This window comes from Puntigrus tetrazona, chromosome 14 (assembly GCF_018831695.1).
Source record: "Puntigrus tetrazona isolate hp1 chromosome 14, ASM1883169v1, whole genome shotgun sequence".
NCBI lineage: Eukaryota > Metazoa > Chordata > Actinopteri > Cypriniformes > Cyprinidae > Puntigrus > Puntigrus tetrazona.
In genome coordinates this window covers 2,476,688-2,765,045 of record NC_056712.1, presented here as the reverse complement: position 1 = coordinate 2,765,045, position 288,358 = coordinate 2,476,688, and the positions used below count along the sequence as shown (strand labels likewise).

At 36.4% G+C, this 288,358-nt stretch overlaps 13 protein-coding genes, 1 long non-coding RNA gene and 1 pseudogene across 17 annotated transcripts in view; 7 read left to right on the top strand and 8 right to left on the bottom strand.

Annotated features, from left to right (window-relative positions):
• The window catches only part of phox2bb (paired like homeobox 2Bb), a 3,421-nt gene extending 1,699 nt beyond the window's left edge, over window positions 1-1,722 (bottom strand). Inside the window, 3 exon segments of the mRNA XM_043256810.1 lie at window positions 1-275; window positions 593-780; window positions 1,456-1,722. The exon segment at window positions 1-275 is cut by the window's left edge and continues 14 nt beyond it. Of these exon segments, the coding sequence (XP_043112745.1) occupies window positions 1-275; window positions 593-780; window positions 1,456-1,696 (704 nt within the window). The 5' untranslated portion in view covers window positions 1,697-1,722.
• Window positions 1,723-30,970: 29,248 nt separating this feature from the next.
• On the bottom strand, window positions 30,971-34,598 carry smtnl1 (smoothelin-like 1). Its single transcript, XM_043258118.1, is given in 8 exon segments — window positions 30,971-31,423; window positions 31,615-31,669; window positions 31,672-31,765; window positions 32,022-32,136; window positions 32,337-32,713; window positions 32,715-32,867; window positions 32,870-32,923; window positions 34,406-34,598. Coding segments are annotated over 8 exon segments (1,209 nt in total). The 5' UTR covers window positions 34,448-34,598; the 3' UTR covers window positions 30,971-31,104.
• Window positions 34,599-38,662: 4,064 nt separating this feature from the next.
• LOC122357220 lies at window positions 38,663-46,521 on the top strand (annotated as a pseudogene).
• Window positions 46,522-58,128: 11,607 nt separating this feature from the next.
• rtn4rl2b (reticulon 4 receptor-like 2b) lies at window positions 58,129-61,923 on the top strand. The gene is made up of 3 exons (XM_043256521.1): window positions 58,129-58,288; window positions 59,398-59,624; window positions 59,736-61,923. Exons 1-3 carry the CDS (start codon window positions 58,231-58,233, stop codon window positions 60,822-60,824), a joined length of 1,374 nt encoding a protein of 457 aa, XP_043112456.1. The 5' UTR covers window positions 58,129-58,230; the 3' UTR covers window positions 60,825-61,923.
• A 3,262-nt stretch (window positions 61,924-65,185) lies between these two features.
• jakmip1 (janus kinase and microtubule interacting protein 1) lies at window positions 65,186-92,903 on the bottom strand. 3 transcript variants are annotated; one of them, XM_043257715.1, is made up of 21 exons: window positions 92,465-92,902; window positions 86,422-86,679; window positions 81,568-82,062; window positions 80,771-80,950; window positions 80,505-80,618; window positions 79,756-79,902; window positions 79,384-79,533; window positions 77,837-77,896; window positions 76,225-76,353; window positions 74,318-74,443; window positions 73,846-73,929; window positions 71,677-71,739; window positions 71,465-71,563; window positions 68,740-68,835; window positions 68,422-68,475; window positions 68,282-68,347; window positions 68,122-68,190; window positions 67,883-67,960; window positions 66,042-66,245; window positions 65,805-65,870; window positions 65,186-65,613 (listed from the first exon to the last, which is right to left on the bottom strand). In XM_043257715.1, exons 2-21 carry the CDS (start codon window positions 86,563-86,565, stop codon window positions 65,500-65,502), a joined length of 2,538 nt encoding a protein of 845 aa, XP_043113650.1. In that variant the 5' UTR covers window positions 86,566-86,679; window positions 92,465-92,902; the 3' UTR covers window positions 65,186-65,499. The 3 variants fall into 3 exon arrangements, with proteins under 3 accessions (XP_043113650.1, XP_043113651.1, XP_043113652.1); XM_043257716.1 differs by having other exon boundaries at window positions 65,186-65,644; window positions 92,465-92,901; XM_043257717.1 differs by lacking the exon at window positions 73,846-73,929 and having other exon boundaries at window positions 92,465-92,903.
• Window positions 89,889-92,367, top strand: LOC122358005. The gene is made up of 2 exons (XR_006252554.1): window positions 89,889-90,310; window positions 91,894-92,367. It is a non-coding gene; the product is annotated as an uncharacterized LOC122358005 (long non-coding RNA).
• A 4,254-nt stretch (window positions 92,904-97,157) lies between the features above and the next one.
• wfs1b (Wolfram syndrome 1b (wolframin)) lies at window positions 97,158-104,121 on the top strand. Its single transcript, XM_043257620.1, has 8 exons — window positions 97,158-97,337; window positions 98,112-98,351; window positions 99,071-99,147; window positions 99,221-99,365; window positions 99,483-99,656; window positions 100,593-100,670; window positions 100,766-100,920; window positions 101,319-104,121. Exons 2-8 carry the CDS (start codon window positions 98,120-98,122, stop codon window positions 103,149-103,151), a joined length of 2,694 nt encoding a protein of 897 aa, XP_043113555.1. The 5' UTR covers window positions 97,158-97,337; window positions 98,112-98,119; the 3' UTR covers window positions 103,152-104,121.
• Window positions 104,122-112,065: 7,944 nt separating this feature from the next.
• spon2b (spondin 2b, extracellular matrix protein) lies at window positions 112,066-116,941 on the top strand. Its single transcript, XM_043256666.1, has 6 exons — window positions 112,066-112,442; window positions 113,092-113,324; window positions 113,823-114,046; window positions 114,509-114,700; window positions 115,153-115,336; window positions 116,221-116,941. The coding sequence occupies exons 2-6, from the start codon at window positions 113,099-113,101 to the stop codon at window positions 116,397-116,399; spliced, it is 1,005 nt and encodes a 334-aa protein (XP_043112601.1). The 5' UTR covers window positions 112,066-112,442; window positions 113,092-113,098; the 3' UTR covers window positions 116,400-116,941.
• A 472-nt stretch (window positions 116,942-117,413) lies between these two features.
• On the top strand, window positions 117,414-119,228 carry si:ch211-255i20.3 (transmembrane emp24 domain-containing protein 11). The gene is made up of 5 exons (XM_043257736.1): window positions 117,414-117,627; window positions 118,187-118,278; window positions 118,382-118,507; window positions 118,599-118,745; window positions 118,914-119,228. The coding sequence occupies exons 1-5, from the start codon at window positions 117,480-117,482 to the stop codon at window positions 119,061-119,063; spliced, it is 663 nt and encodes a 220-aa protein (XP_043113671.1). The 5' UTR covers window positions 117,414-117,479; the 3' UTR covers window positions 119,064-119,228.
• Window positions 119,229-119,896: 668 nt separating this feature from the next.
• On the top strand, window positions 119,897-124,540 carry LOC122357426 (probable E3 SUMO-protein ligase RNF212). The gene is made up of 13 exons (XM_043256809.1): window positions 119,897-120,065; window positions 120,451-120,563; window positions 120,844-120,905; window positions 120,988-121,062; window positions 121,147-121,203; window positions 121,304-121,362; window positions 121,448-121,501; window positions 122,179-122,234; window positions 122,391-122,460; window positions 122,845-122,887; window positions 122,983-123,037; window positions 123,778-123,850; window positions 123,952-124,540. The coding sequence occupies exons 2-13, from the start codon at window positions 120,455-120,457 to the stop codon at window positions 124,100-124,102; spliced, it is 864 nt and encodes a 287-aa protein (XP_043112744.1). The 5' UTR covers window positions 119,897-120,065; window positions 120,451-120,454; the 3' UTR covers window positions 124,103-124,540.
• A 9,293-nt stretch (window positions 124,541-133,833) lies between these two features.
• Window positions 133,834-177,044, bottom strand: fgfrl1a (fibroblast growth factor receptor like 1a). The gene is made up of 7 exons (XM_043257789.1): window positions 176,579-177,044; window positions 176,164-176,260; window positions 156,971-157,243; window positions 140,764-140,841; window positions 137,049-137,333; window positions 136,041-136,394; window positions 133,834-135,790 (listed from the first exon to the last, which is right to left on the bottom strand). Exons 2-7 carry the CDS (start codon window positions 176,225-176,227, stop codon window positions 135,384-135,386), a joined length of 1,461 nt encoding a protein of 486 aa, XP_043113724.1. The 5' UTR covers window positions 176,228-176,260; window positions 176,579-177,044; the 3' UTR covers window positions 133,834-135,383.
• A 1,071-nt stretch (window positions 177,045-178,115) lies between these two features.
• On the bottom strand, window positions 178,116-182,914 carry rnf4 (ring finger protein 4). 2 transcript variants are annotated; one of them, XM_043258116.1, is made up of 8 exons: window positions 182,833-182,914; window positions 182,163-182,259; window positions 181,883-182,009; window positions 180,457-180,536; window positions 180,325-180,337; window positions 180,101-180,224; window positions 179,884-179,935; window positions 178,116-179,286 (listed from the first exon to the last, which is right to left on the bottom strand). In XM_043258116.1, the coding sequence occupies exons 2-8, from the start codon at window positions 182,172-182,174 to the stop codon at window positions 179,137-179,139; spliced, it is 558 nt and encodes a 185-aa protein (XP_043114051.1). In that variant the 5' UTR covers window positions 182,175-182,259; window positions 182,833-182,914; the 3' UTR covers window positions 178,116-179,136. The 2 variants fall into 2 exon arrangements, with proteins under 2 accessions (XP_043114051.1, XP_043114052.1); XM_043258117.1 differs by having other exon boundaries at window positions 181,883-182,003.
• A 1,151-nt stretch (window positions 182,915-184,065) lies between these two features.
• On the bottom strand, window positions 184,066-187,872 carry selenot2 (selenoprotein T, 2). The gene is made up of 6 exons (XM_043257493.1): window positions 187,558-187,872; window positions 186,668-186,778; window positions 186,458-186,584; window positions 185,812-185,899; window positions 185,569-185,715; window positions 184,066-185,019 (listed from the first exon to the last, which is right to left on the bottom strand). The coding sequence occupies exons 1-5, from the start codon at window positions 187,740-187,742 to the stop codon at window positions 185,594-185,596; spliced, it is 633 nt and encodes a 210-aa protein (XP_043113428.1). The 5' UTR covers window positions 187,743-187,872; the 3' UTR covers window positions 184,066-185,019; window positions 185,569-185,593.
• Window positions 187,873-188,866: 994 nt separating this feature from the next.
• On the bottom strand, window positions 188,867-192,367 carry rab33a (RAB33A, member RAS oncogene family). The gene is made up of 2 exons (XM_043257492.1): window positions 191,854-192,367; window positions 188,867-190,949 (listed from the first exon to the last, which is right to left on the bottom strand). Exons 1-2 carry the CDS (start codon window positions 192,115-192,117, stop codon window positions 190,503-190,505), a joined length of 711 nt encoding a protein of 236 aa, XP_043113427.1. The 5' UTR covers window positions 192,118-192,367; the 3' UTR covers window positions 188,867-190,502.
• A 954-nt stretch (window positions 192,368-193,321) lies between these two features.
• On the bottom strand, window positions 193,322-205,361 carry si:ch211-159i8.4 (matrix-remodeling-associated protein 5). The gene is made up of 7 exons (XM_043256607.1): window positions 205,011-205,361; window positions 203,146-203,372; window positions 202,498-202,627; window positions 201,971-202,361; window positions 198,274-201,546; window positions 196,832-197,735; window positions 193,322-195,698 (listed from the first exon to the last, which is right to left on the bottom strand). Exons 2-7 carry the CDS (start codon window positions 203,331-203,333, stop codon window positions 193,790-193,792), a joined length of 6,795 nt encoding a protein of 2,264 aa, XP_043112542.1. The 5' UTR covers window positions 203,334-203,372; window positions 205,011-205,361; the 3' UTR covers window positions 193,322-193,789.
• Between the last annotated feature and the right edge of the window lie 82,997 nt (window positions 205,362-288,358).

The following is a 288,358-nucleotide window of genomic DNA, read 5'->3' as shown; positions in this document are numbered from 1 at the left end:
CCCATACCGGCCACTGACGTCTTCACCTGTTCCACCGGGCCGTTTCCTGTGGCGCTGACCTGTCCTCCTGTGGGACTTGGTCCACCACAGTTGGAGGTAGGGTTTGTGTTAGGCCCGGGCCCACCAGTGCTGTCAGGATCGGTAGCCTTTGCTTCTTTGCTGTCCTCCTCTCGCGAGTCAGATTTCTTTCCAGAGCCGTTTTTTGCTGCAGCAGCTGCTGCGGCGGCTGCACGTTCTTGTTTGCGAAACTTAGCGCGCCTGTTCTGAAACCACACCTGCAAAAATGCGAATCGCATATTTTAAAACATATTTTACCTTTTATTGTGCTTGCATCAGTACCGATTAATACAAACTATTTCATTATTTAGAATGTTATTTTTTAACTGTATTTAATCATTACAGTAATAAAGAAATGTTTACGTTATCGTTGTTAAACCACAAAATAAGAAATAAAATAAGTAGAAACAGGCATAAAAAATAAACCAGGAAAACGTAATTGCCCCACATAAAACTATATAACACTTCTTTATTTTTTTCCACGTTTTCTGTTATAAATTTAAGACAGTTAAGAAGTAAGAGGGGGATATCCCACCTGCACTCTAGCCTCGGTGAGATCGATCTTCAGCGCGAGCTCCTCTCTTGTGTAAATGTCTGGGTAGTGAGTCTCTGCGAACACGCGCTCCAGCTCCTTGAGCTGTGCGCTGGTGAAAGTTGTCCGAATGCGTCTCTGCTTCCGCTTCTCATTCAAACCTCCGTGGTCGGTAAACAGCTTGTAGGGGACTGTTCGAATACACAAGTCAGATTGTTAGCCATTTGCGAAAGCACAATTGTAAGAAAATGTACCAAAATGTCATCTTAAATATTTGAAAGTAAAACGTGCGACTTGTTGAGTCGCATAATGAAAATGAAATAATTCAAATAATGTTTCTAAACAAAATGTGTTCAGTGTTCATTTGCATCATAAAGATAAGATAAAATCTTGATTAAAAGATAAGGTTATGAAAATCTGGAATAATCCTGTTATCTGTGAAATGTTATTAATTAAATGTAATTGGAGGCTTGATTGGAAACTTGTCATAAATTCTTCCATCTCTTCTATTGTTGCTACTGCAACTTCAATTCAGTGTCAATAATGAGCTTAAGTCTCTGGTTATTTCATTATTTTCGAAGGTTTATGTCTCATCGCAAAGTAAATAAATTATGCCTATCATTTTGGCAGCTTAAGATAATTTTGTTGGCGGTTAGGTGTGACTGGGATAGTGTAACCCTGTAACTGAATTACCTCTTGCCTGCAATCGCTTCTAACGTGATAAATTCTTTCATTTGTGTAAGCAAATTTCGTTTGGTAAATACTAAACACATTTCCATTTTCGAAAGCAATCAAGGCGTCCTATATACCGGGGCCATGATTCTTGTGCCTCTCAGCTGGCGAACTAAAGGTGACTCTGGGCTTACCTGCGGCGTACGGACTGCTCTGGTGGTCCCGCAGGGTGCCCAGACTACAGGAGCCCGGTGTAAGCGACGGGCACCCGGAGGTGGCCCCAAACGTCGTCCTGATGGGATTGTACTGAAAGCCACTGGCTTGGCTGCAGGAGCTGAAGTCCGCATAGGCTGACGCCAGACTCGAAGTGTCCATCCCGGCCATACAGGACTCGTAGGCAGAGGAATTGAGGTAAGAATACTCCATTTTATACATTGAAAAGGCTCAGTGGAGAAGGAAAGCTGCACTCCCAGGAAAAAATACACACAAACGTCAAATTCAAATTGGATTAAATTGGCGAGGAGCACATGAAAAAAGCAAGCCAAAACGCGGAAGAAGTTGGGGAGCTTGTGGCGGCTGAATTTTTACTGGTTTGAAGGAGGCTCGTGCCGTGGGTAGATGTGCACTGCTCGGCGCCTGCTCAAAAACTGCCCTCCTTTATAGGAGCTGAGCCTTGTTTTATGAAAAGCCTCCCAAGGAGCCGCCTAGCCCCAGGTCTCTAGAGCATATAGTCCTCATAATAAACTTGGCTCTTTCCGCTTGGACAATAGCACGGCGTTTGGGTCTTATTGCTAGCGCTTTTTTACATGACAATAACTCATCAGTCTATTGGGCTGGCACTGGGGGATCGGGCTGTCCAACCTCCCTATCATTGATCCCCTGCATCTCTAATTAGAATTTAATACCCCACCATTACGCGCCAGCCCCCTCCACCACGTATAGCCCTCTCGCTCAAACCGCCATCTTGCCCTTTAATTCAATCACACCACTTGGAAATAATGAAAGTTGGGTGACGATTCTCCCTGATCCAATTTTCCCCAAGCTTTTAAGCCTTTAAACCGGTGGTATACCTTGGGCTGAATTTTCGATAGTATTTCCCCGTCTCCTTGTTCTTCTCCCTGTTTCTCTTTTCTTTTGCACAACAGTGCTTTGGCACTGGTTTTTCAGGAGCTGAAGAGACCACTTTGGTTACCATAAATGTTACACCAGGATACATAGTCTATGCAAGCAATGTCATTCTGAACAACGTAGCTGGAAATTATTGTGGAGTGCAAATGACGAGTTGATAATAGCTTAATAATAATTATAATCATCATCATTATTATTTGAGCAACGTACAACTAAAAATTAAGATTTTAAACTTGGCTATCTGACGATAAACTTTAACAAACAGGTTTTATGTTTAACTTATGTTTTCCGCTTGCATAAATAATTAAATTAAAGTTGTTAATTTATTGTTAGCTTATTTGGACATAGTTATTATGATTAGGTTAATATTATTATTATCATCATTGCTATTATTATTGTGGTTGTTGTTGATCTCCATATAATTATAGTTTGGTCAATAAAGGAAGCAAATTCGTAAAAAAAAGTTTAATCATGCGTAATGTAGATTTCTTAAATGTTAAAATTGTCATTATTGTAATTATACTGTATAAAAACAGATGTTAAGATGTTAACTGTGGGTATCTAACGTTTTTGATTACTAGTTGTATGTCAGAATTTGTATATATTTATTTCAAATAGCCTACACGAAAGATTGACAGAAAAGCGCTTAGTCAAATATGTCAGACAAAGATGATTACCACGCCTTTCTTACCGTAAAAAATTCAAGGCCACATGCTTTGTTTTTGATCGTATGTAAAGCATAAACAAAAACAAATAGCAACCCTATAAACGTTTAAAACATCAGTACTTAAAGTAAAACTTAAACTTAATTTACTATGATATGTGTTGAATAAAAAACAAATAAATAAATGGAAATAAGTTATATTTATGTGCACCTGTGTTTAGCACAAATATAAGCAGGTGCAATATGCAACCGAGGTATAACAGCGATGATTAAAATTTATGAGGTCACTCGAATGAAAGCATAAAGCGTTTCGAGTTTGATTTTTTCACCATTTCGGCGCCGTTTAAATCTTCTTTTTTCTCCGTCAGTCAACTTCGTCTTTTTTTGTGAGAAAGATAAATGGCGATTAAAAAGTTCTGTCTTTCTTGATACAACACGGCCCCTATTATGTTAATTTTTTCTTTCTACACGCGAGTTGTGACTAAAAGATGTAGCAAATGGTTAATTTGATTACTGAAACCAAAGACCAACTGGTCCACCGTCCTCTCTCCACGCGCCTAGAAAGGAAAAAGAAGGCATCGCGAGGAATTAATCTAATAACATACAAAGGGCCGAGAAAAGTCCTTTCTGATATTTTGCCGAGGCAAATACAATTATAGCTTTTACCATCCGTTTCCCCTATTCAAACAGCTCTTTATTCTTGTGATCTGTGGTCCACCAGCTACCGTAACGCCCATCTTTTATATTTTCAACATCTCCTTTCATACTATCAACTGGTTCTGCGATCTGTTGGGCGGACTAAAATGTCAACGTTAACCCTTTGATATTACTGTTTGAATGAGCGACCTGTCCACCTCCAAGCTTAAAGAAAACAAGCAGAGGGGTTTGCGGGCGCGCGCACAAACAGACTCGCAAGTAATTCTAAAGGAGGTATTTACTTGGTAGGTACTTGGCTATATTCTGTGATAAATCAGTTTGCACCGACACAACATCGTTAACAGGTCAATAGCACCAAGCATTCTAAATTAAGCCCTATTCTAATAACAAACCGTAAAACTGTAAGTTATTAGTGATTAACAGTATGATAATGGTTAAGGAGCAGCAATTTATAAGGTTATTTGTGATTTAATGACTTATAAATTAGCAGCGTCCATATGGCTTCACTTAAATAAATCAAATAACTACGCGGTTCACAAGACCCTAAATCTTTGGCTGCAAAGTGGCTAACAATAGGGGTGTAAGTTCAGAAGGCTCGGCAGATACTTCTTCAATTTCTGCCCGCCTGCTCTGTGCTGGTGGAATGCGGGTCGGCAGGAGGGCAAAAGGAAAAACAAAATGCCTTTGTATGTGGAAGGATAAGACGAATCAGTCACAAAAAAAAAAAAAAAAAGAGGAGTGAATAAGAGGGGAGGCCAGAGGGGTGTGACTGCTGTCAGATCGAACACAACGTCTCACTTTAATGTTGAGGCAACCCTAAGATTATCAGAGGGAAAATTAATATGGTTCTGTTTGTGGAATCAAAGTTTTTTTCTTTCTTTCTTTCTTTCTTTCTTTCTTTCTTTGAAATTTAGATGAGCATTTAATTGGATTTTCACGTTTGTTCGTTAAAATAATTAATAAATAATTCAGAACATTAATTAAATCGGCGTGTATTCGACTAAACTGTTATAGTAGACTCGATATATTTATATTTAAATGAATTAAACATAGTTAAATATGTTGTTCTGGCTGATTTTGCAAAAAAACCTGTGGTGTGAAGAACCAGTGTAATTTTATCGACCGACAATAATACAAGACTTGCAATATATATATTTTTTAAAAAGACATTTACAGATAAACAACATCCTGACATATGCCTACGTGTAAAATCTGGTTATCATTATTATGCACACTAAATAGAAAAAATAATGCCTCTGTTATGCCAGCAAATGCATACGCGCGGTACGCGTTTGATAATTCAAAATTAAATCAAGCTTTTCCTAAATGACAGGTAAATGGTAAGTAGCTTCTTATTTTAACGCTCTAGAGTGCTATATAAATAAATATAAATATAATGCAATAAATTAATGTTTTTTTCCTAAACTTTTTTTTTGCTAATTCTAAAGATGGTGGAGCTGTATTTACAATTACAAATACGATCACTTGCCTTTATTTTTGAGAATAGGCCGAAAGCCCACGTTATAGCCGATGTGAACGATGGTCCATAGGCTGTGCATCCGAGATGCAAGATCCCTTATCCTTTTCTTATGGCCACTCAGCTCACGGCCTTCCCAAGTGACCACGATGATGTCTGGCCTTCAGAGGAGCGGATTAGCATAAAAATCTTATTCTGCGGGGACAGTATTAGCAAACATATTACCCTCTAACGCGGCTCTGGCCCCGCTGAGATCCTGTGCTCGGAATCAATTACGAAATTACTTCAACCTCTAAGTCGACATTAACGGGAGAAGAAATGCCATCGACCGGACCCAAATAAGATTTCGAAAAGATGTGATTATTTAATCTCTTGCCAGTGTTTAAGAATTTGATTCATAAAATTGTCTAAAATGAGATGGAATTAAATTCTTATCGGAGTCCCCTGTCATCGTTTCATCCCGTGCTGTGTAACGCTGGTTTAACAGTGACCCTCATTAGATTCCACCAAAGCTATAGCACTGTCCGGCAAAAAGGAAGGTCTACGTCAATTCTCAAAATGCTCTCCTATAAAGATGTGGTCTTGAGCATAGCGCAATACCAATTTATGTTACTGATGTCATTTTCATCATGCTTTTGGCATTTGACTTTACAGGTTACAGGTTATTTTACTAAATGAGTGCCACGTTTAACAGACGTTGTTACTGTTTTAATGAAGCATACATCTAAAATAAAACTGATTTATTTTAGTGCTTCTGTTCATCTTAAGTGACTCTTTTAAGTTGTCTATCAACGTTTACGAAGCATAGCTGTTTATTTTAACATGGCTTAAGCAGGGTCATTCGTACAAACGAGGCCAAACGACTGAGTGGGGGCATATTTTATTTAACACACTGGCATTGTTGTCCATGCTAAGCAATTGACAATTATTAGCCCCGATCTCATAAATCAGCCGGCAGGCCGTTATAATGGTTGAATAGAATGGCCGATGGAGCTCGGGTCACTGTCATTAACCAGAGCCCGTCTCCATGAGGCTACACAGGCAGGCTGGTCGGCCCCCCGGAGGCATTTGGAGTAGGACCTGCTGGCTTAATATTGCCCGTGCGCTGAGATAAATGCTTAATCACACATGCATTAGTAGAAGACAGCAGGCTATTGTATAGATGTAAGGTTTACTGGAATTAAGCGATTAATGACCAGCTACGTTAAATGGGACACAGCAGCACATCAAAAATGATTGAGTATTTTTTAATGTGTTTTTTTTATTATTATTATTTCTTGTGATCTGTCAGGATCTTCCCCCTGATCTTCAAGTTGAATTTTAATTACTGTAGGCCAAACCAATCACCTATTTTCAAATGTTAAAGATCCTCCACTTAGATCTCTATAAGCAAATATTAAATTAACATTACAACATAAGGCTATACATCAGGTTATGGTGTGTCTAAAACAACTTTTGATGAAAAAATTCTATTTTATATTATTTTCTTGGTATCTTAAAATGTTTATACAAATACAATAGAAATTCTAGATATATAAGTATCGTCCTCGACAGGCCAGCCACACTAGTTCCATGTCCTCTCAGTGCAGTCACTGATGAACATTGCATCTCTCGTTGGGAAAACAATGACCGGCATTCTTCTGTCTTTATATGTGACAATAAATCATGTGATCCGTGTCATATTTTTTGAGTTTTGCATTTGTCTTGCAATGAACAAAATGTTTTTGATGGATGAAAATGGATATTAGGGTCACAGAACATTTAAACCCACGGTCTGGTAGGCCTGGAGAGCTTTCTTCCTATTTTTCCCCGTCTCTCGTTCCTTCTTTATAAAAATCGTTATTGCATTACGCCACAATCTCCATACATTAACTGATGCAAAAATCCACGAGTGAATGTTTGAGAATAAGTGAACGATATCCTCTCTTAGTTGTTTTTGTTGTTGCCCTGCTTTTAAAACCCCCTGCTTTATTCCGTAGATTTGCTATTGCAACAACCCAGCCACCTTGTGTTCATCAGCATCACATTAAAATGTGATGAACCCGAGCTGATGGTGATGACAAATTGTGCGGTCAGCATCTTCGTTTTTAGACCAGCAAAGAGTATAAATTAGAATGAATAGTGCGTGTGAGGAAATTCTTAGGGAGTCGACGGTGTTAAATCAAGCCAAACTTATTTAATGTGCTTTAATGGAATGGCTCTGCCGGGAGAGTTCATAAATTACTTCTATTCCCACCACCTGCTTTTATTCATCTCATTAATAACTTCACTTTTTTGAGACGTATCATGTATACGTCGTAAAAAAGGGAAGATAAAACTATTACTGACAGCAAATGTTCTAAAGAATTATGCTGTGCAACTACTTGACTGTTTATACGATACAGTTGAGCATGAGATAGATTGTCAATTTTTAAATGTTGACATATATCCTTTAGAAAATTCAATTTCAGAGTGGCCTGGGTGTATTATTCACTAAATTGTATATTTTTATTTTGTTAGCCGCTTGCTACAGTTTGCTCAGTAATAGTAATTTTCACAATAGTAAAACTAGTTTTAATAATAGATGAAATGGGGCTATTTTTATTTACAACTCTATTTATTTTAAAGCTTTATTACAATGGTTTATTAATGTTTGTCACTGAATTATTTATCTTTGATTGTGAAAACATATGAATGTGATTCATGCGATTAATACTTCTAATCACAAAAATCTTAGCTGATTTGGAAAGATTTGGAAAGATTGGAACATACTGATGCTTAGGCCTAGCATGTTGTAACATGATTATTCCTCCTTCCATAATACCACTGACTCACTAGTTAACAAATTCACAGAGTGTATTTAAATGTAGTATGTTTTTCAAGACTAAAGAACAGTTTTCAGACGTTGAGTTCAGGCCAGACTCATATCACGGAAACAGAAGTTAGAGGCCTGAGGTAAGATATTGAGCTGCAGAGTCAGAACAACGCCTGAGAGTGGCAATAACGCTAATGTGATAAAAGAAAGTGGTTTTCTGAATATAGGTAGGTTGGAAGCAATAGCCAGAAATATCTATTTTCAGACCCTGGCTAAAATGAAAGAGTTATGGAAAGTGAAACCTGTGCCAGACTCTTTGGTGAGACAGAAACTTTATTCTGACTGTGGATTTCATGTTTTGAATGTATTTGTGCTATGTTTTGATCAAGGCCTGTTTGCCAGAAAAGCTGATAGTTCTGAAAGTGTTAATTATAATGTTACTCGATTATAATCTATAAATTATGAAAAGCAGGATTTACCAAAAAAAAAGGATATTGCAGTCCCTAAGTATATGTATTTTTGTATTTAACATTGTTTTATTAGTAGATCTATATTTTTTTCAAACTAGGAACAAAGCCATTTCTCGATTAATGACAAATAACTACAGCTCTCATTTTATTACCCATAATTATATATATATATATATATATTTTATTTTTTTGTATTGGGTGGAAAAGAAAAAAAGAGTTTTTCTTAGCCACGTGCAGGGTGGATTGATGTCATTGTCTCGGCACACTGACCTTTGCTGTAGTACCCACGGCAGACATCACAAACTCTCACATCAATTTAGTCCAATTGGATGTGGCATGTCTTGGCTAACTCGATTTGTGCAGAAATGCACCTGTCTCTGCCTTCTCTCCCTATAGATTTGCTCTGGGGAGGAGGGGTTGCTTCTCTCTCTCTTTCTCTCTGCAGATGCAGCCTCTTTGCAGCAGGCCTGGTGTGCCTTCCAAGGTCTGGGCAGAATGTCTCCAAGCACCAGAAGGAGAGGCCATTAGCCGCACACTAATCATATTACTGCACGTTAAAGGGGGAAGTGAAGGCAAGCAAGGGAGGAGGGAGAGGAAGGGAGAAAAGTTTAAGGTGTTATTAAGGTTGTTCATCTCTCATATAGCTTGTGCAATTTTGTGTTGTCTTTGTGTGTGCATGACTGTTTGTCTTGTATGTTTGTAATGTGGTTTAGTATATAGCTTATGGTAATTTATGATTGTGTGCGTCTCTACCTCACTTTTTTTTAAACTGTAACTGCACATTGAGTATATTGTATATGTATGTGGGTACAATTGTATAAAGTAGTTGTTTTGTTAACTGTGTGTGCATATTGCATTTGTTGATGTGTGTTTGCTAGAACACGTGCTAGTTTATGTGTGTGTGTGTGTTTGTGTGCGAGTGTGAAGGATTTGTTTAGGTTATGCAGAGCAGGCTGGCTGTCAGAGATGAATAATATGAGTGGCTTTATGAGCATTAGGTAATGAGAGGCATGCTGGGAACTGAGCGATCAGCACCAGCTCTCTGCATAGAGTCTTCCATCTGTGCTGACACAGTGATTACACCACACACACACATTCACTACACACATGCGCATACACAGATCCTCGCTACATATGTACTACAGAGGTCAAGCAGAAAATCTAAATTCACCAATACATACTCAAACAGACTGTTTAAATGTACATACATACACTTTCTATATTCACAAATTTAAAAGAATATTTTTGGTTCAGTATAAATTAAATACACTTGATAGTTTTTGTGAACCAAAAAATATTTATTATATTTATAATATATATTTTGTCTCACCCCTTGTTTTTATAAATTACAAATTTACCAAAGACCAAAATGATAGTTATAGTGCAATCTCAGAAATAAAGGGACCAGTGCCATCACTGGGGCGGTACCTTTTCAAAAGATATACTTTTTTACCTATTAGATTCAAATATATACACTTTAGGTACTAATATGTGCTTTCAAAATGAATTCTTTAGGTACAAATATATACCTTTTGAAAAGGTACCACCCCAGTGACAGCTTTTGTACCTTTATCCTTTATTTCTGAGACAAAATTTTAATCTCACTTACTATGTACTTACATTTAAACTAATCATTTGGTACAATGCATTTATTGTGTGCACATGTTTTTACATTGTACTTACATTTTAAAGAATACCTTAAATTAAATTTGGTTCTTACATTTATATATACATTTATGTAAGTGCATAATAGTTAAGGCCACCTAATCTAAAGTGTGACCAGATTTTTTTGCAGCTGATTTAAGGTTTATGGCATTTCAGTGTCATATCAACAAAGTTGTAAAAATATGTCAAATTATAATCTTACACATAAAAGGTTAAAATCATGTTAAAATGCACACTGTTTGCATCTTGTGGATTTTTTGTTGAAATAAAGAATAATTTTACGTTTGGGGGAATTTTAAAGGGAATTGACCCTTTAAATTTCAATAGATATTGAGTCATTGAAACATGACACATGATGGTAAAATTCAAATAGACATAGAAAGAGAGACAAACAGATTCAATATATAGATTAGCTGGTCTGACTGTGGGTCAATGTCTTGCCCCACTGTGCCCCAGCACACAAACCCTTTGGTGCAGAATACTATCTAGTCCACTGGGTGGGTTTGTGTGTTCCTACTGCACCCCTTCCTTTGTCTTTTGTGGGGTCACAGTTAGTGACCTGGTGTGCCCAGCAATTCTAAACAATACCTCACACAGATAGAATGACCAACAGCACACACCACCACCACCACAAGAGTACTAGTGCTGAGGCATCACAACACACACACACAAAATGACCAGCATCCCCCTTCCCCTCTGATACTGACCCCACATTGCCTCCCCATTATAGAGGATTCAGAAAGCTTTTAGGGGTCCGGTAACGCTCAGAGATTGATGGTGTAAAACGCATGGTGGTGGGGGGAAGAGCAGGTGGTTAAGAAGAAAATGTCCTCTTTTTTAATGGGAGCCACAGAGCGTAATTTAATAATTATGAAAAGTGAGAGAGTGGGGAGAGGGTAGCATGGCGGGATGGATAACTCTGTGTTTGTCTGGAGCAGCAACAGACCAGAAGGAGACAGACGCTCCGTTCTGAACAGGTGAGGGGACTGAAGAGTGCTCCCTTATGTACACAAAAGAAAAAGTCTGAGATGACTAATAAAAATGCTTCAGTTTTTTCAGTTTTATTACACAAATTACTATTACAAGATTTGTTATTGCCATACACTGCCATATTCCTAATTTACATGAAATAATGTTTTAGTAAAACATTAAATGTTGTGTAAATATTAAGCATTGAAATGTCACATAAATATTATCATTGAATAATGACGTTCTACTAAGTACAAAAACAACTTCCATTCAGAGACACATCTGCTGTGATCACAACATTAAACCTAAATGCTTAATATTTTCAAAGGCATGTAATTATGATCACAGCTGCCGCTGCTGTTGTTGGTTTTTTTCAAACATTTTGGCAAAAAATTGTTCTCTTTATTTCCATGTAATTTCTCTTTTTTCCCCATCTTTAAATATCAGCTGCTTCTGTTCAGCAAACATATGCACTGAAACCAGCTCCTCAGATACCAGCCATTCCCATGCTTCCCTTCAACCTCTGCCCCTTTCGATCATCTCTTCGTCCTCCTCTCCACAAGCTTCGCTTCATCTGTGTGTCTCTTCGAGTTCCCTGGGAAAGATGTATTGATAATTTCCTGCAAAAATATGATTCCAGTTTATTCTACAGAGAAAAATCCAATAGCGCAGCTTCCAATTGGATTGGGTTTTTCAGTGGAGTAGAGAACAATAGAGAGAGAAAAGGGACCTGGCCCCAGACATTCTACATGAGATTATTGTTAAACAGAGACCTGATAGAATTACAGGGTACAATAGATGATAATTGCATCACAACATGATTTCTCTTTTCTGTACAACAGCGCATATTCATCTACCTTATCCATCCACTCAGGGCACCAGTGTGGCATGAGGGAAGCAAGGCTGATCCAGAAGGAAGGTGAAGACACTGAGGCCATGAGATGAAGTTATAGATAAACAAGCACATAGAAAAAATAGAACAACACAGCTCAATCATACTCGTACAGAGGCATTGTGAAATTTTAAGACACAGTGAGCATGATAGTGAGCAGCTAGTATTTTGTTAAATAAAAATATATGCTCCACTATAGAAAAAATATGCATATATAAAGATATAAAAAAATATAAAGATGCATATTAAATAATACATATACAAAACATAACATTTTAAAACAAAACATTTTTAATGTCAATAGATCACATATAACACACAGCTCATTCAATCAGGTCTAAATCAAAGTTTTTTTAGATTACATTGGCATGGGATTTTTAATGACATGTTCTTAAATTATTACTTTCAATAACCTTTAATTCTGAATATAATTTTGCATAGTTATTCAGTTATAGCATGACATTAGTATAACATATAACACACACACACACACACACACACACACACACACACACACATATATATATATATATATATATATATATATATATATATATATATATATATATATATATATATATATATATGTAATGTTAAATGTTACTGTAGTAACATCACTATACCTGTAAGAGATGATGCTCATATACACACACTCCTAACTTAAAAACAAACAACTCAGTGTAACTGGATTAATTCAGGGCCAGCAGTATTGACTCTAGCATGGGGTGGAGGGTTCCAGTAGTAGGACCTGGCGGTGAAAGATTGCCTCTTTTACTAGGAACGACAAAGAGAAAGAAAAATCACAAAAGAGCCCAACTCTGATGTTCTAAAAGTATAGGGAGCACTTCGCCTGGCTGGCTGGCTGGCTGACTGCTCGGCACGGTGCGTGTCGGCTGCTGTGGGTGTGTGTGTAGTGGGGTGGGCCAGAGGGGTTAAGTAGGATGGAAGGCACCCATACTTCAGATTGGCAGCAAGCTGCCGCAAGGCTAATCTAATCAAGGGCCTCACAATTCAATTAGAGCCATCTCAGGGGCCCCACCGCCAGCTTGCCAAACGTTCAGCTCTCCTCTCTGACGCCCTGCATCCCCCCACCCCACCCCCTTCCTCCATCAGCCCTGCCCTGTGCCACCCAGCTGTGCTAGATGAATGTAGATGAAAACTGAAATATGAAAATCTCCAATAATTTATGGGAGCTGTGAGGGATGGCAAGGGGGAAGCGTTGGCTGGTGGTAGGTAATTCTCCCCTCAGGAGAGGAAGAGTCATCTCACCGGCAGAGAGACTGAGTGCGGCTGCTTATGTTGCAGAAATATATACGGTTGAGGAGCCCGTACACACACATACCCCCACATGTTGACTGTATCATCATTCCCGCCAGCAGCACAACTCATACTTCACCAGACAACTCCATCTATTGCTCTCTGTTGCAACATCCACCTCAAATGGATGAGGCTCGGTTCAAAACACACACACAGAAAGAACTTGTACGTACTTTGAGGCGAGTCTAACTCATTGGCAGGGAGACAGAATAGGAGAGAGTGAATGATGGGCAGTCCGTGAAATGAACTCTGATTCTTAAGTAGAATACAGTGGCTGGGAGAAGGCAAGTAGGGGGAGGATGCTCTTAGACAAATTACACCTCATTATATCCTGGCTCTCACCGGCACATCATGTCAGGAGGAATCTTTTTTTATTTGCACCAATTTGCCTGGAATTCCTCGTCGTTTTCCCGCCGTCCATTATCAAACAGGGCAATTTGATTACATTGTGATTATTCTCTTGCTTGCGGACACTCCCACATGAGGCAGAGGCCTCTCTCTCTTTCCCGTCTGTCTCTTGCTTTTCATATCCCAGAAGTAGTATATTCATCAAAGACCCTCTTTGAATATGTAGTTTATGAATTCTTTCTTTCTTTCTTCTGAAAGGGAAATCTACATTTTTGTAGTTTTCTCATTGGTGGTTTGCATAAATGTTTATAATAAATGTTGATACAATTGACAAGTTATTATGATTGTTCTACATTAGTGATAGTAAAGGTGAGGTTCTTTTTTATATTCTTCATGCTAAAAAGAAAGAAAAAACTAAAGAAGTTCTTCCAACTGAATGGTTTCACTTAGGTTTGTTGGGAAAATGGTGACTGATTTCTTTTTTGTTTTTTTGATTTTAAGTGAAGGGGGGGAATTTATGTATTGTTAAAAAAAAACAATTATAGTGTTTAATCCCAAAATTGCATCAAGCTTGAGATTGGTACTATAACAACAGTACTTTTTTTGCAAGCAGCATCAACCTCTTCAGCTCTATATGAAACAAATGGACAGCTTAAGAATCTCTAACCATGATAGAATCAAATCTTAGAGAACAGGTGAAAGGGATTCCTATGGCTAAATTATGACTTCAATTGAGCAATTAAAACCCAAGTTGGAATTGAATTAACAAGATCCTGTGGCTCCAAATATGGCTTCCCACCCTTGCTCTAATCACAAATACATGGAGACATACAGAACCAGCCTTCAACCTGTTAACCACCCCCGACTTTTGTGATTATGACAGTATTGGAGGAAAAACAAAAGACTTCATGAGGTAAAACTTTGAGTAAAGTTCTTTATTGTGAAATACTTGTGAAATAAGGATATAATGTTGCAAAAAACTGTAACCAAAATTTGATGAAAATAAAATAAATACCAACAAAATCTAAATCTTCATACTCCTGGCTAGAATAAAACACTAGGCTAGAATAAAAGTGACTATAATACGATTTTCTTCAGACTGTGCTGTTGCAAACAAATCTGTATATATTTGTACATTTAAGCACAAATGTGATCAATAATCAAGACGGTATTCATCTTTTAAATATACCTTGAGAATTCTTGAAAAAGTACTGAAAAACTAAATTAAAAACCGAGAATGAAAGCTGTTGTGAAAAACCTGCTGAGAATCACAGCAGGCATCAGAGTGCAGCGTAAGTGCTTCATCCTCTAATTTTCCATCACTCTCTCTGTCTATTTGGCCTCCAGGAACAAGGCAGTTCTGCAGGATACCTTGTCTGTGGCCTTGGCTGGATGAAAGGCACTCCTGGCAGGGGTTTAGGGTATACTAATTGTGGTTTTGACTGATGCTGTGTTTGTAAATGATGAGGTGGAATAGAGCAGAGAACATGGTGTGCAGACCATGTATGGAGCTCTTATGATGGATTCTAATGGCGCCTGTTCATGTTCACATTAAGCTGCTGGGATATACTTGCAGTGGAAATGAAATAATAAAAAGTTCTCTGTTGTATTTCTCTATTCTCTATTGTATTGTATTGTAATTCTATGGTTTGTGCATTTATTAATAATAATAATAATAATAATAATAATAATAAATGTCTTCGTGATAATGATTACAGGATTATACACAAAAACAGGATCACTAATAATAATAGTTTTCATAAAACAAATTTTATCTGTAATTATATAACAAGTTTATCATATATTTTTGTTTGTGTACAGAAATAAATCTATTTTATTTCAACCTTGACTTTTGCCGTTTGTTCCAGGGTGCCTGGTGTAGGACTGCAACGTGCTCGCTTTATTTATTTATTTTATTATTCTTTCACTCTTGTGTGCTCGATCTTTCTCAGCAGGAGCTGCGAGCTGTGCCACAACCCCTCCCCCAACCCACCCCAACCTTTCTGTCCTCTGCTCTCCTCGGCCATCTTTCGCTACTGCTCTCTATCGTGCTGCAGACGGCTGGTGGCTGAATGGCTAACTGGATTATGGGACAACAGAGCACCTTCCTCTCTGCCGTTGGCCTCAATCTACTCGCGCCAACGTCTATTGAGCGCGCCGGTCCTCGCTCAGGCCCGGCTTTATTGAGCCGTGTATGGGTCTTTATGCTGTGCGTGCTCGGCCTTGCCCCATTCCTCATCAATCATCCGCCTGTGAGGGCGAGCTCAGAGCACAGACAGGCTTCAACCATCTCTATAGGAGAAAAGAGAGACAGAGAGAATGTTTACTATAAGACTGATCACTCAAATCAATCGCGCATTTGTTCTGAAATGTTTTAGTGAAGTCTTTAAATACAAACAATTAAGACTGTAATCGTAACATTTCTCAGTTTTAAGATGTGAATTTAAAAAACTTGCTTATTATGACCAGAACCCAGCAGGTTATTTTTAACAGTATTCGCTTGCTTTTTGCACTTGCTTATATTTGTATATTTGCATATATTTACTTATATTGTATTGCATTTTTACTTTTAAACCTTTTTATATTTGACAGAATTTTACAATTATTATAATAATAAACCTGGCAGTTGTGGTTGCTAGGACTAATTTACAAGAATTAACCTACCAGACGACATTTTGATTACTGTACATATTACAGTTCCTAATTGTAATCCCAATTATGTAATGGACATGTATCTAATATTCCATTCCAATAATATTCCAATGTATATAATAGGATCGCTACTACTGAAGGGCACACGATGACACCTGTTCATTAGAATTAAGCACATCAACTATGGTTAACAGTAGAAAAGGTAGAGCACAGTGTAACAAAATTCCAACATTAACAGGGTAACGCAGACGCTCAATGCGATAATCTAAATATAAACACTGACTAAATAAAAAAAGTAAATAAATAAAGTTAAAGATAACAAAATCTAAACTTATGCCAAAGTTATGGTTTCCATAAATGATAAGGCCACTTAGGTTTTGTTATTTAGACCTATAAAAACTGATTTTTAATAAAATATAATATACACATATATAATATATACACACTGACTCATTAAATGTATAAATATAATCGTAAGTAGGCTAATTGATACTAAATTATATTTTACAGCTTAATGCACATGAAGGCTATTACTACTAAAATATAGGCTATTTGAAGATTTTTCGTTATACGGTGTTTTACTGTAAAACAATTAATTGGGTCTCATAATATTCTCTTTATTTTTCCCTTAAAATCAAAAACATTTTTTAAACAGAAAGAGCAATGGGAGAATGATATCTAGTCCGCTCTGTCGATGATATCACCCCCACCCCACCCCTTTTTCATCAGGCCTCAACAGTATGTCGAACTTCTCTCTCTACGCCTAACTTTTTTAATAACGATTTTCCCCCTGGCCGTAGGCTCACACTCGTCTCCTGGAGGAATACCTCAATCCGATTATGGCTCTATTTTACAGCAGACGCCAGGGCGCAATAAGAGCAGAAACGCCACTTCACCCATCAATTAGATCTCTATTAGCATCCAATGCCCACCGTACTCCAACCAAGAACCAAAATTAAACAATTCTTCAAGTCGACAAGGTCAATTCAGACCTTAGATGCATTTCTTTCAGAACAAATGATTTCACTTAACGGTTTATTTCTCAACAAGTATTAATGATCAATAAAGTAATAAGAACTGGATTGCCTCATTCATTGTATGCAAATGTCACAATCCAACAATAAACACGCATTTTACAATAGGCTACACTGCTTTCTTTTTTCTCTTTTTTTGGTTTGTTTTTTTTTTGCTATGAATATAAAACTATTTTTTAACCTCTTTACTGATCATTTAGGAACCTTTCGATCGTCGCCAACCGAGCAACATGATAAAATGGTGTCACATGCAGGCCTATTACCTTCAAGAACCAAGAGCATATGTAGTACTCTGGCATAATAAACCTCTAAATAAAAAAAAAAAAAAGAAACGACTTTTTTATTTTGGCCTTCGAAAAAATACTGTGAAATGAATTTAAATATTGTTTCCAGTGCCTCTTTTGCCGCACGTTGCCGACATTTCTCAACTGCCTTTCGTGTATTTACTATACATGTAAAATTTGAAGGTGTGTTATTTTCTCGAAATACAGTAGGCCAAAGTAAATATTAGACTTAACGCTTTCACTAAAAACTACACTATGATTTTGCCTTTAAAAACAATGATACAACTCAAACGAGGTCCTATGTCACTGTCAACTCTTTTTATTCATAAGAAATAAAACCTGCCGGACAAGTGGCTCAAGCACGTATTTCTCTGTTTACTGAGTCAAAGGATGGCCATTTATCATCGATCGAGACAGCGTCGCATTTTCTACCTAGCTCTCTCAGACCTTGTCCTAAATTCAGCATTTTTATGGAAAACTGCAGTCATTTTGATTGATGAAATCTAAAGATGTCTAAAACAATCCCAGAGATCCCCAACTGTGGAGCTCCTACGGGGTGCTTCACTCCAGGCATTGTTATTGTGACATAAGGGGGGCGCTTCGTGAGAATACACGAAAAAATCGCGATTTCAGTGTAAAAGCGGACAGAAAAGGATTTCTTTACATTCATCCGGGCAGGCAGTGGGAAAGTTGGAAAAACTCTCTCCATTTTATAAGCAAACAATACCACCTCAGTGTCTGTTGACTAATTCAAAACATAGCCCTGCAGTATATGGCTCAAAACTCAAGAAAGGCCTTTTTATTAACACGACTGACTTCAGTGTTCCTTTTAAAGTCCGCGCTTAACATTCAAGTCACTATAGAATAGGTTTATGGCGCCTTGAGACATTAATATTTAAACGATGTGATTAGATTTTATTGGGCATTAGGGTCGCTTTATGTGGAGGATGAATCTGGTGATGTGGAACACGCTGCAATCAAAATTATAAGGCTTCATCAAAATAAATGTCATTGCGCCATTTGGGTCAGAGAATTTGAGCACTGTATTTTTCGTTATTGGTTTGCAATTTTCGTTCTTGTTTGTCAATCATCTAAAACAGCAGAAATGTCACCTGCTAAATTAGCTACCGCCCCCCATTATTAATAAGGGTAGCAAAGCAAGGACAAAATCGGAAATATCTTACTTCGCGACACCCAAGGGGAGTTTTAATAAATCTCCCTCTATTTAACAGCGTTTTTCCTCAAACTCCTCCAGGCGAATAGAGGCCGTGTCAAGATTGCGTTTGTGTGCCAGTGCTTAGGACCAGCTGCTCTCAAAAACAGACAAGCCCTTGTCAATTAACTGCTGACGAGCAGGTCTGAGGATCGCCTCAGGCACTCTGGCGACCAGTATTACAGTTCCCGCAATTAGTATCCATTTCTGTCCAGACCTCCTCTGTGCGCACAGACACAGAGCGGTCAAATGGCAAAACATTGCAAAGAAAACTGAAAGGATATTTTTGCCCAGCATTAAGGCGACGTCAAATTGCGGCTATTAGGAGAAACTGCCAAAAGAAGAAAAAAAAAACATGTGTACTCCCAATAATTTTCTTAAATATTACGAATCTAAAAAGAAGCAGATAGTTACAAAATAAGAACAAAAAATATAGATCGGATGACAACGACATGTCTCGACCGCTGGCCGCTTTGTCGTGATTGTCATCGTTAACAGCTGGTGGGCATTCCGAGTCCGTCTCGGCTCTGTGGCCTTTGGCCTGGTGGGGGATGGACCTTCGGACAGGGCCGTCCAGCAGCTTTAACAACCCGCCGTTAGTTTGGGTCAGAGAGGCCAAGTCTCTAACAGGACAAGCAAAGACCCTCGCCAGCGGAAGCTGAGCCGAACAAAACGTCTCCAGCCCAGCCGGCCCAGGGAATCATTAGGGGATGCGTTTGTTTAACTAATTAGCAAGCTGGGCAGCCATGGGGAGACTTGTAGGACAAGGCTTTTACTCAGGGGAAGATCTAGAGTTCAAAGTACAGAAGGGGGACATGGCCTGCAATCCACTGAAGTTCAAGAACAGAGCAAACAGCACATGGCAAAAATGGGCAAGGCGTTCAACGTGGCAGCTAAATGAGGCGAATGACCCAAAAGAAGAATAGGAGGGGTCCCGCGTTAAATATGGGAAAGTTTGGGGAACGGGTCGATGGGTCAAGAAAAGTCAACAAGAGAGCAGTGTTAATGACAGGCGGAATCTAATATCAAAATTACATAAATCTTCAGCTGAGGTCAGCAACACAATGCATACAAAGGGGCCGAGTGTTCAAGTCAACACACTAATTTGTTGTTAGAGAAAGAACGGGGTTATTCGAGCTGTTGTCATTTAACACAAAAAAAAATTATATATATTTTTTTGTGTTAAATCTATAAATAAAATATAATTTATTTTTTTACCCACGTTGTGGATTTAAGCATTATTTTTACCTGCGACACTTCTAGGTGTTGCTAACGTTCTAACCGTTTAACCGGTAATTAGTCTACATAAAATGGCGGAGCCAAAATTGCCACTAAACGATCCTGTTCTTACATACGCCTTATTGGCTTCAAAGCAGAATTTGCTTAACCAAACATACCTAAACATGGGGATCACCACTGACAGGTTAGTTTTACTACATCTTTGCTGACCACACAGAGTGGTTAAAGCATAATCATTGATGAAAACTCTGCATGACCTTGGGCATTGCCCCTCCTCTCTTAACCCTTGTTAGTCCTCACGTCCGTCCCCAGAAACGCCACATTCCATAACTCTTCATAAAAAACCATTATTAGGGAAATCCTTTCTTTTTGACAATTTAATAGTGCAAACCAATCATGTGGGTGACACCAACCATTCATCTACCATCAGAGACAAAGAGCAGGCCTCTTCGCCATGCCGACGGGTGTCTGCGCTATTTTCAGACCAATCCACAATGCAAGCATTGTAGCTCCATAATCGTTATGTTTAGGAAACCAATCATAAGTTTGAGAGGTTTCTTTTAATTTTTAATTTTTGCATTGCGACGCAGGCCAAGCAAACACGACTACCAGTTCTGTCCCGATTGTATTATTTTAAGACCCGGAACAGAAGCAAAAGCACTAGCCTAGTTTATAAGACTCGCGCGAAATGCACTTGTCAGCTCATTAAAAAGGGTGAGGTTTTTTGTTATTCACACATAGGTTATGAATTATTTTTTTGAATCAATTTAGCAGATTCAAGGCAATTTTGCAAGATTCTCCAGTGGGACTAACAAGACAGAAAAAATGCTTCCTCAGAGGATTCACCTTTAGGAGCGCCTCAATAAAAGAGACATGAGCTCCACGCACCAGCGTATAATTTTTAATATATATGCAATAAATGTTCAATTTGTTTTCTGCAATGACGGGAAATAATTTCGTCATATTTTAAAGCCATTATTACATCCGTACTCCCACTCGAGCTCCTTGTGTTTGATTAAGTCATTCTGAGATTGTAGTTGATAGTTAATAACGATACTGTTATGGTCCTCTTGACATTAAATTCTCCACGGGGCAGTTATAAAAGTGCTTCTTTGTGTGCAGACCCCGGCCTTGGCGTATTTCCCTCAACCTGTCAATAACTCATTTTTAATTTGATGTCTCTATTTAGCTTGCGAAAACGACTCATAAAATGCATATGGTCGACTTTTATTCAAAACGACCGGCATACTTTTCAGGAAACCAATATAAAACGATTAATTCAAATGTTAAACGGTTAATAAAGCACATATAGAATAATGATAAATTACTGACTAATTTAACACATTGCTTAGATTTCCTGTGAAAATTTCATCTTTGCCATGCTTTAATTTCTGGTCAAGGTAGGTGTTGTTTATTGTTCTGTTGCCTATTGTTCCTTCCGTTGAATAGCTTGGTCCTTTGCGCATTCATTGTTGACAATATATTTACGAAAGTTATTTTCTATGTGCACCATCGCATTAGTCTGCGGCATGTGCTTGTTTTTTGCCAATATTGGGCTTATTTCAGAACTGGTATTTAGTATGATACTTAGGTAATGATTAACCACTGAAGTGTTATTTATTTATGCATTTTTGCAGTGTTATTTAGATGTACCTCAATTTTATTTTAGTGATATATTTTCTTCATTTGGTATTTGCCACTGTGTATTAGTGGTTTATCATCCAAATTCACCAAACCTGTTTCTAACGTTATCAGTGAGATGACATGATAAAAGGTAAAAATACCACTTTCACTTTATAAAGCTAATTATTTTTTGTCACAATGGGTTACTGACTAAATAAATAATATAAATAAAATAGTTCAATTCTTCATACTAACACTTAAGTATATTAATGTGTTTTTTATTAGGCTATGCATTTCATAATTCCACATCAGTTTGAGTGCAACCTAAAGATCCCTGCGGTGTCAATAGCTCAATGCCATCCCGAAATTTTTGAAACGCCTCGGCAATTTGAGGTGACAGTCATTATCCCATCCATTTAGCCAGGTCCACTACGTAAAGAAATAATACAGAATACTCCTCCCGTGGCTCTGATTTAATGTTTAAAAACCTGCATAAAGAGGCGCTCAAAGTTGGTGAATATGGATAGAAAAACGCGAAACATTTATTCTAAATTCCAAAAACAGACGTTAATAAATTACAGTTTAATTCGTGATTTGTTGGCTTTACCACAAATAAAAATAGTAGGCTAGTTAACTATTTTCTAATGTTGCATTACCATAAAACCGTACTGCATTTTCAACCCGTGCGCCCATAGTTTCTTTTCAATAAAATTTTAAATAATTGTAAAAACTACATTTTCTGCATCCTTTTTTTCTTTTGTTCTTTTTCCTCGCTTGTCCAGAATTACGTTTGTTTCGCTCTATTTCTGATTCTGTTTGTTTTATTCCTTTATTCTAGGTTCGATACACAGCTGCGGAGAGAATACAGTCTTCTTTTTCGATAACAAGCACATTCTTTTTGACTGCAGTCTTTGATTTCTCTGGCTTTACACAGTCTTTGACTCCGAGATGTCAATCCGTCTCTTTTGTTGAGCTTTAGCCTCTATGCAGATTGCACGGAAAGCCCATCGTCAGATGTGATGGATCCGTTTCGAAATAGGGAAAGGTTAAGGGTGCAAAAGTGAAAGGGTTTCCCTGGTTATTGCTTCGGTTTTACGAAAATGCTTTACTTCGTCGCTGGTTTCATTTCCCAGAAACTACGCCAAGAACGTTAACGCATACATTTCATCCGCTTTGAATCGAGATAAACTGAGATAATAGGCTATGTTGTACAAGTTCACATGTTTTCGAAATCGGTCACTTGAAAATAAATACATACACGGTTTCTATTTATTAAACAGTACATCCAAAAAATGCGTTCACGTGACGTAGTGTAGAAAATAAAATATAATACATTCTAAGTTAAAAAAATAAAGCATTACAATATGACCCTTATTTGTTTTTTGCACTCACTTCAAGATATCTATACAAGTCTGCTCTTTATCAGTATGAGCTGCCGTTAAACACTGTGATTCCTCTGAGAATAACAACTATTTGCAGCTGCTCTGCCACGTAGGCTGATGGTTCGAGCAGTGCAGTGATCTCAGAGGAAAAAAACACTGCACAACACTTGGCGGTCGCTAAAACTGAGTAACATTCAGCATTAGACAAAATATCCAGCAGAGTTCAGTTCATATAAAAGAGAGTTTAAGATTGCGAGAGATCAAAAATGTACACATTTAAAACGTTAAAATATACTAGCTACTTACAGTGCCGTGATGCGCCTTTCCGTTTGGTATCCTGTCATATCCTAACAGTGGGCTAATGTAGAGTTTGTCTTGTCTTTTCTGGGAGATTCACTTTAACAAGTGGAAAGTTTGTGTCCTTCTGCGCCATTTTATACATGATGAGCCGTCAGTAATGGGATTATTAAACAAAAACGGTTTCAGGCGCTGGCGTTAACCTTTTTTAATGCCTAATTAGGTTTTGCAAAGAAATAATTAGATTTTGCATCGCTTACATTGCCTATATTTTCAACTGACGTAGAAACAATTTCATCTTTATTCGACCCTCTTGTCGATCAGCTTAACAATATACATTTAGCGTGACTGTATACAAGATGATTTAAAAATATGCTGTGATCAAATATTGTACATAAATTAATTATGTTGCACATTTGCCCGCATCACTGCCGTAATGCAATGATGAGAGCGCCCTCTGTGTGCCAAGACCACTTATCGCACATTTTTCTTATGCTCAACCCTGAAAAAAAGTACACAAAATAAAACACACAGCTGTCGACACGACTGCTTGTGGCAGGTTACCTGCTTTGTATTTGAAAATCACGATTTTCGTGAGACTATTATATAGCGAGTGCAGGAATTAAAACATTTGCCACTTTTAGAATTGAAATGCGGCTCCTGTTTACTGATATAGACAGACATTTTCGTTAGGTGACTTTTAGTTCCGTTACGTAGCTAACCTAAATTACTACGTCACACGGTCCGCGATTTCAAAAATTGCTAATCGACTGAACCTCCCCAGTTTCATCCCGTAGAATGTACATTATAGAGCAAAGGAGATGTCAGGTCCAACGGTGATTATCCTCTTCCAAAACACGGACAGCGACTCCAAAGCTATTATATATGCTTGTGATTTCGTGCAAGGTACCATTATCATTTAAAAAATAAATAGCCTAAATAAAACACATAAATAAGATGTAGCCTATGTTTGGCATTTTTGGGGGCGGGAGAAGTGGTTGTAGATTTGCTAATAGTGGTTTTAATTGCTATTGCGCCCTGTGATTGTGTACTACAGTGAACTGTTGTTGTTGTTTTTAATTTCCGCTTTAAATTGTTATTAATCTAAGACACACACGGCTTCGCTCCACCGTGTTATGATTCAAAATCATCTTCGACCAGTACTGGCTTACACCATCTTCACGGCATTCACTTGAATAAGGCAGGAAAAAATAAAGGGCGAGGGAAGAGCATGCTCACAGAACTCCACCTAAACATCCTTTATTCGCCATTTTACTCGATGTTTTTGTTTGATGTACATATTTATAGGATGCCTGCTATTTTACATACATAAAAGGGCTTTAAAAACCGATTGGCTGCAATTATGTTATGGTGGGCTTACGCTGAAGGCTGTGGAAATGTGGGAATATATTATTCCCACATAATGGATGAGTTTTGCTGAATTAAAATGTAGGCCTGTCTCCATTTTGAATCGCGCAGCACAATACTGGTTATGTCGAAATGGACTGAGGTGGCTAGCTGGTTTATTGCATGTTTCTCAACTTACGTAGCACTTCACGTTAAACGTTTTACAATAGGCTATAGCCTATTAATTCCCAGACCATTAGGTTATATGCGATGTCACGGCTAAAATGATCTCTTTTGCACCTCAGGTTGCGGGAAAGGTCTTAATACATAACATTAGTGCATTTCACTATTACTGACTGCACAATAAATGTAGGCTACTTTTAAAGTAGCTAATAGGCAATTTTTTCCTCATATGTGAATTTAAAAAATGCTTGCACATGCATGCACAGCACTGCGCAGAATGACAAAAGAAAATGTTAGACAATGCAATGAAACTATAAAACAATAAGGGTGACCGCCACCTGCATAGTTATTCGGGTGTTCTTTGTGTTTAACATGGCATATTCTAGCAATACGGGCTACCGTGAGCCAATTGCAAACAATTTGTGCGTTTTTAGTTTAGGAAAATTATTCTTATTATTACTGCAAACCATTAACTTTCAATGCGTGTTCAATACGGATCTCATTATAAAAAGATCAGGACATCATTGTGGGCATAGATGATAGTGCATTGCCTCATGACGCTAAAGAAATTTATTTACTTTGTGATTACGTCCTTTTTCGAAAGTAGTGTTCGAAAAAATGTATAGCATTAACGCGTGTCTCTTTTTTTGTTATTTTGGGACCCTTCGGTTAAGCAACATTTTCTAATCGCTTATGTTAATGTAGTAGCTAGTAAGATTTGTCATTCAGCATCCAAGGATGTGCCGTGTATCTTGAATTGGATTAGATTTTGGGTTGTTCACCAGAAAATAATCAGAATTTCTGCTACTCCCAGAAGAAGTGCCAAAAATTAACACATGTATTAATTTTGTATAAATAAATGAAATACTGCATAAGAAGAATGACCCATAGAGTTCACAGTGTTAATGGAATTATGGTCGTCAGTGTAATCCTGTTTCGTGTGCTCGGCATCTGTGTGCAAGTATTCAAACAAAGGAACACTATAGGCTAACTGATCATTGCAAAGCCTTATAGTGCTTATAATGGTCAACATTTTTGGGTAATCATGCAGGGGCGGACTGGCCGTCGGGAGACCCGGGAGAATTCCCGGTGCACTAGCAGCCAGCTTGGCTCACTGCCATGCACTTTTTTTAAATATCGTTTTTGTTGCTTGCCGAACGTACTAAGTGATTATTTCCGAATTCGCCATTGAATAATAACATTCTAATAAATCGTGAATCGGGTTGTCTTGACTGTCCACGCGATTCGTCTCGCGCACGCTCCGCGGATAAGAGTTGAGTGCTCGGGTGGAGCAGAGAGACAAGGGCAGATGTAACCTGCACTTGAAGGCCAAACTGCTAGCTAATGTCGGCAGTATATCGTTCATTTAATTACTGCAGAATTAACAAAAAGACACAATTACTATTGTAAAGAGTAGGAGTTTAGCAGACAAATATTCGCATCGTTTTACAGATTAAAAGGAAGGCAAAGGCCTAATAATACCATAGTTAATTTTCTTTAGGACAAAGGACCAATAATAATACAGAAAAACATGTTCAGTGTTAGGATTTTTTAATAAAGATATATTCAAGATGTATTATTTTACTAATTGTGACATTTAGGCAAGATAAAACAATAACACTCACTCAATGCAATGCATATTTCTAAAACAAATGCAGGGCCTATATTATGTGCAAACAATATAATGAGGTGGTTGTTTTGCAACAAGGTGGATTTGTGTCGATGAAAAAGTAACAGGTAAAAGAAAATTATTGAAAAACGTAAACATAGAGACAGGGATATATCAGACAAAATGGAGGTTCAAATAACCTTTAATTATTTTGTTTGGCACCAGATGTATGTTTGGGCTAATATTTTAGGCACCACAAATTATTCACTTTTTACCGTTTAATAATGTTTTTATTTAAGTACCTCAACAAAATGAATTGAAATGCCAATGTTTGACACCATTTTCACCTTATTTTCTGACAAGCCAAACAAACTCTCTTGGGTACAATTTTGTCTTTAGTTCAACATCTTGAACTCCTATGATTATGCACTACTTACAAATTCTGCTGCGGTTCACAAAAATATGTATTTATTATAAAGTAATGCAAAATATAATGTATAATATAATGTATGATAAAATATTAACACCCAATCGTTGATTAATAATGATATAATCCGTGTTTGAGGGTTTTACGAGTAAGTGAAAATGTAGGCAAATAATCTTGCTATGAACACAATAGAAGACTAAGTCATCATTTAAACATACGTCAAAAATCGGCCTTTATCGCAAAATGAAGCATCTCCTGGTCATATTATCCGTTTAATTTACGTTAAATAAGTTTTTTTTTAAAGCAGGTAGGCTTTGCATTTTATGCAAAGCAGGTATGCTACCTGCATTTTTTTGTGAATGTATATAAAATTTTACAAACCAAAATCACCATACCCAAAATCTCTCTAAAGGCCTAAAAGAATGTACGTGTGATTATGGTGCGCCATGTGCCAGTCATGCATATCGAGATATACCGAACTCTTTTAACAGACTGTGAATATACAAGTAATGATCATTTAGCCTATAACACTGATTTACTCTGCTAGTAAATTCCACAAATATGTTTTTTCTATAACGTTTGAATGAGTGACTCAATCAGCCGTGCAACTATCTTGAGATTAAATGAATGTTGACGAATTATAGACCTCTATTTTAGTTTTAAAAGCTGCATTAACATATTATATAACCTGCAAGACTTTCATGTCAAAAGTTCAACTTAAAAAAGTAGCTCGTAAAAGAATGTATAATTTAGTACATTCCATTTTAATTCAATTTATCACATTCTGTGACCGCTATAAAAACTCTATTAGCTAATAAGAAAAAACACAATTCAGATTATGTTGTAATAAACTAAAAATAAGTAATGGAAACTTAAAAACAACAGTCATGGGGTAAATTCAAGTTAATTGCTAATTGCTAATTCACGTTTAACGGTAGGAAAAAAAGTGACACCTAGAGGACTGTTGTTACAATAATTTAGGCTAAGGAACATAGAATAAGATACATACAGATATAACAAAACACACTTTTTGGCTTACAAATACATAATTCAATACATCATTTGAGGATCACAGACATACTGTTTGTGAGATTTTACATTTATTTGAACTTAAACTTAAAATAAATTTATTTATATATAAATAAATTTACTTGACATAAGTGTACTTTAATTTTGGAGAATCATAAAATTGTAATTATGATCTTGCTAATTTTAAATTTGTATTGAAATTCCATTCCATTCCAGCTTCAACTGGCAGCATAGGTTAAAAATATGAAAATATAATCACATCTCACATAATGTAAACAGCATAGTGTCAGTAGTTAGCTGGATCTTTAGCATCAAACTATTTGGACTTGGCTAGAATTTTAATCATGCCTGCCAAATATATGTTTAGCACAACATATTATTATCATGCACACAGAGCATACATTAAATAGGCCAGTGCTTTTTAGAAATAGTTTTTACACTCTCGTTTGAGATAATAAGTAAGAACAGCCATGTAAAATAACAAGAAACAAGAAAATATGCAAATATCAAAGGAGAATATTTAGTAGCTGAGGTGATTTAGAAACAAAAGTTGCTATTCATTAAAAGTGTTGTCTTCCATAGAGCTTCTTGATCCTTTGCATATATTTCTCCAAAGTAAGGGAGAACAAAATCCTGATTTACTCTTTCATAGCTTTAACCTGATTAATCTTTATTCATGTCCTCAGTCTAGACACTTTGATTCATGGGGTCCAGAATAACATTTTTATTGGTGGGCCTCCAGCATACAGTCCCCCCTCATCACAGGGTTCTCTGCTTTAAAGGATACCAGATAATCCATGCGCTGACTCTGTGGGTGTTGGCTGCTGGTCGGGTGGGGGCCAGCGTTTCTCAAATTTGCTGAAGAATAGTGGGTCAGTGAAGGGCCCTCCATACACAATGGTTTGCAGCAGGTAGACCAGTGCCACTACTAAACAGGAGACCAGAAAGAAGGGAATGAAGGGACGAAGATGTGTCCACACAACTCCTACACCATAAGTGAGGCCACCATGATCACGGTAATGGGTGGTCTTACGAGAAGTCGATGATGGTGGAATGGGCGAAGCGAGGCTGTCTGAATCCATGTAATTGGAAGACTCTGGATCAGTGGAATCCATGGTTGATGGTTATGGTTGATATATTGATGGTTGATCCACCCAGGAGATCAAAACAAAAAATGATTAAATGCAATGGAACATCCAGCAAAGGTAGATGTTCCAGATGTCAGCATGTCCTGAGTATTGCATGATCCTGTGCGTACTAAGGCGATCTGTGGTCTTCTCAGTTAGATCCTGACAAATGAAAAACAATTTGCGGCGAATACTCCAGTTCTTGTTCTTACTTACTAAACACAATCATTGAATTCCTTGTGTGTTCTTATTTCTCTGACTTAACTCTCTCTGTGGGTGTTCGCATGCACTGATAGAGCTGGTGTCTGTCGGGACCTCATAAGATCACCACACCAGTTTCATACCAGCCACACTCAGGGTAATAGAATACTCTGAGAGAGATACTCTGAGAGAGTGCAAAAGATGTAAGGATACGATTCCTATGTGTATATATAGCACCAAGTGACTGGAACATTTGAACGAAGAGGGTGTCAGAAACAGTGACACTGAGCTACTAATTTCACTGTGTCAACAGCCTTAAATTCATCTGTGTTGAAATAGCATGTGTACCTTGTATAATCATTTTCTTATTTTATTCTTTACCTCCCTTTTGCTAGCTTTACCCAACACAAACGTCAATGTGTCAAGTGAGGTGATTTATAGCTTCAGCATGGAGCAGATGCCCCTCATGGGTTTCATGTTCTAAAGCCATCAAAACAAAAACTGCTGACAGAATTCAGTCAGCGTGACTTCTCTTTTGGAAGTCACTCTGTGACCTAAAAAAAAATTTAACAGGAGGGAGAGAAATGTTTTCTGTTCTTTAGGGTTATTGTGGATGATTGGATTTAATTCAGTCTTACTAAATTAGTTCGCTTTTAGTTTTTGTAACTGTTTGACTTTGATATACCAAATGTCTTTTTACTTGTTAGAAGTAAGAAAAAAAAGTTCCACTGCTCTGAACATTTTTTACATCATCCTTATTTAATGCACCTTATTTAGCACATTAGGAGAGAGATCTGTGAAACTCCATCTGTAGGTTAGATGAAAGAGACAAACAAAATGTACCAGAAAAATAAAAGTACCCAGAACCAGAGTAGACATTTACTGATGTAAACAACACCAGGGCTGTGTTTAGATCGATACTGCCATACTTATCATTATTGGAGTATGAAGCATGTGAAATGCATAGACATCGTGATATGTGATTGTAATGAAAATATACAAATGAATGCATTCAGAATATTAGATAACATCCATTTTGATAGAAAAAACATACTGTAATACAATAGTTAAAGTAACTATAATAATACATATTATGGTATATATAACTAGCTAGATTATATTAACTACATTAATTTTATTATTACATACATTTTATTATTTTGTATAGAGACAAAGCTTAAAATTAACGAGCTTAAGATGCACACATTGTTGCAGATCTATAATGAACCACCCTTTCAAGCTGAATGAGATTAAATCTTTAAACTTAAAAACACTTCCAAAGTTCCCCTAATTGAAAAATCACCCTCAAACATAAAATTAGATTAAATTAGATTAGATTGCAAAATAACAATTTATTTAGGTGACAGTAACACACAATGTAACAATGTTGAGAATAATGAATGATGCAAATACTGTGGAGACATCTGGCATCAGAGCTTTGCTAACACTCCTTTTCTAATGTTTAGAACGAATAAGCTCAGATCTAATGTTTTGGGGGCCCTTTCGCCATGAAGCTTTGTACAACTTGTAAAGAGCCAGATGACAATGTGAGATGTTATTTGGAGTAACTGGTCAAACCCAAACTTAAGTAAAAAAATTATTGGCTCGAAATAAACATAATAATATAATAAAAGTCACATGTTCAAAGCATTTAAGGAAATTAAATACCTATACAATCCCACACAATTCAACAAACATTTATTTTAACACATTTATCATCCACACTAGACAAAAATCACTATCCATACTTTCAAAAAAGCAGATTATATCAGCAAAATTATTGACACTGTCTTAATTTGTATAGTTTTTCTATTTTTAATCCGCAGCATCTGCATTTATTACATTTTCATTCTGATCTCTCTCTTGTTCTGTCTCCCTGTCAGAATCTGATCCATTTTTCTCTCTCTTCTCATTTTGATTAATTTCATCCCTCTCTCCATCTTCATTACCTTCAGAAACCCCTTGATCTTCTTTGTTTTTCTCCGTGCTCTCTTTTTCCCTCCTCTCTTTCTCTATCTTTGAGAGGTGATGACAGAGAGCCTGTACATACGTGAAAACACACAGAGGATCTGGGTTGTTGCCCATTATTAACATGTCTGACACTTCCAAAAGGGGGCAGCAGTCAGCAAGAGATCTGAAATTAAAAAGAGAATAAAACTGCTTACTCAGATGTTTGACAACTATGTATGTAACTATGTAAGTAATTTGCAAATTGCTAAATAAATACATAAATAAATAAAAATAAAAAACTTGTCTTCACACATCACAATATTTTTGCCATTATACTGCTCACATATTTACACACGTATTCAAATGGCAACATACTCTGCTGTACTAAAGGCCAGAGTGAAGTTCTTCTCCCGTTCACTTGCTTTGAGGAGGAGAAGTCAAAAGCAGAAGGAAAGAAGCGGTGAACGAGTGCACAGAATGCCAGGCCATCATTCCAGGAAGAAGAGAAGTTTTCTATGTTGACACCCTTTAAGATACAAAATATAATAACTAGATCTCAAAGGAAAACTTCCATTATTGGTTATACTAACCTAATATTTTTTTGTTTATACTAGTCAATGTACATTAGTTTTGTTGGTTAGCACATACTCTTAAAACAATATCCATGTAAATCTCAATATGGCATCACACTCTGTTTTTATGAACATCATTCTTATTATAACCTGTTTTAGGAGTGAGTATTTAAAAAAAGTGTTGCTTAGGAAGTTTTAACTTTAGTTTACCTCATACTTCTGTGTTTTGTTCCTGCACCACTGCAGAATTTTCTGTTTAATTGATGCTCCACCAGCCATACCTATAGATGTGCGTTGAACTTTAAAGTTTCTGACACCTGGAGTCCTATAACAAATCAACATATGCTATTTACACTAGAAGACATTTCATTAATTGCTGACAAATGCCAGGTTCGTTTCTTTTATATACATAAAAATAGAGAGTATAACAAAAGTGAGGATGATCAAAAATCAAAGCACATTGTATTGTGATCCATATTATTATGAGGTTGATGATAATGATATCATGTTAGTGGGATTACTTACTGGTCCTTCTGAAACTTGGCCATGGCATCTCTTCTGGCCGAGGGACGAGCATATGACTTGGTAGGGGTTCTAAGAGCAGAGGATGGAGCTGTTCTGCTTTTTCTTCCCAGATTTTCTGGTTTGTTCTTGATATCATCTTTAGTCTCTCTTTTGTCTTTTGTTTCACTTTCATCTTCTTTATTTTCTTTTGTTGTTCTGTCCTCTTCTTTGTGCTTTACCTCAAGTTGTCCCTGTTTGTTGCAAGAATCATTCTCTTTCCTTTGAGGGTCGTTGTTCCTTTTATTTTCTACATCTTCTTCTACTTCACATTGTTTGTTTATATCAACTCCTGTCTCTTTTTCTTGTTCTTCAGGTTTATGTTCTTTGATATCCTTTTCTTTGTTCTTCTTTCTCTTTCATCACAATGTTGCCATTCTCGGTGGCTCCTCCCTTTTGCTCATATGCCTCACTGTCACTGGCTTCAGCTTTTATGTTCTCCTGGTTTTCTTTGTTGTTCTCATTAGCTCCACCTCCGTAGTATCAGTCCCACCTCCTGGCTCTGACTCTGCAGAACATTTTGTGTCTGTGGACATCACATGTTTGGCATCCTGTAAAGGGCCCATTCCAAACAAAAAAATGATACCAAAGTACAAACTTAGCAATCACAATGTATCTCTGCAGTGTATACACCAGCTAGTTTCACATTGTAGTTTATAATGTATAATTGTGTGATTCTTTATTAATTAGTTAGCTTCTAGTTTAGCATTCAGCGAGTCAATTAACCAGCATATTGCTAACGGATTATAATAGCAGGCTTTTATGTGTATTATTATATAGCATTATGTATTATACCACTGCTACAAAAGCAACAAAAATCTAATTTTGAAGCCTGCAATTATTTTATTTATTTTTCCATCCTCTTAATGGAAAAATATCCATATCCAATATCCATATATGTTATATACTGTCTTATCTATCAATCAGTCAAATCAGTTTTTCATCAAGATATTTTTTTTATCCCTTGTGACACATTACATCTTCTCATCCCTGCCAAAGGGTCTCTCTCTCTCTCTCTCTCTCTCTCTCTCTCTCTCTCTCTCTCTCTCTCTCTCTCTGCATGTGTGAGTCTAGAGGAGTTGTCCCAGGTGTCACATGAGGTCATGACTCATCAGTGTAAAAAGAGCTGTAGCATTCCATTAAATGAGCAGGTGGGAGGGTGAGCATTAGTAAATGTGTTCTGATATCGAATTACCACATGTAAATCAGCTATCAAGCTATCAATCAATCTGATAAATCTGTTATTATTATAAGTTTTGCCTTATATGTTTGGACTGCTCATGAGCAGTTTGTTTATTTATTGTTTGTTTGTTTCATATTTTTACAGTATGTGTAGGGTTTTAGTGATCCTAGTGCTGAAAAATCTACATTGTAAAAAAACATTTTTTTGTAAATAAAACAAAGATTTAAAATAATATTTTACTTTTTTTCTACATCAATGTGTCATGTTTAATTTGGTGTGTTAATTAATGTTTTGTAGTAATTTAGTAGGCCTAATGAATCACTTTTCCCTACTTTAAAGTAAGTGCCTTGAAATATTTTACGTTGCATTTAACATTAACAAATATTATTGATTCATATACATATATATGAAAATTGACTACATGGTTAATTGTTAATACTAGTTACTAATTACTTGATTATGTTTGTGATTAGTTTCACCCCAGGGTAACACATTTTAAACAAATACTAAAAGAAATGAAAGCAACCTAAGTGTATCTCTAAAGTTACATCTTTGCGCATTAAAAAATTAATTGCATTTACTCACATTTTGTATGGCCACAAAAAAAGTAACATAACATTTATCAGATTCTTTGTGTGATGTTAATTTGTTCATTGTCAATAAATGGTTAGCCATTTTAAAAATAAGTTTGCCAACATCATGTCACATGCATCATTATGTTTTTGATGTGTTAAAAAGGCCTTGGGGTCTTTCAGACAGAACAAGAAGGTTAATGTGAGAGAAATATAGCAACTGAAATAGAGAGATTCACTTGATAATTCACTGCAACAATTACCTGGTCACTTATTACCTTTGTCTCATTGGTCAAAGCAGTATTCTCTGAATCCTCCATTTGTCCAGAGTCGTCTGTTCAAAGTAACAAATCTTCAGTCTAACTATAGTAATCAATGAACTGACAGACAATACTGACTTCTTCCTTCTCCACTTCAGTCTTTCTTCTGATTTTCTTGGTCTCTCTCGCTCTCTTCTTCCTCTTTTCTTCCCTATACCCTCCACCCCTTCTGTCTGTGTCTGACCTTTTAAACAACACACGCTCCAGAAATAGTGTAACACTGGTAACACTGGCTCAGACAGACCCACTGAGCAGCTGTTAGTGCTGGTAACCAATACACAACATTACACACACATGGTAGGAATAAACATCATTGACACACATCCAACATACTGTACAGACAAAGGACGTTTCTGACAGAAATAACCTTTAATCTATTAGTTAGCTTTATCTTTTTGGACCTTTTTGCAAACACTCATGCCCTCAAGATAAAATTGTTCAAAAGCTGCCACTTTGAGAATTTGTTACAATTTACATATAAAATACACACAAGGTACTAATATGCTACAATATATATCATAAAAGATCATAGACCTCTCATACTAATGTTTCAGTTATACAGTTTTGTGCATTTTAGGGTTATGCTCAAAACGCCAAATCTTCTCAGACATTCACAATGAGGGTTTTATGCGAATGTGGTCACAATAGCAGTCGATAATTTTGGACCTTATCTAAGGCTTTCACTTTGTACACCTCTTTATCAAAGCAGACCATGGTTTATTATCTCAGTGGACATGTATAGTTCTTCTTATCCATGAACATCCCTCAACACACAGCAGATGGTTTTAAAAATATACTGCTATCTTTGCTCTCATTCCTATATTGCCCATGATTATCTGTTATCTTCATTCACCTCCCTCTCCATCCACTCTGTGCTCTCTGTATGAACACATGTAACACTTGGGGATGTGCATTTTATTGCTCTCTATTTAATTTAATAATGAATTAAGTCAACCCTTTGTTGATTTGGTGTTAATATTGTTGAGGCTAAGATGCTTTGAATAATTGGCAGTATGGTCAATATAGTCAGTCTAAGTTCGGTAATTTTCGGTAATTGGTTCTACAGTTGGATGGTTGTAAAAAACTAACAAAAAAACACTGTCACAGAGTGGCTGTAAGTTTCGATCAGAAGAGGGCGCCAAATAACCTCTATATATTTACTCTGCAATCACTTCATAGCCATTCGAAGTCGCTTTGTCAGACGCGTGTCAGGATTGTTTTTTTTTTAGACTATGGGGACTTTTCATAGACTTATATAGGTACCGCCATTTTATATCCCTTACCAGAGCCGGCCCAAGGCATACGCGAGCTAAGGCGGCTGCTTAGGTCCCCCCCAAGAGTAGCCTACATTAAATTAACTTTTTATTGATTCGTTACATTATGTCGACGGCCAATGGTCATTTTACAGAAAGTGTAATATTAAATTAATAATTAATTTGCACGTATTCTTTTCTGAGCGTGTCTTTCTCTGAACCAGCGCCAGAGGCCACTGGGAGGTTTGTGGCAGGTCCATCGTTAGCTAACTATGGTCGTCCTCGTTATTTCCATTGAAGATTATTCCATTGGTAGCGACAGAACTTGAAACACATCCCTGATCAGACCAGACAATTTTCATAGCCTAGGTAGGGTATCTGTTTGTTTTAACAAAGTTCATGGTTGGACCTCAAAACATTAGCAAACAGACATTTTAATATAGTATAACATTTTACCCGATTGAAGTTTTCTGCGTAGAAGTAACTTTCCTGGGTGTGTAATTTTGCAATAAAAAATAAACTTCTCTTTCATAAACGGATAACAGCTTAACATTATTTAAATTAGCCTACATTTTGGGTGCTATTATATTCCAGTATCATTATGCCTCAATTAGCTATATAGATCAAGTGTTTTACCTACTCTCTGCTGTTTAATATTTATTATAAAAACATATAACTTGTAATAAAATGACAACTTTAATATTCATGTTCTGTAAATACATTGTCTGCTGGTTTATTTGGCTACGTTTCAGTATTAAGTATATGCCATTTCGTTGTTAAGACTTTGAACGTTAAGTGCAATTTAACACCTGACCACACTTTTTGCAACTGTTACAAATAAAAAATAACAGAAGAGTAAAAACATACCAGGCAAAAAAAAAATAGTATGATGTAAGTAACACTACAACCAACAAAACGATCTGACGCTCGCGAAATCGTACAATTGTTATGGCGCTGTTTTTTTCGATTTCGATTTCACTTTCACTTTCGAACGCGTTCATCAAGGAGGGCGGTGGATGGTGAAGCGGGGTGGAACAGTGTATAACAATGCAGCCATCATATATTATTCTGTTTTCACTGTCTTAAAAGATGATCATTCAAGATGTGCTCTACAGCAGTACAAAAGCGTTATACGGACAAGAAAGACGAAATAACGAAATGAACGAAAGGCTGTGAATAGGCAAAGCTATGTTCATAGAATGGGGATGGATTTAGATGTCCCATAAGATTGCTTCTATCTGTCTTTATGTTACACTTTACTCTTTCCTTTACAAGAAAAATGAAGCTAGTACTACTATAGTAACTGAGCACAGGTTTGGAAAAGTGTCTAGTCATAAAACAAACAGGTTTGAACATAGAAGAGTCAATAAAACATTCTCAGCATTGCAGTCAGAACAGTCCTTTGGACTCTAAAGAGAAGTTTCAGGCCTCGAGGTTACATTTATAAAGTCTGTTTCATTCTAGTGGTTCTCCTTTTTGAGAGTGTCATCATATATCTTATGATGTTCTAAAGTGATGACATATGAAAATGCTGATGCGCAAATTGAACACATCTTTGATCACATGTGATTTGATCCACTATAGCATACAATAGTGTATCACATCTAAATGTTTGTTTCATAGGACATGTATTTACGCAAACATCTATGCTTTAGATCTGTACGTTTACTGGAAGTTGTAAGAGAGAGTGATTAAGCAAGGTAGGAAGGAAGTCCATCCTAGATATAAAGGTGCTTAAAAGATTCTTCACATGCCATAGAAGAACCATGGTTTCACAAAGAACCATTCAGTCAAAGGTTCTTTAAAGAAAGATCTCTTTCTTACCATTTTTACAGACTAAAAAACTTTCTTTCACCACAAAGAAACATTTCTAAAACAGAAAGGTTCTTAGTAAATAATAAAATATTTATTTTCTTGGCACATTTTGTCCAGATCTATTTATTCAAAGTGCAGTTAATATATACAATTACTTTAAAGCATCTATGAGTAAATGTTTAGGCTGTTTTGGCTGGGGTTGGGGGGTTGGGAGGGGTACACCTGAAAAGCACACTTAATAAAAATAGATATTTTTTCATGTCTAAATTCATTTTGTGTTACATTTTAAAATACCAAGACTTGAAACAAATGCAGAAACTAAAAAACTAAAATAGAACTCGTCACACATCTTTTAAAATAGACCTTCCTTTGCCCATTGAAATATAATTTTTGTAGAGTTTGACGTAGTTGGTCACACATAAGAGGAAATCTTTTGGTGGTCTTGTGATAGGAACTGTGAAAGTGCAATTAGAATCTTATTCTAAACGCTGTTGCATCACTAAACTGAAAGGGAAGCACAGAAATAGTGTGTCTTGTGCCAATCATGCTGTTCTTTTTATTTTAGGTTTTAAAAAAACAGAAACACCAACAATCATAAGGTCAACAGTCATAATCCACATGAATGACAAGGGACAAGCTTGTATTTGGGTGTGAACCAGTGCATTTCTACACTGCAATGACTACAAAACCCTAAAATGTTGCCCATTCAGACAATCTTGCGTTGTGGCATTTTTGCTTAAAACCGCCTATCTCACACTTTAATGTGGAATGTATGTATGAGAAGTGAGGCACAAACCAGTATTTCAGAGCTTATCAGTTCTCTCAGTAGTTCATTCACTTGCTCCTCTCAAAATCAGTTAAACTGTAAAAAGGTTAAAGGGGGTTGTACAACAGCAGACAGATTCCCAGAAAAAGCTTCAATTTATACACACAGAAATGTCTAAAATATGTGCATAAATCTGGTTCTGCAAATTGGTTATATTTGTTAAATATAATAAAGCAGAATTTAACAACAACAACAATAAACAGCTCTGAAACTGAAATATTGCTGGAATGAATGCTTACAAACATCTTCTGAGAGTGTCCTAAAAGGAAATAAGAGGAGGGATTTGTAAAAATGGGAGGGAAAAAAACACAGAGGTCCATATAAAGAGAGAGGGATAAGTGCATGTCTGTAGACTTTGTTGAAGGAGTTGAAGATATAGAAGTAAGTGTGTATCTGCATTCTGTGTCTTCTTGTTGCTCATTTAAAGCTGAATTAATTAAATTTTAATTCTTTTCAAGGACACTGGGCAAACTCCAAGACTGAGGAGTGAAGCAGAGAGAAAGTCAAGATGTTTGGCTGCCAGGGAGGCGAGTTGAGGGTACGGTCCTGGTTTACTCTGATATCTGGCTTAGTTGAGTGTTTGGGGTTCGCAGGGGCTGTTTTTGGCTGGGCATCGTTGGTTTTTGTGCTCAAGACTGAAGGCTACTTCAAAAGTCTTTGTGTGAATTCCACAATAAATGGAACTGCTGTTGAAGGTTGGTTCAAAATTCAAACATATGCATTGTGTATGCACATCTAGCTCTGGAAACTGTGTAGCACATTTAACACTTGCTGTGTGTTAGATTGCAGTAGACAGGATGAGCAGCTCTCACTCATCTTCACCATCGCATCTTTTATGAACAACTTCCTTACACTGCCAAATGGCTTCCTGTTTGACCACTTTGGTACCACATTTGCCAGGCTACTGGGAATGTAAGTCAGATTTGAATGTGTATTTGTCTGGGCACATATACAGTACCTGTCCTGCATACCAATATCATAACTACAAAAAAAGTAATACTATGATATTCTGTGAAGCATATCTTGTACATACCATGGTAAACAAATATGGTAATCATTCAATACTACGGTATTACCATTTTGTTGTACTTTTGCAAGGGATGTGTTTTTCAATCTAGTTATTTTAAAGAATTTATACCCTCGGTTTCAGAGACAAGGCTTAAGCAATAGTCCTAAAATGTGAAAAATGTAAAAAGTCTATGCCTCAAGAGCAATTGGGAGGGAAGTGTATTCAAATAGACTTTTATTTCTGGTGTGTGAAAAAGTTTAGAGATTGTGTGAGAACAGAGGAGTGATACCGCAGCTGAGGCAAGGAGGGAAATTTGGCAGGGCTGAGTGATTTGTGGTACTCTAAGAATTTCGATGTTTGCAGCCTCTGTAGAGGTTGCACAATAAGGCAGAAATATTTGAACACAAGTTCAAACAGTACTAATGTAAAATATTATTGTAACTTAAAATAACTGTTTTATATTTGAATTATGTGTGATCACATATGTTGAATTATAAATTATTATCACTGCAACCCATAGCCCCTCTGAAAGAAAATGTCAACACAGCAAATAAATCTAATTTATTTTAAAATTTAATTCAATTTAATTCTGTATAATTTAAGTTTTAATGCCCTAGTAAAAAAAAATACTGACTCCAAACTTTTGAAAGGAATGTGTGGCTTAAGTGTTCACATATTTCTGGGGACACTTTATCTTTGAGCTCATAAATCTAAATCTGCCATAACTCGATCCATAATATTTCGAATGTTTTGAGACAGAAGAAAACATCAAGTAGGCCCTGTGTCTAAAATATTTATTTAACTACTCTCATATTCTTATGTTATGATTTACTTTACAGATCGGTTTACACTGCAGGAATGTTGTTAATAGCCTTTTCCAGTCCTGGTGAATATTTGTATCTTTATTTGACCTTTGGTATATTGATACATTTCAGTTTGTTTATAGTCATAACTGATTTTCACTCCTTCAGTGAACTCCGTCCTCCTGTTCCCTGCTCTGTCCTTCATTGCTGTGGGAGGAATTCTGTTCTTGGTGACCAACATACAGGTAGGCTACTGAATATTTCATCATGACGTTCAGTAGACGTTATTTCTGTCAATACGATATCTACATAAGATCTTGTTGAGAATGAACAAAGGTTTATTAAATTACGTTTTGTTTCATTACCATTGCAGAGATTACTGCTTTAGTTGGGCTCCTAATCCTGAAGACACAGTTAAAGAAATCAAACAAAAGCTAATTCTGCTTTTGTTTGATTTCTTTAACTGTGTCTTAAATATACACGTTTTGGTAAGGTGGTAATTACTACACTGTTTATAAATAGAGACATCACAAGTCAATATATGAATATCAACAATGGTGGCAAAAGGTTAATGTTGCAATGTATGCTGAGTAAAAGCATAGTACAGAACTTAACCATGACCCCCTAGTATGCACTTCAGCATAAATACATTACGCTACTGAATTGTCCACTTATTTTAAGGATTTCTTGTTTTGTGCTTTTATTTTTGCTTTTGTTTCTGTGTTGACTTTTAGTAGTATGTTTTGTTGATGTAGTATTTATAAGTGAGTTTTAGCTGTTTTAGCTGTCTCTCATAACTGCTTTCTCAGTAGTTCTTGTATCAATATACAGTAAGACAAAGCATTTAACTGGTTAACATGATTTAAGATTTTACAGTGTTTTTGAGCATTTAATAAATAAATGCTGTAGAAGTACTGTTCATTCTTAGTTGATGTTAACCAGTGAACTAGTAAATTAGCATTAACTAATATTAATTAGCTAATGCATTTACATTATTAAAATCAGAAGTTGTGTTTGTTAACATTGGTTAATGGATTGTGAGCTAACAAACTAACAATGAACTGTATTTTTATTTAGTAATGTTAACAAAGATTAATACATGTATTAAATGTATTAAATGTATTGTTAAATGTATTGTTCATTGTTTGTTCGTATTAGCTGATACATATACGATATACTAATATTAACAAATGATACCTTATTGTCTTTTATTTCAGTTATTGTCTTTTAATTCAGTTGTAGCTCTTTGTTTCTCGAAGCATCCCAGTGTGCATGCTATATCTCCTAAATTCTATATTCTAGAAATCAGTATGTGAACCCTTTAACAACATAACTCATAGCTTATAGGATGTTTTTAGTGTATGCTCAAGTGTATAACTTCACAGCTTATAGGATGTTTAATGATAATCAAGCAGAAATCTCATCTGCTCTCTTTAGGTGGGCAATCTCTTTGGCACTCACCGCTCCACTATAATCACTCTTTATAATGGAGCCTTTGACTCTTCCTCTGCAGTTTTCCTCATCATCAAGGTAAGAGGCAAATAAAACACCTCACTTTGGAAAAAAGATAAGATTGTCTTAAATCATGATGGCCACATCTATGTCTTTTAGTTGCTGTATGAGGATGAAGTCTCTCTGCGAGGGTCTTTCATCTTCTTGGCCTGCTGCAGTGTCATTCATCTGTTCCGGACATTTGTGCTGATGCCTCAAAAACATATCCCATACCCACTTCCGGAAAACTACACCTATGGGTAACCAACACATTCAACACCTCTTCTTTCAGAGTGAAAGACTGCAGGAAAACATCAGCTACAAATGAAGCAGCTGAGTTTTTATTTAAATATTTGTAATAACTGCAAACAATTAGAGAATGTTGCCTTCAGGAAAACAACAAAGACCAAGATGATTTTTGTTTCATATTATTTTTATTTTATTTATTAAATTTTCAACTTTAAAACTGTTCTTCAGTTTGACTGTGCTTCACTGTCTATACCAGATATGTTTCCCTAACAATGCTTTGCCCGTGTCTGTCTCTAATTTACTGTGATAGGATGAACTGTGGAGGGACTCGGATTATACCGTTTCAAAGGTCGAAGAGAAAAATATCCAAACTTCCCAGGCTGAAGAGGAAGTGCCATTTAAAGAGAGCTCTGCCCGAGGCCAAAACACAGACAAAATGGGTAAGGAAATTAAAAACTTTATAGTGGTGCCACTGCCATTAAGTATGCTGAATATACTATATGCCTTTGTAGTATAAAGATGACTGTCAAAATAGCCAGTACATTTTAAAGCCAAAAAATAAACATTGTAACATTACCTGTAAAAAAGGCCTGTAATGTTTATAAAAAAACAGGAAAAAGTGTCAAAACTTTTTTTCCGTTCATTTTGTTACGTTATCATACATGGTGATTATATGATCACATGCATTTATACTGTAAAATACTGTCAAATGTATGGTTATTGCAAATGAATCTATGAATTATCATCACATTTATGATGGAAAATAATGAACAGGTTTTCATCGTCTCTGTGTGACACATTGCATATGATTATATTTGATAAATTTGACATTTTATACATTAATTTAGTTTCTGGCCACTAATGATGAACTTTGATTTATCATTACCATCTGTACTAACCAGTACAGTTGGTAATGAAAAATCAAAGTTCATAATTAGTAGCCAGAAACTAAATTAATCTTTGCATATTTTTTATACTGCATTTACTACTGATTTTATAGTCACTTCCTATCTACATGCTTGATCAGACTAAGCTGCAATGTGCTTGAAATGACAGTCAAAACTGCCACATTATTATCCTGAAATATTCATGCTATTGTGATTAAGCACTTGCACTACATGTTCCTTCCCCTTTTTACTTTTACTAATACTTTATTGTGAAATATACTATGTGAAGTGTATCAACACTATAAATGTATGCGGTTTTTTTCAGAGCGTAGTTTCAAGAGCTGTTTGCTTTCCTGGTTCTTCTTGTGGCATCTGCTGTGGCTTTCAGTGATGCAGTTGAGACACTACTTGTTCATCGGGACTTTAAACCCGATGCTGAATCATCTGGCTGCTGGAGACCCAGGCCTTGGTATATGCACATAGCTATTTATGGGCAGGCGAAGCCATGCCTTTGAGCAGTATGAATAGATATATACATGCCAACTGGCTCAGAATGTGTCATGTGTGTAAACTCATGAGTTTTTGTCATTTTCTTGGCTGTGAACAATCATGTTGTTTTTGCTCACAGTCAGTAGATACACAAATGCGTTTGCATTTACTCAGCTGTGTGGGATACTGTGTGCCCCCTTGAACGGCCTCATCATGGACCGCCACAAAGGAAAGCAGCGAGATCCAGGTCAACACATAAATGCACACATTTTCTTAGGGTCATATTTTTATTTTGTTTTGGAGACCTTTGTGAGATTGTCTGGGTCATCGTCATCAAGCATGGTATTAGCATAATTATCATTTTCCTCCTCATCATCATCATCTTTTTTATTGGTAGGGCTACGTTTATCTGCAGTTAGTGCACTTTGTAAAACAAAAAATGCTGCATATCCATATCCAAATTAGCTAAATATTATTATTAGCTAAAATGCAGATATGTTACACAACAACTTTTACGCAAATTAGATTGGGGAGGCATTAGTCATTTTGATTTAATGTAATAAATATTGAGACAGTAAGAAAGTAATATACATTTTTAGAAGAACTAAAGCATTATATTCATATTTACTACTGAGTTTAACAATATTATTTAATTAATAGTAAAATGAATTACTGTTATTTAATCAAAACCAAAGTCCTTTGCACCCGTGAAGAAATTAAGAGAAAAAGAATGATTTTACAGAATCTAAATCAGTATTTAATTAATATTGTTTATCACATGTACCATATAAATAAACTATTGCAACAAATTGCTTTAGTTCAATGATTAATGCATAAAAAATGTCTACAAAAGTAATTTAATTTATAAAATACCTTGCTATACAGGACAAAGTGAACAAGAGGCAGACTTGAAGGCGGCCATATTGTCTTTGTCGCTGACTGCGCTTCAGTGTGTGCTGTTTTCAGTGTGTGCCGCCACCCCCATCCTTCCTCTCCAGTACCTCACCTTCATCCTGCAAGTCCTCAACAGATCCTTCCTCTATGGAGGAAATGCTGCTTTCATCAGTGTGGCGTGAGTCATCACAGGCCCATGAGAACATTAAAGTGATAGTCCACCCAAATATAAAAACAGCCTGTACAAAAATTGGGCCTATTTCATAAAACAAGTTTACTAAATAATCCAGTCTTATTTCAGTTAGTCTGGCTTATTTTGAACCAAATCAACTGAAATCAACCAAATCAATAAATCAGACTAACTAAAATGACACACTTAAATTAGATAATATTTACTTTGTGTGTATTTTTATAATTACTTCCATTGCCATTAATAGAAACTATACATTAAAGTAATTTCTCTTCATAACTGTCCTATTATTATTTTTGTAATTGAACATTAGTTGATATTAGTTGAATTTAATAACAAATTGCTCACTCTCATCATTATACATCCCTGTCATTGTATTCTACTGCTTTATACTGTTCAGTGCTTTGATGCAACCTGTGTTGTTAAAAGCGCTATATAAATAAAAATGATTGATTGATTGATAACTATAATATCAAACAACACACTGCAGGTTAAAATTATAATCAAGTAATTTGCTTGTTTACTAGTGTGTATCAACAAATGAAAGTGTACATTGAAACATGACAAAAGTTTATTAAATTGATTCAAAATATACTTTAAAGAAAAACATTTAACATTAAAATGTGTTTAAGATCCATTCATGACAGCACAGTCTCTAAGTATACTTATGTGACCTTGTATTTCATTAATATTAGATGCAAGTGCAGTTTAAAAAGTTTAAAGTATATTACAAGTGTACAGTACATTCAAACACAATAGCAAAATTAATTCAATGCAAGTGTACTACAACTTTTTTTTTACGAAGATATGCATCCATAAGTAAGTATTAGTAGTTTCAGTATAATTATGAAAATGTTTGTAATGGAAATTCTTTAAAAAAATTTTCAGGTTTCCATCCATACACTTCGGAAAGCTATTTGGAACGGTGATGGCTCTCTCAGCTGTGATCTCGCTGCTCCAGTATCCTTGCTTTACCCTCATTAAAGGACCATTGGGTGGAGACCCTCTTTATGTAAGCTTTTGAATGCTTTTAGTTTGTCTTTCCCACACGTATGTGTATTTTGTGATAAGGTCACATTAGCAAAATTTCACTGGCAAAAAAATATTCCATTATTTCTTGTCAACAGTAAAGCGATATGAGTTCACACAGAAGTCACATTCAACTCAGAAATCCAACTTTGAACTGCAAAATCTTTTGCTCTTGCACAAATTACTGATTACGTTGATTCCTATTTAAGTAAGGGTTTTTCCTGTGAAATTATTTCTCTAGGTGAACATTGGTCTGACCGTTCTGAGTCTCCTGGCCTTCATCAACCCTCTTTATGTTTACCTGCACTGTCGGCGTCAAGCAGCCCAGCGAGCCAATTCTAACAAAAGTGCCTCTTCATGAGCTCTGTAGGCAAAGGGAATATCAACCTGACCTTTGACTTTTAAAACTGGTTTCTATTTCTTATTAGTTTTTATTTACAAAACTGCACAAAAATGTATAGTGGAAAGAAATATTTTAGTAACCTTTCAGTGCCCTGTTTTGCAGAGGTTGACTCTTGACCCTGTGATGGTATGCGGTGTGTTATCTTTGCTGATCATAGCAGAAAATTGATCACTGGATCTTTCTATTTTCTGCACATTAGTTACTGGATCTTGCAATAAGTAGCCAGCATTGTGATCATGAACATTGCACTAAGAAAATATCAGATGAAAAATGGACAAGGCACTGGTTATCTTCCACCATCCAGTGTACAACTTAATAGATGACTGTTGAATAAGCAAACATTTAAAAAAAAAAAAAAAAAAAAAGACTAACAGATCGATCATAAAGCTAGAGACAGATCATAAAGGGACCACCATTTAAATATGTGATATGACATGCTTTTTTTTGATCAAACAGGGATAATTTCTACATATGAATCTGTCCTCTAAGAAATACAGAATATATCTTCAACTAACTAACTCCAACTGAGCAGTTAGTCCATACATGTGCACAAACATGTATGTACTTAGCTAATGTTTATATGCTCTTTGGTTGTAGGAGCCCTCTGCTGGACACTGTGTGAAACGCATACTTCTCGGTCTTTCTGAAAAAGTAGCTATTAATTAGTCTGCTGTCTGTAAGATCTCTTATACAAATATATTATTCATACTCCAAATAAAGGGAATTTTTATAAGAAGTTTAGTGAAAATGACTGCATTCTTTACTGTCGTAATGTTTTTTCATAACTTCTTGAAACCTTGACAGAACCTGCAAACATTCTGAAACATTGCTTGCTGTTCTTTAAAGGTGCCATTAACCAGTCAGAGCTGCTATGACGTCATTGTCCAGCAATTCAGTGTGATTAGTAACATGCCATGAACAGTAAATTAGTAAATAAATAAATAACTGCACTTAAACTATGCAAAGGGCCTGTTACAGATTGCCAAAAAGTAAAGAATTTTATTTTTAGTATTTTTAGTGTTGCTGTTAAGTTTATTCTATAAGTATATATAACTAAACTTTAAGACTTGCCATGGCCCTAGCTTGCTAAGCATCTGAGTCCCATCTGCCTGGTTGAGAACCAATGGCTACTTTAAAATAATTTAAATAAAACAGTCAGCTACAGTAAAATGCAGCACACAACATAGATTTTACCTAAATTGAACCAAAACCCCGCTTTTTTTGTTCTTTACAGAATCTCAAAAAACAAAATGTATTACATTATCCACAAAAATATTAAGCATCACAACTGATTTTTAAAACGATTATAATAGTAAAATGTTTTGAGAGCACCAAATCAGCACATTATACTGATTTTTTAAGGATCACATGGCACTGAAGACTGAAGAAATGAATGCTTATAATTTAGATTTTCTATTACAGAAATTTATAAGATTAAAAAATTGTTTACAATTCTAATAGTTCTTTATATTTTTACAAATAACATCAAGTTGACCTTGGTGAGCATAAGATATTTATTTAACATGAAAACAGAATTTGACTGTTTGTGTGTGTATACACACACACACACACACACACACATCCAGTGCTGCAGATTCTTAAATTTCCCAGCATCATTTGCATATTTGAACCATTTCCAGCACTGCCTGTATGGTTTTGAGATCCATCTTAAGCAATTTGAGGACTCAGACTCAATTATTAAGAAAGGTTCAAACATACACGATTTAAAAGCATTCAGAGATGGAGGGTGATCTGACTTTTATTCTTATTTTGTTGAAATGTCATGTTTTTCCATTTAGTGCTGCCATTTGGAAGCAATAGAAGATATTTTCATGTTTCCCAGAAGACAAATTAAGTACAATTTACCTTGATTTTAAAATTCAAAAAGTTTTTAGCTGCTTTTGTTTTGGTTTGATGTAAAATATCTTAGTACAGTGCTAAATAAAATTAAAAAAACATGCATTTTGAATGATACAGAATACCACTATATGTATATTTATTGAAGTGATTAGGTCATTTACTCTATTTTCAAATTATTTCTATCCTTATTTTCTCTTCGTTCTTTCTTTCTTTTCTTCTTTCTCTCTCTGTTATAAAGTGTTATAAATGGTTTGGGATATGACATGGTCTGACTAAAAATACTTATGAACAAAAAAGAGTCACCGAAATAGATAGACGAGGGCGGCAGTGTAAAATGACTGTGAGATGAATGTGACAGAGAGATGGAAAAGCTCTAATGATTATAATAAATGAAAATACTGGGATTTAAGGAAGCACAACATTTTTTTTTAATTATTGTAAGGTATTGTTACAAATAGACCTGCTTTACTTTGTGGTCCAAGGAACTTGAACTTGTTATAAGCCATATATATTGTGTAACCATAATTAATGAATGTGTTGTCCTTTAGCCATGCTATTTCAGCCCTTGGTAGTACCTGTTTCAAGGTTAATACTTTGTGGATAATGTTTTTTGTGTTTTACACATTTCTACTAACACAATGCCTGACATACATTTGCACGTTGTGGTCAAGCAGGTTATTGCTTTAAATTTTTTCCAGTGTCCAACCTCCTGTTGCAAATTTATACACCGATCTGTTGTTAGAAGTTTGCCTGTAACACCAGGCAATAATTTTATGCTTTATTTTTTACCAGTATCATATCAGGGTCTGATATTGTTCAAATCTTCTGTCCTTGGACATCTGTTACTTTTAAGATAACTGTCCCTATTGAGCAATCAGTGGATTTGTCTCAGATCTGCAGGTGTTCTCTTAAGGTGTCGCAGCTGTAAACACACATCTTTGAACAGGAGAGAATTACTCATTTAGAGTCTTCAGTTCTTGGTAAATCTCTGTTGTTGCTGTGCTGTAAGCCTTCGTTGAACGGTATCTAGGCCTTTAATTGCAGGCATTGTGTTACTTCGTAGCCAGTCACTTTAGCTCATCTTTACTCCATTCAGTAGCTCAGCCACGGAAATTACACATTTTAGCTTCTATTTTTCAATGATTCCTTGGAGGAATTTAATGTCTTTTGCTTTCAGTATCCAGCATCTGAAGGATCACAATTTACAAATATTTGAAAGATAAACCAGGGCAAATTTTTTTTTTTATATAAAAGCAATTATTTTCTCTCTGCCAACATCTTGTACCATTAACTGTGCGCTCTCTCTAATACACATTCTCTTCATCTCTCTGCATCATTATTTCTGCGTCATAATGGCTTGAGATATGACAGGGACAGCCTTTGTATAAAAATAGAGATGTGTGAATGAATAGACAGCAGATAGACAGATGAGGGAGGCAGTAAAAAGAATGGAGGTAAATATTAGTCACTGAGACATAAATGACGTGATGATGGCTCTGCTCTCTATTACAGGAAGTGTATAAATCGTAGGAGTAAAGCAAAGTCATTATTTAGACAAAAACAGGTCAGATAAGCTAAGTATAGAGGTAAACAGGGCTGGCAGTACTAAACAGGTGAGGTGGGGGTAGACACCTTTCTGTTAAATACCTTTTTTTGTGTACAATTCTAATAAGTTAATAATTTTCCATATTCAGTCTCAGTCCAAAAACACACATTTATATTATTTGTTTATTAGATTTTTCAGATTAAGGTTGTCAAGTGATGTATTTATTTTTTTAATTAGCTGCACATAATTTTAGATTTAGTGACCGAGTTGTTCATTCAGCCAATTAGTTTGAATGGCTGATTCATTCAATCAATCAATCATTTTTATTTATATAGCGCTTTTAACAACACAGGTTGCATCAAAGCACTGTACAGTATAATGACAGGGATATATAGTGACGAGAGTGACCAATTTCTTATTAAATGCAGAGACGGTCTCTGTAGTCAATTCAACGATAGTCACTAGAAGTTAAGTGTCCCCAACCAAGCAAGCCAGAGGCGACAGCGGCAAGGAAACAAAACCCCATGCATATAGAATGGAGAAAAAAAAACCTTGGGAGAAACCAGACTCAGTTGGGGTCAGTTCTCCTCTGACCGGACGCCCAGCACTTAACCTCCAGTTCAATTTTAAACGCAGCTGTGTCAGATAGTGTAAATGACTTAGTGTGTGCGTGTGTGTGTGTGCATCAGGATCTGGTGATCTGTCGACGGGCGCATCTAGGTTTTCTGGTCTCTGATGAACATAATCTCTGGGTGCTGATCCACCATCTAGTCTGGATACAAACTGTGAAAACAGATTGAGAAAGAAACAGGACTAATATTAGCGTAGATGCTATTCTTTTTACGATGTCACAAGTACATCGTATTTTAGAGTAGTGTTCCCGGTTCCAGCAAATCTAAGTAATGCAGCCTAAAAATCCTTTAACGGATTTGAATAATAAAAGGTGTGTTGGTGTGTTATGTGTAGGCTAAGTTAAAAAGATGTGTCTTTAATCTAGATTTAAACTGGCAGAGTGTGTCTGCTTCCCGAACAGAGTTAGGGAGATTGTTCCAGAGTTTAGGTGCTAGATAGGAAAATGATCTGCCGCCGCAGTTGATTTTGATATTCTAGGTATTATCAAATGGCCAGAGTTTTGAGAACGCAGCGGACGTGCAGGACTATAATGTGATAAGAGCTCGCTCAAGTATTGAGGAGCTAAACCATTCAGGGCTTTATAGGTAATTAATAGGATTTTAAAATCTATTCGATGTTTGATAGTGTTGACAGAACTGGGCTAATGTGATCATACTTCCTAGTTCTAGTAAGGACTCTGGCTGCTGCGTTTTGGACTAGCTGAAGTTTGTTTATTAAGCGTGCAGAACAACCACCCAATAAAGCATTGCAATAATCTAACCTTGAGGTCATAAACGCATGAATTAATATTTCTGCATTAGAGGTTGAAAGCATAGGTCGTAATTTAGATATATTTTTAAGATGGAAAAACGCAGTTTTACAGATGCTAGAAACATGATTTTCAAAGGAAAGATTGCGGTCAAACAGCACACCTAGGTTCCTAACTGATGATGAAGAATTAACAGAGCAGCCATCAAGTGATAGGCTGTGTTCTAGATTATTATATGTGGGGTTTTTAGGTCCAATTATTAGCACCTCTGTTTTTTCAGAATTTAACATTAAGAAGTTACTCATCATCCAGCTTTTTATATCGACTATGCATTCTGTTAGATTCTCAATTTGGTGTGTATCACCAGGCTGCGCTGAAATATAGAGCTGAGTATCATCAGCATAGCAGTGAAAGCTAACACCATGACTCCTGATAATATCTCCCAGAGGTAACATGTAAAGGTTGAAAAGTAACGGTCCTAGCACTGAGCCTTGAGGAACTCCATATTTCACTTTTTGATCGATATGATACCTCCTCATTTAATGCCACAAACTGATAGCGGTCAGATAGATATGATGTAAACCATGCTAAGGCGCTTCCTCTAATGCCAACATAGTTTTCTAGTCTATCCAAGAGAATGTTGTGATCGATAGTATCGAATGCTGCGCTAAGATCTAATAGCACTAATAACGAGATAAAACCACGATCAGATGATAGAAGCAGGTCATTAGTAACTCTAATGAGAGCAGTCTCAGTACTATGGTACGGTCTAAAACCTGATTGGAAATCCTCACAGACACCATTTTTTCTAAAAGGAATACAGTTGTGAGGATACTACCTTTTCTAGTATCTTTGACAGAAAAGGAGATTAGAGATTGGTCTGTAATTTACTAAGTCTTTGGGATCAAGATGTGGTTTCTTAATGAGAGGTTTAACTACAGCCAGTTTAAAGGTTTTGGGAACATATCCTAATGACAATGATGAATTAATAATGTTCAAAATAGGATCTATGACTTCTGGAAGCAGATCTTTTAATAGTTTAGATGGAATAGGGTCTAACATACATGTTGCTGGTTTAGATGATTTAACAAGTTTGTACAAGTCTTCTTCTCCTATAATAGAGAAAGAGTGTAATTTTTCCTTAGGGGATCTAAAGCTCATTATCTGATGTGAAACTGTAGTTGACGGCTGCATAGTTACAAACACATAGTTACATTCAAAAACTAAAACAATTGTCTTAATAAATGGGTCACAGAATCACCGACTCAAAACTGCGTAATTTATCTAATTTCATTGGCCATCTTGAACAAAACAATGTTGAAAACAATCAATCAATCAATCATTTTTATTTATATAGCGCTTTTAACAACACAGGTTGCATCAAAGCACTGTACAGTATAAGGTAGAAAAACACTGTCTAAAAAACGGTCTTTACATTAATACTGTCTTAACTCAATATTAACTTCTTGTTTATTGTATACAATATCACATTTTGCAATTGTGTAGAAATTTGGGGAAAACAGCTCTCTTGTGATATAAATATAATACAAAACTGCTATAAAACTAGGGTTAGAATGCAACAAGTCAAAAAAATAGAAACTATCTAGAAAAGAGATAAAAAAAGCTTATGCAACATCAAGGGATAGCTTTAAGACCAAGAAACAGATAAACACTAAAAGAACCAAATCAAAGCAGTGGACACACAAGGAAAATGAACCCAATATATGGAACAGCATACACAAGAATCAGGTGGATTCTAAACAACCTGTCACCAGATGAAACAAGAAGGAAAGTGAAGCACATTGCAGAGACGAACAGACAGAAACAACCAAACAACGAAACACTGAACAAATATCAGACAGTTAGGGCAGAATCCTGACAGTACCCTCCTCCCTATGGGTGACTTGACTCTGAAGTGCCCTCCTGGGCTGCACTTATGGACTCTAGAGGCTCCTGGGCCAGGGCTCATGGCCTGGAGCTGCCACAGAGGAAGTACCATGACTGACAGATTCTGATTCTATGGTTATGACTACACTGGGTTTAGCCCCAAGGTGGTCTCTGTGGCCTTAGCATTACCGACAGGCATGACATGACAAACAGGATTTGTGTCTGTTGGCACAAAAGGATAGTCTCACTGTTCTGAGATAGCCTCCATGGCCATAACAGGCAAAGTGAGATGCTCTGGAATGACCTCTGTAGCCAGGTCAAGAACAGTTTGTTAAGGCAGCTGAGCTGATTTGAGTGCCCAGGAACAGGTCTCAAATAATTCAGACAGTACAGTCTCAGGTTCCTTCAACACAGCTGGTGAAGTAGGAGGCTTAATGGTTGGCAATAGATTGTATACCTCTAGAACCACTGAGTACAGGACCAACTAAGTTGAGTCCTTCTGGACCACAGGATTGGGGACCTCTTGTCTCACTCTCCTGGACATCTGGACTGGAGGCCACTTCATATAGGCCCTCCTTGAGCAATAGGTTAGAGCCCTGGCTCTGCTGGACCACTGGATTAGGGACCATCACATTCACATTGTGCCTTCCTGTGCCAATGGATCAGAGACCTCTGGGGGCAGGCCCTCTTGGACCAGTGTGCTTGGGAGCTCTGGGAAAAAAAAATGATTTGTTCTGTCAAGGATCTGCAAGAAACAGGACCCAGATGCAAATGAGCAGAAATTTGTATTTTGTTGACAAGATGTAGATTAGAACAGCAAGGAGAATGAGTCGTGAGAGATGACTGAGAGAGACTTCAGAGGAAGTCTATGCAAGACCACAGGGACCCTGTAACTTAAAATAAATCTAAGAAGTTTCACCAGTGTAGCCTGTTACTACACTGGTGAAATTTCTTAGATTCTTAGATGTTACCATGTAGGTCTAGGGGTACTGGGGTATAACATTTAAAAAGACAGACATTAAAGAACGTGTGTACAGTGTGTCGGACAAAGAAAACACTGCAAACTAAAGTGCAAGATAGTGCTTTTATTTTTGTTGGTGATTGTTAAACACGAAAATTGTAGATGTGACAGAACAAAAAGAGAAAATTATATACACGTACACTATTCACACTATTTACATGAACAATACACGAGACGGAGGGAATGGGAAGAAGAGACGAGGGCGGTGCTAAAGCAAAGAAAATAAATCAAAAATAGTCTCCAGCTATCTACCAACAAAACTATATGAAAAGAAAATATCTTCAGCGTTCGAGACGCCCTAACTAACCTACACTCGCTTAGTCAAAACAAGAGTACATGGGGTGTACTATACAAGGCAGATTCCTACGTGTTGTAATGTATGCCACGTGACGTTCTTACCTGTCCACTTCTCCCCGGCTAAGGCATGAATTCACAGAACTAGAGACTGGAAACATGAGAGTGGACCGCTGCTTCCAGGTAGTTGGGGTGAGTCCAGGGAATATGGGTAAGGGCAGGACATGACAAAACACGAAAACAAGACGAGACTCAAGACAACAGAAAAACACAAGTCAGACAAATGTAAAGAATGAGACAAAAAGCAAAAATAACTAACAAAAACTAGCCGAAGTAAAGTCAAAGTGTAAAAACAAAAGTGCCAAGATTCAAAAAGGTACTGGAAATGAAAAAACAAGGATAAATAAAAACCCAAGTCATAAGAGATAACAAAAGGATTAGAATGCACCAAATCAACAAACAAGAACTAGGCAGAGCTAGAAAAAACAGAAAAGAAATGAGGATCTAAAATAACTAGATAAGAGATCAAATACACTTGCGCAATATCAAGGGATCAAGCACAAAAAACAGATAAGCACCAAAACGAACCAGTGGAGACACAAGGAAAATTAACCCAATATAGCAACATCTTCTCCAACCAATACGTCTGTGTAGGTCATTTACACAAATCTCTGAAATACGACCCATCAATGCCTGGGATTGAACGCTTGATATCCACTTTGATGACAGACACAACTATGGCTGTCACACATATAATCCAAATAATAAGAAGGTTATAAGTAGCAATTTTAGAAATTACCATGTGAACCTTTATTTAACCTTTAGTAAGTTTCTAAGCCAGTCCTAAAATATTCATCTTCCTACACACTGACAACTGTAAATAAGCACATAGGTTAATTCTCCTAAAATATTTAAACACTGCTTTGTGGCATTTCAAAAGATTGTTTGCATTGTTTGTTTTATTGACACATGCTCTAGATGTTTTCATTGTGTAGAGAAAACTCATTTTATAATCAATCTCTTGCAAACTATTCTAACTAAAATTTTCAAACTTGTACATTTTTAATCTCTTTGAAATAGTTTTGAAAGAACTGTAGAACATCTTAGTGGTGATGAGGTTCATCTGTTTAGTCAACTCATTTGATTATTTTTCTAGACTGAACTGAGTGATACTAGAGTGATACAATTTTTTTCCCTACAAAGACTTTTGTCTTTGCAGTACTATTGCAGACAACCTGTAAAGAAAGATTTATATAAGGATTTTCTGGTTGTCAACCTCTGTAAGAAGGCACACATGTACAGTACAAAGATGAAAAACATGTTCATGGTATTAGGATGAAATACTCAGTTGAGCTGTTCAGTACAGGTTGGCAACTGTCAAAGGACACACATATGAACTAACATGCACACACAAGCATGTACACACTCTCCCCAAACCCGTCTGTTGCTCTTTACAGCGTGTGTCACTGCCCCAAGTGTTGAGGGGGAGTGTGGTCATCTGTCTGATTTTGCCTCATGTATGTATGTCTTGTGTGTGTGTCTTCATCCACGGCCCCCTGTAGCGCTGAGAATGTGCAGTGATGAGTTAGCTGGTGGGCTAAGATTATTCTGCACAGTACGTAGCCTCAGGCTTGGCTGTGTTGTTTCTGCAAAAGCACACTAAGAACAAAGGGCACTTATGACGAGGAGTGACCTACTACTATGTGTATGGTTCTGCAGGCTGTGTGTCCCGCCCCCCATGGTCCCCTGCCCTAACCTTTGATTCTCAGTGATGAGTGAGCTTGTGGGTACAGATGAAATTGTGTGTTCTTGTGTGTGTATATGATATTCAGTGTTTGTCATGTGATATTTGAAAAAGTCCACTGAGAGAAAGTGTAGGAGTACAAAAAGTGTGCATATCTGCACATGCACAGGCAGAGCAGACTGTGTGTGTGTGTATGTATGGTTCAACATGGGGTTATGATTAGATGATAGATAATTATCTATTAGATCATTAGCTCAGTATTAAAGAAGAAGTCAGTAGGAAAGTCCCCACAAAGATACAAACACAAACGTTTGTTTTTGCATGTGTCATGACATGGGTGCACAGGTGTGTGTGTACAGATGGGCTGCATCATGCTACATCAAGTTGGAGCGCACTGACCTCAGCCACGGTCATGGAACAGAACACTGACTCAGCGCAGCCCACACACGTGACACTTGCACACAAATGCATACATGAATTTCTAACACTTCTTTTACACAATCATTTACACATGCAGAAGGTTTTTGTCTAAAAGGACTCTGGAAACTAAAAACTACATTTCCATTGAGTAAAAATATTTTAAAGAAATTTCATGTTACAGGTGCAAATGTGATTTAGAACCCACTAGTATTGGAAAATGTTTAATTGCTTGATGTTTAAAAGACATCACAGTGGAGGTTTAACAATTCTGAAACATTTATTACAATTATTTTAAGCCTATAAGCTCACACACATGCAGGGTTTCTGGGCCCCCTGGACAGTGTATCCACTTGGGCCTTCGTCATGATTCCATTGCAAGTGATATTTAATTTTTTTAATGAATTTTTTTATAAATGTCTTGTAGGCAATATTGTCATTCCCAACAACAATGACATAGTTGTTTCCAAAACCTACTAATTATTATTTCCTATGGCAACACTAATAATGTCACTTTATTGTTGATGACCATTGCCCACAAAATTCTTACCAAACGTATTTACTGTGCATGTGACTAATCTTGAAGGTACTGCTCCAAGTGGGATTCATACCAGCATCAACCAGCAGGCAGTCACTAGATGGCAGAGTACATATTACATAGTGTAAGCCTATACAGCACCGGTAAACCTCACTCCCCTAGCCTGTAGAGGCATATTAGTGTATGAATTTTGGATAGATAGGAGGGATATTATATCTCTTAATAGAAAATAACATTTTATCATTAATAACATTGTTTTTTACAACAGGGAAGCAGAATTATGTTTCAACCTGATGTGACGCTGCTACATTTAGGCTCTCACTTTTCGCTAGGAAAAGCTATGACTATTGAATGTGTATTAAAATGTGAGAAAACATCTTAAATCTGGATATAAATTTGACGTCAAATATTGGCCAAGACAAAGATGCTCCTATAACATAATTAAAATTCACTTTGGATGGCAGATTCTTGGGTGAAATCAAACGCTTTTTTTTAATATGTATTTTATATGTATTTATATGTACAGCAGTACATATTTCTATCACGTCACATCAAACCAATGTCATGTCAAGGTTTTGCATTACTTTTGTGTGATTTACTTCTTTTTTGACATGCATTTTGATGTCAATTTTCACATCAGTTTCCTATTGGGTAAATTGATTTGCTGGTGTCTCAGCTTGGTCTGATGTTGGTTTCAAATGGGACAATTTTCAGAAGCTAAATAACACCTTTGCCAGCTGAGAAGCAGCTTAACAACAAATCATCTAAGGCTGTATTTACAACTTTATATATAATTTATTTGCAATATTTGCAAAATATGTTTTTTTATAGTCTATAAAAGAAAAAAAAAACTAAGAAACAAAAAATGTAAATACCTAAATTCCTTTAATAGCCAAAGATGCTTCCGGTTTAGGTGGTTTTACAGTTTCATATGACAGCTGTCAAGTGGGAGAGGAGCTTTCACAAAAGTTGGTGCTTCCAGCTTATCATTATGGTTTCAAAAAACAGAAGAAAAAACATGTACATGTTCTGTTGTACTAAAACAATGGGCTATATTAAATGGAAAATTAGAATGTGTAATTATAAGATTATAAGGGTATCACAAAAATATGAATAGTTTTTATTCAGAAACCCATAATTACATAATTACTATATTATCATGTCAATAAGTATAATTAAAAAATTTGTTTAAAGGCTATGTTAACAACAAATTGTTGCTTTTGTATTTAGTGTAGTCTATTTTAGTATTTCTAATATAAATAATACTTACTATCTGTCATAACCAAAATTATTTATATTATAATATTGCTTGTCACTTGTAACCTGTTTGTACAAATCATAATCTTATTTGTTAAAAGTGTAGGCTATTTAGTTTTTCGGCCATTAACATGATCTGTAGCCTACACACTGATTTCATAGGTTGCTGTATTCTAGCTTGTTTACTAATACGACTCTAGAGAAAAGAACAGTCATCTATGTAAAACAACCGTTAAAGTTATTTAGTCATCCCCCTCAATACACTCACTCAGAATCACAGTCCGGTTTCCTCCCCCCACCTACGTATAGCTCGCCCGCGTGCGCGTTACGTATGAGAGATTCCGTTGTTTCCGGCGTCCGTGGGCAGCCGGCGCTACACTATAAACGCTGGCGGGGTGCGCGTCGTTCCTCAGTCGCAGTCGACTCGAGGACCAGAGCTGACCGTTAGAGCAGATAGCAGCTCGCGCTCAGGCTAACTCGCTCTCGGTTTGGATTTTGGGATGGAAACTCGTTCGGCTGCGCGGAGCGCTCGCGTCTCCAACACTCTTAAATTCAAGAGTAAGTACCAACTTTTTATTGTAATTAATAGTCAGTATTTACTTTTTTTGTTATATTATGCTAAAACTGTTATTTTTATTTGTATGTTATATACTGATGCACATTTAAAGACATTTAATTTAATAATGTTATATCTTCTATTTTTTTACAAGATGCAAATAAATATAAATATGGAACAAATACGTAGCCTATCAAACAAAGGCTAGTGATTATCTGTATTTTTGGTTTTATTGACATTTCATTTAGATTTATATTTTTAGATATATTTTATAAAATACACAACATACAAACACAAGTAACAAAGATAAATGAAAATAAATAACAGGCATGTTTACACTTTAGTGTTACATTTTTGTTTTTAATTTTCCATTTGAAATCCCAGTTTTGCTCTTACTTCACTTCTGAATAAGCAATTAGTGTATTGCTACTAGTCAAAAAAAATGTATGAGCCGCTTTTGATGTAAGCAGGATAAATATAGAATAATTAATACATTCTCAATGTTGAGAAATTTACATAGCTTTTGTTAACAAAAACATGTATGCAGTTATGCAATAAGGTAACACAGTACAATTTTCCACATTAGCCATGTGCAGCTGATTAGTACATCTTGTCCTAAAAGGGATGTGGAGTGACCAGGTCATGGGTCAGGTAATAGGAAAATCTTGTGCAGGCAACATGAATGCACGCGGCATGATTAATTCACACCATGTGTGTCTTTAAGCACCATGTTATTGTGTAGAGTCACCGATCCCGTGAGGTCCCCTCTTAAATATTCATGAGGTGCAGTAATTGGATCGGGTTCGGTTTCACAAACCTGAAGTTAATCCGACCTTTTTGTTTCACGCACTCTTAGGCACTGTTCTGTTCTGTCCTGGATGGACCTGGACAGAGAAGTCTCTGACTGGAGAGAGTTCTACCTGCTTTAAACAATATAACTTATTCCAGCAATGATATCTCAAATAGCAGTGTTATATTATTATATTATATATCCAGCATAAATGACAAATTGTTTCCTTATGACTGCACCACTCCAGAACTTTAGGAGGATGTGAAACAGTAAACACAAATATGATATTAAGTCCACCCCTTTCACTTTCTTTCTCAACAGGTGGTTTGTCTCTTTGGTTGGTGATATGGTTGTTGGCATGTCGCTGTGCACCGGGTCAGGCATGTCCCAGGTTGTGTGTATGCTACCATATGCCCATGACTGTGAGCTGTCAGTCTCAGAACTTTACTGCTGTTCCAGTCGGTGTGCCCTATGACTCCCAGCGGGTTTTCTTGCAGAATAACCGTATCACTGAGCTCAGAGCTGACTCCTTTGGCTTTGAAACACAGGTGAGAGCATATCTGAAAGTTAACTGCATATCTTAACATTAAGCGCTTAATCTTTTCGTGTGAAGATTTAAACAGAGATTCACCTTGGTCTTTTACTTTCCAAATCAACAGGTTCTATGGCTGTATTCCAACAACATCACATGGATTGAAGCCGGTGCGTTCAGTAATCTGCGTGTACTAGAGGAACTAGATCTAAGTGACAACCCATCACTGCGCAGGCTGGATGGGGGTGCGTTCAGGGGGCTGGAGCGCTTGCAGAGTCTACACATGCACCGCTGCCACTTGACCGAGCTGCCTGCTGACCTCTTCCACAAGCTCTACAGCTTGCAGTTCCTCTACCTGCAGGAGAACCAGCTGAGCCATCTTCCAGATGGCCTCTTTTCGGACCTGGTCAACCTTACCCACCTGTTCCTGCATGGAAATCGTATCCGTGTCCTGTCTGAAAATGCCTTTCGTGGTCTGGTGAATCTCGACCGCCTGTTGCTGCATGACAACCGCATCCGACAAGTCCATCGCCGAGCCTTCCGTGATCTGGGCAGATTGACCATCCTCTATCTCTTCAACAACTCTTTGCAGGAGCTTCCAGGCCAGGCAATGAAGGATACATCATCAGTGCAGTTTCTCAGGCTCAATGGTAACCCCTGGACCTGTGGTTGTGAAGCCAGGTCACTATGGGAGTGGTTCCGCAAAGCTCGGATCTCCAGCTCAGACCTAACCTGCTCTTCACCAGCCCCTCGTAAAGGCCAGGACCTTAGGTTCCTGCGGGAGCTGGACTTTGCCCTCTGCCCGTTGCCTGACCCAGGATCCCTGGCTGGTACTACAACCACCACTTTCAGCACCAAGACCCGTTGGTGGTTCTCCAAGAACAAACCGGCCTCATCATCCAAGAGCCACTTTCACAAGAGCAGTGAGACCCTGAAGGCCTTTCCTTTCACTTCGGTCAAAAATCCCTCATCTTCATCGTCCTCTTCCTCATCCAAGTACGATCTGACTGCAGAGGAGGCTGCTTTACCCAAGCTAGAGCCTGAAGAGTACTGGGCAAACTATGGCAATGAGGATGCAGCCTCAGTCCGTTGTTTCGAGCTTGAATGTCCACCAGGTTATGATTCTCCCATTCTCCCATCTTCCTCTTCGCCTTCACTTCTGTCCTTCCTTTCGCTCACAGCACTCACTCTCTCTTTTCACCTTCTCTTCGGCTGAGTTTTCCTTCTCCTCCTCTTTTCTTCTGTTACACTTCACTACCTTTCTCCTGCAAATGGGCTTATGCTAAATGCATAGAAGCAGCCATGCAGGAAAGGGCGAAGAGACTGGCACACAACAAATTAAACACAACACAGACTGTGCAATTCATACAGTACAACAGAGACTGGGGGTACTGCATGCACGCACTCCCAGTAGGCTTTGAAACACCACCTTAAGTGTCCTTCTCTAAAATCAGAGAACACAGGACAAGTAGAGGGGCAAAGACAAAAATAGGAGTGATGTGGAAAATGAAACTAGAGGTCATTGTCAAAGATGGTAGGGAATGTCTCTGTCAGCATGGAAATTTTTGTCTCCATGCAAAGACAATGTCATTTATCAATGATCATTACGTTATCATGTAAATAGGAACATACACAAACTAGACACACGTTTCCAACAAGACACTGTTGGTAGATTAGTCTGTCTTTTTAGTGATTGTTGGGGAAGTAAACCAGGTACATTATCACATACAGTTGCTCCAAAAAGTATTTAGGCACTTATGCTACAAAGTCCCAATTTTAAGAAGAACATTTCACAAAAAAAGTTTATTAGATTTAAAACAATAAAATATTGTGTTAGGATACATTCTGATTGTCAAAGTGAAATGTGTATCGTTTAAGTGAATAACTAAAAACAGATTTTGATGTTTTACTTCCTAATGCAATGGCATTTTTAGTACTAGTTGTTTGGAAGTCCAAATATTTTTGGGGCCACTGTAAACGATACGATGAATGGATAGCTATTGGAAGAAGTGACTAACAAAGACCAGCACTAATGTTTTTCATTTGTTAAAACCGTGTTAAGTACTTGGTTTGTGTTAGTTAATCTGAGTTGTGCCAGGTACTTTGAGTATCAGGTGAAGTTAGGGCAGGAAGTCAATGTTTAATTCAACCTGAAGAACTCAACTGCTTAAAGTGAGAGATCTGTGTTTTCTCTGTGTGCAAGATATCACATAGTCTTTCTCTCTTAGCAACTTGACAGAAAGAAATGTTGTTTAACACAAATGTAGTCTTTGTCTAAAAAAACACTAAATAAATGAATAAAATATTCAATATTATCAAGTGTTTTATTGCGTGATCTCTTGTTTTGCAGTGTTTAATCTGTTGGTGTGTGGACATGTGTGTTTTAAGCATTAACTAAGCAGATGGTGATGGAGAGGCAATTAGATTTTTAAATCTCACCTCAATGTTAATATTGTTAAAATACAGTTTTTATGTCCTCAACAGACCATTCAGTTAGCTGCCAGTATGCATGTAGGAGTAAATAAACTTAGTGAATAAACACATTAATATACAAACTGATACGGTCGTTTCTCCATTATTTAGAATTTCTCCCTTGACAAATCAGAAATCCAAGTAAACTGAAACCCTTAAAAGAAAGATATTGCTTAGAAGTCTTCCATAGCACATTTAACATCATAGACATTATGTTTAGGAATAAATTTAGTCTAACATTTTTCCATAAATATCTTATGAGAAATAAAATAAATGAGAAAAAATACTAAAATAATAAATATATGAAAAGGTATGATAATGTAGATAGCGTCTGACCATACAAGGAGACACTTTGGAAAGAATCTCTCCATGTACAATCTATTTAATCTTTGCTGTATAACAACAGGACTTAAAAAGAGATTTCCTGTGTTCGTATGTGTGCGTATAAACTTTCAAAATAACTGGAAATTTCTCCTCTGAAGACGCACTTGCTCTATTCTCCCATAGAGTGCTGTTTGTTCTAGGCTTTCTTTTCAGCATTGTTCTGCTGTCTTGTGTGTCAATCACTTGCATTCAGGCATTCATGAGCTCGCCATTCATTCATCTCTCGTTTCCTAAATCTCATCATCTCCTCATACGCTCTCTGGACAGATGGTTCTGTTTGCAAGGACGTGTGTTGGCATGGCTGTGACGTGCATCATCTGCCATGTGTCATGCCTGAGAGAGTACAAGTGCATTTGCATGGGTGTCTTAAACAGAGCACAAGTGTAAATGTTCCATCTGCAAGATCATTAGCGTTGTTAATTTAGGGGTGAACATAATGTGGGGAGAGACTAAAAAAAGATAAAAGTCTGAACCACAAATAACACTCTGTTGCTGGGGACAAATAAGGCCATACACAGTACACAAACTGCAATGGCTAGTGAGTGTATAAGATGGGGTGTACAATAGTGAACAGTTTCAGATGGAGTATACACTATTGAGTACATTAGATGGAGTGCATCATATGTAGTGTACACATTCTTCATACATTTTTCAAATGGAGTACATACAAGTGATTGGATCTGATAGCGATAGGCATTCCTGAATATACAGGTGCATCTCAATGAATTAAAGTGTTGTGGAAAAGTTCATTTATTTTAGTCCTTCAACTTAAATTGTGATACTTGTAAATAAAATATATTCAATGCACTGAAGTGGTTTAATTCTTTGGTTCTTTTAATTGTGATGGTTTGGCTTACATTTAACAAAAAAACATTAATTCACTTAACAAATTAGAATATAGTGACATGCAATCTGCAAATGTTTTCTGAGCCTTCAAAATTGTCTCTTGGTTTGGTTCAAAAGGGGGGAAGACTGCTGTCCAGAAGACAATCATTGACACCCTTCACAAAGAGGGTAATCCATAAACATTCATTGTCAAAGAATCTGGCTGTTAACAGAGTGCTGTATCCAAGCATGTTAACTGAAAGTTTAGTGGAAGGAAAAAGTGTGGAAGAAAAAGATCCACAACCAACCGAAAGAGCCGCAACTTTATGAGAATTATCAAGCAAAATTGATTCAGCAAGAATTTGAACGAACTTCACAAGGAATGGACTTGAGGCATCAAGAGCCACCACACACAGCCTTTTGAAGATGCTGATTTTATTTTCCAGCAGGATTTGGCACCTGCCCACACTGCCAAAAGCACTAAAAGTTGGTTAAACTACCATGGTATGCATGTGCTTGACTGGCCAGCACACTCACTGGACCTGAACCCTTATAGAGAATTAATGGGGCATTGTCAAGAGGAAAATAAGAAATAATAGACCAAAAATGCAGATAAGCTGAAGGCCACTGTCAAAGAAACTTGGCCTTCTATGCCACCTCAGCAGTGCAACAAACTGATCATCTCCATGCCACGCTGAATTGAGGCAGTAATTAAAGAAAAGAAAGTATTGAGTTCATGCACGTAAATGAACATACTTTCCGGAAGGCCAACAATTCACTAAAAATGTTTTTTATTGTGCTTATGAAGTATTCTAGTTTGTTGAGTAAATTGGTGGGTCAAAATCATCATCAAAAAAAAAAGAACCAAAGACTGAATGTATTTAATACACAAGTTTCACAATTAAATGAACTTTTCCATGACATTTAAATTTATTGAGATGCACCTGTAGATAGTCAATAGCCATTCCTGAACATAAATCATACTGAGGGTACACAGTGAATATTTATTAAAAGGAGTACAGACTAGTGAGTGCAGATGGAGTGCATCGGACAGAATATACACTAGTATACAGTGTTGTATATCAGTCAGCATGGTGAACGAATGGAAGGATCATATAAAGTGTGTGATATGAGGACGGGGGCTGTTGTGAATTATTTGGGGTGATTAAGAGACTGCGTCAGCAGCGTGGGGGTCTGCATCTTTTCCTCTCATCCCCACCAAACTTCTGTTCTGAACTAAAAATACGTCCTGCCAGAAGGCACCCAGAGAGGAAGAGAGAATGTGTGTGTGAAGGACAGTTTGAATAAAGGTATCTGAAAATAACACATTGAACAACTCTGAAAATAACTGTGTCAATTTAACACATGGGAATTCACTAGCCGGAGCAGCTTGTATTTACTGGTTTGCGACAGGTGTCCATCATACATCATCATTCATTCATCACTCTCTCCAGATGAGTCCTAATCTGTACTATGTTTAATCATGTAGCTCACACTGATTAAATCAAATCTCTCTTTTTCTGTCCAACTCTATTTTTGACAGTCAAGTTTGTTCAGGCTTTAGATGAGATAATCTCTCTGGCTCAGGAAACTGCACGTGAACACGGGTGGTTTATTTCCTGTTTGTCAGCAAGTATGAGAACATTCTGAGTTGTTCAGCCTCACTCCTGCTGATTTATGTCACCTGGTAAGACTTGCACAGTAAAATGAATCCAGGTAAGGTGAGTGAAACAGTCTGCATCCCTTTTTTTCCTCATGCCAGATGACAAAAAGATGAGGAACGGATTATTACTTTACTGCCACCTATTGGCTGATCTAAACAATAGATCACGCCATGTCCTGTTTATGTCTGCTGTAAACTTTAGAAATGTCCATCATTTTAATAAAACTTTCAAGAGCATGTGTGAAAAAAATACAACTTTATTTATTGAAACTAAAAGCAGTCTGACAAGTGCTGAAGTGTCTTTAAATACTCATTATAACAAATAGTTATGGTGCATTCATTTATATTTGTTCACAGAATTTCAGTTGGACAAAACAAAATTAAGCAGCCTCTGGAACTTTTGAAATACGAATGTTTCTCTCTGGAAACGTTTCATAAAATATTTAAAAACATGTTTTGTACAACAAACTGAGGAATGATTGTGTTACAAAGGTTTTAGTGGCAAGATGAGTTTGTATCTTTGTCTTGATACTGCACCTCTGTTTGTTTAAGAAAGAAGACAGAAAAGAGACAGAAAGAGATACATAGAAAGAATATGATATGTGTGTGTGCGTATGTGTGTGTGTTGGGGCAGGGGATTGTTAAGGCCAGAGAATAAAAGCTAGGGAGAAGAACAAGAAAAGGAACAAAAACTATAAATTATAATAAACACAAATTTCAAACAAGAGAGAGGAGAGGAAACGAGGAATCAGTATTACAGACCAGTTTGAAAGAGCATTTAAGAGACAGCATCTATCAAGAACATGATCTAACACTGTAATAAACAAGAGAGAAGGACACATCCATACACACCTTCTCTTCAATCTCTTTGATTTGTCTTCTCTGCATGTCAATCTTATCTTCAAGTTCTCTGATCCTCTGTAAGACAAATAATAAAGCACATGAAACACAAAAAGAGATATGCAGAAGACTTTATTTCATACAATGAAAGTGATTAGACACCAGGGACAAATATCCACTTTCATTATGTGGAAGAGCAGCTTGGACAAGTACATTTTGGTATTTTAGCTAATTAACACAGATCCTAACCTGCTGTGCAGACTGGAGAAGCTCCATGCGCTGTTGTAGGATGAGCGTGTCAGCATGGCGACTCTGCCGCAAGATCTGTCTCCGCACTGCATCCATTGATTCGGCCAGCTTTGCTCGCTGCCTGTCACTTAAACTCTCCCCCACACAGCTCTCTGGATCTTGCTGCAGTGCAGCGTATAACGTGGCCTCCAGCTCCTGTACCCTCTAAAAACAAAAAAAAACCCAAACAAACAAAAAGGGTCACAAATGTAAACCCAGAACAGAAAACTAGTAATAAGGTAAGTAATATGTATCAAAGCTGAATAAATAAGCTGTCCACTGATGTATGATTTGTTAGGATATGACAATATTTGGCTGAGATGCAACTATTTAAATATCTGGGTCCATATTACCAAAACATCTTAAGGCTAAAAGTAGTTTGTAACTTGCTGATTTAGCACAAAATCTTAAAAATAGTGGACGCGTCAGTCCTAAATTTAGGACTTCTAAATTTTAGCTCTGATAGTATTTCGCAAAGTGTTACAGCGCTAAAACTAGCCCCTAAATCAGTGAAATGTTAGGAGTTATGTAGAGGACTTTTAAGTCACTAAGAACAACTCACAAATATCATAAAATGGCTGTTGCCAGCAATCTGCCTCGGAATGTAAACATTTTTAGATTCATTTGACGATATTTAGCTTTTAAAAAGGTATCACCTTGAGGGTTTAGAGGTTATTCCAAGTTTGCATGTCTTACTATCAGCCATGATTATTTGACTCTGTTAATTAAAATTAAATATGCTTTTATATATGCATTTATATATATATATATATATATATATATTCAATTAGTGACAGCCTGTATTTTAAAGTCTTTATTTGAATACTTCTTTATTTTGAACATTTATATGAAAATGGCAACCTATCATTGCCCTCTGCAATATTTTTATGAAAAAACTTTTATGAAGACTCCTCTCCTCTCCTTTCAGCCAGACAGAGTGTGCATAGTGCTCACATCATGCACAGCAACAAGGTTAACCCTGCCCATACTCTTAAGGAATAAATAGTCTTAAGTCTTAAGCTAAATGTTTGCTAAAAGCAGCTTTGTGGATAGGTTTTCTGAGGGTGCATGCTAAAAAAATCTAAATATTGATTTAGAATATCACTTTAGAGTTGTTCAAATGAGGGTGCATGCTAAATTTTACTTAAAAATTGAGTTTTATCACATATTTTTGGCATGAATACAAATGTATAATTTTCACAAATCACAATGTATTGTTTTAAAATATGTACAAAACTTTACAAAATATTATTTAAAATGATTATTAATTACATCCTAATCATTTAGCAATAATACAAATACTTTCTTTTTCAATACAGTATGTTCCCAATAACTGCTTTTGCCAGACATAAACATATAATTATTTTAATAAAAACTGCAAAATACATTACATATCAACCACACCAATGTGATACTATTGTTTAACAGTCTGATTTCAGTAAGATGTTTTAACATATAAAATTTTAAATAAAAATCTATCTATCTATATATATATATATATATATATATATATATATATATATATATATATATATATATATATATATATTTACCATTTTGGTCTATTTTCATTTCAGTAGAACCTTAGAATTAACATTTTCATTAATTGTTTATTTTTAAACAATAAATACAATGAAATTACACACAAAATATTTTATGTATATTCGCACAAATAGCACGTTTTTCTTTTTTTTTACTGACGTAAAATCTAGCAAAAACAGTTTTAACATTTGAAGCATTATAATATACACATTGATTATATGTAAGTATCCAGCAGTATCCGTTTACACTCAAAGCCCTACCAGTTGGGACTGATCAAGAGCTTGCTTCCTGTAGTCTAGTTCCTCTTCCAGGAAACCTTTCTGTTTACTGAACAGCTCCTGTTGACAACATCAGTTTACCACAGTCAAGACAGGAGCACACACAAATGATACATTTTTAATCACGTGTCATCAAGCCTCATCTATCACTAGACCAGCTGTTAGAACAAACAGTACAACACATACAGTACATCTAAGATGACACAAATGAATGTTCTCACCTTTTCATTCTCCAGATCAATCATTTTCTGTGTCAGAGCTGCCTCAGTGCTGTCGATCTGCTTCAGCCACTGGTCACAAAGACATAACAATATATTAGGACTACTTATAAAATATAAGGCATCTTATTTTTGAGGATTTAGAGAATGAAGGAGATGACACCTTTTCACATAAAGACAGCACAGTGCCTGCTTGAATGACTGTGACTTGCTCCTCGTTTCGCAAGTTCTGCCAAAAAGTGATCATTTCAACTCTGTTTTTAAGAAAGGAGTAATGTGTTCACACAAAATGGCAAAACATACCCCATTATCTCCAAGAATGTCAAGCTTTTTCATGAGGTCGGGAATGATGACATCCTAAACCAAACCACATGAAGATGAGGCCAACATACAGTAGGTAATCATACAATACATTTATGCAACTGCGTAAATTGTGCATTTTATTGTATTGTGTATGAACTGTATAATTATATAAATCAGTGGAGCTAAACCGGCATGTTCCTTACTATACACATAGTAACTATACACATTACTGTACACATTACACTGTGCACATTACTATAGTTAGTGCATTATATAGTTTAAAATAAGTGCCTTATGCCAGTAGTGTATGGTTTTTACCTTGACACCTTCTTGCTGGCAGTGAAGCTGTAGGCTACTGTTGTTTTCAGAGGCAGAGATTTGCAGGTTAAAGGCAGGAGAACGGCGTTCCCTCTCCTATTGTTTAAAAAAAAGGAACTGGTGGTGAAATATAGAGAAAGCATTTTTTGGCGGGTGTGGGTATAATAGTATCTAGTATCTATGATATTTCAGGATTGTTCAACTAAACATGATCACTGTTCAACAACAACCAAACTTCTCTTCAACATTCAAAAATGACAAAAATAAAGACATAAAGTCATACAACAGCATAGAGAAATATGATTTAAATTTTAGTCCTTTCATTAAACGATTGATTGGATGGGAATAAACAGTATGCACTACGCACATTTAAGGTACTATATTGTGTATTTTATCATTATTTAAGAGCGACAGAATCACTTTTCTGAAAGACATAAATGTAGAAATGTAATAAAGTATTTGTATTTAATAAAAACTGTAATTGCAGTTAATATATCGATTATTAAATAAAAGACTATTTAAGTAGGTACACTTTCATAACTGTTTCATAACACACTTTGTAATGTAATTAAAGTTTTACTTCATAGTAAAGGTGTCCAAAATCATTACATTTATTTCACACAATAGGTTATGTATATATAAATACACACACACACACACACTATATTGCCAAAAGTATTCGCTCACCAATCCAAATAATCAGTCACAGGTGTGTAAAATCAAACACCTAGGCATATTTTTTTGTGTAAAAAGAATGGGTTGCTCTCAGGGGCTCAGTGAATTCCGTGAAAATTTGATAGGACGCCACCTGTACAACAAATCCAGTTGTGAAATTTCCTCGCTTAGCTTAGCTCAAGAACAGTGCACAGAGACGTGTTCTCTGGATTGACGAATTGCGTTTCTCCATCTGGCAATCTGATGGATGAGTTTGGGTTTGGTGGTTGCCAGGAGAACGGTACTTGTCTTACTGCATTGTGTAAAGTTTGGTTGAGGAGGGATTATGGTGTGGGGTTGTTTTTCAGGAGCTGGGCTTGGCCCCTTAGTTGCAGTGAAAGAAACTCTAAATGCTTCAGCATACCAAGACATTTTGGACAATTCCATGCTCGCGACTTTGTGGAAACAGTTTGGTGCTGGCCCCTTCCTCTTCCAACATGACTGTGCACCAGTCAACAAAGCAAAGCAAGGTCCATAAATGAAGTCAAATTGGAGCGGAAACTGAGAGCAAGGCCTTCTCGTCCAACATCAGTGTGTGACCTCAAAAATGCGCTTCTGGAAGAAACAATAACCTAAACCTTGTGAACAGCCTTCCCAGAAGAGTTGAAGCTGTTATAGCCGCAAAGGGTGGACCAACGTCGTATTGAACCATATGGATTAGGAATGGGATGTCACTTAAGTTCATATGCGAGTCAAGGCAGGTGAGCGAATACTTTTGGCAATATAGTGTGTGTGCATATATATATATATATATATATATATATATATATATATATATATATATATATATATATATATATATATATATATATATGTTTTATGAAATGTGTCACTATATTTTACAAGTATGCTAAATTGTACTTTTTGTCACATGGGCAGTTTCTTTTTACTTGTATGAAAAGAATGGCCAGGATTGTCTTTAAATATTCATTATCTGTGTTTAACATAATAAAAAATGTAAAAAGGTTTGGAACAACATGAAAGGTAGTGGTGACATTTGACATTTTTGACACTGACATACTACACACAGGATGCTTATAAAAGACTAAAACATAAATGAGGAGTTCATATCACACTTCATACAACATTGTGGAACAGAATGTATCCAAATACTGTGAATGTTGTTGAATATTATATATTATATCTGCTTGTGTTTCTCTTTACTTTAAAAAAAAAAAAAAAAAAAAAAAAAAATATAAATATATATATATATATATATATATATATATATATATATATATATATATATATATATATATATATATATATATATATATATATATATACATATACCCCCCCGAAAAATTATTTGGGTGAACTGTCCCATTAAGTACACTCAAAAACCTGATGTTTCAACTGAATTACTTAAAAACCACACACTTTGAGTAATTTTTGTAATCAAACAGTATGCACTTAAATATATGCAGGATTTTGAACAGAGACAGAGCTCTATCTAATTTGCAGCTGCAGATACTGTATACTGCAAATTTAATTCTATAAGTTAAATTTAAATGTAAATTTCTCACAAATATTTCAGAATGATCAGACAGAAATATTCAGCACCTCACAGAGGATGCATAAGATTACACAAGCATACAAAAAATAATATATAGGCATACATATATGTTGAGATGAATAATGATCTGCTGACTGAAAAGTAGACATGACCATTAAATAATGGTGAATTTGTGTGTACACAAATAAAAATGCATGCAGGAAGTGTAAATAAAAAGAAAAAAGAATAGTGAGGAGTTTCCTTTAAATAAATTTTATTTTATTAAAACTTATAATTAACAAAACAATAGTGATGTAAGTATACAGTTCTTGAAACAGAAAAAAAAACATTTAAAATGTGTATGAAAATATCTACAGCAACATGAAAACAACTCAAAATAGTGCCAGTTTTGTGTAAGTAGAGGGTAAAATGGATTCATGTATGTAGCTTGTGTAGACATGAGCCGGTTTTGGCTGTCCCTGTTTGCTGCTGTGGGAGCAAAACAGATTCTCTTACTTCCAGTTCTAGAATGCGGAATTCAAGCAGCTCATTCTGATCCAGGGTGTCTTGAACTTCCGAGCGTAATCGCATTTCACACTGCTCCAGCGATACTATCTACCACACACACACACACACACACACAGCAGAAGAAAGTTAAGTGTTCATGTTTGAGCATACAGTGTGTAGATAGTAGGAAATCTGTTTCAAGCAGCAGACAAAGACTGTACCTTTTCTCTGAGTTCCTGGTTCACCCTGAGAAGATTTTGCTTTTCCTCCACCCATTTTGAGTCCTGCATATCATAAAGCCACAGAGAAACACACACACCACTACAAATTACACTACTATTACTTATTTATTGCTTCTATTACGACTAATCACAAACGCAATCCGCACTCTTGTGTACTTTGATTGACCAATTGATTGATCTCAAATCAATTATCAAATAATCAGTTTTATAAACATTACACATTAAGCTCAGCATAAACAAAGAAACACAAAGAGCAAAAAAAATAAATCAGAAGCTAAAAGATGATAAATGAGCTGAGATTTATTAGGCTGCATGCAGGTAAGTCAATTTCCATATTTCCATATACAGGAAAAAAAACACAAAGCAACCAATAAAAGACAAGCAGAGAGCAGAAAGGAAATACATGCAAGAGCAGGCTGAAGAATGACCAACTGATCATTAAACCAAAAATAGCTATGTTGAATAGTTCGCAGTTCTGTTTCACATACTACTAAAGGGTCATGAAACACTAAACTACATCTTCTGGGATTTTAACAAGAGTTGTTATATCATAGAAAGCAAGATTAGCATTTATTATTTTGTTTAATTATAGGAGAAATCTGGTGAAGCTTTTGCCACTATTTCCATTTAAATCATGTTTTTGCTTTGTAGAACTTTCTTTATCACATAAATTCTCTTCCATAAATCTGAATCATTTTCATAAAAATGTGCATTTAAATGTACAATTCCATGTTCAATATACTTGATCAATGAAACCATGTATAATATATTTATAAATAGAATATGTATTTGCAAGTTTTTTGGAGAAATGTGATGCATTTCACTTAATAAGAGTTCACTTAATCTAGAAGCTAGATTTCTCTGTTGTCTGTCTCCTCACTTTTTTCTCTACTCTACAGCACCACAACCATTTTTTATATAATTTTTAAACTGTAATGGATGTTGAAATAACATGCAACTGTTCCAAAAGAAAAAACTAATTTTCTCCATATAGGGACTTAAAGGCAGACCTGTTGTTAGCTCTGAGGTTACTAATTGATGATACATGCTATGGTATTTCAAAGCCACAGGCCACATTATTTCAACATATTTTTAAAATAACCAAATTTAACAGAAGAATTTGTAGTGACAAAATACATAACCCATGATGCTGTACAGAAAATTGTACTCTGGGGGATTATCACATGTCCTCTGAGGCAGGTTGATGGGTTTTTGTAACAAAAATATTTTTATTAGCTTTAAAATTATAACGTAAATAACTGACTCACTGAACGCTGAGATCCGGCATCAATCTGCTTTAGAGGACATGTGATAACCCCCTGAAGGTATACAGGTTACATTTGTGTCACAGTACTATATATGGTCGTAGTAATATATCCAATTTACAAAGCTTCAAAATAATGGCCACTATCCACCCGCATTACCGAGCTTGTAATTTTTTCTCTGACTGTTTATCTGAAAGAAGAAAGTTATATACAGTTCTAAGTTATTTTTGGGTGAACTATTCCTTTTATAGCTTGGTTGTCTTGGTTCATGTTCATAATGCTTAAAGACAAAAAAAATCCCTATGGGAAAATGAGTGGAACACATAGCTGTGGAACCAACAGCACTGAAAAAGTGGGTGTGCACTTATACACTTTATAGGGAGTTTCATGACCCTTTAAAAACAGCAAGTAGTAAGCCAGAAATCCATTGCGAGCAGATTACGCCAATGAAAGAGCAGCAATATATTTGTGTCCTAGTACAGATTTTTTGTCAGGGGATGAGATAGATTTCAATTTTTAAATCTAGTGTTAAGGCATGCTGTGAAAATAAGGTTATAATATAAAAGGAAGAAGGCAGCAAACAAACAGCATAAATATAAATCGATTACACCATAATTAACTGTGCTGATTGATGTGGTTAAAATATACATTGAAAAAGCAAAGTTAAAAAGCACTGGTCAAGCAAAGGAAATAATGAAAACTGTAAAGTTTGACAGACAAAATCTGTACAGTATGACTGCTCCTGTGGGGGAAGTCACATGATTTGGTGCCATATCCTCTCTTTGTAGCGCCAGCACACAAGCATGGCTGTCAGAAAGACAAGCAGCAAAGCCAATGTGACTGGAGTCAGGGGTGTCTTCTCCCCGCCCTCTTTCTTATTTACCTGCCCCTTCTCTGCCAAGCTCCGCTCCAGGTCGACAATCCGTGCATGACAGCCAATCAGCTCCGTCTGCAGCTGCTCCCGTGTCTGACGGACAGAGCACAGAGCCAATCAAAGAGCCAGCCTAGGGCATATGTACGCATAAACAATCTATATTGGCTTTTTTTGAATTTCAAAAAGAATTTCAAATGACAAATGTTGGAAAATTTGGTAAGCTTCTTTTTTTTTTTTTTTGAGGCAGGAATTTTCGGCCATGCTTGCTACAATGCTGGCTGTGATCAACAGATGAGTGGTATTTCAGTGTGGGTAAAGGAGATTCTGAAAAGGTCTTGGAATTCATTTCAACTGTATTTGAACAAATTATACAAAAAGAAAAACAAAACAAAAACATAGAGGTAAGAAAAGGATCCTTCAGAATGTCCAGTGTTGGTGGGATTAACCATGCTTCTGTGGAGTTGGCGTCATGGGTCCTCACCCTGCAGTGTCTCTCGGGGTCCAGAGGCCCCGTAGTCTCCTGCAGAAGTGCGTAAGCTCGCTGCAGTGCCTGGTACTCTCGTGTCAGCTGCCGAAATCGCAGCTCTGCCTCCTCTCGAGAAAAGCCCTGATGAATAACAAAAAATCTAATTCCATTTGTCACATTTGTTCATAAGAATTCTGGCTAAGTAATTCCCAGCTGTTGATGAAAAGTATGCACTTGTTTACCAAGAAATATGCTAACCTTCAAGTTGTTCTAAACCTGTAGGACTTTCTTTCTTTTAGTGAACACAAAAGATTATAGTATGAAGAACTGTGACAACCAAAGAGTTCTAGCAGAGGTGAGGTGAAAAGTCATATAGGTTTGGACCATCAAGGGGATGAGAAAATTATGTCAGAAATGGAAAAATCTGGGAATTTTTTCTTGGTGAACTACCCCTTTAAGACAAAGCACAGATAAAACCAGCAATTTAATTCGAGGATCCAACAAAGCCAGATTGTGCAGAGGACTGTATCATAATGTTCCAAAACAGCATTACAGAAAATCAAGATATTATTATTTAAAAAAATTAATCAAATTAAGCACATAAAATAGATGACATTTTCTATGTTTTATATTGCTTTACATGAGCGCACTGTATATGTACAGATGAAGCTGGATATCATAAATAAAAAAGTAAGAATCAAATTTGTGTCTAATTTTTATGACATTTAGTCATAAGGAAAATCTTATTTAATGAACAGCATATCTGAGGGAGCTGAAAACACCACAAGAACACATTGTTATGGGATCGTCTTCATTTTGCAGTTAATGACTTGCTTATAATCCCACTCCTCGTTAACAAGCTCTGGCTATCAGTAAACAACATGAAAGTAGGGAATGAACAAGAGAACTGCTGAGGTGCCTCATTATGGTCCCTTGAGCACAACACTTAACTGCATCTGACCAAATAACAAGCCTAATTCAAATGAATGTTTTGAATTAAACAAACTATGTAGTTTGACACCATGTTTACGCTCTTTCAGGCAGCCAAATTTATTAAATGAATATGCAGGCTACAGTTTTATACTGTCAGAAAATAATCTGAATGTTACGGCAAGTGTTAATGATTGCCATGGTACTGCTGTGTGGCTGCTAAAATGTTCAGAATTGTTTTCATTGTATAGTTACACATACCAGCAAGCAGTCATCTAAAAAACATAAAAATAAAAATATAAAAAATGATGGACATCACAGGAAAATACGATTTAAGAGAAGTAAACAGAATTAAGATTCTAACTGTTCTACTTGATTTTGGACGTACACTACAATTCAAAAGCATAGGGTCAGTATATATTTTTTTTATTGTCATTTTGTAATGTAATGTGTCATTGCTGAATAAAAGTATTAATTAACTTTAAGATTTAAGATACTTACAGCATAATGTTACAAAAGTTTTCATTTCAAATAACAATTGTTCTTTTAAACTTTTTATTTATCAAAGAATCCTGACAAAGTGCATCAAGGTTTCCACAATTTTTTTCTTTTTTAGAAAATATTTTCCCCACAAAATTAAGCAGCACACCTGTTCTCAACATCTTGAGCAACAAATCTGCATATAATAATAATTATAAAGGATCGTGCAACACAAATTGTTGCTAAAAATTCAGCTCTGCTATCCCAAGAATAAATGGTAAAATATAAAACATAAAAATAATATTTATTTTAAATTGTAAAAATATGTCACAATATTTTTACTGATTTTTTAGATGATCAAGTAAATGCAACTTTTATGAACATACAGTAAGGGAGGGAAAAATCTAATTGACCTCAACCTTTTGAATGGTAGTGTAGCTGAGCAAGAGCGTTTTGCAAGAGTGTTTTGTGCAAGTATTAAGGTTTGTAAAATAATTAATTATACGACATACATCTTCAAGATCCTCTTCAGGGGTGGCAGGGGTGTGATCTGTGCGGTCGGTGTTATATGATGTCAGAGATGATGTTTCAGAGTCAACAGATTCTTCGTCAAATCCAAAATATGTCTCCACAACATGCCTCTGAAAAAGAAAGTAACCAACACTTAAATATATATACACATTTACATTAAACTAGTGTAATAATATCACTTACTAATCTAAATCCAATATCAGACAATATCTGCAAGTATACCAAAAAGGAACATGCTGTAATTATCTGCAAAGTACAGTTTGATTCTCCTCTCTATTGTTCACCCAGATAAAAATCCACCCACAGGAATTATGTTCACCTACCCAGTAACAGCAGTGCAACTGAAAAAAAATGTATGTAAGTGATTTAACAAAAATATGACCTTAACCGCTTACAGTTTGGAATGTCCTACATGAAGCGCATTACTGTAAATCTAAATATTTATAAAACGAGGGAGTCAATATTGTCATTACTACCAACATATGCTATGAGCACAGTGTGACTTGTTTCTAAATCCAGAATTATCATTTAAAAATTTTTAATGGACTGTACAGTATGTAACTGACACGCAGATAGATATCCTTTGAATACACTATATAATCACTCTTACCATCGTGTTTGTAGGTCATCTCCTGACAGCCAGAGAAATACAGACAAACCAGAGCACACAGACACAGGAACATGGAGAGATACAGCACCAGCAAGAAGTACTCTGGCATACTGGATGTGGTTATGTGCTCCTCATTCCAGTGTCATGGTATGCGGTATATCCTTTTAACCTCTTTAATCAGCATCCTTCTGATCCAGCATCCATCAACAAATGTGTTTTAAAGCCTGTGTAATGTCTTGCGTGAATTTATAGTCAAGTCCACTGACTCCACCTCCATAGCAACGGTTCTTGAGAACGAACAACTAAACCCCACCCACAGTGCCACAAACACACACACAGGCTTACTTCAATAAAACAAAAAACATCCAGTACCAATTACACTATAAAGCTAATTACAAAAAGCTTATATGTTAATTGTTTCAAATATTACAGATCCACCCTCAAACATTTTAGGATGAATAAAACATTATTTCATTTAATTAAGTAGTTTGTTTTTTAATTCGAGACATCTTCAAATGTTCCCAAAGGAGGTTTTGAATAATCATATATCCAAAGTACATTGAAGTAAACCCAAACACATGCAAACACCGAAGGAAAGTAAAATCACAGCTGTGCTACCAGACTTTTGTATTATGACAATATGGTTTTTAGCTGTTTGGATGACTGGCTTAATCATTTAGGCTAAAAACTAAAATTGGAGACTGTTTAAGTCATGTTAAGCTGGTGAAAGCATGAAAAAGGAAAAAGAACTTAGCTTGACTCATAGGTCTCGAGAGGCCAATTAATGTGCCAATGTTACCAGCACACACATGAAAAAACACATACATACACACACACAAGACGCGCACACACACAAAAACACACTCCTCTGAGATGACAGTTGCTTAGTGACAGTGTTCATATGCTTTAAAGAAAAGAGCAAGTAACCAGAGCAAAACCAAATATGGTTTAAAATAATTCTATGAATTAGAGGATCAGCTCACCCTGGGCAACTTGATGTTTTTTCGCCTGTTCTTTTTGTTGATTATCAGCCTGTCCCGTTCCTGAAAGCACATCCAGACATCACAGTGAATACATTGCTAACAATACAATACAACTTTATTCAGGAGAATATTTAAAGAGTTTTTTTTTACATTTAGTATGAGTGTTACAGTACAAGTTTAAACTACTGTGCAAAAGATTTAATGCTCACCAAGACTGCATTTACTTTATGAAAAATACTGTAAATGAAAAATATCATAAGTAATCATAAGCAGATGTTTTAACATTTTAAAATGTAATTTATTTTTGTTATGGCAAAGCCGAATTTTAAGCAGCCATTATTCCTCAGTGTCACTTGATTCAGAAATCATTATAATATTCTGATTTGGTACTGATTTGATAGAGATGAAAAAAACATGATACATTTATTTTTGCTGAGACCTTTTGTCCAGTCTTGCTAATTAAATGTATTTAAAAAACTACTAAATTTAATTATGTAAACACTGTCACATGCAATACTGCTGTATTGCTGGAATAACTGTAATATCAGCCTGTATGCTAACAGAAGTCATTAGGGAGGAAAAGAGAAAATGAGAATGACGCAGTAATTCATTTCTAATTAGGCTTTGCCTTAATGAAGTAAACAAACTAATTAACAAACACAGCACTGATTACCAAACACAAATAATTACAGGGTGAGACCAATCAGAGAATAAGCACATACAGTACACACACACACAGAAACAAACACAGATACACACATACAAAGACTATGAACTAAAAACCAGGCAAGGACACAAAATATGTATCTCAAAATAGATTTACTTTTTAAATCTCCTGGTGTTATTATGTGCTTATCATTACAGTGTTCATTTTCATAACTGTAACTAAAATGTAGTATCTTCTGAAACTTTGTATGTGGGGTAAAAAAACACTTACTACACTTTCATGTAGTGCGTAATATAGAAGTTTGTGGATGTAAAAGGTCTGAAAAGTGCATGACACATAATATTTCTTTCTCAAATAAAAGAACTGACTCTGAACTGTCTGAAATGATTCCACCCTTACTGCTGGCACAAGCCTACAAATATGCATAAGGATCTTTCTGCCTTCTATTTCCTGTACTACACAAACCAATTTGCATATACTCCCAAAAGAGGATGTTAAGGAATCAACATTTATTATAAATTGACACAGCAGCATAACTCCAACCTCTCACTGTGTTCCCATCATTTTACAAATTTCATTGTGGGATTTGCAAAACACTTAATCATTAAAGATGGAGCTGCACACACTTCATTTTGACCATCTCGTGCCTCTGGAACACAGCCTGTAAGTATGATTTATTATTTATGCAAACGCTATATGCATATATCATATATTTTCTACTTAGCATTCAAAATGCATAGTTTTATGTGTGCATAGTGTATAGAAAGTGCACTGCTGTAACCCTAACTAGTTAAAAATAAAAAAAACTTTGTCTTGAAATTCTTCTGCTCTGAAATTGCAAATATTAACATGTGTTTGTTTATGGCTGACAGAAACAAACCTGCGTGAGCTCATCAATAACGCCACGCTGCTCGCTGATTTGCAAGCGCAGATACTCGACTTCCTGTTGCTCGTGGGCATGACTTAGGTCCGTTAGAGAGGTGTGTCTCTTCAGTCCCCCTGGCTGCAAGTTCTGCTGGGATTTCTCTTTCTGAGGAAACACAGCAAAAGAGACACACTCTATTAACATTGTATGTTTGGTGTAAATATAACAAATGTTAAATGCTCATTAAATGAAATCTGATTAAAAATATTTATCAAAATATAACAAATCTGAAACATCTTAATGTTCTTTTCTGAAACCAGTCAGACCCTGATTATTAAAACCATGTCCTGTCCTACATTATTTCCCATTTTTCCCTTAACAGCACACCTGTTCAGCATTCTCTCTGCTGAGTGTCTTCAGTTTGTCCTCCATGCGTTGTAGAGTCTGCTGCAGCTCTTCGTTTTTCTTATTCAGCCGTTTATTCCTCTCTATGAGAGGTTTTATCTCAGAATCTGTTTCTCGGACTCGTTTCAGCTGTATGACAGAGAGACAATAAAAGACATCTGTACTAAAGTCTAATTTGGATTTCCGTCATAATTTGGAAGCTATCATAAAGGATCCTACTGTGTGAGAAATATCTTACAGATAAAATAAATTAAATAACGTATGGAACTTGATATAAATCTGTGTCGTAAAGCAAAACCAGCTGAAAAACCACAAAACGTTGCTCCCAATAATTTTACTATTTCAGGTTTACTGCAAAATATGTTCCCTGTATGAAACACCACAGCTTATTATATTTTACGTTTTGTTTCTTTATATTTATATTAACAGTAAAGCAAATTCAGTGATTTGTGTTTTTTTAGTTAATGATTATTGCATGTTTTAATGTGTTCTCATGTGCATTAGCCATACTTTATCACTTAATGAAATATTCGGTTATAGTAATAAATTGCAAAACACACAGGCATCAGTATTTCATCCAATAACAATTGAAACATTATCATAGTATTTTTACACAGATTTTTGGCAACAAAAGCTGCCATTCTTTATTACAAATTTAACAATATATTTTATACTGTAGATCTTAAATGATTTTTGTCTTTAGTTTGTTGACAGTGTTTATGTATATGTACCAGTTCATTTCTCTCATCTGAAAGTAGGGTGTTTCTATCCTCTAGTTTCCTGATGACTGCCTGCAGCTCAGCGATCTTCAGCTGAAACCTCCTCACATCCTTCTCATCCATGTCCTATCAATGGATAAACATACTTTATTGTGTGATGGAGTGAATTTCAGCATGCAGGGAAAAGCTCTCATGTTAGCCTAGCTCTAAAGAGCGTTTATGTTCCCGATGATATAAAAGGTTTTTATAACCATTTCTGATTGCAGAACAGAACAAACCTGGTTATTGACAGAGTCTGAGTTTTCCCCGAGAGACGGTGCAACCTCTCTCTTCGGACTCCCGTAATGTCGCTCTGATTCCTCCTTCTGCAGCAGTAGACGTTGTGTTTGTCCCGCCTGAACTCCGAGCTCTTTTTCCAGTGACTGTACCACACGATCTCTGCTCTTCAACTCGTCCATCTGACACAAACATAAATCTGAGCACATGCTCTTTGTAGTTCATTTCACAAAATCTCCTTCCTGCTGCTGCACTAATCTTTGTTTAGATCTTTGTTTTTTGATTTTTGACATTAAAAGACTATCACGACGTTACTAAATATTTCTATTTAAAAAAATGCAATTATTTTGGTCCTTTTATTCATTTCAAGGATCCTGAAGAAAGGTATCACAGTGTCCACAAAAAAGATCAAGCAGCATAACAGCACCAAAACAGGAGCACCAAAACAGATCTTTTTTTTTTTGAGGTATCAAACACATTCAGTTTACTTTATCATATGAGCGCTAAGATCAGTTTGATGTAAGTAATGAAACTGAGACATTAATTATACATTAATAGGATTAATTAATATTAATATTCATTCATATCAGCTGATATCTGAAAAATGATTCATGTCAATTGTCAAACACAGACAATTATGTAAGCATGTATAAATATTTGTAGGTTAATTCCACCCAAAAGGTGTAAACCAGAGAAGCCATACTGAAACAACCAATGGCCTGAGACTGGAGGGGGATCATCAGCCATTATTCGAATAATTTCATGTGCTGATGTTTTTAGATAACTCCATCCTTCTTACCAGTCTCCGTATTTCTCTCTCGCTCTCACGTTTGATTCTCTGGATCTCATCCTGATGAGCTTGATGGGCCACTCTGAGATCGGCAGCTTTGGCTCTGTCTGCCTGCACAGCATTGGAGAGAGCCTCCTCTGCCTGCCGCCGCGACGTCTTTGCCTCCTGCAGCTCCTGCGTGAGCCTGAGTTTCTCTGCCTCGTAGCTCCTACGGACCTCCTCTCGTGCCTCCTCCTTCAGGGCATTACGTAGCTCGCTGCTGGCTCCGTCCCGTAAAATACACACCAGCGCCTGAAGGCGGGCCAGTTCTGTCTCGCGGAGTCGTGCCGCCCGGGCCAGTTCGGTTTCGTGTTGCCGAGATAGGCTCTCTCGTGTGGCTGCCACTTCTCTCTGCTTCTCCTCATGAAGCTTGACACGGAGTTCAGTGACAGCAACCGAGTGCTTGTGCTGCTCAGTTTCTCGTTGGGCCCGTAACTCTTGCAAGCGTTCCCGTAATTTACCCACCTACAGATTGAGAAACAAAGTTATTTCACAGGACATTAACCAAGGTGAATATTGGCATTCACATTACGCCTCTTATAATGTCACAAGTTCACCAAAGTGTTTCCATTGATTCTTTCAGGTCTGTGATTACTAAGGTTTCCAACTGAATTTCCAAATCTACGTCAGAAATCAATCTTTGGCATGAAGAAATTTAAACAATTATAGTTTTTAACATGTAAAGGTCTCCAAAAAGACAAAATTATTCTGTCCAGATTATTTACACAGATGTATACTTTCAATGAACAGGTTCAAATAGGTTATACCTTTTAAAGGGCAATTGTAATTGTAACAGGGTAACTACACAAATATGTACTGAATAATATTAACTAACTAGAACTATATGGTTTAGGATTAGTTACTTGATACAATCATAAACAGTCCGGTCCATAAATATTGGGGCATCGACACAATTCTAACATTTTTGGCTCTATACACCACCACAATGGATTTAAAACAAACAAGATGTGTTTTAACTGGAGACTCTCAGCTTTAATTTGAGGGTATTTACATCCAAATCAGGTAAACGGAGTAGGAATTACACAACAGTTTGCATCTGTGCCTCCCACTTGTTAAGGGAACAAAAGTAATGGGACAGAATAATAATCATAAATCAAACTGCAGTCAATTACAGCCTGAAATCTGGAACATATAGACATCACCAGACGATGGTTTTCATCCCTGGTGATGCTCTGCCAGGCCTCTACTGCAACCGTCTTCAGTTCCTGCTAGTTTTTGGGGCATTTTCCCTTCAGTTTTGTCTTCAGCAAGTGAAATGCATGCTCAATCCGATTCAGGTCAAGTGATTGACTTGGCCATTAAATAACATTCCACTTCTTTCCCTTCAAAACCTCTTTGGTTTCTTTTGCAGTATGCTTTGGGTTACTAAGTATGATTGTCCATCTGCACTGTGAAGCGCCCGTTCAATGAGTTCTGAAGCATTTGGCTGAATATGAGCAGATAATATTGCCCAAATCAGAATTCATCCTGCTGCTTTTGTCAGCAGTCACATAATCAATTAATACAAGAGAACCAGTTCCATTGACAGCCATACATGCCCATGCCATGACACTACCACCACCGTACATCACTGATGAGGTAGTATGCTTAGGATCATGAGCAGTTCCTTTCCTTCTCTATACTCTTCTCTTCCTATCACTCTGCTACAAGTTGATCTTGGTCTCATCTGTCCATAGGACAGAACTGTGAAGTGTTTTTAGATGTCGGTTGGCAAACTCTTATCTGGCCTTCCTGTTTTTGAGGCTCACAACGGTTTACACCTTGTGGTGAACCTTCTTTTTAAGAATGTTCCAAACTGTTGTTTTGTCCAGGCCTAATGTTTTTGCTGATAGTGACAGCTCTTTGGATCTCATCTTGAGAGATGACAGCAACAGATTCCAAATGCAAATAGCACACTTGAAATGAACTCTGGACCTTTTATCTTCTCATTGTAATTGGGATAATGAGGGAATAACACATACCTGGTCATGGAACAGCTGAGAAGCCAATTGTCCCATTACTTTTGCTCCCTTAACAAGTGGGAGGCACATATGCAAACTGTTGTAATTCCTACACCGTTCACCAGATTTGGATGTAAATACCATCAAATTAAAGCTGACAGTCTGCATTTAAAGCACATCTTGTCCGTTTCATTTCAAATCCATTTTGTTGGTGTATAGAGCCAAAAATGTTAGAATTGTGTCAATGTCCCAATATTTTTGGACCTGACTGTAATTTACTACTATTAATATGTTATGTACTTGTAATATGTATGTCACCAAGCCAGCAGAGGGAGCCCTTACCTCTGGATGATCTGTGATCACTCCTTCTGCTGCTACTTCCTGTTTTAAGACTATAAATTCTGAAGCAGGTCCCTCACCTGCAGGTTGCATTGATTGTATGTTTGTTTGCTTCTAGTCAGCCTAGCGTTTCCCTTGTCATAGATTCTTTGCTTTTGACCCTGCCTGTCTTTTGATTCTTTGATTGTTTGCTGCCTGACCCGACCTCTGCCTGTTTTTTGGACTCTGTTGTTACCTTGCCTCTTATACTCCTGTTTGCTGTGTTTTGACGTCTGCCAATAAAAGCCTGCGAATGGATCCGCACGCCTCAGACCTTTCATTCATTACAATGTATAACTATCTCACCTTGAAATAATGTGCCAACCTGAAATATTTTAGAGCTTCAGACCTTTAGTTCATACAGCAGCAGATTAAAAAAAAACCTCTCAGCTCATCAGGAATTAGTCTGATACCAAGGTGTCATTCCAAGCATAATGAAACAATTAGATATTAGGCTGTCTGCAGCTCGAATAAGTTTTCAGAAGTTAGATGTGCCCCAGATGGAACAAGATTCAAGTACAGAATAAAAACAATGTTTTTGCCTTGATGACAGACCTAAAAGGAAGGCTGAAAACATGTGAGAAGTGCTTTTTTAACAAATATCGTCTCCCTTTTTGACCAAAACATAAAATGTAAATAAAAAAATAATGCAGGCCTATAATTTTTGGTAAAGAAGTAGCATTATGGAAATTGCACTTATTTGCAAGGTATTACTTTATTTTAGTTTCATGCTTATTTTTTTTCTATCAGTCACATTATTTTAGATCTACATCAGACCTTTCAAATTTAGACAGATAGATTGTGTTGTTTGGATGTGTTGTCATTTGTGCTTTGATCTGATCCACCCAATTACGGTGGTGCATGTAAACGTAACTACTGATATCACCTCTTTCATGCATAGTTTTTATTTAGCTTTTTTTGATCAGTTAATTTATTATTTTCCTATTATTAAGTATTTAATTTCATGTTTTCCCATGACTAAAATAAAGTTAATAAATAATGTGTAGCACTTTAAATTATCATTGTGTGTGAAATGTGTTAAGGCAATTAACTTGTGTAGAGTAGGGCATAATTATAAAATGTATATTGAGTATAAAAATGTCCATTATTCTCCCAGACCTCCATCCTCTAAATTTACTGACCAGATTTGTGCCTAGATTTTTGGCACTTGCCACATATTCTCTGATCTTTGTTTCCACTATTAGCAAATGTCTTCATATTCCATCAATATTTTATAACCTACAGGGGTTTAGAGAGAGGGACAAAATTTCGTGACCAAGCAATGAGCTAGAAGGAATGAAATGTATACAACTGGTTTTTCAATAAGCTCTGTGTAAGAGCATTGGATTTAATTTCCCATATTTAAAACCATGTTGGCATAATTTGATTATATGAAATAATTCCCTTTGACTCTATAAACTGTCACATTTATGCTGGCTTTCCGGCGGTGTTAAGTTGTCTCATTGTTTTGACGCTTCCAGAGGGTGCGGCATGGCTAAGAACAATCACTGGCACAAATTATTACTCAGACTGGTGATGGATTTTGGGATATATGATTCATGAGAGGATACATCTTCTCAATCAGTTTAGCTGTTTGTAGCTTGAACAAGAAGAATGCTAATCTTATTTTAATGACTTGCCTGATTTACATTATGATTACAGTTTTACAACATGGATTTTAGTAAATGTGATTCAATCTGACAATTTTTTTTCCTCAGTTAGCAGATGCAGATACAGTGCCAAATGTAAATTCATCACTCAGTTTTCATATAGTGAGCTATTTAAAATACAGTAATACTGAGCGGTTATTGGCTCTAGCTTTCTAGATCACACTGAAATGTCATAAAATTTCATAAAACACACTTCCGAAAATTTCCAGTTTTCCAGTCCTCTATTTTCAAAAATTATGACTTGCCTTCTGGTGTTGTACTGAAACTTAAGACATTACTATGGCAACTGATGTGCTTGATATTATTAACTGTATCTGAAAAACAATAAATCAGTTTTCATCAATTGCAGCATAGTAATGCAGACAGATCTTCTTTAAAAAGAAGTAAACTTCACAATACTTCACTTATTACAGAAATAATAATCTATAAGACCATATTCTATATTCCTAATCCTACCCAAAACCGTAATTAAATTACTTCACTAACCTTACTAAGTGTTCCCTATTCTGAAGTGTTATGCCATGTATTTAAATATATTTGAATTTAAATATATATTACACATTCATAATGTTGAAGTTGCAATTTAGTACATTTAAAAATAAAATAAAATAATAAACTACAAACATATTTTTGAACATCACTTAAAAGTGAACTTTTAAAGTAAATCTTTTAATATGGAATGATTACAAAGTTCACCATTTAACAGTATGTTATGTCATGAAAGTCTTTATGTACGCTATATTATGTCCAATTACAATTTTTAAAGTAAATATGCTTGTAGAATGTGAATAAAGGCATAAAGCAGATGGGCATACCTTGCTTCTTTCCTGTTGCAGTTCATTTTGCAAGTCACTCAACCGGCTCTTCAGCTCGTCATTGGCTGTCTGTAGAGTTTCTATTTCCTGTTTTCCTCTGCTCTTTTTGGGAGGCGGGGCTGAGGTGGGTGTTGTTGCAGCCATCCTCCCCAAATAATGATTTACCCGTCAAATCCACACTTCCACAGCCAAATCTCACTCTAAACCTTTTGTAACACTGGAAATGGACCACACCGTCACCGGCATCTTCTTCTTCTCCTGCAAGAAACAGAAAGTATCAGTCTGGGAGTTCAACATACTGACTGCACACACTGTTGTTCCACTTGAATGAGGGTGTTGCCCTTACACACGCTCACAGACTACAGTCAACACAAATAATCTTACACACACACTCATCTGAACACTCACATGTGCCATTTGTTCACTGGAATTTGGCGCCAACATATTTTTTATATCCATGTATGTGCCTCCATCTAGTGAAGCTCTCATGGTATTACACGACAATTGCTGCAACAATTACCATGTGCCCAAAAATAGTGGTCAACCTAACATTGTGTATTGTAGTAGTTGTTGTTCTTCTATGCGTGTGTGTTATGAAAGATGTATGTTATGTTATTAATATTAAATTATGTCCAATTACATGTTTAATGTACTATTAATACACAAAATCAGATGTGCACTAGTAGTACTAATGTGAAGAAAGGCATACTGTGAATGGGCATACCTTGCCTATTTTCTGTTATAGTTCATATAATCAGAACAAGGAGAAAACGGAAGGCATTACATTTGGAAACAAAGATGAAGTTCTCAAGGTGAATGTATACCTTGACTCTAGGAGTTAACTAAAAACCAATCTTGGTGTGTTTCTGTGTTTCAGTAGTCATGTCAAAGCAGTAACTAAATCAGCATACTATTATTGCAAACATTGCAAGAATTATATGTTTAGTTTCCAGTCAAGACAAGAAATTTGTTCATGCCTTTTTCACCAACAAAGTACATTATTGTAATGGAGTCCATACACTGGCTTCCAGTAACATTTAGGTTTAATTTTAAAGCACTTTTACTTATTTAAAGATCACTCAAAGGACCTACATACATTGCAAATATGCTCACTGAATATGAACCTAACAGAGCACTCAGATCATTAGGATCAAGTCACTTAGAAGTACCAAGTGTTCACACAAAACAAGGGGAGTCCGCTTTTAGCTATTATGTCACCAGCAGTTGGAACCAGCTTCCAGAAGAGATTAGATTTGCTAAGACATTAGCCACATATTAACTCAGCTGTGCATTTACTGAATGAGTGCTGTGCTACATCCAAACTGATTGCACTGTATTTTATCTACAAACATGATCTAGTTTTTTCAGAATAACTGTAAAACTCCCAACTTACTTCCAAAGACCCAAAGAAATGATGAAGCAACATTTCAATGCAGAGTATAAGAAAAACAATAATTGAGTAGCCTGCATGTCAAGACAACTCGCCAAATGCAATTTTGACCAAGATTAACATACAAGGCTGGCTTGAAAATGCTAATGCTAAATGCTAAATGCTTTGGATAGACCTCTGGAGTTCTGGAAAAACGTTTTATGGAGTGATGTGACTCAATTGAATCTTTTTTAAACCCATGGATCATTGGTATGCCTACAATAAAATGCAAAGCTTATGAGCAGAAGAACACCATTTCTATAGTCGAACACAGAGTTGGGCCATTCTTATTATGGGGGGACAGTGGTTTTCCTGTTGACTAATGGGCCAAGACTGCAGTACAGAGGACAGACGTTTTTGAGCACTTACAGACAGCTTTTATTAAAGGTTATAAAAAATAAAAGATTACACACACACAATTTGGGGGATCAAAATATGCAGATGTTTAGAACCATTTTTTTCTTCTTCTTTTTCATTAACTTTACATTCCTAAATGTTCTGAAATCATATCATGGCATCAAGTCATAGTTTACTGATGTCTTTCTTGAACTGTTTTCATGTACGCTTGTTCTTTCAGACAAACGTCTTACAGGTCAAGGGAGTTGACAATTTTGATTGCAACTATACAGATGTGGTCAGAATCGTTGGCACCCTTGAATTTTATGACAACTATACATTTATAAACACAATGAGCTACTTTAGGTTGTGACATATTTTAAAAGCATTATTTGCTTCAATACTGTTTATTACAAACTTAAATAACAAATTTAGCTAATACTAGCACTGCATACAAAAACACCATTTATTCCAAAGAAAGAACATCAGCTTTTTAAACTTCTTTATAAGCCATTGTTATAAAATAATAGTCAGTTAACCTTAAATTAAAATGTTTACATTGACCTATTTCTCACATGAAAAAAAAAAGGTTTACTACACTCTAACACAGAGACTGAAACTCCTTATCTGCAGCAAAGCAAAGAAACAGCAACCACCAAAATACTGGTGACTTGTGATTAGGTCTACAACACACTGAAACACATCTGGATCCTGATTGTAATCCCCTGGAAAAAATGAGTGTCTAACAAACTAGTTTGAACTTTTAATGACATTTTACAATTACATCATCTGTTATAAAATGTTATTTTTCCTTAAGCAAAATGACAGCAAACCAGGCTTTACAAAATCATGAACTTTTGCATGAGTTGAACATTTGCTAAATATATCCTACACACACACACACACACACACACATTTGGCTCCCAGATGTACAAGCAGCCAAAAGAGTTTACTGCCAGTCTGCAGATATTGCAAGTTTATGGGAAACATCAAAGTTAAGTTCCCTATAAAAAAAATATATTGAAAGGAAAAAATAACAATAAACAATAAAACTACTTTATCGCATTCTGCGCTATTAATTAAAAAAAAACCAAAAACAGACAAAGAAGGTGCTTACAATTACCCTCAGTGTTATTATTATTAACTAAAACTATTAAAAACATTTTGTTCACTGAAATAAAGCTAAATATATATATATATATATATATATATATATATATATATATATATATATATATATATATATATATATATATATTAGACAAAACTAACTAAACCTACAGTTCAATTAAAAAAAAAACAAAAAACAAATACATAAATGTTGCCTTGGTAACTAAGTGAAATATGTTGACAGATACACTGACAGATACAACGTCCCCTGGTCACACGTGAAAATTTCATGGCATCACATGAAATATCAAGCCAAGTGGCATCTGCATAACCACAAACAGTAGACAGTCAGATTTATTTCCATACAGGCATATGCAAAACAAATTTACAAAGGTCCCACCCTAAGAAAACAAACCAAACTCACTGAAGTAAACCACTACCAGGCGACAACAATGAAAACCTACCTTGGTCTACCTTGTTCAATATTTCTGCTGACCTTTGAAACTTTCAATGCCCTTAAAAACTTAGATAAAGTTGTAATCTAAGTGGGCAGAGAATGAAACGGCAGTGTGTTATCTCAGAATATTCAAATTAATGAAGTTGCTCGTTGGTCATGGGTGAACGCATGTGACCATACAAGTCTGTCCTTTGGAGATATGCTTCTCTTTCTTTAAACTTTTCTCAGTTTAGAGTTAAGAGTAAGCAGATTAAAAATGTTTAGTGCATTTGGCAAAAGAGCCCTATAAATATGCAGGACAGGTTTCAATCGCTAAGGGAAGTTGTGTTAGGGCGTAACAGCTATATTGCCAATGTAAATGGTACAGTGTGTTTGGCAAGGAGGGTTGTGACAGTAATGTGCAACGTCCGGGACCTTATTGAAGCCACCCAGCAAAATGTAATCAAATAAGGAACCGCAAAGAAACCCAACAAGCACAACAGTAAGTCCAGAGCTGGCTACAGACTTGCATTTGACGATCAGACATATTCAACCAGGGCTACTTTCCCAAAAGCAATGTAAGTACATCGTAGACCCATTGCCACCAATAAAGCTATGATCAACTTAGGTTTAAAATGCTTTTATGATATGAAGTCAAACACATTTAAATTTTACATTAATCATACAAAAGTTAATTACCATAATATATTTATATCTTATTTAGTACACCATTGTATTTTATTTACCCCTAAAAAAAGCATATGAGTATGTATGAGAATATGAGAATATGTAGAACTTGGTATATACTAACACATAAAAAATACGTAATTGATTAAAAAAGCAGTTAATTTTTTTTTTTTTTTACCTATAGTTACAATACAAGTATTTATTTAATTTAAAACAAGACTATGCAAGGCAACATACATGAATATTAAACCAATGTCCGAAAACAAGAAGTAGGCCTTAAAGTAACACATATGACTTGCCCTGCTGTTACGTTTACAAAAATGACTTTTGTCCTAAGATAAGGAAACAAAGAGAGTTTTCTGTTAAAACCTTCCATTAAGCCCTTATTTGCATAAAGTTAGAGTAAGTAGATTAAACAACTTGTGGGGGGAAGATATCTATAAATATGCAGAACAGGTTTGAATGGCTAAAAATATTGTACTTGAAAATCTCCCTTAATTATATTTCCCAGGGCAAGATTATGAAAACCTTGGCTACCTATTTTTGGAGGTACACTTTACCTCTAACAGTACTTATAGTAGTGTGGGTTTATCAAATTCACATGATGCTCTACAATTATAGTTCTTGTTTTTGGAGAGAAAAATATTATATTCAAAAAAATAGTTTACTCAAAAAAGATTTAGCAGAGTTTTTGTTTATTGAAACAGATTAAAAGAAAATTCCAGTGAATGGGTGTCATCAGAATTAGAGTCCAAACAGCTAACAGCAACATCACAATATTCCACAATTAAATATAGTCCATCATTTTGACTCTAGACTCTAGTCCATCATTTTAATTATTGTGAAAAGCAGAATCTTTGTAAGAAGCAAATCCGTCAAGGCATTTAACGTTAAATTGTCGCTTATGGACAAAATATGAATAATGCTTCCTACAGTGAAAAAGTCCCTTGTTATCCTCTCACAAAATCCACTGACATCTAGTTTTGGTGCTTGATCTGTAAATATTTCTTCCCTGATTTGGATTATTAATTTAAAGAAACACAACAAGCACAAGTGTAAGTCCGAAACTGGCTACAGGTCATCATTTAAACATAATCAAATCAAACCAATATTAACCCAAAAAAGCAGTTTGTTTGACTACATATATCACCAGTGTTCTGTAAATTCATGCACACTTAATACCTAATGATATATGAGGATTAAAAAAAAAAGATTATATGACAGAATTGACAAAAATATAAAAATTTAAAGAAAATGTAAAAGTTTTAAACTGGTATTTAAAACCTAAATATAAAACCACTGATAGAGAAAACACACATGGGCTAGACCTAGTGACAAGTCCTCTGTGTGACAACTAGCCCCATTCTTCCTTATTCTAAAGCTAAGCATGACTAGAAAAAAAAATCGATTCATAGCCTGCATAAATTGTGAGAACTTTTCAAGGCCAGGAATCATGATTCCACGTTATTTCCAGTTTTCCCATCACCGTGGGAACCCAGTAAGCAGTGCATCCAGAGACACAGAGGCAGACTTCATCAGCACCGGGCGGGCAGAACCACACCCACAGCACCAGCCATCACAGACCCACTGCAGCTCAACATCTCCGATCATCAAACCACAGCGCGAGACATCAAACAAACCGCCGGATGACTGACAGCGCTGCGTCATCACGATTGACAGCGGAAAGATGAAAGAGAATCGACACCAATCATATGTGTTTCAATCTGGAAGTACACCGTTTGCAAAGCATCACGAGGACAGATGTCACTGTTACATTACCGAACCCAATGCTATGAATTAAATATGGGTGTGTGATGTTGCAAGCGATGAACGCGGCCGCCAGGATCAATAAACTCTCTCCGGTGAAAGTGATGAGACTACCAAATTCATTCATTACGCTTACACACCCATTCGAATTAAACGAGTCATTTATTTCATGACAATGAAATACCGTGTGAGGTGTGTGTGTGCTGCGAATCAAACGGACATGTGCAATGATCCGGGTTATAAATGAACATTTGTTCGTACGATCCCCAGTAACTTGCCGTGAGCGTCTCAGGTGTCCGCGGTCCAGCAGGCCAAAAATGTGTCCTTAATTCCGCTCTGTCCGGAGAAACACGGTATCCGACGGCATCTGACAGCAGTTGCGGAAGTGAAGATGAGGGTGGTGTGTGTTGATGCTGTTATAGTGGTGACAGGCAGTGTTACATTAGTCTCCACTACACATGCAAGAGAAATCCGACGGCAAATTTTCGAATCCTACTACCGTGAAGGTCTCGCTTTTAATATTCATGAGCAACGCTCTCTCTATTGGAAAGGAGCGGTGTAGCGTCAACGTTGAGCGTTTAATATATATGAGCCAAGCAATTGCTATTGGGATGGATTAACACACGTCATCTGTTCATAATTGATATTTATAAACTAAGCCTTAGCCATAGTACGATCTGTAATTTCACACAACAGCTCCACGCCCACAGGGAAGGACGTCATTCACTCCTCAGCAAATCCTCATTATCAGAAAAAAATGATATGTTTTGCTGTATTTAATGCTGTATTTAATTATTTGACGATATGTAGGTTTGTTATAATATTATAATAATATTATTATTAATAATAAAAAACAATAATAACAACAAAAACGATGCAAATATATAAAATCAACACTATAAATTAAAGAAAATTAAAGTCTGATATTACAAAGGTATCATTTTATTTATTTATTGCTAAATAGGCTAATACAGTTATTTAATAAATGCTTTTAATCAAACAAACAAACATTTAAAAGTCCATTTACAGTAGTAGGCTACACAGTTCTGGTTACAGCGTAAATGAATGAACGTAGTCATATTGCAGCAGCAACAGCCGTTGATGTGTAAGGGGAGGGAGGAGCGTGGGGTTGACTGTGGGTCTTTGCTGAGTGAAGTGGAAAATCAACCTCAGCCCCAGAAACATCACTAAAGTGCCATCATTCTGACCTAGATTTTCTTGTCTCCTTGCCTCTCTCTGTCTCTCCTTGTATACGTATGTTGGAGTGCAGTTAAACACAGACATTACAGCATGCATGATTAACACCATATGCGGGCCACTTCCCCAGGCCAATCTCTCTCCCTCTCTCTCTCTCTCTCTCTCTCTCTCTCTCTCTCTCTCTCTCTCTCTCTCTCTCTCTCTCTCTCTCTCTCTCTCTCTCTCTCTCTCTCTCTCTCTCTCTGGAATTTGTCTTTTTACTTAATTCACAAGGATCAGAGCATAAAATTATGAATTCTTCAAAAACACATTTTCTGTTGTGTACAACTGTTACGTCATAAATTGGTACGGGGCAGATGCAACACAAAATATACAATTAAATTATGTTTTCTAGAGTTCTACATTTGAGTATTTGTGTTCTTGTTGTTGTATACACAAACATTTAGAATGTACTTAAGTTTTTTTGCTACTGGTTAGATGGTGGATCAGCACCTAGAGATTATGTTCATCAGAGACCAGAACTCCTAGATGCGCCCCGTGGACCAATCACCAGATCCTGATGCACACACATACACACTTAGTGTCATTTACACTATCTGACACAGCTGCGTTTAAAATTGAACTGGAAGTTAAGTGCTGGGCGTCCGGTCAGAGGAGAATTGGCCCCAACTGAGTCTGGTTTCTCCCAAGGTTTTTTTTTTTTTTTTTCCTCCATTCTGTATGCATGGGGTTTTGTTTCCTTGCCGCTGTCGCCTCTGGCTTGCTTTGTTGGGGACACTTAACTTCTAGTGATTTAACAGAGACCGTCTCTGCATTTAATAGCAAATTGTTCACTCTCGTCATTATACATCCCTGTCATTGTATTCTTCTACCTTATACTGTACAGTGCTTTGATGCAACCTGTGTTGTTAAAAGCGCTATATAAATAAAAATGAATGAATGTACTGCATGAATATTGAAATGTCATACTGGTTTCTGTGTGTAGATTTATAATGCTAAAATATCACTTTTAAAAGCACCGTTTGGTTTATAGGCAGAGAAAAAAACTCATCAATACCATTATATGGCCAACAAACAGTATTCATCCTCAGTAACCCCTCAGGGATTATGTATCCAGATTATTATTTTTTTGCTTATGTAGATGGATACCTCACAGACTCCTATAGTGTGTCATGCTACTCTATACCCAATTTAAAGAGTATTTTACTTATTTATTACAGTCTTTATGTATATTTTTGTTATTTGATCTGCAAATAACATGTACATATGTTAGAACTAATAATTTAAATAAATCCAAATTGACAAATTTATGAAAGAAATGTCCCTAGTCACATCACCTATGATGAAAAAACATGTAAAACTTAGTGGGTTTAGTATATGTGGACAGCACTCTCCTTCTCATTTTCATTGTGTGAAACTCATAACAAGCTTATTATCTTAAACCTGTGCTAAGCTGTGTTACTCAACAAAGATTGTAACGCGCGCGTGTGTGTGTGTGTGTGTGTGTGAACCTTCTGTTCAGTTAAACTCTAGTACAAAGTCCAACTCGAATGTGGTAAAGACATCTATTTTCTTTGTCCCTGCTGTTGAATCTGAACATAGTAATGCTTGGCCATGAATGTTAGACTGACAACTAAGGAAAATACTATCTGTTCATCATGCCATCTGAGATTATTTTCTCGTCTTTATTCTCTTCTTTAGTCTTTCATGTACCACGACTTCACACTTCACTGCAGATTTGACATTTGGAATAAAAGATTCTAAGAAATATATACGACCCTGGTTGTAAGAAAATGTGTCTTTTCTGTACATCATATACAATCCTATCCTGCTTTAGAAGAAGGGCTGCTTTGTCTTGTCTGTTCAGTAATGCAGCAAGCTCAGTCACCATGGTTACAGCACACATTCTTCATCAGCAGAAGATCATGCACTGCACACACTCACATACTAAACACAATTACAAACAACACTCTGTTTAACGTGTTTAACTTATATGGTCATTGTTTTTTGTGATAAAATCAGATCAAATTAAACAGTAAAGTATATACTATATAATGCATACATGGTGGAGTAATAATTCCACACATGTATTTGCAAATATAAACGTTAGTAACATTATTGTGCTCTTGTAAGTGCCTGAGATTGGCATGGTCAGAAAATTAGGTTTATTACAAACATGTAAAATACAATACAAGAAAGTGTAAACCTTTATTTGTGTTACATTTGTGTTTTGATTATTTTACTATTATACTTTTTAAAATGTAAAATAGTAATAGAAAATTATGTTTCCTGTGGTTGACATAAAAAGCACAATGCCATCTTCTTATGGTGAGTTTTAGGGTTGTATGTATTGGAACAGTATGTACATTTATGAAATAATGCTGCTGCTAGTTTTTTTTCTTTTTACTAAAGCTGTCAATCCACTGATTGCATCAGTGCTGTATGGGTTTATGCAAAGGTTTTTATAACACCTGGTGGTAAGCTGGTCTGTTCAGCTCAAATCAAGCAAATAAAAAAACAATATATGTATGAACAGAATGGAATGCAAGACACAATAATTTTTTTTCTTTCTTTCTGATATTTATGCATTCACTATTTTATTTTAAAAACGTATTATTTTTCCATTCAAAATATTACATTTCCTTTCATGTATTGAAAAAATTAAATTGAATAATAAATTGAATTGATAAATTGAAATAATATTTATGCTCTGTTCCTTTAAAAGCCTATTACACTGAATTGCATTGCACTTCAGGTCATGTTTAAAAAATTTTGGGGGTGTTTGGGTTGAACAACATTAAAAAAATGTACACATAAAAACAGAATTCACGTTTGATTCTCAAAAAAAAGAAAGAAAGAAAGAAAAAGAAAAAGAAAAAAAAGAAATAGAAATAAATTATTTTCCTGAGTAAGCTCATTTTTGTTACTGATCAAGCAAACTTGCAGGGAACATTATATTTCTCAGTATGTATGAGACTCTATTAAAGGTCTTGTGAATATTTTTGCTTGCGTCAAGCTTTAAATAGCTAAATTATAAATTGATAATTTTGCTGTATTTGGAAATAACTAGTTGTAGTATCCTGCTGTTTTCCTATGTTCACATATGTTTTCCTACCTGCTAGACAGACTACGTTTCCTTTCCCCATTTAATGACAATATGATGTTCCTTGATCAATACACACCATTTTCTTCATTTAGACCAGAGAGAACAATCACAATGTTTTCCATATCACTGGAAGTGAAAAAAAAAAAAAAAAAAAAACATTTATCCAAAGAGACTGTTACACATTTCATAGTATCATGATGAGTTGAAATTTTAATTTGAATTGAATTGAAATAATTATGAACAAATTAATAAAACAGGAATGTATGTAGCACTTTATTGTGTCTTGCTCTACACCCAAAGCACTTTACAATCATATGGGAGTGAGGGAATGATTTGGGAATGAACAACATGCTTTTATTGATTTCACGTCTTTAGACTTTCTTAGTAAAGAAAGAAAAACAAATCTGCATCTTATTTCCTATCTATCATATTTAAAATTCACGAATGCTTAATTTATCACATATAGTGGCGATTGTTAACAAAAATGATTTAAATCTGCTTATTACGAGATCAGTTTTCATTTACATGTTGTCTTAAAATTAGACAAATAGAAATGTTTTATTTTATTTTATTATTTTATTTTATTTTTTCGTCTTTTATTTTGAAAATCTAGGGAGGCAGCAACAGGAACTTGAATAGTACAATGTCAACATTCCTCTCCAGTCATTCAGTGGGGGAGGGTTTATTTAGTGAGCAGCATCTGGACGCTGGATGGGCCTCTGCTCTGTCCGCTTTGTGTTTATCACTGACTTTAGTTACACTGTGTCTAGTGTCCGAAAGGACTAAAGTAACAAGGGTTGTGCTGACAGCTCTGTCGTACGTATGATGGAGTGATAGAGAAAGCACAGGTAAGAAAAATAAGCGACAGAAATGCAGTCGATGATTGAAGACTCGCTTATGCATTGTATTTATGTCTGCGAAGAGCATTTAAAGACACAGCGGAAAAATTAACAGTTTACGCGTTTGGAAATGATCGGAGGTGTTTCTCTTTGTTCCTCCGTACTTGTTGATTATTGTTTGCTTGAGTGTAACTTTACTTTCTGTTCTGCCGGTCAGTAGCAGTGAAGGTGACACAGCTGAGCAATAACAAAATGACAGCTCAGCCTTTTTGAGTGGTGCACTGTAATATAAATACACTGTAATTAACTTTTGTTATGTAGTTTCTATGATATTAAGTAGTAGTTGTTTTAACTATTGTAAAGTAATTGTATATTCGAGGGGGGTCTCCCTAAAACTCTTTCAGAATGTGTGTGTGTGTGTGTGTGTGTGTGTGTGTGTGTGTGCTTATGTTAATATGCTTTTGTGAATATGCGATGTGCATATGCTATTTATGTAATACAACCTTCTTTTGGGTCTTAAAATATTCACTTACAATACCAATAAAGACGTAATGTAATGTTTTATGGTGTTTTTTTAAAGTATATTTTTCATTATTTATTACTTTATGTGTTGTGTCACATTTCCTCCTGTCTATTATGGCCGCTGAATTAGCTACAAAGGAAAAGTAGGGCTTTAGGATTATGATGTATAAAATACAGCAGTGAAAAGTTAACTTTTATTATTTTAGCATTATTTTTTATTATAAAAGCATTTATCACAAATCTTGTGTCTGTCTGTTTTAGGCTTAGAAATGGATGGCTCACTTCTTGAAACTTCAATGCCACCCCCAGCATCCCCTGCCCCCACAGCTTTCTCTGCATCTGGGCACAGTGTTCAACCAGTGTCTTCTTCAATGCCTAGCCCGTCTCCTTCAACAATGACTTCAACCCTCCAACATGCTTCACAGACAGGTCGATCCCAGCTGAATGCAACCAGCAATTCCCACAATGCCTTTCCAGGACAATCATCTTTTCCTCTACAGGGTACAGATTTATTTTATTCTCAGATGTCACATACTCCCATGCTGGTATTCCCCAAGTTCTTTAAGCATTCAGTAAGCATTGACTCATGAGTTCAGATCTAAAATTACACACTCACCAGTAACATTAACTGAAAAAAAAGGAATTGAAATAAAGCTGAAATTAAAAAAAATAATTATAAAGATTAGTTGAAAGACTCTACAAATGTACAATTAAAATGTCACCATGTCCAATCAAATTACTAAGACTGATCAATAAATCTAATAATGCTAAAAATGTAAATAATATTGTTAATTACTAAAACTTAAGCTAATTTAAAATATTTATAAAAACTACAATGTTTATAAATAATACTACAATAATGCTGACATGCACAAAATGTAGTCATAAATAGTGCAATGCAAGATTCAGTTGCCATATGAAAAGCACTGATATGTTGTCATAATGTTTTCTTCTTTATGTTTTCAGCTTTTAACTACCAAGAAAATGTAGTATACAAAGACATAACACACCTGCCTGAACACACCAATCTGCTTTGCAAACAGTTGCAAATAAGTGGGTTTAGGTCATAAAGGTCGGATTTAAAAAACAAATGTGTGTAAAAATCTGCTGTGTGGACATCTTTAGTATGAACTGGATTGCTTTGCCACTATACATATTTGTTGTGACAGCATAATTGTGATTTGAGGCTATTCATATGTGTGCTGCTTCTCATTGTCTAGGGGAAATTCCAGAGGAACTGAGCATTGAAGATCTTAAACAGAGGGCAAAGAAGGGAGACAACAAAGCACAGACAGAGGTCTGAATGCAACAAACATGCTACATATTTTTATAGTAATTAGAAAAAAACTTACACTGTGTTTTTTGGACAGATTGGCAGATATTACTTGAAATTAGCAGAACAAGAAGATGAGGAAGTGAATTCTGTTACTGCTGTTACATGGCTGCTTCAGGCAGCAAAAAATGGACGGAAAGATGCAGTGAAACTGCTACAGCGCTGCCTGCATGACAGAAGGGGTAAAGCAGATGCTTATTATGATATCTAGATTATAAAGATATGACATCCCTTTGCCTGTAGCAAATTAATCATGGATTAATATATGTGTGTGCGTGTGTGTGTGTGTGTTGTGGCAGGCATCACAGCTGAGAACAGAGAAGAGGTGTGTTCCCTGGCATGTGAATCTCGTTTTCAGCGCAGTGTAAGGAAAGCAGCTCTGTTAATGTACTGGAAACTCAATCCAGAGAGGAAGAAAAATATCACTGCTGCTGAACTTCTGGAAAATGTGAGCCAGCTCAACACCGAGATAGGTGAAGCATCAGCAATCTGTTGTTGTGATCAACCAGTTTGGACAATGCTCTGTCATTTTCTTTCAATATTGTTGTGATGTCCCTTACCTGTATGCTGTTAGAATTTATAACTTAATAATGAAGAATATTCATACATTTATTTTCTCTAAATCAATAGTGTCAACTATAAATACAATATCTTGCCAAAAGTATTGGGACACAGCCTTCTAATAAAAGTTTTGACTATTTTATTAATTTTCATGCATACTAATCTTAAGCATATAATGCTGTTCTGGATAATTGTGTGCTTTTAATTTTATAGCAACATTTTGGACATGCTTTTCTATTCTAACATGACAATGCATCTATGTATAAGGCAAGGTTCAACTAGACTGGTCTGCAGAAAGTAAAGTCCTAACCAATGAATTGTTCATGTACATACTATATGGAAGTATTGGGACACCTTCTTCTTTAGAACAGAAAAAGCACTTCCAAAACTGTGACAAGAAAGATGGAAACATAATTAATGTACTTAAAAATTGTATTTCCATCTCTGTTGCAACAATTTTGGAAGTGTCTAAAATGGCTGAACCCATATGTTAAAGCTATAGTGATGAGTTTTTGGCTGGAGGTCTGCATTTAAAGTCACACCAGAAGATTTTAATTGGAATTAGGACTTGGCTTTCTGCAGACCAGTGAAGTTCTTCCACACTCATGAAATCAATAATTTCTTTTTGCCTTATAGGCATTGTCATGTTAGATTTAACATTAGTCCTGTTCAAATTGTTCAAAGCACTCCCTAGAATGTAATTATATGCTTAAACATTAAGATTTGTACTCATTAAAATGACTAAAGTAGTCAAACCTGTGCATTAGAAGGAGGTGTCCCAATATGTTTGTCAGTGTTGTTTATCTTCAAAACATTTAACATGCTTGTGTGTCCTCCTTATCCTCTAGATGGTGCTCCCAGCAGCCCTCTCTCAACCCCGACACAGAAACAAAGAAAAGTTTTAGAGAGTTTGGTCTCAAGAGATGGTGAATGCATTATCTTTCTTAGTGTTATTCTTTTTTATTAGACTTTAATTGCATATGTGATATTATTCTGAATTTATGTGTCTGTTCTCTGGCAGGGATTGATTATATTGGTGTAGAAAAGTTTGTTGAGAATACTAAACAGTATGCTGAGGGCATTTCCCCAACTCCTGCCATGGAAGGGGTTACAGGTGATGATGATGATGATGAAGGGCCAGTAAAGAACCCAGATGAACTGCCTTTGCATCAGAAGGTGTTATTACATTTCTGCTTAAATCTATGTGTGTGAAAACTTGGCGAGCTGACTCATTGTGTACTGCCTACATGACCAGCTGTAGAAAACACTTCTTATACAATCATTAGCAATGCATTTTATTTAACAGTGATCAAATATACATTGTACATTGTAACATTGTAAGTTGTTATCTAAAAGTAGGCCACATATACATGATATTTGGAATTCTCCATCTGGAAGATATTGACATGTTTATTTTTGGTGGACTATTCCTTTAATGACAAATTCTTAATATTTCTGACAGTTGGCATCTCTGCTATTTAGTTAAGCAGCTCACTATGTTTTAAGAAACTGGCAATGTTATAGTGTACTAAAAATATTCTTAGCTAAACAAATAATTTTCTTCATTCCCACAGGTGTTGAAATTTCCCCTACATGCAGTGATGGAGGTGAAAGAAGTGTTGATTGACTGGGCGTCACGTGCTGGCATGCAGTGGATTAGTGCCCTCATACCTACTCATCACATCAATGCCCTCATCTTCTTCTTCATCATCTCCAACCTAACCCTTGAGTTCTTTGTCCTTGTCATTCCCCTTATTATATTCTACCTCTCCTTCGTGTCAATGGTCATCTGCACTCTCCGAGTCTTCCAGAACAGTAAGGCATGGGAGAACTTTCGATCGCTGACAGCCATGTTGTCTCATTTTGAGCCAGGGATCGACCTTGAGCAGGCAGAGTCCAACTTCACATGGAACCACCTTGAGCCATATCTGTACTTCCTTCTTTCTGCACTTTTCCTCATTCTTTCGTTCCCTGTGGCAGATAAGTCCTGGTTGCCATGTTCGGAACTAGCTACAGTTGCAGTCTTTTTCACTGTAAGCAGCTATTTAAGCTTGCGACCAACAGCGCAGCAGCATGCCAAATTTGCTCTGCTCTCCCAAGTTGCCTCCACCATTTCTGCGTTCATGAATCATTTGCTGGGAGGCTGGGTGGGTCGTATAGTTGGTGGTGCTTGGTTCAGCATGCACCTTGGTGATCAGTTGGTACTGCATGTGGGAGTGCCTTGTTTTCTGTATCTCTACCTCCTCTACCTGTGTTCACGGATGGCCACAGCAGGTGGTGCACGTGGGACATATTGTGTGCTGCTACCCTACTTGGTGTGCTTCATCTGGTGTGAACTGTCTGTGACACTTTTGCATGAGTCCACTGCATTGGGGCTTATGCGCACAGCTGTGGGTTACCTCCTTTTTTTCTTTGCTTTGCCGGTGTTATCATTGGCATTAGCAGCCGTAATGCTGGTGCAACTATTGCAGTGGTTTCTCTCACTGGAATTGACCAAAATGGTCGTAACGTTGTGCATTTGCGTGCTGCCTGTCCTACTGCGTTGGTGGACACGTTTTAGCGTGTCGCCCTTGGCAGTGCTGCGCTCTTTGCGGCATAGCAGTGTGGTCAAGTTGATCCTTGTGTGGATTTCAGCGCTGGTGCTCTTTAGCTGGTTCTACGTGTATCGTTCGGAGGGAATGAAGGTGTACAACTCTACCCTGACTTGGCAGGAGTACAGTGACCTGTGCGGTCCTCGTGCTTGGAAGGAGCGCAACATGGCACATGCCCAGATCCTCTGCAGCCACTTAGAGGGACACCGCGTGACGTGGGAGGGCCGCTTTAAGTATGTTCGTGTCACTGAGATTGAGAACGGCGTGCAAGCTGTCATCAACCTTCTGCCCGTCTTTATAGCGGACTGGGTCCGATGTCTATATGGTGAGGAGTATCCTGCTTGCGAAGAGACCCAGACAGGACCTGCTGAACCACTGTGTCAACTCAAGGCACTTGCAAAGCACAAGTGCCATGTAAAACGTTTTGACTACTATAAGTTTGAGGTAACTATGGGAATGCCGCAGAAGGGGCGCAACGGTGCACAAGATTTTGATGATGCTACCAAAGACATTGTGCTACGGGCTAGTAACGAATTTCGCCGTGTCCTACTTGCACTTAGCTCAGGTAGCGTGGTGGAGTTCAGCACAGTACTTGAGGGAAGACTAGGCAGCAAATGGCCAGTGTTTGAGCTCAAAGCCTTGCGCTGCAAGACATGTGTCTCACCCCTTGTACCAATTCAACGACAGGTCAAGATCGAGCAGGACTGGAGGATTAACGCCAGAAACGCCTTTGCGTTCGCCTTCAATTTCCTGTTCCACCCTCTGCTATCAGCTGAGGTGGAGGGTACTGTATCTACTACAGAATTATCTGTGTGAAGCTAGTTTTTGACCATTGGCATACACTACAGTATTAGACTGAATTCAAAGTACAATTAGACTATTGATATTGATAAAGTGCTTCTGATAAAAGCACTATTAAAACGCCAGGAGCGCTGTCATCTTGTTTTGTCTGTTCCAAGTATGAATGTGAATGGCATTCTGTAGCACCCACAGCAGAGGTGTCCATTTGTGTTTCTGGAGGGCCACAGTCATACGGAGCCTACTCCAACACAACTGCCTTGTTTCTTACAATCTTGAAGACCTTCATTAGCTGGGTCAGGGGTCTTTAATTAGGGTTAAAGCATAAAAGTTGTGCTCCAGAAGCAGACTTGGACACCCCAGTGCTACAGAAACCAAATAAAATACCACTACAGTCCCTGAATTATTTAATTCCCCTTTAACTATTGAATAAAAAGTTTAGGAATATGAATATGCATATCATGGGGTCATTAAAAGCCATGCCTAAATTTCCAAAAACCAGTGCATCTGGACTCAGATTTTCTACAGTAAGAGGTTACTGTACATTTCATTTTACTGATTATAGGGCTTTTGAATGTTTGATTATTATATTTAATTTAGTTACTGTATTCATTACTATTTGGGTGTGTGCATGTGTGTGCCTGTTTCATTGTTATTATGCCTTAGATTGGTTCAAAAGTATCTTTTGAAGATTTAGGTAACTTACATTTTAGGGCATATAGAACAAAAATAAAAATGATTAACAATTTTTCTGTGAAAATACTGTACAGTTAAATAGAGGTTTTTCTTAGACATGCCTACAGATGTTTTTGTTTTCTATAAGCTTGGGATTATTATTGTCATATATAATAATAATATGATCTATTTGAGATTTTAGTAGACATTTCAAACCTTAAACATTGCTGAAAAAATGTTTGATAGTTTGTGGCTGCATTGAAGGTACAATCTGACCAGTACGTTGCACAATATTAAAACACTGTATGCGTTATGTAGTGACTGAATTTGTCCTGTGTGAAAAATCATGAATTTTATTTGCAGTACTATAAATATGTAAATTATATAACAGTCAATACTTAAGTGCCACTCACATTTATCATTCCTATATAACCAAAGAGAAGCCACCCACACATGTCCGCATATCGATTTTGTTCCCTTTCATTACCCATCTCATTTACTGAAATACATTGTCTGTGTTTTCCTTTCTGTCCTGCTATAATTCAGTAAATACTCCACCTTATTTTATAGACGTGTGGGTTGGCATGTTTGGTTTGCAACAAAACAACAACACTTAACAGTTAAAAAACAATATCATAGCAATTACATAACAAGCTGGTATCATGTCAGCATTTTTTGGATGTACAACTCATTCTTCAGAGAATGTGAAAATCTAGTTTTATGCATTATAAAGAACAAAGAGAATTTCAGATAATTATGAACATTACAACCATTAGATGGCAGAATAATTGTATCAACTGACACTCGAATGCACTGGTGAAAGCCAGTTACCTCTGAAATCTGTTACCTCTGCTTGAAACAGGAACTCAACCCTGCAACATTTTAGACTGAATGTATTTAAGAGTGTTTGGAAAGTGTATTTTCATCTAATAAACATCAGGTTTAAAATGTAACAAGTATGGCAGGGATTCACTATGCTGTCTTCTAGTGGGTTGAAATTATTTATTATTAATATTATTATTATTTCTGCACAAGAAAATAGGGGTGGTAGTTTCCTATAAAGAGAAAAAGCAAGCAAAAAATTATTGTCTTTTTTAGTTCTACAGTTTTTGTAAAAACTGGGTGTAGGATATACATGTATGTTTTATGTGTATGTTTTTGCTATTACCTCATTGTTCCAAATTTAAGACTATGTTAACTATACACCTGCAACAATAGGTGGCGCCAAATGTGTGTAAAGTGAGTGTGCCCTTTAGATAGTTGACCTTCAGACTGTTGGCATAATTGCCAAAATGGCCATATGACTGACAGGCAAAGCAACTAATCACATTTAGTTTTGAGCTGCATCATGTTTAGTAGTGCGGAAATGTCCCCACAAGATTCTACTGTATGCCATGAACTTTTAATATTTCACATACTTAAAATCCAGCATTTATTTAAACTTAATAAGCACTCATTGTCACATTTGTTTCCTGGTGGAACGTAAGGAACGCAAAATTATTTAACCAATCTGATGATGACTTTGAAACTCCTGAAGTGGTACCAATTTTTGTTTTTGACCTTTATGTTATTTTTGTCAATTTATAAAATTGGTGACACAGTTTGAACAAAGACTAGCATAGTATTTATAAACTAGGACCTGCTTAAACTTGCCTGGAAGCTTGGGTTTGTCAGCCATAGACGTGCTTAAAGACCGACTTTTTCCAGACTTCCTTTTCCTGAGTAACTTGCCGAGTTACAGTGTCTGGCAGACATGTGGCTTACTTTTGAAAGCCAGTGATACAGGATCAGTTTCTGATTTTATAAGAAAAAAAAACATTAAGGATACATAGAAAACTATACAAACCAATGGAACTGGCTCAAGTAAAGGATTACCTGTTTAAACCGCAAATAACATCCAAATGGATTGATTTCTCCTGCTACAATAAACCATTTATCATACTGTTCTGTTAATGTTTTTATAATGATTATATATGATGATACTAAATCCATTTTGGTATGAAATAATATATATAAAATTAAACCTGGCCAGAATGGTCTGAATGAAAAGTATAGTCTAATATTTGATCATTTTTACTTGGGGAAAATGTGCTGAATATGCCTTTAGCAAAAAAAAAATTTCAATTCATTATCCACTGGAAACTTTTTGACAGTAAACCATTTCAAGGACATGTGGTAGTTTGGTGCTGTTTTAAAAAGGTACTACACAAATTGTTTTTGTGAAGAGTCACCTGAATAGTGTAGTATGGAATGATATTCCGAACAATATTGAAAGGGAATTGTAAATTGCCAAATAAATCCTGGAATGTTCTGAAAAAACATACTTTTAGACCAGACTAGTGGAGTGGGCTCGAACATGTATTGGGCAGCTGACTTCTCTTGCACACTGGACTCTTCAAGTTATGTGTAACAACATCCCTTAGCTATTATAAATTCACTGTAAAGCAGGGCTTATTGCTCAAATAGTAAAATAACATTAAGTCACCATTTGGAATGCTTCGATTTCAAGTAAGTTGAAACCTAATACTTTTAAATGTGTAAACTAGCAATTTTGTTTAAAAAGTCCTGTCGCCACCTGTGCACAAGGAAATCTGGGGCAAACTAGTTGGTGAAGGATCTATCAATAGTATTCTTCATTGCTCGAATAAGAGGACACATTTGATTTAAAGGCTGCATTTAAAGGAGCCTTCTGATTGTGACAGCTTGTCACGCAGCGGTGAAGCTATTGCTCTTCGAATGTCTAAGGCCCAAACACTCCTTCCCTTTGTGTCTGGTTGACCAAACAGATAACCCAAAACTCATGCTACATGATATGTAATGTATATGTAAAGAATGGCTTGTGCGTTGCCTCTGTGTATCAATCCAAGCTTTTAAAATAGAGAAATAAATATTAGATAAACAATATATTAAATTACATCGACTACATTCTACCAATGGTTATCAATAGCAGATCCCAGTAGGAAAAAAGGCTGTTCTGAAGAAAGATGGTGAAAAAAATGTATAAACACAACAAAGCACAGAGAGAGAGAGAAAAAACATATTTAAAAGATTAAAAGGTTTTGGACAGGAGCCCTGGCTTTGCAAACACTTGTGTAATTGTTATGTCAATCACTGTTTCCACGAATGGCTCATGACCCACATTTCCAGTGTTTTTTGGAAGTAGAGTTTGGCACAATTTCTTTATAGACAATTAAAATTTCTATATAAACCACGTGGACCATAAAAAAAAACCTGAATGCAAATATATAAAATTAGTCCTAAGTACAATCTTGAATTTAAAAAAAGGGGTTTGGTTTTGTTTTAGTCAGGTGTCCTGAGTCATTTAGTTTACCTTTGTTAAGTGAATTCATGCTGCCTCACTCACGTGCTTTATAAGATCACACGTGAGACAGGACTGACCCCTTTCTCAAAGTTCGGGCTTTCTTCAACTAATGAGCCACAATTCTGACTTTGGAAACAGTGATACACGTGAGATGTTATGATCATATGAGTACAGACCTTTCCATCAGGTATACCAAAACAGCTTTACAGAGGTGGGTTTATAACTGGGCAAATACCATCCTAAGTTACTACCGTGTGGATATGTTATTTTAAGGTGACTGATAGGGGTCCAGGTCCTTTAGAGAAGACACAGCTTAAAGGTTTGGTCAAATCGTGTTTGTACTTAAATAGTGATTTGTACAGATTTCAGTGACTGTTTTTAACATAACAAAACTGAGCTGCTGACAAAATGCAATTCTAGAAAATCTGTAGTGCTTAATATTATTAATAATTTAAAACTTTATACATTTATCTTTTAGCATGTTAGCAAGTAACAGAGGCTAATATTCTTTTTCACAAAAGCTATGCACCATCGCTACTTAATCTCAAAACTGATCACATTCATTCATACGTTTGCAACAACCTTATTAATAGTTGAAATGATTTCATAATTAAACAAATACATGATGATTTCAAATTCTATTTGTGCTATAGAATGTATTTGAAATGAAGTGAGTATTAATATTAAAAAGAAAGCATACAAGACCAATCATCATCACAGATTATCGGATAACCATTTTACAAGAAGAAAATGTCAACATGTCCCACTCAACAGTACTGCAGACAAAACTTTGAATCTGTTTTTCTGTGACTCACTAATTCAGTATGTTCTTCTTTCAAAATTTCTGCAAAAACAAAAACTATACTTAAAACACTGTCATGAAAACATCAGGTCTTTATCTTTGAAAACACTCAATAATTTATCTTTAACTGACCTATGATTTCAAGAATTACAACATCATCTATAACACACAGTTGTTTATAATCATAAATGCCTGAAGGAATGAATAAATTCATATGGTATGATTCTTCTGTGATCCTTCAGACAATGTCTAATATGTTCCCCAAGTTCCTTTCCAAAACATTTTGGCATAAACATACAGCATGCACATGACTTTTCAAGGTCATTTAAAGTCACTTCTTTTTTGTTGAGAGTTGACTCTTTTTGTTTGTCTCAAATAAACACATATAGTATAGATTTTGGCACAACAAATGTACATGCACACAAATGTTAGATTTTTCCAAACCAAAACAACCTGTGACTTGTAATGTTGCTCTACATAACTTGATTTAATTCTTCATGACATGCAGATAAAGTCACGTTTGGCACTTTAAATTCTGTGTGGAATTTTGCAAACAACACTAATGCCAAATCACAGTTTGAGTCATTGACAGATGAAGTGAATTAATTCCAAAACATCCTTGCCTTTCTTAACCAATGAATTGACCCTCATTATTACAGAGATATAGAAAGATGAAACTATTGTTTTGGCCTGTAGCTTTCGCATGCACATTACAGAGTCCAAGAAAGAGTCCTGGTCCAAATCTCAGGTTTTGAACTTTGAGTGAAACAAGTAATGAAATGCGAAGTTATAAGGTTTAAGACAATAGAGCTAATACAAAAAAGCTAAATAAAAAGGAGAACTGCATTTCTGGATTTGCAATATAATTGGTGTGCAGCAAATATCTCTATAATATAACACATTTTATAGCAAAACATGCAAGTCTCAACCTCAAACCAGTGCTTAAAATTCACATTGTGTTGCCAGGGTTTTAATGATGTCTCACGGGAGGGTTTACAGACAGGGCATGATGATTGGCTACTGAGGATGATGAAGAAAATAAAAATGTGTGATTGCTCCTCCACATGTAACTTTTAGCTGTCCAAAATAAAGAACAAAAAGAAATGGCTTTTGGGTAAAATTCAAAACTATGAAATGAGCTCACATGATCTTATTACAAAATTATTTCCAGCATGAGCAAATAATCAGTTGTCAACATCAAAGGAAATGAATATTTAATTAAGCAATATCACACATGCAGTAAGTATTGTCCAGTTAGTTTTTTATCACTAAAAAACTATTGCATTCGACCAGGTATAATACAAACTGGAACAGTGCATGAATAGAACTGATCAAAAGCAGTTCCCCTCACCCACATTTTTAATACGTCTTAATTATTATTTTTTTTTACTCTAATATTGCATTTTAAAAAAAAAATGTGTCCTAATAAACTATTATTATAGAATTATCTATAGGGCAGTGTGTTTCCTAATCCTGATAAAGACCACATCAGTGGGTCCAAAATCATGAATGCACACTTGAGAATCTGAGCGAAAGTAGTAGGTCTTCTGTGCTGTTAACCTTTCGGTATAATATTATACGTTTTTGGTAATAAGTCTATATAGGCCAAACTTTTGTGTAAGATGGTTTCCCAAAGTTTCAAATATTAAAAATATTTACTTTAAGAACATCTTAAATTTTAAGTAATTTAAAAAATAATAATTTTATGACACTTGTTTTACAGTTCTTTAATTTTGGTTAATGGTCACATGACATGCAAGTAAACATAGAACATTTAATTTCTCTCACTTTTTTTTTTTTTTTTTTTTTTTGTAGAGTTGCACATATACGTTTTTCATTATTATTTTTATTCCAAAAATGAAGGTATCATTAGAAACCTAAAATTTATACTATTACTTATATTAATGTCTTAAATTTTTAACTTTCAAACATTAAAATTAAAACAACGCATGCATTTGATTAACAATAGAGAAACCTCTGTCAATGCGTGGTTATCAGGATAAAAACCTGTCACATAGGGACTGGGTGTTAACTGCCGCAAAGCAACACAAAGCAAATTGCCAAGAACATACTTTCCAAAAGCTGTTACATAATGTAGGCTAGTCCCAACCAGCTATTGCAACATTGCTAAGAAATCATGTTTGTCAGCAGAAATATTATGCTGGATAGGTTAACACTCCCAATGTGAGGGTTACTGCACTGACCCTTAACTTCACATCCTTTTCTGCTGAAGGAACTGGCTGCACAAAATGAAGATGAAATTGTCTGTATAGCAGCTGTGTTATAATGTATTGACCTCTTACAATAAAATCTATTTATCTATCTATATATCCATCTCCCTATATTACTCTGATCATAAATGATCATGTCAGTATCATAATCTAGAAGACCCAATAAATAGATTTTGCACATTTTAAAATCAAATAAGTCATGCCAAAGACTAAATATCAAGGCAGGGGTTCCAGTTCACTGCAAAATACCACCAAGCTGGAAAATGAATATGTCTTTAGGAAGGACCTAGTAAATCATACTCTTTATACCTCCGGTCTATGAGTCACACTGGGAAATGGGAATGGGAATAACAGGAAAGTTTCACTTAACAGTTCAACAGTCAACCTCTTATTTAATAAGCGATAACAGGCATCAGAAACAAGGCCTAGGTATAGTGTACTGAAGAACTTTGTGTGGTGGATGGTAGTAATACAGTGATGGATGATCAACATCTAATGTGTTTCACCAGTTGCTATATAAAAAAAAGGTATGTGACCTAGTTAAAGGCATAATTTCTGGAACTGGTGCATGGTTTCATAACCATTCTTGCCAAGATCCGAACAGTCTGCATTGGTTACCTTTTTTTGGTTACAATAGTTCCCAAATAGGCCAGAATAACACAGTTAACAGCTGTTTACTGATAAGAAATACACAAAAAAGAAATCAGCAGACTCTAGGAAAACCTTGAAACAGGACAATAAACCCGGGCCATCACTTTAGATAAAAAACTAATATAGAATTTTGGCACTGGAAGTAGTCTTTGAGAAGTCTTTACTACTCTAAAAGTTGCATATGTAATGAAGGAAAAAAGTATTAGTAATTAGTAACTACTAAAGAATGAAGTTTTAATTGGCAAAAATAAAAATAAACTTTTTTTGGTCATTTTTTGGAGTGAGATGCAAACGATCTGATCAGATTCAATGATCTATGCTAAGCTACAGCTAAAAGTGCTACCGGCAGACCCAGAGGTTGGTTGAATGGATTCAAAAACTGTGAAACTCAACTGTTTAACTCTATAGGGCAGTTGAAAAATGAGCCTATTTTTAAAAAGAGTGGATTGTTCCTTTAAATTTAGGATGGTTCCAGTATTCATACAAATAAATGGATTTTGATAGGATTAATGTGGACTAATTCAGTGAATAATTGTGCATATATGGCTTTCTTGTTACAATGCATTCAGTCTTACAACCTATAATCTTTTTAACTCTGTAAGAAATGTCACAGCAAATAGTGTCTTACATCTTTCTTAAAACAAATGTAGTAATTTTCTGAGTTAAATTAGTACAATGCATCTATGCTTTCTGTACTGTCTCACAGCAGCACTGAATTCTTTTTGGTTTTGCAAATGATGATCTTTTTAAGAGATACTCTCATTTACTTATTACTTCCTTAGAGATATTGTTAAATTTGAGTGATCAACCCAAGCCCATTTTAGCACACTTTCTGTAGTTTCTATTAATATTTCAGTTAGTCCATTGTGACCAAATGGAGTGACATGTGAGACAACTGAAATGAACAATGAGGGATGATTGACAAAAACTGACCCCAGATTGAGACAGGCATAAAACACATGTCAAACACATTAGATGTTGCAATCCAGTTGGGCCAAAGACCAATTTACAACAGAGGAATATTAAAACCCTTAAAGTAAGCTCTCAGAAATGGAACTGGTTTGCAGAAAACCACATCCAAACAGCTCTCAGCAAATTAAGTGTCAAGAAACTGGAGAGAATTTGAGAAGGGTGAGGGGCAAAACGTGAGCATGTGGAAGCAATTACTGGCTGCAGGCGGGATCTGTTAGCTTTCGGCTTACTGGGTGCCTCCACGCTGCTGATCCACCAGCCAAGCCTGTTTCCACAATCAACCAACCCCATAATCCTAACTCCTAACTCCTCAACTGACTACGAAACCCTCAGGAGCTTCATATAATGCTGCTTTCTCTATGCATCTCTGGTTGGGAGAGAAAAAAAAAGTGTGAATCTTGATTCAAACTGTGACTCGCTTGCTGAGACCAAAGGGGAAACCCCACATGGAATTGTAATGTAGAGTGCGGAGAGCTCGATACTACATCTGGGAGGGGTCAGAAGGTTATTGATATTGTTAGACTGTGGGGACCGCTGGAAACGCATAAATAGCTGAAAGACATACAGTAATTTTGCAGTCTTCCTCTGAATGCCTGGGCACAGGTGATCTCCACTCAGCTTTTCTGCAGAAAACCTCATCTGTCTCTGCAAACCCTGTAAGTGCTTTCTTTAACTATATGATTTATTCATGCTGCAGAATGTTGAATGGCTTCTTCTTAATTATAATGAATAAATTTTTTTTTTAGGGAATATGCACTTATGGCAAATGCACATTAAATACTACTGTTTATGCATACTAAATGCATTCTGTTTTGAATATAACATCTAAATTAATTATCGTGCATGGTGCATGAAGTTTAATTATAATAAAAAAATGATGTAGCAGTTTATGCTAATATAATTTCTAAATTATATATATATATATATATATATATATATATATATATATATATATATATATATATATATATATATATATATATATATATATATGTTATATTGAGTATCGCTTAACCAATTTCAACAAATTTTGTTGCCAATGCCTCTTTTGTTGAATATTACATGTAAGAGTGTCTGGAAACACAGAGAGTGGATTTGGTTATCCTGACCTACATTCTTTCCTCCTTAGTCAGTGTATGACAGAGTTGTACCAAATAACTCATAGAGGAGTTTATGTAAAGTATGTAATTCCCCTGTTTTACTATTGTCATATGCTGTAGTTTAGTAAGAAAGGAGTGGTCCAAAGCTTTCAAACTTAGTTATAGCATGCATCCACATGCCTGGTAAAACATTGTTCCCTTACAGAACAAGCATGGAAAAGATGACATCTTTGAAAGTCAGTTGCTGGATACAGTGGCTTATCATGACTTTGGCCCTGCTGAGTGGAGTCCCTGCAATGCCGGTCGACGTGGACCGTGTGTGCATGGCACCATCCGCTGCCAAGTACAGACTGACGTTTACCGGCCAGTGGACTCAGACTGCCTTCCCCAAACACTACCCTCTATACAGGCCGCCTGCTCAGTGGTCCCCCATCATTGGTGAGTGGGCTGATCTTATAAATAAGAACAGGCTTGTAGTAATCTTTTTCCTTTAAAATCTTTAACATTTGCTACACCGTTTTTTGTGTCTGTTCACCCAAAACTTTCATACTGATCCTGTTAAGGGGGTTTGACCCAGATTAACCCTTCTGAAGGAAGTTAAAACAAAGATTATGTGATATAAGTATAGATAAAGGTTAGAGAAATGGTTTTCACAGTAATGCCATAAAACATTGATTGATCATTGATCAGTATCTTTTCTTACATATTTTGTACAGTATCACTAAAGTACAGTGAAACAGCAATAGCTGTCAATATTTCAAGGATGCCAAAATCTGGGTTGCTCAAGATAAGGTTATGCCTAAAGGCTGTAATTTTAAAAATAAATGAATAAATAGAACTCACAAATGAGTTCAATGATGACAATGATGGCAGTGCTTGTAGCATATTATGCACTAAAGTATAGTAGTACACTGAAAACTATAATTTTCTTTTTAGGAGTAACTCACAGCTCAGACTATCACATCTGGCAAAGCAACGAATACGCCAGTAATGGGGTGAGAGAGTTCTCTGAGAGAGGAGAAGCTTGGACACTGATAAAGGAAGTGGAGGCAGCTGGGGAACGGATCCAGAGTGTCTATGGCCTCTTCTCAGCACCAGCTGTGGTTGGAGGAACCGGCCAGGCAATTACAGAATTTGAGGTCTATGCAAGACACTCTTTAGTAAGTACACTGTGCACTGCAGTAGGTCAAAGCAAGGACAAGCCTGAGTCTTTCTTTAGCACCAAATGTTGGCCTTACATGTAATGTAGTTTTATTCATTTTAATGTAACTATGACACTAAAATGAATATCTAATTCAACCAGGTTGATCAGATCAATCAACTAAATTTCAGTTTGGCTAGGCTGGAATATAGGCTAGTCCATGATTTTTAAAATAAATAATACAGATGTTTTCAGTCACAATATGTGGACACGTCCATACTGTGTCAAAGACATTCTTTTGGAACTCCCTCTCTACATGCAAATACTTCACTGGCCTCCCAGGCATTCCATATAAAATATTATAGAGAGAATTGTAAATAATAAAAGTTTCCAAATGAAAACGAGCCAGCAGCTCATACTAGCTAATGAGCAAGCTAAAACCACAGCGAAACCAAACACTAATGATCTTCTTGTTTTGCAGCTGTCCTTCATTGTCCGCATAGTGCCAAGTCCTGACTGGTTTGTTGGAATAGACAGTCTAAACTTGTGCGAGGGTGATAACTGGATAGAAAACATAAGCCTAGATCTCTACCCCTACGATGCCGGCACAGACAGTGGTTTCACCTTCTCCTCACCAAACTTTGAGACCATTCCTCAAGACAAGATCACTCCGGTAATAAATGCCTATGAGTATATATGTATGTATGCTTCTTAGACCACAATGAGCTGGTTTACTGGTCTTTTTTGGTTTAAGCTTTCCCGGTCTGGCCAAGTTTGTGTTTAGCTGGGCAACCTGATGGTTTTCCAGTCTTACAAACAGAAGAGATTTCAAAGTCCTTCTAACACCAACCTGACCAGACCAGAGACCAGAGGAGACCTGGAAACAATTTCATGCAAGTTTAATATGTATTTAGCAGAGTTAGAACACTTTGGAAACCTGCTGAAAACAAAAACAAAAAACTACAAAAAAACTGTGGTTTGCTGGTTTAGTTTATCAGTGGTCAAAACCCCTTCTAAAACCAGCAATCCAGACCACTTGGTAGACCACCTGACCACCTTTTATCAGCAGGGATGGAGGTTTTGTTACAAATCTTATTACAGATACTGTATGTCTTCTCTCAACAGATAACGGCATCATTCCCAAGTCACCCAGCAAACTCCTTCTACTATCCCAGACTAAAGCATCTCCCCCCAATAGCTAAAGTCTCCCTAACAAAGATCAAGAACAACCAGATCTTCAGCTTACCCATCCAACCGACCCAGTCCAATCAGATTCCAAGCGGGAATGAAATTGATAGGTCTCTTATAAGTAAGCATTAAACTTTGTTTGTAAAATGAATTGTGACGTTAATGTTTTAGTGGTCTGATATAGTATCCTCATACAGAACTTTATTCTTTCTTTTATATAGAAAGACTGAAAGAAAAAAGTTGATATACTTGCATTTAAATATTAAATTCTGTTTTCGAGGGAAACACTACAAATCCATAGGGAGAACTTGTGGTGATTAAATTGCAGGCTGTAGAAAGGTTTATCCACTCCCATGGTAACCAACACAACAAACTGGAAACACAATAATGGAGGCCAACCCGTTTAAAAGTTTTCTGCCATTCAGCAATAAGGAAGCATTTGTCATAGAAGTGAAATGTGTGCTTTGATTCCATCCTTCTGTTTTCCTACTTCTACGGAAGTCTGTGATACATATCAGGCTTTTACAAGATCAGGATTTCTGGAAAGCATCAGTCAGTCAGGAGATCTTTCTAGGCAGGTTCAAGACGAGAAGCAATTATTTTAGCAAAATTGAAAGGATTTACATGTGTTATGTGAATTTAATTTAAATTCAGAGCAAGTAGTCCAAAACTTAGATTTTGCATTAAAACATTAAATAAAATGCCAAATAAAATGTATTTAGTTAACTTTCCATTTGTTTAAGTTTATTATAAACGTAATCTATATTTTACATCATGATGTTTTTTCAGTTGATCATATTGTTAACTGAACACATTTTCATGGAAATTTTATTTAAAATGTTAGCAAATTGGTGGAATCATATTAATTATTAGAATTCTCATTCGTATATAGGCCTTTATGCAAACCTATTGAACTACAATTTTCAAAAATGTGCAAACTATTTCTTCAACAATTATTTGTTCCCAGTAAGTTATTAGTATTAACCAACATCTCCTTTTCTACAGATACCCCTCTGGACTGTGAGGTTTCTGTCTGGTCACCTTGGGGTCTTTGTAAGGGTCACTGTGGTGAGAAAGGGGTAAAACACAGAACTCGCTATATTCACATGCATCCTGCAAACAATGGGGCTGCCTGTCCACCCCTTGAGGAAAAGAAGCTTTGTATCCCTGACAACTGTGTGTGAATATAAAGAGGACCTACCATCCATACCTCATCCACAGAGAACAATCTACTGGTTAACAGCTTTAAAATGAGACTTTATAAAGGGAATGACTTTGTCCTTTTTAACTATGATGTTGTGAATGAGTTAACAAGCCTAAACATGGTAATGAATGGGCTAGGCAACATATCCCAAGTTAAAAAGAAGACTTAAGTACCCAAAGCAAATTCTCAGTAAGTGTAACACAACTGAGAGTCAGATATGAGAAACTGACAGTTCTATACTTTCAATACAGCAATATTTGCTCTAATAGCAGAAGTTCATTGGTTGAGTTTGCTGTACGTTTCACACTGTCCTCATGCAGTTCATGGAGTCTGGTGCTCTCTGGTGGAAAAAACCTTAAAAATGATCAAACTCAATAAATGAGATAAAGATGTTTAGTAAAAAATACTCTGTTCTCCTTAAAACATGTTGCATCAGTGGATGATATCTGTACATTAATTGCAAAACTGTATATAAAATTGTACATAAAAATGAATAAATCCTTCTGAATTCCTCTGAATTTATCATGCTTGTGTGAAATAATTATTATAATTTCCTAAAAGATATTTACTGCAATAATCTGTTAATCTATTTGAACATGTAAGTCATATTTAAAATGTCTGAATACCAATGATCAAATGATGCCAGATATTTTCTTATTTCACTATTCAAGGCCATTTTTTGCATTGTATATTAATAAGCATTTCAGTCATTCTCAGGTTTATGATCATGGATGTGATGTGTTTCTAATAAATTACATCTGGTTTGATATTTTGTTTTCTAATGCACAATATTTTCAACTGTGACTTGAAATATTTTTGAGCCCCTTTTGTCTTTTATTAATATACATAAAACTACATATCTTAACAAAACAAGACAGATACTTGCCTATTTCTATCCACATATTTAGGTATCTCCCTAGTCTTATCATGACTTTCTATTTTCCTTGTTTAAACATGACTCTACAAACAGCAGCTGTAGATTTCTCACACTAACCCTGCTGGGCACATAAAGCTTTACTGCTGTCCTGTTATTGTTATTTGTAGCTTTCTTACTTTAAAAATGAACTGTTTTACAGCAGTGAATATGAGACTGACAGGCCTGCTGCTAGCCAGTTGTGTCATTTTGGCTCCGGCAATGTATTTTGATTTAGGAGAACAGGAGGAAAAGTGTATCATTGAGGAGATTCCAGAGGACACACTTGTGACAGGTCAGTGAAGATGAATTTTGCTGTTATACAATGTTACATATTTACTCTATTACACAACATGAATCAGTTATTTAATCCTGAATAGTCATGGGACACTTTTATTCATATGCTGTTTATACTAAAACATGATTTAATATTCAAATCAAAATCGAATCCTACTTTTTATGCGTATAGGACATTTATTGTTTACTTTTTGCTTGTGCTTTTGTTTGTATGCAGTCCAAACATCAAGATAAACTCTGGAGGCAAACTTAGATAATTTGTGTGATACATTTGGCCTACTCTTATCAAGACAACAACAGACTGTTAAACATACCAGGTCAGAGACTATTTGGAGGCTAACATCTACTAAACTGATCAGAGATCTGACATAAATAGTTCAATTTAGCAAAAATAAATGTAATTAAATATGCTGTAACATGGCATCTGGAATTATAAAAGGACTAAAACTAATCAACAAGGGTATTCACTTTTGTAGGTAAAGGAACTGCTCTGCACAAAAGAACTAATCCTAGCAACTGTTGTAATAAGGACTATAGTATCCTGCTTCTCCCTTCAGGTGTCTTTCTGCTAGAGTACTGGGATGAAAATAAGAAGTCCAATATCCCACACCTTGGTTTGACTGTGACTGTCAGAGACCCAAGCCATGCGGTCTGAAGCATTCAACTCTTCTTGCATAAATGATAATTATACAACAAAACTCTTAACTGTTGCCACCTGCAACAATTCCTCTAAAACATTCTGTCATATGCAGGTGGTCTTGTTAAAACGCTTTGGGAGATTTGGAAAATTCACCTTTACATCCCATGCTTCTGGTCAACATTTCTTGTGCATGCAGTCCAACTCCACAAGGTTCTCTGTGTTTGCTGGAGATCGTCTGGTGAGTTGTGAAATGCTGTTGCCTCATATACTGAATTAAACATGCTTAAAATATCAGCTAGTTGTGCTCTTACTTTTCTATTTATGTACAGAAAGTGCATTTAGATGTTCAGATGGGTGAGCATACCATTGATCCAAATGCTGCGAAGGCAAAAGACACCATGAAAGCAATGGAGTACAACTTGCAACATCTCATTGACCAGATGCGTTACATTAGCAGGCAGCAAAATTTCCAAAGGGTAAGCAAACAGAGGGAGGGTGGCCTGACAACAAAATGTTACCATATTAATTGCTTGCCAGGATGAGAATAAGAACCAGACCAAGTGTCATCTGTCCACATTTTCCAAGGTGTACTTACTGTCTAGTGATTATGTGCAATTTGTATCTGTTTATTTTACTGCGACCAGGAACGTGAGGAGAAGTTTCGCCAAATGAGCGAGGAAACAAATGGAAACGTTTTGTGGTGGGCCATTATTCAGACATCAATACTCCTCTCTGTTGGAATCTGGCAAATGAAAAACCTCAAAAACTTTCTTATTGAAAAGAAGTTGGTTTAGCTTTATGAAATTACTAACTCTGTTTGGATAACTCTAACATTGTTAACATGTTAACTATAACATTTTTTAAAGCATATTAATAAATGAGTAAGTCTAAATTATCTCATCTGAGCACAATACCCTGGAATGATCATGCCATTTTAATAAATTCATAATATAGCCTTACTAAACAGGCCTACCTACATATTTTATTATTATTTTGTGTGTGTGTGTTTCTTTGTTTTATTCCACTTTAACAGTGTTATGGACCACTCTGGACTACGGAACCTCATTTCCTTTCAACATATGAAAGCTGAAAAAATAAGCATTACACTGACACATAGATTGTTACGATAGGAAAATATTTAGCTGAGATACAACTATTTGAAAATCTGAATGGGTTGGTAAATAAATAAATAAATAAATAAATAGAGGCTAAAACCGAAAAACAATTAAAATTTAATTTATTTACGGTAGGAACTTCGAAAAATAACTTTAAGTAACGTAATCTTTACTTAGCCTAATGAGTTTTGATATTGAAGAAAAAATCGACAATTTGACTCATGCAATGTATTAGCTATTGCTACAAATATAGGCTACCCTAGCTAGGCTACTTATGACAGATTTTGTGGTCCAGGGTCACATTTATTTGAAAAAAAAAAGGTTTTAATAGTTTTCACCAATATTTGAAGCCCTTTAATTACTACAATTATTATTAATATAATAAAACTATCACTGGCGTCAAAAAAGAAGATGCAGTAACGTTAACAGAAATAGACTATCAAATATTTTTGTTTCGTTGTTTTAACAATAAATGTGCAATTAATCATGATTTCGTTGTCGTGTTTTGGAGGAAACAACGGTCAGAATTTTAGTTTATTTAAACTTTTGAGGCGTGCGTGATTACGTCACCGTGACGTCGTCGTTTCAAAAAGCGTCAGGAAACTTGCTAATCTTTTATGATTACTAATAAACGTAAAATTTAGTGTACACGCGACTGACAGCGTGCAAAAAAAGTTACAGGTATGTGTTTTATTCTAGAGATTTACTGACCACAGCACCTTTTGGGCATGTTTTAACTCCTCAGTAACATTTTATACATTATTTTGTATAGTTGGCTCAAACGCTGCTTCCACCATTTGATACACTCGTTTGATATACATTTAATCAATTTCTTTTTATTTCCATATTTCATGTCACTCATTCTTCCCTCAGAGATGAAAAAAGTGTATTTTATAAACACCGTGTTTTAAACGGAATAAACTAAGTTACTACGTTATATGGTGATAGCAGCAGTTTTGCCATTAAAGGCATATCTTACAGTAATTTTAGACATGTATAGCTTCTTTTGGTTAAAAGGCTGTGCAAGTAGAGAGTTCAGTTAAACAATGTTGTTGTACACAAACAGAATAATGTCTCACTGGATTTGCTGTAACTCGTGCTTCGTGTCACCTGGTCCTGAGCGTCAGCTTGCAGTCACAAACTGCGGTCACATCATCTGTAATGTTTGCTTTCAGAGAGGTAGCACACGCAACTAACATTGTATATAATATATAATATGATTATTTACATTATAATTATATGCAGTATTATATTTTACACAATTATAATGATTGTTAATATTAAATACGACATTTTAATTTAACAATGACATTTGTTGATAATGTATTCAGACTTCAGAATGGTATGATAATGCTGGCTTTACGTAATAATAAGAGCATCGAATAAATGTGTGCATATACTGCCCTCTGCTGGAAGCAATATAGTTCTACAGGGATGGTGTATTTGTTTTCCCTTTTAGGAAAGCAGGGTATATGCATCATTTGCAAAGCAACGTGTCAGATCTCCCCACTGTCTGATAAAGTAAGATTATTTATTTATTTGTGTGTGTGATAAAGATTAATTTTAATGAGCTGTGTCACTAATCTGTGTATTGTTCACACAGAGTAGCTCTGAGGTGCAAGAGCTTTTCTCAGATATCAGTGCAGCTGCAGTCAAGTACTTCTCAGAGATAAGCAAGGTAATCCTATACATAAAGTGGGTAAATTACAGCTATGTTAATCATGGATTCAAGGATTAAAGTCATATTTATTATGCTTTGCAGGTTTTACAGTTTCAGGGCAGACACCAGAAAAGATTATTGTCTCACTATCAGCAGAAGGTGAGAGCATCTTGCCCTTAACATGACTAGCTCTAATACTCTAATACTACTGCTAATATGGCTTAGTTATTCCAAATCAAATAAATACCAAATAAAACAGATTGAAAGAATGAAGGAGGATGGACTGAAAATGCAACAAGAGATGCAGAAGATGTCCAAGTAAGTATGAGTTCTGCATTATGCATTTCAACTGTATTATTATTATAAATTTTTTCTTATTTCTATTGCTTTCTACTTTGTGCAGGAAAATTTCAGAACAAAATGCTTACATATCCAAGTTAGAGATGACCGTTCAAAGGTATGTCAATATGAACTATAAAAAGAGATCAGATTTCTTTATATCAAATTAAAATATACCTGTATAATAAAAAGAAAATATATTTCTGGGAAAAAGTAATTTCATAATATACAATGGCTCACCATCAAGCCTTTTATGATGTAGATGAATTTGTTCTTCATCAGAAAAGATTTGGAGACTTGTTAAATTAATCCAAATCTGTTCTGATAAAGAAACAGACACTCCTCTACATGTTGGATGGATTTATTTATTTTACAATATTTTAATACATAATATTTAAGTAGAAAGAATGCATTAAATTGACCAATAATTATACTAAATGCATTTATAATATTGTAATGAAAGATGAATAAAACCTGATATTTCTTTTCATCATAGAATCATGAAAAATATTAAGCACCACAACAATTTTCAACTATGAGAAATACCTCTTGAGTAGCAAAGTAGCATATGATTTCTGATGAATCATGTGACAGTGAAGACTTGAGTAATGGCAGCTGACAATTCAGCTTTATTGAGGAATTAATTGCATTTTAAAATATATTCAAATAGTTGAAAAGCTAGAGGAAGCAAATGCTTTTTATGGACGTATGGATGTAGGAACAGAGGGTCTGGAGAAGAGAACGCTGTAAACATGTCATTTATTAATATAACACGTGTCGTTAAAATCATTCCAGTTCAAGACTGGCATTGCAGTTCAACAGAGATTTACAGTCAGCAAGCCAGAGACAAGGTGCGTTTTAGCTTGCTTGTTTTTAGATGAACAAATTGTTCAGATTGTTACAGTTTTGTAGGTAGTTAAAAATAGTTTAGGCCTAGTAACTTTGAAATAGGTCCATTTTGTGAGTTATCATACCATTCCAAATTGCTGTTTCTCTGTTTATTTCAGCTTCCCCAGTGACCAAGATTCCCTATTCTTCCCCACTTTCAATGTCACAATCCTTGTCCTCCGCTAGCCTGTGAGTAAATGATCAGCTTTCATCTTTAAAGAAAGTTTAAACTACGTTTTAGAGTGCAAGTAAACATTTAACAACTTGTAAAATGACTGTTAGTTTCACATTTCACATGGTTTTGTAATTCTTTATTTTTATATTCGATTCAATAACACTGAATTGCTTTATAATTAACTGCACAGAACAAAAGTGATGTGATAGAGAAATGTATACTTTATTTGATTACATTCCAGCTGACTTTGTTTGATGATTTCTCTGAAAAGTCATTAACATTCCATGGAATGTCTATGAAATATTATCTGTCATGTCTGCTTTTCCAGAATAGTCTGTGCTTTAATCACTGAATAATTTGATTGTGATTGTAAAGTGTGTTTGGTTGTTCTTTCTCAGAGATGAGCGCATAGAAATCAACAGCAGGGGGCACTCTCGCAAAGTAAACTCCATTTCTTTTTCTGTATACTGTGTCATTTACTATAGAGTATTGTATATACAGCCCTGTTGTGATTATGCCTGTGTTTCATAATTTAGCCTGAAGTCCTAAGTAGAATTTGTCTCAGAAGCTCACAGAAGGACTGCCGAATAGGTTTGTCATTTCAAAATTGCTGGTTTTGGTTTTTGGTCACCTAAACTGCGCTGTATTCTGGGCCAATGCTGCATAAACCTCTTAGACAAGTCTTGAAAAGTAAGTCATCTATTTTTTTCTTTAAGGCTACTACATAAAGTCAGTTATAAAAAGGGGGAATGGTCTAATTTGGATTAAAAAAAAAAAATAGGACTATGTATCTACTTGCAAACTTGGTTGAAATAGTCTTTTAAAGAGTCTAATTATTAGTGAATTAATCTAACAAAATGATCTTTAAAATAAAATATAGCAATCATTTTTAGTATTTTTATTAACTAAACATTTTCATTAACTGAAAAAAACCCTTAGTTAAATATATTTTCATTATCATACAATAAATTGTACGCTATATTGTAATACAAACATTAAATAATATAATACTATAAATATCAATAAAATAAAGCAGCAATTACCAAAGAGAGCGGACTGAATTCAATTATTTTTGGTGATGGTTTCATTCTAAATTACTAACATAGCAATAAAAGATTAAAACACTTAAAGTTTTACATACTTTCATTAAAAAGCAGTTGGTTTTGATAGCAATAATTAAATTTTCCCAGTGGCAAATATATTCCTTTGAAAAGAATGGATAATGCTTCTAACATGTTAAAAGCAGCACTCATACCTCAATGATATCAACAATCCATTTCTACAATCTCGCTGTATACTTTGTTCTGCAATGAATGGTCTCCTCCATTTAGGTTCAGTTCTTCACAGAGCATCAAGTCAGAGCTCTATGGGTAGCCATTCAGCACCATTCAGCGCCACTGTCAGGTATTTCTTCCACTAAAGAATGACTCCACTGTCTTGTATCTTGGAATACTGTTCTATCTTACTATGGATGCCCAGAGTAACAGGAGAAGTATCTCTTGCAGTAGGGAATTCTCCAGTGGTCTACGGGAGCCAGTGATGAATCCATCCCCTAACGTGGCCTACCGCAGAGAGTCAGCATGGGAAACGCCTGTGTTCAAACTACCCTCGGCCTACAAATACGGCTCTATGTCCTCTCTGGGACCCCCACAATGACAAACACTCTTGTCCAAAAGCAATACGGATAATCGCATCTCACAAAGCTGTTCTATTTTTACCAGACACTTTTATGCAAAAGTCATCAGGCCTATTAATGTAATCACTATCCAGGCCTCGAGCAATGAACACACTGCAGCACTGACCTGTAACTGACTCGTATATATGACGCCGCAATGCATTAACGCTGCCTCTCAGTGAACAGTGAACATCTGTGCTCTTGTTTCCATAAATGTATCGTAGCAATTAATCACAGACCCTCGTTGAACAGTTTGTGAGTGTGAATTTTAATATGCCATTTTGCGCATGACTCGCATTGTGTTAGCAGCATGTGCTGTTAATCACATCCAAAATGTTCTCTGCAGCATGTTTCTCTTCTCAACACACTGATGCCATTGTACTGAAGTGTTCAAACCCTGTTTGCATTGATTAAAATGATGCATCTGATAATGTAGCTTGAGTTCGTTTGGGGTTCTTCTGTTGTTTCTTGTTTGTTATCTCGGTATCTCATCAAAAATGAAGTTGTGATAGGCATCTAATCAAATCTTGGGTTCAAAACAAACAAACTAATCAGCTAGGGTTTGGAGGAGAAAAATGTTTGTGTACATGTTTCACACTGCACTAGATAAATATGAGCAAACAAGGCCTAACTGAAGGCTTGCTTAAAATATGCTGCTAATTTTGTAGGTCCTTAAAAGTCCCACCTTGACTAAGTTTATTAGATTCTTGATTTTTAAGTTAGGCAAAAATGATCTTTTTATGCCCATAAAACACATGCTTTTTCATTGAAGCATCATTCATGTTGCACAAATGGAAGTTTAATAGTAATGCTTTAGTCCTTACAATATAGATAGAGAGACAAAGCACAAATATAAATGGCCTAAAATTAGAAGATATCAGACTAGATTAACACAAAACCATTTCAAGAATACATTACCCACTTACGTATAGTTGTATGTATAGTTTTTAAGTAAATAATATAAAACTTTTGTGTTCTACTTATAAAAAAAAAGTCATACAAGTTGATTAAATAACAGACTTTTCATTTCTAGGTAAACGATTACTTTAAATATTTGAACAAACCCTCAACTACAAATTTAAACAATAGTAACATTAATGCTTGACTTGGCAAACGGCACTAATTTTGGTCACTCCCCTGCTGGCCTCACAGCCAGGGTGTAGGCTAATCTAATGTAACATTTGGAAAACTAGCCATAATGCCCACTGAGGAGCAAGTAAATGAGGAATATTTACAGTCGCAGTGCTTCTTCCTGTTGCAGTCCCAGAGCTCTTGTTACTTATGGAAAACCGCAAAAACTAAATGAGTTCCAGCACCTTCAAATGTCAAACGCCTCCAGTTACTCCAAATATATTGTCTAAAAAACAATCCTTATAAATCTAGTGCCGCATACAGTAGAGCTGATGAACACTTTAACACTCTGTAAATCTGAAGAGCTGTGACAGCGTAAAGTGTGCAGTGAAAGAAGAGACGGTTATACCTTGAGGGCTTCGACTGATCAAAAGACAGCAGAGATAGTTCCACTGTCATATCTGCCATGTTGCACAAGCTGCTGAGAAAGATGGCACAATTACATTAAGTACAGCTCCTTAAAAGTTTGTCTTTGATTCGTTTAGGAAGCGAATGTCTCAAGGGGACAGGATATTAAGATGACAAATGTTTTTTAAACACCAATTTCAGGCAACGACGTAATTGCACATTTAATCATATTTAAACCAACATAGTATAAATCATGTATTATTAATGCAAATGTCCCTGTTGTTCTTTCTTAAGTTTGGTTCTATTTTATATTATTTATAGACATTCGTATGCACACACATGCACTGTATGGTGTATGTGGTGCATACAGTAAATGGAAAATGTTCTAGTGATTTGCCGTGCATTATGCATCACTTCGTATTACACTTCTTCTCACTTTACCTTTAATAGTTTGTGTTTCCTCTGGTCATTCTGCTAACAGCACATCTGGTTGCCGTTTTCTCCTGATGTGGTGGTGTACTTTCATGAGGTACTGTGAGCGAGCGTGTGTGTTTACAATAATCACTTCCCACAATTACTACAACTCAAGGAAAAAAACTTGTTGGAGGCAGTTAAGTTTCCAGGCTGCTCACCTCTTTGGAATGCAAAAGAAACTCACAAAAATCCCAGATGAAGCTGTACCGGTGAGCACAGGCCCTTTAACAGTTTGATAAAGTAAAAAGTAATGAAGATAGAACTGAATTAGGCTTGCCTCACTTATTAAAGTGGTGTGTTTGGATTCAGTACCGGGAGCTTAAGGTCCCATGTGTACAAAGTGCAGTATGTTATAATAGGTTCATCTGAGACAATGGCACACACACACCTGGAACTCATTAGCCATCCATATGCAGAGAAACAGGCTATCGCGAGCGCTCACCTCTCTCCGGGTTTTGGGACTAAAAATGCAGAATTTCAACTCCAGTTATACACAGCAAATATAGCACTGAATCTAGGCTAGCTGATGTTAAAGGTAACTGGAATGGTGGTGGTTTTGTGCGTTTCACTGCATCACCGCAAATCAAGCAGTGGATGGGCATAAAGTTTCAAATGGCTAACTATAGCTTGATGAAATGGCTGTAATTGAACGCCTGGTTACATATGTTTGCCTTATGAACTCTGTTAAAGCAGTAGCGTGATTGAACAGTGGCTTAACTGTGTTGTACAGACGTTGAGGATGCATTATGCGCTTCATTAAAAGACACGCAGTTGTGTAATTTCACCATTAGGATGAAGCTGACTGAATGTGAGGGACAGTATGGAAAAAGCTTCCTAGTTTTGGAATAGCAAAATACCATATGCTATGCGTGCTATTTTTTCAGTACTACCGTGCAGATTATGTGAATGTTTGGAGGGTGATATTTAGCACAATGCATCCCAAAATGCACTCATGCACAACATTTCTTTTTGATGAAATTGAATGAAATTGCCTTATTTTATCATGCTCCCAAAAGATATGTGCATTATATTTCCATATTTCTTGTTATTTATAAGTGTTTATTTTAATTAATTAATTACAAATTATTAATTACAAATTATTTATTTATTGCGTACCATAGTAGCAGTTTTAAGAAGTAAAAAACATCCTTTAAATAACAGCACTTATTATATAATAATATAATTTATATTTGCATACTTTAAAACTATTTACTGAAATGCAAACTGAATGTCATGTTTTTGGACGATGTTAATTCCAATTAAATGAAAATGTATTATAATTTAAATACAAATTAAATACACTTAGCAGATTTTGTATTTTATTTATTTTAAATTTTCTTTGCAATTAGTTGTAGTTGTGTGCGCGTGCATGTGTGTGTGTGCATGTGTGTGTGTTTGACACCTAAGCGCACCTTTACATGAAAAATTCTTGTGTGGTTAAAGTGTACTGCTGATTGTACTGAGAAAAAAAATATAATATCGATGGGGTGTATTTGTAGAAATTCTTATACGCCCAAAATCATTAGGACATTAAGAAAGATCATGTTCCATGAATATTATTGTTTGTAAATTTACTTCTGTAAATATATTAAGCTTACATTGATTACTTGATTACTACATTAATTAGTAATATGCATTGCTAAGAACTTTATTTGGACAACTTTAAAGGTGATTTTCCTCAGTATTTAGATTGACATTTATGACTGGTTTTGTTATAGTTTATATATATATATATATATATATATATATATATATATATATATATATATATATATATATATATATACATACAATATTTCAAATGCATTCAAATAAATATATATATCTCTAAAATATATATATATCTCTAAAATTAGCAGTGCACTACAGGTGTATCTTGTGTAGTATATGTTAAACAGTAAATCTTATTTTTAAAATGTTAGTTAAATGCAGATAATGACATACGCACATAAAATAGTACTGTGGTGGTACTAGTATCAGATGTTTCTATAATGGCACTTATGATATAATGTTATTTATAATGTACTTTTTTTTTTATCAATTCAGTGATGTCATAATACCTTTGTAGTTTTGTGCTATTTTAACAAATGTATGAAAACACTTTCATTATACACATATATCAAGAAGTTCTCTGATTGGTGTTAAAATAAAGTTAAAATGAAGAATGAAATTTTTTTAAAAACGCACCACACAAACAGCGCAAAGTGCAAAAAAGGAATGAAACTGTCATCCGGTAACCACAGAAGAAATAACATCATCATGGCAGTATGTTAGCAAACATGACACTCAAGCACCACATCAAAGACACCGACACATGCAATGAATCACCAGACTGACACACAACATGGTAGCCACCAGCCAGAATAAAAGCTGTGACATCAGGCCCTAATTACAGCGTTATTCTAGCTGAAACACTCCGAAAATATGGACTTTATGTTTTACATTGCAGAATTGGAATATGAATTGAAATGACAGTGACGTTGCGCTATTTGCACTGAGCCAGGGTAAACGGAGAGGAATATTTATATGTAATGCATGTCAAGAGACAAATACATTACTAACAGGAACATTAGGAAACTATGTGTCAGACACCACTGAATCACTGAATCATTTAAACCCCCAATGCTTGACGCAAACACATGAAACCACATGATGAGCCTCATATTTCATACCACATAGTATAAACTGGATACTCCACTTAGATGACAGGTAGATAATAAATCTATGAAAAGACCAACTGTATGACATTTTATATCCTCTTTGCACATCACTAATAAAAACATATTACAGTATCACTGAGCTGTTTTAAATTATTTTGCATATGGTATTAATCAAAGTACCTAATGCATCATTAAAACACAATCCCTCGGTTTTCAGCCTAGTCCTAGACTAAACTGTAAATCCGAGCTGCAACTGAAAGAAACTTGCACTGACCGATCTTAAAACATGTCAGTGCTGTTGGTTTGTCTTAAGATGCACACCAGAAAAGGCATCTTTATAAAAAATTACTTAAATGTCCTAACTCAACTATGACCTAATTCTGGTTTAGGTTAAAACCTATAAATTATTATTAATATTCTTATATTTTTAGTTTTCATTTTAATTTTAGCTGCATTCTTATAACTCCTGTCATGTATGTTTGTTATGTGCTTTGTTTATTTATATTTTTATTAACAATAACAAGTGAGTAGTGACTTAAAAAATAAATACTTTTTTTAATAATAATAATGATAATGTTAATAGTACAAAATAACTATATAACAAGAAGGTATCAACAGCTAATACATGTATTGGCTTTATTAGTAGCATTAGGTAAGCTATTAATTGATTATTAATATTTTAAAATAATAAATTGTTTTCAATGTCTTTCAGTGTCTCATTTTTTCTTTCTCTCTCTCGCTAGGGATTTCATGCTTCATCCAGAACATGACAGGTGATAGATGAATGTGAATGGGGAGCGATTATCATCACTCGGCCTGCCGTGATCTGCCCCGGCTGGTAATTCACCGTCTCGTGTGTTTCTTGAGTTGCCCAGTGCAACCGTTTCCAACAGTATGTCTGTTTTGTCAAGACATCCAACTCTCTAAGAGGGGCGAGGTGCGAACAGACAGTATTGTACATGTGAAATGTGCCTGAACTCTGGGGCTTCAGAGGGATTTAGGGTAATTTCCTGTACCGGGTCCAGCGAGAGTGAAATTCAGCCCTCGGGTAGGCTGTCATTGTGTCACGCAGCCTGAGAAAAATATAAATCAGACTTCCTTTGTACAGCCCCAGGGTGTACAAATGAGTTGTACTGCTTCAGTGAGATAAAGAAAACAGTTTGAGAGTTGGCATAAGTGATTGTCCAACGTTAAAACAGAGAGAGTCTTTGTGCTTTCAGCGGTAATGAATTGATTTATGCTCCATGCTTCTGACCCCGACATATTGAAACGCTTACCCAAAGCAGGTATAATTTATTGATTCGTATTAGGCTAAGCTAAGTTAGCAGAGTTTTTAGTAGGCTAAGTTAAGCATCTTTTCACAGTTAGGAGAAAACACAGAAGCGATTTTCTTGTGAAATCCGTTTTTTAATGTATAGACTACTATAGCCTGAAACGACAACAAAAAGTTGTCAGCATTTAAAATTAACCTTGTTCCACACGACACAAATGTCAATGTTAGCTATCAACACAGTCATGAATCAGGCCCACGTCATCAACTACTCATTCTCACCGCAGCTGTGATTAATGATATTGTAATTTTACAAGTGCAGACAATGTGCACGGTCATGACCTGCAGTCCTGTGAATAATTACAGGAAATAAGTTAAATGATGAGGATGCCCTTGGATGGTCGCATTTAATGCAAACAATGTGTGGCAACACCTGTCTAACACAATGACGGCACTTCCTCCGCATGGAATCCTCTGGTTTCTTTCAAGGCGCTAAAGAGGGTTTTATCTGTGTGAATGGCTTTATGGAACTTCCTGCTTAATTGTCGGCACGTTTCTCTCAAACGCCTCACTTTGGACGATAAGCATCTGTGTTATAGATTGAGGCCTTTCAGATGTCTGTTGTGGCTTCAGAGGTGGTCTGAAGGAAAAGACGGACAGGTAGGGGTTGGAAAAAGCACAGCGCTCGTGTGTTTTAACACACTTGCACAGATGTCCCACATGTGAATGGCTTTGATGACCCTGATTTCATCCCGGGCTTTCATGATGTCAGCAGGGCTGCAGAAAGATTCCTTTCCTCTAAGGCAGCTTGGCAGGATGTGTAAAGAAAGGCCGAAAGACAACACCGAGATTAAGCTGCTTTTGTCATGGTTCTGTGGCGGACTTTAAAGGCTTTGGCTCCAGTCCCATCTCACAGACACTCTTTTTTTTTGTCCCTCCTCTCACTCTCTGCATCTTTTTCTTTTTGTACGCAAGGTAAACATTTAAGGAAAACCACTGGCAACCAGTTTTAGAGGGGGTGTGTTTTTTTTTATTTTCATTCTTTCAAATGGCAGCTTTGTTGTTGTGCGAGCCATTATGACTGTTCGAAAAAGCAGAAAAGCAAACAGAGACTTCATTCTTTGAAAGAAACTGACAGGTATTCCCAGGTGTTGGCCTTACAGACACTCGGTTTCAGCTTGCTCGTCGCTATACATGAAGAACTGCAAGAGCAGAATCAGGTTATTTTTGAAGCAACAAGTAGTGCTTTCAAAGCTGTGTGGTATTGTAGCTTCCTGATTACTCCAAATCCTTCCTGTTGCATACAAATGCACAATTTGTAATGGAGAATGACATTTTAGAATAATAGTATTACACTAACATTCAAAATATTTGGAATCAACACTGGGAAAAATATTGTAAAATTCACAGTAACTTTATGGCAATTTAGATTGCCTGCAAGACTATAAATTAACAAAGGTACTGTGAATCATCAAGTAAAAAACAGTACAAGTGTGAAAACAGCAAAACAAGTAACTTAGTACAGTTACAGTTCCTGTAATAACATGCACATCCTGAGTTCAACGTGTTTCTGGGTGAGCATATTTTGTTGACCCTGGAACAACATTTTCATCCAAAAGTTTTGTCTTGACCATATAATCTTGACCTAAACCTAACCTTACCCAAATCATAGATGAATGACCCTGCTGTACAAGCACCAAACCCTCATTGTAAGCCTAAACTTCACAAAAACTATAAACTGGTTCTTCAAATTTCGTTGGCTAATCAGAATGTTGTTTCAGGGTCAACAAAGACATTGACCCAGGAACATGTACAACTCAAAATCAGTTTCTGTATAATAATGCCATGCAATGAGTTAATGCATTTCATTTAAAGGCATAGTTCATCCTGAAAATAACTAACATAATCGAGGTTCAGAAACATCACAAGAAGAGCAGTAAGATTATCAGTGTGACATGGTTCAAACTTAATTTTATGAAGCTAGGAAAATATTTTTTGTGCACAAAAGACAACAATAATGACTTTATGCAACAGCTGGTCTCCTCCACGTCACCCTGGCACAGCTGACACAAAACAACATTAACTGTTTACATTCAGTGGATACTCTCCAAAATGTTGCCAGGATGACAGGGAGGAGACAACTTGGATGGATATATTTTTTTATATTTCTCCTTGCTACATTTGTGGACCTCATTTTATTTGAGTCCATTACAACAGAATATTTGTTTCTTTTTTTAATGAAATGAATGTGAATTAACTAAAAAGACTAAAAATCTCTCAAATGCAGAAAACTTCTAACAACAGCACACATGCATGGAATAATGAAATTAGCAAGGAATTTATCCCTACTAGAAGCTCCACAGCCTTTACATAAAGCAATTGGCCATGTGAGAGTTATACTGTAATTGGATGATGGAGCAATGAAAGAAGATTACTTGGTCCATGTACATCTCCTAATAGCAATGGTGTTTCCTGATGTTCCCTGCAGTGGCCTCTTTCAGCAGAAGATGGACCCTGCCCCAATTCAGGAATTGTCCAGGATCATTTTAAGGTGTTAGCCTTCAGATTCCCCAGATCTCACTCCAGCTGAGCATCTATGAGATGTGCTGGACTAACAAATTCTATCCATGTAGAACCCAGCTTGCAACTTGCAAGACTTGAAGGATTAGTTCATTCCAGAATGAAAAGTTCCTGATAATTTATTCACTCCCGTTTTATCCAAGATGTTCATGTCTTTCTTTCTTCAGTTGAAAAGAAATCAAGATTAATGGAGAAAACATTCCTGGATTGTTCTTCATACAGTGGACTTGAAGAGTTGAAGGTTGTAAATTGCAGCTTCAAATGGCTTTACACGAACACAGCCAAGGAGCAAGGGTCCTAGCAAAACAATTTGCCATTTTCTAAAAAGAAAATTTAATTTTTTACGCTTTTAACCACAATTGCTCGTCTTGTACTAACTCGACTTACACATTATATAATCACATTGGAAATGTCATGCACTCTTAGCTCTTTGTCTGTGTTCTTCAGTTTGAAAAGGTGGGGTAGAGTGAAAACACCTCATTTTCTCCTCCAATTTCAAAATCGTCTGATGTTGTTGTTTTACCTGTTTTTTTAAAGGACATTTGATGTTCCTTCCACGTTAAATTTGAAAACACTGGGTTTGTACTTCCGCCTATGTTATGTGCAAACTTTCCATAATGCAAGTAAAATTGTATACAAAGATATTGTTATATATACTATATATATATATATATATATATATATATATATATATATATATATATATATATATATATATATATATTTTTTTTTTTTTTTTTTTTTTTTTTCAATGACCAATCATTTCACTAGATCATTTTTATTCAGCTGTGGTTAGCCCTGAATCTGCAGTTTGGGCCTTCAACCAACTGGATCCCATTAAAGTCCACTATATAAAGTCCTGGAAAAATTTCTTTTCGACTGAAGTAAGCAAGACAGGAACATCTTGGATGACATAGGGGTGAGCAGATTTTCAAGAAATTTTAATTCTGGAAGTGAACTAATCCTTTTAAGGATCTGCTGCTAATTTTTACAGAAAGGTCATTCCATCAACAGTCATTCCATCAGAGCTGTTTTGGCAGCACCTACACAATATTAAGCTGATGGTTTTAATGTTGTGTCAGTGTCATTTAATGTAGTTGTTATTTTTAAGGTTCTAATAATATTCTGTTACTTAGACAGTTGTTACAAAATTGACCAAATTTAATGGTATTACAAATAAAGATACAAATTGCTAAACAGCAGATATTTTGCTGAATTTGAAAGAAAATGACACACTCAACACATTTTCTTACCTGGTGAACAAGAGCTTTATCATTTTATGATAATTATAAAATGATTTTAATGTTTCAATGTGACAAACATATATATATTTTTTTACATAAAAACAGGCCAGACTGTACAAGATTGTCCATACAGAGATAACTAATTAGGACCGTTGTGTTATTTTTTTTCAACAGCACATAAATATTTAACACTTGATATATGCTACATAGCTTACACTGCAGCTAAGGGAAAACAATGCTATGTATACTCATATTTGGTTTAAAACATCTAGATAATGCCCAATTCAAAGCATTAAAACATTGCTTACAAATAAATTAACTACTTTAGAATCACTATAGTTTTACAAGGTTTCCTCTTTTGGCAGGTTTTCTTAAAATAACAGGGGCGATGAATTTAAAAAATGTTATGCTGAAGTAGCTAGCAGATGTCTGGGATAAGTGCATTCCTGTTTTCCCGCAGTCCTTTCAGCATAGACCTTTTACCAATGAACATCACGGTAAACACATGCACGGACAATGAGCTTCAGTCTAACATTTGTTTTTGAAACTCTGACTCACTTCTGTAAATATTAAAGGGGAGCCATTACATGAGCAGTCAAAGGCATTTTACACAGTCTTCATTATAGTGGTCAAGCTTATGAAAATACAACTCCCCTTTCACATAAAAAAAAAAAAAAACAAGGCCATAGAGGAACTATGGAATTGCGGTACCTCAGGTTATTCAGAGCAAGCCCTGAAAATAAAATCACAAAGTTAATGAAAACACAAGAAACCCTTGCCAGTACGTACAATGCCAAAATCTCATCATATCTTTAGTTATGATTTAACCAGGGCTCAAGGATATTCTCTTTTTCCATTAAAGATACAGTTAGAAAACTAGACTGAACCTACACCTTTTTTTAAATTGAAACATGGTACACCATACCTGCAAAAAACAGCATGAACATACGCTCTCATGCATTCAATCAGTCTTAAAAGGTATAAACTGTTACAGGAAATAAACTGTAACTGGATCTCTCAATATCTGCAAACAATTTTCTTATGCATGCAAACGGACGTTTCACTGAGATTTGGTGCTAATCCAAAAAAATCCATTTGGCCCCATCCACAAGATTAGTCAATGGGCTTATGAAAAAACGTATTAAAATACCGGCGCATAAGTTTGTGGCTGAATCGCAGTTTGAAAGCAGACTGAAGAGAACATACATGTCTTTTGTCCCATACAAATCTGCAAAATTGTTTGTTCTGTCAGCAGTGCTTCTGTGAAACATTTCTCCATTTCAAAACAGACTCAAATATCGTCATTTGTTCACTAGCATTGCCCTTTTCCAGCCCACTGTTCATAATGTCTTTATGCTTGCGGTATTCAGAGCGAAGGACTGGTTAGACTGCAAAAACATGGCTCAATTGTCTTTCCATTGTCCAGGTTTTGAGCAGAAATGTTTGTTTGAGGAAGCCCTTGTCCATTCTGGCCAACATGCTGCCCTATTTTGGTGACAAAATGTTGGGTCAGAGACTGAAGAGATAATCAACCAGAGGTCTGTAAGTATGAAGGCTAACATTGGTAGTGGATGTGTTGGTGCTGGTGAATTTTGCCGTCCACGTGTGAGTGAGTATGTGTGTGAATGTCTGAATAGATCTTTGGGTAGACTTTGGGAGCAGCTTGGGACAGCAGAAGCTGTTGTTGTTGCTGCTGAGCCAAATACTCATCATAAGTGACGGAGCCGATGCAGTCTTTATCGGAAGCCGCGAGCGCCCGCTCTCTAGGTGGCTGCCGGTGGCCATTGGGTAAGCTCTGGGCTGAAATTATAGCTCCTGAGGAACAGTGCTTCCTGGACTGGCAGAACCAGAGCAGAACAGTGCCCAGAATGAAGACCACTCCTGCTGGGATGCCGATGATGACGGGCCAGGGAAGGCTGGGAGGCAGAACAGATGGGATCGGGGAGAATGGTGGCTTTGGGTCTAGATGTGAACAGAGATGAGAAAACCACAATATAAAGAACAACAAAACTGACTATTTACAAGGACTATAAATCAATTGAAAATTAAAGTTTAAACTTAATTTAAAACTACCATTTCCAATCAAATTAAAATATGCTAAAAATGCTTTTAGGTCCTACAGCATGAGGAACCTTGACTAAATAGCTTATTATAAGTGAACTTCAAGGAAACATTAAAATGCTACTAAAAACGTCACAAAAATAATACTGACCAGGAAGAACAGTAAGGAAGGCGCTACGGAAGCTGTAGCCCATGGTATTTGCCCCAAGGCAGATGTACATGCCAGCGTCCTCCTCCTTGGCTCGTGTGATAAGTAGCTTGTTCAAATAGGAGCCGTCTGGTCGTGACCACACTTCACCCGTGGGCAACACAACAAAGCGATGGTCTCCGACCTCAATGGTAGAGTTGTACTTGCTCTCACCGCCTGGTTCGACCCTCTTTAGCCACTGGATAACTGGCTTGACATCACTGCGTACTTTACACTGGAACGATGTGGTGCCACCATAGTCTACTGTAGTGTTTACTGGATGAGTTCCTGTCAAGATGGGCTTGGAATTTGTGCGCTCTGTAATGAAATAAGGACAGTTTTTTTTTTTACTAATCAGCATTTAACACAATCATGGGTCTTTATGGCACAGATTGTTCTAGATGCACATTTTTCTATTAAATAGTTCTATAAAATAGATTCAGGCTATTTTGAAAAAAAATCTCTACTGAGAGAGATGAATGAACCTCTCCCTGTAGTTGTAAAGTTAGCAAATGCAGCAAGTTGATATGGAGCAGCAATAAAAACCGGAAGCACATAAATAAATTGGCTGCTATTACACCGTATAATATATATTTAGAAAACCATAAAAAATGCAATATAGATAATATATAAAAACTGTAAGAATACTTAAAATATCAATTCCTTATCATGCATATATATAATAAGCCATTAACTGATTGAAACACTATGGCTGGTGCTGCCGTGTGTTAGTGCTGCTAATAAAGAATGCTAACATTGTTTGTTAGGAATGATTGGGTCCTAAACTCTGACAGTATGCCAGACAGCTGTTAATCCCCCTTGAACAGCATCCAGCAACAAGAGAAATAATGTTAAACTGCTGTTAAACTGTTGCTGCATGTTCATTCTTTCAATCCACACTATACAAGTGAATCATAAAAAAGCTCCATTGCATTCCAGGACAACATCAAAGAGATGAGGTGGATGACTCACGGATGACTTCCACTTTATAGGTGGCGTTGATCTCCCCGGCACGGTTGGACACATGACACGTGTACTTGCCGCTGTGTTCAGGTGTAAGATTCTTCAGACTGAGAGTCCACTTCTTTTTTCTGCCTTCGCCCACCTCCTCGGGTGTCAGAGGCCTGCTGTCTTTCAGCCAGACGATGTCAGGTCTGGGGTTGCCACTGGCGGTGCACTTGAGCCTTACTGAGCTCCCCACTGGCCGGGCGATCACTCGCTTTCTCATTTTGGCTGGCTGTGTAAAGCGGGGGCGCACTACAAAGAAAGACAAAAGGAAAGTAAAGGTTAGACACAAACCCTGGCTTTTTGAAATACAGTAACTTAAAACCTGATTAGAACAGTTTTCTCAGGTTCACAGCCTACTTTAATAAGGCATTATGATTTGGATGGTGTGTTATAAGGCATTATAATGAATGCATAATGCATTATAATTAACTTCATAATATGTTGTATCTCATATTTATAAGAATTGTATTGTGTTTTTTTGTATTTGTGTTATAATATTTGCTTATTTGTGGTTATAGCTTTTATGAGTATCATTTATAACATAATAAACATCAATATCTTGCTATGTTACTTAAAGCAGACAAATACCATTTATAAGTATTAATAATAACAACACTATTTTTTGTTACAGTCATAAGATCAGATATTAGATCAGATGAATGTGCAATATGACGCATTTGCTTGGAACATTTCTTTTTATAATATCAGTTTGATTATTTTCATGGATCCCTTTAGACAGCTGTCAATAAGTAACTCTTCAGCTACATGTCAACTAGCCTTCATTAAAGTATTAGTAGTGTGCCTGCTATATATGCTAACACTTTATTTTAATGATCCCTCAATAGACATGACTGAGACTGAGCATAGGATACTTTGCAAGTATGTGAACATTCTACCTACTCTACCCAAGTCTACCAATACTCTATATAATATATACCAATATTATTTAGAGTATATATACCAATGCCAATACTATATAATAAACATTGCAATTTTCTTTTCAGTTGAAATTATTAACTAGCTCATATTAGCCTCACAGGAAACACCTATATAGGTTGTATGGTACTGTGAAGACCTTAAATAAAAAGTGTCAAGATGATATAGTCTATTATAAATTAAGTAATTTAATACAGTGTTCATGGTTTGTCCTAAATAATCATACTCTTAAAGGTTCACAAATACTATAGTTATTATGATTATTCATGAGATATTATAACACATTATAAGGTTGTTTATAATGCATTATGCATTCATTGTGCATTCACAGTGTCTTTAGAATACACTTATAATTTATTATAAATACAGGCTTCATAGAAAGTGCTACCAAAAAATATTTACACTACAGAATTAAAGGTCACTTGACATCACAATGATGAGAGTTTGGATCAATGAGAACAGTGGCATGTTAAAAAAACAAATAATCAAGAACAAAATAAACATGATGGATTAAAAATGTTCTCCATTTCCTTTTTATTTAGATTTTGGGGTGTGAAACACTCATTTAAATTTGTTTATTAGTGAAATAACAGTTCTATGACATTTGTCTGAATCTGAACACAAAATAAAATGAGCGTGATTACTGCTTTCAAGAGCTTAAATAAAAGGAGAAAGAAGGAAGACTGATTCATCATTAGAATTTACACAACACCACTAACTTTACAAAGAAAATAAAGCATAAAAGAGCGGACATGAAGTTCTTGTGTGGGCAAATTTACTGAGCAAGGCACCACACCATGAATGCAATCAGACAAAGCAAACAGCAGCTCCTCTGTAGTTTTATTCTATAGTTCCCTGCTGACTGTTACTGCTCACAGCAGACTCTGAACAAACACCGCAAAAGCAAATACAATAGAGAACTCAGCATCTCCCACTAGCAGCCATCATAACTGCTATGCAACACGGTACAAAAACAAGCAGGTCAAGGCCCTCTTGAACACCGCCGAGTTTAGCGGTGCTCCGATATCAAATCAGATGGCAGCTGTCAGAGGGGAATGGAATGCTTCCCCCCTCACACTTCACATAAATAGCCTGCTCTTTGGCTTGTCAAACGCAATTACCAAAGCAAACACTCGGCTCCAGAGGTAGAAGCGTGTGACTCCAGGGAGTAATGAGCCACAGGAAATATAGTAGGGACTCTCCAATCCCAGACCTCAGGCCTACCTGTCAGTATCTGGGAAGATTCAACCATATGTGTGCCAGCTTGGAAACAGGGGTTGATGGGAAAAAAATAGGGGTGACAAGCTGTATGTGTTGTGCAAACCCTGTGTGACATGCTCTGTTTCCATTGGCCACATGTTTTTCTATTAAGACACACATCAAATGTAGATCACCAACACTCATCCAGCTTACATCATGCTGTAATATTTTCTAAGACCAATAGGGCTTTAAGTACTGATATACTACTGAGCAATACTGTATATCAAAACATCAGGGCTACTACATGTATGCTGCAAAAATGCCACTGCTATGATTGAACAGAAAAATACGGCAGAGCTGTGCTGCAACAAATGTCAATACAAATGTACAACAATCACTGCAACACTACAAACAAATATCATATTTCCACAACTAGGAAAACAGCAATGCTACTATGCTGCAAGTAATTTCAACACTATAACAATTATACTGTTATGCTACAATAGATATCATCTATACTACAAAAACAGCAACACTGTTATGCTCCAACAAATTTCACCACTACTATAATACAAAATAGACGCACCAATATGCTACATCAAAATGGCAGTGTTGTTATGCAAAACAAATCAACACTATTATACCAACAAAATGGCAGCACTAATATGCTACAAAAAATTACTGTTATACAACAAAACAACTGCACTGCCACACCTTGCATAGACGTAAAGCTACAACCAATGTCACCACCAGGGGCATAGCAAGCATACTTTTTGAAACAGGTGATCCTGTCCCAGGCACTTTTTTCTGCCCGTGTTCTCTGATTTGTTACTTACATTAGAGTGAACTAACATTCAGCCAACCATAAGGCAAATCATCTCTTGAGAACATCTGCGATAAGCTTAAAATCTCCTGCTGCTGTTGCAAATTTCTTTCATTCATCCACTTTGCTTTGTAGCAGTCTGGGGTAAAAATTAAAGTGTCTCCTAAATGAGACATAACTAGAATTATTTTTTCATAATATAACAAATTAGTTTTGTGCCAAAAAAAAAAATCTTATCATGTTTTAGTAAAGCTCCAATTGGAATTCTATTTAAAATTTATTATATGAACATGAACTTACTTTCTATATTAAATACATAATTTGCTAGAGGGTTACATCACCAGTCTCCCCACTTTTAAAATGGCTGCTAGGCCCCTAGTCTATAGCCCCCAACTATAGCTCAACAAAACAGCAAAATTGCTATGCTGCAGCAAATGTCACTGCCAGCATACTACAACAAAATTGAAGCATTGCTTTGCTACAACAAATTCCATCATTAATGTCCTATAACAATATGCTAGCTTTGCTATGGTCTTAAGTTTTTGGAGTTTTTTGTTTCTTTAAATTCTAATACAATGTAAAACAGTTGCATTTCATGAAAAGCAGCTTATGAAACATTTTGGCAGCTGCAGCACATTTTTTCAGTGACTTTCTGGGCAGCAATTATAAATACCAGGAATGAAAAAGATCAAAGGGAATCAGAGGACTGTAGCACCTTACCCAGTTTTCCTGTCAGGTCAGTGGAGTACTCAGTTTCACCAGCTGGTCTGGCACCTTCCTTCCCAGCACTGGAGTCATCTAGAGACAGAAAGAGAGAGGAAGAATGGCACATTTACATATCAAAACAACCGCAGACCCCTCTGATAAATATGACAATCAACTCTGAGACTGCCACGCATATTTGTGTTCAATAGAATTATTATAATTCTTCGGCCAAATCACTGCAATCCTTCACCACCTAAACCAAAAGGAACAACTGTCTCCTGATCATCTGACTAGTAAGCAAACATGATACGGTAGCTGAGAGATTTCAAATACCAACACTACATTTTAGGGATTGAGAGTGTCAGAATTAGGCCAGAAACATAGTTTACTGAAGTGCGCCACAGTTTGATGTTGCCATTGCATTGCAAGCATGTGGCCTTGCTAGATATACTGCTCTCTTGCGTTGCAAGGGTGGTAACATACCTCAGGACTCAGGGGGATGATAGTATCCGTAAGATGTCTCCGCCATTTATCTGGATGTGTTCTCATTCAAGTTTACTAGATTTATAGCTTGCTTATACATTTCAAGACATAGCAACACGCAGAATTCACCAAGATTAGTAATAGGAAATAAAAATAGGAAACAAAAAGCCTTTTAAATGAACAATTTAAAAAGCAGATGATGGTATATCATATCTGAGGAAACAAAAGAAAATGTAGAAAAGCCAAAAGGATTCTCATTTGTTCATTTGATGCAATTGAGTTCACTCACAACTCAGCAATTACTGTGAATACCAAACCTTCTAATCTAAGAAGATATGTTCAAATTCAGTTCATCTGAAGTCACGTGTGGTGAAGAGTGAAAACCATGGCTGGAAATCTGTGGCCCTTCTGCTCTAGTTACAGCCCCTGCTCATCCGTTCACCACATGACTGGCATTTTCAGGCCTGTCAGCTCTTTGAAGCTGTCGGCGGGGTGGTTTGATCTGAGAATGTACACAGTTTAACACTCCTGCAGGAGAGGTTCCAGTTCGGGCAAAGGAAAACAGCTCATTGCTGGGCTAACAGCTTAATTACGATGGCTCATACCCTTCACTGAGCCCCTCAAGTATGGTCACTCTACACATAGCTTTTTTATTCATGTCAGGCTCATGCTTATTGCAACCATCAAGCATACATTTTCATTGGCACCTTAACAGCGGTTTTAGAATTACCCTTAGGTTTCTCATTTTAACATCATTTATAAATGTAGCTTGCATGTCAAAAAATAACAAAAAACCCTCCAGAACTTTCTTAACATATATAGCACTCTGTGAGCTCATAAAACATGCACACTTACTTCAAGACTTCAAACTGGCTATAAAGGTGTGTGAGGAAAAACTGAGTATGATTCATGGAAAGTCAACAAGTCTTGGAAAGATGAGGCTTGTCAAGTTTCTAAATCAAACAAACTTCTGTTTCCTTTTCATTAAGGCAAAGTGACACCACAGCGTGCTGCATTTCACACATCGACCATCTAGGTATGTTCATTATTTCGAACAAGCTCAATATGACTGAGATGTTTGCATAACCCTTCAGTATGTTTGCTTTTATGTCTGCAGTGGAGACGGCAGTACAAAACATGCCTTTTCCATAGGAAATCTTAGCACAGAGTTTCTATTCCACTGGGTTTTCACCAGGTTTGTGGTCTTCTTCTTGTAATGTTCATTGGTGAGGTTGTGGACCAGGTACCCTCTTTTGCTCCCTGGCAGGGATGGAATTTTCTGTAGATGTTGGCTAAGGCCACTGGTCCCTTGCTAAGAATGAAACGTCCAACTTGGCTGTGCCACGTCCGTCAGGGGCAGCAAAAACCCTCTGTCCATGATTTATTGCACTTGAATGTTCTGATTATGACCTCCAGTACTGTCAAAATGGTTACAACGATGAAGTTGAACAGTTGCCTCATGTTTTTCTGGAAGCAATGCAACCACCTTCGCTCAAAGCAAAACAGTGTTTCTGAACACAACATGCTAATTATGCTGTCATCCTTTACGTCTATGGTGAAGTCAGCTATGAAACCAGAGATGATTTGGAGACAATCCTTGTGAGTGAAACCTCGACAGGAAAGACAATATGGGGCTCTAGCTGTTAGCTGTTACCTTGGCTTTGATTTACTGAATTCCAGCACTGGCTTATGGAAACCATTACCAACTCTACTGCTACACAGCTCTATATTAACAGCCAGCTCTAAACTGTGAAAATTTATGGGCCGTGGTCACAGCAGAGACGTTACTACATTACTGACTACAGACTAACCCGAGAATGAATAACACTAAGAAGTTGACAGATTAACTGCCTGCCGAGCATATTTATGTTTGATCGCACCAATGTATCTTTTGGCCACTACATATTTGGGAACAGAAGAACCATGCTTGTGGATATTTCACAATACGAAAAACTGTGACCTGGCCCAAATGATTTTTCATCTGAATATAGATGGCTGTATGATGGTCAAAGTCAGCATGAAATCTAAATTTAATCTATTTACTTTGTTAATACACATACAGTGGTCTATTTTGTAATTTTCATTCAAACGTTGATGTTATGCAGCAAATCAGTTTTTTGATTTGACCTCTAAAAACAATCAAACTATTATTTGAATTTACTGGTCACATATAGCTATTCTAAAATGTTGTAAAAATTATATAAAAGCATATGGAGTGTTTCCAGAAGGTACAAAGGACTGTTGAGATCATTCATTTACTTCAGGGGCTCCAGCGTTGACCTGCTCCATAACGTCAACTACTGAGTCAGCCTGATCACCTACAGTCATTCCTGCTTTGGCACAATCTCTAAAAATCCCACTACTGAATCCATTCTTCAGCTGTGGAGACCCAGGCAGATTTAGAGAGGCCTTCTTCCTGGATCTGAGGACTGACCCTGCATTAAGTGTTTCCGTTTCTCTTTTAAGGATTACCGGAGCAGAGCAGAAAGAAAAGCGAAGACTCTGGCTGAAACTGTGTCGACCCTCAGGGCTTTTATGAATACCAGCTGAATTCACATTACGAAAAGGAAAAGTCAAGGAAGACCTGTCTAGTGTCCTACCTGGGCAATATGTGGTGTTAAATATATAATAAAAATAATAATATCAAAACAATCTGTTTAGAAATCCTTATTGTGTAGAGTGGAAACAGTGGTATTACAAAATTGCACCTAAACACTAAAATTACATTTTGAAAAAGTTGTGTGTTTGTATGAGTGAGAGAGAGGACAGTGTTTGAGGAAAGATGAAATTTTAATTGCCTATAAAATTTACATCCTCTACTTCAAACAAAATTGCAGGGAGTGATTTAGTTTTCTTTGAAAATCTAACTTAAAAGTTTACAGTTTCAAATACTTGTCAAGTATAAACTAGTATATAACCAAGTATATAACTGAAGTTTAATTACTCCAGTACTTTATATCGACAAAAACTATGGAACTCTCATGCGTAGTTCAAACATTGTCCCATGTATTTTGGCATTATATGTGATTCTTTGCATTTTAAAGCATCAAGGTTGTGCAAACACTGAAGTAGAACGCTATGAAAGAAACACTAACAGTTCAAATGTGGTTCATGAAAGAATGTTTGGGAACTAAGGTCTAAACTAACAAATCTTCCACACTTTCCACATTAAAGGGTCCAGACCCCAAATACAGCCCTATTCCCATGATTGCCTCACAATGTCAATAGCAAACTCAACCCTCCATTTCTGTGTGTGTGCCTGTGTGTCAAGATGTACATCTTTGTTCAAACTCTAAATGTGTGCAGAGCTTTAGAGTGGCTTGTAACAACAGAGGGCTTGATGGCATACGATTGGTGGGCTCAGTGGTAATTGTGGCCACCTGTGATAGAATAAAGAGAAACCTGACTTACAGTTGGTGTTGTGAGGAGGGAAGAGAAGACAGAGCTCAATTCCTGTCCTTTCTTAAAAATTGATTGTGAAGATTTAGAACTTTATGTGGACTAATAACCCAAACTAATTTCTAAAAAAGACTTCATTGTTGCATACAGTATTCTAGCTTTAAATATCTTTTACTTGCATTTTGACTTTTTTTGGGGGGACACTTAACTTCTAGTGATTTAACGTTGAATTGATTACAGAGACCGTCTCTGCATTTCATCATTATACGTCATTATACATCCCTGTCATTGTACTCTTCTACATTATACTGTACAGTGCTTTGATGCAACATGTGTTGTTAAAAGCGCTATATAAATAAAAATGATTGATTGATTGATTTTTCTTTTTTTTTTTTTTGGTTGAAAAAAAATAAAAAATGTTGATTGTGGTCTCACTCTATCTGTGGTAAATTATTCACTCTTTGCCAACTTTAGCACGCCGCACCAGTTGGACAGCGCATTCCCCTCGTGTCTGCATTCAGCGTCTGCTTTATATCATGTTCACACTTCATTTATAAGTCACGAAATATGAAAGCCAAAGAATTTCCAGCTTTCTATCGGCATGGATGGACTGCTGATCTTAAACTATGCAGGATCGTCACGGCATGAGCTGTGGGAGGACTAGCTAAGACAACCCTACACCCACTGCACGGCCCATTCAAAAAAGCATTCATTGTGTTACTTCTTACAGAACCAGCTTTTAGCAGTAAGAAAGCCTCCACTGTGGCATGCTGAGAGAGATAAAGACGTCCCATCTCGAGTCCAAAGCTCTGGTGTTTGTACACTAATTTAGCGGTGGAAATAAAAGTACTTAAGAAACTTTAGAAGACGGCCATGTAACTCTAAAACACATCTATAAAACATCCCTTTGAAATGACAGGGCCAAGCTGGCATCCATTCTCCACAGTGCCAGGTTGAAAGCAGCTTAATGGCTCCTTTCCATGCTGAGCTGTCAGGACGAAAACAAGTTTGTATGGACAGTGTTGAAGAAGATTCGCGGTACGTTTGCAGGGGGTTGGCACAGGATCCCGCTTCCACTGTCCACCATCAGCGTCCCAGCTGCCTGCCTGTAACTCTAGCAAACATCAAGGACAGGACGGAGCTTTAACGAATTAACATATCTCACATATTGATCGTGCGGTGCTCTCTTTGAAACTGACACCTCCTCCCCTGCACTTTGAACTGGCCTTGGTTCTGCCCAAATTATTTAGGAAGAAAAGGCCCTTAAAGGAGCAAGGCTTGGAGCATCAGTTACTTACCGGCTAAATTAAAACAAAGTTAACAGGAATTTGTGCACACTCTAGAATATGCTTGGAAACAAGCTGCACTTTACTGATAAAGCAAAGAAAAAACTGAAAAGCACCAGGCTGTTTTATCTGTTTCCAGGAGTAGTAATACTTTGCTATACAGGCCTGAGATACAAAAAAAATTGGTTTTGGAATTGCAGTGGGTAAATCACTCCTTGTCCTGATTTCATTTGATCTAAATCATAAGGCACTTGTATTTGCAACCTCTTGGAAAGAAAGATCAATTGTGTGAACACATTTATGCCACAATAAATAAATTGAAGTAAATGTGCAAACTTTAAAATGCTGTTTGAAAATGCCAGAAATAGTATTGCTTGATGTTGTCAGTCAACACATACTTTCAGTGTTAGACTGCAGCAACACCTCCTCACCTTTGAGGCTGTCAGGAGGAGTTGACAGATAAAGATATGGTGCCGAAACTGTTGAGTTTTTCCCTATCAACAACACATGTCCGGAGTCTTTTTCCAACCACTCTTCTCTCTTTTTCTCAAGCTGTTTGCAGACTATTACTGTGAGTTCCAGCACACATCACATTTAGAGTGAACATAATATAGTGAAGGGTGTAAGACCACATCAAAGCACACCTTACAAAAAAAAGGAAAAATATGGGCAGCACTGGCTTCATTCCACGAATGGTAAATTTTAACTACACAAGTCTCTTTTTGTTAACACATTTAAAGAATTCTTTGAATAAACTGTCGGTGTGTTGGTTATGGACTCGAAACAAAAACAGTCTGAAAACCTACTTTTCATCCAAACTTAATAATGGTCATCCATCAAACTGCTGACTATGCGACTATGTTAAATATGGCTAAACTGATTTCTGAAGATGTATCAACATTTGCAATGATGGTCTCTGTAATCAAATTGATGATAATCGCTAGAAATTAAGTTCCAAAGTCATAATTAGTTGGGTGAGTTGTGTCTGTACTTATAATAACTCCTTTTCTGTATACTGCCATTATATAGAATTGATCTATAGAATTTTGGTTGAATCACACTATTTTAACTGACATCCATATAACACTATTTATTTTTTACTTTATTTGCAGATGATATTCATCCATACCAAGCCACTGTGTTATACCTTAAAATAATCTCTACTTTGCTGATGTAAACTCTTTGCAAAATACCTGGGCTAAAAGAAAACGATCACAAACGCCTGTTTGTCATGATTCTTTTTGTGAAGGCTTTTAAAAGTGTGAAATTGTGTTTTCATTTCAATATTTTCCCATGTTAGCTCAGGATATTTACTAATGAGGGATTTGGCACTGTGTGTCAGCAGACATTTAAGAATTGTCATGACTATTTTCCTGAATCTCCAGGTGAGTCACATGATATTTATGGCTCAGGTGGTTGGCTCAAATTATGCTGACAGCAGTAATTAAACATAGTCATATATAGATGCCCCATTGGACCACTCCAGACATATAGATGCGGTTGCCATGTTAGAACGGTGAACTTGACATTATTGACCATACTGTAGTAGTAGGCTTGCATACTGTAGGTTTACACAGAGTGGTTGAGTCGTTTTGTGCAGGATTGTGAAATCTTTCAATTATTATGGTTAAATCAAGACTCCTACAAGATGCCATACAGCTTACGTATAGTGGCCTGTAGAAACAGTTGCTAATGAGGCATCTACGTACATATATCTATGTACTTAACAAGAGCACAGATGACAAATTTAATATTGCAATTTAATATTGCCTTGAACTACAATTTAAAGGATTAATGGGTTCAATGTAAAGACATGCACATAACAGTATTCTAGTTTATTAGCATATTTATACCAGAAAATTCAGAAGAAAAAATGTTTTGCTATATTAGTAAGTTTTTTCCAAATGTTGCTCAGAAACACAGCTAATAAAGTAGAAACAAGCAATGTAAAGTAACAAGACACTACAAAGAGTCTTCAAGTTCTACTTCACGATCAAAGCAAAAGCATCATTACGGTATTTCTAAAGGGACAAACATACAATGAACAAAACAATACCAAAAAGCAGGGTACTCCAGTGGAAGAGTGGGACAAACACAACAAAAGATTGCGAAGACTTCAAAGGGACTCGTCTACAGACCCTGTATCCTCTCCTCAAACACATCTAAACTAATTGGTGCATCTTTTCTCTCTGACCTCACTCTACTTGTTTCATTTCTTACAGGTTGCATGACTATGGAGGCGAGGCGAGGCAAGGCATTCAGTGGCCGGACTTACAAAAGCCTACAGGCAGACGAATAAAGGCTATGTCTAATGAGAGAGGATTCTTCCACTACACTAGCTACCAACCACAGAGGAAAGAAAAAGCTATTATGGATCTTTAAAAGACTGGAAACTCTGGATAGGTGTGCAGACACAGAGCTCAAAAGAATTGAGGCACCTCCCTCTGTGACAGACCTTTGGTTCCTTCTCTGGGAACAATGGAGGAACAAGCTTAATCCAGCCAGCTTATAATGAGCTATAAGCTTTCTTTTCACAGCAAAAATGTTCTCCCTTACTTTGGTGCTAATCAGGGACAAATGCCCGGTCCTTTTCAGGTCTGCCGAACCTCATTCCTTTGCAGCCGCATTTTCAAGTGTCCTAGGTTGAAGATGAGATGGTTTTGAGATCCGTGAGAACTCAATGTATAGAAGCTCTATGTTGAAGAGGCTCCATTCACAACTCATCTTTCCAATTGTGCAGGAATGATGGAGAGTTTGCAATTGTACATTCGGGTCAGTAAAGCAGGAATAAAGTCGGAGAAGCTTTCAATGCTAAAATTGCCAAAAACAGGCTTTTTGGTTGTAGCGTTGGGGCTCTAGTGTGGCCGTTTCGGCACTTAAATGCCTTCGCGGGCTGCAGTGGACCAGAACAACAGCTCAGGAAAAACAACAAAGAGCTCAAACCCCATTCACACTGTGAAAGGACTAGTATCCAGCCGATGAGGCATGTCGTGAACAGGCTTTCTTCTTTCCCTCCACCGCACAAGAAGCGAAAGAGGTGTATGAGGGATCTATTAAAGCAAAATGACACGTAATCGGCTTATGAAGCAAGGCAAAATGAAGCATTCTGGGGCCTAAACCTCACTTTACAGTTCAACTCCTAGTGGTGCTTCCAGATAACTCCAGGGGGTTACAAAAAGCTGGCCATTACAGCCATGAGGGATCTACAAAGCGCTACAAATTAATAGGCCCTCTAACAGGAAGCTTTATTCCAAACAACACGACAACAAACATTAAACAACCCAAAGCAGGCATTTAAAATGTTTCATTTTTACACTTACAAAACCATATTTGTGTTACATGTGTTCTTATTTAGTGCTTTGTACGTAAGGTCAAATAATTAACTATATATTAATGCTGTGTAAAACACAATGAACAAATAATCACCAAAGCACATTTCTGGGTACATTATCTAATAAATAACAATTTGGGAGGAAAACCAATGAAAGTAAATCTTCGCAGTGTAAACTTTCTTTATTTAAAGTACATTTATTTTGCTTTTGCCACATATGCTGTGAGACAGCATAATTACTATAGTTATCATAATCAATTATTAATTCCTGTTTCTGATGCACCAAACTTTTATTACTGAATTAATTCATCATAGAAGCACCATTTAGCACTAAATAATTTGAAAACAATATATTCAGCATGTTTTAAAATTGTGTCAAAACGTTGCAAAACTCATCATTATTTATTATTCATCCAAGGATTCCTCTTCATCTGAGATTCCTCATCTATGACTCCTTGGAGTACATCACCTCTCTTATGTGACTCATATATCTGGCACCCCTCTGAGGCGCGTCTCATGAATTCTCAACCCTGCAGATCGGAATGCACCTCCTCTTTCTGGTGTCTGTCTTCCACAGAAGGTGAAGTGATGCAGAACACCCGTGCAGGCTAGATGGAGGCCCTGTTAGACTTGCCTGCCTTTGCAGGACTTTCATAAACAGGGAGGGAACGTAATCCCAGGCCTCGTGCATTCAAGCGGCCTGACTGCTTCAAAGTTTTGTTTGTGTTTTTCCTTTTCCGGCTCTTTGAGAGTCTCCCTCCACCAGTGCCTTTGAAACCCAAGCTCACCCCCACCTGTAATGGGACAGGCGCCATGTTTTCATAATCGTATGTTTAAAATGGCATCTTTATTTCCTGAGCTCTATTTCCGGAGGAATTGTTCACAAACAATGAGGAGGAGGAGGATTTGCTTGACTTGTGGTGCAGCTCTGACTATAAAGAGAGTTGAGGGTTCAACAACAAATTTATCTGGCTTTGAAAGAAATACTGACGCAAAGCCAATTATTGTGGATAAGTATTTAGCAGTGTTTTATACAAGGTTCTTTTGTTGGCAAATTCAAGATAATCTCTTCCTCTGATTTTGGGATGGTTCAAAAGGTCACTCATGTTTGGTTATGATACACACATCCTATAAAGCACGATCAAAGAAATGTTTTGTATCACATTGTAACAAACCAGACTTGTAACTCACTCTGCAACTTTGTTGTAAATTCATTGACTTTTTCTTTCCTCTACGTTTTCATAAGCCACTATTTTTCATTCTCTCTCTCCTTTGAACCATGACTGCCATTACAACAAAGCCTGTTTTTCATCTTGAAGAAAACAGTGTTGGGGACGTATAAGGGAATGTGCACCTTCAACTCCACTCCAGCTGCTCTTCTGAGTGCTGGATTCACCTTGTTTTGCCATGCATGTCACTTGGATGGGTCATGGTGCAAGTGCTCACATGATTATTCAGGCTTAGAGTAGTACAAGAAAACTCTGCTTAGTTTCTACTTTGGTTTAGAACAAAGTGTGATGTTAAATTATTTAAATAACTTCACATGGGGCACTAACAGATGTAAATTTAACACCTAAGGGGTTCGGCAGACAAAAAAACAAACAAAAAAAAAATATTAGAGAATCCTGATATAGGAGTCGCATGAAAGAAAGCAGGGGCAATCTATTTTTCCATAGCAGTCCTCATTTCGATTAGACCCAGTTCCCCCATGAAATAACAGCTACATACCATAACGGCAGACTTCTGGAAGTAAAACTTCCATTTAAAATCTCCACAGAGAAATTGATTTCTGAATTAGCATGTGCTAGAACATTGTAAAGTGATTGCATGTGCTTCTGTATAAGCTAACCAAATTTAATGCTTTCAAAAATACAAAGTAAATTATTTTCAAACGCCAATCCTTTGTGTTATATACAGTCAAACTATTTATTGGACAGGGAATGTTAAAGCATAAAAACAAAATAACTAATTTCCCTCAGACTGGAAAACATTTTAAAAAGACTCCAGTAAAACTGGATTTCACAAATAATTTATCTTTTTTAATATTTAAATACTATTTTGCTTTGATTAGCTTGTTATATATAATTTTGGAGATCTTTTGTTTGATTATCGGTGTAACCCTTTAGTAAAAATTATTTTGAAATACCAAAAAAACGAACAGAAAACTCTTTTCCTTCTCACGCTCTCAGCAAGCCCTTGGCCATAATTCACACATAGCATTCTTATAAGATGGACATTCAGTCTTTGCTATTATTTTACCATTTGGAAGCAGTACCATAAAAAAAAATCATATATCAGTCAAACCGCTAAATTAATTTTTCGGTAGAGTAACTGAGACTTAAGATATTACTGAAGTGTCACACAAATCTAATCTAGGAGATACCTGCTACTGAGAACTATAACACAGCTCTTTGAAACAAGTGTTGGAGGATGAGATACAGATTTCTCAATTAAAACTGATGAAACCAGATACATGTCTTCTGGATCTTTAAATTTCATTTAATATTTAATACGTTTTTTTTTCAGAAGGACTCTATAAAGGATGCTATCAGATCTCTTTTCTTTTCACCATTTATCCTCAAGACAGCTGTGGAATCTGACACTTCCGCCACGATCCATGGATGCAGTGGTGGCTCACTGACTACACAGCTCAGAAGAGTTTATTTTAAAAAGCCATCTTATTTACAATGGAATAATCATGTACAAAAATACATGTTTTAATACAGATATGTGGGCTGCCTAATCAGCTAGTTGAGTCATTTATATAATGGAAGTCCTGGCTTTAATTTAACCTGTGAAGGCAAAGCTGGTTATTTTTTTGGAAACTGGGATACACTGTTTTTGAAATATTTGATAATTAGAAATGTATTTTTTTTTATATATATTTGAAAGAAAAAGCTTTGTAACATTATATATGTCTTTACTGTATTTTGACAAATTGAATGTGTCCTTGATAAAAAATTATTCTCTACTGATAAAATTCACCTAAAAAACAAATGCCAAACAAATTTATTCTTATAGATTTTATTTGTATTAGCTTTATGATCTAAAACCTATGATATCCATATCAGACTTTCAATGGTACGATGCAGACAAGCAACAATCAGAACTCATTGGCATTTATCCTCAATCAAAAATTTTATTTGAAACAAACACGTTAAGAGCAGAGTGCAGACAAAAAAAAAAGCACGAGTGTTAATAGTGTTCTGCACACACTATTTCAGTAGTTTCACACAACCGATGCTAGGGCCTCTTGAAGTCCAGAGGGAAACCCTGCGTAGAGATCAGTAGATATCTCAAGCTCCAGTTTTTCTGCACTGCAATCATTACCAGATGTTGGCTGAACGGCACCTTCTAGGGCCCGAGCAAACTCCACAAATCGCTATAAATCACCAAGCACTTCCCAGCAGCTTCCTACATGTCTCAATTCCACAATCATGTCGGTGCTGTCATTTCAAACAGATGATATATCTAATCTTGATCATTTTGTTTTTCTTGCGATAGTCAGTTTATGAAGGTGAGGGCCAACAAACACAACAATCGGGCGCAGAGAACTGAAACAAAATATGAAATCTGTTCTTTCAATCCTTTTTTTTCCTTTTCCATCACTCCTTGTTTCCGCTGGATGCTCTGAAAGCCACCTTTCTTCTTATCATCTCTGCCAATGACGCATCTGGTGCAATAATACAAATGTTAACAAAAAAAGCTAATAAATAAGGAGAGGAGATGGCAGTGAATGAGTAGGAGTAGGCATCCAGGGAGTAAAAAGAAACATAGCGGACCCAGCAGACTGGGGACATGCTTGGAGGCTGTAAGAAGAGAGAGCAGCTTAAAGCCAGAGCGGCCCATGATAAATGGACAGTAATGTCTTTCCCATCTGGTTTGAGGAAGGGCAAAGCCACTAATGAGTCCTATCAACACAGGTCTCCTGTCTTCACAGGGACATTTGATCACAGAGCCACACAGCACAGAAAGAGACTACACATGCTGTTCTACTACACAAAATAGCCTAGATAACAAATGACTGGACCTGATGTTAGGATACAAGGGCTGAGATGAAGATAACAGTTAGATTTGGAATAGCAACAAAATGCTTTGTGACTGTATTTGGTTTAAAACTCGTCCTGCACAGCAAATGCTGCAGACATGAACGATTCCTCAAATATCCTCAAATTCTATTTATATAGCGCTTTTAACAGTACACATTGTATCACAGCACTGAATAGTATCGAACAGGAGAATACAATGATAGGGATGTTATTGAAATGAAATTTGTTATTAACCCATGAGCACCGTGACTCATGTAACCACTACACCACAGGTCCAACTCCAAAGGTTTAGAATTTGAGACTAAGTGGAAATGTGTACACATGTAAACACGCGAGGATCTGATCTTAGATCCGTCTTAATTTAACATGCTTTGCATACGCATGCCACTGACGTTTACATATATTAACTAACAGAACAGGATCTGGAAGTGGAGGATGAACTACAGGTTTCAGAAATTGAAGTTGTTAAAGTGAAAAGGAGACCATGGATAGCAAACCATATGAAAGCAATTAAATAAATAGAAAAATGATTTTTTTTGTCCTTACAGGTCATGGTATAATGCACAATTTGGTTTATGTGTAGAAACGTGATCTGGTGCCATGACATATAAAACAGAAAGGAAAACTGCAAATATCTATACAAATTAAACAGATTAACTGGAAATGTAAAAAAAAGCAGTCATAATAAGAAAAATGTGTCAATATTCATCACTGAATCAAAGTGTGCAAATATAAAATACTAAAAATTTCAGATGGTCTCAACTAATTATTATAACCACATCTTAGAATCCCCACATTTAAAGCTCATTACTACACAGAAGGAAACAAGAATGTCCTTTACTGTGTGGATCGCTTTATTTTACTATATGGAACACCATATAAAGAGCATAACGCAGATGTTATGACATCCTATAAAAGGATTCCTCTTGGGGAATTATCTTTAAAAGCCAAATGAAATCATGTAACAATCTGATATCTATAAATATAAAAAATGTTTTATTTTAAATACAATACCAGCTCAGACAAATCAATGTTTGAAATTTCTTAGAATCATGACAAGGATTTTTTTTTTAATAATTTTAATCTCTGTATTTGCACACTATAAAAGAAAACCTAGGCTTTCCAAAACACTACAAAACAATGTAGCTAACACCTATCAAACTACACCTCAGCCTCCACCGGCACGGCTTGAATTACGTTGAAGGTGGGATGTGCCAGTAGAGGGATTAACAAACAAGTCCAAGTTCAAGGGCCCTGACTAAACAGCATGGCGGAGACGGTTGCGGTATATCAAAGCCATCCTGGCACATCTTGGGCGTCCCTGCACAGTGGGTGCAGCTGCTCAACTGAGGTCATCTTGGCAGCTGCCCCTGCCGCCCCCCCTCCAACCCTCCCAAAGTTCAGGGGTTCGCTTATTGCCTTCAGCTGCAAAACAACTTCTCATTCATGCTTAATTATGAGAAGACTTTTTATAAATGCTTGTTTTCTTATTCTCATATCGCTAGCTTCAATTCTCCTCGCATGTTTCATGATGTATATCTTAACTTTTAACTAGAGTGGGGAGGGAATGGGTAGATTTCATGCAGTATATTTATTTATTATTTATTTTCCTTGAATGTTCTAAAACAGCAAAAATTATATGAAAATATATATTTTACTTTATTAGTATTAATGGTGTTAGACATGTCATTTTTTGTTTTTTTTTTGTTTACAAATAGATGGTATTGAGAATTTTGCAGTTAGACTAAGTATGCATTTTGCATAAAAACAAACAAACAAAAAAAAAAACTCGGTATATGTCACATAAAATAAAGAGAGTGACAACATCCAAAGCATGGATATGTGCTTAGATGCATTTTTCGTTAAATTATACGAATACCCAAAGTATTTTCACTTTCACTGACAAGAATAACAAAGAATTACTGTAGAGGATAAATGTTTGCATTGTCATTTTGTTCTGCAGTAGTGAAAAGGCTAATTCAGAATCAGCTTTACTTTGTTTTTATATATCCGTCAGATATTAAATCTGAGCTTATAAATTAGCACGCACACTTTGACAAACATTATACATTGTCCTTCAACAGGAAATACAATAATTAACAGGGCAAAGGAAAATGATTTTCTACTCCCAGTTATCAGTAGGGAGACTGGTTTACACACACTTGAACAAAAATCAGGTTTACTGTATGCAGTCGTAACTCTAAGAGATGCACATGCAGGGGTCAGGATCACTAATGACCCACTGTATGTTACAAAACAAACAGTCCATTCACCGATGGGGATGTTCTCAATTCCTGTAATTTAGCTCCATTGTCTTGCATTACATAGGGCTCTTCTGAGAGGCAAATAAAAGGATCATTAACTTAGTCCAGCTAATATAAAACTCGCCCTGAAAGAGGCACTCCACCAGGGCCTCCATTTAGACTTGGCATTGCTTTAGATGGATGCTTTTGAGGTCCCAAATTACCCCACTGGTTAACATTATCATCCTTGAAGTTTAAGGTGACTGCTCGCAGAAGGCAGATGTGAACACTGTGGCATTTAGAAGTTATGGAGGTGGCTTGTCGTTTTTTCTCTGTACCATCTCTGATGAATGTACGTGGAACAGGGTTCATGTCCTCAGAAAATCTGTAAGGAGGCTGGTGAGATCACAAGACTTGCCCAAAGCCCCTCCCCACGCAAGTAGACAGATCACTATTTGGAACACGGCCAAATTAGACCCTGATTAACTTGGCGGGCGGCCAGCGCACTCATTCGGCCTTCTAAACATCACACACAGTAGAACAAAGGTCCAACTACTGGACGATAGGTCTGAGAAAAGGCCATCGAAATCCCAAAATTATCACAGAGTTGTGGATTAAGTATTTTAAGGATCCTTCTGCTCATTTTGATTTGGCCATTTCTGGTTGGCTTAAGTGAACACAAGACAAAGCATCAAAGGATTCTGTTCATTGCAACAGGTGTCATATTTAAAAAATGTGGCTGTCAGTGAGAAGAACATTTGGAAAATGCTCCAGTGCATATTTGTGTTTGTGCTTTTGTTTCTATTGACAAAATATTTTTTGCAGCGCTGTTTTAAGCTCCATGTCATAAAACTTAATTTGTAGTCTTTGTAGTTTGTGACAATGCACTGGGAGATACACTGGTTCTTTTAAGTAGTGTAAAATTCTTGCTGTGCATCTTTAGAGTGCATCATTGCACATATATGGAGATGTTTTGGCAGGTTTTATGCAAGTTACTAAAAGGGATGCACCAATAATGACTGGCCGAAATGTTTTGTCAGTAAAGCCGGTTCTGTAATCAGTGGTAAATGCCATCAAGTACGTGATTTCACATTGAGCCCCATTTACTACACAGAGTCGTTGTTCACTGATGAGCTGCACAAAACCACCTTCATTATCAGCATGGATTTGGATTGTCAGTGAACAACAGTGTTGCTGATTACAGAACTGGCTTTACTGACAAAATGCGCAGACATTTTAGCGCAATCATTATCATGCATCCCTAGTTTACTAACTTTGAGCATGTGGTCATTCATTTAGAATACTTTCAGTAACATTAGAACAGGGTTAAGAATATGTATTGTGAACTAGGTAGAAGTTCTCCAAGCAATTATTATGTGAAACACTATTGCGAAGATAAACTGCTATCTTGAGAGGTTTCATACAACTTACCGATGACGATGAGTGTGTAGTTAATGTTGACGCTGCCAAAACCATTAGTGGCTTTACAAATGAATGTTCCGGCATCCTCTGCCTCCACCTCTTTGATACGGAGAGCTTGCTGCAGGACCCTGAAGCGCATCCAACCACTGTGGATATTTCGTCCATCTTTGGTCCACATGATGAGGGGTGGTGGATCGCCCTCCACAGGACAATGAAGTTTCATGGTGCGTCCAATTCTGACGGTCTGGCGGTGAGCTACCTTCTCTGCTACACGTGGAGGACCTACAGAGAAAAAGATGATGATAATAATAATTGTCATTATAGATAAATACATGAAAGTGTTGTTTTTCTACACATGGTCATTAAATTTTGCCATTAGAGAAAATACATAAATGTCAAAAAGAGGACATGCCTGTTTCATGAAAAGGCTTACTAACACAAAGTTATTGGGTTTCTCTTTTTCACAATTTCCTTGGTTGGTGAATGCACTGGGGACCTGATTATAGCACGTAAAACTTGGAAAAGTCCGATGTTCATGATATGTCACCTTTAACACAAATTCAACTTCATCGTCAGATTGTGTTCACATGAACCTTGAACTTTTTTAATTGACTCAAATGGTTCTTCATTGATTCTTCAAACTTTAGGGTAAATGCACATTAAAATCTCTTATGCTAGATAAGATTTGTGACCATGAAATCAATATTGACAACCTCCTCCCATCCTATCACTGACATGAAATGATTGAGAAATGGCAAACAACAACACAATCTAGTCAAGTCCCGATGGACAAAATCAGGTGTCACTCTACTCAAAATTTGTGTTTCTCATTATTACGTTTTTTTATTCTAAAAATCCACACTTGTTTTCAACAGTTCACTCTGCTGCAGTCTTTATTACTGGATGTCGCACTGAAGTAAAACGAAAGCTTCAGTGCATTCAACTAAATTATTTGCTTTTCAGGAGATGAGATGAAGCTTTCAAGAGTCTTGGCCTGGCTGAGCAGAGTGAGGCTTCCCCCTGCCCACGCACAGCCCTGCTTGCTCTCGTTAAAAGACCCAATGCAGGAAATTGATAGTGTCACTGTTTATGTCTGTGGGGAAATTGTAACCGCAGTCCCCTGTCAGCCAGCCATGTCTTGCTGGCGTACTCTGCTACTGGACTGCATTGTTTGTATGCTCCTCAGTTGGTGGCTCCTCCGAGGTTAAAAAGGTCAGAGTCTGCAAATACTGTCCGTGCTCGTTCCTCTCAAGGCTGTGTGAGTCACTCTAATAGCTGTTTACGTAAGGCTAATGCCAGATTGGATCCATTTAGCTGCCACAAAACAGGGCTTAAGAAGATCTTGTGGTGAAAAATTTGAGAAACAGATTTCCACATGCAGTCATATGCATGAAGGATATTACGTTTTAGATCTTTATTCTAAAAGAAATTATACCATGCCCATAATTGCAGCTATCACTCGGATAAATGAAGAGGAAAGAGTGTTTTATCTCATTGTCAGACGTCTGTCCAACACTTAATCATTTCCAAATCTATCTTAACAAATTAAATCCTCAATCTGATGAAAGAAATTCTCTGAATGACAGAGGATGAATCTGAACAAAAAAAAAAAAAAAAAAAACTTTCGGAGGTTTTCTGAAGCCATATGTCAGGTTAATATGAGAGACAGTTAAAAGTCAGCAGGTATGGCATAGACGTGGCATAATCGAAGGTTGTTTTAAGGTTTTAATTTGACGCAATAGTAACTCACATCACTGGTGTGCAACTATGTATGTATATCTGCTTTTTTATGGCCTTAAACATGGCTGAAATCATTGTATTTACAATATATTATTGTTTTAAGTATTTTTACTCAACTGTTACAAAGTTGGCAACAATTAATTAACATAAAAAAGATAATTGTCTTTCAGGATTTCAGGAACGATCCAGCAATGCTTTTAAGGACCATGCACATCCTGTTTCTCCAAAGACAAAAGTAGTTAAAACACTACATATACTGCTCTATTTCTACTACTATTATATTTTTGTATTATTATTAATCTTATTTTAACATTATTTAAAATTATTTTAGACATCCCCGAGACAAGAGTATGTTAGGAGGATTTTGGTTACTTGGTGGGTTTTGCAAGTTTGGTTACTAATAAAGTAGAGTACAAAAGAATAATGCATTTTTAGCCATGTATTTCTATCTTTGATAAAAACAATGAAAACAGTTCAAAAAGCTGGAAAGTATATTAATTCACAAACACACTTTTTGAAATACTATGCAAAACAGTACTACATAATATAACAAACTAGATAGTATATTGTCTTAATGACAAACCATAAGAATTTGCGAACAACATAGCAAAAAATTCAAAGTCATGAGACATTATTTTATGTCCTTATTTGGTCCTTACATCACAACCTACTTTCGTTGTATGGAAAAGAGCAATGCAGAAAATCTTTTATATGCTGATAGATATCAATTGTCCATGAACTGTAACAGCAAAACTGTTTGATGTCGAATCAAAGGGGACTTTTCTAGTGAGAAATCTCATGCCTGGTTTCACACTGCTCTGATATGACGTGGTGCCCAGCAGGAGTGTGAAGGAGTCCCTGGCACAGGTATGAAGTCAGGCTGACTACAGCACACTACTGTGTCTCACAGACAGCAGTGGGTAGCTGACATGTTGATGGATGATGTTTGAAAGTGTGAAAAAGAAATTAGTCACAGGCAGGAACTCGCCAGGGTACTGTTCTCCCGCTCCGTTTCGAATGGCTTTCTCATCAGAATAAAACCTTCCTGGTGAGCCGTTTCACAGATTGAAATCTCATTCTCCTTTAGGAGGACCATACACCCACACTTTGAGCAGATTTACGGCTCTCCTGCTCTGGGCCTTCTGTTTGCGGGTCAGTCCCAAGGCCTGTCCTCCTCGCAGGTCGACAACACTGCACGTTTCACAGATCAGAGGTGCGTGGAGAAAAACAAAGGCCCTGAACTCTCACAAGCAGAGCTTGGTTTGCCTTCCAATTCTTCTCCCTTTGGCTCAAAGACGGCCGTGATTTATGCAACGGCTCCCACACAAGTCACAAAAGTCAGAGCCAGGGTCAGGAAAGCATTTTTTTAGCCCTCCGGAAAGAGAAACGGCAACATGGAGTAACAGTATTTACACTTAAACGAATAAATAAATGCATTCCAATGCCCAACAATACTTAAAAAAGCCTGTGAGTCTGTGTAAATATTGGGTGTGTGAGTGAATTTGTGAGCTGAATGAGGGGAACGGCAGGTCAAACTCTTTAAAAGGCAATCTGTTTTCTCCATTCAACATAAACGCATTCCCTTCTGTCGCAGCACTATACAATGCGGAGGCCAGCCTCTTATTCGCCCGTGCACTGGAGAACTCTGAGTGAGTTGCAGTCTTCCGTTTCCCCCTTCTTCCCTTTTACGGCTAGCTGGCTTAAAGTATCCCAACACGCACTGGAATGTCGACTAATGACAGAAAAAAAAAAATATCTGTAAGAGGCCAACGCAAGTAGCATTCCATCATATATTCTCTTTTAACTGTAGCCCTCTGCCAAAAAGCCTCTCTACTGCGCTTTGCGTAAAAAAACTTTCCCTTAAGAATAGATATCTCTCCTTGAGCCAGTTAGATAGGGCCCTTTGGTGCGAAAGACGCTGAGGCATAATATTTTGGTTGGCCTCGTGTAGGGAGCACAGGACGTGATTTGGAGCACAAGAATGTGTTTGATTATAATTTCTTGAGCAGGTCTGAGCTCACGAGCGCCAATGTATTCACCTTCAGGAAGCAGGTTATTAAAGAGTAAGATAACCCTCACCCTGCCTTCACTTCCTCTTATGGGGGGCTGCTTTATTACTAATAGTATTCTTTTTCACCACTAACTCCCAGAAATGTGAATACATCCAAAACTAACAGCTCTGGAGTTGTGGAAATTAAAACAATACTGTAGGTCAAGCTCTATTGACAACATCTAATGTGACAAACTTTGTGATGTACAGTATATGCTTAAACACAGACTCAAACACTCACAGGACACAAAACCTTATCCTCCAAGAAAATCAAGCACCTCAAAAGGACGATTTGGACAAATTTATAGATAATAGCACATAATACATAAAACATATTCATGAATAAACTTTTATGAATGAATGTGAGCAAATTGTAAGCCCATTAAGGGCTTAGTTTACATGGTAATCAAAATACTTGTTTTTCTTTTGTTATATATGAATTTCTGTTCTTACAATAAAACTCGTTATCAAGCAATGCATTTTACAATAAAATGCATACATAATCAAGTTAAAAAAAGTAATGAATATGAACTGAGAACATGAAACAAAAAACTCTTGTAAAGAGACACAATGACTTTGTATAATGCTAAAAATAAATATTTATAAATGCACACATAGATTACATCAAATATACTAAAAAACATTAAACATGGAACTAAAAATATAAATATATGGATATGAAAGAAAAATCTTCATTTTTAAAATCAAAACAAAAGTTAAGGGTTTGAGATAATGTGAGGTTGGGAAGTATAATAATTTAAATGATCATTTTCATTTGATTTTTACTTAGTTAAAGACCAAGCTAAAAATTTGTTTCTGTACTGTACGACAGTTCTTAGACTTTTACATTTCTTAAACGCTATTTAACCAGAAATACTTTAGGGTAAATGTGTCAAATGCATAAAATCAAATGTGTGAAGTACATATTAAGATCATATAATATGACCATAACAAGTCAGTTCTTTAAGGCAAATTTAGTTAATGAACCTTTCACAATATTTAATGAACATAACTCTGGGACTGCTGATCTCTAAACACAATGTCATGAATTTACATCACTATATATATATAACCTTAGCACACATATATGCAGTATATATACACACACACATACACGTCTTGTGTGTGTGTGTGTGTATGATGTTATGAGATGATTGTGTTAAAATAGGAGTAATTACAGTGGATTTACATCATCTTGAAGGATGGATCATGGCTGGCTGAAAATGTAAAACAAGGAATGTAAACATACTCCAGTTATGATGTATGGTGTGGTCTCTAGCAGCTGCCATTGGCCTTCTATGCATACTAAGATTTTTCCCAAGGTGACACAATCGAAATGGAATCAAGTCACTTGCATTTGCATTTATACTTGCATTTATAGACCCTAACAATGGACGTCAACACAAGCTCACCATTTTTCATAATAATTGTTTTTTGATTGTTTATAAAGGATTTGAACATTTTCAGCTCCAGAATGTTTGACCGGCAATTAACATCTGAACACTCTGGAGCTGTTCAGTGAGCTCCGGATTCCTGTTTATTAAAGCAGGCCAAGGACAAAAAAAGCCAATGAGAGTCGGATGAAATGAAAAACCTCCTAAAACATTTGCCGGATTGAGTACGGGTCTCCCTCGGGGGAAAGCTGCAAGGAGGGGGATTGTGGGATATCACATGTTGCCACCATGAGGTTTTCAGAGCCAACAGCTACAAAAGAAACAAGACCACCGTGATAACGTTTAGCGTTCAAAACTACGATCAAAACTTTAGTAAATTCCCCCAAAAAAACCACAAAAACACTTTTTTAAATATATTGTTATATGTATTTTATAACATATTTTGTACACATATTGTTTTTCTTTAATGAGTATATTGTTTGTTATGAAGGTTTATGACCCATAAGAATATAAAAACCTAAAATGTGAACTAACCTATAATCTAACTAGTGTTTGGAAAGTTACAACAAAAACTGTAATTGCAACATTTTTTTGGAATCTTCTCATCTCTTCTATTTCTTTTGGAAAACAAACCTACATTCAAGGTCTTTCTGACTTTAGGGCATCGGCGTCTTATTTTGAGGTTCAGTTTTAAAACGAAACAGAATTCAGCAGCTCAATGACTATAATCAATCAATGGTAATCTACTGCACTGCTAAGCAAAGTTATACACAAACGCCAAAGAAAGAAAGGCGTTAGTATTCTTCTAAGACCACATTTATGTGATACTAAATCTGCCACAAATCAGGAATTTTAAGGCATGACCAAATAAAAAGTCTTCTCTGATTTTCTTGCATAACTTTGATCGTTCATTAGCAGTTTGTATGAATACAAAGAATATAGCGTGCAAGATAATATATGTGACTTCATTTGCATTTCCAGAAAGAAATACCAGTGGTGGAAGTGAAAAATATAAATACATTTAAGAGAATATTAAAGCATGCAAGAAAAACCAGACTCTTCATCATTAACAATGCAAAATATCCACAGCAGTATTAATTAATAAACTACCTTTAAAAAAAAGCAAGCGCACCAGTTAAGGCTAAAATGTATCTACAAAACTGAAGGGAGTTAATACGCTAAGCGGTTAAGGCTGAATTAACTGCAGAAGTAAAAAATTTAGGGGTTAAGATCAAACCCTAACCACAAAGTCTGACAAATAACAAAGCGCAAGAAATATATCTAGCGCAAGAAAGACTGTATATAACAGATATAACAGATATATTTCTGTGCTGCTGTCTCACCCAAGAGCCTGTCTTTGTGTCTGTCACTGCCTGGGGCGACAAGTGAAAGTGATGGGAATATTCTACTTACACAGACCGTACCCTATTCAGACAGGTAAAGAGGAGCCATTTCCCCTGCTGTCAATAGGTCAATTGCTACCAATTGCAAAAGCATGACAGTTAACGCTGCCCTAAGGCAGTGGGCTGCTCGTATTTACATCAGAAACGCACAAGATCTTCAAGAACTCTGCAATGTATTTGGTTAATCACATGTACCAGTAAAATAAAAATGGGGGGAAAAATAGACTACACTAGACCAGAATATTATCAACCATATGGCAACAACTTGGCAACCAACCACCCACCTTTACACAAATGGATTTTTGCTAAACAAATAACTAAATAAATGAATTAATGAATACATTTTTTTTATTTATTGGCAAAAGTAGTAGTTCCAAGCACACTCATATTTTGAATGAAATTAAGCACTATGTAGTGTCTTAGGGTTGATGAAAAAGTCAGTAAAAAAATACATGAACATTCTGCATTTTTTCCCTTAGAGTGTAAGTTTAAATTTGGTTTAAAGTCTCTACTGGAAAAGTTGCTTTTACATAGCTCATGGAAGTAAAAAAAAAAATGGATGTCCAAGTGGAAGTTTCAAATAAATAGTTATGTAATGAATGGTTACACAGGCCTTTGTCAATATAATTACACGCAATCAATAGAAAAACAGATACAGTACAAAACAGCTCCATCATGTATTCTGCTTCCAGATGAGGGGAAAAACATGTTGTGAATGGCACAGGATCCCGCAAACTAGAGCAGTGATTGAGTGAGTGGTTTATCTAATGAAGGCCTGGAGCGGTGGGAAAAGAGAGGTTTGGCTGGCTCTCCCGTTCTGCCACTGCTCTTGCCATGGCCCCAACGGAGACACACTTTTCTGGGAATCTAAGGACCAGAAGCCAGTAGGGTGTTGGGTGCTGAGCGGATAATGTTGCCATGTCGACCAGTCAGCAGATTCTTTAAAGTCTTTAAGTTCCCTTCACTGTTCTGGCATTAGAGGAACACAACATGAGATCCTTGTTCCTCCTTAAAACAATATATATATATTATTTTGAATCAGTTTTGTACTGTTTTTGGGTAGAAAGATCTAAACATTCTTTCAACAAGAAAAAATATACTTCAGAAAAATATGCGTAACATATGAAGTACCAAATTATAAAATGGTTTACAATAGCTGCAACTGAGGATCAAAACAATTAATTTTATAGATTTCCTAAAACATGATTTTAAAGACATATTTTTATTGTGCAACAAGACAAAAAGTTTTTATTTATTTATTTTTGCCATGTAAAGACTGGAAAGATATATAATTGTCAAAGTAGAAAGAGTCTTTGAAGGGAAATGAATAATGCTGGTCAAAGAACCAGACCTCAATGGGACTTACTCCAGAAACGTTTAAAGCTGTCAGTTCTGAGGAGCATAAACCTCCATCTCACCTTATATAACGGCCACAGGTTCACTGGAAACAAAGCATGGTCTGTCCTTCCAAATTAACCCAGATCATGTTCGTTTTAAACAGCACCTGTCTTCTCGGTGTAAACGAATTGAGGAACGAAATGTTGCAGTAAAGTCTGGAAATCAGAGTGCTGAAAAGCTATGAAAAGGACATGTTCAGAAGGCATTGTTTTCGCAAGCTAACGAGCCAAGAACCTCAAGGAGTTTTTAAAGGACGACATACTTCCCACTGGTTATAAAGACTTTTATGAGAGCTCAATAGAAGAAACTTGGGCCTGGATGACAATTATCCAGATGTATTGGATGTGAAAGGGGAGCCTGAAAAAATACAGAGGGAGCAGAGTATTCCCTAGGCTGCGACCTCGGCCGGGAAGCTGGAGGAAAAGGCAGCTTCTTATTGCGCGCTGGCGAAAAACTGTGTTAAAGGCCACCACTTCAATTACATGTGGCTGCTGTGGGGGCTTTATGTTTCACGGGGGGAGATAAAAATGACCTCTACAGGGTGCCGCTTTAGCTGTGTGGACTCAACGATGGGGACACAGAGAGGGACCGAAGTTTGGGCAGGGAACAGACATATGGAAGCAAAAGAAACACAACCGTATGCTATGAACCAAAACAGTTTTTGTTTTGAGATCTAGCATTTACTGTGAACCAGGGTTGTTATTATTATTACCTAAAACAAAATAAATAAATAAGTACATTAAATAAACAAAAAAACTATATATAAATTCATTACTTTAAATAAAATTACCATTAACTGGAATTAAATAAAATAGAAATTATTATATTTTTAGCATTCGTTTTAGTCTTATTTTTGTTTCACTTACATACTAAAATAACTAAAACTAATAAATAAAAATTCATAAATACTCTATAGACATTTAAAAATACAAAACAAAAACAAAATGACTTTTTAATAAAATATCCTTTAGAAATAATCTTTACTAGATACTAAAATAAAACTGATGTGAATCAAGACACTCTGAAAACATACTTATTATCAGCTGCACTCGTGTAAATGAATACAGTACTGCTCTTCACTGTGCAATGAACTATACCCTGCAGTTCCCTCACGAATCCTCATTTGGAAAACTCTGCGCTAGGCAAACACGCCAAGTCAGTCACACATCCTAGTGTGTGCTCTTTGGCAGGGCAGAGCAAGCTAATTCCATTTTACCGCTCAGACAAACAGCTCACAGAGGCCCGGAATGCAGGGCATGAGTATATAAGATATCCGCTCCTTCCCTCCCCTCAGATGACAAAGAATAAAAACAAAGCTAAAAATGGTCGCTCATCACACACCAGTCTAAACGCCGTTCAACAGCATCGGCAATTTGCGTCTTTGCACAAGATAAATGGTGGCTTTCAAAAACGTTAAGAGATATTTAAAACTTAATAATGTCAGGCTGATCAAATCTGATTTCAAAGCACCAGATGATGACTTAGTTCGTAACGCAATTCGCTGATATGAAATTGCTTCGGTTTAAAGGTTGCAGTACAGGTCAAGGTACAGATTAGGGTAAGTGGTGAAAAAATTAAGATGATGGAAAAGCACAAGAACAGCTTTATATAAAAACGGCATTGCAAAGGACAACTATTAACAGTGAGTGCTGCTGAGACTTGTGCCTGATATCTCTATGGCTAATATTTAACGTTGGCGGCCTCCAGCTGCCTGATAAAAACTGAGACGAGCCTGTCCGATCACACTTCTGGGACTTATCTGTACTCAGTACACTAACCCCACTTCAGATAGGTGGCCAGCACCTGCAATAGCTCACTTTAGTGATTAACTTTATATTATTCGTTAACTAGGAGCCCCATGTTTGCACTACAACATCAGATGCAGGTCAAGGGCAGTTGATGAAGGAAGGCCTAATCTATTTTGTGGTAATACCTATGGGATAAAGCAGAGTTTGAAATGATTTGGTAGCTCACAATAGCTCAGGGTTAAAACAATTATTCAATTAATCAATGAATCAGTAGATCAACCCCATTTATCATGTATTTACACTACTGTTCAAAATATTTTTTTATTAAAGGAATTAATACTTATTTGGCAAGGATACATTAAATCATTAATACATTAAATTCAAGTGAACTGTAAAGAGATTTGATATAAATATATATAAAAAACAATGTATAATACTTTCTGCAACAATATTAACTAGCACAATTGTGAGAATCATTCCAAATTAGCATATTAACATTGACACCAAATTCTGTAGTAATGGCTGAAGACTATTCAGGTTTGAACAGTAAACATTGTTTAAGTTCAGCTAATACGTTCCAAAATGGTGCCAGGGTGACGAGGAGGAGACAAACTGTTAAGTCATTGTTAAGACAACTGTTAAGGAGACAAAATAAAGTCATTATGTTTGTTTTCTTTATGCATAATCAGTATTCTCATAGCTTTGTCAAATTACGGTTGAACCTCAGATGTCACGTGAATGATTTTAACCATGTCCCTTGACCATGGCAACATCCTTGCTTTCTATGGAGGTTGAAAAAGCTCTCAGAATTCATCAAAAATATCTTAATTTGTGTTCTAAAGACAAACTAAGGTCTTTCAGGTTTTGAACGACATGATGGTGAGTAATTAATATTGTAATTTTCATTTTTGGGTGAACTATGCTTTTAAGATATACTATATATCTCTATATAACAAAATATTAAGAAAACTGTTATATAAAGAGAAAAAATAAAATACTGAAGACCCAAATCCCACTATCAGTATCTTTTCCATTTACTGAAAGACCTGTATTCCTGCCCTCTACCGGAGTCTGTCCGTGCCCAGCTCCTCCTGCCTTGCACATTCCACACCGTGTCTCAGCCATGACTAACTTAATTTGTTCAGTGCAGGTCTCCATCAGAAAGTGTTTCATCTACATGCTCTGCGGGCACCTGACCAGGGCAAGAAGGCACACAAGACACCTCGTGTAAAATTGACCCGTGAAAAAGAAAAAAAGAATGGCATCCAGCACAGAGAGCTAATGTAGACTGAGTGTTTCACGAGCACAGCTCTCCATTTGTTTGGAGAGGCAGTGAGATGCACAAGAGGAAGGGGGTTGTAGGACATTCCTCTCAAAGCTCTTATGCTCTAACAACGGCAGCTGAGAGTGAACCAGTGCTGGGTCGATGCTCAGGCCATGTGCTACATGTGTTCTTAATGTGCACTATAAAACCGGTTCATAGAAGGTCTTTGTATCATTTTTTAGATTAAAAAAAAAAGAAAAAAAAGAGAAAGCAATTCAAGCGCTGTTTTTGGTCCAAGGCTTATGGCATGCTATTTGCATAATGGGGTCCACATGAAGTACCTGTATAAAATTACAAACGTAGCACTTCTGTAGTTTCCCGTTCCAATCTCCCCCATCCCCCGTCAGCCTGTCCTTGTAAAGCGCTTTAGCCCTGTATTCATTGTGGCGCCACAGGAGAAGAATACTCTGACCCGAAAAGCAAGGCCAGATCCGACAAAGTGTCCATTGACTGAAGGGGAACCTCACGTGGCCAGCAATCCTGCAATATTGTCTCAAATGAATCCGTCGTCATGGCACTTGTACCTGTCAGTGGACATCGAATTTTGCCCTCATGGGCCGCTGATCTGTCATCTGCCCTGCAGTTATTTTCCTTTCTACCGCTGTCACGTGAGGGTCTTTCACTGGCGGTTCCGTCCCATGAACAACCTTAGTCTCCGTTTCCGCTCCAGCTCAAAATAAAATGATCAGGCCCATGGGAGCCGGCTGTGAATCAGCTATCCTGCCAAATATTTTTAGAAACAGGGCCTCTATATGGAACACAGCTCTAGCGTCTGAAACACATACTATGTCTGTTAAAAGAGGTCTTAAAGGGAGAGTTCGTTCAAAATGAAAACGTTCATCATTTACTCAACCTCACCCCCATATCTTCTGTGTAATTTTGAATAATGTGCTGGATGCTTTTTTCCCAAGTAATTACAATGTAATTTGTTTCTTGAATAACATAAATACGTAATTTTTGGGTGAACTGTTCTTTCAACAGGACATGCCAGTGACATGTACCATCCTAAAACAACACAGTATGAGGCAGAGTTTATCTGGACCTCCAATATACAATGGATTTGAGGCTGGGAAAATGACCCCCACACCTGTTACAAAAGAGCCCCTTATATCCCCATGTAGGTAATTTCATCAGGCCTGATCCTTGGAGTGGCTGAGAGACATTTAACAGCCAGCAGCAGATGAAGACTTCCACAGGTGCAAGCAAAACCTCTCTAAACAATATACTGAGTAATATATGAATTATTTAATGCCATAAATTTGTTCTGAAAATCTATTTGACTCAAACAAATGCAGATTTGACCAGTGCAATGCCCAAGCACTGAAACCACTCCCACAACTCTCACACACTTCACACATTCCAACTGCTGTGTGGATTTCAACCTAACAGCTGGCTATGCTTTTCACTACTAACACAAACACAAAAACCCGGCAAAAGATTTAGCTGGGACAACCATTCCATAAAATGACTATTAATAAATGAAACACATTTAAACAAATTAATTAATAAAGAAAAAAAAGAAACAACACTCAAGTAGCAACTTTGTCTTAGAGGTTTCTACAAGAATTAGAAAAAGCCAAAAAGAGAATTCATAACACAATAGTCAAGAGATAAATCCAGCCATTTATTTTAAAAATAAAAATAAATCAGGCAAAACAAATGTGACATGTCTGACAATGGTGCAGAAATGTTTGTGAATTTCACCAGTCACTTAATGTCAATCAACTCTGCGGCTGTTGTTTAGGCACGGAAAACCTTTCACCTTGAACAGGGTATGCCAGCAGGGGAGGCATGTCATGATGTTCAAGAGACAAAGGGGTAGCTTGGTATTATGAGGGTCAGAGGGTTACATTCCTAATTGCCTAGAAAACAAATTGCAAGAGGCAAGAAGAAAAAAGCCAGACTGCAAACCTCCAGAGTAATGAAAGTAGAACATTCAAATATAACAGATCCAAAGTTTTTGGACATCCACATCACACTTGCAAAATTTATGAATGTAACTTTTGAATGCATATATTTGAAAGAAAGAACAAAAATATATTTCTTGATGGACAATTTGTATGCAAAACATAGATGCTTGGAAAACAATATGTTATGCAATTCCTCCAACAATTTCAAAAGTTGGGAGACGCTCTTGCACCTCAGGACTGCACAGCGGTATGTGGCGGGAAACAACGGCAGATTTCTGGATGTGGCTGATATCTAGGGCAGGTCAAACATAACAGAGGCAGTATGGTTAAGAGTCCTACCTTACCTAAACAAGAAAAAAAAATGTTTTCAGTAAGCTAATGCATTTGCGAGCCAGGGGACAGGGTGACAGCGCCTTCCATCAATCACGTGCATTGCTTTTTTTTTTTTTTTGTCGGAGGACTTCTGATGCACGGGGAGCATCAGAGCCCTTTCTGACATATGACATATACACAGCTGCTGTTGAAGCACAGGCCCCAACACAAACTGACATGCCAAATCCCAAAGAAAACAAGGGGAGCTGTCTCCAGTCTGAGGATTGCTTTTCAACATCTCATTTGTAATGCAACCAAAAGAACAGCTGGGGATATGGGGGCGGGAGCCGTCCCAGACAGCGCAGGGGAGCGCCCAGCCAACAAGTCCAAATCGCAAAATCGGGACTATTTAGAAAAAAGTGACGTACAGGCAGACAAAACAGGAGAAATGTTATTGTAAGACCTCTGGTGTGGGGGTCAGGCATGCGACCCAACCTGGTCCTCTATACTGACCTTTGACCTTTTCTGCTGAGCACTGGCCAAACACAGACCACCGGCCTACAACAATGAGCTATTCAGCGTATGCTATGACCAGGAAGTGCGGGTGAGCGTGTGAAATGTGTAGGACTGAATCCAAGCAGCTATCAGCGGACTGTTTAACAAACTTCCCATTTGACTAAGATTTATTTCTGTGGGACACAGTATTTGTAAATTTGTTATTGTAAAGGGAATGTAAGAGCTGGCATATCAGTAATCAGCTTTCCAACTCCAAATCTGGGACAGCCAGCATACTGGGAACCATAGCTGACCATAATGATAAAAAAATGATAAAATTTTAAATTCCACTCCACTACTGAAGTTAACTGTGGCTGTCGCAATTGATGTTAAATAAAGAAAAATGAGTGGAAAGTGTTTGCACTGCAACAGATATCTTTTTACACATTTTTGAAGCGTCTGTTGAGCTTATGAATGCAATGCCCAATAAGGGGCACTCCTGAAAACAGCACAGTGGTTGTGCACTTATGTTCAGTGAACAATAATAATAATTATTACTCACATAATTAAACTGAAGAACAGTAATCAACAAATTGCAACACTGCAGGCCTTACCTATAATGAGTCTTTTTTACACAGTTGTTAATACATATCAAGTTTGGGATTAATTAAACATAATAAACATAAATGCCATGCCAGCTTCCGATTCACCATTGCAGCCTAAAGATGACTTCTGATTGTGAAAAAATGTATTATTTAACAGTCTATAGTATGGTGATTGATTGAAGTAATTGGTTAAAGTATTTGAAATAACAGTTGACAAGGATACATTTAATAAGGTAATGCCTTTACTCAGATTAAAATAAATAAAAGCTCTTTAAAGGAAAAGTAATTTACTGAACTTGCTGGGGACAACTGCATTTAGCTAAATGTTTGTACAACCCCCAATTCAAATTGGGCTGTTTTTTCTCTTTTCACACTCCCATCATTACGAGCACCTCCCCCATCGAGTAACAAGATCCTGCACCAGCATCCAGGCACCGTGAGGTGCCAAGGCCAGAAAAGAAACTCCCCAACCTGCACTGCTGGATCTGTGAACTTCTATTAGCCACTACAAGAAACACACCATATGCCATACATCCCGTTATCAGAGACCTTTTGGTCCCTTTTTATGGACTAAGCAAAATCACATTAGCCCGACTGACATAATATTTTTTGATGACTGGCATCAGTTGCTAGACATCCCAGGTGAACAAAAATGTGTTTGCATTCAAAAGCTACAGTACCGTCAACTGTTAATTTTCATTTAAAATATTTTCAGCTATTTTTTTTTGTAAAATAAACAATTAAAATCTAGCATTTGCTTATGTTTCACTGATAAAACCACAAAACTGCACACACACTACCATACATTCTCTGACAAATAGAATATTCAAAAGAACAGCATTTACTTAAAATAGATGTGTGTACGTTTAAATTTAAACTAATACTTTAAATAATATACTAACTAACACAATTAGTCATTAATAAATATACTCTTCCATTTACAATGAAATAATTAAATGAACTGAGAAGAGTTGTGCAAGTCCAACACCTATTTCAAATAAATCTGAAGGCGTTTGATTTGATCATGGTCTGTTACGCTTTAGCATCACACACGGAGGTTTATGTCTTGGTAAAGCAAATGAGACCATTTATGTTCCCCAACCATTTTCCGCCTCATTACAGAAGAATGTCCCTCACAGTCTATCGCAAATGGGAGTAGGTGACACAAAAATGGCCACTATGTAAACACCATTTGACTTCACAATAAGTATTTTATTGGGCCCACTAAACAACCATTCCTTGAGTCTTCTCAATGGAAGGGAGATTTACAGCTTTCTTTACTCACACAGGTTATCTTCATGTTAAACCAAGCATCCAACCATCTAATTGGTACTAGTGATTGAGTCTTTAAGGTTTAGACCATGAACAACACATAATGTTTGAGGATAAAGAAAAACTGATAATAATCAACACTTGACTACTGTTTTAAAACATGTTTAAGTGGGATGAATGGACTTACCAAATATAAAACACTGTGTTTCTTCAACACAGTAAATTCATTTCCTGTATGTCTTCAGGTCATTTACCATAAGGTGGAAAAGGTTAAAAAAGAGAAAAGTGTAGGGGGTTGGGAGAGGTGAGAAAAATCACTGTTAAGTTTATGACTCCAGGGCCTTTTTCCCAGAGATGCCGATTTAATGTCCATCAGATTGGAGTTCATAAGGGTGTTTACTTTGCAAGCAGACCATCTGACTGTTTGCCCCATTGAGATTTCTGATCCGCACATTTCCACAAGTATATGAACATATACTGCAAGGGTGGTCTACATCAGTGTAAACAAATCAGCGCGTGCCTACAAACACTTCAGCCCATCTTCAGAGCTCAACCCCCACTTCCACAATTCCATATGTTCCCAAAAGACTCCCTTAAACTTTTCTCCTTCCAAAATACACCCTACACAAGCCCAACTCCTGAGTAAAACAGCAATTTCTGCATTACTGATAAAGAACCACACAGAAATGTATTTTTGTTTCCTATGAGTGAACACTGAAGTTATTCCTGTCAGAGGACATAACTCATGTCGATATCATCTGAAAAAACAAAAAATGGGAAACCGTTACTAACAAGGCTTGAGGGTCTTAATTACAGCCTCTCAGTGTCTTACACACAATGATATCCATTCAAGCTATGAGGCCATTGCATCATATAAATGGCACATTTTAAGGTTTTTCCCGTGGACAAATTGTTGAAATTCCACATGGGATTGTTAAACTGCGCTTCTGGCATGGCTGCTGAATGGGTCAAAAGTGATTCAGATGGGACTGGATGCATATTGCATTTATAAACATTCAAAATCGGCAGCTGGAACGAGTGGACAGCAGATGAAATCGTACGTTAAGTCTTCAACTTTGAGATGCCTAGACCCATAAACATTGCAAAATGCTGCACAAGTGTGATATTTCTTTGTTAGCGCTGCACGAACTGCACTTCCGGTAAAAAACAGAAAATGTTTGCCACACGTCAAGGACAAAGGAGCCTTACTCCTGCACTAACTATCTTTGTCAAATGACTTGAGTGCTGTTGTAACCTTAAATAAATGCGCAATACTGCTTTTATTTACTTTTTAAATTATGCCATTGCATGCACTGCCCATCAGTGCATATTATTCCAAAGAAAATCTAGAGGAGAATATGAATGCAATAACTTGTTTAGCCAGTAAAACATATTTACTTTTCGTTGACGTCAAAAATCTTTCACCTTTAAACACCGCAAACAAATCTGGATCAGGAAAATAGGTTGCAATTGAATTTTCATTGTTGACTTTGAAATATTGTTCCAGATGCAGCTGATTCATTGTAACAAAGAATGGAAACAGAGTGCAGAGTATAAATGTTGTTAAAAGGACAGTTCATCCAGAAATTATATTTGTTCATCTTTGAAGCACAAATGAAGATATTTTAATAGAATCTGAGAGGTCACTCAGCCTTCACTTTCCTAAATTCCTGTATTGTGAGCTGTTGAATCTATGTCCTCTAAAAAGGAACAATCACTTTATATGATGAATAGATTTAATTAGGACTATTTAAATCAAACATGTTTACAGGAAGATGAGCTGTGCTTGCATGACACACAATAATAAACGCTATTGGTCCTTAAGTGTCAAGAATTCAAGTTTAAATTCCATTAACCATATTTGATGTTTTATATGTTTGTGCATCGATCAATGTCTATATAAGAACAAAGCTTAAATGGAAGAATATAATAAATATGTCTTAATATGTGTTTTTGAAGATGAACAAAAGGGTTCGGAATGATGTAACAGTAATCTAAATAACTGATGACAGAATTTTCCATTTTTGGATTAACTAATTTCCTTAAGGACATTTTTTTAATCATTTAATCACAAAGAAGCAGTGTAAAAAATGAGACGACAATACATGAACTGCAATGTGACATGAACATCTGAGGTCATTGTCACCCTGGAACCGAAAGCAGAGGTGCATTTTGGAAGAACTGAGATTTTTGAACATTTAAAAAGCCAGTTTATTGCACCTCATCAAATCGTCCTATTCTGACATGCTGCAGTCTATCACTTGGGCAATCTTCAGTGGACAGATTTTTTTGTTCTGTCAGGTGCAAAACAAGTCTGTAACAAGCGCAACATATCAAACATACCCGCAGCTTCATGTTTCAGATATGATCGAGGCGGCAAATTGTCTGCGCTTCCTTAGAAACACAAATCTTCCTGGCTCTGGAGGCACACCTTCGCTATTGCACAGCAAAACAAACATAATTGGCTAATCTAATCGCATTGCTTTCTGCATTTCTGTTTACTTTTGGCTAAGCGTCTCCATGAAGGCCAGGGCTATGTGACCGTGAATGCCACATTGTTCAGGGCCCCTCACAGATGCAATCTGCACAGACGTCGCTCGGCCTCTCTCTCTCTCGCCCGCCAGCTCCGGTGACAGGCTGTTGAGTCTGAGGTGTACGCTAACGCAAAAGGGAGACTCCATCACGCTTCACATGCAGCCCTGATGGAGTGGAGTCAGTGAGCTGTACTATCTGCCCATCAGCGGCCCCGGCCCCCATTCAGCCCATTATGAATGGAAATGATGGTTCGCTTCAGTCCAAAAGGAAGACCGGAGAATGGCTAATGCGAGAGGACTGCATTCAGCAAACAATACCAGCGACAGAACCCAAAAGTCTCAAGCTCTCAATCTGGACCTGAACTCAGGTTAAAAGAATCCACCAAAGTCCAGGCTGATTGAATTTCATCTCAGCAGATGCAAGAAACTGACTATATCTAAATGGTTTCAGGCCTTCAATTAATAGAACACATTTTAAATCAAGTTTAGCCAGTAAGTTGAATATCGCATCTTATTAAAAGCTAATAACAACTGAACGCATGATTACTTTTTTATCCAAACAAATACCAAACCTTAATGCATAATACAATAAGGATACATAAAATCACACACACACACACACACACACACAACACACACACACACACACACACACAAATAAAAAGCAGCCTAATTTTGTGAATGCTGCACAAACACATTAAACAACAATTCTTTCCAATCTTTGAGTTTTAACACAAGTATTTATAAAATGTGTGTTGCCGAATTCATTAAACATACTAGTTAAACACGATTAGTGAATGTAACCTGAAGACTACTATATTACTGTATGTTTATAAAAATTAACATAAAATTACTTTCAAACTATGTAGTATTAATCAAAGCTATTAAAATATCAAAACATTGTTAAAGCATAGGAATTTTAACAGAGGTTCACACTTTTCCGAGTTTTTAAAAAAGCTTTTTTTTTTTTTTTTTTTTTTTAAGACATTTCACAATGACAAATAAACTTGTACTCACCTCTAGCACAGTCTGTCATGAAAATAATGTCAAAAATAAAGAAAACTATCCAGAAAAGTTCCATGATGTCCCTATTAAGGCTGCCTGGTTCTTCAATCTATGAAAGAAATAAAGTTGTTAGTGCTGAATTACTCTGAAACGCCAGTGCTATGCCAAAACACTTGTGAACTTCTGCTGCACTTCTGTAAATGTGTGTAGAATCGAATTACAATTCTAACTCCACATGAGTCGTCTTATTAAAAAAAACAAACAAAAAAAAAAACATTGCCTCCATTAAATCACAACACAGCATAACCTGCAACATGGAGATTTTTATTTTGTGCAGTACAAAGTAAATGTGCACAAAAAGCTCTTCCAAGTGGGTAAAATGTTTTTTTTAAGCATAAAATATCCAATAAAATATTCGAAAACTTACCAACAGTTAAAAACGTTCGCAAATATGTTCCTTACGTCTGATAGATGAAATATCATGCTTACATCCTCCTAAAACACACCAGACAATTGAAGCCTATATAAAATCTGGGCGCTACATCAGAAATCCTCATGGACTCAACACTGGATCCAGCGAATTAAAACTGTTTAATTATTACGCATAACTGTATTCCCGAACTCTCTTACGCCATGTATTTTCGCGCGACACTTTTTAATACACGAGCTGATCGCTCGCTGTTAACTTCTGTAGATGACAGTCACCGCGCACTTATCGCCCAAAGCAGGTCAAATACCATTCGCTTTATCTCCACAGATTCTTCAGAAACCAAAACACGAGCGATAGATTATTTCAGCACCTAAGTTTGTACCAAAACGTTGTTTTAAATACCGTTAGCTAAATATTTCGCCGTCCAGACACACGCAACATAGACACACGCGCGCGCGCGCGCACACACTCAGGATTGTTACAGTCCAGCCCTACGGTCAACTTTAGACCAATCACAGCGAGCCTATTCACTCTTGCTGTTTAACTCTTTCACAATACTACTACTACTACTAATAATAATAATCAAATTAGAATAATATTAATAAAAGTAGCCTAATAATATAAAAATATAGTATACATTTTCATTTAAAATAATCAATAGCATTATCATTATTAATAATAGCATTTATCAAATAATGTAAAAGTGAAATCTCAATCCATCTCCATATGTAAAACATAACTGTTTTCCCCCGTACCAAATCCATGTTGTACTGACCTGGACGAATGCCATTTGCAACAACGGTCTGACATTGCAAAATACCTATAAAAATAATTACACATTTAATCACACTAGTGAGCACAAGAGTTTAAGCGGCCTAAGCGATAATATCAACTAAAGTCAGCAAACAATGCTAAATGTGCCTTGGATTGGTAAACCCTCAGTAAATACAGGTTGAGACAGCCGGATTACATCTGACGTTACGTCCTTATTTAATGCGGTAATACGTAATTTTGGAAAAAAAAGATGTTGTGCAAACTCATCGTTATACTACCCACACACACATATATATATATATATATATATATATATATAGTAATAAAGTTATTGTGCACCGGATAAGAGTACAAAAATCTATGCAGCAAAAGTCCCAGGACAAATATAGCTCTCTCAAACAGGGCTCATCACTGCCCTCAGCTGGAGGAAAAACAATCCTTTCAACCGGTATTTCATAAAACTTGCCTTACATGTATGAACACATGCTGCTATCTTGTGGTGATTAAAAAAAACCTCCAAAAACTACATATATACGCATGTGTGCATGCGTGCGTGCAGAACAGTAAAATCAACCGGAAAGTAGTTGCACTGTAACTTATAAACGCTGCAATTAGTAATGTCCTAAATATTTGTAAAACATTATTACGTTATTTCATTCTGAAACCCGAGACAACACAGTTACCTGCCCGAAAGGACAGGTCCCTTTTTATATACACAATCGTGCAATTAAAAAAAAATCCCACAAAATAAAGTAATGAATCATTGATCAAAATGTTTATTGAAATAAACGTTATTGTCTTTACATTACTAACGCCTTTTAACTTACAGGTCCTTTGTACATTAAAGTATATACAGATATTAACATTTAACACATATAAGTTGGCAAACAAGCCTTGTTAGCTTTAGTCCTCCAGTAACCCTCTGTTAACCAGTCAAGAAGTGAAGTGATAACTCAACCCTTCACTTCTCTAACCACTGAGTAAATGATCAGTTGAAGAGGTCTTCTGGGATGAAAGCACATTTACATAATCAGCATTCTTTGTTTCTTAAAAACTGGTGTGAATACAACAATATGCTTGATGATAAAATAAGAATCTGAAGTTGGATCAAATAAACAGATAATGAATGAAAATAAGTGACCGGGGATGACAGAAAGCTAACAAGGCTAGTATGAAGGCTACATAAACAAATGAGACGAGATACAAGGAGAGGGGGCGATCTAAAAATTGTGAAGGCGATGCGCCCCAAACTATCATTACGGGCTTACAAACTTCACTAAACATTAAATGGAGACCATTACAGCAGGAAACTATTTTGCTCAAGACTAAACTTACATACAAGATCCTACTTGTGACAGTTGGTCATTCATTTTTCATTTGAACTGGAACCTAATACTAATTGGAGAGTTGAAAAAAAAAAAAATAAGATCAATTAATTTAGCAGCCTTAAACCATAAACCCAAAATACTTGATGTCAGGATATGTTCCCAAAACTCCTCCTCAAAACAGTGTGTGTATATATATATATATATATATATATATATATATATATATATATATATATATATATATATATATATATATATATATATATAATTTAAACATACTAAATCTTGGACTAAGTGCCCTTTTAGTTCCAACAGAATCTCACAAGTAAAAATAATGCCAAATGTCATCTCGACATGGATGTGTAAAATATTAAACAGCCAGTGAAAATATGGAACTGTGAAGTTGTTTCATGAGAGAATACTACGGAACCCTGTAAGACAGAGTTTTTACCATTAGATATATATTGGGTGGTACTGTTTGTGCGTGAGTTTCTTTCTACATGTAGGGCAGCTGTGAGCTCTGTTGAGAGAGTCGCGGATGCACTGACTGCAGAAAAGGTGGCCGCACTTCGTGGAGACCATGAGCCGCCCACTGTCGATGATCTGAAAAAGGGATCAAGACCAGCCATTTGAATTAACAAGAGAAACGCATATTACAGACTGAAAGAAATAATTACAGCTCGACTAAACCGTTAACTTCAATGCAAAATAAAAATGATTTATCATTTACTAGCAAACCAAAACATTTTCTGGCTTCTCTTTCTTTGCTCTTTCTAGGGGTAGTTGGCGATTCAATATTTCGATAGGAGGAGCCCGATTCGACTCCCAATCTCACAGTCGAGTATTGGCTGGCAGTTACGGCCATGTCTGATTGTCTGATTCAGGTAAGCTACAAGTGACTTCAAAACATTTCAGATGGTTTATATACAGGCCATTGTGTACATATTATTTATTTCGTATAAGATGCACAAAAGGAGTTCATTCAGAGCCGCATGTCCATGTGCATTCTGGGTGTTTTGTGTAGATCGCCTTCAAGTCGTATTTACATACATTAAAAATAATGTTATCTTGGTAATGTACTTTGCCCATGTATTGAGAGCAATATGAAGGTGAGCAAATGATGGCAAAAGTAAATTAGGGTTGAACTAATTGTATAAATTATCTGATTATTATTATTATTAGTTGCACATAAGGATTTACCTCTGAATACGCATCCATGCAAACAGGACAGCTAACAGCCCCTGGTGTAGACCTACAGACAGCAGAACACCACAAAACCTTAATTAATGAATCCTAAATTAATCTTGTAGCGCTCATTAACTGTCGAATGCAAAAAGCTACATCCTCAAAACCTGCATACAAGGATCAAGACTATATTAATTGTAGACCAGTCTAATGTTGGATGGATTGTACATACCTGGCTCGTGAGCTGGCATGAAGAGAGGACAGTAAGCCTGGACTGAGTCTGAGACTGGACTCTTCCTCTTCATCACTGCTCAATACATAACTCTCTGTGCCCTGTCCACGTCTGCTTTGTACACCTGCACATAAACACGAATGTAAATGGAGTTTAGCAAAAGGAATAAACAGTTATGTGAGCAGCTCAATTACATAAAATAAAAAAATATATAATGATATTACCATCTTCCACAACCTTCATGCCAAAGGGATGATGAGGGAATGGTGAGAGAGAAAATAGACAGAATTCATTAAAAATCTTAATGTCAACAATCCAAGATTCAATACTTCACAGTACAAGTTATCAAGACTCACCACAATAGAATCATTATTGGTGAGGTCAACAACTGCAGGTTCAGACCCTTCACATGTTAAATCTACCACATCTTCTTCACCTTTGACGAGAGAAAGAGAGAAATGTTAGCATTTCTTTGCCATTCCGGTTCTTAAGTTTGAAAAAAGGATTCAGAATTGCGAATCTGTATTTAGGAAGACAAAAAATTAATTCATTGAAATGGAATGATTAGAAAATTCATATAGTGAAAAATAATAATATTATAATACATTTTTAGCCTTAATTCACAAAAAACAACACATAATATTTCCAAAAAATATTAAATGACTTTCTCCTTTTGCGACCGGACACTAAATAAAAATACACAATTAGTTAAAACACACCTTTATTATGTTACCATGTTTTGTTGCAAAAAGTGTGTTGGACTAATGCAATTACTTTGTTAGCTGTTGTTTCCTCTTCCTGTCAAAAATCATCAATAGTGTAACAGTTTCTATACACCTTTTCAAAAGAGATGGTTCTAGAAATATATTTTCTATTCAGTTTCTAATGAGGTCAGTCACAACATTACAAACTTAGATTTATAGCCAAAAATATCTAAATACAAACAAATAAACAAATCCATACATAAAATTCAAAATCATTTGATAATTAGACCAAAAGGCAAATGTCCAAGGCTGAACCTAACAGCTTTATTGAGGGAAAGAACTATACAAAGTGTTACAAAACACAATCAGTTGATTTAAAAAAATGATCAAAGGACTGATCAAAAGATCTTTGAGCAAGAAAAACTTAAATTGAATGTAACTTGCTATGTTCTCTATATGCAAATGTCTAAGAAGCACAAGAGTTGCACAAGCAGTACAAAAACATCTTCATTACATTTTACATAGACAAATAGCTTATAATAGACTAGAATATAGAAATAACTTTTACTATACCTTCTGATCACACCGCAAAAAAGCTACGTTTAGTATTTATATTATCAGCATTTTTGTCTTGTTTTCCAGTGCAAATATCTGGAGATTCCTAAATCAAGACATCTATACTTAAAGCAAAATGACAGAAAAGAAGACACCTTGCTTCATGAGAAATTGCTCAAAAGTATGTATATGATTTAGAAATACATTTTTGCAAGCTGGGTCAGAAAAATTTACTTCAAAAGGAAAACAGGTTTCCCTTCACCATTGCAAGATATTTGTTCAGTACACAACTCTTCATATAAGCAAATGTCAAATTTCTGACTGAAAGTCACCCAACAAAATTTGATGTCCATTGCTTGCAAGTTGCTTGTTCATGGTCTACAAACTGGTATCGACATGAAACTGTTGTTCACATGGAGTTTACACTAAACCATTGCATGTTTTTTTGTGATTAAATAATTTTCATCTTAAATCATCAGTTAAAGGTAAAGGAAATATCTGCTAAAACCCGTATCAAACTCACTGTTAGTTCTGTCAGTTTCCAGCACATCAATGGTCTCCATTGCTGTTTGAGACATCTGGGTCCGGCTCCTCTTGCTGTTTCCACGGCGGGAACATGTAGCAGATGAAGTCCGTCTTTTCCTCTGTGTCTTAAAAAAAAAAAAAAATCAAAAGATAACAGCGGTTAATACGCTATTACTGTTGCTGTTTGACAGAAGGGAAAGTGCAATACAACAAGCTGCAATAGTTTATATGTAATCAGAACTAATCACGTGACTGGTCACGTGTTCGTTCATACTCACAGCAGTACTCATGTTGACTTGTGTTGATCACCGAGAAACCCAAATATACCTTGAAATATTACTTAGCCAGCAGATAATTCCTCTACACCTTTAATAACTGTTAAAACACAAATTAATTATAACACTTTTAATAACTGTGAAAACACATTAGAATTATTATGAGACACTGAGAAACTGTATTTACAAACTCAATCGACTGACAGTGAATGATAAAGACAGGAACTCCAAATAAGCCTTTCGGTTTAAAGACATGAGTGTATTTTAGGTCGGAAGATACAATCATTCGTTTTAAATAACATACAGTCTCACGAACGAACAGCCTTGTATCAAATATCGTATGTTAATAAAGCATCGACTCATTAACATAACACATTCTTAGAAACCGTGCGGTAGGCATTAAAATTAGTTTTGTTATTTTGCTAGCAATAAAAAAAAATACTGCATAAGAACTTATCAAAGTAACTGCCAAAGTGTTTTAAATGGCAGCTAGTTCGCTAACAAGCTAACAGGATATGTTCTTTGTTAGCTGTCAGCTAGCTTGATTGTTACTGCTCTAGAAATTTCCGCTAGATTAAAGTATTATTTAAAAACGGTTTACAGCATTTAATATTACACTACTACGCATTACATTAACGTTATCGTCACATTAACAGAATAGCCGGTAACATACTCAGCACTGTCCAACAGCCAGCCTCTCAGATCCACAGCTAAGAACAGTAGAATAAGGCACACAATTCTGAACACTGCGCCACCTGTGGGACTGTATGTAAGTATGTATGTATCGGTTGAATTTTATAAATCACCATGACATTACAAAATATCACAACAGAAAACAGAAAATTGACTATATATATTTTTTGTTTTTAAAGTCCTTAAATTACATTTCTTCATATCATAGTACAAAACATTTGAAATATCACAAACAAATAATAATGAAGTGAGTGCTAAATAGGTTACGGTAAAGAGTATAAAAAAACAAAAAGCAACAATAATGTATCATATATATATATATATATATATATATATATATATATATATATATATATATATATTTTTTTTTTTTTTTTTTTTCTCAGTGTAAATGTGGTCTTTATACAATAATCTATGCCTTTTACAGTTTAGGTTGGGGTAAACTATAAGCTTTATATGTGCCGTAATATTCAAATTCATTGACTAGGATTGAATAACCCTGTTTGAAATGTTTATGATGACAATATACTCTCCCATCAAAATGAAGTAATCTTTTTAACTACAGAGACAGACAATGCCAAAGGCAGAGAAGATTCATATTAATACAGTTTACCAAGCTCTACCACTTTTGTTGGATGAGATAAAGTGTACAGCAATGAAGCAGAGACACTACATATTGTAAACAACATTCTGTATTCTTTCACAAATAATAGCCCACTTATATAGGCCTGATGTCATGTGACTACAGTAGGATGAAATCAGACAAGTACCCAATTCAAAGCTGAAAGATGTCTTCGAAACATGAGTTAATATATGTAGTATGTTCCTAATTTTTTTCCTATAAATAGTCTTATTTAGTGAAGTACAAGAATGTTCAGTTTCAAAAACCAAACCAAAATATGTTTTATTGTGAAGTACTGGATGGCCACACCACGCACTTTCCATTTGCTTTTAAAGTTTAAATAATCTACTCAACATATGATGAAGGACTAAAACCATTATTCTGAGATTAGCTTTGTGTATGGTAGATAAAACATAAGGCTCAGTTTCATGATACAGCTGTGCTAACTGAATCAGTAATGAGTCCTAAAATCATAAAAAAAGAAATGTAAATAGAAAAGAACAGTAAACAGCTGCTTGGGATAAACCAGTAACTCATGCACAATAGACAACAAAACCTGAGAAGGCATTAAAAGAGTGGAGTACAATTAAACAGTACATTAACAAGTTTTAATCAGTGGCATGAAAAGAGATTACGCAAATCACTTTTTTTTAAATGTTTATTTTACATCACTGTGAAACAGTAAAATTTCTTCTCTCGATGCAACTTAATCCCAACTATAAGTATCACTTTTGTTACAAATTCACAGAGAGAGGTACACTAAAATATAAGGGGTGCATTGCTTACCGCCACATCTATATGGAGAGAGCTGGAAAAATAGAGGAAGTCTTTGAAAATACCATTCACATCTTCTGATATGCAACACTCAATCACACCATTAAGACGACTGCAGTGATTTGTAGAGTTACGCTGATTCCACAGATTACTCTGGCAGTGCTAATGTATACAGTTAAAGTTTAAGCAGAAGAGAGGAAGATCTGGCCTTAATTCTCTCCACAAGCACATGCTGTAGTTATGAATCTAACCAGCAGACCTGTGACAAACAGGACATATACAATTTCAAGCATAAAAAAAAAATAAAAATCATCTAGCTCACTCTAACAAAACTGCAAGTTTATGCAGTACACATACATTCCCACTACTTAAAGTCCAATACCCCCAGTACAGTACACAGTCTACACCAGTGCAAACAAATTATCATGTTAAAGGTCTACGTTAAGAAAACATCACAGTTGCCCTTGAGAAAGATGGAACATTCCATTCAATTTCAGCTGAAAGCACTTTTTACAAACAGAACCCTGATAAAAAAAAAGCATCAAAATTAACTGTAGTGCCTTTAGCTCACACGTGACTCTCACATTATGAATGCACGTAGTCTGGCGCTCTGAAGAGACGTAGTCGATCCGAAGGTGCGTGTCGCTGGGCAGAAAGAGTGTGTGTGGTGGCCGAGCATCGAGCCTGTGCTAACAGCATGCTGTTTGCAACACAGGCCTTCATTATGCCACAGTCCACAGTCCTGCTGACCAGAGAAACGGCTCCGGAGACCTGCAGAGGACATAACCACACTCAGTGCTGCTGTGGTGTTGAATTATGCATGTTGCTTGACACGGTGTTAGCGACAAAAGCGCATTTTAAAAAGGTTTTACTGCAGTACGTACACTGGAGACACAAGACGATTAATAATTTTACAGTATGAGTTAAATGAGAGGACAAAAAAGGCAGTATGCAGCAAAAATGCATCTTTAATTTGAAAAAATGCAAATAGGAAATGCGAACAGATCCAGATAGGACCTGCTCAATAAAAAAAATACTGCGCAAAGTAATTATTTCCCTGGGAGTCTATGAGGACCAGAAAGTGTTTGTTTACCCATATTCTTCAAAATAACTTCTGTGTTCAACAAAAGAGAAATTGTGCGACTTCCATATTGAAGTACTATTTTAGCAACAGATCCATTATTTGCAAAGCCTTATTTGCAAACAAGGCTTTAGGGACAAACCTGTACCGAAAACAACAAAGCTGTTGTTTAATCTCTGCTATGCTTGTACATGCTGTGGCATACACGCTGACATCCTTGTACAGGTTTTACCACTCACCTGTCTCTTGGCAAGAACAACAGCACTACGGTGAGGGAAAGGTCATCTTGTCGACCTGATTCATCTTAAGGTGGTTATCCAAGATCTGGAAAAGCTCCTGAATATTGGGCACATATCCTGATTGCAACTTGGACCAAATTGGTACATCTGAAACAGAAAAAGAACAGTGATGCTTTTTTGATACGTATATTCTTCACATGGTTTCAAAATTCAAAAGTATAATGGTCATCCAAATAACGTTACCATTCAATGAAACCTCAAAAGCTCCTGTCGAGAGAAAATGAGTCTCCAACATGTTACTAATGAAGAATGCCATGAGGCAGGAGAAAATCTGCAAAACAGATTTTGAGAATTATTTTTCCATGTTATTAAAATAATGTGTAGACACAATACAGTTTTTATGTAACAGTACATACATTTGTGGTACAAATACACGTTAAGGGTCTACTGGTTCAGTATGCACATGTACCGAGAACAAATCATTACCATTTTTACAGGAAATTCAGACAACTGTTTTGATGCTCTTTGCTGTGGAGCAACAGATTTCTATACAAACGCATTAGCTCAAAGAGCAGCACTGAGCTAGTTTTAATGCAAAACAAACATGAATAATTAAACACATAAGACAACCAGGGCCTCCTTAAAATTGCTGATAATGTGAGCTTTAATTGTACGTCTTTAGAACGTTTGCAATAACTACGTCATCATGCAGATTTTAGCAATTCCAGGCATGCCCTTCACACTCAATGACGTGGTTGTGGCACTGAAATGCTGGTCATTCCTCAAAACAGGATTTGCGTCAGTTCAACGACGACACAGTGTAAGCTTATCTTCATCTTAAATTCTGCTATAAAATCAGATTAAAGTCCAAGCACTTCAACAACATTACCTTGTTCTCCTGTCCCCAGGACCATATTCTTGGAGTGTTCATACCGAACATTTGAAAAGGATTTTGTCCAGTCACAATCAAGGCGATGGCAAGCAGTTTGAAATAGGAGATGAAATTTCCAATGTATCTGTGTAGGAAGACATATGACAAGTTATAGTCAAGACTTCACCACAGTGTTCTATTTTCCACAACGTTTGGAATAACACTCACTTGTTCATGGGTTTGGGAGGGTAATTCTCTCCTTCAATTCGGATGTCCGGGTACAGCTGGCTGATGGACCGGGAGTACTCCTGGAACACCTTACTGTACCCTCAGGATATACTTAAACAAACAAACAAATCTTACTTAACGCTGGTGAAAAATCAACTTAGAAATGGTCATTGATTAGACATCCACAAACACGTCGATATGATCCAATCCAACCTAATATTTTTTTTGTTTTCTGATAATCTACTAATTTTAATGTCACATTATAGACACTTGTTATTTATATTTATAATTATAGATACTTGTGAGTAATAACTAAGTTGTGAGTTATTGGCATGTGATTATATGTTTACTCTAAAATATTCAGTTAAAGTCTAATAAATCGCTCTGTCCTATTGTCTTCAGATGTGTGGTGTTCTTACTGGGTAATGTAATCTCACAGGAGCTTTAAGCTGATTTATAATAATCTGCTCAATTCAACACGTTTCAAATAGACACATGAATGCAAGACAGCCTGAACAGTTTTCGCAGCAATAATGTGAACTATGCACGTCGAGTTCTACGTGCACATTTTTCCATTATTGCTGCGAAAACTGAAATAATAATGTTTTGAAAATAAATATAAATTTACAAATTCCATTAAGGTAAATTGGGACGGTTTTTGCCATTCATCTCATGACAAATATGTTCAATGTATATGAGTTCATTCCGTTTATAAAGCAAATAAATGTATTATAAATGACAGTTATTTTAATGTGCATGTATCAACATATATATGTTTTAATACGTAATGTTACGTGCTACGTTAGCCATAATAGCTTAGCATGTGCCATGTGGACCTTAAACAGACACTAAAAACACTGAACAACATTAAGGTCTGTGGAGTTTCTCACCAGAACTGGAACTTAAGAACCGGACCCGTGTAGAATGTGTGTTTATTCTGTCTCTGTGTGTGTGTATCGGGTCCAGCGCTGTCCTGTTGAGTCATGCTGCTGCGGCCCACATAAATATCCCTCACGGTTACCACAGTAAACAGCAGCAGGGCCGTTAATATACCGGTCTGACTGTACTCCGCCATCTCCGGTCCCGTCCACGGCGAAAGAACCGCACTCACAGCCCTGCTCCTACTCCCGCTGCCGCCACCACCACCACAGAATTAACACGAAGGACCAAGTAAAACAGTGTAAAGTGGCCAAATATGTTTCAAAATAAAAGTCTCCCACGCTGAGTCATGATGGAGAACATGGAAAACACCGACATCTACTGGTGACGCATGTCTGCAACACATCTTTTTGGCACCACGTGTTCATCAAAGTACACGACAAGGGGTGGAATGGATTATTACAAATACCGCATAAAAAGATGAATGAAAGCATTTATGCTATTATTTTTAAGAGGCAGTAGTTACAAAAGCATTTCAAACTACACATGAATTAGATATTCTGCAATCCGTGTTTTTATAGCCCATCTCGGCCTCATGGATCTTAAGAGAATGTATGTTAATTTATCTGTTAATTACATTTTTCTCAGGGATTTTTTTTTTTTTAGCATATTGTGCTTTATATTAACACTCTGCAGTCAGAGGCAGCAAATGTAATTATTAGTTCAACTTTAAAATACAACTTTCTAAACAATTCTGGAACTCATTATTTCATAGGTATGCAAATATTTTAAACATTGCTTCGAAAAGGCAGTAAATACGAAATGGTTTGTAATTTCTATCAGAGAGCATATCTTAACCCTAGGCACTTTTGACTATAGTGCAATTTTACTTTTAAATTTATGGCCTGTGAATGTGAGTACCAGTCTGATATTATACAGCCTGTATTTGTTTGAACATAAAACTGATTACATAAACACTCAACATAAGATTTATCATTTCTTTTTGCACTGGTTTATATTTAGTACAAGCAAAAATTATGCCTTCCACATTTAAAAAAACGTTTAACTCCCCTTTATTCTTTGAAAATTTATTTATGGTAGCAGGATTATTACTGCATTATCTTTGTCTGTTAGTATTGTTGATACTACCCTTAATTAATCAATAAATAATTTCTGCTAAATAGGATTTTGGAAATACATCATGGGTAGTTTATAGCTCTAAATGCTGTACATTGGGAAAAACACCTATGTGCGTTTTTTTCTGAAACATGAACTCCAATAACAGCTTATGTTTTAAAGCAGTTGTCGGCAAATAAAAGATTCAGTGCTTCAGGATATTGAGATTTAATTTGGTGCTCAAAATCAAACATACACACTGTAACATGTCACACGGCATACAAGGGCACAAAACAAGACAAATCATAAGGCTTCAATCTCTTCAGTAGATATAAGGCTAACACTGTTGAAACCAGAGAATTCTTACGAATCTGAAAGCATTTGAAACCACACAGAAAACTGCAACTTCTCTTGTAGAACCAAAAGTACTGAATAAGCAGAGGATAGAGGTTACACAAAATAACAACAAAAAACAATAACAATCAAAGGGGCACCAAATTGCACTCTCTCATTCCATAATCAACACATTATCAGCAACCCCTTCCAGAGAAACACTCATACTGCTATTCTCAGTCAAGTTAAAATCATTTTTTTACTTGGTCTTTTGAATAAAAATGTAACAATCACTGGCCTGTTTGAACTTTGCCTTTGTACGTGAGTTTATGCATTTGGAAGAACCACGTTAAGCTGGTGAAATACTGTGATGCTACATAAAACTTTTTCCCAAGGTGCATGGAAATGGAAAAGAGTGTTATCGGTTTAACATTAACATTTGGGCCACTATTTAATGCTAATCATCAGAATATAGTTTCCTAATTTGAACAGGTTTCAGATGTATCCATGCAGTTAGTGAGGGAGAAACATTTTAGCAGTGTGTAACCACAAGGCAATGAAAAAGTACTTGTAATGGTGGTAAATGAATGTTTTAAGGCAATACAAATTTGAAATGATCATTGTAGAAACTCATGTGAAAATACTCAGTTCTTGACAAATAAAACATTAAGACCATCATCCAATTATGTTGGAGATGTTATGCCATATTCCACTAAGCAATATCTGGATTGATTGTATGCTGATGGATGAATCTAAACAAATGTGTGACAGAAACAAATGACTGTAAATGCAAAAAATGTCAAGTTTCTTCAGACCTTTAAAGATTATTTAAGTGGTTAAATGTGCTCTGAATTAAGCTAAGCATGAAGGATGGGAAATATATTTGTTAGACATGGGTGAAATCCTGTGTAAACATGTCCAGGTTGTATTTTTTTAATAAAATGAAACCTATTATAGGGCTATCAAATTTTTTTTTTGTTTTTTTTCATTATTTTTCATGGAAATTCAACACATTTCCCTCAGAAAACTCAAAATAATGTTTTGAAAGTTGGATAATTTTGGATAATGTTTTTTTAAACTGATGATTGTCATTAGAGACTCATTACTGTAATAATTTTTTTATTTAAATCAGCATTATATAAAGGAAGTACAAAATATATTAATATTTCTGCATTACTGCAATAGGGAAAATGTGCTTAATTGTCATGAAAATAATTCCACAATGCAAAAAAGGCAATGTCTTAAACAAGCCACGAGTCTTTTAGTGAAATGTAATTTCTTATTTCTATCTTTGATTTTGAGATGACGCAACTTGAACATGTTCTTGACAGGTATTGTGGGGCTTGCCTTTTAGTAATGGCGCATATAAAGAACAGAAAACAAAAGATAATCACACACCCAAAACAGAGAGTTCATGGAGCAGCTGTCATAAACTAACTAAAATTAGTTGCAGGCACATTCTTGCATTGTGAATTATCAATGTTAATAATTTCACAGTTTAGGGTCCTCAACAAGGGCAGTTACTTTTAGGGTCGGGCTGATGTGTCAGCCTCACTCTGCCGTCTTCTCTCTCCACGTCTCTGTAGATCAGGGACCTTTGGGCTTTTAGACGACACGCCAGGCACATGAAAATGGAGTCCACATTCTGGCTCTCCTTGGGATCTTTGGCTGATGTTTCAAAAAGTAGCATGTTATGGGCATCTGCAAACTTGAGGGCAGTGTTGGAAGGGACCTGGATCTGGTCAACTAGGTCGCATTTGTTACCCACCAGAACACGAGGCACAGTGGATGACACCCCATGCCCGTTACACTCCTGAATCCAGGTCTTTAGGTTCTGGAATGAGGCCATTTTTGTGACGTCGTATACAAATACGACAGCGTGCACATTGCGGTAGTAGTGCTCCACCATGCTCTTTCGAAAGCGCTCCTGGCCTGCTGTGTCCCATACTTGCACCTGTCAGAGTAGAAACAAGACCAACAACAAATTTCAGTGTTGGAGAGAAGTTAAAATGAGAAAAAATTATGCATCGTCAGAAAGAAATGGATTAGAATAACATCTAATAATAACAATAAATCTGCTTAATAAATGAATAAATAAATTTGCTTCAGACATCTTAAAAAGCTATTTTATAGTCATGCTGTGATGTTAAATACAAATATGTGCCACAGCTTTTGTTTTATTTTTTAGCTTATGTATAAAGAAAAAAAAATGTTTTTGATTTAACAGATTATATATTAAAGGTTAAATTAACTCCGTCTGAATTCAAATCACACACACACACACACACATATATATAAATAAATAATGTGCCATCTATATAATGTCATATTATACTCTTTTATATAACAGTTTATTATATTGTGTAGTATAAATTATAATAAATTTATATATATATATATATATATATATATATATATATATATATATATATATATATATATATATATATACACACACACACATATATATATATATATATATATATATATATATATATATATATATATATATATATATATAAAGACTATTAGTTTGGACTACTAGTTTCTAGATGGTCTAAGCTGGTATACGCAGTTCATAAGCTTTTGAAAACCAGTTTGGACAAGGTAATAGATATCTCCGACTAAGTAAAATGAAACTATCGACATTATGAGACATATTTCGGTTGGTCTTCGAAGAAAATACGCTTCTGATGTGATCAGGAAAGAGTCATTAATGTGATTACTCGTAATGTAAACACCGAGCTTCCTCGAGATGCTGCTGTCTGTCACACTTCTACTGAAACACACAATACAATCGTGATACAACGAGATATCGGCCTGGTCGTGACGAGACCAACCCCAACAATAAATCCCACCTTTATTTTCTCGCCCTCGATCTCCACGGCTTTCTCCCTGAAATCCACGCCGATGGTGGCTTCGGTCTTACAGGGGAAGGCTCCGCCGGTGAAGCGGAAGGTTAAACAGGTCTTGCCCACATTTGAGTCCCCGATGACAATGATTTTAAAAATCCGCGTCTGCACACTGTGATCTAGAGACGTGCTCAAGTCTAGAGACGACGTGAGGTTGGCATGACGTGAGTTGGCATTTCCTTCTCTGCTTTCTGGGAATTCATTTGCCATAACGGTGAAATGATGTACCAAGCCTGGTGTTCACTGGTCCGGCGGTGATGATGGTGGTGTTGATGGGGGAAGGGATGGCAGATCCACTCCCTTTGCAGATGCAGGGAGTTTACATAGTAGACCGACAAGTGCATGCCGACCGATGCGGTACTTTTAACGCAATTAAAAGTAGGCTAGTTAAAATAACAGCTAAAAAACTAATTGTACTTTGTTTTTGTGTCGGGTAACTGTGACAACATGGTTGCGCTGTTTAAATTTAAAGGGATAGTTAACCCCCAAATGTTTGTCTTTATTTACTTTGTTTGCAATGGAATACGAAAGAAACTCCACCCAGCTAAAAATAAATAAACATATATGTAGACTATTTTTTTTTTTTAACTTTTAAAAAGATTTTAGGTAGGCATAAATCTTATGTGTATAGAATAGTTTTAGATCGTTCTTTAATAAGAAATATTAGAATGTTGTGTGTGTGTGTGTGTGTGTGTATATATATATATATATATATATATATATATATATATATATATATATATATATATATATATATATATATATATATATATATATATACATATATATATATATATATATATATATATATATAGCATATATAGTATTGTGGTACAGTATCTTGTGTTTAAAATGAAATACACCACAATTTACAATTTATGGCTTTTTGTTTGTCTGGCAAATGTGCCATTTTTTAATAAAATAGTAAAAACTATTTATATTCTGTAATATTATATATCATACACTGTAAGATGAAAAGTTAATTTAGAAATTGAGATAAATACTGACACTAACTTTGCAATATGAACAATGTTATTGAACTAAATTGAATCAACATTGAAATGACTTAAGCTTAATAATATTACTATGGCCTTCCGTTGAGCTGATTTACATCTGAATTGAATTTGTTTCTTATATTATACACTTTGCAACTACAGTTAATGAACTGAATTAATAATGCCACTATTTTGTGTCTATAAAGCAGCTTTCATAATTTATGTTGTTTCATAATTGATGATAAGTCATTTCATAATTGATGAATTTTACATTAATATTTTCCTGTTTTTGTTATGTTCTCATTATTGTGAAGCTGCTTGAACAATATGTATTCTATAAAGCACTGTGCAAATAAATGTGATTTGACTTGATATTAAAGACTAATATTTTCAAATATTATTATTTATTTGACAAGTGTGGCAGTAAGTGTCTTACATACTGTGCTTTTGTCTTATTTATTTGGACAACTACCACAATGCCAACATTTGTACCATACAAAGCCCTGTTCTGCTCAGACAAGGCTATTTTGTTCTAATTCACTAAAGAATGCAAGAAATTCAACAGACAGAACATATCAGACAAAGACATTCTGGAATGTTTTATGTACAATTTATGTTAAAAAGTATGCAAAATGATTCAGTTTAATCTGTGGAATATGTAAATATGTACAAACCAATAATTTCATAAATAAAATAGGAAATCTTATCCTCAGGTCAATTAATGCGCAGATCCAAAGATAACAATCCAAAGCTATTCACAAAAACCATTAAGGAAAAATTCCATTTAACAACAAGTGCTTTGGTGCACTTTTAAAGTATGATTTATGTTTTTAAAGAAAGGTTCCCATTTAATTTTCTTAATGACCTGATGTACTTCTGACTTTTGCTCAGATCACTTGAAGGTACGTTGCTTTGAAGTCTGTTCCCAAGGCATTTCTAGCATTACATTTGTAAATCCCTGAGTTCATGAGGCCTGGGTCCTGTATGAACAAATGTCCCTCCTCTGTCATGTGAATTCCACCCTGTGCTGTAAAACGACTATTAGGTACAAGCGTGGTACGTCCAGGCAGAGTCCAAGAAATGTCTGGTTTGGGTATGCCGGCAGCTATACAGTTCAGAATCACAGGTGACCCCCTGTTAACTCTGGTTATTGACGGTGGAGCATGAGTGATTTGAGGTGGAAACACCATAATACTTACTGGATATGATAATGTTGAGGATCCAAAGGTGTTCGTGGCTTTGCAGGTATATGTTCCTCTATCAAATTTGGATGTTTCTTTTATCTGAAGTGTGCCATTTGATAAATATGTTACTCTTCCAATAACCTGGGGCTTGTCTAAGACCAGGCCATTTGGAAGAGTCCAGGTAATTGTTGCTTGAGGCCAACCATCAGCATTACATGGCATATTTAACGTTTGTCCAAACGAAATCTTAAGTGTTGAAGCTGTACTTCTAATTTGAGGCTTCTGTCCAGGTTCTAAAGCATAGCGCTTTTCTGCTTGTCCAGCTACATTTTTAGCCAGGCACCGATATACACCTTTGTCAATGACACCTGGCTGCATAATGTGTAAAATTCCGTTTCCCAGGTAGTGAGTGAACCGCTGAAGTTTCATGCCTGGATTCAGTGCTGTTCCATTGGGTAGAATCCATAGAATCTCTGGCTTTGGTTTTCCTGTAGCACGGCATTCCAAAGATATGTCTTCACCATCTGCTTTGAGAGGAAGAACCTCTATATTTGGCACTGGAAAGCTTGGCTTTTCAGCAAGTGATGCAACTTCGAGGTCAACTGCTAGACTTGCTTCCCCTAAGTAATTCTTCGCTATGCACAGAAACCGACCTTCATCAGTCTTTCGAATGCCCCTCAATTCAAGAGTACCATTCCTGTGGACTTGGAACCTACCTCCCAAATAAGGAGTGGGTAGAGACATGCCATAAGGTGTGGTCCATGTGATCTGTGGTTCAGGCTTACCTTCTGCTTTGCAATGCAGCAGCAAGGTCTGGTAATACACAGCTAAAATCTTGTTCTCGGATTGCCCACTGCGTCCACTGATTTGCGGGCCTTTAACCTCAACTAGAAGGTTCACATTCTTGATGTGATCTCCAGCTGGGTTCCGTGAAACACAGGCATACTTTCCCTGGTCAGCCAAAGTCAGTTTATTAATGATCAGAGTCCCATCATTTAGAATTTGGTATTTGACCGAAGATGAGGGTATTATCTCATTTCTTGGTGAGATCCAGATGATAGTAGGTGGTAGCACACCTGTAACATCACACTTCATTTGTGCTGATTGGCCGAAAGCTGCCCACATGGATGCCTGCTCTTTATAAGTTATTTGGGGTAAGTTTGGCACCACTTGGACACTTACTTTCATTGCATCCTCCCCCAGGGTGTTCTTAGCATAACATGTATAATTGCCTTCATCCTTCTTTCCCATTTGTTGTAACAAAAGCGTTCCATTCCCAAATATGATATAGCGCCTGGTACGAGATCCGCTATCATCCGACTGGAGAGCATTGTTGATCATGGTGCCATCTGGGAGGCTCCATGAAACCTCAGGGTCTGGAAGGCCAGAAGCTACACAGTCCACCAGGAAGTTGTCTCCATTAGCAACTCTTTTATGTTGTGCCCCAGTGTTCTCTATCTTTGGTGGCCTCATGAGAACCTCTACTTGGAACAGCTCCATGTCCTCACCATTTGGTCTTTGATACATGCACAGATAATTGCCTCCATCTTTCTCAGTCAGTCTCAGAATTCTCAGAGTGCCATTGGGGAAAGCAGTGATGTGTCTTTGTGGACTGAAAACAAAAAGAGAGAAATTGTTTACATCTTTTTATGACAGCTGTACTATTTCATAGTAATTCACATGATAGGATAAAAAAGCTCATACAGTTCTTCTTAAGATAGCTGCACATTATGCAATTTATTTTCCATATCCTTTTAAATGTTGCTTGTCTGATTGTATAATAAAAGACAAGTGAGACCTTTCATAATAAAGCAGACTGATATTTTCATTTTGATTATGTGATACCCCTTACAAAATAATAAGAATAACACAGTGTTAATATATTACAATATAGTAAATAATACATATATTTCTTACATTTTAGAATTATTCACATTATATATTTTATATATAGCCAGCCGCCAATAGCACACGATCACCTTTAGAAAGAGTCTGTCTCTGTGCTAAAATGTGCACAGCTATTATTTTTTAAATTAAATAACATACTTAGTCTCAGGTGTTCGGCCAATCGCCAATCTTTAAATCAATATAAATTTAAACGCACATTCACATCATCATCATCATCATCATCATCATCATTATCGGCTGTATTTCCATTGCTTCTTCAAAAAATTATTGTAGCTGAAATCATACTGCAGGATTATAAACAAATAATTAAAATTGACATAATTCAAATTTTGAGAATAATTCATAATTCAGGCATATAATGATTGCCTGATGTTAAAAGTAATTATTATCTAACAGACTAAGCATCTGAAGTAGACAAATTGCCCTTGCGTCTCACTCAGTTACTGTATTATCTGGATCAGCAGGGGTTGTTTGGGCTTTACAAACTGAGACAGACTGTTTGTTTAATCTACACCATATACTGTTTGAATTACACAAGTGATGAAGTTGGCTTGCTGTGAGTTAGAGAGTGTATGTCAGACTGCATGGTGTGAACAGTGAGAACCAATAATTGCCCAAAAGAAAAAAAGTTACACTATTTTATTAAGGAAAAGTGACAGTAAAGCTGCTATGGCTTCACTTAAATAAACCCTCTGTATGGGGTTATTCAAAGTGGAAACAAGCTATCACATTAATAAGCAGAAAACTCTTTATTATTTGATTTAAAGAAATAGTAGAATTCTAGATAGATAAAGCACTTATAAGCTTAGATTATCTTCAGAAACATTAAATATGTACCTGTGCTGATGTTCCAGAATGTTTTTAGATGGTAGTCTCCAGACTGTACCTCTGCTGGAACCTACAGACTCTGGACAATGCAGAAAAACTGTGGATCCATATGTTGCTGTGACACTGTGTTGCTGATATAGGCCTTTCCAGGGGCCTGGAGCCGCTTGCCTAACATCCATCTGCACTGTTCTTTTAGCAAAGCCCACTGGATTAGTTGCTGAACACTCATACCTCCCTGAATCACTGGGATTGACATTCTTTATATAAAGCGTTCCGTTCGGGAAAATAAATATCCTGCTTCCAATAAACTGTGTGGGCTTCATTTGTGAACTATCAGGGAGAACCCACTTAATTAGAGGGAATGGCTCTCCTTTAGCAGTGCAATCCACATATACGTTTCTTCCAGCATTCATAAATATAGTCTCATGTGAAACCTCAACAATTGTTGGCGGTAGAGCAGCGACATGAATGTGATATGTGAGTGTATCAGCTCCTGCCGCATTGCTGGCAATACACTTATAATCACCTTTATTAGAAAAGTTTGCTGAATGAATACTCAGTGTTCCATTTTGAAACAAAGATACTCTTCTGTCAAGAGTACCAATGTCACGGACAAATGTCCTGTCAGGAAGTATCCATGAAATCTGAGCTTCTGGTTTACCCACCGCAATACAGTCCAAGCTGACTGAGTTTCCCAAAAACACTGAAACATCTCTGGCCCTCTGACTCACTATTTTTGGAGGCTGAGTCTGGACAACGAGGGTGACTACCATGCGGTCTGAACCAAATTTGTTTTCAGCTGTGCAAAGGTACTGCCCTCTGTCTTGCAGCTGGACCTTCTTAATTGCAAAAGTACCATTTGAAAGGACCTCAAATCTTTGTCCAAGTTTTGTGTTGGTCTGAATTGTTGCACCTGTAAAAGAGTTGAAATAAAGGTAATTACATCAGTAGATGTATCAATTGATATACAGTCAGGGTATGTCCCATTTTGTATGTTTTGAAGTATGCGTATCTCTCACAATATAGTCTTTCTGCCTTTTTTGTAGTTGTTAGTGAACTTTTCATAAGTATTGCATGTATATTAACCTCTAGGGCAATATAAACGCTTCTGTTATCATTTAAACAAAATGTACCTGTATGACTTGACCCAATTTAATATAATTCATGTAAGGGTTATATATACATTTTCTCAATAAACATATTATTGATTGCAACTACTAATTTAAACACAGAATTGCTATTTCCTTTTATTCAGTGATTAGAAATATTTCTGTCATGAGAATTACCAGCTGATAAATTGGCCTCAGTTGCCATCCAGAGGCACTCAGAAAATTCCCTCATAAAAGAATAATGCAATAGCTATGACTAAAGTAAGCTAGGAGTAGGAGCTCTATAAAAGGGTAAGCATACAGATAGATTTATAAAAGTTATGAAAGAAAGAATCACCTAACCTGTTGAAACTTTGGTCCATGAAACAAGAGGTTTAGGGTCCCCAGATGATCTACAGGACAAAAGCACATCTGTCTCTGCTAAAGCAGATACAGTAAGAGATTCAGTTGCTGCGATCCTGGGTTTGATGCCATTGCCCATCAGATTTGGAAAGGGAATAGCAGTGCTCAGTTTCTTTGCTCCAAACTGACTGTAGTGCCAGCGACTACCATATGGTACGCTAGCTGTGTAGGTTGGTTTGTTTGTATATGCTAGGATGGATGGGGGAGTCACAGGCTTGTAGATGCTTTGGATATTTGGAGCTTGGTGAGGCTGTGGGGTGGGACGATATGTCCTTGGCTTTGAAGTGACAAGCTTTCCCATCTGGGCTAGTCGATATGCATCAAGCTGTGACTGTCTATATCTGTTTCTGAGCTTGTTGAAAAGTAAGTGGTCACGTACACGAGATGAGCTGACATGTGGAGCTATGGTCTTCACAACAGAAGCTGTCGCTGACCTCAAAATATAAGCTGTGGGCTTTGCTGTTTGAGCAGTGATTTCAGGCCGATTGGTGACCACTGCACCCCTGTCTCCTGTTTGTAGGAAATACCATGTTTTGTCTTGGGGGTGGTGGTGCTTTGAGCTATGAACTGTGGGCCAGAAGGGAGACTGATTATAGGGATGGGGTGTAATTGAGATAAATTGTTTTGGTGTAGTCTTTTGGATTAACCAGGGGTGGATAGGTACTCCATCAGGATGCATTGCCCAGTTGTAAACTCTCTGCCTGTCCACATTAGTTAAAGTTGCTTTCTCAGTCACATGTGCTATTTTTGTCTGTGGTGGATTTATGTAGCTAATTTGAAGATTAGGGATGACAGTTGTTGAAATCTGCCTTGTCTTATCCTCATTTGCCTTGATATTAGTTCTCAAAATGATCTCTCTGGTGTCATGTCCATACCTGTTGATCTGTCTGGGTGTAGCAGGAATGGCTTCATTTTCTTGCAAAGATGTTGTATTTACAAGCTGAATAGACTCTGTGTGTTTTGTTTTGCCTTCAAGTTCATTCAAGTTCTCATCTTTTCTGAATGCTGTTATAGGCACTTTAAGAGGGTTCTCTGTGACTGCCATAGCAAACCTTTCGGTTACTGGGTAATGTGCAGGAGAAACTTCTAAAGTCATTGATGTTGTCACATCTCTGATATAGGCTTGAGTATAAGAGTTAGTGGTCATTGCTAAACTACTTTTAGATATCAGTGTCTTGACTGGAGAATGAGTGAATTGCACTGCTGTAGAGGGAGCTTGGGTGAAATTTGGTCTTTTTGGACGTGGTCTACGTGACGGAGGTCTGCGCTGCCTATATGGGAATCTTCGTCTTTGGTTCCAGATGGAATTGTTGTTAGCTCTTATTTTCTCTTCTATTGTCTGTCTGTCTACTTGTTTTACTAGCTGAGTCTCATGTTCAGGCACCGTTGTTGAGTCTATGTGTTCTAAATCACTTGTCTTATGTATTGATTTTTCTTCCGGTGTAGTTTCTTGTAGATGCTCATGGGGTGGTGGTTCCAGCTGTTTCACATTGAAATGTTGGATGTTTGAACTTGCAGTGGTACTGCTAGCTGTAACATCTGTTTTAGTCTTTTGAAAGGTATCAGCCAACAAAGTTTTGGTGGTTGTAATCAGTAAAGACTCAGTCTCTGTCTTCTGTGTTTTTGTTATTTTTACATATGCTGTCGCTGGTGATATGGTTGAGAGTTTAGCATTAGCTCTTGCAAGAATCTGCTCCCAGCGGCTGGGATCAAGCTCTTTGACAGAGTTATTAGGTTTTTTCACGCTCTCTTTGATTTTCTTTTTTTTTGCATTTTGTTGTACGATGCCACCTCTGTGTTTTTCATCGACCCTTTGAGGTGTGTTTTTAGCAGTTGGTCTTTTGATTTCTTCGTATCCTGACCCTTCACTACCCTCATTTTCAAAAAGCAGTAATTCACCTATCGATACGGTAACACCTCTTTGTGCCTCTTCCTTTTCACCAGTTACAACAATTAAATGAGACAACATATCAGCCCCATAGAGGTTAGCTGCTAAACAACTATACTCTCCAGCATCCTCATAAGAGACTTTTCTGATTATCAAAGTGTTGTTCTGTGATACATACACCCTTCCTTTCATGTCTGACTCTTTAATAATATGATTGTTTGGTAGGAACCATCTTGTCTCAATAGGATGAGGAGAAGTTACTAAACAGGGGAGACTAAGAGTGTCCCCATTCTCCACAGAAATCTTCTTTCCATTTAAATCACTTGGACTTAAGAGACGCATCCTGACTGTGAGTCTATAGGTGACCATTTCCACATTAATGTCAGTCCTCACAAAGCAATGATACAGTCCAGAGTCTGCAATACTTGCATTTTTGATAATTAGCTTGTCATTCTCTAGCCTTAATTTATGGGAATCAATTTGATCCACTGTTGTTAAGTCTGGAAGCATCCACTCCACAGGCTGATGCCCTGAGCTTAGCACGCTGCAATCCAGACTGACCTCAGAGTGTTCTAACACTGACTGGATTCTCCCTGGAGCTCCTCTTTGAATCATAGCCCAGGTGGAGACTACATCCTCCTCCTCCCCTCTTCCAAAGATGTGCTTTGATATAAAAGTAGAGAAGTTCAGCACCAGTTTTTTAGTTGTTGTTTTGCGCCGGTTTAGCTGAAGGGTGACCCTTGGTTGTAAAAGCCAGGCTGGTTCTGCCATTAAATGTCCTTTGAGCTCTGTAAAATATGGTGATTCTTCATGTGAGGCTTGAGAGTACTGAAAAGTCACCTTTGAAGAATTCCCAAGTCTGGTTCCCCGTTCCAAAATAGCTGGGCTCTCGTAGTAGTAGGCAACCAGCCTCCACAAATTCTGAAGAGCATCTCTATCAATCTCACACTCAAGAAGTGTCCGTAGAGTCACATTTACAGCAATCTCTGTTCTCTTCACTGGCTCCCACCTTATGGAGGTGTCTTCAACAGGACGTGTTACATTACAAGCCACGTGTGCCCGATTCCCATGACTGTCAGAGAGAATAAATGTCAGATGGCCTAGAGGACGCTCCAGGTCCTTGATGTAGGGGGCATCTGGCTCCTGATTTTCCCACATGCTACTCTCCCCAATTTTAAGTGGGGATTGAAGAGAGGGCTGGTCACAGGTGAGCTGGCTGGTTGAAAGCTGCAAGATCTGGCTGTTGTTCAAAGGTTTTGGTGAGGCACATGCAGCACAGTTCCCAGCATCTCCAGAGTCACGGTCCTTTTTGCACTTAATAACTCCTGTAAAGAAAGGGATAGAGAATGTAAATAATAATAATAACGCATTTGTTTTCCTTGTAGTTATTTACAGTCAGTGGAGTCAATTGTACTAATTCAACCTTAAATATAATGTAAAAATTCAATGCAACTAAGCCAGTGCTGATTAATGTAACAATTTTAAGTAAACACTAGCGCTCAGTTTCAGATACAGGATCTGTTTTAAGATCGGTCAGTGCAAGTTTTTTTCAGTTTAAACAGTTCAGGTTTACATTTTAGTCTAGGACAAGGCTTTACGCCTTGTCTGTGAAACCAGGGGTATATGTGAAGTTCTGTATATTTGTGTGCTACAGGATTTTATTCATTGCTATCACAAAAAATAAATAGATAAATAAATAATCTGAGTAAGTGGTGCAAAGGTTGGAAAATACAATCAAAGAAGTTTCACCCTCATGATTTTTGTCCCACTCCAACAACCAGTGTAAGTGGCAGTCACAGGCCCAGGGGTTTCCATGTAGAGAGAGGACTTCCAGCCTGTCTAAGTGCTGCAGAGTCTCAGGCAGCAGGTATTCTAGTTGGTTGTCTGCCAGGTGCAGATGCCGCAGTCCTGAGCTCCAAAATGTACCCAGGACTGAGACAGTAACAAATGTGTGAGAGTGGAGGTCCTGCAGTTTGTTCCCCTCTAGTTGCAATAGCTTTAATGATGTGAGTCCATTAAATGAAAAAGGCTCAATGAAGTCAATGAGGTTGTGGTCTAAATGAAGCCGTACAAGGCTGGTCAAGCCCTCAAACAAGCTGGGGTCAACTCTTTTGAGTTTGTTGTAGCTCAGCTTGAGTATCTGTGCCAATAAAGAACAGCAATTATACCAACATGCAATTTCAGAATGATGTATCTTAACTATTAGTGACACAAAGATGCTACAGTACAGTAGACAAGTATAATGTGTTTGATGTGCATCTCATATGAACTTATACCTGGAGGGAACGGAGGTGGTAAAAGGATCCGGAAGAGACAGAGGAGATATCATTTCCATGGAGCATGAGCATTTCTAATAGCCGCAGGTTTGCAAAATCTGAAGACCCAACTGTGCCAATGCTGTTATAGCTTCAAAGTAAGCAAAGATAGTTGTGAAAAAAATGTTTGCTTAAAACATATCATATCAATTGCTCTTTAATTTTGATAAATGCAGAATAATCGACACCAATCAGCACTAATTTTACTCAGTAAACATGCATGTTCATTGGAGCTAAAAAGGACATAATTGATTGCTATGGCCTTTTTTGCTATGGTGTTTTGGTTATTCTTAGGTGCTGAGTGAAGTCACTTCATCTCTAGTTCAAACACTTACCTCAGTTGTAGCTCAGCACATTAATGTGACAGTTCACCCAAATATAAAATAACACTTTCTTTCATAAAAGAAGATATTTAGAAAAATGTAAAATGTTCAAAACCAATGTTCTGGTTACCAATGACTTTCATTATATGGGCAAAAAAGAAGCAGAAAAAAAAACACTTAGACATTTCTAAAATAAACTTTTTGTGTTGCACAGAAGAACGTAATGCATTTTTTGCACTTGTTCATAACCTGTTCATCTACAAAAGATAACCAAGCAGTATCTTACCCTAGGTTGAGCCTCTCTGTGTCCTTCGGTATGTTTTGTGGGGCAGAGGGGAGGTGGCGGAAAGTACAGTGCACCTCTTTAGGGCTGGGGCAACTGCAGGACCTCGGACACGCATAGAGGCACAAAGGCAAGATGAACAGCAGGCAAGATGCCAACATTAAGAGAGCAGGAACACCCACTGGAGCCATTTCCCTCTCATGCCATTATCTGATTTAGGAACAGTGTAACTGCAAGGCAGAATTTTACATCACATCATACAATGTAAACTATTTATTAATACATCAATCAGCCTAAAATTGTACTTGCATTAGATAAAATAGCTTTTTAGCGTTAAAGGAAGGAAAATCACTAGACATTTAAATGGATTTTGAATGTCTCATGTAAGCTCTTTAAGATGTCATGTGACAGTACTGAAGTATAATGACTCATCAACCTCTGAAAGCTGTGCCCATGCCTGACTTGCACACATAACATATTGCAACATATTGTTAGTCTGTCATGAGTTTTTTAACACTAATGTCTTGAGAGTATAATTCTAAATCAGGGAACATATTACATATCAATTTAACTGATACATACACATTTAACCTATTATAAGAAAAACAGTAAAATACTTAAAATGTATTACTATTACTATTACTATACTATTAATCTGTACACACAGTAACATTTAATTTGATTAAATACTGTATGGTTACTGCACATGTTTATGAATGTTCAGTGTTTTGTACAATTATATATTGTTATTTTGAAGTGTAGTATCTGCCCTCCCCCACAGAGCTGCTGAGCCCACACAAAATAAATTATTGCTCAAGTGTCAGAGCATTTCATGGGTTTCCTACCACAAGCTGGCAACACATCCACAGCTTAATTACACAAACTACATTTAAGAGGAAGAAGACAATTGCTGCACTTCCTAAATACAAGAATATTTGCATTCCAAGGCACAGAAAGATGGCGAGGCCCCTGTTTTGCATTTTTATTACTTTTCTCTTTTTCTGCCAGCTTAGGTCGCTCATATCTGTTGTTTAGTGCAGGGCAGTCAAAAGGTGAAACGTCAGGCATGATTTATTCATCTGACAGAGGCCCGATAATGACCCATGATGACTCAGACATTTTGGACAATTTTATTCCCACTGCATTCCCGTCTCTTTCATGCTATTTGAAACATCGGTCTGTAAATAAACCAAGCAATTTACATGCAGTATTTTCTGGCTTGGTATTTGAATCCATTATGATTAACCTAAACGTTTCACAGAAAACTACTTACACTCCACCTCTAAACTCATGTTATACATTAATATTTCTCTTTCCTATTGGAATATTCTAGTGGTAGCTTATGTAGTAAAGCACAATCATAAGTTCTCTATATCTTGAAAAGGAAAGGGGCTCTAGTAGTATCAAATTTTTATACAAATTATTTCTGTTTTGAATTTTAAGGGCAATAATTTATGTTAAAATGAATTCAAATTAATCTTTAGTGGCTTGAATTACTGTAGAATACTGGCTGATTGCCATGGACCTCAGACTACTTCGGTTTTAAAATATTAACTGAATTCATACATAATTATGTTTTAAGATCATCAAGCCTCAACACTTCTTTTGAAGTTAACTTCTGCTCAGGGTTCAGTTCTGTAAAATATGCTAGGTCATAAGTCAAAATTTATGTGAATTTATTTGAATAGGATACATTTCAGATCAACTCAGATTCTAATGTCCAAGGGGAACTACAGTGAACTTTTCAATATGCACTGAAATATTTATGACCAAGAAAGTTGAGAAGAAAAAATGGCATGCTATTTCTGATAATTAGATGCTGAGACAGATCTCAACTTGAGTATCTTGGAACAAATATTGTGTCTTACCTCAAGATTCCTGTTGAGAAAATGTTACAGATGAAGACGAAGTTTGTAACTGTTAGCAGTTGACTCACACAAGTTCCGTAATTTTGTTTATCCTTGTACTTGACTGAGCACGAACTGTTGGGAACTCCGAGTGATGGAAGCTTATCTGGAGAAAGTCAGACTCCAGGAGCAGTAGTCAACTACATCTGGAGAAGTGCTTAACTCCCACCTACACTCCTCCACTGAGCTGGCCTGTACAGGGGGAGGGAATGCTGAGACTTGGATTACATCCATCCCCTCTCTTCCTCCATTACCTGCGCTGTAGCTGAAACTGTTTCTTTCATGATGTTTCTTTTTTTCCCTTCTGCCTGCCCTTTGCTCTCTTCTAACACCACTCATCTTTTACTCAGTGCTCTGTTTTCTCATTTTTAAACACATTAATGGGTTCATGCATATGCACACACATGTTCACCTCAGTGTCTCACTCACACTGCTATTCTGTTTCAGACATTCACGTTCTGTTTATCATTTCCTCTTCTGCTCTGTCTCCAGCTGTTGTTCCGTGAACTTTTAAAAGGCCAGAAGAGCTTATTTTCTAAAGCATAATTAATGCATGACAAATTAATTGCCAGTGACGAAACTATTATTTGCAAAATATTAATCAAATCAATTAGTCAGGAAATAATTTAACTGGAAAAATAAATACTGACTGTCAAAAAAAGCATAATATAGTTGTGGTAACCTAATCTGTTTCTCTATTAAAGGAATGAAAAGTAGATAGAAAAAAAAAGATTTTTGCAAAATGAAGGACAAAAACGTTTTTTCTTTGGATGTCAATGGCATCTGTTAACCAAACTTTAACTTGTCCCTCAGTAATGCATTTACAATGAAAGCCAAGTTATTAAAGTGCTATATTAAATATGTTAAGTGCTATATTATTTCTTCAATACAAAAAATGTACATTAATTAGTTTACAAAGGCTATAGTGGCATGGCTTCTGATTTAGATGCGTGAACTATTACACCTAATTGGAGTTTTTCTTTCACTTTCAGGTAATGCTTTAAAAAATGAAAGTTTTTTCATTATTATGGAAGCAGACAAGGTTAGTAAATAATGGATGATTTATGTACTGTGCACTGGTCAATAATGCAAGAATAACTGACTGCACATACTGTACAACTCAGCAATTAAAATAAATAAAATCATTAAATAGTGTTTCAAGTGTACTTTTTAAAAATAGGCCACATAGAATACACAAAACAATCTGCCTAGCAACAAGATGAACACTGCAACAATGCTGCAGTAATACAATGTCGTCTGAGGTCATTTTCACTACAACTAATAACTGTGTGGGACACAAGATGGTGCCAACTGCAGTTCTATAAAAGAAATGGAAATGGAAAAAAGAGTGGATTTAGACACTAAGTGCAGCAAAAGTGCTGCAGATGTCAACTTCTGACAAGCCATCACTGGGGCATAAACAGATCATCTACTGTATGAACCTAAGAAACGGATTATATGAATTGAAACAAAATGTGGAAAATAAAATTGTCTTGCTATTAGGGGTGATTCTGGATTCAGCTTGAGTGTAGTATGAGAAATCTAAACGTTGTTACAAGAATTGGTGAACTCAGCATTAATTCACCAGTATCACTGTTATTGCTGCTATAGTAAGTTAAGTTGAAAGAAAAATGCAGATGTGGATAATATTAGTAGCCATTAAATTGTTTTTTTTAAAAAACAAAACTATGTAATCTAACAAATATTTAAACTAAGGCACAACAGAAAACTTTAACAGAGGGCTAAAATGCACACAGGATAACAAGACACCATCAAGACATCATATGAGCATAACCATGGAAACAAATTAGGCATGATGAAAACAATAAATATGCACCAATGAAAGTACTAAAGAGGGTGAAGATTACATTTCCAGAGAGCTGTGCAACAATCAAACAATTTTTGCTTAATTGTATTTATTTATTTTTTTGTCATGTTGAAGTCTTAGGCCGTATGCGAGACTTTTTCTTTGCTTGTTTTTACAAACTGAGGACAAGTCAGATTTGCTTTGTAATCATAGTTTAACCTGTACTGAACCTGGAATTTCTTGTCAAGCTACACCAATAAATTACAACACAAAATGACAGGTAGCTGTTATCTCACGGGTCCTATTAAACAGCCCGAACTGCTAGAGCAAGCATACCTGAACTGAAACCCCATATCCCCTACAAAACAAGAAGATCAGGTATTTAGATCATCTTCTCAGATTAATCCATCTATCTATCACCATTCTAATACTCCACATTATAACCATACAAACCTGTGCTAGCAGTGCACAAACAATACATTGTTGGTGTCTTGTCAGTTTGGGCTTTTTGCATTTCTCCCTTTCTTGCACCCTGTGAGGCGCATATGGATCCTTAATTTTGCTTTCTTTTCACGCACCCCCCCTCCCCTCTCTCTCTCTCTCTCTCTCTCTCTCTGCTGTCATCCAACAGCGGGAGGAAATGCATGCTTTTCATCATTCCAGCCTTGTCTCTAAGCCACAGCTGGCAAATTAATTTAGGTGCTTTCTACACTGCAGCTCAGAGTCGCATTTGAACGCAGAGCATGGAGCCAAAACAATCAGATAGTCAAGGGAAACCTTGAGAAACCTTTACCTGAGGACACGCAGAGCATTTGAACACACTGTCTACCTTCTGAATAGGTAGGCTAATGAGATGCCCAAAACCACAATGGAGCCTCCTCTCTCCAAACAGAAAAAAGAGTCATAACATAACAAAGCATAGTATGCATGGAACAAGTTGGTCTTTTGCCAGAGTTATTATGTTTTCAGTTGTGATAAAGCATCGCTTAATACTGTAATTGACATTTGCAGTTGTTATTGCATGCTAAATGGGCTCTTTTTGGCACTTTAAATAATGTTAAACACACCAAAGAAATGTTAATTATCAAGCTTAGGAGGTAAAAGCAAGCACTCAATAAAGCATGTGGTCTGTGAACACTCTCACCTTACAAAAATAAGCTTTTGTTACATTTCCCACGACATTCTTCTCAGCCCTGGCAAATAGCTTTAAGCCTCAATATTAATACTACTAAAATACTTCAAGAGTAATCCCAGCTGTGCCAAGTGAGGCCCACTAAGTTCTTCTATGGCATAGTCTACTTACTAGGTCTGGAGAGGGGGCCCTTACTTAAAAAATAGGAAATTTAGTGAAGGCCCTGAGATTAACTTACATGGCCTAAGAAGTTTGTATTAATCTAAAGTTTCAGTTAGCTCTGGAAGTATTTGTGAAATTAAAAAGCATTTTGGAAGGGGGTTACATAAAACAATGCAACGGTAAATGTGTGTTATTTTTTATTTTAATAAGAACAGCTTGAAGCGCCCTGTTGGTGGCTGGAGAAGGGGCTTTGCATAATATCTCATTATACAACTCATTATACGCCAGAATAGAAGCGAAAAGCACTGAGAAATTCAATCACAGCTTAGTCAACCGCCTGAAAACATACTATTTTGAGCGCAAATGTGTGATTGGTGGTACACACTTTTGTCGGCTGGAAATGTGGTGATATAACTAAGCTTTTTGTGTTTGTTATTCTATATGGTTTCGATTTTCAGTGACAAAAGGTTTCAGAAACATTGTTTTCATTTATTTACAGAAATTGCAGTCTAAATCATCTTGCCCAACAATTTGTGGGCTAGATTTTATAATGTGACAGACAGACAGATTTCAAACCACTTTTGTTGTATGAACAGGACAATTTCAGAGTAACAACTGATAAATGGTACATATTGTCAGTCATAAACACTGACTGTGTCAATGTAGCTGTATTGTAGTTGTGAAACTATGCAATTTTGAATCATTCAGAACCGCAACACAAAACTGGCAGTGACTTTGATTACCTTGTGATACTGCATCATTGATCATAGGTTTATAAGTACAAGTAAGTAGAAACATGGTCACTGTAGCTAAGGGACATTGGGACATTGAGAGGTAAGGGACATTGAGAGGTTAGCACCAAGATAATTTTGAGATTTCAGTATGTGATTTGTGGTGTAGGCGGACAACGTGGGCAGCAGGCATTGAGCCAAGTAGCCTCTGGCTGCCACCAAACACAGAACTCAGATTTCTCCAAGCTTCTCTGCTCATTAAAAGGGCTGAACATGATACCAATGAGTGTTGACTCTTAACAAACCAGTGAGATATGGCTCAACAGATCATAGATATATATTATTTCCCTGAAGAAGTTGACTGTATTTGTGCTGAAGGCTTTCTAATGTGCTGAATAAAGTTCACTGTCTTTTTTGCCTCTGCTCTCTCACATTATTAGTGCTGCAACTGGGTTTGTTATCTAGAAACAATTAGTTATATGTATCTTCTGTTCTTTAAAGCTTTCTTGAGTAAGAATCGATATTACTTGTTTTAATACGACGAATGTTTTAGAGAACATTGGAACACATATTAGCTTTGATCATAACAAATAATAAATGAGTCCTAGATTTGGGGATTACTATAAAGTATGCTGTCCAAAGAAATTGAAGCAAAAGTAGTTGCTCACTCATACTGGTAAAAGCTTAATTTCAGAATATAAAAAAATCCTCAATTAATAAATGTAGTGTGTGTGTGTGCTATAAAAATATAATTCCACAAATACTACTGTTGTTGTCTCACCATATTTAGATTTAAGAAAAGCTTTTAAGAGAATATAGTAGTTTAAGCTTTAAATTATTTGCATTATTTGCAAGCCTATTTAAAAAAATTGCTTTTAATGTGTTTGGAGATGTGGGTGGACATGCGACTGAGCTAAAGTATGAAAGCTGTATTAGATGCAGCTAATCATTGTTCTTTCATAATGCATTACTCTATGTAATAAATTAAGCTTTTAACTTTAATGATGTAACTCAGTGATTGTTACTAGTTCTAAAGTGACATTTTCAAATTAGTAACGGAAGCTTGGGCTCATCTGTTAAACTGTCAGCTTGTGAATTGAAAGTAAGTTGCACTGTTGTTGTTTCTCATTTATTTACACACTTGTGGCATCAAGCTGTTGTAGGAATGCCATATTGCATTCAGAGTAAGTGTAATATGGCTCTATATATCAGCACAGCTTTGACTGTGCCTACGACTGAATCACTTGTTATTAAAATGCATCTATTAAAGGTTTGTGAAGACACCGGAGACCAGGTTGTTGTGGGCTAGCTGAGAACAGAAATAATGGTCCTGTTTTGAATAAAAGTGAGGAGACCCTTGGCAGAGTGCAATTATTTCCTGTTTGTTTGGCTGCAAGTTAAGTTAATGTTTAGTGGCTCTCCCTTGATAAACAGTATTTAGTCACACACTGCTAATAACTTGAAATTGCGACCAGATGTGTGATTTCCTCAGAGCCACAACCTTTATTACTGCAATAAAAACAACAGACTATTTTGAGATTACTTGAATCATTTTCATATCTACTGGCTGTTTTAGTCGTTATCAAAATGAGTAATAATACAGCTTGTGACTTCCTATAATAACGGCAGCCAATTATTTAATCTCTGTGCCAAATTACCCAAATGGATTCAATAAAGCATTCCACAGCTTCTAATATTCCTATTTATTTACTTTTCACTTTGCAGTTATAATTAGGTCTAATGAAAGTGCGAGGACTTCTGATTTGAAAAACCTTAGTCCTTACCCAGAAAGCACTGAAAAGACCTACAAGGCCTGTTTGCATAAAACACCTTTCATTTTTGTTTGAGGTCTCACTTATCACCACCAGTAGAGAATCAAGAGTTTAATCAACAAATTAGACTGGGGATTGCCGGACAACATTATTGGAAGAGACAGACTCTGAAGAGACAGGACTCTGGGGTTGATGGCTTAGCTCTGGGCAATAAACATTGATAATTCACTAGCTTCTCACAGAGGACCATCCATTACACTCCTACCAGACACTCATTAATTTCCATAGAGGAGATGCATCATCAATTCTGTCTTCTCTCAAGTGTGTGGCAAGTTCATTTACAACCTGTAGAAGTGTGGAAGGGGAAACTTCTCCAAAGGGTTGATGGAAACAGCAAGTGGTATTTATAGCTATCCAAACAAAGGGAAGGGGGATTAATGGCAATGTTGTGAGCAATTCTGTGTGATAAAAAAGATGGAGGAACGTCCTGAGGGGAGGCCAAATTGCTTGAATGCTTTGGTTAATATTTGTTTGCAGAAGACACACGAAAACTTCAGAATGAATGCTTCTGTGTTTTACTGGGTTTCATTTCTCTCAATCTTTTAGCCCCTTCCTACAGATTTACTTTGTTTTCAATAAATCCCAAGAGACTTTCTTTTTAGAAGCTATTTTTATTGATCTACATCTACGTTTATTATCATATATTTTAATGCAGTCCTTCCTTATGAATAAGCTTAAAAGTGATGTATCATATTTAGATGTTCAGTCTCAGTATTTAAGTCTAATATGTAGTGTGAGAGCAAAAGTGTATTTTGGAGGGCTGTGGCCTAGGCTAATAAAAATTGCACATTTATATAGGTTAATTAGTAAGAGCAGGAACGATGCATAAGCAAGATGGCTTTCACTAATCACAAGGGAACAAGTGAGGAAACAAGGTCAAACAAGGTTTTTGCAGTGTGACTTGAGTGTGGTAAACTAAGGCCTCATTTTTTTAGAGTTGGTGGTGCATTTAGTAATTTTTTACAACCTTTATTTTTTTATCCTCAATATTTCCACATTATTCTGCATATCTGCTTTAAATAAATGTGCCAAAAGTGTACTAACATTCAGTTCAGCTGCAGGTTTAAAATAATTAACTTAATCAATTAAACGCTGCACATGCATTTTACCCTCTTCATTTGTTGTGCATGCATTCATGTTACTTCAGTTAATGGTGAATTGAAAGCATCTGTCCTGTGTCAACCACCAAGATCAATGGTGCAAATAATACTCTTGGATTAAATATCTCTAAGCTTTACAAAACACCAAGCTTTTGACTTATTAACAAAGGAAAATGTCCTAAATGTGTTCACATCAAAGATTGACACTCATGGGGCTTCACAATAATACAACATCTCACACATCTAATTTGCTGCAACATACATTAGCCTATATCCAACAAGGTGGTTTGGTTCCTCTCTTGAAGAACTGTGGAAATATGTATAACAAAGACCAGCTGCTGGTTCTTCTCTCCTGGCCAATGGACCTCAGCCAGGAGGACAAGTCTTGGCATGATAAGTCTAGACAGCTGGGGTGATCTGTCGAGCATTTCCAGAAGAACATAATCCATGGTCTGATGAGGATGCTGGGCTGTCATGCTCTTCCCATCATTACTGCCTGTAAATCTCTCTGGGGTCTGGGTTCTTTAACTCAGGCTCTCTATGCATGTATACATCTCTCTGACTTTCAGTATACTTAAAATTTTGAGTCCTTATGTGAGATTATGGCAAAAAAAGCATACCAAGTTCACTTAAATACAATATCTTTTGCTGAATAAAAACAGCTTTCCATCTGTCGCTTTTGATAGCTCATTCATCAGCTGTGCATTGTTTCAACTGTTTTATTGCAGAGAGCGAAGGATCAAGGACAGATGGAGTTACTTGCAAAGAAATTAAATCCAGGGACATTTTTGTAAGGAATTATTCAAAGCACATATACATTTTTCAAAAGTTAAAATCAGTGCCAGCATAATTCTAGATCATTGAGGTGATTGCCAAATGACCCAGCGGAAGAAAGGAAGGGAACATTAATTGTTACTTTTGTGTCATGCAATTGATCAAAACTCTATAAAGTAATCATGCTTTAATATATCAAACGCAGATAACAAAAACACCCCAAAAACCTCTCACCACATTTTAGTATGTCTTTCATGCCAAGGCCTCTAGTTCCTGAGGGAAGAAAATCTTTGCCTTGTTCCCATGCCTCAGTAGGTGTGCCAACAGGTGTTGCCCTGCATATGACACTTCATCACTTCAAGATGAAAACTGTGAAAGGATTTGGCAACTGCACACTTTTAATATCTTCCACCTGCCTCACAGGGGCAAGACCCCTTGTATTACCGCCTAAGCACCTCTACTGAGCGTTATTGTCCTTGCCTGAAAACTGTGTGTAGTGCAAGAGGATCTGAGAAGAAGAACCAATGATAATTGCTTCCATAGGAAAGAGAAGAGGCAAGAGAGAGGGGAAATGCTATGGAACATCTCACAAAAGGTGATCTTGAGGTTACTGGTGTCTTGAAGATGATAGAGACTATTGCATGTGCTTGGATGTCTCAAAAGAATTGTCCCATCAGCTTTTATGAGCCTGTACTGTGTATTGGATTGAGCAGCAGGCTATAGATATTGATAGCACACATGCTGAAAGACATAGTGCTACTTTAGGTGGGGTTTTATGGCTGCTTTTAGAGAACAACTGAACTAAGCAGGGTTCTGGGCTTAGTATAGGGCACATGTGGAGTTGGAACATTTCTCAGATAAGACCAGTATTCTCCTAAAAATGCAAAACTCATAAATAGCAAAGTATGTTGTTTTTATGGGCTGAATTACTCAGCTTAATTAACAACCAGGCTCAAAAAATATTGTAGACTTGGCTTTGGATTAATGTCTTGGATCAATGCAAGAAACATTCCTGAGATCCTAAGGGTTTGTTCACAGAGAATAAAAATGTTGCCAATTACGCTAATGTCATTCCAATATAACTTTCATTTGCTTGTTGAGTAGAGTTACAATAATAGACAAAACATTCTTGCCATGGCAAATGATAGACTTTACATGAAAGAGGCACATGAGACATAGAGACCAGGGCTCGGAATTCTTTAAACTCTTCTTATGAAACGTTCTTGGGAAAAATTGTTTTGTAAGAATGTTCAGAATGGAGGCATTTTTTTTATAAGAAAAATTGTATTGCAAGTAGCAACCACGTTGCAATACACTTATGTAACAATAGTAACCAATTTTGCATTATCCAGTATATGTAGTCTCATGCTGTAGTCATTTTGGGTTTGGTGGATGAATGAGTCTTGCTTCTATATAATGAGTTGCCGAAAGGGCAGGTTGTTAGTCTTCAGAGACAAGCCAAGATTCCAGCTAAAGCATATGCTTCATTACAACATGAAGATGGATCTCAGTGGCTTTGGAATCTGTGTAATCAACTCTTTCTGAGATCTGCTGTCATCAGACAATACCAACACTGGGAGCACATCAAACATTTGACAAGCCTCCATCAGGAACTATGATTCTTTCACCCTACCTGGCATTCTTCAATGGCTGGCCAGCGTTGTGTTTTGGCAGCTGTCCAGAGAGATGAAGGTGCATCACAGAAAGGATTCTGGTGGATGAACTGTGCAGTGTAGAAAGAACACGGCAGCAGGAATTTGGCTTCTGGTTCATGTCTAAATGCTGCATTGATACCTTCTTCAGCATTAAACTTTGCTAAAGTGTAGGTGAATTTTATTTAAATTTTTTGACTGACTCTTTTTTTTTTTTTGCTCATTAGATGTGTGCTATTTCTTTTCTAAGCAATCAGTTTGAACTTTTTCTGTTTCATTTTATCCTTCATTTTATCCCAAAGTTTGTAAAAACATATATATATATATATATATATATATATATATATTTCATAGGACAACCTTGAAGAAAGATTTTGACTTTAAATATTGACTTGTATGTATTATTACTCTGATATTATTTTTAATGTTGATTTGTAGAATTTATGTGATTTTCAATTATTTATGTATTTTTGGACTGCATATAAAAATACAATAATATTTAAACTTGGTCTGTGATTTAAATAAATAAAAAAAAAAAAAAAAAAAAACATTGAGAATGTAGCTGCCCAAGGTGAAAATCAGATACAGAGAACACTTTTTTTTGGATATGTTATCTACACTTTCCAGATGCTCATTCAGAGTGCGTGTTATTACCCACAGTTCACAACGGTCATCCTCAATATCTCCAAACCGCACTACAGTATCTGCCTGTCAGGATGGCTGTTCACCGGATGGTCCAGGGAGAGTTGATGTGGAAACCATCTGATGTAAAACCCTCAGAGCACACATGTACACCATCCTTCTTAGTAGTATAAACAAGCGCTGAGCTCCCCCAGCACCAGCCATATTCTCCTCTGCTGCAGAGTGCTTTCCACACTCATGTATGTTCTGATCGCTTTTACAGGAACCAGTGTGATTGACAGTACAGTATCTGCTATCATTCTGTTTCTGCTGTCTCAGGAATTCTCAATCTGTCTATCAAAGTTTTGTAAAAAAATAATTACTTTTATTCTGCAAAGATGCATGGTCAAGAGTAAATACATGTACAATGCTATGTGAAATAAAATGTTTTTAATTAAAGCTGTTTTTAACTCTCTATGGACACCTTGGCAATAAAATCGTCACAGTAATTTTTTTTATAGAATTATTTTGTTTATACTTTAGCATTACAAGATGGCAGAACTGAGCTTATGACTGGTGGTGGTGTTTAAAATTTAGTGTTTCTATAAAGAAAAACAGTGATTAAACTTCTAAGAATTCTTTTACTAATAACAATGTAAAACGCACAGGAATTAATGAGCTGCTGAGTTCATGAATATTAATCATGCATAATTTGTTTGATTACTCGTTACTAGAAAAGATTATGTTGTTAGTAACGCTGTTTATTTATAATGCCATTATTCCCATCACTGCTTTTTACTGTATTTTTGATACAATAAATGCAGTAGTCTTGGAAAGCATAACACACTTACCGACCAAACCCAAGTCCCAAAAGCAGACCGATATCTGCACAAACCACTGGACAGATCCACTGACTTGCACATTCCAACGAGAAAGTTCCGCTCTGCTGAGATTTCTGGAGAGGTTTATAGATAAGTACAGGTAGTTATGTCTTAAGTGTGTGTAAACAGATGTGCCACAACACATGATATGTCTCAAAATAATGGGTCTGTGCATAGGCGTGCAGTGTTAATTCAGCCGCAGAATTAATTTAGCAATACAATCATTGCACTTGTATGTGTTTGTTTTAGGCTGTAATCAGTGTTAGGCAGCAATGCTCATTTTAACGACTTAGGGGAGGCGTGTACATATGGAGGCCCCTAGGCTAGATGTGCACCTCTCATGCTTACGACTGTGGCAGATGGGGGACCAGGACTGTGTAATCTGGACGTAATAGCAACAACACCACCACCGCATTTCGCCTTCTGTTTCTCTCAGCTCCTATTAAATGTTACTCCCTTGTGTTTAATTTTCTAGATAACTGCAAATCTTTTCCGTTGTGTGGTAAACTGTGAATAACAAACACAAATGCAACTGTTGATGTAAGACGTCCCACATTTTAATCAGATGCACAGAACTGTTTAATTCCCAGATGCAAGGGTGTAAATGAAATATTCATCGGTTTTCACATCCACTGTCCTCCGTGCTGGTTCACAGCAAAACCAGAAGCAATTCGAATATATCTCTGCGTCTTAGCAGAGCCCAGCAGATGCTGAGAGACTGTGACACTGCCTCATTGAAGGGTGTGTGATATGTACAAAATAATGTTCTTCTGGTCAGAGATGTTTTACATCTCAACATAGCTCACGTCAAGGCGTGTCTCTCATGCAAACGCATGCAGACAGCTGCTTAGCTGTACATAACTTTGCCCTTGGCAAGAACGTGCACGCAATGCAAGTATGTTTCTATAAATATGGAAAGGAGCAACAAGGCTCTGTGTCACTCATGGCTCCACAGTCAGTTATCTTAAGGAATCTTAAAGAAACAGCACATAGTTCATGTCTTCAGAAACACGCACCCTGATTAGTGAAGTGATCCAGACTAACATTTCATAAGTGATAGATGCTCATATCTGTGAAGTTAGAGAGGACGCAGAAAATAATTACTCCTCAGAGGCAAGCTGGCACAATGCTGCGTGCATTCCAGTGTAAGCTGACGGACATGCTAGTTCATGTGTTCGGCACATCTGAGCTAACATCATGAAACATGACAGAGCATCAGTGAAAGCATTATTTTAAGGGTAGCTTGAGGCTCAGCTTGTGAGAAATCTTAGATTATGTTTTTGAGGACAAACCGGTGCTTGGCACATCAGTGTAACCTCTTTGGGCTCTAGGACTTGTTTGTGCACTTTTGGTTTAAAAGCCAGCAAGACTTGCACACAGATTATTCACGAATGACACTTCTCAACCAGAATCTAATTCTCCTCGGTCATGAAAGCCATTTTTATCTTGGTGCCTGATTATGAATGACAGAAAAAAATATTGGCAAATTAATTATGTTTATGAATTATGTTAATTCATGACTTGTAATGTATTATAATGCAACCTGAATTACGTAAATGTTGGGACTTTTTTTTATTTTAATAAAATGAATACTAAAAGACTTTCGAATCACTTTAGCCCAAATTGTATTCACAGTGGAACATAGAGAATATGACATAAAAATGTTTAAACAGAAATGTTGCACTTTTATCAAGTAAATAAGCTTATTTCAAATTTTATGCCTGCTACAGGTCCCAAATAGTTGGCACGGGAAATTTTAAAAAAGATTTAGCTGGGAGAACATCTAGCCACTAATTAAGTTAATTGATATCATGTATGTAACACAATTAGCTATAAAAAGGGATGTCTTAGAGAGGCAGAGTTTCTCAAAAGTAATGATTGGCAGAGACTCTCCAATCTGTGAAAAAAGATTGTGGAATACTTTAAAATAAAGTATAACATCATCAAAAGATTCAGAGACACTGGACAAATTTCTGTGCATAAGGGACAAGGCCCGAAGACCTTTGTTGTATGACAGGGGTTTTCAGTCCTCAGACGAGAGACTGCATCACTCATTGGCATGACTCATTGACACTACTAATTGGGTCCAGGAATATTTCCAGAAATCACACAAATCCGCTGTGCCATCTGCAGATACCAACTAAAGCTCTACCATGCATAAAGGAAGCCATACATAAACATGGTCCAGAAGCTGCTGTTGTGTCCTTTGGCTAAAGAGGAGGGAGACCTTCCAAGGAAGTTATCAACGTTTAGTTTCTGATGGTATAGGGATTGTATAAGTGCATATTTTTGCATATTTTAGAAGGCACTATGAATGCTAAAAGGTATATAAAGATTTAAGACCAGCATATGCTCCCCTCCAGACGACGTCTATGTCTATGACAAGGCCATGCGTTTTTCAGGTATGAATGTACATTTTTTCACTTTAAGCATTTGTTATGTTAATGATATTCTAATAATAAAATATTGTCTTGTGTAACTTGAAATTCTTTACGTTTTCATTTTATTCGAATAAAAAAAACAACAACTTCCCAACATTTTTAGTATTCTGGTATAGAAAACTGATCAGATGAACTAGATTATTTATCGATGAGAATTCAGTCATTATACAGTGGTCTGAATGATTGATCTCATCAGGAGTCTGATATCTGAGTATGTTAGACATTAGTTTTGCATTAATTAGAGCAGTCTTGTGATGTTATGACTTCCAATTTTATTTTCATTCATTATATAGGAAATGTATTGAGCTGTGTCTTCACTTACACAAATATCAAGAAGCTGCGCATGAATCCCAAGAATAGTGACCATAAACAATGGTGAAGTTAGTAGCTTGTTTTATGATATGAAAATTTTGACTCTAGATGTCTTTGAGTTTACATGATCTTATCCTAATAACGACTCAAAAAAATTCCAAAGCTCAAAGCATGGAAGGATTTAATGCAGTAGTATTCTATTCTTATTATGGTGATATTTATCAGTCTAAGTAACATATACACATACTGAACACTGGATAAGATCAGTGAACCAGGCCACTATATGATAATAGAATCTGATCATCTGATCAGATTTTCTTTAGTCATTTTTCCTATAGCAAATGCATTTTTGAAACATACAGCTACCAGAAAAAAAGCAAATGTCATAAAGCCAAGGGTCAAGAGCCCAACTAAAGCAAATGCTTATCTCTACAACAGAGGCTTCAAACTTTATTGTTTTCAATAAACAACAACATCTAGACCTCACTGTAATTTTTTTTGACTATATTAACTCATTAACATTGTTTCAACAGATTACATGCAATAATACTAATAAAAAAAAATTACAATCAAATGAGATGCTTACAAATTATCCATTCACAATATAGAGTAAAATAGGACAAAAAATTAAGTAAAATGTAAACAAAAATACTGGTTTCATTAAAAACACTATGCTAGCGAATACCATGTTATGCATGCTAGGCCAGTAGTTAGCAATAAAGAAATGCTCAGCAAAAACATAGTATGCATGTACAAGTTATTTTTTTCACAAATTCACTTGTTTGTTGTTTACATGGAGATGATACAGGTATTGTGTTCAAGGGCTTAAACAGAGTTTTGAAGAAGTTAGCAAGAAGGAGCAAATCAAATGTTTTAGGTAAACACTATAGTGGTCAGTGTTTGCTTTTGTTGGGCTTCTGACCCTTGACTGTTTTACATTAGATATTTATTGGCTGCTATATCTGAGTTAGACAAGCCAAGAGAAAAGGTGGTGTTTGTTTTAACGTCATCATCATTTGACCTGAAAAAGCTGAATTTTTCTTATTGATTTCAGCCATCCTGTGATTTTACAGGTCTAAAATTATTAGCATGATCAGATACATTTTAAAAAAGCTCTTCTGATCGAATAACAAAAATAATGATTTCTTACCCCTGTGTTTTTTGGATCAGAACAATTTATAAGAAACCCTTTGGATTATAGCGGAAATTCCAGGTCTTATACTTTAGGAAAACAGGGCTGCTACAATGAAAGTAAATCTAATTCAAAGATTCAGGTCAAATGATGATGTCAAAAGATAGCTAACACAACCCGATCAGCTTTTCTCTTGGTTTGTCCAGGTAATGTAAGTCAGTTACAGCAGCCAAACAATATATAACGTTAGAGTCAAGGGTCAGGCAAACACTGACCACGGTAATATTAACCTAAAATTGAGATTTTCTTCTTCAGTGATTCTGTTCGTTAACAACATTTCTTCAATAACTCAGGGCCTGAAAACACAAGCTTTTGAACACAATGCATATATCATCTCCATGTAAACAACAAAAACATGTATTTGTAAAAAAGCTGCCTTTGTGCAGTGTTTTTTGATTGCCAACTATTGTCCTGGCGTGCATAGTATTCATTAGCATTAGTGGTAGCATTAGCATTTTGGTATTCTGCTATTTTATTCTTTTTGAATGGGTAACATCTCATTTCTATTCTAATAAATAATGTGTTAAATTTAATCATTAATGTTGCTTGCAATCTGTTGACATATTCTTGAGTAAATAGCAACTTGGTCTCACGGCATAAATGTACCTGGGGGCACTTTGAAATGTGTACCAATCTGCAGTTTTCAAAGAAATGTCGACTTAGTGGAGCTTCTGAGATCTGGATGTTCTGTTGGGATTTAAATGGTTTCTGTTTTGTGGGTCACCATTGTACTGAAGAGTAGAGCCTGTGCTTCAGTCCAGGAGAAGACAGAAACACATTGATGATATGCTGAATGCTTATTTATTTAAAGGCAGTACCTGTGTTTATAGGTACATAGATGCTGTTGCTAGCTGATGTTTAATTAAATAGACTTACATTTTACAGGGAATGTTTCACAGTAACAATCCAGGAATTATCTATAGTAACTATATTATCTATAGTAATTTTAAAAATAGGATATGAATTAGCATATTTGCTGGTAATTTTAGTTTTGTTTTGGCAGCTGCTTCTGCCAGTCATTGACTGTTTTTTATTTCTATTAACGGTAAACACTTGGCACCCTGTGCCGCCATGTATTCTAGCATTTTTTATGTCTACTTCTTTACAGTGTACAGAAAGAAACTCAGACTTTCTGAGATGAATGGAACACGTTAGCCAGAATAGACTTTACTGTGGATCAGCCAAAAGTCAAATGCGAGTGAAATGCAGACTTACGCACCGACTATATATCAAGACCCCAAACAAAATATGATCAGATTTGGCCAGCATGAGTTTCAGAAGATCAGCAGATAATCCAGCTTTGCTGTTTTATGAACAAATTCTCTAGCAGTCATTAGCACTTGATGTGTGACATGGCAAAGAGAGAGTGGAAATTTGCTACCCTTTTGTACCAGTATGGCCTATATGCGTACTTATGCGAACCACCCTAAAAATCTGTCTCTCTTGAGATATTAAGAGATCAAACACTGGTTTAAATAACTAGTTTTAGCAGGGTTAGCGGAGCTCATCGCTATGGAAAAGCTCCTCTGCGCTTCATTGTGTTTCTTTCGGGTATCCCCAGGCTACGGCCATGGAGGAGATCTCAGTTTGAAATGTAGGCCACAGTGTGGGACCTCCACAGTAAATTAGTCTGCCTTCCTCCAAAGAGGAAAGCAGGCTCTAGTTACAACCCATCAGAGCAGCAGGTCAGAGGTAGAGAGATGAGATATCAGGTCACACACAGGACTCTGATGAAGAGTACAGATGCTGTGGGGGAGCAACTGGGATGGGTTATATTCAAGCTTCCACACAAACAGTTCAAGTACGTCTCTTAAGAGTTCAGAAGGTTTATGGTGCTTGTCACTGTTTCCTCTTTGCCAGAATTCAGGGTGATTTTAACAACTGGGGCTGAAAGTGGGAGTTAGAGAGAAATGGTTTCAGACACATTTTATAAACTATAAGCTTTACTTGATGATTCAACTAGCTTTGGCTTTTTTAATGTCAGCCAACAATGCAGTTCATAACTTATTTATCTGCTTACAGTTTGCTTTATCCAAACCAACATTTTGATCTTCACACTTATTTCTAAAAGCATTAAGTTTTCATATGTATCAAATTGTATGCATTGCAACCAATATGAAAAAATACAATTAAATATACTCATGAGACTGGAATGTATCAACTTATACATTTTCTTGTTTTGTTCCTATAATATGTGTTGTTTTTTAAGACCAGCATGCAAAATCATTTAAATATTAGGACATGTAAGTGTACATGATATTTTATTCTCTTTTCTCTCCTTAATAGCTTCCTATCATGTTAACTGGCAATGAATGTCTGTCATCTACCAAAATGCTGGTATCATATTTAAGCAGAATGAGGTATCTTTCCACAGATGCTGCATATTCAGTGCGTTCTGGGACTTTCTGAAAGGTTCTGAAGAGGTTTTAATGTTCCCCAAAGGACCTTTGAGTCTGTTTGTTTATTTGTTTATTACAGTGTTTAACAATCAAAATGAAAGAGCATAAACCTAAATAATAAACATGCTTAAGTCTGGTGAGTGATTCAGTAGCACAGACATTTTTTAATGATTTGTTAAGATATATTTGGATCTTATATTTGGATGTATTTGAAGCAGGTTAATCATCAGAATTAATCATCCCCAGGTGTCAGAAATTATTATATGATTAGTTGCATTTTAGTATTTGCATTATTTTGTTATTTTGCATTATTTTTTATTACAGTTCAGAATAGACCTGCCACCCTTTTTTTGGGGTCATGACCTATTTGTTCCAGATGCCTTGTGAACTAGGAGAGTTTTTTTGTTAGTAGTAGGTCAGCACATGCGAGTATTTGAACCTCTGCATGCATGATCTAAAAAAGGATAGGTGAAGGAAAGTGGGTAAAATATTTGACCTTGTGCTGTTTACTTGTAAACTGAGCAAAAGGATGATTCGTCAGTGTCCGCAGAACTTAAATGGTGTTGTAACCTTTCCAGGATCTTTTCCTTCACCTTTTTGCTCTGAGGTCGAGTTAACAATACCTGACATAAATAAGGAATGAATCAAGGAGAGAAAAAGCGCTCAAAGGCTCCGTAGAAGGGGGCAGATCATTAATCTTGTCCTTCTCCACAGTGCCGATGGTCACCACTAGGTGTAGCTGTGTCCCATCTTTAAAAACTCATGTGAGCTCAGCAAGGGAGGAAATAAGTCATTTATATCACAGCTAGAGATGTGATAAGATGCACATATGTGTTTTATAATAGGTTTCTTTTAATTGCTTTTAATGAGTATATTGATACAAAGTGACACACTTTAAATGTGAAACTTAAGGGAAAATTAACCCCAAAATAAGAAATTGTCATCATTTACTCGCCCTCAAGTTGTTTCGAACATCATCTTTTTTTATGTTGAGCAACATATATTTTGACGAATATTGGTAACTAAATATTCTGTCGAAGAATACTTTTAAAATAGTTTTATCTTAAAGTATACCTACAAAATTGAACAAAAAAAACTACAAAAACATTAAATAAATAAAATTACGTATTTTAAAATGCATTTTTAAATAAAATCTAAAATAGTAGTAGTAGTAGTAATAATAATAATGATAATAATATACAACAAAACGACAATAATAATAATGTGTTTGAAAGGTAACAAAATAGTTTTATCATTTCAGGTCTTTTTCATATTTCCTTTTGTATATATGGCCTACCAGGAGAAGAAAAGGAAATAAAATATTTACGTATATAAGTATATACTGCGCGGTTTCTAAAATGTCATCTTTCTATTATTACACTAAAGATCAGCAATCAGCATATCAGCTCTCATGACAATCAGTAAGTGCGCTGGTCATTATTGTTTTTCTCTTGCAGATGCGACTGAATGAGAATAACTCATCATCTGTCATGATGTCCTCATCTGCCGTCCGCCCACATGCGGCCGCACAGCGCTCTAGACTTTGTGTGTGTCTTGCGGTCCCTGTGAAGTGAAGGGGCTGGGCCGAGGGTCTGATTGAGCACCAGTGATTGTATTTGCTCAGCCCTCCTGCTCAGCTGAGATGAGTCTGTGATGCTATCACACACAGGCCCATCTCTGTCACACAGGTCCATTTATGGCGGTGCAGTTATTTGTGTTTGCCCAGAGATCAGTATGTTATATGAGATGTGTGTCCATGCATCATGCAGTAACTCTGCGTCTGCAGTATTTGTGTTTACTTCTATCAGACCTTAGTCTCTTTTATCCACTCTATGTTTTTTCAGCTCCGTTTTTTTCAGACAGACAGATACCGTGGCACACAGGATTGTATTTCTGTATACTCAGAAGAAACGAAAAATCAGTTCTTAGTAACATTGCATTCAGATACTTTTACCTATTTGCACCACTAACTCAAATACAGGATAGGAGTTATTTCAGCTATGACCATTTTTATGTCTCAGTATATATCACAAGAGTCCGACGGATATGTTGCCCCCTTTACCGTAACGTAGCAGGTTCTTTACTTAACTTACTTAAAGGTTGCGAGTCAGAAGCATAAGGCTGTCCTTGCAAAGTTGGAGCACGGTAAATAAATAAAAATCACAAAGAAACAAATTCGGTAACACTTTATTTTATGGTCTTTCACCTAGCTGCGTATTAGCATGCATTTACTACAATATTATTAGAAGTAATTAAGCACATACCTCTACATACCTAATCCTATCCAAAACTTAACAGATACCATAGTAACTATTAACTATAAACTATATATTGCTAACTTATTAATAAGCAGCAAATTATGTATTGAGGCAAAAAGTCATAGTTAATAGTAAATAATCATTCCCTATTCTAAAGTGTTACCACAAATTCTGCAGTGATTTTTTTTCCACAGAATTTTTTTTTTTTATTGGTTTGTAAATTGCTTTAAATTGCAAAAACTAAACGACAGATAATCCTGAAGTGAGATCCTCAAATCAGAAATCTTTGTTAATCTGGAAAGATGCATTGCAATGAGAGATCAAAGATGATCATCGCTCGAGCAAACTCAACTTAAATCCTGTATTACAACAACGAGAGTTTAAGACAGAGGTCTGTGTCACACGGAACGCTCAGAAGTATGCAAGTGAAACAACACAGTAACTGCAACATGCATTCACAGCGGCCATTTCTGCTGCATAACCGAACTGTGATTTATTTGCTATTACGCCACTCCACATCTTCTGCATTGCTGGTATGCAGCACTGTTCCGCTTAAATGGGCAGCGCGAATATTGTAAGCTGTTAAATATGTGGTGTTTTTGTGAACAGGCCTTGTTTTACTGAACATTTTCGAAAATGGCGTAGCAGATAAAAGTATTTCTGTAATGATGAAAAATATGTGGAAAAGAAATGGATGTATAGCTTTTTTTTATATACATGGAGAACATCACAAGAATCATTTTGATCACTAGTCGTCTTGTTTGGTTTTCAGGTCTTGTGAATCAGTCCCTCTGTTCCTCTTACAGGGACTTCGCTGCTTTCAGAGGGTGATGATGGCTTGTCATAATGTGCGATTACAGTATTTGCACATTCATACGGCAATATTTTATAGAAGACAACTGAGACAGATATTGAGATAGGTGATACCAATAAATATAAATACTTTACAAATAATAAAAATAAATAAAAAAGGAAAAATTAAGATTGATCCCAAAAACACACAGTATGTCAAAATGATTTATAGTTAAAAAAAACCCCAAACAAACGGACAAACATTTTAGCACTCCTCTTCACCTGTGTATTCAGTAGTTCCAAATAGTCAAAATATTGAGTTTATATGCTGTACCTGTTTATATGCTGTATATGCAAATGTCTAGGGGCTCAACAATACAAAAAACAGAAAATATTGTGAAATATTTTGATATAATAAAATATTTTGTTTACATAATATGTGTCTGTATACTGTGTATATTTATATATAAATACAAACGCATGTATATATTTAATAATAATATGTTGTCTATGTATTAAATATGATTATATAATATAAAATATAAGAATATTAATATATAAATTCATAAATGTAAATATTTGCAAAATATATAATGTATGTGTGTATATATTTTATTTTGGATTTTGATTGTTCCTGATTAATCATTTGACATAATAGGTTTAAAAATCTAATTTATTCCTGTGATGGCAAAGCTGAATTTTCTGTAGCCAGTTTTATATGGTCCAGCAGAAATCAAACTAATATCTTACCTTTCTTACCGCCATTGACATTTCTTATAAACCTTCTAAATGCATAAACTGTAAATACTGGAATAATTCAACGCAGTTAATTGTTAATGCCTAACACAAGGTTCTAAAATGACTCCCTCATTTTAAACCTCAAACTGTTTAGTCTCTAGCTGACCTACAAAGTTTTTCTTCTCATATCTCTCAGTCATAAAGAGTTCTGCGTGTGTGAAGGCTGGCTGATGTAGGTACTGAGGGTACAACTCTGGGTCCTCAGATGAACTGAACAAAGTTTTAACAGTCTTGCAGGGCTTAAGGACCTCTTGATAACCCCCACAGTCTGTCACATCCTAATGTCATTTGATAATTGCTTCTGCGCAAGGATTCTCCAAATGTGAAATTACATCTATCTTCTCTCCGATCTTAATGCATCAGTGACATACCTTAATTCCCTACCCATTTCTCTTATTCTGGGGGGCTTTCAGTTCAAGACAAAGTGGCTGTTGAAAACTGGCATGGCTTTCTATATACAGGATAAAAGCAATGTATCAGCTAGACATGCATATTCCTCTTTTCAGGGTTTTAAACTGGGGTTTGCAAGGGAACTACAGGGGTTTTGTGAGCTGATGAAAAGCTATTAATTACATCAGACAAATGGAATTATATATATATATATATATATATATATATATATATATATATATATATATATATATATATTTTTATATATATATATATATAAAACTATCAAGATTAAAACACTATATATCTGTATATGACCATGATATCAGAAAGTCAACAGGGCTTGAAATCCCTACACTTTTTAATCAGCAATACATTTTCTGAAATAACATCATTGGCACTGAAAGTGAGTGATGCAACATGACAAAACAAGAACATCTCCATTCCAGATTCTATTTTCACCTGGTATTAACATCCATCTCAAGTGCATTAAATCGGCACAATGGTGATCTAAAAATAGACTTGAACTTTAGCAAAAGCTTATAGTTCTGTCAAGTTTTGCAAGAAATTGCATGATTCATAATTGATGAAAATATTTAGCAAAGTTTTGTGCTGTATCTTTTCCATGTTTATATTCCATATTTAGTCAAACCCTTGTACATTTCATGAAGCTGGGAAATTTAAAACAACATAAGCTGGCAAAAAGTGTCTTTAAATTCTGAAATTAACTACAGAGTCAGTAAAATAACAACTTCAACCAAGTTTTTTTCCCGCCACTTTTAAAATAATGGTTACGGTGGAAGATTATCAGCCAATAAAAACTTATTTTCACAAGTTTTTTTTACACAGTGCTATGCTATGGCTTTTCTTTTGTAAGTTTTGTAAACTATTACTTTAAAACATTTGTATCACATAGTTAGCAGACATTTCTGGCAAAATAAACCTGCCTTTGGCATTGCACTTGTGATGGGAAGCACAAGATGTTTTGAAGAAGCAAGTTAAAATGGCATGGTTGCTTAAGAAAATGTGTTTTTATCTCACATTTTATTTTGTTAACATTGTACATTAAGTTTAGTATGTGTGGTGCATTAATTTCAAACCGAATAGAGCATTAAACGATTATCGCCATACTACATTTAATTTTCAAACATCCGTGATAAAACATTCTTATTATTTATTTTTAGGATAGAACTGAACACATATAGTGCCATTCTTTGGATATTTATTTTTGAAAGCAAAACATGAGACATACAGGAATCAACTTATTATTTTGCAGAAATACAATACTACATGCACACTTTTTCAATGGTCCTCGGTTGGTTTAAATTAATTGTTTTGGATTTCTTTAGTAGCCAGTCCTTCATTGTTAACCTACAACAGAATGCAAATGCAATGTTCTGTCATAATCATTAAATCGTTAAAAATCGTAAAAAAATGGTTCCCCAAGATTCTGGACAGCTTGACAGTTCACATATGCCTTCATTGAAAAGGTTCAGCGTTAATATTTTGCTAAATATCCTCTTTTGTGTTCCACTCACTCAGGTCTGGAACATAACGAGGATGAGCAAAATCATTGGTGAGCTAATCCCTTAATCCTAGGTGTAAAGGGGCTTTAACCACCAAACTTCGGTGTGCTGCAAATGGAGTGTCAGTGCTTCAGTTTAGAGTCTGTCTGTCTTTCATGGTCTCTCCAGTAGATGATGCTCTGTCTCTCCTTTTAAATGACAGGTAGAAGAGTCAGCCTGATCATTACAGCCTGATCTTCCTCTCTTTATCACCTACTCAGAGTCAAACCAATGCGAACAGGACCATTTCCCATCTTCGGGAAGGCTTCAATAGGGAGAATGCGCATCAATTGTTGCCCTCATGAGAATGCAGGAAAATGTCTAAATAGAGTATCGTTTCAGTTAATGAGGAAGGTACACAAACACCATCACTTAGGGATTGGGATATGAAAGGTTTGCTGCCTTAATGAACTCAGTTGGCAGCCTGTTCAACGGGGTTTTCATTAAAAGCTGAAAGGAATTCCAATAACCACTGTTGAGCTGGACAATACAGTACATTACTTTTACCATGTTATTACCTCTCATTAAATAGTACAGTGCACCACCAGAAACAGAGCAAACCGCATGATTCTTGAAAAGTTTTCATGTCTGGATTAAACAGAGTAAGGACAGATTACCCTAAAACAACAGAGGGCCAGCTGATCAGCAGTTTGAAGTGCATAATTAGTGGGCACATTAACAAATGAGCTGAGTTTAAAGTAGCCATGTTTTTGGTAGTTTTATGTATATTTTCGCTTCTTCATTTCTCTGTTACATTTAAAAGTGCCCAGGTCATGTTTGCTGACTGGTTACCATGATTACTTTTGATGCACAGACCCCTAAAAAAAAAAAAAAAAAGTAAAATGACTGAAAGCAAGTGGGAATAGTATGTTTATTGCCATATACGCACTTTATGTAAGTATGAAATTTATTATAAGAGTGCAGTCCCATTATATATTCCCCCCGCCCCAATGACCCAATTACGCAATGATCCAAAAAAATAACTGTTCTCGATTTTCATCTGAACAAATTGCATTCCGCATTGGTACCCCTGCACTGCGAGGCCCTATGCAATTGTATTGGTTGCATGGTGCCTACACACACTTGTACTGGGTAGTATTAGTGCACACCAGAGACTTTTCAGCAAAGGCCGTCTGATGGTTTGATTGTTTATTCCATTGGGGACAAACTCTGAAGGTCTAAGAGGAATTTCACTTGTCTTAGTATGTAACAGAAACCGCAAACCCCAACGTGGGAGTTCACTACCTTACAACAGTGCCTTGATTTGAAAGGGATAACAATGCTTCTGGATCGATCGACTAATTTCTTTCTTGCACGTTTAATATTGGTCACCAGAGATGCTCTGTGGAAGAGGTAAATAAATAAATATGACTTTGGATCAATGTTGAACTGAATTAATATCAGTTACCTTGGAAACAAGAGCATGTGGTATGTATAAGAGAATACATCTGAGAGGTAAAAGTTCAGCAGTTGCATTCACCTCACAGGAGTTTTGCACTTAAACCCTAAATTTTAAACCCTTGATTTTCTGTGTGTGACACATCAAGCATTTTTTGATCCATATCCATTGGTTCATAAATATGTTATGTGTATAAATATGTTATATGAGTGATACAAATGGCTTGTTATGTTAAAAATTATTTTTAATTTTTGAACTAATAATATATTATATTTCAAATGAATTAATGACAACAAACAAATGTTACAGTCAAATGTATTCAAGGTGCAAATATGTTAGTGTTTTACTTGATGGTTACACTAAATGAATTTTTTTGTCATTTAAGTTAAACATTTCTTGAATATATTAATGTAAAGAATATATTTCAGAATTTTACAGATTTGTAAATTTAATCTAGATTTCCTTTAGATTTTCCCCCTTCTTTCTATTGACTCTCTATTTGTTCTCAGTTCACATGTTTATAAGCATGTGCACAACCCACATACACGGCAGCCCAGACACTGCTCCACTTCTTTCCATTGAGTAATATGAATCTCTGATTGAAACATGTCAAATTTGACCAGACATGCATTAAAGGACATCCTTAAATCCGGCTCATATCTCACAGATCACATAATGCCCACACTTTATTATCTGCCTTTGCAATATCTTTGGAGAAATGAGGAAATAAATTAGCCCACACTTCCAGCAGTGTGTCACAGAAATTAAAATTTCATCTTTTCCTTTCTCTCTCAGTCTGTGTCTTCCTGTTTCTGTGGAATAATATCCCTTGAAATCAAGTGGCAGTAGAGGATGTGGCAGGTATCAAACCCTGGGGTATGGCAAAGTTTGGCTGAGGTGGATGGTTAAGAATTTATTGCTTTTAAATATAATAATAATAATGATAAAAAACAGCAACAGCTACTACAAGCGAATAGTTTTATTGATGAAAGTGTATGCGATGTGAGGAGAAAGCAAAGAAGAAGCTCAACTCAGCACATTTTTGTTGATACCCTCAACCAGCCTGTAGCATTTGCAGGAAGCCAGAGACACATGGTGCAGACTGATAAATGGGTTTCCTGGCAATCTGCAGGTGTCTGATGAAGCTATGGCACATGTTTGCTTGTTGAGATCGACTCAAAATTCAAAACTCACACAAAGATTTCTAATATTAGCATTGGGGAACTGTACAGATTTGCATTCATCAGCATTTAAAGTGTCTTACCAGACAAAAGAACACAACACATCAACGTCCTCACCAAAATGATTTTTGGATTCCTTATGAGCGGCGGTTCTCTGACCAACATTTTAAATAGTTCCTGATCATTTTTTGGGGTCATGCCTAAAAAGGACAGGTTGCAGAAATCTCTTTGTTTCTTTTCCTCTAAACCGTACAAATCACTGCCTGTTGGATTAAAGGTTATTGGATGGATCCCATCATTCTTATTCTCTTTGAAACAAGACTGGAGATTATATAATAAAATATAAAAAATAAACTCAGACTTAGAGTGCACGGAACAGAGATGTAGATAACAAGAAGACACTGGGGTCCATACCAAAAAAATAGCTTATCTGCCTTTCTGAACTGAACTGTTTTTTTTTCCCTTACTTATAGTCAACTTACGCCCTTTCCCATTAATTTCATCCCCATAGTCTCCCATGCGACTCTCTGATCACTATTACTAATGCAGAACTTAAGAATGAGATGTAAGTTTATTCCTATCATGTAGGGACTTCAAAGACACCCTCTTTCCCTCTCCCCAGAGAAGTCTGATACTAGCATTATGATTCGCTAATCCTAATAGTGCAGTATCCTTTCAACAATGGGCCTTGGATCTCCTTTGAAGTCTCAACTCAAGCTTCAGGACAAGCAGACTTCCAGATAATGGAGCGAGCTAACCTTTCCATCCCCATAAACCACTCTGCTAACTCTTGACTTCTTTGGTTCTTCTGCTGCCCATAGGAAAGAAAAATCACAAATGAGATCTCCTCAGTATCTCTGTTGTTTCCATTGAGATTAAATTAAGCATAAGATTTAGACTTTAAAAACAAAGATAAAAACAAAAGAAAACAAAACCAAAAAAAAATAAAAATCTATCAGAAGACATCTCAACAATGACTCTAAAAACATCAAACAAAGAGATCTCAGTATGATCACAAATATTTCTCATCAAATTCTTTCAAAACCAAATTGGAAGCTGGTATCCACATTCATATTATAGAGTGTCTTCATACAGCTATTTTGTGTCAACAATTGTCTTATTTATGTCTTTTTCTTAAACTAATTTGAAACTTGTGAGACAAAGACTTTTAATAGATTAATTATGAAAGGGACTGTAAGGGAATAAACAATTTTAATGCTCAAAAACCACCCAACATGAAACAAAGTGAATTAAAATTGCAAAAAATTTAAATCTGTGTTTAGTTACTCCAAAAAGCTGCCAGGTTTTTACCACTTCGTGGCTGAGGAATATAATGAAGTGTAATGAAATCTATCTAGGCTCTTAACAAATTTCTGTGTGCACAATTTCCAACCTTTGTGTGTGAGTTTGTGTAAGTGATATGTGTAAGTTTGTGTGCATCAATTAAAGCAGCACATTAATATAGAACTGTGATAAAACTGACTTGGAACTACCTGTGCACTGATTTAATCCTTAAAATGAAAAACATCATAATGTTATTCATGTACTTCTGGGATAGAATTTAATATAATTATGCCATGATTTCATGATGTGGCACCCACAGATTGACTATGTGACATCCAGTCTAGCAATCATTTACAATTTGGATGGGACAAAAACACCAGAGGAAAGTGATAGACACAGAGTTAGAATGATCTCATGAATTCTCCAGAGCTGAATGAGCAACCTCCGAGCAATAAAATGTTCCCTTGGGTGTCTTTATTTCAGTGTTACAGCAAAAATCAGAACATTTCAACAGAAGCATCAAGGGCAGTTGACAATTTATTTTTAGCTAGTGTAAGCTCGTAGCTGCTTGCTGTTGATGGGAACTACCATTAACGTCTCTGCTGGGTCTATCCATGTCATACAGAGTGGCTGAGCTCTTGCTGAGAGAGCTTCTTAATCATGCTGCGTGAAGGCTTAAACCTCCTAAACATCATGGCACAACCCACCTGGCACACTGATGTGGTAATGACAGGCCATTTCACCATCGGTACTGCTCTAATAATACACCATGCTTACACTAAAGCAAGTTTGCCTGACAGTTGTCGGAAGTGTCATGACTGATCTCCAAAACAGCAGTCTCCTTTTGCGCCATGGTAATTGGCCAGTGTAAACACAAAACACAAAACAAAACCCTCGCTTCTGCTTCTCAACAATCTCTCCGTGCAATACACAACAAATGCACATTTCTTGCCTGCAGAGATAGTGGTGGGTGGGTGGGTAGAGAGTAATTGGCTGGGTTTCAACCAGAGACGGGCGCACACCCTAGAAGCACTCTCATGACGCAGGCCCGCTTCCTCTGATGCACCCTTTAAATGGAGGCGATCTTTTCCCTCCTCGCTCAGCTCCCACCTCACACTCTACCTGAGTCATCCTTAGTTATTTGCGTGGCCAGTTTGAAGCTAATATTTCTGGCTCTCTCCCATCCAAATCCTGGCTGCTCAAAATGAAGAAGCACTGTCGGTCATACAGTCTTAAAGCTCAATAAATCACAGGAATTAGAGCTCAGCAGTAAAGAGGAGATGGTAAATTATCTCGGAGGCGTCCGTTTCTTGATTATGCGGCAGATGTGCTGGCCCCGGTGCCTTGTTTATTTGGTGCCTTTCTAAATCCAGTTTTCTCCTCTTTGGGTCTGAGGGCGGCATGGGGGCATGACGCCATAGCCGTGCCGGTTAAATAAGGCTCTGCACAAATTAGGACCCTTACAGCCCAGTAATGAATCCCCAAGCTGATGAGTAATATATTGGGCTGTCTGTCACTTGGCTAACAGAGCTCTGTCTGTTCGCTTCGGCCCGGAGACAAATGGCTGACAAATGAGCCATATCATCTGGCATAGTGCAGTTCGGATTGGGCATCAGGATTGGGACAGTGTCCGCACCTTGGACCAAGCCTACTGGCGACCACTCTGCGATTCAATACGGTCCTCTTGGAGCCACAATTATGACTGTAAGCGGAACCTGATCCTTTTCATTAACAAGCCGAATCCTTTGTCTTCTGGGGTCCCTACTGTTTCATTGATGGCACAAGCTCACAAGCTGTTTAGTGCTTGTGTAATACGATTTCTGGGTTTCCATCCACCTTCTGGGTTACTGAGATCTTCTAGAGGTCTGTGACACCCATTTTCACCAAAGTCTTTTTTACAGTTAATAGATTCTTCAACGTCTGTCCAATATAGGTCACTTGGGTAGAGTGCTGTAGTACCATGTGGCACACTGCTGCCTACCTGAACCCTCCATCTGGGCTGTTCGTTGTTCCATCCTCTTGGGACCGTCTCGGATCGCGGCTCCTGTCCTCTGTCACTACGGCAACAGCCATGACAATTAGCATGCTCTTAATTACACAGCAGCTACTGTGCACTGTGGCCACCTCACAGTCTCACACACAGCCACCGCACGTCGCCTGGATCACACATGCTCATTGCTGGATATTTATCAGCTTCACTACCAGTGAGGTGATGGGACCAGAATGAGTCACATCTGAGGATCAGGGGCTGAGGGAGCCAGAGAAGAAGGGCTCATTTGCAACTCTTCTGTTGATCACAATGGTTGCTTACATTACATCTTACAGCTCCATTGCTGTTCTGGAGAAAAGAAAGGCCTTAATTACAACTCACAAGAGATGGCTGGAAAAAGAATAGCATGGTAAAGAATGGTTTACTCCTGGATTTAATTCTGAGGGGAAGGCAGTTATAAAAAGAAAGGTGGATCACCATAATTTGATCTTCTCAGTAACACAGCCTTAGCAAGATTACTAAGAAATTGCCATGTGTGAATGGTGCTGTGATCCAGCTGCTCTCGTGGGTTGTAAGGGCACGTAGCCTTTAATGTGTCAGATCATTAGAGACATATCTTCTGAGAAATGTCATCAATACCCTCAAGATGTATTTTATATTGTTCAAACTGTGTTTTTATTCTGTGACTATTGTATCATTTTCAGCAGAGGGGTAAAAATAGGCAGGGAGGGGTCAAACTAACACAGGACCTCTTTTTTTCTTTTCTATCAAGCAGTTTAAGATAAATTCAAACTATGAAAAACCACATTAGATTATGAAATAAAATGCTCCAGTATTCAAATTTAATTCTCTTCTTCAGTCTATTATCAGCAGTTGATATCTACAATGAATAAAAACTCCATTATTATACACAGTTGCCCACTATCTATTAATTCATTACTTGACTGCACAGATAACTGATACCCACTGTTTTCGTTGCGTGTAGTGCATTTTTTTTTTTTTTTTTGTTCAGGACACTGTTATACATGATCAAATCAAAGAGTGAGAACCAGAAGGGTGTACTTGACATTTTTGGTGAAATGGAGACACTTTCATTCATGAGTGTACAAATTTGTATTCTAAAAAATTTAAATCAGCACGCAAACTCCGATCAAACTATGATAAAAGCGCTCCTGTAAAGTTGGTGTCACTTACGCCTTACTGGTTCTCACCCCTTGAAATGCAAGTTATGATTATTTTCCTTGGATTACAGGCATCATATTTGCTTGGTTGGAACAGCCGCTATGCTAATGTTGTCTTTGTTTGCTTTTCTTTTCTTGCATGGGATTGGGATCCTGAGGTAACTAGGAATAACACAAACTTCATTCTGGATCCAACCCTTCTGAGATGACTGAACACCTGAGAAAAGATGATGCTGACCCTTCAGAGGACCTCAGATGATGCCAACCCTGAAACAACATACAAGACTGCCAAATTTTCTTTAAGTTTGTTTGCAACATGTAATCATTGCAGTTAATTGTACTCTCAATTGTACGTCGCTTTGGATAAAAGTAAATGTAAATAGTATTCACCATCTGGTTGATTACATGTCATTAACTGCATGATTTTTACTGTACACCTGTCATATGGACATCAGCATTACAGTCACCACTGATAAGCTACTACTAAATATAACATAGAAGCTGCAATTTTCTCTAAAGCTGCTTTGTAATAATTTTAATAATGAAAAGCACTATACAAATAAATGTGAATGAATTTAATTGAAGAGGCCAATCACACTTGATAACCCATAACCTTTAAATTTTGTTAATGTTTCATATCTGTTTATTTTAGTGCAAATCTGAAAGTGCAAAATTATAAATAAATGTAACAAAACATGAAAACTGTCCTTTTTGTGGAAACACTAAATGGACATGAACAATAAGATTATGTGTACATTATTATAAGTTGATGCATGATGGGGCATAACATTTTTTTTATAATATTAACTCTAAATACTCATGTTAAATCAGACAGACCAAAGCCGAATTTACTTTTAGAGAAATAACAAAACATTTTATAAATGCTGCAAAAATGAAAATGAATTACATAAATTTAAATGTAGGCCCATGCTTATGGGAGCTTGTTCGTTGTGTCTATGCATGCAATAATAAATTACCCTGGAGTGTGACTGCCGGAGGATCAGTGGCCAACACACTGCTGTCATTTACATCTCTGTAATGACATTTATCTTTAGAATAATTAATAGAGGGTGAAAGATCACAACATCTCGACTTTAAATATTTCCCCTGTCCTGATCTAGAGTGATATAATGGTTCATCATAACTTTTTTAATGCTCTCTTTGCTCTGGCAACAACTCATAATGAAAAGTGATGCTTGTATTATTTATATATTTTGATGCCAGAATCAATGCTTTGCTTATCTTTTGATCATTTGCTTGTGCTGGCATTAATGGGCTGGCCATTTCAGAGTAACTGAAAAAAGAGAACAATATAGAACAATGTGTCGAAAGGCACCCTAAAGCTAACACTGCTTTAAAGAGAAGAGCCTGAAAAAAATGAGAAAGTCGGTTACATTATTTTTTTTAAGTAAACAAGGATGTTGTGGTCTTTCCTTTTATGTTATTATTTTAGTGTTTATTGTTAGTGTTTTTAAAGATTTCTTGGTTGCACTCTCGGTTTCAGAGTGTTAGTAGAGTATTAGTTGACTGGTAGGGTTAGGTTTGGAATAAGTTGACGTTCTTGAAAAGCTATCTATGGTCAGTAGAATATCTGTTGGTAGCCCATTACAATAAAGAATTAGCAGATTGTAATCAGACAGTTTACTTACACTCTAATGAAAGTTAGTTGTAGGTGCAAAGTTATTTATTGTCAACCTAATGTTAACAAGGGACCATCAAAATAAAGTGTTCCCAATTTTTTTAAAGATGTATAAGATCAGTTCTTATCCCATAACCGAAACCCTTTAAATGGAAAGTTTTGTAACACATTCTTATACAGAAAGAGCTTCACATATAAGTAATTTCTTTATTATCCACCATAATTCCTTTTAAAAATGCATAATTCCTATTATTTATAGTGTAGAAAGGCCTAAGAGAATTATAGATGAGTCATTCCAGTTATGCACATTTTCACATCCACAGCGCTTTTAAGATGGAACTTTTGAAACTTTTTTTTTACTTTAGTTTTAGAGGATTGTTCCATGTTCCTGGGTGCACTGGCTTAAGAAATAAGTTGAACTAATTTAAAAGAAACCAACAAGCAAACGAACAAATGAATGAATGAAACTAAATAACACAAAACCCATCCGTTTATTATAAAAAATTCAGACGCTTCTTTAGTTTTTTATGTTTTCTAATATAAATGTTTTACAAAAGCATGTTTTCTTGATAAATTGATTGTAATTGGCTACCTAATGGATTTTGTGTGTCCTCAGGGTTACATAAAATACCTTTTGCTAACAAAAAGCAGTTCCTTAATGACATTATTTTTGGTGCACGGCACAAACAGTGAATATTAACAGTAAATATTATAAGTGGATTTGATGTTTGTGATGTTTTCTTGTTATTTCATCTGTATGTAAATAGCTATGGTTATGGCTTACTTTAGCTCTTTATTTCTGTCCTGCTATTTGTCCCTATTTGTCTGACTGAGTATTGCATGTTTGTGTAAATAATCCATAATTAATAAAACATATATGACAGTATAAAGAGAGAATAAATGTATACACTCTAAAAGTTGCAAAAAAAAGTTTAATGACAAATTGTGTTAAAAGAAAATTCTGACAGAACTAGTGCATTTTCATCTTTTCTACACTTTTTTCTTATAGTGTAGAAATACTTCTTTTTTAAACTACGACACTGCGCATTAATTTTTTAATGCCAAGTTACAGAGCATAAACAGTACTGCGGATCTATAATTACACATTCAGTAAGCTAAAGACTAAATCGTACTGATGCTACTGAGTAAGCTCTGATAGTGTAGCTTTAGAAAGGACTATGCAGCAAAAGAAAGAGATGACTCAGAATTAGTGTCCCTAATTAACTACGTGAATGCAAGCTTTATTCTATGACTCAGACAAGATCAAATGTCTCACCTGTCGAAGATGACCAGATCACTTCACATATGCCTCACAGACGCTACAGTCCAGAACACTCACGGACATGGACATTCTGACAACAGTGCAGATGATATTCTTCCCCATGATTTTATACTCCACTGCATGCTTTATTCAATTTGTCTAATTAAGAGTCTCAGCGCTGAACGTGTGCCAAGTGCAGAAACTGAGTTTGGTCTCTCCAAACATTTACATCACGGTATGAGTGATGGATTTATGGAGAAAGGCATTACAGTGGCAAACAAACAGCCCCTCAGGCGCTGATATTTGCAGAGTGAATGCTATGCTGCTTTACAAAGTGTCTGGGTGACTGTGCTCCCTCAAAAATTGGGGCAACATTTTTCTGAGCAATTTCACAAGAAGGTTAAGTGTGAAGTAACATGGCTGCCACATAACACACTGATGAATTCAGAAGGTCCATCTTGGCCCTGGGCAGAGGGCACACTTTTGGGAGTTGATTTGGAGATTTTGAAGATGGGAATAAGAAGCAAGCGGGAAAATCTTGATGGAAATCTTTTTCCATTTCTAACTTGACCTGCAGTGGATAGAGGAATAGAGATGATGTGACCAAACTCAGCAATGCAAAAAAAAAAAAAAAAAAAAAAAAAAAATATATATATATATATATATATATATATATATATATATATATATATATATATATATATATATATACACATACATACATATATAAGATCACTATCTGTATTCCTTTTATGTAAAACAGAAGGTTGGATTTTGTCTCCATCTTAATCTGTGTTTCACAGAAGAAATAAATGTTGTATATTTCTAGTTAATTAGCATAACATTTTTCAGAAAAAAATAATCAGTCATTTATTGTTGTAATTTTTGGTCAGTTAAAAATAATTAGTTTGCAATATGGACATATTGCTATTTAATATATTATTACATACTAAGCTAGTTTTTAAGATAGTTTCCACTAATAAAAACACTAATAGTAAGTCATTAATAAAACAATTTAAAAGTCAGAATTGTATATTTTGCAACTGAGCCTTCACATATATGTGATATGCAATTTAAAAGGCAGTATTTAACATATTTTGTTGATTTAGAGATTTGTTGTTTTACCTTGAGCACTGAGTTTAAAGAATCCCATTTTATTATGCAAAGACTCTGCAAAAGCAGCTTAGTCAAACGCAAAATCGCGTTCTGTGCAATTTTCTATCGTTTCTACTCACACACAGAATAGATTACCCATAAAAATGTGTCTCCGCAAGTGAAAGGGTTCTGCGGGGGAGATGGATCTCGGAGGACTTCTTGGGGTCCTACCTCGGCAGAACAATTGCATTTACTAAAACTGTATCCAAAAATTATTGACCTCTTTGCTCAGTAATACATACAGAAAGGGTGAATAAATCATGAGCATTAAGTAATAAGTTAATTTAAATTTTTAAACATTTAACCCAATAAATAGAAGACATAAAATGCTAATCATTCTAATACACAACAACAGCTGGTCAGAATATACCCATATGTCCTTTAATGCTCCAAAAGTCTGTGTTTTTGAGAAATTGTTTTACACTTGTCATATCTATATTCATATTAATATTCATATCTGACCCCAAACAGCTTTCCAGCCAGTCCCCATCAACCCAGAGGGCATATTGCTACACAGAAGATGCCAAGACTGGCCTGCCCCTCATTATACTGGCTTCCCCTTCTCACTAACCTAACACAATAAGGGCAACAGTCCTTATGCAAGGGTGGCATCTGTTGTTATCTGGCACCGCCACGGGGGGTGGGAGCGGAGACAACCATCATGTCCAGCAAGGAAGTGTGTGTGCGCTTGTTTGTGTGCTTTGCTTATAAATGCACAGCTGTGCTATTATCTCGGCCTGCCACATTAGGGCTTGACCCCAGCCAAGCCAACTCCAGGCGCTGATGGAGGCAAGATGATTGGCTACGTTGGCTCTGCATGGATGTGTGCGAGTCATGCCACCTTTGGAAGGGTATAATAACACAGCACCCCACGGCCAGAGGCAAAAGCGTCATGCTTTTAGACCAATTTTTAGCCATCCACACAAGCTGTGTGAAGGCAAGAGAGCTGATAGAGAGGGAGAGAGGTAAGGTGAGGTGAAAAGATTAAAGAGGAGATGTAGAAAGCGAGGGAAGACCGATAAATAAATGATGGAGAATAATACTGTTTCAGTCATGAACTACTGGTGTTTTGATCGAATCTTTTAAGCAAGTGAATCTTTCTTGTTCACTTTCATGGCTGCGCTGATTTGCAAGTTCCTCCTTTGCAAGGCATGTAACTTCTTTGATGCGTTTTTGCCTCAAGACTGACTTTAAAAGGAGTCTTGAAGAATGAGAAAGTGGAGAAATGAGTAAATGAGACATTGTGAACCAACTGAATTGAGAACAAAGGATGATTTGCTTACAGACAATAACTAAACAACAGGGGACATGTTGTCCATGCAAGTCTTTTTTACTCTTTAGTGTTTAAGCTCCAAAAAATTCTGTTGCTTCAACACAATTTTTGAAATTTACAGACATGCAAACAATGTTTTGGTGATTCATGTTTAGAACACTTTGTTAAGTGAATAATCTATGCATTGAAAATAAATATATAGTTTTAACTTAATGTTTCTTCTCAAATCATGCTTATGGCTTGGTATATTAATCCAAAGTATTTATTTTTTATTTAATCATTTACCATAACATGCATGTGGAAAACAGATTTGGTGTTTTTTTTATTTCATGCCAACTTCAAAATGTTAAAAAAATTGAATAAATAATAATAAATAAATAAAAAAATAAAATAATAAAAAATTATACCAGTGATATTAAGCTAACATCTGTGGTTGTTTTTGCTGATCCTCACAGAAGGACTTACAAACAAGATGTAGGGGAGTCATAAGAAACAGCTTTGTAATATTAAGTGTTAGGCTTGTAAACATGAATATACATTTCTCTACCTGATTTGTAATTTTACTGTCAAAAATGCTGAAATGGTTCATACCTGAGCAATTGAAGTAAATATGCTAAAAAACCCAGCTCAGAAAGCACATTTACTGCATGAATGGAGCAAAATGTAAGTGCCTAAAATGCTGAATTACACAGTTTTTCATCTTTAGCTTGCAGTTAAACTGAATGCATAAAGCAAACTGTTTTCTGAAGAAAAGAAAAAGAAGAAGAAAATTATACTGTAAAGAACAAAACACTCAGATCCAGTAAAGAAAATTAACATTCCGTATATGTATATCATTCTGTGTATTGGCTGCACTATCATTACATAGTAATTAACATGAACTAACAATACCTTTACAGATTTTCTTTGCTTACAAAAATTCATCAATCCATATTTTGTCCAGTAAAGTGATGTAGCATCAGTAAGAACTAACGTAATCACAAAAAACTCCCCCAAACATTTAGAAATTGGAAAATTATCAAGATGAACAAATGTGTGAAAACACATTCATTCATAAAAGCGTAAAATTTTATTTAGAATTCATTATATTTTATGTGCAAACATACCTTTTTAGACCATAAGTAACATAAGTAAGTTTTGAGCTTTGAGATTTAATAGGACATTCATTATGTGTGGTATGCAATCATAGAAAGATATATTCTAAGGTTATGTATCTAATACTAAATGTTACTAAAATTAAAACGTTACAGCTTGATTAAGGTGCATTTGCCTTAGTCCCCAATGGGGTTTCATGTCTGCGAGTCATAAAGAAACTCTAACATGCAATTACTTCACTTCCTGTTGCATAAATCACTTTTTATTCCTCATCTTCACAAATTGTCTGCTCTAAAAATTTAGCGCCACCACACAGTACATTAAAACTTGAATCGTGGGATATAAATAACAGCTAAATTGCCTGGTTATCTCGATGAGTAATATCAAGCAGGGAACACAGAAGTCTTCCGTTTGAATGGAACAAATGCTGTGCTCGAATGTCGAGGGTGCATATTTTAAATGACATTGTCTACCCAGAGGAGCTCAGGAAATCAAATTAACATACGAAAAAACAGAGACTGGCTGAGGTATATGAGCTTGGGAAATAAAATCATTAATCTTCATGAATCTCCCATAGGAAATCAAATAAAGCCAAACGCTATTGTTTCCCACGATGCTGTTCGGGCGTATGCAAAAAGTTCTCCTAAAAGCGCTGAAAATAAGAAACAGTTTCCTGTTGATGCGAAGTCAATGTTAAGTGTCCCCCGAGTGGATTTTCAATAGGTAGAGGAGACATTTCTCTACTAGTCCTATTGAAACTCAGACCCGCTGAGGTTTGCGTCATCATTTGCAAATGATTTTCAGATATATTCCCAGCACATCAATAAATTCCGCTCTTCAATTCCATTCCTATTAAATTAACATATACTGAATATTACATCAAGGCACTTTTTATTTTGGGCTAAGACTTTTACTTTGCGTAATAACTTTAAACTTTTGATCGAACCTGGAGATCAGAGAACAAGATGTCTTTTTGCAGCAGCTGAATCTTTCGGATTACTCATATCACTTGAATCTGTGAACATCACTCCCATATGACAAGAAATAGATAATACTTGTTTCATGTCATTTTGCTTTATTTAATGTTTATTTAATCATTATGGGTTCCCTCTTTCGACATGAAATGCAAATACCTTTAAATAGAATAGACAATATATTGCATGTTAGCTTGCATATTGTGCCCAAAAGCATAACTTCTTTAAGTTCATATGTACTTGTTACTATGTTTCTAACCACAGGTTGAAAGCTGTAGTTCCAACTATGCAAGTTTGCAGAGACAGAGCTTGGGACCCTAGTCTAACAATGCTTTTGGGAAATACATCCAAGCAGAATTCACTTGCAATCCTGCTCGAACACACCTGTCTTTAATTAGCTGACTAACAAGTTGAAGCGTTGTTTGATTGGGTTTAGACCTGAAATCTCCATAATAGCTGTTGTTTATGATGTTGTCTTATGTATTTACTTGTTGACAAAATGCAGGGCAAAGGGGGACAGAAAAGAGGCCCACAACAATGTCCTTTGGGGGACCCAACTGGGGCGACTTTACTGCTAATCATTCTGGGAACCATAAAGAGACACAGATGGCTTCTCTAACGAAGTTGACCAGAACTGTGGAGTTAACACATCCTTACCCTTACCACTTAACTTACTCTTGATCTGTCTGCTCCACATTTACTATACACTGCTTGACTTTGATCTTGACACATTGCCTAGGCTGAATGACAAAGAATGTGAAGGAAATCAGCTCACTTGCAGTTTTCGCTCATTAAAGAGTACCCATAAAAAAGCATGATACATGAAGTTGCTATTTTGTTTCTCGGGTATCAGAGTTCCAGACTGATACTGAAAGCTTAAGATCGCTCTGTCCTATTTCTAAATCTCTTTTCAGGTCAAAAACTTTATCAAATGCTAGGATTAACACATTCAGAATGTGACTTGAAATGTAAGAAACAGCACAGAATAGTTAACTGTTACAGTTATATGTTGGATCTATCAAAGTTACAGTGCTGTTATATATTTCCCCCCACACCATTAATCCATTTAAATGTGCAACAGTTTCTTATGCTAACTACTGTACTCACACACCCTCTCTTCAAAATCCTACTCTGTGAAGTTAGCCAACCAAACATGCAGAATGATTGACAGACAAAGTGTGTTTCTGCACAGGCATGGGCAGGCATGGAAGAGGAAATGAGGATCTAAATGCAGCTTTACTGATTATTACATCCAAAACAAAGACAATCCAAGGAAAGAAAATAATCCATAAATAAGTATAAACATGACAGTTTCACAGAGACTATACCAGACAAATTCAGGAAGCAGACGGTGTTGGATACACAAGATAATGAATAACTAAACAAGAGAAACTAACTAAATGAGTCACAGTAATGTTTGTACTATGTATTTGTTATAGAAACAAAAAAGGGTTCAAAACTTTCTAAATATGTTTACCATGGTGTTTTTCTGTATATTAAAGAGTATAAATTATTTAAAATCGCATTGTGGTAAAATATAAGATATCATGCACAAACACAAACACTTGTATCATTTGATAAATTAGATTATTCAAACTAGCAGAACCCAGTATCCACATTTAAAAGTATAATATGGCAAATTCTCTTTAAAAAATCCTGTTGTTACCAGCACACAGTAAATTCTGCAGTAGGGTAGGTTGTGAAGGCTCCATCTCTTCTAGCCTTTATTCAATTGAAGGACCAATTTCGAGGCCACACCACAGTGATGTAATCACCCTTCATTTGCAACTTTTATTCTGCTACAAATATGATTTACACAATGATTACACATATTTGTTTTCTCCATTTACAAATTAAAAGATTTTAAAAGAAAAACTTAATGTGTAATGTATAAACTACCAAAGAATTTTGTGAAAAAAAAACTAATTAATCAAATTAGCATTTGGGGCCCCGAAATGGTTCTTCTATGGCATCACGGTAAAACCCCCCTTTTCTCCTTTTGGAATCTTTATTTTAAGAATTTGTAATTGCATTAAACTTGATTACATAGCAGGTGACTAAAGGCTGAATAACATTTTCTGGATTTTTACTAATCCAGAAAATTATGTTTAGCTATAGACTAATTTTCTCCAAAACAGAAAATTCCAATCAAAAACTCCACTTGACACTCTATTCACAAACGATTCCAACCGCCCTGTTTCACGATTCTGATCCAAAAGCACAACAAATCAGTCCTGCTCTACTCCAGAATTTTTCAGAAAATTTCTTTTCACATTCTTTAAGAATAGGTGCAGCCACCACTGCAGCAGAGAAAGGTTGCTCCCAACAGCAAATTCAAACCCTCGGCCACTGGTCTTTCAACGTGTACAAAAGCAATATACCAATCCCTTATCAAAAAAGACTCTCATCAATCCCATCAGATCTCCAAACCTACCACCCAAGGCAGGACACCACTCCCACTACTGAGGTCAGTCCCCGCCATAAATGATCATACAAAATATCTGTCACCGCAGTGGCCAACTCAAGGAGAAGCATTGCATCAACCACCATGCACTGCTCCCGCTAGAGGCACTTTTATGCACCCAATGCAAAAGCCGGAGCTTTGCACCCACCACTGTGGACAGCTCCCACCAGAGATGATTGTTCACATACGCTGACTTCACAGTAGACCGCTCAAGCTTGAGTACTGCCCCCCACCGCTGTGGACGGCTCCTGCCAGAGGTCTTACTTCCTGCTTCCACAGTGGACAGCTCAAGCTGGACTACTGCACCCACTACCGTGGATCGCTCCCGCTAGAGACGCTAATTCCCCCAGTTTTTCCCTGCTGTCTACTACTGCTACTGTCTTCTTCATTAACACCTCAAATGGTATTTTCCATAAATTAATTTATAGCATTGCTTCACCCCAAATAAGACCGCCATGGACCGCTCCCACTAGAGGCTCTCAACTACACCTACAACTTCAGGAACCTCCTTCCTGACTCATATTTCCATAACACAAATTCCATGCTCATTTTACCATACTTACACAATATTCCAATTTCAACCAAGATCTCCATCCTTGTCTTTCATCTTCTTTTAATTATTTACCTGCAAATTCTTTAAGCCCACCACTCTAAATGACATACTGCATTTGTGTTTCAGCAGAGGGAGACTTAAACACCTGCAATTTCCACCTTCATGCAGCAGCATTGATGGCAACGCATTAGGCAGCACGAAAGATTGCTCCTCAGGTGAGAATGCACCGTGCCACAGTAAATCCGTTTTTCATGCTGTCTGGCAAGCATGTGAAAAAAAAGGGAAAACACAAACAAAGCTATCTCACCAGAGACTAATTTAGCATGAAACCCAGTGTTGAAATGCAGACCATTCATTCTTGTGCATTCCACTGACACCTGGTGAAGGATTGCACTGAAACAAGTGTGTTTCTCCACAGGGCAACCAAGGGTAAAAGGCATTAGCTTCTGATTGAATCAGGTGGACTGGTGGTAAAACGCAGCTGGATGAGGAATGACGCTGAAAGGGTGGGCATGGGATTTTTGCTGCTTTTTCTGCAATTCGTTTTTATTTAATAAGAATGTCAGTGGAAGAGCCAAACAGAGGCTATCAATTATATAAAAAGGCTTGTTTGAACAGGATGACTCACTGCAGAGTAGGACAAGAAGTTAAAATTAGGTAAACGGGTAGGTGAAGTACTTAAATTGTTAAAAATATTGACGCTTTGAAGAATTAGAGTCACTATAGTGATGAGAATCTCCCTAATTTAATTTGTTTATATTCTTTACAGTTTAACCATAACAAGATTTTGCTGGACACGCAGCCCTGAGCAAATTTAGTAAATGCGGGAACATGGGTGGTGTGCTGTTAGATAAGAGAATGTGAGGTTTTACAAATTAAGGTTTAATTAGTGTCTCTAACTGATGTTCTGTCAGGCCTGTGCTTGTGTGGTCCACACCACAAGGAGAAAAGTGCAACTCAAGCTCTAGCCTTTTCTGATCCATCTGTATTTACCAGCACATAATTGTAAATATAATAAACATAAATCAGATAATATCTGCTAACAATATGCCAGGGTCATTTCTGACTCTCAAATCGAATAAAATCAGATGAAAAACAAAACAAACTGCCAATAAAAAAATATTATATTATTAATTGTTTGTTATGTGAAGAGCACTTCATTACACAAACATACCTCATGCACCATGACAAAGAATGTGAGGACATTTTCATGAGATTCACCTATAAGGATTTCTGCATGAACAAGATAATCCCTGTCTTTTGATAAAATAATGAGCTCACTGGAAACTATTTCCAGTTCAACTTCAGTTTCTCTGAAAACAGTGGATTTAGATCTTAGTGCCACTTCAGGTGGAGTGCAGAAATTCGTTTAAGAGGTTAAACGCTTATTTTTTCCTTCATCCTTTGTAATCCATCGTTCATGAGAGAGATGTCCAGAACCCTCAATTTAATGCTCTCCAGACTGCAGAGAGATTTTTGGAATGTTCATTAGCCTGAGCTATTGCCAGTATCATATACATTGTTAATAGTGAACAAAATTAGGTGCAGAGGAAAAATGCGCTGTGACATAACAGCGACAGAAAGATGGGCCACGGCTGAATCGCCCCAAGTGAATGAGCGCTAAATAATGCATTGGGCATGCTGAGGAGCCACCCTGCATTTAAAGAGGCAAATGTGGATGAAGTAGTCTGGTGTCATGGTGATGACAAGCTTTGAATGTTAATGTTCGGCCAATGAATGATAGATTGCTGTGGAGGGGAAAAGTGCAATCTGGCAGTTTCTGATAAACAGCACATGAGGCACTTCTTTGAGATTACAGGCTAATTATTTAAATTTGCCTCAGTGTTTGAAAATTAAAATACTTTTCTGACCCCATTTCGAGTTGTGAACTGAGAGGGCAAGCCCTCTGTGTCAGTGTCACCCTGGGTAACGTTATACACAGTCGGATGAACAAATAGGAACTGGCATAATCGCTAACACTCCACGCTAATTAAACTTCTTTACTGGGAAGGACAAAAGAAGTGTCAGGATCCAGTTCAACTGAACTCTGTCACCCTCAGGACATGAATGCTATGTATCTGTGCAAATGAAAAAAAAAAAAAAAACTTAATTACACTCTCCCTTGAAATATCTTTTTTCGGACAGCACAGCACTGCATGCACTGCATTTTCTTGGAAAAATGTTTGCATTGCTCGAAACTAAATAAAATAATAATTCCAAGATGCTAAATGAGATGAGAAGTATGAAAATGAACATTTTTTTTCAGAATAATTTATTTTTATAAGCTTGGCCTAATTAAAAGGTTGTAATAGTCTATATAATAATATTAATAGTTTTTTTTAAGGAATTCAAATATGAAAATATTTGAACATTTTAATATCTTACACAACTCCACAGTAGTTACAGTCAATTCTATGGTAGTTACAAAATCACTGAGTACATGAACTAGTAACATTTGATTGTATTTTTTATGAACTAATGTTAACAACAATGAATAAACACTGTAATTGTTTGTTCATGTTAGTAAACTAATGCTAACAAATACCACCTCATTGTAAAGTATTACCAAACAAATGGTTTTCAGACAAATGATATAGGGCCTGAAACACTAGAAAGGTAAGATGTCTGTGACAGACATGGAGGTTAAACCTCCCACAGGAACAAAGACTTTCTACTCAATTTTTTGGAAGCGCTCAGGGATATGGGACTTTGGAGCCAGTTATACATTTTTGGTGTTAATGTATTCGGGTCATTTATTATGTACAACAGAAGGTCTTATGAATATTGCTGAGGCCTGAGGTCAGTGTTCTTGCCGTAGGGTAATTATTTTTGATACTCTGGAGATAGCCAGTTTCCCTCAAACCTTCCAAATGGACGCTTTATTGACGCTTTATTGAATAAGCTCAAACCTTGTGGCCACAGAGGAAATGTAGAGCACAGGAACTGTTGAGCTCTCTATTATCCGACTCTATGTGAATACAAGAGCATTGAGCACAAAGCTTTGGGTCGCTTACTGGCTGCCATTTTGATCATCATATTCTGACTGCAGTGAACCACATGGTAGGCATTCTGGTAGGCTTGAAATTACATTCTTCCATAGGTTTCATAGAATTTGTGATGTATTCCTCACTGCACATGTGATGAATAAATTGAAAGCAATAACATAAGATTAATATTTTTTGTACCATCCATACCATTATAGTTTTTAATATTTTAAATATAGTTTTTCCATACTTTCCATTTTAATTTTAGTTAATATTTTTGGTGTGTGTTTTGTCTGCTGTTATTTATTTAAATATGTATTTAACTTTTTTTATTGTGTTTTGTCATTTTTCATCATGTTTTTTTAGATTTTCTTTTAGTTAACAGTATTGTTGCTGTTTATAATTTTATTTCTGACATGAACTGCGCCTCTGTGGGTTTCTCCGACGGCCACCGGAGGGAACTCTCTCGTCCTAACAGTCTCAGACTACATTTCCCATCATGCCCCATAGCTAGGGCTGACTACCTGCCCAGGTGTAACCCATTAACCCCCATGTCAGACTCCATCTCATTGCAAAGTCTTATCCTTGCCCAGGCCGGTAATTCTGAGCATTCTTACATTTCCATTGATTTCCTTTGTTGATCTTGAACTGTTTTAACGTTTCTCAGATTGTTTGCTGCCTGCTTTCTGACCCCTTGCCTGTGTACCTTGACCTTGATAATAGCTGCCTGCCTCAACCCTCGCTTGTCTCTGTTCACGATTCTGCCATTGCATCTGATATCCCTGTCATTGTTGTTGATCTTCCGCCTGTCAGACTATTCTTATTAAAGAGCTAGCAAATAGATCCGACCGTCTGTGACTGTTTGTTACAATTATTATTTCTTCATGAAATGTTTGTTTTAATTTCTGTATTAACACAAGTTAAACTAAATGAATATCAATGTCTTGGCAAATAACTGAGTTCACATTGTTTTTATTTTAATAAGAATTTCATTCAGTTTTATATATATATATATATATATATATATATATATATATATATTGATAGTCATCATGTAAAGATCCATATAGCAATTTTATTAGTAAAGTAAAGTGAAGTACTTTTAGATTAAAGTAAAGCTTCTGTCTGCTTGAACAGCGTAAGCTCACATATGGCCTTTTCTTGAAATCTCTATTTCTTGACACACTGGAGTTACAAAAGGAAGGAAATGAATGTACAATTCATCTCACATTTTGTTCACACTGGGCACAAATCCAATTTAGTTTTCAAATCCACTGTTTAGAACAGACTGTTGACATTGTCATTTTGCAAGAGATGATTTCCAACTGTTTGTTCGTACAGTTTAACAAGCATTCAATATATCTACAGCAGCTGCAATAGTCATAATTAAAGTATTTGCATGATGCTTTTCTTCTAATACAGCAGAGAATATCTGTCACTGTAAAAGATGGAAAACTGGAAATTTTTGCCTCTGTTAATGACTTCTTGTACAGTTATGAACTCGGCGCACATGAGAGAATATTAGAAATGCTTACTTTTTCTGATATCCCGACATTTGACCTGTTCTCCAATGCATAAATGCTTGTCTGTACTGTATTTTAATAAGGCTTTGCATTTTACAAGGTGCTAGTCCGACAGCTGACGAAAGCTCAACACCTTGAGCATATGCACGAGTGTTCGGTATATAGCCTGAGTCAATTACTCACATGAATGCACTGGGATAAGTACAACTTTTAATCAGGGCTATGGTGACTGCTATAGTTCCTGCAGGATTTAAGGGCTCGCTGGAACTTCATGCAGGCTCGCGTTTCACCAACTGTTAGTTACCCAAGCTAAAAACAGGCATGATCAATGACAGACATATAAAACCAGAAATTCTTACTGTGGACACAAACAAAGCACTTATAAGCAACACTTAATGAATGCACTGCTGCAATGCTTCTGTATTGGCATTTAGGAAGAGGAAACTTCATTTTGATAGTTCATAGGATCTCTCGGCCGCAAATATAAATAATGGGGAGCTGTTCCTGTTTAAAGCGAGCTCATGCTGGGCAAATGCGAAGAATAGCTTGTCGTTTGAGCATTATCACACGCTTGGATTTCTGAAATCCATCAAGGGGATTCCTCAGAAAGACAAGCCTTTCCTAAATAGCCACCAACTTCACAGCTAGGTGCTTATTACTTTGTTTCATTTCTAACGAACAAAGTCGTGCTCCCCTGGCTCTTATGACACTTGAACATTAATTTGATTAATGTTTTAATCCAGACTGACTAGATGCAGCCACACAAGAGAACTCAGGAGTTCTCGTTGTCATCCATCAAGCTTGCAGAGCTGTTTATCGATATGCTGGCCCGTGAACATGTTGCATCACCCTATGACAAGGCTAAAAGGCCTCCTCTTTCTTCTGTGAAATGGTTGCTTGTCTAGAAGAGTCAATGCCACAGCAGGGGAAATAAATTACTGTCTTGTCAGAACGACAGACTTCTTTAGTACATATCCAACAGCATTTACTTCAGTTAAACAAGTGCTTTATAGCAACGCTTGATTTATGATTTTTCAAGAGTTTTACAAAATAAAAATAAACAATGCTCTTTAAAAAAAAGGGATTGAAGGCAGTATTTACCACTGCTATTCTAAGAAACTTCCCGCTGCTAAATAGGAGATGTGACAAAGAAATGTAGAAACCGGCTGTTTTTTGAGCACTAAGACGTCTGACAATTGCAAATATGAGGCGGTTTGGGTCTGTAGCTTTCCAGCTCTGACACAATTCTCTCTCTGCTGATTCCTCTCAAATGAACAAAGAAGGAAAGCTAAATGGAAGTTATGACAGTGAAGCCATTTCCTTAATTGTACACAGGTAGTTGATGGCCACTAGGCTCTGTATTTTAATGAAGATAATGAAGTTGAGAGCCGCTAGCCAGCTGTACCCTTCAGTGATGCTTTCCACTGAAGCTAATGAAACCGTAGGGGAGTGTAAACACAGCATTAAAAATGAGCCCAGAGCCTGTCAATGAACTAAGAGGCCCTGTATTTGTCAACTACGGTACATCTCACATTCATCAGGCTCTGTTAGCAAGTGTTTTCAATCGGGTATGTGCTACCAAATAACTGGTTATAATAGCCTACATGTTTGTATTGTAACAGAGAAAATCTGAGCACATGATTGAACTAAGAAACAAGACCACAGTGGGGGTATCTGATTTATAAATATATGATATGGGTAAATTGATCTTCTGAACCAGTTTGAACCAGCTGAACCAAGTGTTTGCTGAGAAAATGCCCTCAAATAAATACCATTATATACTATTTTGGCATTTAAGTATCACCGAATGAAAAAGTAGTTGTAGAAGTCAATATATGGTTTTATTATTTCTTTATAATTTAGCATATCACTGGTTAACCATCCAGAACAATTCTTTTTGCAGCTCATTCGCTAATAATTGTGTGAGTCATTACTAATGTCCTGCATTTACTTACACATACCATTCAGTGGGAGGTTACATATGTGTAGTTACAAAAACATTAGAGCTGCAGATACTACTTTATGTACCTCTGTGTACTTAGATTGTGGTTACATACCACATACACACAGGTATTGTGGCTATTTAAATATTAAGTGGGGCCCATTTTAGAACAAAATTTACAGACAAATCCTGATTTTCAATATGGTCAAATGCACAGCAAAGGGGACACACAATCCTCAGTCAAGCAAAAACCCTGCTAATTTTAAAAGCACTGTTTAAATATTTCTTGAGACCACTGGACTGCAAGCACAGTTAGAGATATACATATTTCAGATCTAAAGTGCCTGTCTGGCATTAAGATAACTTTGATTTTGTGCCTATACTAAATAAATAATTCTGTTTTTATTTTAGGAACATAAAATATTCTAAACGCATTGCATATTCCAGCATTATGACCGTTTGTGTGAATAATATTACATACGTAGAGCTTTTGAGGGTGTTTCGTATGACTCATACACTTTATTCCATGTATTCTGACCTAGTCATGCAAAAGCTTTGTTTGTGGAACACTGAAAACCATGAATAGTGTAGTAGCTTTCTTAACATAGAGGAAATAGTTTTACTGTGCAATTTTGCTTTAAAAAACACAACCAGTGGCAGCCAGTTTTGGGTACCGGGGGTAACATCAGGGTAACATTTTTTGTTTTTCTACTGTTGTTATCTTTATTGTGGCCTACTAAAGTACTGTGAATTATCTGTGCTTAGACTCAGAAACTAAGTCTCAAACGACACCCTATAGCCTCATTCGCTATTCCCTACATTACCGTACTAATACAGTATAGTCCACCCGACAGAGAGAATCAAAACAAATGAGTGAATTCAGACACTAATGAACACCTGCAGAATCACTGAAGGCAAGATAAACCAAATGACTAACTGATTTGCCGACACAGCCTTATATGAAATCAGCTGAAATAAAAGACATCTTTCAAGATTTCTGCAGATGATAATTAAAAAACTCCACAAACAGTATTGCAGCTTCACTTGTTACTAACCAGGGGTGCATTTCGGAAAGCAAGTATGGTCACAAGTTCTATCATTACAAATAGAGTTTTAGTGAAAAATAAGATTATAGTTAGCTAATGATGCTTTTGGGAAATGCATCTCTGATTGGACTTTGTTTCTGTAAGAACTTACTGAGAATTACAGAGTCTTAGATGTTAATGTAATTTTATTAATTAGTTTAATTTTACCATTATGGAGGTTAATGTGTCCTTTATTTGGGCTCTTGCATTTGTTTCTTTGGATGCTGTAATGTGTGGTTGAAAGCCATATTTGTTTATGGTTGTATCATAAAGTTTTCTAATCAAAATCTTATGTGTCCTAAACTACGGTGACTGGGAGGGGTCATCTTTGGTTCACTTAATTTTGTCATGGTCGTAAAAACATCCCTATGTCATGTTCATGAGATGTGAAGTCATGGCCTCAAGATACATTGAGGGTACAACATCTATTTCTCTTGGCCACTACTTTTTATGTTGAGGTAATGACATATTTTTCCCTTGCATGTCCATACAACAACGAGGGGTCATCAGTGATTACGTCATTAATATTTTATTTTGAATTGATAATTTATATTCATCATTTTAGAAACGATTACATAATGAAATTATTAACCATACATGACTGTAGGCTATTGTACACATCAGCATTATAATTAAGTTCATAAATATGTTACATAAAGTACATAAAATAAAATGGGCTTACAAGAAAACATTTTCATGGAACCATCTTGCAAGCTGTGTCCATTTACTGATTGTCGATTTCTGTAATATTTGCATATTATTATTATTATTATTATTATCACATTATTATTATTAGCCTACAGTTATATTTTCATATTTGCTTTTTTCCCTTAATTACTTTGTAGTGATGAGATAATTAAAAAATTAGATTAAAAATGAGATTAATAAAAAATTAACTACTATGTGACTTAAAATCACAAAAATGAAGAATTAATATATGAATCTTAACAGTGGTGATGATCATTAATATTTTCAGATAAACAGATCAACCATCTCAAAACAAGTGACTAAAAAGGGACAGAAAAAAATATATAATTATAAAAAATTATAAAAAAATCAGCTGCAAGTTTTATTCATGCTGCAATGCATGCTGGGTTTCATAAATGAGTTTCATATATGCTGTCACTCAGAATGCATTCTGGCATGAAGCTTCCTAATTGTAACTATTGTTGAGATTCATAAGCTGATTCTTGATGTCTGAGTGTCTGAATGATGCAACAGCTAAAAATAGTGAAGAACATGCTTTTAAACCTCTTCAGAATGTCGTGATCACAATAGTTCTTGATCTCATGATGCAGTTTTACAGAGATTCTGCAACTAATCTTTTGAAATTGTCACTTTTTTTTAAATAGAAGATTACACTCGAGAGCAGGCCACCACATGATGATGACTTCACTAAAAGCAGTCAGTATCACCTGATCTAATTTTCTCTGGGCTTTTCTTGCATTAACAAATGAACCCAAAATCTAGAGAAAACTGGAAATCAGTAGTAGATGTTGCATTTCTCATTTCTTAAGTGATACTGCTTTTTAATAGAAGGTGCTCACCACTAATGCTCGATCAGCACATAAAATTACTGTGAGGCCCTGTTGCACCTAATAGAATAAAGTTTGTGAACTGATTTTTTCTTTTCTTTTCGCCGAGGTGTAAAGCATGAGTTAAGGATCACCAGAGAACTCTTTTTTTATTTGAAAGATACGTCTCCAGCTTCAAGGCAGCAACAGATACCACAATGTTCGGAGCCTCCAGCTGGCGAGGAAAGACATAATCTACGTTCAGACTTCATTCAAAATCTTTGTCCATCGAGACAGCAACAGATGCAGCACGTCTCAAGTCTCCATCCTAGAGAGACAAAGTGGATCGAAGAAGTTCTGAAGACACACAGACATTTGCAACAAGGTTAAGCTCTGGCGAGCAAACCTTCATCCCAAGGCACCTTTGCTTGCCTGTTCTAGGCAAGGACCTTCTGCACCTGCTCCAGGGCTGTATCTGTGTGTTCCAGATTTAAGGACCTTTTGGTGCTTCAGGAGATCAGCATTCTCTAGCACTTCATGTTCAAGGCTGTCGAAACAAATTTCTGCTCCTTTCCCCACCCAATTTTTCCAGCACAACCAGTGGATGAAGTCACAGACTGCTCACTCTACATAGAGAAAGTGACTATCACTTACCAAATCTCTTCCAGAGACCTTGGCATTGTTGTGTATTATCAGTTTACAATTTTCTAAATTACACGAGTTATTATATAGCTGATTGTAGTTGATAACAGATAATATGTGCCGCATTTGTTTGATGCATAATAAGGTTTTTCATCTTATTTCTTTCAGTGTAGTTTATCTTTCCAGATAACATAGCTCTGAAAAAGCAAAATCCAACATAATCACTTGCGTTTTATGCATCTTATGCACTTTATTCCTATTTCATGTATTGTATTCATTTAGTAGTTGTTGATTACTCTTATCTATTTTTTGTTAATAAATTCTGTTTTATTGCACTTGTGTCGATTATAAAGAAAGAGGTTCTACATGTCCCCTCCAATCTTTTTGAGATGTGACCACACCTTAAGTGACACACGATCCAAACGCCATAACGTCATTGGTGACTCGAGTACCCATCACTTCAGTATTTCTCCCCCTAGATTGGCAAAAACGAAATTTATTGCATATTCATTGTGTCTTGATATTTTATAATGACCAGATGTTGGAAAAACCTTTGTTCACGAATGACTGGAGGACGAGGTTTTGTAGTCGTTATGCAAAACCACAAAATGTGATACTATCAGCCCTGAATGACAGTATTTTTTAGCACCATCATTTCTTCTCACTTTATGTCCCTATAAAGCAGCTCTCTGCAGCAGGAATCGCCCAGCAACATTGAGAACTGCGAAGAAAAAACAAGCAGAGTGAAGTGCGAGCCCTGCAAAATGCTAATAAGGATACAGCACTGAGAATTTATTATGTTTTTAATGACCGAAAAAAAATATTCAAAATAGTGGTTGGCCTTGTCCCAAATATACATGCATTGCAAAGAGCTTTATTATTGGTGTTAGAGTTTACTTATTTTGGTGCTCAAACATCTTAAATCCTCCAGAAACACAAGTAAAACATATTTTAATGCTTTATTATTATTATTGTTATTATTATTATTAGCAGGGGTTAAAATGGGATTTGTTATGTGCGGGGCTCTATGGTATACATATATATATACACACACACACACACACATGCACATAAAACCATTAGGTTATAAAACAAAAAACTGTGGACCGAAAAATTTGGCTAAAGGTGTACCTTGAGTGCTAAAAAGTGACACCAAGTGGTCCTGACCAAGCTTTGGTCTGTGACGAGTTAAGAGTGAGAACATGTTGTCTGTCCAAGTGCAACTTGCTACTATTTTAGTTCCTGAGCATTTGTTGGAGCGTGCTTGTGGTGCCTGATAATCTTGCAACGTTTGGCCAGTTGTCCATTCCAAAGTTGTGAAAGGAAATCACGACTGTTCTTTAAAAAATGTGAGCTAATGCAAAAATGGAAATAGAGATGAAGTCATGATTGCAAGCATGTTATAACGAGCATGGTCAGTACTTGTTGTTCAGATTGCAGATTTGCTTCTTTGTAAATTAAGTTTGCTGTGGTGCCTTAGTACCTTTAGTCGTCATTTCTCACAAGCCCAGTTGTCTCCTGACATTCATAAAAAGTGTGTATTCTTGACCTAATGATTCTTCTTGAGGGCAGATAATTAGATGAGTCTCTAGATACAATTAAACGGATTTCTCTCAGTCTGCCATCATTTACTATCTTAACTGGACAGCTTTTTTTTTCGATCTTGCTATCATGACTGTACCACAGTTATTGTATTGTAATTTCCATATAAATTTGGTAGGGAGTTTTGCTTTGATAGGTCAATGATAAATCACTTCTGTGGTAATTAAATTTATCATTCGTTTTTTTTTTTGGTGCTACCCTTCTTTAGTCAGGATGGTTTGGTAGGTGATGGAGACATTGTTCCAATTTTATGCTGCATTAATATGGAACATTATTATTACTAATATAACTGCACTTATGAATTCCAAATTCAGCCATAGGTCAGTGAACACATAAAAACAACACAATTAACAAGGCTTTGTTTGTGTACTTCCTATCAAATTAAATATTTCAAATTAATCGCAATATACTTATAGCAGATTTTTGCTGAATTAATTATTCTTCCATCTTCCATTCTGCACTCCCAGAAAAACAAGGTATACACAAACAAAAATGTAACTTATTTAACCCATTAAAAAGGCATGTAAGTACCTTAAAGGGTACATAGCAATACCTCAAGAGTATATTTAAGTACACGATATTAGCACTTTTTGAAAAGGTAAAACCCCAGTGACAGCTTTTGTACCTTTTTTTTGCTGAGAGCGTATGAACACTTTTTAAACGGTGTTGGAGTCCTAATACCGCTTCTGGCTAATGTGGCATCCAGCCAAAACATTTGCAAGACTTTAGCTGGCTCTTGCGGTGCCCTGCAGGACAAAGTTAGCGCACGTTCTGACATGCTGCGATGCAGTAGAATTCAGCAGAAACAGGAATTGAAGGTTGCTTCAGGCACAATCTTCCTTTCATCCTGTACTTTGCTAGGCATCTCTAGCCACTGCTAAACAGCCTGTTGCTGGCAGATCCTCGATCAAGGTTTGCATTTATATTTATGCTTTTTGCTGACACTTTCCTACCAAAGTGACGATAAAGTTTACTGATGACCTGGCACCTCTGAGCTGGATACCGATGCTTAACTTCTACTGCATGTGTATTATCAAAGTAAAATAACAGCAAAGTCATCATGCATAATGGCATCGCTTCGAGCAGTCACCAAGGGATGCTTTTGATACAGCCTGGTTATTGGAAAAGTTGTGAGTACTTTATGCGCCTCTCAGTCTTTTAAATGTTCTCACCGAGTTGCTCAGGTTGAGTCGAGGACATAATTGGTCCATGCTATCTCATGCTGTCTCCTTAGGTGAATATATTCTTAGGATTTATTCTCTTAGAGTACTGATAAGTCAAGTCACCTTTTCTTATAGTGCTTTATACAATACAGATTGTGTCAATACAGATAAAGAAGATGAACATGAAATAGCAGATAAACACGTTTATAGAGACAGTTAAGATTTTGATGTAAAGCAGCTCTAAAACACAATAGTATCATTGTTTTGGTCAAGTTGGCTCAGGGCAGTAAAAGTGTGAAGTTTATTTATCAGCTATAGACAGTTCTACAATAGGCAGCAATGCTATGAACCACTTCAGTTTGGTTCAGTTTAGTTTAATACTAGTATCGGTGTCGACCATAACAGTTGCAAAGTTGTTGGTCCTCAGTGGTGTCCTGCTTAAATAGCAACAACACAACAACACCAGTACATAGTTATTACATGTGGTTAGTTTAGCTCCGATAATTAACACCTCTGTTTTTTCAAAATTTAGAAATAAGAAATCACTCATCATCTAGTTTTTTGATATCTACCATATATTTTGTTAGTTTCTCAATTTGGCTTGTTTTACTAGGCCGGGATATGATATGAGAGGGATCACAAAAAATGCATGTAATTTTTTTTAGTACTGGTTTGAATAAGATATTTGACATATAGTCCAAAAGAGAAAACAAGTCTTATTTTTAGTGATATTCATTAGTCGTTAATGAGTCCCTTGTTTGTCATGAACAGTTAAACTGCCTGCTGTTTTTTAGAAAGATCCTTCAGGTCCCACAAATTCTTCCAGCATTTTTGTATACTGGAAGCCTTTCCAAATTACAGTATTATTTTGAGATTTATGCTTTTACACTGAGGACAGCTGAGGGACTCATTTGCAATTATTACAGAAGGTTCAAATGCTCACTGTTTCTTCGTAAGGAAAAATCATGCATTATGAGCAAAAACGTTTTGAACACCAGGATACATTTAACTTTGTTTTATGGAAAAATGTAAGCATCTTCTGTAGCTTCTTAAGGGCTGTGCTAGCTTTAAACAAAACAAAACAAAAATAAAAACAAACAAACACCATTTTCCCTTCTGAAGCATCAAGTGAGCATCATTCTGCAAAATGATAAACTTTTGACCTCAACTATAAATAGATAAAATTCACAAGTTAACTTGATTTTGTGTAAGTTCTAGGAACATGAATATATACTTAAATATATTTCTTAAAATACCGTTTACTTGCATTACATTACAGCAAATCAGAAAATTTAACAAATGATTAATGTTTTTTGGAGGTTAAAGGAGGTCCCCATTTTACTAATTCTAATCAAACACACCTGAACAAGCTAATCTTAAAGATTACTTTAAAGATTTCCTTCTCAAATTACAGGCAGATTCCTCTCCGGCAACTCCCCTCTCGCACCGGGACAGAGAAACCGGGAATTAGTGGAATGCTCAACCAGCCACCGGGTAATGACCATAAGCAAGCGCCACTTACCCTTCCTGGTGGCTGGGAGCCATTCTCCTATAGTAGTTTAAGCTTTCCGCCTTCTTATACGAGCAAAACCTTGGGCGTGGCGTCAGGCTCGGAAGGCATTTATTGAAATAAAATAATACACCAAAAAGTGTCCAAATAAAAGGGGGATCTGACTAGCGAGGAAAGTTTGAGGCCGTGTTCCATAATCCGGCGGTCGCGATCCCTTTTCTGGGCCCGCGAAACTGTACAGCCTGGACTACGGGGTCCCACGACGCACTTCTCGGACGGCGGGTGAGGTCCATCGCGCACCTTCCTGGACCCAAGGACACCAGCGTGCATGCACGGGGAAGAGACCGGTCTCGAGGAGAGACGCTGGTCAGGTATTTAACGGCGACGGTGACAAGGCTAAACTGTGCGCCTCGTCACACGCCGCCAGACCTGAATCCTCGTACACCCACTTGGAGCCTGGTGAAGCGGCGAAGTTTTCTTCTTAAATATATTTCTTAAAATACCGAATTACATTACAGCAAATCAGAAAATTTAACAAATGATTAATGTTTTTTGGAGGTTAAAGGAGGTCCCCATTTTACTAATTCTAATCAAACACACCTGAACAAGCTAATCTTAAAGATTACTTTAAAGATTTCCTTAAATTACAGGCAGATGTGTTGGATCAGGATTGGAATAAACTTGGGTAATAGCCATTCTCCTATAGTAGTTTAAGCTTTCCTTCTTATACGAGCAAAACCTTGCTAACATAAGTGAAATACAAACACCAAAAGCCAACTGACTAGAGTTAATAATAATTCCTAAACTGTACAGTTTCAATAATTGTACTTGGACAGTTGACCTCAAAATTAAAATGTTCCCGTTAGATCGTCCGATATATTGGTGATTTTTTTTTCTTCTTCATCAGAATACTAAAATACGATTTTTAGCTGAAATCATCGGTGGTTGAAAAACGTATACAAGCAAGACAAAATGCATTCCTGTGGCTACTGACGATATATAGAAGCAAAGCAATCAGTCTAAAATCCATAGCCTCAAGCTATGAATATGATTATTGTCTGTGGGGTATTTTGGGCAGTTAATTTCAATGAACTGATTCAAATAGCTGATTCACAAGTTTGTTTGTTTTATCATGCAACATTTATATTATCAAATCACAAAATAATTGACAAGATACGCTGATCATTTCTATTTTTAAAGTACATAAAGTGAATAAACTAGTCTTAATTCACTTTTTTACATAAACCACAACAAATTATAACAACTGTCACCTGTCCCTTCATTCACGTGCTCAGTTCATGCATGGTCACAATAAGCAGTTCTTCATTACTTTGATCTGAGATTTGTCAGAACAGTGACCGTTGAAGGAAATTGAGCACTGAATGAGCTGGCAAAAACTGCCATAAAACTACAATACGTAAAAGAACAATACACTTGTGAATAAAAAATCCTCTGGACTGAGGAGATGGATTTCAGACAGCAATGTTAAGACTATTGCACCGATTGGTCACTTCTCTTCATAAGAAATCAATAGACCTATATCATCAGGATTCATTTTGTGTTTTTTTATGGCCAATAGCCACTGACTTGCATTGTATGAATGATCAAGGACCATGGTTTTAGCTAGAAATCTTCTTTATTGTTCTAATGAAAAAACAAAGACAACATCTTGCATTATCTGAGGATGAATAAATTAACAGAAAGGCTTTGACCCTATTTTATTCAATTTATAAAATACCAGAAATAAGTAACGAAACTAGAACATTCATTTGAATTTAAAGACCAAGGACAAATTAATAGGATAAATGCATTATGCTTGAAAAAGAAGTGAATTGTTTGTGACTCCTGTGTTGTTATCAGGGATTTGAGAGAAAGCTTCTCTGATCTCCACCCACATGGCAAAATAACCCACCTAGGTTGCCTCAGATTAATGGCAAAGATGAAACAGATTTAAAAATAAACAACATGAAGATTTAAACATACATGGCAAGAGGACACATTTGGAAAAAAAATAAAAAAAATTAAAAAATATAAAACTTTTCTTCAGCGTCCCAGATTTCCCAAGGGTTCGAAGAGTTTGAATATTCAGTGTGTGTTGCAGTGGTAGAGCAGGGTTCATCATACAAAATTCATACCTCTGGATACAAGCAGTGATATTGCACAGTAATGAAGCAACTAACATTTCCCCAGATTGACTAAGATGATGGATAACGGTGGGAGGTTATCTTTCAATCTGCACTGAGTACAGAGGGGATACAATGTTCAAACATCATTCTGTGTTCGGCCTTCAGCTATTTTATTTTCTAAATATAATTAGTTCTTTATGGGACAATCAGAGATTTTGGGTGAACTGTCAAGGTTTTTTTTTTTTTTTTAATTATATATTTCTTCTTTGCCAGCTCGATAAAAGACAGAGCTTATTCTGAAAACCAGCAGCGTTCAATAAAAGGGATTACTGAGCCAACCTCACTCATTTTGACTCGCTGCTGGAGGAACGATCACTTAGCATCTGCTTAGACTTTTCGGGAAACACCCCAGACGCTGCAAAGCCATGAGCTCGAAGGTATAGATTTCAGAGAACTAATTAGAATACTTTAGGTAATATCCCTTTTTCTGTACTTCTCAGTTGTTTCCAAGCAAAGTTAAAATGTCTTCACACCTGCCATATAAAGAAGAAAAAATTAAATCGTGTCCTCTCCAATGAAGCAAACATGCACATATTGCTATTTTCAATAAAATCATAGCACAAGTGCAGTAGTGTTCAATCTGAAAAGTAAATACAGTATTCATAGTTTCTGTAGTTTTTCATAATTTTTTCATAATCTTTTTGTTTTTGCATTTGATTCGCCAAATAATTATTGCAATATTTTATGGGCAGTGATTAACACAAATTAATACATTTAAGACAATTAAACCTAGGTTTTCAATAAAATTTTCAATCAGTATCACATTTTCTCAGTTTCATCTTTCTTTTTTTTCTTTTCTTTAAGTGCTCGTTTGCAGGTGCAGCAAGATATATTTATGTTATACATGCAAATTTATGGTGGTTGTTCGGGAATACATTTTTCTCTGCTGCTCAAAGAACCTTGGAAATGAAGTGTCCATCTGTTGATCCTGAAGAAAACCTTCCGAAGGACCCTTTATAAGCAGTTATTTTTGAGCTCTTCTGTTTGGAATGACCCCACAAAAGGATTGTTCTCCATTCAATGTCTCCTGCGTAGGCTTCATCTGTGCTGTTTGGCATATGCACCTACAGGATAATCTCTGACATAACAAGACACTGCTATACTATCATGTATTTATAACCATCGCTGTAAGCAAGGTTTTAGAAAGGCCAAAAAACTGAGCTTGTTTAGGGGCATATGTGCAAATCAGGAAAGTGTAACCAAGTATATTTAATTCAAGTAAAATATGCACACATTCATTCTTAATCTTATGACTAATTCGCTAAAATGGCTCCATTGAGTTGTTTACGTCAGTGGATGTTACTGTCGGTCATTTAATTGTTAAATGTCTTCTTAAATCTTACATAAAATTATAAAAAGCATCAAACTGAAAAGCATTCACTTTGCTTAGCTAAAGCATTGAAAAAGCATATTAAGTATGCTTTTTTAATGCTTTAGCTATATGTTTTGAATACTGCAGTAACTGAATACTATTGAACATGAGACATCTTATGTGTGTAATGCTGTCTTTCTGATCCTTACCTTTTTACTATTTATTAGATTAACTGTTTTCTTTATTTCATCAAATTATGCACTCAAAAGAATGCATTTAAACTTTGTTGTACCAGTACAATGACAATAAATACATTCAATGCATCATTTTTTATGTGATTTGATCTTTTGTTTTAACTCTCCAACATGTGAAAGTCAGTTATGTTGGCATTGCACCATATTTAGCCTGTTACTATTAAGCAATCATGTCCCAATTTTCATAAACATAAATAAATAGATCAATAGTGGGTATGGATTTAGTGGATTTAGAATGGCTAAAGTGCTGTATTCCCGAATTAGAACTCTGTGTTGGGGACAGAGCACAAAGTGTTCAACATTAGGAAGGGGTCCTTAACCAGAAGCAGGACCTGCAGTGCACTGAGGTCAGTATAGCCACAGGCTAATGTGGGCTCACACAAACACAGGTGAAAAAGTTGAGGAAATTTGTGACAGGTTGAGTGCTAATTCACATGCATGCAACCCTAAAATTAATGCATCTCAAAACACTGAAACCTGTGCAAAAGTCACCTCCACAATGCAAGGGAGTTGTGTTGTGGGTGGTTGCCAGTGTACTTGGCAGGATGCACTTGCCAGTACACACTTAGTATATCAATGTGGACTGGGATTCAGCTTTACTCAGTTAAATTGTTGTTGGACCACTCTATTCCTCCCTCTCTTTTTCTTTCCTTTTAAACACATGCACTGTGCTAAATGCTAGTGTGGCGTTAAGTGCCTCCATGTGTGAAATGGCTAGTAAACAAATTAAACTAATGTGTGGGAAGCATTCTTGCTGCAAAATGGCTGCTGCGAACCCCTCCAACCGGTTGTCAGGCGCCTGAAGCTCAGAAGGTGTCGAACTCCTGAAGAAAAGAAACCTGGTGATGCATATTCAGCACGTAGCCTTAGCTAACCCACACACCATAATCAGTCATGAACTGCTCACAGCATGTGTTTGAAAAGACCAGGAAAGATGGAGATGTAAGTTTTATGCATATATTTTTGAACTCCAAGAACAACACAGCATTTTATATTTACAGCCACTTCCTTGAATCCATTTTCAAGCACTAATTAGCAAAGCTCTCAAAATGAACCATAATTAAATCTGTGCTTTGAGATCGCTACCACTAAATTGATTGCTCATTTTACAGCCACAACCTCCATGGTCTGAAATTCTACAACTGCAGAGCTAATGCCATATTGGAGGGTGGAGATACTCAGGTTGAAATTCATTCCTGTCAATCTTACGTCATGATCTAATATCAACATAATAAGATGGTGATGTGACTCACCAAGACAATTTCATTTTCCTATTTCAATTATGGCACAAACAATCCATGAACTCAAATTGCAATTATATTATCTCATCTATATTTACCCTCATGCCATCTAAGAAATAGACACTTGAATCATTGTGATTCATTTTACATTGCAGATTTATTTTTTTCCCCCCAGTAATAAAAATAACAGTAAATTCACTGTTTTTCTCTGCAGTCACTACCATATTGGAAATTACATTTAATGACCCTCCCCCTGAATTTGGGGTTAAATTATCTGATCTAATGTTCAGCCTGAGTAAAATTCATAGCAAAAATATTATCCCTCTTGTTTTATTGAAAATGTATTTGTTTTCCTAGTCAAAAATGACCTACCACTTAATTTGCTTGTAAATCTCCTATTGTGCTATATTATTGTAAAAATTCAGTCTTATTGTCAGTCTCATTTTCTTTAAATTCACACATTTTTTGTAATTCTTTTTGGAAGCGGTTAATCATAGACCACATCGAGCTGAATTTATGCACCTGACCTGTTTGAGTGGAAAAAATCAGGAGCAAACAAAGATCAATTGGTCAATCAATTGGTTCCAACAAGATTCATAAACCTGTCTACATTGCAAGAAAACGAGTTGATAAAAAGATTGCTATTTTTGAAAACAGCATTGCATAGTGAGAGTGTTATAAGCTATTTTTTTGTAGGCTGGTCATTTCTGACCTGAACACAACATGCTGGTTGTAGGTAGTAGGTTGAGTAGTAGGATGAGGGTTCCTTGTTGTCTAAAATGCAGCATAATGTTTTAAAAAAGCATTTTTCACACCAGTGTCATAAACAAAGACATGCAAAAAACAGCATTTCTTAAATAAAATATTTATTTGTTTTTGTAAGGGCACGGAAGCATCAGGAAGCATTGTGCACTACATAAAAATGCTTGCCAAAAGAGACAGACGTATAAGGTTTAGGGTGGGTTTTAAACATCAGTCTAGCATGTTGAGCTGAGCAAATCTGTTTGAGCTGAACAAATCTGTAATATATTTTAGGACATCCACAGCATCAGGTCAGAACCATCAGACAAAAATCCTTCAGGTCTCCATGCAGGAAAAATATGTAGACATATAAAAGTCTTGTACACTTATACAAGGCAGCCCAAAGTGGTGTTTTATATTTTGTCTTGAAATGCTTCTTCTTCCAAAACTTTTTTTAAAATACGTCATTTTGAGTAAAAGGTAATTTATTAATGTCATTTCATGTTTCAAAGAGTCTTTCATCAGATTCTTCAAAGGCCCTGTCTCATGGGTGTCCAGTCCTGCTCCTGGAGGGCCAAAGTCCTTCAGAGTTTAGCTCCAACCTGCTCAAACACAGCAGCCTGAAAGTTTCTAGGAGACATCATTTAGACCTTTATTAGCTGTTTAATTAGGGTTGGAGCTAAACTCTTGCCCTGTCCAAATACCCTTGTCCTATACTTGTGGTTACTGCACTTGACCACTTGACTACTTACTATATATGACATATTTCCTATATTTGGCCCAAGTTTTCAAGTGAGCATGAAGACCACAACTTTTTATTACTTGTTGGGACAAGGCTAACATGTTTACATGTTGTAAAAAGGCTAAAACGTTAACATTTTACTAATCAACTTCTAAATATTGTCCCTTTAACAATGTAATTGTTAATTAAGTGATAAAAAGCAGTTGAAAATGTTGCACAAAATAAACATCAGCACTACTTATCAATGAAACATGCAACACTTAGCTTTTTTTCAGTTCTTGCAAAACATTTACCATAATGCACGATTTGTAAGCTAATGCATTCTGACATTTGCATCATATAGCCAGCTCTATATGGACTGCTTTTTAGCTGCTCATGGTACAGCATTGTACTTTGGGTAGTCCTGTTAAACATGAGTCCCAATAAAAGACCTCAAAGACTCACTTACAGTATATGGATGCTTCAGCAAATGTGTTTTTATCTCTTGTTTGCTTATATGAATACTGTTCAGGTTTAGGATTGGATTTAATGTACATGGTACATTATTTTTAAAAACATGTTGCGAAATATGCAATTTGTAACACAAATGATGTTGCCATGTCTGTAAAGTCCATGGGCCATGGACTACTAATAGTTTAAATGTGGACTCAAAGGTGGACTCTTTTTTAGAGACAAAACTCAAGACTTTTCGTCTGTGTCATAGTGGAGCATCTGATGACCAAAAACTGTCACTGGGTTTGTGAGAATTTCCTGAAAAGCTTGCAGAGCCATGAGGCCAGAGGTAACTTAAAGGTTACCAGCTGACTGAACCTCGCTCTTCAGATATTACTTCACTTATTCCCCCTTCATTGCTCTCTTGTGTCCTCTAGCCATCAAAGGAGTTGCCTGCAATACTCTGCAAAGGTAACAGACCTCTTTCCCTTGGGCTCAGAGCTTAAGTCAAATTACAGTAACGTATTCTGACAGCATGACCTGCATGCACACCGGAACCATGGGAAAACCAGAGATGGTTTCAGTGGCACCATATCAAATATTATTCATTATTCATGTGCTCTATTCTTAGGTCACCAATAAAGCAACAGATTTTTTCCCCATTTTATTTTCACGTTGACCTCCTTGATTTATGACGCAAAATGAAAAGAAAAGTAATTTAAGATACTGACATTTTGATCAAACATTGCAAAAATGATCCTAATAATACGCACAGGTAAGACAAAGTACTTTTCTTTTTCATTAAAATACGTATCATTTGAGGAATATATTGGGAGTTCTTTGGCATGTAGTCATTTTTGTAATTTAGGATACATGAGACATCTGGAGAAATAAGACTTTTTAATGCATGATCAGTTTCTGATCTGCAGCTGTGGAGTGAATATCTGATGGATACAAAATGAGCAGTGTTAGCTCATTAACAAAGACCTAGCATGCAGCAGCATTTCTCCTGTTGTGTGTACAAAAAGCTGATGCTTGTCTGTTTGTGATTAGCAGCAAATTAATAGATTTTTTATCCACATAAACGCCACAAATGCAAGGTGCTTTTTCTGTCAAGCTTCTGATTTTTTCTCGTTCCTATGTACGAGAAGCTTCATTGTGCTTACTAGAACTGGGCCTCACAAAGATAAATTGTACCTGAGTACTTGAGTTGCCATAGTAACACTTTATCCTCATTATGGTCGAAAAAGGGCAAGGGAATAGAAAAAAAGGCTGGTTCTATCTTTCTCTTAAAACAGTGAAGAATCCACCATTTCTGTAAAGAAACCATAATGTGACATATTAATTTATAAGTAACTTCTGAGGCTATACATTTATTATGGACTGATAAGAAGCATGCTTACTAACGCTTTATTTTATGTCCAGTCATAATTCTCTCCATCAAGAACTAAATATAGCACCTTCCAACCAATTAGTCTTTAAGCATTCACTACGGTCCAGTGCGACAACCCTTTGGCAATGCCCAAGACAACTGGCACAAAAAGAAGGGGCTGGAGGGGGAGGTTTGCCTGCCAGCCTGGCACTGCCAGCCATGCCTCACTTCACAGTTATTACCTAACCCAACCTGGCACTGCGATCATTCTCGCAAGCTGTTCAGGTCCACGAGGGCTAGCGAAAGTGTGTGCGTGTCTCAAAGATTGTTGGATGTGTACATCACGTCAAAGGCCTTGTGAGATCTGATATGACTCATTGTACATGGATACTCTGTAGAATTAAAACAAGATGTAAAACGAGTTCAAAAAGGTTTTTATTTATTTGTATTTTTTTAAACAAGGAACTATATGTAATTAAAAACATGTTAGAAATGTATTAAGATTGATTTCATATGGTTTACATCTTTTAAAATATGATTTAAGAACAGTTTTATACACAATAAACTATTTAATGTATATGTTATGTGGCGTAATCCTCAAGTAATACAATATTCCTCACATATTAAATACAAAGAAGTGTACATATATTAAGAATTCATCAAAATTATAAAAATTATGATTATATATTGCAAATATTACACTACATTTTGGGGGGTTTGCATCATTTTACAACCCAAAAATCTTAAATTATCCGCTATATTAAGAGACCGCTAGGTTGCATTTTTTAAGGTGTCCTTGTTACAGTTATATTAATGAACAACATGCGCTTACCATAGGATAAGGAGTAAGTTATGATTTAGGATGGGTTACATGTTTTTATGCGTAAATTATTGTTTTAATTATAATAAATACATGCAGCATGTAACTAGGACACTGTAAATTAAGGTAGTATTTAATAGGTATTATTTATTAAGGTATAAACATATTTTTCATAATATTTTGACTCTGATATCATGACAGAGGTTTACTTTTATGCTCCTCAAAAACAAAAAAAAAAAAAAAACAAAAAAAACTTCAGAAATTAAAATGTTTAAAGAAAATATATCATAGAATGGAAAAAAAAAACGTTTTATGTATGACATTTTTTACATTTATATTTGAAGGAAATGTCCCTCCCATTATTATGCCCTGGCTCTGAATATAAGGAAACAAATCATGAAAAGCAAGTAACTATAAAAAAATTCTTTGTCATGAGATATGTCAACATAGGAAAGGAATGTGCTTATAAAGGGACTTCATTGGGTCTTTAAGAACAAATTTATTCTTGTGCTTCTAAAAGCTCTATTTTCAACATTTCTCTGCCTCCGCACTTCAGATTTTGGTGGTTGTCCTTTCATCATAAATAAATGGTGGTGATGCAACTACCGAGCAAACTACAGGAAGCAGAGCAGCCAGACCGGGACTTTTCCGCCCTCATTTCTCTTTTTTAGCACTAACAGTTCTCGTGTATGTCAGGTTAAAGCTCCATCCAGCCCTAGCCGTTTTGCTCGGAGACCCATCGGTCCACATCAAGCCTGAAAATGTTCTTCTCCTCACGTTTCTCCAGCCCCTCTGGCTACAGACTCATTATACACCTGATGCTTGCAGCCAGTCGGAGGTCTGGAGGGCTGAAGGTTCCCTCGTAACTGCAGGGCTCCGTAGCCCAGAGCGGTGGGCTGTGCTTTGGTTAGCAGGCTGCACACATGGTGGGTGGTGCATCTTGGTTGTTCTTAGTGCTGAATGCTGAACAGTGCGCTGCCAATCAGGATGAAAAAAAAAAAAACTGTGGCTTTGATTTAATGTTTGCATAATGCTATTTTAATATATTCTGATTTTAATTTAATCAGTTTTAATCTCATATTTAGCACAAGGTCTCAAAAGTTTCAATGGACCTCAGTAATGTAAAAGTTTAGAGTGCAAACTCAAGGGGAGAGAGTTCAATATACACCCAATTACCAAGAATACCCCTTAGGGCATGAAAACATTGAACACATAGGCTACAAGTAATGAAACACACCTTCCATCAGGGGAGAAAAGATAATGCTGCCCTTCATGGTCCAATATGAGATCGCTGACACAAGGTAATAGCAGCAATTGGCAGCAGTATATCCGTTAAACTACAACCAGGAGTCTCCTTTACCCTCAAACCTTGATTCAGTACCCTCTCAGGGTAACCTGCCCAAAATCTTTCCTCTTCACACTCAAAATGCTGACATGAAGCAGCTTCTGCAGGTTTATTTATAGGTTTGGGGTCCTATTCAGAGCAAGTTTACATATTTTTTTTAAATATCTGAAGGGAATAACATTCCAAAACGCAAAGGGATAGTGTTCGGAATGAAAAATAAATAAGATTCAGTTCTGTTCTCGCATGTGGATTTTCTCACTTTTGATGGAAGACCGCGCTAAAATTCTCAGACAGTTGTCTTGCACTACTTGTTCAACGGCATTGCAACACTACTACAGAATCTACAGTAAAATGAAGTGTAGTCTGGGTGAAGAATGAATGACTGTCATGAGCCGGTTCATTTTAGTGAATCAAGACCATACTTTATAACCAGACTAGTAAATATTTATTTGTATAATGCTTTCACAATACACATTACTCATATTTCTGTAATTTTGTGCAGTGATGCTTGCAAAATATGTGAGCTTCATGTCACTGTTTTAGTCTGCTAGTCTTACAGTATCTATTTATTGTATTGAAGTTGTATTTTGCCAGTCATATGTGGAATACATATGGATATATACGTCAAAGCATGGGCTCTTTAAATGTAATTCATTTAACTATTTCAATGTAGGTTACTTACTGTGTGATCAGATTATTTGGTAAGTCTTGTCACGCAGCTGGACATCTTATTTAGCAGGTGCTGTGCCATCCTAACAATGCTATGAAAGTTTTCTTTGCCGGCAAATTACACAGCCCTCATTAAATGTGCCATCAAGACTTGTCTAAGACAAATGCTTTAATCAAGAAAATATAAAAAGAGAAGACGGAGAAATGAAGCTTGCTCACAGCACAGATGTTTTTTACTAAGTTCTGAACACACTGACCCCCTGCCATTTTAATTTCAGAAATTCTTTGCAGGCTGACGTCAACGATAAAGACCCTTGGGCACAACAAGTGGCTGCTCTAACAAAGGGTTTTGATAGTTACAAAGTTTGATGTTTTGATGAACCATTATTCAACACTCTCTACAGCTCGAAGCATTGAGCATTTTTAGTTTTTATTCTTTTCTTGATATGCAGAGTAAACTGCCCTAAATGTTTCAGATGACTTTCTCCTCAAGAATTCTGGCCATAGACAGTAACAAACAAAGATTTTGATGGCCTACGATGAATAAAACATTCATCTACAATAAATATTGCATTTAAAATGTTTCACTTCTGCTTTTATGCGTGAATATGAAGACAGTAAGCAGATTCAGAAGGTACTGGGAATCAGCATGAGGCTTATTCTGAAACTGAAACCTTCATGAACATTCAAGTAAGATTATGTCAGCTTCTTCTCAACAAAGTCTTCTCATATCAGAGCTCCCCGACAAACACTTCTTCACATTGCTTCTCCAGCAGTCATGATCCAGAAGCCCCCCCTGTGGTAAAGCCTAATTCCTTCTTTCTTCTCCGCTGAGGTCTCTTCTTTCATCCTGGTCCAACTCTTCCATCCTGAGCCAGGATTACCTACCTCTCTCCTCCGCTACCTCTGCAGCCAGGAAGAGGAAATCACACTTCTCTGAGTTCACAACGCCCCAAATCCACCGTCTGCGTCCTCCATCCCTATTCACAATGATGATTCCATGGAAGAAAAAAACTCTCATTCCAGCCAAGTGCTCTCTTCTCCTGACTTGGAACCCCACGTGGGGCTGTCTTGACGTCTCCACTCCAGTTTTGAACCACTTTTTTTGCATCTCTGGGGAGAAATGTGAGCGAGAGCTTACAGCAAGCTTTGTTTTAGGAGCTGTTTGGTCGGATGTGACCTCGTTTAAATTCCCAAGAAGGACCAGATTTTGTTCAACACATTAATACATTCAAAAGTTTGATGATGTGATTGAGATGTGAAATTGTTAAGCCAAACAAAGGATTTAACATTGTTTTGGTTCAGCAGATCAAAATAAATTATAGATTACACATCATGGGGATATTATTTGGGTGATTCTGCTTATTTGATTACATAAATCGAAAACTCAGATCCTATGAATGTATTCAGAACTTGTTTGTTTTATATTAGATTATATTAGATTAAATATTAGAATCAAAAACTAATAACACACTATGTTAACAGGTGGAGAAAGAAAAAAATGTGATATTTAAAAGTGATTTTTTGCATCTTTACACTTTTTAAAAATGCATGAAATCATGAAAATGCATGAGTATGGCAGTGTAACAAACATGCTTAATAAGTTATGCTGCCTCCCAGAACCATAAGTATAGGTTAAATCCTGATAGCAAGCGTGTGTGTGTGTGTGTGTATACATGTGTAAGATAAGAGAAGGCAGAAGTAGCAGCACGGGGTAAAAGAGGCACGGTTTGTTCTTTCTCTGTCTCAGCTGGGAGAGGACCTCAATCCTGACCCAGATACCCCGCCTTTCCTTCTCCAGTCTGGACCCGATCCAGCAAGCACCGTGGGCGAGTCTGAGACAGTATAGGAAATCTGTGTGTGCGTCAAAAGAGAGAGACTAAAACGGAGGGAAAAAAGACAAGAGGCAGTGAGTTGGGATCACAGCTGGAGTCAGACTCCATCTTGAAGGAGAGTCAGGAAGAGAAATGATGGAATGAGTCTCGCTCGGTGAGTGTGAGACAGCTCAGGACTCATCTTTCTGTTTGGGCAGTCGCAGCACTGCGCTTTCATCATCTTGAGTGGGAGAGATGCCCATCATGGTTTAAAGCCTGCTGTACCAGATTGTCATTGTGTTTACTGGCAGGTCATGGAACATGAGGACAGGAAAGAGACCGAGTGCGTGTGACTGTTCTGTCACATTAGCAAGGTGACTGTCATTTTAGTGAGGTGGCTGTGTAGAAAACGACGGACACCGATAGCTATTTGCCTCATGCTAATCGCTCAGTGCTGACAAGAACGTTTATAGCCTAATAATACTTTAAAATGCATTCGGAATTGAGCTATTCATCGTTTAAAGGGATAGTTCACCAACAGAAAAACATTTTATCAACATGTTGTTCCAAACCTATGTGAATTTCTACTGAACACAAAAGAAAACAGGCAAATGTAACCAAACAGCCATTGACTTCTATATTATCAGGATTATCAACATAAATGTTATTTGAATTTGAAATGACGTTTTTTCTGTTTATATATCCAGTGGTGGCAAAGCTGATTTTACAGGAGTCATTACTCAAGTCGTTATTGGCAGATGATTTTCCAGAAATCATTCTAATATGTTGATTTGTGCTCAATTATCAAAAAAAGCCAGAAAAACATACTGTCATATCTTAAATCATGTTGAATAAAGCATTGTTTAGTAAGTGTCAACTTGTGACTGAAATATCTACCTTGTTGACTTTTTTTTTGAAAAATGCCTACATTGGCTTCATCTGTTGTATAATATTTTTTTAGAAAACCATTATACTAAATATATAGGCTACCAGAAACATTATGGATATATTTTTCATAACTTCAGACAACCACAGCTGCCAGTTATATTGTATTTTTTTTTTACTTTAGAAGATTGCAGCTAGGTTTGACACTGGGTCACCGAGTTACTTATATCTCTAAACAGTGTGTGTACACCATTTTGGACTCATTTTCTTTTTCGCCACCAGGCTTATAAATTGTGGGCCAGGCCGACATTTTGAGGTCTCAGTTGAGGAAAATTAGTCTTTGGATGAGAAGACGCTAAAAAAGACGTCTGAGCTGCTTTCTAATTCCGTATTCTGGGCCAAGTCCTCAATGGTGAGGTGGAAGACACTATGTAGGCACCTGAAAAGAGGTCAGGGGCAATGCAAACTCACTTCTGATTGAATGATACTGCAGTCGCAAATGCAACAACTCCACTGATTCATCTGGCTTCTTGGCATTCACAAGTGTGAAGGATTCGAATTATGTGAGATTACATTTAGATTCGCTTCTGCTTTCTGCTGTGAATGCTGACTGGATGAATGTGTCATATATTTAAACTCATCTAAGAGAGAGGAAATGAGTGTTTCTGTATAGAAGTGTATGTCTGCATGAGACCCATCTGATGTGGACTATTGCGCACTGAGCTGCATCACTAAAACAGTGCTACAGCAGCAGCCTAATCACCCTTGTGCTGGCCTGGGAGCTGTTGCCTGTCGCAGTCCACATCTTATTGTACCAGGTAACAGACTTTAGAAGTGGAATAGTGGTCTCTTGCGTCCAGCAGATGGCACTTATGTCAAAGTGAAGCACTGTGAGGGCCCTGCAGTTGCCTGTTGTTTGTTCATTTACACAATAGTTCCCAATCAAGCTGTATAATACAATTACTGGCTGTAAAGTGTTCAGCTGGCAGAACAGGGGCTGTTTCGCCCACCTTATTTGATATGTAAAGATGGGGCACAATGACACAATGACTCTCTCTCTGAAAATTACATATATACATATACATACACACACACACACACACATTTTGAAACATATACTACATCCATATATAAATAGATACGTACATATATATGAGATATGTATATATGTATAGAGAGAGATAAGATGATGTAATAAACAGTTATTATAGCCAAGTAAATTTATTACATTTAATTAATGCTTAATTAAATAAATGTTAAACTAAAACAGCAAAATCTATTTAAAATTATCAAGGCAAAGTTTGCATTTAATGTGCATATAAATAATATTTAATCATATAATTGATACTGACAACTCATGAAAATGAAAAAAAAAAAGACAGTCTTAAAAGCCATTCAGTTGCAAATCAAGAACAAATACCTTAATATATATATGTGTGTGTGTGTGTGTGTGTGTGTATTTATATTTATATGTGTGTATATATATTTATATAGGTTTGTTCAGAGATGTTAAGATGTTGCCATTTTTACTCTTTTTTTAAATATTATTATTATTATTATTATATTGCTGGTTTATTTTATATAGCAGCAAAATCATCTCAGATACATAATATTTAATATATACAGAAATATTTAATATGTCATTCACCTATAATAACATGCCAATTGGTCTGAGGAAGAGAGATTAAAAAGAGGAGGAAGGACATCCTGAACTGGTTTCATTTCAGTGACCCTCAGGGGAAGAATTACACTGTTGATGAGATAGGCAGCGTAACGTTATGGCAGGCCAGACATGGACCAATCAATCAACACTGAATATAATAATTATTTTTAATATTTTTTAATGTTTTAATAAAACCATAAACCAAATAAAAAGCACTTAAAAATGAACACAAAGCTCACAATATTGATTTAAGTTATACAGTATCAACATTGTGAGTATCATTTTGGTGACCCTCCGGGGAAGAATTACGCTGTTCATGAGATAAGTAGAGAACAATACGATAACGGCTGCAGGATGTCAAGAGTTACAGATGGATCGTTATTGGTGTTGGCAAACAAATGTTCTGGTGGCCCTTCTGTGTCCCCAACAAGAGCCTGGGTCCCCTGGACTGCCTCCAATAACATGACAACAGTCATAACCATAAAAAGAGCAGTGCTGTCCTCCCCCTCATATTCCATATTTCACCCTCATTCTCTCTGTCTTTCCCTTATTCGTCCTTATAAGTTAGTGTGAAATGAAGGGACATTCGAGAACCGTGTGCATGTCTGAGTATCTCTGTGAATGTGTGCGAGACAGATGCTGGTTTTGAGATGAGTGCTTTTTCAAAAGAGACCCATAGCAGGCAACTTTAACACACTCTTGGCAATTCCAACACTGGCTCACTGAGGGGGAAAAATGCACCTCTACCTTCTGCCAGACCCCAAAAAACTTACCTGTGCATATACATCACTGTGGTTTACAGCTGAAATAAACAGCTGTATAACATTAACATTGATTTTTATTATAATATTGTAGGATTTCATGGTAAATTATCAATCAATAAAGACAATTTATTGCACAATACTGCTATAACCTCAAAATACTTTTACCATAGTGATTTGTAAAATTATACATTTGGATGCGATGAAGAAGTAGAAGAATGTTTTCTCAAATTTACTTTTTGTCCACACAATTGGTTTAGTACAGTTTAAGGTTTAAGTTATTTTTAAACTCCAAAGACTATTAACCTTTTAGTGCCACTTATTGGATGTTCATTTCTGAAATGCTGTGATATGTACAATAAACTTTGCCAGATTCATGTTCATCTGTTATGGTTTACATCTGCTTACATCCCATGAGAGTTAAGGTCCTTGCACGTAAATTTTTTTTCAAATTAGTTTTTTATTCATCATTCTTTCCATCACAATTTAGAAAATTTAGAAAAAGTTTTGGAGGCAGTGCGTAAAGGTGATTGACACAACATGAGGTCATATTTATTTTTCAACATTTGTGACAAAAAATTTGCTTTTTTTAAGCTTTTTTATACACAATTTACACTCACTAGCCACTTTATTAGGTACACCTTACTAGTATCGGATTGGACCCCCTTTTGCCTTCAGAACTGCTTTAATCCTTTGTGGCATAGATTTAACAAGGTACTGGAAACATTCCTCAGTGATTTTGGTCCATATTGACATGATAGCATCACGCAGTTGCTGCAGATTTGTCAGCTGCACATCCATGATGCGAACCTCCTTTTCCACCACATCCCAAAGGTGCTCTATTGGATTGAGATCTGGTGACTGTGGAGGCCATTTGAGTACAGTCTCATGTTCAAGAAACCGTTATCCAGCTGGAAGTAGCTATCAGAAAATGGGTACACTGTGGTCATTAAGTCATGGACATGGTCAGCAACAATACTCAGGTAGGTTGTGGCGTTGACACAATGCTCAACTGGTACTATTGGGCCCAAAGTGTGCCAAGAAAATATCCCCCACACCATTACACCACCACCACCAGCCTGAACCGTTGATACTAGGCAGGATGGATCCATGCTTTCATGTTGTTGATGCCAAATTCTGACCCTACCATCCGAATGTCGCAGCAGAAATCGAGACTCCTCAGACTAGGCAACGTTTTTCTTCTATTGTACAATTTTGGTGAGCCTGTGCAAATTGTAGCCTCAGTTTCCAGTTCTTAGCTGACAGGAGTGGCACCCGGTGTGGTCTTCTGCTGCTGTAGCCCATCCACCTCAAGGTTTAACGTGTTGTGCGTTCAGAGATGCTCTTCTGCATACCTCGGTTGTAACGAGTGGTTATTTGAGTTACTGTTGTCTTTCTATCAGCTCGAACCAGTCTGGCTATTCTCCTCTAACCTCTGGCATCAACAAGGCATTTGCGCCCACAAAACTGCCGCTCGCTTTTTCTTTTTCGGACCCTAGAGATGGTTGTGCGTGAAAATCCCAGTAGATCAGCGGTTTCTGAAATACTCAGACCAGCCCGTCTGGCATTCTGATGCTCGGTTTGAACCGCAGCAGATCATCTTGACCATGTCTGCATGCCTAAATGCATTGAGTTGCTGCCATGTGATTGGCTGATTAGAAATTTGCGTTAACGAACAGTTGGACAGGTGTACCTAATAAAGTGTCCAGTAAGTGTACATTCATCTGGTTACTGTATGATAATTATAGTCTTGTTTGTGTATTTTTCCCCCTAAAATTTTTTAAAGAAACAGCTTAGATAAGTTTAGAAGTAAGACTTGAAAATTGAGCTCTGTCAAGTCTCCTGAGCTATGAAAGAGTAACCTTTGACTCTGAGCAATAGAGTTTTCATCAAGAGAGACAGAGGAGACTGAACTGCTGTAACAGATTGTCCTATTCATACGCTTTATTACTGCAGTGAGTTCTGTCCAAACAGTGGATCTCGCTGTATATCCAAATTACACTCCAGCACAATCCAATACAATCCAATGAAAACTCACAGTCTGTGTTTGAAATGAATCCAAAGAGTTTATTGAAGACTTGTACACAGTTCCAAGTAAGGAACTGTGCGTTCAACAAGTTTAAATAACTAGATAAACATACTAAAAGAAATGCTATAAAAGTATTGCACAAGCAATATACAATATAACAATATAAAGTCACCTTGTGAGGATGCTTGAACTCGGAGGCAATGCTTAATACCGCTGTGTGTGATCCACTCCATCCACTCTCCATCTGCCATGGTTCAGTCAGTTCCTCACTAAAGTGCTGTCATGAGTTCTAAAACCAGAAAATGAGTATGTTTATCTCAAGCTCAGCATGTTTTCACATTTTACTTGATTTGATTTGATAATGGGTTTTTTTTTTTTTCGCAATTTACTAACAAGTGGTTAATTGGGACTGCAAAGGTTGTTGGGGACGCAAGCTGATCTAAGCTCTAAAACTCATCTAGTCTATATATTCACTGTAGTCTATATTCACAACTATGCTATTTAGTCACCCTCTTACGAACTATACTAACTTTAATATTTCAATTTATTTATAAACCAAATTCATATAACTGTTATGTAGTTTGTTAAGAATCACTTTGTTAGGAATTTGTGCTGTGTTTAGCAAAAAATCTTAAAAAACTGTACCTATTCCTAGAATGCTCTGAAGCAATCACTTCTGAAACACCAGAAGAGAAATATGTTAGCTAGTTTAGGAGCAGAATGCTTAAGGAAAGGTCTCAATTTACTCTCCATCCATCTCACTGCTGTCTAGGAGAACTAATTTATCATTTTTATTCCCTACTGGTGACCTTTGACCTTTCATCTATTCGACTCAACAGAGTAAACCTCAGCCCACACAAATATAATGTAATTGCTAATTACTCCATAACGTGAGAAGGATAAAACCAGCCTCATTTAAATCACTGATGTCTCATTCACGTCAACAGAAATCAATCATTTCTTTGTATGTAAACTCCGAGGGCGGGGAAGACACTCACTGATGTAATCCTTCACTCTTCAGAAACTCCAGTAAACACAAATTATAAATCCTTCTCAGTCCATTTAATTTATTATGCATGCAGCCATGCTTACATGCAGATAAATAAGCTACAGGCCAACTGATATACTGAGTGTATATCTAACAAAACACATGTGCCCTTGGCATGAAAAAGCGGATTTGTGGCTCATGCATTCACATCTATCATCACATGCCTACATCCCTGTTCCAAAACTGAGCTTGACTTCAGGCTGATCACGAGCCTCTCTGCGTTTTCACATGTACTCAAGGCAATAAGTAGATACTTTGAGTGGGACTTACTAAGGCGGAGGAGGATTTGGGATCGATGAGGCTTCTGTAGATTGTTATGTTTACATAAGAATGCCAATGGTAACCATTCTTCAAAATGAAGATACGTATACAGGTTTGAAATTACATGAAGGTGAGTAAATGATGGTGGAATTTTTGTGGGAACCTTTCCTTTAAGAAATTATACAAGATTACTCAAATTATAAAGATGTACTGCAAGCCATGAAATAGTGAACTGTTCTGGGAGATGCAAAGACAATTATTGTAGTGTCTAATACAATACAAACATACATACCTTAATACAGCCATGCCTTTCATATTCTGTGCAAAACAACTAACTGTTCTGTGGACTGCATTCATGGTAAAAAGCATAGTACAATTAATTTGGTAACTGAAATCATCATTAAAGCAATTTACCAAAATCAATTTACCAAAAAATAAAATACATAAAAAATTATAATTTAATAGAACATATTATTTAAGTAACACACAAGATAATGAAAATCTGCAAAATAATTTTTAGTGGTCATGTATTCCCGTGCAGAACTTTTAATGTCATGTTCACATCATGAAATGATTATAACTAATCAGACATTCTATAGGAATACCTATAGGAATTTCTGTTTCTATGTCAAAATTAATCTGTTTATGTGCATTTTATTTTGGATAATTTTGGGGTAAAACTTTTACTCTCCTATGAAATTAGGACATAAAGAAATATCAGCTATCAAAAAGAAATATGTATAGACATTTTCAGCACTGGTTATTAGGAAAGCATAAGGTGTTGAACCTGTGTTTTGTAGGAATTCACAGCATGATTCAGGGCAGCCCTTGAACAGTCTGATGGAGAGACACCTGTCCAAGTCACATGACATGGGTCATTGCGAGGGTCATCGGGACTCAACCAAATCACACAACAGCCTCTGGGGCTCTCCATGCTGAGACTGATTGATGTTGGTGGTCGAAACAGCTTTTAATCAACTGATTGCATTGTCTGCCATCTAATGGACCACATCTTTTAACATAATGGCCTGTGTGTGTGTGAGAGAGAGAGCAGTGTGGGTGGAAAAGGGTTGATGAGAGAGTATTTTGACAGACAGCTGCAAGGAAAAGGAGAGAGGAGAGGGATGAAGAGAATGAATGTTTGAGATGGAGAATGTGGAAGAACTGAAGGAATAAATGGGACAATTCAGCCCAAAATGAAAAGTCTGTCATCATTTACTGAGACTCATGTCACTATTTTCTTTTTTCTGCAGGCCATAAGATATTAAACAAGATGTTCCTGCTGCTCTTTTCTATACACTCACTATATATATATATATATATATATATATATATATATATATATATATATATATATATATATATATATATATACACACATACACGCGCTTGAAGGACTAAGTGGCTTTTAACTGCACCCATCTCACAATAATCATATCCTCTGCTCTTCCATTCTCATGACAGCTTATGATGCCATGTGATGTGATCAGGAATCTTTTAAGTGTTCCTCTGCTGTCTAGATGAAGAAGAGGCTGACTAAAATAAAGCAGAGATTTCAAGCAGACAGGACGTCGATGTAAAAGTCGAACCCTTTGTGGCTTCTGCAAAAGCCCTGTCAGATGTTTAAAGTAACATTTCTGCTAAATGTTCATTTTGGGAAAGCAGCTGCTTAAACCTCCAATAAATTAAAATATAAGAGCTTTAATTTAAAGCAAAGATACTTTATTAAATTGCTCCTCGCTCCTGACTCCTAACTTCTGCTGTATTCCATTGTAGAACTGTGATCAATATCATCAATATCAACCATTGTCTGCATTCTGTTTGAAAGCTTTCCATGTCCTAACTTGAAGATAAAGGAATACTTGTCGATTCACTAAAACGTATGGGGGTTATGGAAGGAAGCTGTCATCTGACAGCAAGATAAAGAGAAAAAGAGAGGGATATAACATTTGGGGAGTACAAGAGACAATGCAAGAGCTCAAACTATTTAGAAACAATTTGGGTACCATATGAAACCTTGATATGAAAGGTAAGTGGGTATACAGGTATGAAATATGTATTACAATTGTTTTCCAGAGAGTGCCACTGCAAAACTGCAAAATTAGTAATTATTTGGTCTAAATAATTTTGGATGGCTGAAAACATTGACTGAAACATCAGTTCTCTGATGTATGTGTGTTACTGCCTATTTTGTGCACGTAGTGCAGATATGCTATAACAGATGGACTCTGCTAATTTGATAACAATAAATTAATAATTTATTGAAATGTAATTTTGACGCACGTTAAATGTAACTTGACTGATTGCTGTAGGTGCCTCAGAACACACATGAAGTGACTTCTTTTTACTACTAGTTACAGTTCAAAATAAAGATGGATGAACATTCGAATATATGTTGTCTGATACAGTAAAACAGTCTCATGTGATCACTCAGTGTTTCAACTGCAGACAGATGTCAATGAACAGCATCTGAACAATGTGACTGGTATTTAGCTACCTCAAGAAAAAGAGAGAATCATTACGATAAATACATATAATATAATAAATAAGCTATTTTGAATATTCATTGCATTGTTTTTCATTAGTCCATTCATTTCATTAGATTATATAAAACAACCTTATGTGAAATTTTAAATGGCTACATTTTTATTTGAGTGTTCATTATACAGATATAAATAAATGAATTAATACTGTGTATTTTCTTTTAATTGTTTAGCTAAATTGTAGTGTTTAATTAAAACATTTATTTCAGTGCATCTGTAACGAGAAGTCAGATACGTTCAGATCCATCTGCAAACCCTTTATTAAGAATGGTCTAACAGGCAGGAAGTCAACAGCAGCGTCAGTGAAACAGGAGACAGAGACAGAATCATAAACAGCAGCAGGCTAGGGTTGAGGTGGGCAGCGAGTTATCAGGGTCGAGAAATCCAGGCAAGGGGTCGAGAGGCAGGCAGCAAACCATCAGAGAAACAAAAGACAGTCTAAGATCAACACAAGAAATCAACAGTAGTGTGTAAACGTTCAGAATTACCAGCAAGGGGAAGGATAACACTTCGCACTAAATGTGAGCCTGGGTCCAGTTTATTTAGTGGGTATAACGAATTGCACCTGGGCAGGTAATCAGCCCTAGGGGCATGCTGGGAAAGGCATTTCAGCATAACTAATACTCAGGAGAAGGTTACATCCTGTGGCTGTCAGAGAGTGTTTGATAGTTCATTATTAGCAAAATTACATAAAACGTAATATTTCTTTACACTGAGGCGTATTCAGGGACAATTTAATATTCAGATCACCTGAACTGGTTGTGGGCTTTAAAAAGTGAGAGATGTGCTGCAAACAGACATACACTAAAAGCATTTTGAATAGTCTACACCAATGAAATATCAGCGCTTATTAATTTGACATGGACTACCATTCTGAGAACATCCCTTACAAACAACTAATTACTTTGTTGTTTTTGAGCAGAGCGGTCTGCTATTATTTGTCTGAACCTGCCAGTCAAGAGTAGGTTTGCATGCTGGTCAGTTAAGCCCAAAACACACCGCACGATTTTAACAATCTTATAAAATTACTAAATGTCAGACTGTGCGACATGGATCTAATAAACTTGGCTATGACATGTGTGTAGACTGTATAGCACCTTCTGACTCGTATGCTACAATTTTATTACTATAGTAAAATAAAAAAATACATCAGCATTAGAGGTATTAAACAAAAAGGGCAAACAAAAAGAGCATAATAAATCACACACATTTTTTTTATGCGTGCTGAAAAAAAGTGAAAAAAGAAGGGATAAGTGTTTGAGGCAATTAAATGTTTTAGTGCAATGTCATATTGAAATTATGTCACATTTTCAATGGTTGGTCAGTAAACGTGGATCATATCAGCAAACACTCTATTCAATGGTCACTTTGTATCGTAGCCTATTGTTCTCAAGTTCTCACTGTATGACACAGTGCTATGTGAAAGCATGCAATGTGTTTAGTGGTTAACTTTTAACAGTCCAAAACAGTATTGATATCAAATCAGGAGGCATTTATACTAAACCTGTTTATTGCCCTTATCTGCACACCTCAAACGAAAGCTCATAATTAAAAAAAAAAAAATCAAGCTAATATGCTAAATCAATTATTTTACTTTAATTGATGAGTTACCACATTGCCAAGAGAATTTGCATTAAATGACAAAACTTAGTGAAGAAAATGTACATTCTGATACGAAAATATGGCATCTCCCACAGTGCATTAACATTGCCCTTCAGGAGCATTAAGCTGAAGCCTGCAATGAATCAAAAGCCAGAATCCTACAAGGTTCCAGGTGACCTCCCAAGATTAATGTTTGATTTTCATTGAACAGAGCAAAGTGCACAAGTTTGTGTGCTAGAAAGTAAAGCTTCCACTTTGTCATTTACCTGTTGAACTCACAGAAAATGTGAACAATGCTTGTATCGCCCGTAAGCATTTAATTTAACAGCGCTGCGAGTCGACTGCAGTACTGGCACTCCCTTCAAATTAAACACCGAAGCCATCTTAATGCATGAAAATGTCATGGGGAAATCGGGACATTTTAATCAGGTTATTCTCCATTATTAAAATGCTCTGATGCAGAGAGATACTGGCATTGAGAGAAGCCGGATGAGAGTGTTATTAAAACAAAACTATAATTAGTCCATAAAATGAGACATTAGACAGGGTGCCATGTTTTGATGTGCTCATTTTGGGCAGAGCTTTTCACTCCTCCCAACAGGTAATTGGGAAACAATTTAAAATGGACAGTGAAAAAGTGTGAGTTTTTACTAACCTAGTAGTTTCCCGTCACAAGCATGACTCCATTTTCAGCTCTTTTTAAATAGGTGCTTTACTGAGTTCCATAAGCCAAAAGGTTTGTTTATTTGAACTTATCCTCTTCTCTTAGCAATGCCAGTCGCCTGCACAATATTAGCATGGCTTCCCCTTTTAGTTTTTAATTTAGTCAATGCCATTGTCTGGGATGAATCAGATTGGCCGATTTTTAATTACCTGAGATAGAATCACAGTTTCTCATTAAAAAGTGAGAGCTGCTTTAAAGCAGCAGTGACAGGACACACCGGCAGATCTTTCAAAAGCAAAGTTGGATGTTTTATCACTTGGAACAGAGCTTTTTGTTGCAGTGTTGCTTTGCTATGGAAATGCTTTAGATAAAGCACTTCTATGTAAACCATTAATTTGATTTTAATAGACGCTTGCCAAACCTGTCGCTTGGGGCTGGAGCTAAAAGTGATTCAGGCTTTATTAGCTTGTGATCTGAGGACAGGTTGGCTTCGCTTGCTGGCGCCATGTGTAGGATGATCTGTCACATCTTTAGGGTAGCTTCTTTCTTCAACTCTTCTTTCTTGGGTGCATGATCTTCTGGTGTAGCCTTTCTGTGTGGAGTTTGCGTATTCTCCCTGTGTTGAAGTATAAGAGTGTCCAGATACCTTAGAAAGATTCAATTTGTATACATTCTGATTTCATATGGTTTCCAATAACTTTCGATACTTTGGCACTTTATAGTGATTTTTTTTTTTAGCAGTGAATTATTATAATTGCACTTGTCTGCCTGTTATATTTTTACACTGTACATATTTTAAGGAAAATGGTTAGCAGCTCAAAATATCCTTAATTATAGTTATGTGCCAATGAATGTGCCTTCATATTTCTTACATTTATTCTTGTTTTAATTTTTATAAAATGATTATTAAGATCCGAGATCTATGAAATGAGGCGAAGTGCAACTAAAAGTTACAAAAAAAGTTGATTAAAGTTATTTAGTGATGAATGACCTGAGAAAATAAGAGGCCAAATTGTTTTTTCTTCAGAAACTGTTAATGCACCAGTGATAACTATTCATTTAGTTTAGATGCAGTGTTATCAAAATACAAATGTATGTCTTGAAACTGTATATGACACAGGCTTATAGATTCTAACTCAATCGGACGTAATCACATCGATTATTCACATGATGCACATGATTGGTTTCTTTCACATTAACAGCCAGTGAGCTCTCTAATCGACATTCAAATACTTAGTGCAATTGCGGCACACTTTAAAAATCCTCCACCTCCCCCAGCTCCACCTCTACAGATCTGCTACAGAATAACTTCATGTATGCTACATTTGGGAGTTATTTCATGTATGTTATATGTTCAGTAGCAGTGTTACATTCTCACAGCAGCATGTCTGCGCATGTAGTGGTAGTGGCAAGCCTCGTTACTTGCTCTGCCGCACAGCAGCGGTGTAACGGATATATTCCTCCAAGACCAAACACATTAACACTGTCATGCATATCACAGTGCTGTGCTAAAACTCAAAATTGTCGTGACAGAACTGTTTTAATTTTTATATATTTTTTTCCCCACATGGAACTTTACAGCAGCATTAGCTGAGGCGGTTACAAAATGTGCTCACCTAAAATGCCCTCACTCTCTAAAAGATGGTACATGTCCTGCCTGCATATCGAACACATTTGGTGGAATTAAACTGCATTCACTGTTCAGGTCTTATAGCAAAATAAAATGAAATAAATTATGAATAAATGACAGATAGATAAATAAATAAATGCATACATAAATAAGGGTATGATTAATATAAATCTTGAGGCAAAACAGTGAAAATAATCTTTCATCACATTAGCAACTCAGGTCACTTTGTCTTAATCGGGTGCAGGTACTGCTCTGACAGCTCTGTTGTCTCTTTAAAGTAAAATAAGATATCCCATCTAAATGGGTTAAAGTAAAACACACAACACAGACAAAGAAACTCCACAAACTTTATCGCACAAGACACTTGGCCATATATTGTTCTGTAAAGAGCTGGCCCCAGTATCACCCATGGGAAAAAGGAAAGAAAACAACAAAGAGGACAAAAAAGAAAGAACATTTTCATGTCATAAGCATTTACAACAACAAAAGAACACAATCAAATGGACACAGCAGTTCTTAATTTAACCCATACTCTGAAACTGTGCACTTCACTTTGATATGCTCCAGTGTCTGGTGTAGTCTGCAATACAGCACTCAAAAGCAATGCATTTTCTAATGGGTGGGTAGATGCAACCTGTCTCGCAAAAAATAATATACGATTTTCCAGTTTGCAAGATAAAAAGTAGAGAAGGAAGCATGCTGGTTGTTCCTTTGGGAGATTATGACATAACATTTTCACAGAGTCCATGAGCTTTTTTAGATATTTCATTACTCGGTGTAGGCATATGGTGTCTGCATTTCCAAGAATGGTATTCTCGTATTAAGAGATTTTATTCCATCCAAGAGAAGTATTATTCATTATAACAGACCTTTACCAAACATAATGCATTAACAAAACAGTAAACAAACAAAAGCATTTCATTGTTTTTATCACTGCACTTGCTGAAAGAAAGAAAGTTATTAGTATTAAAAGAAAGAAAGTTATTAAAAGAAAGAAAGTTATTAGTAATTTTCAAAATGGCAAGCAATTGCTGCTTTGTTTACATTTTATATATCTGCATAGATCTTGTACATCCTTGATTCTGTTTCTTCTTGACAAATATAGACTATTCATACCTACATATACTATTATACTTAGCTGCGGACAGTTAATTCCTTCTACACGGACAGAACACACATGCTAGTCAGCTATTGTCTGAACAGTACGTTCAAGTGCAGCTTTTTGGTCCAGATGCAGCCAACATGAGGTGACAACACCATCGGCTTTTGTCTTCACAAATTCTTTGAACTTGCCTTTTTTGTCTCCTTTGCATTTAGTCTGAGAATGTTCCCAACAAGCTGTTGAGTGACTTAAACCTAACATAAACTAATATATAATAATATCAAGGTCTCTGAAAAAGGTTTGAATAAGTGATATTTATGCTCTCTATGGTCAAGTGAGCAATCTAGTGAAGCTGACTTCGTCCAGTGGTTGTGCTGATAAGAAAAGAAGCAGGACTTGTCCATTTCAGCATCTTTGAAGATGAAGTGCTGCGAGATGCTGGTCTCCTGGAGAACCAACAGGACCTGAAGATGTGGAATATCCAAATAATAGTGCCTTGAAGTGAAGGTTGCTTGCCGAAGCTTAACCTTGCAACAGATGTCTGTGTGTCTTCTGTCTCTTTGGGCTAGAGACTCAGAACTTGGTCGGTCTGCTTTTGTCACTGTGGAAACTCAGTACGTGCTCACTCTGAAAGTAGAATAGTTAAAGGAGATGTACGTAGGATTGACACTGAGTGGTATTCTACTACTAGGCAAATTCAAAATATTGGAAATGTTTGGAAATATTGAAAAAGACTTGATGCACACATAGGTTGCCAGATTTACGCTTAGACCCCTTTCATTTGCCAGCTTTCATTACAGAAATTAAAAATGCTCTGTTTTCTGCCAACTGGCAACCCGGGTTTTCAACACATGATTGGGTAAATTGGCAGTGGGCAGGTTTTACAAACCAAAACAGTGACTGACATTCTGGACCGGAACACACATTTCAAAGGAGAATAACAGACTGTAGCATTTTTTAGTTAACTTAGTAACATGTTAACTTAGCATGTTTTTTTAAATATCTGCAAACATACTATGGTATTTTTATGCTTTAAAAATCCTTTTAAAATCCTACATACAGCACCTTTAACAGTTTAGTTATTTACAGTGTAGTTAATAGTGTGTCAAAATATTACCAGAACTTGTCTCTTGGTATTTCAGTGGATTTGCCAGAGACTCAGGACTTGGTTATTTGTAACTGTCTTCTAGGGTGGAGACTCAGAAATCTGTATCTGTCAACATCTCTTCTCTTGCAGGCTGAAAACTCAGAACATAGAATGTTCTGTGGAACTTATTTGCATAGCATAAACACACAGTTAGTAAAGCTTATCTAAAGTTTTATCAATGCATTTATCACTTACCAAATCACCACCAGAATACATCTAGCAATGTTCTGAATGTTCTTAAGTACAAACAAGACAAAAAAAGGAAAGAATTGTCTAACACAAATATGTTAATATGTTCATTAAAAGCAGAATTTTCTTGTTTCTATAGTGAATTTTGCTTTTGCCAGTCTAGGAGGCAAAATAGTGTAGTTATAGGTACTCTCGTCACTAAGGACATTGTGATATTTGGATCACATGTCACTTAAAGTGTGGTTATGAGTACATCACATAAGAAAGATTGGTGGGATCAGCAACTACTAAATTTAATAAAATAGGAATAAAGCTCATAAGATGCATAAAATGCAAGTAATTATGTTGGATATTGCTATGTCAGAGCTACGTTATCTGGAAAAGTAAACTGTTGCTACTTTGAAAGAAACAAGGTGAAGAATCTAACAAATTGAAAGAAAAAAGAAAAAAACTGAAAGGTTATTTGTTATCAACTCTAGCAGGTGCAGAAGGTCCCTGCCTGTGTTAAGATGGAGACTGGAATACTAACCGGCGCATTTGGACGATGACCCCTCTTGTTCGTTTACTTGGGTCTAACTCTGCCCACGTGTTGTATTGACCACAC

Excerpts from the sequence above, each read along its gene's own strand:
- si:ch211-159i8.4 (XM_043256607.1), bottom strand. The coding sequence starts at position 203,333 with ATGGCTCCAGTGGGTGTTCCTGCTCTCTTAATGTTGGCATCTTGCCTG. Across the intron at positions 202,628-203,145 it reads ACAGAGAGGCTCAACCTAGG|CTATAACAGCATTGGCACAG; the intron begins GTAAGATACTGC and ends CTTACTTTGAAG. Across the intron at positions 197,736-198,273 it reads ATGGACCAAAGTTTCAACAG|GTGCAACAATTCAGACCAAC; the intron begins GTTAGGTGATTC and ends ACTCTTTTACAG.
- spon2b (XM_043256666.1), top strand. The coding sequence starts at position 113,099 with ATGGAAAAGATGACATCTTTGAAAGTCAGTTGCTGGATACAGTGGCTT. Across the intron at positions 114,047-114,508 it reads TCTATGCAAGACACTCTTTA|CTGTCCTTCATTGTCCGCAT; the intron begins GTAAGTACACTG and ends CTTGTTTTGCAG. Across the intron at positions 114,701-115,152 it reads CTCAAGACAAGATCACTCCG|ATAACGGCATCATTCCCAAG; the intron begins GTAATAAATGCC and ends TTCTCTCAACAG.
- LOC122357426 (XM_043256809.1), top strand. The coding sequence starts at position 120,455 with ATGTCTCACTGGATTTGCTGTAACTCGTGCTTCGTGTCACCTGGTCCT. Across the intron at positions 121,063-121,146 it reads ACTTCTCAGAGATAAGCAAG|GTTTTACAGTTTCAGGGCAG; the intron begins GTAATCCTATAC and ends TATGCTTTGCAG. Across the intron at positions 123,038-123,777 it reads ACAGAAGGACTGCCGAATAG|GTTCAGTTCTTCACAGAGCA; the intron begins GTTTGTCATTTC and ends TCCTCCATTTAG.
- jakmip1 (XM_043257715.1), bottom strand. The coding sequence starts at position 86,565 with ATGGCTGCAACAACACCCACCTCAGCCCCGCCTCCCAAAAAGAGCAGA. Across the intron at positions 68,348-68,421 it reads ACATTCTTGGAGATAATGGG|AACTTGCGAAACGAGGAGCA; the intron begins GTATGTTTTGCC and ends ACTTTTTGGCAG. Across the intron at positions 68,191-68,281 it reads TGCTGTCTTTATGTGAAAAG|TGGCTGAAGCAGATCGACAG; the intron begins GTGTCATCTCCT and ends CTTTGTGACCAG.
- fgfrl1a (XM_043257789.1), bottom strand. The coding sequence starts at position 176,227 with ATGGAACTTTTCTGGATAGTTTTCTTTATTTTTGACATTATTTTCATG. Across the intron at positions 140,842-156,970 it reads CTACACACTCATCGTCATCG|ATGACTCCAGTGCTGGGAAG; the intron begins GTAAGTTGTATG and ends TTCTGTCTCTAG. Across the intron at positions 135,791-136,040 it reads CTTCCTTACTGTTCTTCCTG|ACCCAAAGCCACCATTCTCC; the intron begins GTCAGTATTATT and ends GTTCACATCTAG.
- rtn4rl2b (XM_043256521.1), top strand. The coding sequence starts at position 58,231 with ATGGAAACTCGTTCGGCTGCGCGGAGCGCTCGCGTCTCCAACACTCTT. Across the intron at positions 58,289-59,397 it reads CAACACTCTTAAATTCAAGA|GTGGTTTGTCTCTTTGGTTG; the intron begins GTAAGTACCAAC and ends CTTTCTCAACAG. Across the intron at positions 59,625-59,735 it reads CCTTTGGCTTTGAAACACAG|GTTCTATGGCTGTATTCCAA; the intron begins GTGAGAGCATAT and ends CCAAATCAACAG.
- rnf4 (XM_043258116.1), bottom strand. Across the intron at positions 180,537-181,882 it reads GGAAACTGACAGAACTAACA|GTGAAGAAGATGTGGTAGAT; the intron begins GTGAGTTTGATA and ends CTCTCGTCAAAG. Across the intron at positions 179,936-180,100 it reads CATGCCAGCTCACGAGCCAG|GTCTACACCAGGGGCTGTTA; the intron begins GTATGTACAATC and ends TGCTGTCTGTAG.
- rab33a (XM_043257492.1), bottom strand. The coding sequence starts at position 192,117 with ATGGCAAATGAATTCCCAGAAAGCAGAGAAGGAAATGCCAACTCACGT. Across the intron at positions 190,950-191,853 it reads TCGAGGGCGAGAAAATAAAG|GTGCAAGTATGGGACACAGC; the intron begins GTGGGATTTATT and ends CTACTCTGACAG.
- wfs1b (XM_043257620.1), top strand. The coding sequence starts at position 98,120 with ATGGATGGCTCACTTCTTGAAACTTCAATGCCACCCCCAGCATCCCCT. Across the intron at positions 99,366-99,482 it reads CTGCCTGCATGACAGAAGGG|GCATCACAGCTGAGAACAGA; the intron begins GTAAAGCAGATG and ends GTGTTGTGGCAG. Across the intron at positions 100,921-101,318 it reads AACTGCCTTTGCATCAGAAG|GTGTTGAAATTTCCCCTACA; the intron begins GTGTTATTACAT and ends TCATTCCCACAG.
- si:ch211-255i20.3 (XM_043257736.1), top strand. The coding sequence starts at position 117,480 with ATGAACTGTTTTACAGCAGTGAATATGAGACTGACAGGCCTGCTGCTA. Across the intron at positions 117,628-118,186 it reads AGAGGACACACTTGTGACAG|GTGTCTTTCTGCTAGAGTAC; the intron begins GTCAGTGAAGAT and ends TTCTCCCTTCAG. Across the intron at positions 118,746-118,913 it reads GGCAGCAAAATTTCCAAAGG|GAACGTGAGGAGAAGTTTCG; the intron begins GTAAGCAAACAG and ends TACTGCGACCAG.